Below are 259,064 nucleotides of genomic sequence, written 5' to 3'. Positions count from 1 at the left end.
CCCCAGAATTTTTGCCAGTTTCTGTGATAAAAGCTAAAGAAAAGTTTTTTGCATCTCTCTTCCTCTCCAAAGGTCTTGATTCAAGAAATTCTCTTACCAGCTTCACCCATTGTCTCCCTTCCTATTAGAAAGAGAAATAGAAAATTTAAATTGCTTATACAGCCATAACCCTCCATGATTATGATCTATATCTCTTTCTCTTTTTAATTATTTCCCACCTGATCCATTTATTTGAATTAATTTCAACTCCTGACTGTTATCCACTTAGGAAACTCAACATGTTCTTTTGGTTTTCATTTCAGCCTAATGCTCCTAACTTAGTGTTAGTCATTTTGCTGCAGGAATTAGATGTCCTATTACATCTCCATGGTATTTTTGGACTCTTTTTCTTAGACCACCACCTCAGCCTAGTTTAAGTGCAGTGGAGTACTGAACTTCCTATTTATACTCTAGATGCATCAGATTAATTTTGTGGGTACTTCCCAGATAACACAAGGTTAACATTTCCCAAATATTACCAAAACTAGAATGCCTCTACAGAAAACAATAGAAGCAAAGTTAAAAGTAAGATTCTGGAACTTGTTTAAAACCACACACACAAACATACACTCATATATCCTTTGCTGACATATGTGTGTATGCACTACAAAATGAGTAATTTCAGTGTTTTTCATTTATATGTCTTGTCTGATGTCATATGCCTCATAATTTTTCTGTGTTATACTTCACAATTTGTCTTCTGTTTGTGAAGATGCCACATTGTAGGAGGTGTAAAAAAGTAACTAAGGCAAAAGAGCTCCAATAAAAATGGTGAATCAACCAACAAACAAAAATAAACCAGCCAACTGAACCAAAAATCTACTTTATTCCATCTTTGTTTACTTTCCCACTGCCTTCTTTCAAACTACAGGCTGTGCTCCAGCTCTGAGAATGTTTCCAAAACTCTGAATTCTCAAAGCATGAGCACGATTTGAAATGGACTGGTACGTGAGGGTAATCCACAGCCCATCTCCAAGGCGAATCAGCAGAACACAGTGGTGCACAGCATGGCTTTGTTATCCTTGGCTCCAAGTGTGCCAGGTTTACCCGTTAACAGCTATTGACTTTGCATCAGCATTACTGCCCTGCAAGCTTGTGCATACGAGATGCACGTGCAGGAACAGATGTGGGACCCAAAAGCTGGAGAGATGGACACTCAGCTGGGACTGAAAGGCCACCCCACGCAGCCACAGGATGCATCCAGCAGCATGATCTCTGCATGGGAGGAGGCACATGGAATGTTCATCTCTGGCACACCTGGCCAGCTGCCCCCTCCCCCTGTGTGGTGGGATGAACACAGCTCTAGCATGTGCTCCTCACTGTCTGCTTTCAAGATCAACCTTTCGCATTATTGCAATTCACTGCTTGATGTTGAGACCATATCTTTGGGCACCTGATACATATTTGTCATCAGGCTTTTTAATAGGAAAAGATGAATCATCAGACCCTAAAACAACTGTTTCTTTAAAACATGCCCAAACTGGGTTCTTCTGTGTTGGTGGCTGGCTTGCATTTGCAAAAGCCTGTGACTCCCTCCCTCATTTTATGAGCAAAGCACATAGCACTGGGTAGCAATGGTTCAGGCTCATTGAGAGCTTTCAGGATAGATAGATTTCTAACTTCTCTTTGTCAAAAAGCATCAATATGTGCAACATAATGGGTATATAATGAGGAGAACCTAGTAGGAACAGAAAGCTTGTATAACCCTTCATTTAGCATTCCTGCTGCAGTTATGGGTTGACTATCTCCAGTTGTGATACTGACAATTTAAGGAGGATAATGCAAATGATGCAAAAAAATTTAGAGAAGAGCCACGAGAATTCTTAAAGGATTACAAAATGTCCTGCATTGGTGAAGAACTAAAACCTTGGTCTATTTAGCTTACAGTGGAAAAGGTTAAGAAGCAACATAGCCTCTTTCTGTGAGTAATAACATGAGGAGTAAAAGGCCATTTGGATTAGTAGACACAAATGTAACGGGAGAAAAGGGGCAGATGGACTGGTCTAGATGGGAAATGAAGTTGTCTTTCTGCAGGTGATGATAACTAAGAACCAGAACAAATTGTCAAGGGCTGTAGTGAATTCTCCATGGCTGGTAGTTTTTGAAGGAGCTGAAGAGAAGTGTTTTGGAGGGAAGATGAGCTGGGATCTCTGTGACAGCTTATAAAAATGTTGTAATCTACGGAATGCTATATTTACTCTAAAGAATCAACTAGACCTTTGTATGACTTTTTGTCTAGATGCCTTCTCTGAGTCAGGTCCTGGTAACTCACAGGTTTCCCGCCTTTAGATGATGTTGCAACATTCAAGAAAAGGGAGCATTGCCATAGAGATGTCTGAAGATTTTTCACATTATTTATTTAGGTCAATAAATCAGGCCAATGATCATAGGTCCCATTTTTATTGAAGTGTTTCCCAATGGCTGTAAGTATGCACACAGCATTAGCATGTGTAAGTATATCTCAGTAATTAAATAAAATCCCAAATTTTAAGAAGTGCTTCTGGAAGCATCTGTATTTCAGTATATACTTTACATATAAGACAAGATAATTAACAATATCATCATCATTGTCAAAAAGATAATGCAGAAGGACAGCAGGCCCCTGAAGTAGAAGAGCACCTCTGGTTTGGTTTTTCAGTTTGCACTTTTCAAAAAGAAGAAATTTAGTAATTTCTGCATGGTTATGTAGGATGGCTATCCTAGCATTGCTGAGGTTTTTGCTATGTGATGCCTTCCTAGAACTGCTTAATGACAGATAAAATTACTTTTATAGCTTTTAGTTCCATGATTATTGCATCAAGCCATTTATTGATAGAAGTTCTCAAAGTGAGTTTATAGTCCAATTTAGCAATGCTGTATCTGAATATATCTTCAAATCAAAATGTACTGAAGTATTTTGGTTAGTACTATTAACCCATTTTCTAAGGGAATTGCACATCTGAAGAGTCAAGAAGCATTTCTTGTGGTCAGAAATGTCTACAAGAAAAAGAAGTATCTCAGCATAAGATGTGTAACTGAGGAGGAGAAAGGGTTTTTTCCTCAACCCCTTCTTTCTCCAAAAGTGTGAAGATACAGCAGAGGGAATGCAGTCCTTTGCAGATGATTTAATGGGCTCCCAAGCAGAATAGCAAAAGCATTACCTCAGAATAGCTTTTGAATGCACTTGCCATTGCTGTCCTCATTTTGACACCAAGACACTGAACATCTGAATTCTGTTCCTTACTTCAAGCTATTTGAATTTTGTATGTGCACTGCCGTAGTAGTCTCCTTAATAAAAAGAAAGCTCTTGATAAAAGGCATTAAAGCCCTAAAGAAAGCAGCAGCAGTGAGCACTGGCTTCATTCTGTCACAGGAAACAGCTGGTAGCTGGCTTTTACTGAGAGCTGCCAAGGTTGATGGCCATATCCAACAATGAGGATACAACAGGCAGAGACCAACAGGGTATGGGGATTTCCAACAGGATGGGGCTGAAGTTCAGCTGTATAGCAGGGATCCAAACATACAAAGCACCTCCAATTTGAGTGTTTCAGTTTAAGTTAAAAGGCAGATTAGAGCCCTGCTGGAGCCCAGTTTGAAATCCCAAAGAGTTGAAAGGCATTTCAGTGTGGTGTTCATTTTCTTTGCAATAATAATGGGGTTATTAATCTTGTCTATTACCTTACAAAATGTGTCTACTTCCACTCAAAAGGATATCATGGAGGATCATGTTACCCCTTGTGGCTAGCTGATATTAAAGAATCTACTGGACACCTGCAGGTATTAGAAAGTTCTTACTTACTGGAAAGTGAGCTGTAATTAACTCTTTTATGCTAGCTAGCAACTATTTAGTTTGTGGAGAGATTGTTTAAACACTTAAGCCTTTTCTCCTCAGTACACATTAAAATGTTGATGCTATTGTCAGCTAATATCTGTTTTTTTCTGTATTTAGTGTTCCCTCACATTTCACAAAATGAAAAAGTTTTACACACTTGGATGTGCTGATTTGATCCACCTAAGCTTCTGAAAATCTGCTCAGGCTTCCTCTGGAGTTCAAGATTGATTATATTTTATCATGGCAAGTCACATCCAGCTCTTTCCCTAGCCAGACAGAAATTATTTTCCAAGGAAATAAAGTGAGTGAGACACGGTCCTTCTGGTCCAGCTGCCACAATACCTGGTAGAGTAGGTTCTTGGCAATGAATCAAGTAGAAGAGTTCTTGTCAAAGAATATTTTCAGAGGGAACATGAGGTAATTTTATACTACCTGAACTTTGTCTTGGGGACACAGAATACAACAGAACCCTAGCAGAACAGAACAGGTCAAATTCCTTAAAAAGAACAAACACCTCAGTACAAAATTACCTATTTCTCTTTACTTGCTCTTTTGTTGACCAAATTTTCTACAGATATTTCTGTCCATCTGTACACCTATCTCAGTATAAATGATCTTTGAAACAGGCTCAACTCATAAGTATGGGCACATGAACCATCTCAGAAACACATCACAGGGCCATGGCAGGAAACACTGTGCACTTGCGCTCCTTGGATTGCCTTGCAGGCTTCATGGAATTTTGTCCAAGGTTCAGGCTCATGTGAAAACCACATGCAATTGTGTCACCATGTCAGTCCACACAAGCTCTTCTTTCTACACAGAACGAATCCCACACACTATATATTCATACTCATTTGCACAGATCCCAGAAACTATGCATAATAAGTTGTATGTACACTCCTGTGCAGGAATTTCATAAAATTGCAGCATGTACTGCCATCTGTTAAGATCTATCCATGGTTTCTACTGGCAGTCAACCTTTATTTTCAGAAATAATAACTTTCTAGGCACAAATCAATTTCTAAGGTCAGGACTGAGTAAACTTGAAATCACTGAACATAAAATTCTTTGCTAAAGAAAAATGTACCTTAATCAGATGCTGAAAAAGAATGAAGAAAGGCTTTCAAAGGAACCAAAGTAGGTTACTTTGATTTAAAGAATAAATCATTCCATTTATATGAGGAGATAAATGTCAAATTTTCATTTCTCTAGTAGTCTTTTCCCTGCATACAAATCAGTAGCAACTGAAATTACTAAAACTTTCATGTCCAAAATTCAACACTCTTTTCATCATTAAGCAGGACTTCTCAGACCTGGTCCAATTCTGAACCAGACAATGATGATTAAAAAAAGACTCTTGCTTAATATCATGAGGAATTTTAATTTTGGGAGGAAAAAAACCCTAACAACCCCCATTAAAAAAATCTAACAGGCATCTTATCACATATTATGAAGAATTTGTACATAAAGAATTAAACAAGCAAGATCATTCCCCTTCATTTTAAAAGTGAGATATAAATACAGTCTATATAACATACACATGTTGTCCACAGTCTGGGAATCAAGACAGAGTAAGCAACCAAAAACTCCCCAAACAAGCCTAGTCAACAGAAGATATTCAAAAAACGTTGGCTTCTCAAGGAGGACTTTGTTTTTTATTATTATTTCAATAATAAGCTTTCTTCTGGTACTCATTTTCATGTCTCCTATTTGAAGCTATCCTCTTTTTTTTCTATTGGATTTAAAGAATTACCTTCTTTAGCAAAGGATTTGTGCTAAGAGCTAGGTGAAATACGTGTTTACTCCAAAGAGAAAAAATAGATACTCAAGTCTTTTATTAGAACAATAGGATCCATAAAGTTATCTTAAGAGAGCAACTTTTGGCTCATTAAAAGTCAAAAGTATAGTAGGATAAAGAAAAATCCTAATTTAGATGTGGTAGGTTAATTGTAAATGCTACCAACAAATGTTTCAGAGGAAGGTTAATTGAATCATTGCTTAAGATCCTCAGAGAGTTTGTATCTGCAAGAAGAGATTTTGTTACAGAGATGGATCTAACAAGGGAGACAAATTCCTCTAATCTAGTTACTGTGGGGTAAACCAGAAGAAAACACAGGCAAATGTTTGATGATCTCTGCTGCAGTCACGTTTTGTCAAGGACTAAGGGACATCACAAATTATACACTGGCTTCCTGTTAAAATGGTGTAGGACTCAGTGACTATGAAAATTTTTAGAATAATCAAACCTAAGAATCTTGAATTCATTTCAGGGCAAGTGGGAGACTTTCTGTTTATCACAGCACACTAAGAGTGTCTGGGACTTCATGGAGTACTTATGAAAGGTGAGGCTTAAACTCCATTCCCAGAAGGAGAGGCTGGAAGGACAGCCTAAAGCATCTGAAAAAGATTTTTTGCATGGTATGGTCCACAGAGTTGTGTGTAATGGAATGGAGACAGTATGTGGTGCAAAGACTCTTCAATCAATGTCTCCTAGAACTGCTGTTTGACCAGAAGGAAGTACAAATCAGATAAGGATAGGCTTCTAATACTGAGATGCAAAATATTTTTGGAAGCTGAATTGATTGAAGAAGGTTCTGCATGGGAAATCCCAGGTGATGAGAGCAGTGGGTCTGCTCATATATGTTCTCATATAAATATCATAATGAAAACATTAGTACAGATTCTGATGTGGAGGAGAGGTGAATTATTCAGGGTTTAAATCCTTCTGCAGAGGCCAGGCTGAGAGGGGTGATTATTCCAAAAGTAATCTGGTAGTGGGTGCATATGTACATTTAGATGCTGGTTCAACATAATTATAAATTTCAAGTTTGTTTTCAAAAGTTGACTGCCTCTCTCTTGCTGTTGAACTTTCTTAGTATTTTCCTTTCTTAGTATTTGGGAACTTAGTATTTGGGTACTGTTAAGGATTTTCTTACAAAGACAAAAGGGAGAATGAACATTCAGCCCATACTCTCCATCATCTGTCCCTGTTGTCTCTGTGCTATTATGTTTTATTATATTTGTCTACACATTCCTACAAAGTTCTACTTAGGTCTCTTATATAAAACTGGATGGGGGAAAAAAGGTACAAAAGGAATGATGGGGAGGACACTGAGTTGTCTTTCTGTTTTGTTTTTTTCTGATGGCCAGAAAGCCATGGTAAGAATCGGGTCTGCTGAAAGTTGTCCCAATTGTTTTATTGATGGGAATGCTTCTTGTCTCTGAAAGAATTTGCTCTTTCATCACAGAAGACATGAGGCTAAGTAAGAGAGGATGGGAGCCATTAAACTGAATTCTAGTTCTAGATAACAGCATCTCATTACAGAGTGTCTAAAAGAAAATAATATATATATATATATATGTGTGTGTGTGTGTGTGTATGCACATATATATTACTGTCTTCTTCCTGCTGTCTTTGTTTTAGCTCTACCTGAAACATCATATGAAAAATATAAGTCACAAAGATCCTTGTTGCAAAAGGATATGGCTCCTTCCACATGCCACAGCAACCACCCCACACAACCACCTCTACAGAACACCAACACTCTTGTGCCCTGCCCAGTACTCAGCCTCCTCTAAGGGCTGCCCACACACTGCCCAAACATTGCTCAAGTCCTGCACAGCACACACAGGACTGGTTTGGAAGCTCATCTTCACAAACAAAACAAACAAAAAATAATAGAGATTTGCAAGCACTGTAGCTGTTTGGCACGCTAGCAATAAAAGTTCTGACCGACTCCAAACCAATTTAATCAGTAAATAGCTGCTGGGAGTTCTTTCCACAGATAAGTACTGCTATCTTTTTCATGCACATACACAGGGCAATATTCCAGCCCATTATTTCTTATTTAAATCATTTACCTTTTCCCAGCACATAGCAAATCTTGTTTCCATTTTCTACCCATGAATTTCACAGGAATCGGGGCAGTCATATCTGATGCACAAACCTTGTATATCTTCCAAAATGGCTGATCAAACTTGATCCACAACAATTTCAAAGAGCAGAAGGTATCATTAAACCATACATTAGCTGTTTACAGTATGTACAGATGTTAAGAATACCTGGAATTATGTACTCTGAATTGTGAGGTAGTTTCTGATGAACAAACACTGAATACAGATGTGATATATTGTCCCTCTAAATCTACTTACAAGAAAAGTATGGACATCTGCTTGAATAAATCTCACTTTCCTCCTAACTTTTTTTTCTACTGCTAGAGAAGTTAACCTTGTTTTTAATTTGTCTCTCAAATATGAATCTAGTTTTTTAGGGACAGAAGTAAATTTAGTGTTACAGAGATTATGTTTAGCTTTGCAATTCTTGTATTAATTCATTCTTAAAACTAATCATGTGGTCACACAGTTTGATTTTCTGAAGAAGCTTGATCTCCTATTAGCATGTATAGTAACTTCATGAGTTTAGCCTGAAGCTAAACTGTTGCCTTCATAGCAAAAGATAAAGTACAGATGCCCTCTAGGCCAGAAGAACTAAAGCACTTAGTGCTGCATCCTGTGTACTTCAGTTTTGCTGTTAAATGTTAACACGTACAGTCCAAATCAGATAATAACAAATGCCCACCACCACATTCAGGCATTTGAACCTAATATCTACACCTCAAGAAGATGCAAACTGCTAGCAGAAACCTTACCATGAAAACCAGAATATGTGAAGTAGCCAGGAAAGATGAGATCAAATACCACCATTAAATAAAAGCACAACTTACAACCTGATGCAATTTCTGAGTATTTGTAGCTCAAAGCAGATGAAAACACTGTTACAAATGCACAGCTTCTGCACCTGCAGCGAAGGATGGTGTCGTGGGTGACCTCTGATAAGAGCACCAACTCGTGCTGTGCCTGAATGGTGAGGTACAGGCCCACTCTTCATGGTTTCAGTTAATGTACAGTTGGCAGACACCATATTACTGTCATTTTAAATAATATGCCTCATGTATTTACACTAGCCCAGGGTATTTTACTGTGCCATGTCACCAAAGAGTCCAACTCAGGGTAATAGTGGCATGATTTCCTAGTGCACGCCCTGTATGAGTGGCATTGAAGGTGTTACTGAATTGCAAAGAATAAAAGCACATACACACATATTATCACAGCCATCCTGTTTATACTGCTTGTGCTTCAGCTATTTTGTTCCTTTTATTTTTATTCAATGTCAGTGAATTAAATAGTTGCCTTTTTGTATGGTTAGTGCAGTGTATTCGTTTATGTTCAGCTCACCTTTCCATCTTCGAACAAATACACAGTGACCCAAATATACACATTTACACAAGATTTTTTAGAGATCAGAGTATGATACACCATCCTGAAAGCATTCATTCAATATGTAAGAAAGCTTTTCATTTAATCTACTTTGGGGGCAGGGGGAGAGAGAGACACCATGTGCATCTCCATACAGTGAATTAAATTGCTTTTCATTGACTTAGGTTACTCTGGGCACTGCTCATTCTAATGCAGCCTTATTAAATTCAGGGAAGGCTGCTACAGTGAAGTCTGGGGTAAATGAAACACTGTTCAAATGCTACACTTCAGATACCTATTTCAGATGCTGTCTTTGAAGAATGACATGTAACAGAAACAGTGTTTAACTTGCTTTAGGAATGCATCTTTAAGAAGTCTTCTGCTGTCTAATTACAGTAAGCCAAGTATGTTTAAGCTAGAAAGTTCATTAATATTTCAAGCATACACTACACCATGACTACTGCATACTTCTTGACATTCCTATAAAACCTGGTGCTCTTGGGAAACTGATGGCTCACAGGATTGTTAATGAGTGAGAGACCCTTTGCCTCTTGATCACTGGTCTGAATTCTGTTTAATCTGAAAGCAGCAAATAACTGTCAGTGGCTGATGATGTTTACGAATTAATTTGATAGCTAGTCTTAGTTTAGATGGAAGCAGGAAAACATCCCAATTTAAAAAATCTTTGCTTACCTTATTTGCTTATCTTTGCTTACCCTTCCCCTACTCATGAAATCATCTCTGATGTGTCTGGATCAGCATGGCACAGAAAACTACGGACTCCTCCAAGAGACTGGACAGACAAAATGCCAGTGGCCATCCAGCTTTATCACAGCTTGCTGAGGTGACAAAGTGACTATGTCACTCACTGGGTACACAAAAGGTGCAATTCAGAACTGCACATTATTACTGACTACAAGTCAGATCAGAAGCTCTCCCTTCTCCCCGAAGACATTCCTGAGTGCTGTGAAAAAAATTCTCCTTTAGGAATGAGTAACACCAAGTTACATGACTTGCTTTAAAGGTTGTGCTTCCAGAATGGTGCTTCTGGAAAACATGAAGGCATTCTCACCCCACTACCCAACTTGCTTGTGGTGAAGTTTTCCTCTCAAACATGGGTTTTGGCAGAGCTGGTTATAAAATCCCTTTTTTTACAATTTGGCAGATACACAGTCCAGACAGGACCCCCGCAGTGGTCTCTTTCCTTGGCATATGGGACTTTTATATGTATTAAGGACAAATCATCCTGGAGGTGTAACAGAGGTGGGATTCCTCTGTTACACCTCCAGGATGATTTGTCCTGACAGGCCAATGCAAAGAGTCTGTTTCTCCTTCTCTTTCTCCTCTTTTCTTTTCATGCTGGACCTGTGTTAATTTAACAAAAAAGTAACATGAATTACCTAGGAAGAATAGACTAATCAGACAAGGTGATTCCAGACAAATTAATTAGACAAATGATTCCAACTGTCCTTCTAATGCAGATCATTCTACTGTTCACCCTTCGGCCTGGTTAAAGCCCTTTCCTACTGTGTTGAGTGAATACATTCTTGTGACATCCAAGACAAAGAGCATTATTTAATGAAAAAGCAGTATCTCCAGGTAAAAAAGACTGAACTTTGACTGGAAGTAAATAGACTTGTTGGTACCTACCTCTTTCATTCTGAAGACAGAGACTTTCTTGGGCCGCATCTGAAGTGATGTCTGGATACGTGCCATGATGTTCTTGAGTATCCTGTGATCATCCAGACTAGAGGCAAGTTCAGACAGACAGGATTTCTATCTATTACATATGCCAAGATTCCCACCCAGTAGAAATCAAGGCATCAAAAAGTGGAAAACTTAAAGCATATTGAGTCTCCCTCAACATGGAACTGGGATATGGCTAAGATTTCACCAACTACACAGATATATATATATATATATAGTCTCCAAAAATGAACAGCAAGTAATTTTTTTATGTCTTTTTCTGTTAACCTGGTAGAGTTTTAAGCACTGGGGAGGAAATTTTGACTCCACTAGAGACTATGATGAACCTTCCATTGACTTAAGCAAGAGTAGCACATTAATTTGGTAACAGCATAGTTTAGCTTCTCACTCTTCTAGAAGTTCTTCCTGGTTTGTCTCTGATCTACATGGAGGCCACAGTTAACACCACCCACAGCTCTGCAGTCCCCAGATCAAAATATTTTGCTTCTGTTTTCTGACATTATCTTACTGTAGTTAAGTCTAGCAGCTGCCTGCTCAGAGAGACAGAATAAGTGTGATAGAATGTAAAACATTGCTAAGGCTTATATGACAACTTTGGTGATATTTACTGGTTCTCACCTTTTCTTAATTGCGGGATTAGTAGAAAGAATCATTCTTCACCTAATTTTCCTGCCCCTTCATTTGCCATATGCAACTAGTTACAAAAATCTGCTCATTAACTGCGGCCCAGCATCACGAATGATTCCACAGGGATCTTAGACTAATATTAATGACTATTTTTAATTAATTTGATATGGGATGGAAACTGTTGAGAAGAAATTCCAGATGCTCCGAGCAGGGAAGGGTTGGCAAATTAATTAAGTATAAGATTAAAGTGTATCACAGTGAATGAATGAGAGAACCAGACACAATCAGTGGGGCAAAATATAGGTTTTAGCTGACATCCCAATAGGAGGTGGAGTATTCCAGCCTACTTGGTGACTCCTATTCCTCAGGTATGCTTTGTAAGAAACCAGGAAAAAGCCAGGGGTGTTTAGGGGGGTTTCATGATTATTATATGCTGCCAAAAAATGTTTCTGAATTAGATATATGACGTTGTTATGCCTGTATCAGTGGACCAAGTGTCCAAAGAGGGAATGAATTTCAGCATGTTACTGTTTATATTGTTGAATTGTTAGCATGCTGACTGGTTTGAATTTGGTTCACAGGAATTAGTGCTTCCCCAGACAATTACACAGCACAGCTCAGCACTAGGACAAGGTCCATTTTCTGTAAGTAGGAAGGACAGATTATACCAGGAGCAGACCTTAGTTGTATAGTTATAAGATCTGCCAGAGCCCCAGCCATGTCTTTATAACATTTATTAGCATAAAGAGATGCAGCCCGTATGTTTGCATTGTGGCACACCTTTGGAAGCAAACTGCGTATGCAACTAATCTATCCATATCCCCTCCCTGTAAAATGAAGTTGTTGTGTCTTGGAAGGAGGAACAGATATTGTAGCAAAATACTGACAAAATAAGTCAGACCATACAGATAACAGCCTCACTGTATGCGTCATAAGAGCTGCAGAAACCAGCTCTGAAGAAACATATTAGTGCATGAAGCAGGGTGGATGTTTCCCAGACATGGATGACTTTGCACATTTAATGATTCCTTCTGAACATGTATTTGTAGCTTCAACAATAATGATAGAGCTGTTTCTAAAGTCTCAGCCAAAAAGACTGTATTGCTAAGGTGTGTCATTGCCAGTCATGACTGGGCGTATGTGAAGCACCACAGTGAAAAATGTGGGCTGTCCCTGGTTTAGCTGTAAATGGCCAGAGTCTGGTGCCCACTGTGCTGTTCCCAGTGAAGGAGCAGGCCTTCCTCCTTCCTGCCTCGTCTCCACAAAGCCAGAATATTTACCTTGCTGTCCAAGCTGTTGACCTTCTTAAGGCTCTGTTGTTTTGCCTGGTCTCTGAAAGGTGAGAGAGACAGTTCATGTTGAGTTTACAAGTTTCTGGTTGTGAGACATGCATTATTTTGATGCTAGCTCCTTTTGTAATGTATAGGATGTCTAAACTATGCAATGGGCAACGGTTTACATTTCTTTTTTACGCTAGAATGTTTAAAAGGGTTTTTTTCCTGTCAAATTTAGCTATCCTTTCAAAAGCGCAAACACTTCTTGATAGGACAGTAGACACACTTGTAAGAAACTCCAAATCATTTCCTTCGCCCACTCCCCATTTTAGATCATCTTTCACATGGGAACAGCTTCCCTCCTCCTCACCCACCTCCTCCTCCAAAAAAATTTCTGACATCTGTTCCTTTACCTCTCTTGCAGCCACTGTTCCCTCATCATTTGCCTTTTATTTTATGGGATCCACTTGTGCACTTCAACTCCATGCTCTTTGGGGTATAATCTGTTATATGTGGTGCACTTCTAACCCTTTGAACAGCATCTTAAATATTACAGACATTTACAGCACAATATAAATGATAATGTAGTTAGACTGGAAAGGCAATTCCCTAGTTAACACCTCCCACATGTAGTGATTAAGTACTAGGCTCAAAAGAGGCTCAAAAGCGTGCAGCAAACCCAGTGCAGATACATTTCTAGAAAGAGACTGCAAATTCCTAACTCCAGATGGTCTGCAGTTGGTGAATAATTACATGGATTGTTTGGTGCTTCACTAATCAATCATGACAGCAACAAGGAGAAAAAGCATGTCTGGGTAAAGGAAAATGTCCTTTGGAAAAATCCCAAGCTATCATTTTGTGCATTTGATCTGCTCATCAAACATTGTCTTTTTTTCCCTTTTGTGGTATTATGCTGTTTTAATTTTTCAAGAATAAATCCAGAAAAAGCAGTTGTTGGTGGTTTTTTCACCTATAAAATACACAAGAGAGGAGTATGAACAGCATCAACATGACTGCTGCATTGTATTTCAAAGACTGAAAAATCATAAATGGGAGAGGAAGGGGAAGAGAATTAATACCCTGCATTATATTCTGGAGACCATGAAGCCTTCTCCAACTATTTCTGTAAATCTGTACATGAAACCTGCAATTTAGGATGCAGAAAACAAGGTCTGTGAGAATTCCCATATCCAGATTTCTTTCTCACACCATGAAAACAGTTTGATTTTTTTAAAAAAAGCATTATCTAAATCAAACAATAAGCAATGAACATCAGCCCTGAGATGGACTCAGTTGGTTAGAGCAGGGTGCTAATAGTGCCAAGGTGATGGGTTACATCCCCGTAGGGCCATTCACTCAAGAGTTGGATTTGATGATTCTTGTGGGTCCCTTCCAACTATTCTGTGCAAAAATTCTGTGATTCTGTGAATATGGGATCAGCTGCAACTGAAACACGTAGAACCAAGTCCAACACTGCCTTGACTACATACTGCTCAGTTTAATTTGATCTCTCTCTGCATCAAAAGAAGAGAAGGAGCAAAATTAAATGCATAAAAGAAATAATGGATGAAGATACTGAAGGACTCAGAAGTAGAATAGATGGTTTGGGGGTTTTACTTTGAGGGGAGGGTGAGCAGGGGAACAAGTTCTACAAGAGCCAGTTTATCCTATTGAATCTGTGAGTTCAGATATCTTCGTGAACTTACGTATAGTATTTAAGCCTGTAAGAAATGAAATACATGGCAGTAGACACACAAAAAAAAGTAATGAGCATGATGAACTGTGTGACTGTAGCTCAAAGTTTGGACATAAGAGCAGCAGAGCATCCGAGACATGCTATATTTCAATCCTAGATTTTCCACCAAAAGCAAAACTAGGGTTTTTTTTTAACTAGTTCGTTGGGTTGTTTGGGGGTTTTTAAAATTACTGTAGTCATGGCTCAGAAAAATACAAGTGGACAATAAAAAAAGGCTGTGAAAGCAATGAGGTAAAGAGAACAGAATAACTGGATTTCAGAGACCTAAAAGTACATAAGATTTATCCATGTTAAGGCTAACTACTGCTTGCCTCCTACTCCATTAGAGTCATGTAGCACATAACTAACCTGATCTTCTCAGGGAGAACAGTTGCCAAAAGGTGGATACTGCACCTGATGACATTAATACTTCCTTCTGGTACTAGCTTAAGTAATTTGGAAGATCTATATAAATTATGTGCAGACACTGCTTGTGGCAGTGCTTTAGCTGATGTTTTAGAAGATAGACCTGGAACACAGGCTAAGCTATCAAAGTATTGATCCATGTGCAATGGGAAGAAAATTAGGTGAAGAATAAGCTTTTATCTGCTTTCTTTCCTTCACTGTCTTGGACTTAAAAATAAGCTTTTTTGGAAGAGAGCTTCAAGATCATTTGCCCAACCATCAACCCAGCACCCACATAATCACCCCTAACCTATATCCCCAAGTGCCACATCCACACATCTCTTAACACTTTCAAGGACGGTGACTCCTTGGGAAACTTATTCCAATGCCTAACCACACTTTCAGTGGAAAATTTTACCTAATATCTTATCTGAACCTCCTCCGGCACAATGAGACTCTTTCCTCTCATCCTTTCACTTGAGACACAGCAGAAGAGACTGACCCTACCTGGCCACAACCTCCTTTTAGGCTGCTGTACAGAGCAATGAGATCCCGCTGAGCCTCCTTTTCTCCAGGCTAAACAATCCCAGCTCACTCAGCCATTCCTATTTTCACCAGTTGAACCTTTAACAAATGTTTGTAAGATTTCTCATGCTTTTTTCTGTGAGAAGATACAGCTGAATTGGAATTCTGTCTCCACTTCCTTTTACATACCCTTGTGGTTGGATGTAAAAGTTTCCAGATAACTGAACCTAATCTATTTCTTCTGCAGGTAATCACTGGGTAAGATTTGCTTGCATCCTCTCTCTGGTCAGCATAGAGATATTTCATTCCCTACCACATTAATGTCCTTAATGTGGTTTCCACTGGTGGGTTTCACTTCACTAACTCCAGCATTTGCTGCTGATTGCCTAGGAATGGAGCTTGCCTTCTTATCTCATGGGCACATCTGCCTTGTTTCCTGGGGTGGGATGGGGGCGGGATGGGTGGCAGGGAGTGGGACATGACGTTCCTTTTTAGTTTGCAAATTCTTTCAGAGCTTCTCTCAGAGAAAATCCTCTATACACTTTGAAAAAGTCTGGGCAGCATATGTTACTGTTCACATGCTGTCTTATGAAATGGTTGCTTGCTGCTGTTCACAGATGTTCAGAGCACAGCCCTGACTTACCAGGATGAGTTTACTGGTAGCTTGTACTTGGCAGTTTTATTTCATAGTCCATTTGGGTTAACTGACTGCTCCTTCATGCCAATGCAACCAACCTCTTTTGGACAGACATCACATAGATTTTTCTGTGTCTGGAAAAGAAGCAATGGGCTGCTGAAAATCCATATTTTGACATTCTAGAAGCCAAAAACTGCTCTTCTGACTCAGTGTGCTCTTTGTTGCATATTGATCTTTGAGCATTGCTTGGCTCTTACTCATTGTGCCATTGCCATCTATACAAATATCTTGGACTTCCAACTTAGGTGTTAAATGAAGAAGGAATGAACATGCAGGCAAGAAAGTTCAAACAGATGCCACTTTCATTCAGTAAACAAAGATGAGTAGTCATTTTCCATTACTTCTTTTGGCAAGCCAAACATCTGACAGCCAAACTTCCACCGTTAGGTCCCCAGTTGCAAGGGTGATAGCTTTGCTTCATTTTTAATTAATGTCTCTTCAAGCTGTTGATAGAATTCATCAACTGCATCTTTGTCATCTGCTATCGTAGGAGTGTTAATCTGTATGATCGACATCATGACTGGATTTGCAAGAAAAAGAACCATAATGATTTTATTGCTGATTGGATTACATCCAAGCATATACTTTGATCTCCTCTTGGATGTGACAAACACAGTGCAAGTTTTTTTCTCATTTTTCTGAGCTTAAGCAGCAGCCCAAGTAGCTGTTCATCATCCTAGAATGGCACCTATTATTCCACTGCAGCACTAATTCTATATTTACCTATGTCAGATTTTTCCAATTCTTTTGTCACGATAATGTGCTTTTTTTTCCCCTCCATGCATTTCGTGTTCTTACATTAACATAACACTTGGTATGCAGAATAATCTTCAGGCATTAACTTCCTAGAGTTTTGGTAGAGCCAGAAACACTCCCTAAGACCAAAGACTCCACATGAACCTCTTCTGAGCTGTAGTGTCTTGCATTCCATCATAGGAGGAAGGTAAGAGGATGTATCTGCTGTCCATTGCTTAGCCATGCTCTTTTTCCAACCCAGCAACCTCCCCACTTGTCATCTACCTAATCAGCACATCTCCTGAACTTTTTCAATCTACCTGTACCATGGTCAGCATTTGGAGTTTGCCTACTCTGCTCACTCCTGTTTTCTTACTTTACTAGCCTGCCATTAATGAACTCCTCATCTGATGGGAGTCAGGTTCCTTGGTGAAGATTTAATCTACAAAAAAGACCAATGAAAGTGGAAGTACAAAAAGGATAAAAATATGTGTTTGGTAACTGATGGAGTGGGTCACAGAAGTTGGAGGAAGTGTAGAACATTTGAAAACCAATATTTTACCAATATTGTTTCAATGCTGAAAAAGTTGACTTTAAGGAATACTCATGTCAAATGTTCTTTATCTGTAAGCAGGAGCTGGGTGAGCACTGTGAAACCTCCAAAATGTAGCAGATCTGGCTGACACATACTTGGACAATCTTCTTTTGCATCTCGTACCATTTCATATTTATATTTGATCTTGAAATATGGCAAGTGTCAAATTACTTTAAATCAGGACCCTACTAAAACTGAAGATATGACTCAAGTTCATTTTTAAATGGACTTTCTGCTCATTAGAGCATGTTTCTCTTTTGACGGTACTACTCCTTTGCTACACAGAACAAAATTACTGCTTAAGAAAAAAGAAAAAAAACCCTCAGAACAATTCCCCATTTTTTCTTGAATGCTTAAATAATATTTTAAACATGTTTTTCTGAACTGAAATAAACTTTACTTCTAGGGCAAACTTGCCATGCATGTTTTGCTAAACGATTTGGCTTTTCTGGGGGGCAAGTCAAAGCAGAATTTGGGATATTTCTGTGTTCTTTTCATAATTTCACATTATACTCCTCAGTGATTTTCCTAGCTTCATCTTCAGGACTTTTCTCATACTTAACTTTAAATTAATTTAATCTTCCTTCAGATACATATGACCTTACAGAAAAAACAGAGGGGTATCAATACTTTCAGTCCAGTCTGTAACTTCTTCCATTAATCTCTCTTTATAAGAAAAAGAGACAAACAAATTGCAGGGTCATAGGTTGACTTTTATTGATCATTCTGAGATGTTGTTTGGACATAGTGTCTGCTTTCTTGTCTGTTTACCCGAACCCACTCAAATTTGTCTCTTAAGGATCTGTTGACTCTAAGCTGCGATGCTTTAGGACACTGTAGATATCACCAGGAAAAAAATTCCTGTGACTGAGTCAACCCACTGGTCTAACTCTTTGTCACACATGTCAGGATCTGCAGCTGCCTAGAGGCTCTCCATATGACCATAGAAACCTTTAAATGATGACAAAAAAAATGCAAAGTAAGTTTGAACCTGATGCTGGCAGTCAAAGCAGCATTTGTTTAGTCTGTTCTTCTCAGATTCTTAATGGAATTCTCTTCAGATTAATCCTGTAATTGATTTAAATACACTCTTTTTCTTGGAATGACTGCACATGAGATTTGAAAATAAAAAATGGCTTCATCTAACCTTTACTCAGAAGAATTTAATAGATTTATGTAGCCACATGTTTAAACTGCTTAGAATTATATCCTTGTACTCTGGAAAAATGTTTTCAATATGTACAACATAAAACCATAACCTTTGCCTCATTTATGAAATGCAGACAAGAACTATATTTTTCATTCTAATTTTTGTGTTTTAGACAGTAAATACAATTTTTATAGATAGATACCCACAGTTACAACAAATCATTATAGTTCTAATTACCAGAAATTAAAATATGACAGTCATGTATTTAATTTCAGATGCAATTCATTCTTCTCAGGGTCTACAGATGTGTAATCAGTGTCAGAATAATCAATGGGAAATAAACAGAAATGAAAAAATATTACTGAGGCTCAGTGGAGAACTTGAAGGAACTCCTTGGCAGAAGCAGAGATGACAACTTTCTCTTTGCCCATTTCTATTGCGCTTGTAACTTGTATAAGGAAAGTGAGATCTTTGCCTCTGAAGTACTGCTTCAATGTGCCCTTAATGAAACAATGTTGGCTTTCACCAACCACCTCCTTAGCTTCCATGTGTCATAGCACAGATTCAAGAAGGATTTGCTCCCTGATCTATCTAGGCACCAGGTGAGACTGACTGGCCTGTAGTTCTCCAGGCCTTTCAGTTTTGCCTTATTCAAAATGAGGGTTATGTTTCCCCTTTTCCAGTTGGTGGGATCTTCACCAGATTGACACAACTTCTCTAGTATGATGGGTAGTGGCTTAGCATTTCATCAGGTCCCAAGGACTTGATGTACCCTTGGCTTCCTATGATTAATCCATCCTTATCTTTAGAAAAATTTTTAGGAAGATGCTTTTTCTCCTTATGTTCAATCCTCAACTCACTAAAACTTAAGCCTGTTACTTTCATCTTATCCATCATGGATTCCACAGCAAGTCACTAAGCATTTGAAGAATGTCAGTGATTCTCCACCCCTCTCACCTCAAGCCTGAGCATTATTTAAACAGTCCAGGTGTGTAAACCCATGCTTCAGAAACTGCTTATATGGGTGGCACACCACTAATATCCCCTTGCCAAAGGGAGTGCTCGGCCCTACCAAGCCATTGTAAATATCATCCATTGTATTTCTAGGAACAGGATTGTTGCAATTGCCAACTTTCACCAACAGACTTTTCAGTAGTCTTTTCATTAACAGCTTCAGCTAGAACAGGATGTTTTTGTATTTAAAAGTCAGCCAACTCAGCTGTTTACCACTGATAGGAAACAGGGACAAATGGCCAGGTGCCAAATCACTATATAAATGTGAGATTATGTTTTTAACATTTACCTAAGCAAAAATGTTCCAGAAAAATTATCCAGATACTACTAAATACCATTTTCTGGAAGCCCTTCAGGAAATCTACATTTTGAGGTATTTTAAGAAACATAAGGGCTTGTGGGAATAGCAAGTTCAAAACAAGGCTTCCTTGTGTTCAAGTAGGGTGGAGAACAAGAAAACTGAAACATGCTAAGTGCTTTCTAAATACTGACAAAAGACATTCATTCTAGTGGATTTTCCAATGAACAATCTTGATGTTTAATTTACATTCACACAGTCCCCAAAAGTCAATGAGCTCTCCACAGAAGAAAAAAGAATTTTGGTGGACAATTTCTGCTTTCACTCATGAAACATACTTTGTGTCAGGAGGACACAAACAGTTGAGAGGAAAGTATGGTCCAATGTAAAGCAGAAAATAACCAAAAACAGATAACCAGAGAACTGCCTGATAAACCAGAAGGCTTCCTGATGACTCGGCAGGGTTGTGTTCCTCTGTGCTTTGTGCAAGTGAGGATCTTTCCCCTCTCGACCTCCAGGGACAACCGATCTTTCAAGATGAGAATTCTGAATAATAAGAAATGCACTCAAGTAGAAGGGAAGGAGGAGCACAAGAGGGAAATGATTCATTGCCGTAACTGAAGCAGAAGAATAACCTATTCATATGCAAGGTCATCTGTTGTTCTGGGTCATTGTGCTAATGAATCACCATTTGTTTATACACTGGGAGTAGCACCTTACCAGTACAGAGAGGAAACAGAGACTATTTGTAGCAGGGATTATACCAGTAATTTTAGTGAAAACTTCTAATTTCAAAACACCTGACAGAAGAAAGGGCTGTATTCATACCTAAAACTGAAGAGACTTCTCCACTTCTTTGGACTGTGTGCAATTTAAACATATTTGTCTCAGTGCCAGATCTGTGGCCAACTGATCTGAAGCAGAATTTGACAGTGCAGACACTGACATATTATGAACTGCCAAAAGTACAAACTAGGGAGCACAATGTTTGTGCTTTTTCTACAGCTAGAGTGTTCATTAGTGGTTTAGAGGAGAAATGGAAAGGCTGTGACAGGGAATAACTTTACTGGCAATATGACTAATTTATGCTTTCATTTCCCCTCTAAATATCTTAAGAAATGTTACCTCAACTATAAGCCATTTATTCCAATAACTTTTAATTTGTGTATTGAGGAAGTTTATGTTCACATGTTGCCAAAGAATCTGAACAGAGAGAATCTTTTATCCTAAATTCCCAAGAGGTGATCTCCTGATTTGAGTAGACCAATTGCTGTTCTCTGAAGGAGATTGTTTTCTGAGTTGGTCTGTGGATAAGAAAATGGATGAGGAGTATGTGTCTGTATTTTTTTACAATTGTTCTGAAACTTGCAAGGGGGTCACTTGCATGCTTCATGCAGCACAATCATGGGGTCCCCAACTGCATTTTGCTTCCTGATGTGCAGAAGTAATGCAAAATTCAACATGTTCCTTCAGACCTCTATTGATTGTCAGAGAAAAAAATCCAAACACCCAGGAAACAACCTCTGTACAGGTTATCACACCCCTGTGAAAACCAAACAAGTCATAAACCTAATATTGAAGCAGTGCTTCAGCTTTCAGTGCCAGACCTATGAGCAGTGGGCAATTAACTACTGTAGAGGGCAGAGAGGAGAGACAGGAATGAGACAGAGTCTTAACTTACAACTCTGCAGAGCCACATACGTCTGCAAAGAGCCTGGCACCCTCCACCTGCCTGTACTTGACTGCTCCACAGCCCTTCAGGCCTGCTAGTTGTTACCAGGGATCAGGCTTATGCTACTGCACAGCTTTGCTTCTGAACTGTAAGCCCTAGATTTGTTTCATTATTCCTCCCTCTAAACCTTTCAGAAACAAGAAGGGAGAGAACTCCCAAGGTCCTGGTGATCATAACAAACACCCAGTTTTAGTAAAAATCATGGAAGAAACTGTACCAGATTAAAGACAAAAGAGCCAATGAACAAGGAATAAAAATGGCACCCAGGATTGATACCCAGGTAAATATATCTATATATGTCCCTAAAAATCCAGTTCTTTTACTAAATTTGAAAAAAGAAAAAGATGGTCCAGGGAAGGTAAGGAATAGAGATAATGAGTGAGCTAAAATACATGAAAAATATTTTAATTTTAAGTTCAGGGAGAAACTAAGCAGAATTTTGAACAGTACTACAGAAAGCAAATAGTTAAATTATTACTATTAGACCCTTTCTCTAGTTGTAAATCTATTAAAAGAAAATAATTACATTTTCACAGATGTAAAAATTGTAAAGGAAGTTTACAATTATGCACTTTGTGAATAAATTCTAGACAAGTAATTGTGCTTGTTGCTTAAGGTTTTGATGCTTAAATATATTTACTATTTTCATGATTTTATAACTTACTCTTAGACTTTCACTTAAGTTTTAATGCCTGCTTTACTTTGTTATCATTATGGACAACTAACTTTGATAAATAGCTCGAAGAAACTTTGCCTTCCTTTTCTTTTTGGTTTCATTCTTAGACTGTCTATCCTGTAAGACGAATGAAAAAATTAATTCAGAATGTGAAGGAAGGAACCCACTATCATATCTTCATCTTCTTCTTCAAGATGGGGAAAGAAAAGACTGTATAAGACAAGATAGAAACTGAGTTGTTGATAAAGATGTGGAACAACAAGGCTAAATTCTTAGGGCTTGACATGTCAGCTCTGCACAACACCATTAGAAAATTTATAAGGAAGAACAGGTTAAGCTGAAAAATTAATATTCTACAAGGAAGAAGGAGTCTTCCCCACTCTGCAGAAATTCCAAGGGACTATTGAAAACCTTGGCTATTTAGTCTTCCACTTCTTCTCAGTATCTACTTAATTGTAAATATACTAAGTTCTACCATCAGCATGGCTTGGGCTAGTCACAAAAAATAAACCCTATTTTATATCTTGAATACTAGAAGTTATTGCTAACTCTTGCAACTGCAGTTGAACCTTGAAATTTCACATTAGACTGTATATGTTACACACATCAAAGTAGTCCAGTAAATAAGTCCATCAAACGAGGTAACAAAAAACATAAGGAAGAATGAGAAAAATACAGGGACTGTCTTTCCCCTACTCTCTGAACTTACTCATAAACTGGTGGAGAAGACTGGACTTCTTTGGGGGCAGAACATTTCCACAATCTTCCTGTCAGGTCAATGAGAACATTAAAAAATTAAGTCTATACTAAGAACAATAGGAAGTGACAGAGGATGTTTTCAAGCCTGGCTCGTTCTCATCTCTACGGATGATTAATTAAAATTACCCCAAGGATGGATCTTTCTCTTTAGTAACTTGTGCTCGCCTAAGCATTTTCAGGGATGTTGAAGGTATTAACCTGGCCCCAGAGATGCTTCTAGAAGAAATTTAGAGAGAATGTCAACTATAGGTATGAGGTCTATATAAGGCATACACAACAGTGCACCTTACAGCTCTTCTTAGACTACAGGAACTAGCAGCTAGCAGAGCATGTAGAAAGATTACAAAACAAAAATGGCTATTCCATCATATATTGGGCCACAGACGTTACCTACAGATGTATTAATTTCTCTCAGTCATTCTTGCAGAGCACCATGGGTGCACATAGTACCCCTTCCAGGTAGCAGTGTCCAACCTTTCCTTGATCTGTGTGATGTAAGGCAGATATTAGGGCAGTTATTAGGATGTATATCCAAGTTTTATAAAGGACTGAGAGTTCACTGAACAAATTCTACCATTAAGTGTCTTAGAGTAATGCACATCTAAAAGTCACTGAACTGCAACATAATCATGTTTAGTAGGCCAGTGAAGCATAAATACACACATTGTTAAAATAAGCCTTTTTAAATGGGACAAGTAAATATGCAGCTCTTATAATCAAAGAACTCATGCACGAATTTGGAGAAAAAAGATCTATTCAAATGTAACTTGATGAAAGGGATTATCTTGAATTTCAGTGTATTTCAGTGTTGTTCTACTAAAGAGTTGAATTCTACAGTTTCCCCTTACTAGGGATGTTAATCAGTTCTTTGATGTGATATTAGCTGCATTTAACCTGATAGGAGATGGATTCAGTCATGCATACATGACTAACCCTGTTAAAACATCAACAACAGAACTGAAAAATCTCCCATCTAGATATCAACTGCACTACACAATAACAAAAGCCATGGTTTGAGATTCAGAGCCCTAAAATGTCAATAATCACATTGAGTCTATTTCCTTAATACAGTTTAACCAATACTGTAAAGGTTTTCAAGAGATAGAGCTGTCTATTAAAAAAAAAGTGGCAATAAGCAACAATTAAACATAAATTAATAGATGGCAATTTTACCAGGTATTTTACTCCTTGGTACAGACTTACATTTTGGAATTAGACCTCTGTCCTGTCAAAAGCCTTTGATTTGCTTTGACATGAGGGACACTATGACAAGGGATTAACTGTATCTTGGTATTTTAAAGAGGACAACTCTGACTTCATTGACTGATAGAAAACATCTAATGCCACTGGATACCAGTGATTCTGGTATTTCAGAAAGATATCAGAAAGATATTTCTTTCTGCCCTAATGTCTTCTTGATTATGTAGACCAGAAAGCGTTCTCCAAAGGAAGTGGAGAAGAGCGCATTTCCCACAGAGGTCCAGTATTTCCCAGGTGCTTTTAGTTTGTATTTACTAGAAGGAAATAGGTTCTGTGTTCATCTATTTGGTTGATTTAGTCAAGTTTCCCAAACACTATAGCAAGGTTTAAGGATCAATATAAAGACACACATTAAATGTGTTTGGATATCCGTTCTTCCCCTCTAGCCTCTAGCTGTCAGTCAAGAAAGGTACAGAACCCTTGAAGGGTTTGTGACATAATGGGCATCCATCCAAGCATACAAAATGGCACAAGATGCCTTGGTTTCATACCTGCACACAGATGAATTACCTAAACTTGAGGTATTTGAACTGGTTTTCTGTGGTGGCAAACCAGATTTGTTTAATTCAGATCAAATTAGGTGGACCACATAGGTGCTCTTTCCTTTTTCAATGATGAAAATGTAGCTGAACTAGAATGTTTTCCAGAAGAATTCTTTTTCCTCTCTTTTCTTTACAACCTATTCTTACAACAATAAAAGGTTGTTACAAAGGCCAAATATTTGTCCTGAGAGCACTATGGAAGGCTGTCATATCTTTTTCAGAAAACACCCTGAACCACACACTCCCACTTCACTCTATCACTGGGTTTCTTCTCTCTTCGTGAAGTGGCAGCTTGGGACATCCTGGGCAGGTTTTTGGGGTTTTGGGGTGTTGGTTTGCCGTTGTTGTTGGGTTTTGTGGTGGTTTTTCTTAAAGACCCAATACTAAGATTTTAATTTTCCTTGTCTTTGAGCACACTGGAAACCAGAAAGCCAAATCAACATGCCAGAGAATCTGCTTATTGATAAATAATCCATCTTCTGGATGTGGCATGAGTTACCAAGGTTTCAGAGTTTAATGCTGTGATAGTATAATCATATAATCAATGCCCCAGCCTAGGAATTAAAAGTATATTGATTGGTACTGTGTTTGGAAGAACTAGCTTAGCAGATAGAAGATGGTTTTATTTACTATTACTAATGGCTCCCTACCAATCCTGTGTATCCAAAGCCATAAACTTTGAAAACACAGCCTCTCACCTGAAGAGTGAAGCAGCACAAGAGACCTCCAATCTGTTTGCAATAGGCTGCCCTAAGAAAATTTGCAATTACAGAATGTGTAGATTGTTTCATTCTAGTTTAATATTTTAATCCATAAATTCACTAAATCTTTAAAGTTCAAGAATTTTGCCTGAGCTATTAAATCAGTAGCTGAGATGAATAAAAACTAAGAGTTGGTAATAAATCCCTTATTTAAATAATTCTAAATTCTATCTCTTTTTGGATGAATATTTAATATTTCACTTTACCCAAATACATAACTTGAAATGCAAATACTTTAGGATTCCTAAAGCATTCCTAAAGTGACTCCCAGATTGTGTCACAGTGCTACTGTAAGACAGTTTTCCTTAATTACAACAAAACACTGACTTACACTGCTATGGGAATAGTAATGCATTAGGCCTTGTAGTTCCTTTCCCTTAAACCCTGATCATGGTTCTTGGTAGGCAAGAACTGGGCCATTTTGAGCACCAGGGGCTGTGTTCTCTGAGGTTTAAAGGAAATGGAAAATTGCGCCTCCCAGATCAAACTCTTTGGCTCAGACAATCAGATTGCACCAACCTGAGCTGAGCCTCCAACAGGGCTTTTGGTTTGGCCTCCAGAACAACCACAGCAGCTAACAGCGACAGGATCCTTGCTGGAGATCACTAGGCTTCATGTCTATTTTCTACCAGTGATATAATTTGATTTTATGCTGTAAAACATGCAAGAGAACAAGCCAAAACATTTTTCTGGAGGCATAGCTGCTGAGGAAAACATCTCTCTGTATTTAGTATGTCAATAACTCTTTCAGTCCAATAAAAGAAGCAAACAAACAAAAAACCCGTGGTCATTTTGCCTGGGAGCACTCACAGCATTAATGTTAGTTTTCTTGTCTTGCACCTCCAAGGAAACTGCTTTTTCCTCACAGGTTGCACTGGTTGATATGCCTATTTTCTGTCTGCCATTTCATCCCCACGCTTACTTTTGAACACAGACATAGAGCAAACATACACAGACCAATGGCCTGTGTTCACATATCCATGCAAGCTTGCCTCAGGAAGGGCAAGGTGTGGAGTTTGTTTTAGCTATTACACCAGCAAGGTCTGCGTACCTGTAAGAGCTGGTGAGCTGAGTGAGGAAAGTAGAAGCACCAGAAGCAATTTGACAGACAAAAATAGAAATGATCTCCCTAAGAAACTTCTTACAGTCTGATAGGCCCTGTCTGAAAGGTCTACTTTTTACTGCTGGTCTCAGCAACTCTGGAATGTTATCACTTAAAAAACACTAACCTTTCCTCTAGTCTCTGCAGTCTCAAGTGTTTTAAATTGCAGTGAACAAAATAGGTCAGGTTCAAGCTTGCAAAAAGCTATCATACCTCTGGAAACTTCCAAATGCTTATATCTGCAACACTGTTTGGCTTGAGTGAGTGAATCCACTGCAGAATCACAGACCTCCTTACTTTGTGAGCTTAACTGTATCTTCCCATAAATTTAAATTTTATCTTTATAGTATAATAGAATTGAGGTATGTATTTAAACTTATTTATTATTCTTTAGCCAGTGTTTATTTACAACAGCTGCTGTTACTAACTTGTTGAAGCCCACAGCTCTTCCTAATTCTTTCTAATATTGCAGATTTTAAGCAACTTCTGTCAGAAAACATTGCAACATCAGAATACAAAGTATTTATAATCATATAGCAGTGAATGAAGACTTTTAAAAACATGCTTAAGAATTGTTGTCCTGATTTTTGCAAACTGCAATTATTTCACAGCTTAAATGTCCATGAATTTCTCTGTTAGGTTTAACACCATCACTTCTTTGTTATTATAAACAGTTGGATTATCATTTCATGTCCTGCCCCAAAAGAAAATTATATTTTCCAGTATATTTTGGAAATTATACTGGAAAAAAAAGCACACCTAAACTTCATCCCAGATAGAGAGATCAAGAACAAAAGGAGTGCAAGCCGAAGTAATTTGATTTACAGTAATAACAGACTGGAGCTGCCCACTAGTTGTTTTCACTACAAATCACTGTAGATAATCATCATTATGCAACTTCAGATGAAACCTGTTTTTCCTGATAGATAATACAGACATAAATGACCAAAGTACATGATGAGTTTGGTAATTAAAACAGTGACACAATTCCAAAACTTTATGAGGTTTGTTACAATATCAGTTGGCATGAGGCTAATAATGAATGTAAATTACAATATAATTTTACCAGTCACTTTGCAGAAAGAATGCTTTTTAATTGTTCTCCTTTAATAAAAGAACACAAAAAAAAAGTCCTTCCTAGTTCAATTTAGTCTTACTTCATAGTCTTACTACTTCTTGTGAAACATTAACCAAGATATTTAAAGCTAAATACAAGGAACAATTCCTTTCTGTTCCTTCCAAAATGAAATTGCGCACTGCATGCTGGCCCCTCTAACATGATCAAAGGTTTGTACGTAGGATGACTGCAGTGCATGGAGAGAGCACAGCAACAAGCCTAATGGGCTGCCTGTTACCCAGCTGTCTCTTTACATTTTGTGTGTGCTGCAGTGAGGGCTCAGTGCCTTCAGCCATTCAAGAACTGCCCAGCTGTGCAAAAAACAAAGCACATTTAGCATGTTTGAGGCAAATTAATCTTGCAAATTTCATTTTGCCAAACAGAGCAAGATGACAAGGCAACCAAGACCTAGCTAGCCTGCGGTCTTAATTATCTGCACAAACCTGGAATTGTAACCACTAATTCTGACCAAAGAATTATACTGAATGACTAACTGTAATAAATGTGATTGTTCTCCTCTAACCTGGACCTTTCACAATGTTTCTGCCTATCTCAGAGGCTGTTCTTCATTTACGTGTTTGGGAAACTTGTAGGAACACCTTCATGACAGCCCTGAGGAATAAAGACTTCCATTCCACAACTCCCTGAGGCAGGGGTGGTCCTCTCCCATACTTCATCTAGCAGGAAAATGGTGCCTCTCCCCAACCTTCTGTACAATCCACATTCCAGTTTGCATCATCACCTCCTCAGCACAGCTTGACACAGAACTCCTTGCCAGGGCTTGGATTCCTCAGCAAAAACCTCTAAAACATTCCAAAAACTTGAGCCAATAAAACACCTCATTCTTTTCTCTAAAACATTCCCAGTATGAGCCCATGGAGAAGAGATAAGAAAAAGCTGCCACTGCAAGACAACACTTAGATAACCAGTCTTACAAGCTCCTTCCTTGCAGACAGGAGGCCTCAGCATTACTAGCTGGCAATATTTCCTCTTAGTGCTCCCAGATTCATGAGGTGGTTGAGCATATCCAGGAAGGCATCCTTTTACCAAAAGGATTCTTTTTCTTACTAGCTCATGTTGCTGTCTATTGCATAAGCCATGAGCAGTCCTAACAATTTATACATCAACATGAAATGTCAGATCTTCGGTTTTATTTCTTCATTAGAGAGCTCTTTTATACCACTTCAGAAACTCTGTTCTGTCCTTACCTTCTCATTTATTCTCTGGAGGAAACTATCTGCTCCCTGTGGGATAATTCTCTGTGCAATTTATTTGGCCTGCAAGGTGAGCATGCTCCATATACTACCCCTTGCAGGGTAATACCTTGCCTAAAATATACACAACACCTCCATTTTACCTTGCTTTTTCTTTTTTCTCTCCTGATTTAAAGCTCCTCTAAGTGTTTTCTCAAAGTACTCTTGATAAATTACTAGTGCTAATTCAGTGATCCAATTGCTGACAGAGAATGAGGTGGTCTCCTGGCTAACTTACCAAATGCTGATCTTGCACATAAACTACAACTTCTAACTGTGAGCCAAGATATCTGCTGACAGGTGGTAACTCCTCCAGGATCTGCTCTCCTGTGACCTGCTGAGTTGTTTTCTTGGCTTATTCATTTATTCCCTAAAGAAAGAAATAGGATCCCTCATAACTCTCGCTTGTTAAGCCTGGCTCATGTGTGCTCTGACTGTGGCCAGGAACCATGTGGTTGGAGGATTTATATGAAGTGGAAAGGTTGTGATTCCAGCAAGAATTCCACATGACCTATCAGCTGTGATTTATAGGTCCCTACAATGACCTAAAAGTATGTTGAATGGTTATATTCTTTCAGTCAGTGCTTGGCATTAGAAAGCAATGCTTTTTCAGGTGATGCAAGAATGCCTTCAGACCTGTGCAGTGCAGAAAAATATTTTTTATAGCAATTATTCATTTCTGCAAGTTGTGCACTATAAGACTGCCATGACAAGTCCTGGCAAAGTGTTATCTGCCTTTGATTTCTGCTGAAATTTTTGTCTTTAATTAGCATTACTGCAGGTACGTAGCTTAAAAGAATACACTCCCAGGGCACATCATTACTAAAATACAGTGTATATATTTTCAGCCTTCCCTTTCACTTTGGTCTCATTGTGTGTTGGAAATTCGGTGGTGGTCTCCTACATTCTTGAACACCTGGAAAGCTTGTCAGATGCCCCCCTCTCCTAAGAGTGAGCTGATCACTATGCTATTGATAGCTGACTGCTTTCTGCACAGCCTCTCATCTTCAAAATGCAGCAAGAGAAAGAGAATACGGAACAAACACAATCCTGCAGCAGTTACAGGCCCAGAACCCATCCAAATACCCCATTCTGCAGTTTTTTTATTAAACCTTCATGAAACAATACAGAATTCTGGGTAGAAGGACAAGAATGCATGTCTGCCTCTCCTTTCCCTTTCATAAACAGTGCTCTACCTGTTAGGCGGCACCTTTTCCTTCCTGTCATACAATGTTAATTCAGTGAAGGATATAGTAGAGGGCAAAGCAAACAAGCAGTAAAACACTCTGACAGCAATTATTTTTGGTAAATTATGTAAGTCTGGAGCTGCCACAGAGCAAGTCTCAGAAATACGCTCAGCCTGCTGCTTAACCAAGCATTCTCTTTCCCATGCCACTCCAGAGGCCATGCAGGAATCAGGAATGCTTCTCTCTGTGCCAGTTACAGCAACCAACTGGTGCTGCTATGTTGCTGGGAAAACACTACTCGAGCAGCACACCACAGCATTTATATCTCCTTCTCATACCTGTTCTTCTATCCTGTAAAAAAACACATTCCTAACCAAACACAACATTACAGTCAGGGAGATAATTTTTTCATAATGCAGCATAAACCACAAAATCTAACTTTCTAATAAAAGTATATTTACTTTCACTTTTTCATGCTTTTCTGTTAATAAAGTACACACACACACACACACACACACACACACAAAAGTGCTTATCTATTTCAGCTCTACTACAGCTGACAAATTTGTGCAGTAGTGAGGGTACTTTCTGTTTTCCAGATTTTCAGTGCATAACATGGACTTTTCAAAAGATCAAAGCAATTAAAAAAGAAATGAGTGTATGAAACTAGCTTCAAAATTGTCACAGTCCTGCTGTTCCTGGCAGTTTTGATGTGACTTCCCCTGCTTTCTTCTTTATACATCTCTGTTCACAGAATGAAGAAACTACAGCCACACACAGGGTTTTCTTAAGAAAGGTTTCAACATAGTATAGATAAGAGTTTTCCTTCTGTATAAATTACATACAGTTTTTTTTTAATCTCCACTGAGAATTACCTTTATATTAGATTATCAAAGAAGATACGCCCACTCCACCTGGACTCTGATTTGAATTTGATTTGTGTTGCAAGTGTAGTAAATTAGGTTACTGCACCTAGCAGAGCTGAAACTGATAGCATTCACTCTCATAAAATCTCATAAAAGTATGAATTAGATATAGTCCTTCACAGAGATCTCTCTTCCTCTGCTAGCATGTGGAAGAGACTTTCAGATGTATTGGAAATGTTCCTTTTGGAATTGATTAAGATCTGTAGACCATATTCAGATCCTATAGGTTGTAGAAAACCAGCTCATTACCTTATTAGATGAGATTTTTATGAACCTAGGAGTTCCAAACAGAAGCTCAGTTGAACCCTGGCTAATGGTTTTCTAGAGTTCACTCTCAGTTTCTTTAAACATTTTTAATATAGAAGTAAATATATTAGATTTTACTTATCCAAACAGGCTTTTAAATGCCAGGAGAACTCTATTATTGTGAAAAAGTAAGTTTCACTCAGGAAGTTTGGAATCTAACCAGAAGTTGCTGAAATTGGTGAACATCATCTGCATTATTTTGACATGCAGATCAGATTTCCTGTGGATATAGAAACATGTTGATGGATGTTATAGAAGATAATCCTTTGCCACACAGAGCTGCTGTCTCCTAAGTTTTAAGGAAAAGAGGAGATCAAATATTTTCCTTTATTTTAAACACACCTGGACACACTGGGCCTTACTGATTTCATAGATTCATTTTTCCAAAATAGTCTAGAAAGCAACCAGAGATCTTCTAGCATGTTTGGGAAACAAAATTTCTCAGCTAACATACACTAAAAGCTTTGGCAATTTTGAGAATTCAATCCTTGTACATCAGAGTTATTTCCCATGTTTAAGTATTAGTCAAGAACTTAAAAAACACTGTAGTTCTAGGTCTGTTTTTATGATTCTTTGTAGTTCATTAAAAATAGGGTTTAGGAGCAAAGCAAAATTATCAAAAAACAAACTTAGACACATTACAGAAACACTGCAGCATGTAGAGACTCAAAATATCATATATACTCTTTCAGTTTTGTTATTTTCTCCCTTAGAATTTCTTCTAAAGAATGTTTCATAAAACCCTCAAGACTGCTCAGTCTGGTTTATGGTCAATTCATACCTGATAGATTCACCACAATCAGAATTTTGGTGTCATTTCATCAATGTACTCTGAAGTTGTACCAGTGTACACCGAAGTAAAATGTGCTTTCAGATCACTTGTGATATAGTAGCCAATTAACAGTGGATGCCCTATACCAGATAACTGTGAAAAGAGGCAATTGCTGCTTGCTTTGGATTTGTGTTTGTTTGTCTGGTTTTTTGATTTTGCTTTTCTAGATGACAGAGACAGGCAGAAATTATGGTTACAATGTCAAAGGTAGCTGAGTTGTCCTCACACTCACAAAGGTGCATTCACTCCATGCAGTGCTGTGCCAACTTGCAGGCTCAGGGCTGCTGCTCCTGGGTGGCAGGCAACCACTGGGGTGAATTCCAGTGAATGTGGGCAAAAGTCATACACTTTGTGCTGCTCTGCAAGAGCTGTAGCCAGTGCAGTGCCTGAGTGCAGGTGTCTCCTGGCAGTTCTGTGATGCCCTTGAGGCTGTTCCCCTCATCACCCCCCATGGCAGGCTGAGCATCCTCTCCCAGGAGTGCACTGCTGCAGACTTGTTCCACTAGATGGGCTGGCTACAGGAAAGGCAACACCTGTCTATGCTTAATAGGATACTGGACTAACATCATCATTTTAGGGAAAATAAAAAATTAGCAATTAAAAACCCACTACAAAATACCTTTCACTAGGTTAAATTGCTTTTCTTGGACCTTGGACTCCTGACATATTTTTTGATATATCATACTTCTTGATCTTAAGACTGAATTTCCTGTCTGTTACAATTGCCAATACAGCATTTATAGTTATTAACAAAATACCTGTTTATACAACTCAGTATGGCAGAGGGTCTGAAACATTGACTTTTACACTACTACATACAAAGAGTGAAAGTAAATCACTGTAGGAAAAATAATAAGATATTTTGGAGTTCAGAAAACATGAATGGAGGTGATCTTTTATCTCTTCTGTTCTGATTATGCTATAAAAGAGCATGATTTACTTTTGATGAAGACCACAGATGTTAATAGACACTGAATTAGCCTAAAAGCACAATTAAAAAGTGGTTCATAATTTAGATTCAGACTTTGAACTCTGCTGTTAAAACTTGCATAACACAAGATACAAAGAACAAAATGTTAAAAAAAATGTCTGGTAGGAACGAAAGCATTGAAGATGCTCTGAGAGCTTTACTCTGGTCAATATTGCCATGCCCTGCTTTATAAATCTTGTCTCATCTGTACTGCAAACTGTGAACAAGTGAGGGCTCAGCCTGGATGCCACCCACAGTCTACCCCAAGCAGGAAAGAAGAAAAAGAGTTGTGTGTGGTCCACACAGCTGACATTCAGGAAAGGACAAACACTCAATTGTGCTGATATGGAGTCTAAATGACTAAACTCTCCAGCTCTGCAAAGCATAATAGCAAATGTAAAAGAAATGTGGACAGCGCCAGCAATGAAAATGAGAATCAGCAGCAAGATGATTGTTTCCTTTGCAAAATGGAAAGTGAGTGCCTGATGATAAAATCTGCTAAAATGAACTTTATTGTTCTTGCAATCTTTGAAAGGAAGTAACCATGCTGGCTTTGCTGGCTTACAACTAAGATGCCAAAATATTTTTAAATAAAAATAGTAGTCTTCACTTAAAGACTGTTAGACTACCACAACAAATTTATTTTTATTTGTGTTTAATTATACGTAATATTTTTGTATTTACATGCTTATATAAATTTAGATTTTCAACGGTAGTCCCCACAAATAAAAAGCCAAATCTAGGAACTACCTGCTCTATCAAATTCCGATGTTCTACCTCCCTCCTGCAGACGCTATTTGCCGCCTGGCCAGGGGCCGTGGGCCACCAGAGGGAGCCTGCACAACTTCACAAACTGCAGGCACAGGGAGAGTGACAAAAGGAAAACCGGCTGAGCTGCTCCTGTGCATCCTGAAGAGGATTACTGAAGTGTTCCCAGGTTCCACTAAAACCTTTCACATAGAACCCAGCCTTCATGGGGCATCATTTTGCTGCCTCAATGTGGAAAAGATAGGAAGCTGTTCAAAGGGAATGAAGACAGTGAAAAAGGTTGTAGTAATCATGTAGAAAAAGGGACCATAAACAACTAGCTATTTCAATTTTATATAAAATTAGTAAAACAGGAAAATAATAATTTGTAGTATTAATTCCATCCCATTTCTCTTTCTGTTCTGTCTGTGTAGGGCCTAATCTGCCTACACTGAAAGAGACTTCAGAAAAGGGATTCTCTTACTTTTTGTCAGCACAGCATGGGTGGAATGAAAAAAAAACAAGATGACGGACTCGGTACTTGTAATTCTCCAAATATTTGATATTATTTCAAAAATTTCTTTATGAATGAAAAGCTACTTTTAATTATTCTGAAAATAAGAAAACTGAACACAGCTTAATAATACATTTGCAACTTTCACCATCCACTGATCAGTGGATCCCTTTTTGAATAAGATTTGTCCTTTGAATACCTTGCATTTACAGTCATAGCATTCTAAATGAATTCAGTAATTTCTTTTCAAGCAGCCCTGTGAAATGCCAGGTTGATGTTTATGAAAATGGTAAGATTTATGGAGCGCTCTTTCAGAACAAATTAGAAATTTCCTGTGATGACTTTATTGGAAAAAGCTCAAAGAAACATCTCTCTAATAGTATTGATGGTTGTTATGATGGTAACTGTGTATTTTCCTGTGGAACACAGGAATGCAGAAACATCAAAAGGGAAGTGACAAAAGGGAGCAAGAGATGAAGGATGGGAGGGAAATGACGGCAGAAAGTCACTGACCGGAAACCATGTGCAGTGGCAAAAGAGGAAACAGGACAGTGTGTATGTGAGATGTCTGCAATTCAATTCTCTTGAATTCAACCTATTACACAACATCCATCTGTGAAACTATTGGTGGCCACTAACGCCTGACGAGAGAGGCCAGCAGCCTTCCTGAATTGCAGCTTGACAGCCAATACAACCACTCTTATTATAACCACTCCACATCTGACTGTGGCAGAGCAGTGTGAATAGATGGCCATGTATTCCCTCCCTGCATACCAGAGACCAGCTGAGCTCATTAGAGGCCTACATCCAGGCCATGATTTTTTCTCAAACCAGTAGTTTTTGGATGTATGGAAAAAGTCAGAAGATAAATGTCTTGAGTCTAACAGTTAGTGGGAACAAAAAAGCTATCCTACAGTCAAGTGTCTTCACTCACTCTTGACTCCAGCTACTCCTAGGCTGCCATAAAAAGTGTTTGCTTACTCTGTTTTAGAAATCTTCATGACCTTTATGTATGTTTCCCAATGTCCTCCTACACTATAAATGCTTCAGATAATTGGAAAAATTGCTACAGGCTGTAAAAAGTTAAAAGGCTTCTCCCCCTCTGAAGAAATAGTCATTATGATTGGGGCAGTTTTCAAATTAAAAGTTTCAATCTGTTGGGAAACTATAATTTCAAGCATATTTCTTCCATTTCCCACTAGCTACAACATCAAAGATTGGCAGAATAAGAGCTAAGAAGCTTCAATTTAAAAAAAAAGGTCCAATAATGTCTCATCTTGACCACAGAACATCCCTTGTGCCATGTCTAGAAAAGCCTCAGTTTAATTGCTTTTGCAACATTGCCAATTTGTTGCATTACTGGAAAATATTAATTGTATTCAATAAATTTTTCTTATGTGTCAAATATTGCAGTCCATAAAGTCCAGGAGAATCACAGTTTTCACTTCTCAAGAAACCAAAGGTTTTGCATGGTGCAGTTCTGACTTACCTCTAAGAGCATCCAGGATTGGAAAAGAAAGGAATTAAAAAGACTCAAAGAGATCTTGTGTACTTTAAGTTTCCTGTGATTCTTCTGGGCCAGGCACAAGCTATGGGGTCCCTCTCCACTTGTTTGATTTCCCGATGATTTCCATTTCTCATTGTTGGAGGTGGTGGTGCTGCACTGACATGTTTTACCCAAAGCAATGCAGGATTTGGAGCCTCCAAGGGGAAGCAAATAACACACAAAAGATTTCTTATATTTTTTTCCATCTGACTTTTTTGTTGGACATTTCAAGTGGCCACGTTACTAAAAAACTTTACAGAAAACAAAGAATGCTTTTTGCTGAGCATTTTAGTTGCTGCATTGGAAGACCTTATATTGCTCAGATCAAAAGATTTGACTCAGACAAGTCAGTGGTATCTTTGGTTCTTACTCTCCTAACCTAAGCAATAAAATAACTTTGAAGGCAGTACAGAAGGTATTTTAAGGGCCCCAAGCCATGTGAACACAAGCCTGTGTGTTTGAGATCTGACATCATGGCCACTTTACAATGAGACATTCATATCACTTCACCCAGATGATGCTTCCTTGCACATTTAGTGTATCTTACAGGGTCCTTCTGTTCTCTCCCTTGCACTAAGACACTGAGATGTTGTGTCACTGTGCCCCACCTAACACAACGTAAGTGATGCTCTGTAACCACCTGCTTTGCTACAGCCATCAACCCATTTAAATAAAGAGCAGAAATTTACAAACAGGAGAAAATGGCAATAGGTTAATTAAAAAACTTAAAAGTTTTTAAAACTCAAAAAACTTTGGAGGCTAAATTTAAAATTTTTGTTTCCTGCAATGTTTAAATGATCAGATTATCTCCTAAGACTTGCAATAGTTTCACATTACAAATTGTACTGGTGGCGCTGGACTCAGGTTGGAGTTTGGAACTCTCAAAGTTTGAGTTTTCGAGTTTAAACATTTCACACCACTTGTGACCTAATTATTTCAGTGTACTGGTATCTTTTGATATCAAGTTGTATTTGCATGTATTTTTTAATATTTATACAAGAACGTCTGTCTGAGATGAAATGTTTTGTTGATAGAAACACCTGCCGGGATCTATTACAATATACTAATAATGGGAACTGTCTACTGTACTTAAAAAAGAAAGGATTTTCCCTACAGATGAACTGAAATGGAAAGGGGGCAGAATATGGTCTTCACTGAGCAAGGAGGTATCTCAGCAAAGGAGATGCATGTGTGTACTTCATAAAGGTATCACTTTTCTTTCCAAATATAAAGTAACAGCTTTGGATGTGGGAAGGAGTGATGTGTCTATTCATTTAAAAATATGGCCAATATTTATAGCATTCATATTTTCTCATTTTTAGGTCTCTACTTAAATATAATTGTCTACCATATCTGTAATTCTAACTGCCTAACCCAAGCTTATTTTCCTCTTCAATTTTTAGAGGATAAACAGAAGAGGTACACAAAATCATGACATGTAACCAAACATCCTGTGTGCATAAATGTACAGCACATCTATGCAGTATCCAGAGATATATATAAACCTATGTATATAGTGTTGACAATTTATGAGAAACAAGATAAATATATAATGCTACTTAGAAAGGCTCAATTCAAACACCAAATCACCTCTAATGTATTTCACTTTTAAGCCCTGATTTTATTTAATCAAAGATATAGGAGGAAAACAATCTCTTACAAGGGTCTACAACACTTTCCAGGTATTGTCCAATCATGAGTGGTTCACATACAAAACAAGTAAGACATGCGGTGTGACATGAGTTTAGATGGCAAGAAATGCATCAAATTATTCATGATCAGCATAGCAATTAAAGCATAATAAATGGCTGCCACTAAAACTATTATTCTACAAATACCATTTATCCTACACAATTGCTTAAAAAAATTTTAAATAAGTGTATATAAATAAATATATGTATACATGCATGTGGATACGCTTTTTTATACATACCTACATAAAAATACATTTTTATATTATGAAACTTATTTTTTCATCCTTCTATATGAATACATATATGTTGTCAGTGGACTTGGTTAACTTTATAGTTTTCAAAAGTAGAGAAAATAGAAAGTAGAGAAATAGAATGATCAGTAAAGCAAAATTCCAGAAAGAACAGCTGTCTGGAATACAAGTATGCCATTGTTTTTAGGTTTACTATTGCCTGGCTTTTTAAGCTAAATCTTTCATTTCTAGTTGCTTTAGTCAAACACGGGGAAAAAGACATTGCACCATAGCTTCCACCTACGCTGTCTACCTCAACAATAATTACTATTCTTTCTCTTAAAACAGCACTGGCCACAGCCACAGCCAAAAACCATATGACTCAAATGGCTCCTCAGTGTGCACCATAATTCTAACTCTGGTGATAAAATCCTGGCTTTGAGGATTTCAAATACACCATATTGCATACAGTTGCTGAGCATTATGTCTCATCTTCCACATTCTGCACAAGCATAATGGGTGAAAGGGCTCAGAGGAACAATTGTTATTTTTCTCTATCATAAATGTCAGCAACTGACTGTTTTCATTGTGTAGCTTTTATTGCATTACTTGCTTGGTGTCCAATAATCCCTACGAGCCATGATGCTGGAGTTTCACATCCCTGAGCCACTTTCACACAGCCCACACACCACTCAGCATCCTGCTGCCACAATAGTTATTTCCAAAAAAACCTGTTTTGAAACAGTCTATTTAAAAGGCAAGGCCCACAGAACTGCACCATGCTAACAGAAAGACCAGCACAATTTATTCTGGAGCAAGGGAACATGGCAGTAGAGTCAGCATTGCCTGAGTCCTTTGATTTTGTATTTGCACATGCACCATATAACTGCACATGTGACAGAAAACAGCATAAATTGCTTATAGGATGGGTGGGTGAGAAATACGGCTCCACTACAAGATTATACATACATTTTTATACTCCTGCATGTAGGAACTGATAAAAGGAAGGTGTGATGTATTACTGATAAGGGAGAAGAATAAATATCTGTTGTCCCCTAAAGCTCAGAAAAGCAGGAAGGAAAGGTACTGTAAGCCGGTATTTGACTTTTTTACATCCAGTCCAGAACATTGTCCCTGGCAGTAGGTGGAATCAGAATTTTGAAATATAAGTGACCGATACCATCCATTGCCTAGATCTAAAGTCTTGTCCTAAGTTCAGTATCCTAGATTCAACGTCATTTCCAAAGTTTTTATTTCTAGGTACTATAACTTCAGATGTGTTTCCATCAGTTTTCAGATCTGCATAATTTTTGACCTTGATGCCATTCTAGCTGGAAGCTGCATGAGAAGTATTTAATGAATAGGTCACTTTGCTGACCTATGACTAAGAGGGGTAGTTCTGAATCATTGTGCCTCTGAGGGTTACTCACAGGCTATGACAAGGACAGCTTCTGGCAACACAGGCTTCCCAGAACCTAGAAATAGAAAAACCTCAGATGTTTCCTCTGCCCTACAGTGCCACATCCATTTTCACTCTGACATAGCCCCTGCCCTCTTGCCTGAGCTGGTCATACACCCATACCCTGGTGCAGCAGGGCTTGCTCTGACCCTGCAGGCAGCAATGCCCAGCCATGCTCAGGGAAGGCCAACACTGGCAGCCATGACCTCCCAGTTCCTCTAAAAAGCCTCAGAAGGAGGCAGCAGTTAAGAAGGAGTAAAGAAGGCAGAGGGGAGCAGAGTAATGAGGGATGGAAACAACTATTGTGCTTCAGCTTTGGAAGCTCTGGAAATCCTGCAGGCTTAGCCTGGCTGGGGTCCCCCTGTTGTCAACCCCTGCAAAGCAACCAAATGTGGGTCAGTTGTGGGTCAAAGCTACAAGTCCATCCAACCACATTACAGGGTGATCACACTGCTCTGATTGTGCTGACTGCAAGGGCAGCCTGCCATCAGCATAAACCACAAGAGACACTGCTGAATCAGCTCCTTCTCTGAGGAAAATGAAGCTAAGAAACCTATAAATCCCAGCAGCAACCCCACTACAGTCCAAGAGAATCACACAAGCTTTCTTCCCCAGCTCCTTCCTTCCATTTTCATTTAGTCAGCAATGAAATGCAGGGAGATTATTCATTGGAAAAGAACTCATTCAAATACTAAGAAGAGGGCTGGTTGGTAGCTGGGCTCTGATTCATAAACAAGCTGTTTGCATTTAAGGAAGGCATTAATAAGGCAGCTACTTTCAAGCACAGGAGTATTCAATGGGGGGAAAATTGTTTGGCTCATCAGCAGATGGCACCTATTTTACCTTCTTATCACTAAAAGAAAATAAATGGCTGTTACTCTTACTGCCTGAGATGAGTAATAATTAGACATCAATTTTTATTCTAACTTATCATGTATGCACATCGGGAAGTTGAGTCTTGCTGTGATAATTCCCCCAGATCTTTGGAAATTTTTCTTAAGGAAGCTGTGACAAGATCTGGCCTGTGAGACAATAAACACCTCAGATCTGTACAGGTTCTAAAGGTGGTCTGTTCCTCAGAGAATGATTTCTCTGTCCCCAGCACACAAGCTATAGGATGAATGAAGCTCTCATTTTAGTCTGGGTTTTGTATCTTGCATTTATCTTCATTTGTATTGCCTGACTTTTGCATGAGATTTATAGCCCAGCTGTGCAACAGTCCCAGCATGAAGCATTCTGTCAGTAAAAATGAAGAGCTACATGAACATGTATTTACAGCAGCCGTTACAACTGATTCATAGAACGTAAACAAACACAAAACCATCTGTAGTTCTCCATGTAAAACTAGTTAAAAAATAAAGTACAGAATTGGCAGACATATTCTGATTGCTGTTAAATTTGTGATTCTAGACATATGCCAGATATTAGCTTTTGTTCCATTTTGCTTCACACAACAAAGCCTACTTGTTCAAATTCAAGGCTCTGGCACATCCTTAGATTACAAGAAACAAGAAATGGACATTCTCCATGTTCACTCTTCAGTGTGGGTCTACAATCACTACCCAACATCTCAACAGTCTATGATAGGCTGTTTCCAGTTTAATTTAAAAGGAATTGATGCTAACTATGGCTTGCTGTGATTATGTGCTTTGTTATGTATTTCTTTGATTTTATTTTAGAAGCTTAGCTATTAAGAATATCTGGCAACTTTGAGCATCTTCATCAGTTTCTCTCTAAATCTGCAATTCAGAATTACTCTAGCAGGCAACTACAACACCCATCAAACGACATTAAAAACTATTGCAAGGAGAGGAGAAGACAGAGTGAAGGACAGAAAGAGACATTTCCTAGTGCAAACTGCCTTGTGGGAAATTACATAACTTAAGCTAAGCACAAGACAAATGCTTCTTCATATTATTTTTGTGTGTGCAAAGGAAAATAAAATATCACCTTCATTCTTGTTCAAGCCTCTTCCTCATAAAGCAAAACACCTGCTGTTCACTCTAATAGCAGAAAATTCTGGCCATTTTGTGTACCAAAATGGTACCCATAAACAACAAAATGGTAGCATTTTATTGCATTCTGCCTGGGTTATATAGTCCCCAACACTAAAATATGTTCTCCAGTGGCCTAGATATCAGGGTGTAGATGAAGATCTTCAGTTTTTAATTAATAATACATAGTGCAGAATCTGAAAGGCTATCTATAATTTATGTATCAGTGTCTCAAAAGCAGTCATTCATACATTATATATTCAGACAGAAAATTATCTTGCTTTTATTTTCCAATAAAAAGTGTAAGATGTTACTATGTACCCTCCAAAATGGAACAGTGCTACCCAGAGCTTTATAACTCTCAAAAATGCCAGGTTCCTCTGGGTTCTCTTTGCTACAAGAGGCTAAAGGTGCAAAAGCATTATTCACTTAGCATCTCTCCCTCTCTTCTACTGGGCTTTTAAAAATGATCAGGCCACTTCTTGGATAAGTGCTAATTTACCCATAGAGTACACAGAGGGGCAGAAAATGTGAGAAAAATAAGTTTATTGAAATGGAAGGATATTTTTTAACAATAAGGGGTTTCCAAGCTGGACTTAAGAAAAACTGATTATGGTAATACACCACAAGAGCTCTACAAAATAAAGGGCCAAAAAAAGTAATTTTTAAAATACAAATATATGCAAAGCTATTGCATATAAAGCATGTTGAATATTAACAGTCATTCTCATCATGCTGTCCTATTTTCCAAGCACCCACCTACTTATGGGCACTTCAAAAAGGAAAAATTAAAAAAAAATGCATACCGTATATGCCAAACGTGCAACTCTTAAAAGTTGCTTTCAATGCTATATTTTCTCCCTATCTCTAGCAAGCTGCAAAGCTAAAAAAATCCTGTATTTTCTCCCTCTCTCTATCAAGCCAGAAAGCCTAAAATAGTGATATCAGGGTACATGGTGCAAAGAAAGTCAGTCTCAGACACCTCGGTCTTGGCACTTTTACATGCAAAGCAATGTAGACAAGATGCCAGCAGGATCCAATGAGCCCTCCCTCCTGCCTCAGGTGCTGGAGAAGTAATTTCTGGGAGGCTGGAAGTTCCAGCAGTCTGACAGACCATCTGGACTCTTTCTTTGCAGGACAGGGGGAAATGACTCATATTTACAATTGCTTTGATGCAGCTCCACCAGAGTGGATGTAGCACCAATGAAAGTACAACTATTTTTTTCCAGATTTGCCCCTCTTTCATATTCTACACTCCTAAAAAGCTATTTGCTTTTTTCCCCCTTGGAAGTACTGAAAACAATCCTGCCTCAACAGAGAATCAGAGTGACTGAAATAAGAAATATTTTCCAATATAAAGGCAAGGAGATGATAAACCAATATTTGTGATGCATCATATGTGACGATCTGTATGTAGTGATACTGTGAGGTAGGAGATCAGAATTCAAAAGACAACATTCAGCAAAGTGAAAAAAGGTGCATCAACCCACACAGAAAGGAGATATAAAATTAATTTTTTTTAAATGTGGATTTAAAGTTACATCTGAACTTTATTTGCATCACTTCCTTAAATGTCTCTCATGCAAAGCCATGGCAATTACTTTTGACCAGTATTATACTGGAGAAAAGAAAACAAACAGTTCAATGTGACCTACAAGCAAACAATCTAGAAGGGAAACATATATCCTTGAGATTCACACACTTCACTTTCCTTTATGAAGTCATAGAATGGTCAGGGTTGAAAAAGTCCTTAAAGATCATATTGTTCATGCCTTGGGCAGGGATACCTTCCGCTAGACCAGATTGTTTAAAGCCCCATCCAGCCTTGGAAATTCCAACACCCAGTAAAAACATTTTGAAGATTAGAAGGAAAAAATTACAGCTGGGCAGGAAGAATCCCACTGTGACTCAAAATCTCACCATCTGTAAGACAATGTAACCTTGAGAAGACATTGCTTCTTTCTCATTGTAAAAGCGTGCTGGAAGGGACAGTCCATTTCCAGTCACTTGTGCCACATAAACTGCCAGAGCTATTGATAAATTTAAGATGGGTACAGTAGCCTCCAGTGGGACAGGAACACACATTTTTTCACTGCTCCACAGCTACAGGCAGCACAAGTCATTTTGGCAGCAGGAAGATGCGAAAAAGCAAGTCTGAATGGCTGCAGAGCACCATTAAACAGCCAGAACACACGATTTGGACTGAAGACAGTATGGCTCAATTTTAAATTCCAGCTTAGCCTCTTTAGCTGCATGTAGTTTGGCTGCTGAGTTGTCCAGGAACATAATAGATAATGATCATTAATTACAATTTAACAGTAATGGATTGAGCAAGGAGGGCCTGCTGGTTTGGTGTTGAAGAGTCCTGAGACGAGCTTGAACAAACTATCTCAAATCACAACATCACAATTCCAAGACAGGTACTTCCTGACTGAGGCAAACAGCAGCAGGGATGTGCCGGCACTGAGATGGAAGTGAGAGTCAGAAGCGTCGAGCAGAAGAAACCAAAGACATGTTAACAGCTTTTCCAGCAATAAAGCATCTTTTGCTGAGCAGGCATGACAACACATAATCTAAAGATGTGTATGACTGACAGTCAATCACTTTATACTGTAAAAGACCAGTCATGCTTTTTCACCGTGGGGATTTCTTGTATTCCTCCCTAAGGTGTGTGGTGATCTTTCCCTTGGGTGGGGATGCCCCTCAAGGCTAACTCTCCAAGCTGAGCAGAGATTTGCCCACAGTCATTGGTATGGGTCAGTAACATCAATCTCTACTTGATAAGCTAGCTCTGATTATATTAAGTAAAAAGTGCACTATATTAGTTTTATTGTGTCGTTAATAATTCTGATTACAGCCTTTTGTTCTTTTGACATTCTGTCCTTTTGCTTTTTACTATTTCGCAATTTTACCTTTATTCTCTTCTTTTTTACTAAATCATTATCAATAACAATCTAAATAAGGCACTCTATTTATTCATATTGAATACCCACATTTGGTTTGCCATCATTAATCCTGAAAGACAAAGCCATATAAAGGCTTAAGGACCCCTCTAGAATCCCTTAGCCAAAAACTTTGTCTGAAGTTTCCATTCAGTTCCCTGACACTGACACTAAGTTCCCTACACTAAGTTGGCTATTTGTACAGGATGCACACACGTGTACTGCAACAGTACAGACAGGAGTATGGAACCAACATTGTTAGCCAGATATACCAGCAAAATCTGGGCCAGTGACCACATTTCAAGAGCAATCCTATCCAAAAGCTCCTAAACTCAGCCTCTATCCATATGATTCAGTGTCATGACTCTAGGAAAGACATCTACAGCATCACCAACAAAGTGCTCTGCAGAATCTGGACCAAGTGATTTTTGGGGATAGAAGACATCAGCTATGCCCCAATTTTTTCTTTACAAGTTTTTCTGTTCCAGTGTTTTAAAGAGCAATCCATGTATTTTCATTAGCATCACTCCTCCTCTCAAATCCTTCCCCAGTTTCAGATTTCCTTACAAACAAGTCTCATCTTTTAAGTCTGGCTCGGTAATCTCAGTTTCCTGTTTGAATTGTTTCACTCCTTTCTTCCATTTCTTTGTTTAAGGACTGGCTTCAGTTTCTTCAGATTTGTAAAGTCAGGAGGAGGAAAAAATAAGTAGAGAAAACAAAAATCTCCTTTATCACATTTATCAGCCATTGTAAAAAAATACATTTTAAAAATGCCTGTGAAACCTCGAGCTCTCTAGCTTAGGCAAATATGAAAAAGAAATATATTTTAGCAAGTAGTTAACTGCAGGCAAATGGCAATGAAATATATGCTGAAATTGCTTCTGCAATAGGAACTGTTGGATTTTCTTATTAATTGAAAAGCAAAATATTGGCAAATTAAACTGTAATTTCAGCAAAGTTCTCTTAGGTCACATGGTCTATTTTGTCTGTTCTGCCAAGACTGAGCTGTTCATTTTGAAGTGTTTTCTACAACCTGCTTTTTGAGAAATTCCAATTAAAAAATGGTAAGGTCATTTCAGTGAAAGGTTCTTTATCATTCATTTGCCATGTGACAAATGTCTTTGAAGACTACCAAAAAGTACTTAAACTCAATGCTATTAGAAAATATTCCTTAATAGACATATTTTTTTTTCCATACTGTTTCAGTTGTCTCTGAAAACTAATTTCTTACTTGAAGAATAATGACTATAATCTGGACTAAATTAATTCTATAGTCAATGGTTAAATGTATGAGCATTACTGAACTAACAGGCAGAGGCTGTAAATCAACATTGTTTTAACAAACCATTACATTACAATAATTACACTTTGAAAAGTAACAAATAATTCTCCACAAATAAAATGTCAGGACTGCATAATGTTGTATCAGTACTGGGAAGAAGAATTGGTTGTCTTAGTCTCTCAGGCACAGATGATCAATAAGAGGCGAGTGCTGACTATTCAATGGGAGATATATATCACCTTTGCTCTGGTTTCATTATTGGATATTTATCTTTGCATTCCCAAACATCAAAGTCAATACCTCACTGGTTTTAGATCTCCACATGTTGCTACCATCCCATTAAGTCATCTTAAATTTGTCCTTCGCTGTTTGCCTTCCTCTATCTTCCAGACCATTCTTAACAATTCATTTTAGAGATGAGACAAGCATTCTTCTAGTGGGACTCAAGCAGTCACTACTTTGCTAGAAATACTGGCAAATCTTTTACCAACTTGAAAAAAAATATTACCATATGAGAAAAAAAAACCAGAAAGAGTAATGCATAGGAAGTTATGTCCATGGACCTTGAGGAGAGTGAAGAGGGAATAAACCTGACTTGCACCAGCCAAGAATACAGCCTAAAGACTGAGTAATCTAGATCTAACAAATCCAGGACGTACGCATCCAGCGATGCTTCCAGTGGAGTGGAGAAACACACTGCTCTTGGGGGTCTAAACTGACCTCAAGAAATATTGTCTTCCTGGTCATTCCTTTGTTTGTGGGTTGCATGTGGCAAGACAAACCAGCAGTTGAATTATGACCAAGCTCTACTTAGAATCCATAAACCACTCTGTTTTCTACTTAATCAATTCAATCTACATTTTTCTAACATCCTGCTGGGTACTGCATCAAGTTATTTATTAGTGGTGCAGTTCTTCAATACACATTTTCAAATAGAGATATAAAAGGACCCTGATGTCAGACATTAAGGATTCATATTTACCAACAATTACTGTAAGACATACAAGACACATCAGGTATTACCCTTCTAAGTGTATAAAAGCATCTTGCTATATAGGATTATATTGGAGTATTGACTTTCTTATGTTGTAAACAGCATTGGTTTCTAACCACAACATGATTAATTAAGTTTATTATCACTGAAGGCTTAAATGTGGCAACCCCAATACATAGATTTTTGTTAAGCAAAATCTTAAGGATTAATGGGACTTGTACATGCATTCCAAAGCTTAAATCACAGTAACAGGTAATTGGACGTAAAATTATATTCCATAGATGGGGGGCGTGGGGAGGGAAGAATTTATTTCTGCTCTCTGTTATACCTGTAAAAAACTTTTTTAAAAACCCACACATGTATAATATATCTAAAGTTTTTTCAAAACTACCTAACACTGTTATGACCACCGAAGATGCCATGGGAGGAAACAGCTTTTTTTTATACATGCAAGAATGAAATTAAAGAATGACACAAATCATTTTCATTACATACTGGCAGTGCTTTTATATTCCAGGCCGCCTATTTTATATTCTCTTATGCTTCACCTGTGTCATTAACCAATTTAATCATAATGGTACTAAAGAAAGAAGCTATTAGATTTGTCTCACTTGACTCATTTTTTCTTAACTGAGAGTGTTGCTGTGCACAGTAACATTTTCTCTTAGAATCATGTTCTGTCCCAGATCTGCTTTATGTTTATTTTAGTGCATGTGAAATTAAATAACAAAATGAAAGTCTCAAACACAATTTTCTTGCTTTCTTGAAAGCTACCATACAAGCTGAGCAACACTCTTTATTCTTTTCTATATCTTCATAAGATTTAACCAATATTTAGAAATATACCACATACTTAGTTAGTCCTTTTTTCCACTAGACAAGAAGAGTGGACACTCAGCTAACTTCATGTTAATTCTTGCAGTTATATCGAACATCAAAATGCAGTAGCTGTGTGCAAGGGCAGAAAATCTATGACTACACAGCATGAATCTAAACTGCATGTAAACTCCTGCTAAAATACAAAAACTAACAGTATCATCTGACATGCAATATTTCCAACTGATTATGTTAGCAATTATAGCAATATTGTCTGTATTGTACTATAGCCTAGCAATATTGTCAGTGGATTTCACAATGAAACCTACAAGTAAAATTAAGTTAGTAATCAACAGTGAATAAAGCTTTCAAAACCATTTCAAGCTCTTTAACAGAAAAAAGGCTTTTCAAACCTTAGCAGACCTGTGGAAAACAAATATCTAAGATGTGGAGGAAATTATAATGGCAATGTATTGAATGTTAATTATATCCAAAGGAAAAGCCAGCATTCCAACAATAGCAGAATGCTCACAAAGGGAAAAACAAAGGCAGTATTAGAAAGAAATTAGTTTTGACAAGATCAGTGAGAACCTGAAGCTGGAAAGCATTACAAAAGTATATAATTGTCCCCAAGTTAGAGTTATGAATCTAGGGCATTTGGAAGTAAGCTTATATTTAAAATAAATTTACTAAAATTGAAGCTTGAAATTGATATTGAGGACAGCCAGACAACTTAAACACAACACTGACATCATTCCCAAGACATGTTTCTCATGATTTATCATGGATTTTTTATTTGTTTTCCCTCTAATGCAGCACTGCTTCATGACACGCGCTGAGGTTGCTTAATAATTTAAGTAGTTTTTCCTTGCCTAGAAACAGTGAGTGTTCTTACACCTCCAGCATAAATTATAAATTCCGTGGCTTTATGATATATATATATAAAGTGCAATCATTAGGAGGTTGAAGAACTGGGGAAACCTAATTCTTCTGCTGGACTTGTAGAGAGACCTCAACCTCTGACAGACCCCACAGCAAACTTAATTTCTAAGTAGGAGTCTGCTGACACTGGCAGTAATACTTAGTAATATGCAGACATTACTCCAGAGAAAATCTTCATGACTGGGCTGGTAAAAGCAGCGTAAATTGATGGCAATAACCCTGCAGTTAGAGAATTGAGCTGTTTTGCTCTTAGAAATAATTCTGCTGGGTGTAGGCCTCGGTATACCTTACACTGTCTTGAGTTGCAAATAGTCAGAGACCACAGTGCTCACTATTCACATGGTGTCCTGGTCAGGCCAGTATCACTGTCTCAAAAGCTGTGATGGCAGCACCACAGCTCAGAAAAGAAACGTGTTCAAGAGTAAACAAGTTGAGCTAAGTAGCAAAGGCCCACTTGGGTCCAGCTAAAAGCACAGACCCAGAAGACTCAGCCTCACCATCGGCAGGGAGAGGTGAAAGTGCACCCACCATGATGAGCAACTTGCACCACACCAAGCAGTCCTTTATGACCACCACAATCCTCACCAAGTCTTATCCTCCCTCAAACTGGGATCTAACAACACAACTCCTCCCCTACCTTCCATCTCCATCTTCTCAGTAACCTGTCCCAGATGGTCTCCTTCCAGCCCTACATGGATCACCCTACAGCACCTTGGAGACCAGAGGAGAGCACAGGTTTTGCCCTGGCCACTGCAGGTCTCCTGGCATGCCATGCACACTGACCAACGCCTCCAGCAAGGTCTCCATGTAGAGCAGGGCCTCTTGCTTCTGGGTACTGCTGAAGGTTTTTCTTTCCTTGACTAGTAGAAGCCTGCCTGTTGTTTGGTTTAAAACCTGAGTAAAGCAAATTGTGTTCTTCCTTTTAGGACTCATTTCCACAGTGCTGGCTCTCACAATGTAAAGAATTGGGCTATCGCAATCCATTTTGTCCCTCATCCTGATACCCAGGACAACCCCCTAATTTTGTTTTGTTTTTACTGAAATTAGAGTTCCATTTTAGTTATTTTTATATTTAAATACATTTGTATTTAATGACTGTTTTTCTTTTTACGAATTCCTATTTCCACAGTGAAGATCCTCGTAGTTCAGAGCACTCAATCATCCCAATTGCATCCAACCACTTTACCTAACCCATATTTTAGGAAGCAGCAATGATTATTGCCATGGAAAAATAGTCAGATGCAGTGTTTCTAAATGTTTTCTCTTTGACATATTGCATCCTCCATTACAAGATATCTCATTTGTGCTTATCCTGCTCACAGTTCAAGACTACTGACACTGTAGTGCTGCATCCCTTGCACCCAAAGCCACAGGATTGGAATGAGGTATTGCCCAGATACCTGTCACTTAAATGAAAATCCAAACGTAAAAAATGAGCAGCAGCAAGGAACAAGGGGAGGCATTCCACACTCTCTTCCTGATGCACATTTACCCTGACATGACTGGATCTAGATCAGATTTTCCCAATGTCCTTGTAGCTAGATGTTTCCTCTGTGTGGTAGGCCAGCCCAAGTCAGAAATTTACCAAAACCACCTACATGTTAGCAGAAGTGACTGAAAATAACCCCTGAAACATAACAAACGATAATAATCAAAAAGTATCTACCTGTGTAATGATAGAAACAGGAACAGTTCAGAGGGTTCAGTTTTCCAAGTAATTCAGCTGGACACAGACCCTGCAGTGTGCAAAGCCCTTACAGAAGTAGTTCCCTGACTGAAGTCCAGCCTCCTGCAATTTGTGGTTTGTAGCTGATTGCAAACTGTGAAGGTTTTGTCACACTAAGACATCAATAAAGACTTCTTCTATGTGAATTTTCCTTCCTCTAATACTGCTTGAATTAATTCTGCAGCCTTTCCTTCTGTTCATTTTGGACACCTGCATTCCTGAAACTGGTGCTTAGCAAATTCACATTTGAGATCTTTAAAACCTTTGCCACGTTTCACTAAAATCAGCCTCAAAACATTAAAGTTCAGGTAGAGAAGGTGAACATAGGAGTTTGGGTGGGCGAGAAGCACACATCTGTGCACAAAGTGGTTTGAAAAGGTTTGCTTCCTTTGAAAACTTATTTCAGAAGGTTCTTTCAGTTTTTCTGTAATTCTGTTTTATGGGGAAACTCCAACTCCTTGTGGTGGGTCTGGCCTTTATTTTGAACTTGGAAGATGCCACCTTGATTGATATGTCCTAAATTTGGTAGCCAGTGCAGCAGTGAGCTGCAGTGTCTCTCATGGGCTGCTTGCTTTGACCTTTTTTAGGTTTTATTTTACTCTGCACCACTCCAAAAAATAAATACATGGCACAATATCGTGGAGGGGCTAATCATACCACACCAGAACACTTGATTGCTGGCGGACACCTCCCAGGTGCCTTCCATCTCTGAGCGGCTTTTCTCCACTGGATGAGTGCGAGAGAAAACCAAACCCCAACACTCTGGCATAGACGGAAAGGCTCGACTCCCACCTCGTTTTCTCCGCACACCCCGAGCACCTCGACAGCAGAGGGCTCTTACGGCGGCTCCCGGGCGATGGCGGCTGAGGGGGTGTGTGTGTGCAGGGGAGGATATGGGTGGGGCCCGGGGGCAGCGGAGCCCCGCGGCCGCAGCAGCAGCGGAGGGGCCCGAGCTTCCGTCCCGGCACCGGCGGCCGGGACAGAAACTTCGGGCCGGGACAGCGCCCTCGGGCCGGGACACAAACCTTGGACCGGGGCTTTGGTGGCCGGGACAGCGCCCTCGGGCCGGGACAGAACCCTCGGGCCGGGACAGCGCCCTAGGATTGGGACAGCGCCCTCGGGCCGGGACAGCGCCCTAGGATTGGGACAGCGCCCTCGGGCCGCGGCTTTGGTGGCCGGACAGCGCAGGCAGCGGAGCCATGAGCCCGGCAGGTCGGTGCGGGGCCGGTTGTGAGGGAGGGGAGGTTCCCACAGGGCGTTGTGTCCCGGTGCGGTGCTGGGGATGGAGACCTTGCCCTTGAGAGTAGCCCTCAAGTGCAAGAAGTCTCTTGTCTCTCTGGTGCATCTCTCATGGTGTCACAGTGACAACGTAGCTTTGCTAAAGAGGAGGAGATGTAGTGCCAAGAAGTTGGGAAATTAAAGAATAAAAGTTGTACGAGCAATGTTAATTCGGTCCTACATGTGTACCTCCTCTGAATTGGCTAGTCATGTGTTGTGTCACTAATTAAAATTGATCATCCTCTTGCAGTGTCTCAGCTCTCCATATGGGATCCAGCCTGGAGTGTTCAGCAAAACCGTGCTAGACTTTGCACAGGAATATTAATTCCTTGTTTATGCTTTTATTGGTGTTTATGGCAATATCTGGGTGCCTCAAAACTGTTAGTGTGTATTTGTTACTTCCTTGGTAGTGTTGGAAAACATTATCCCATTGACTGGTGGAAAAATGTGATGAAAAGTTAAAATTACTTCTGAAATCCTCATGTAAATCAGAGGCAGCCCTTAATCTGAACCAGAAACTTGTGACTCCATGTCCCTGTGTCCCAGTCATGTTCCCTTATTCGCAGAAATACTGTCTATTTATGGCTCCTATTTCCTTCATGTGTCTTTGCAAGGCTCAACAACACTTAAGCCAGTAACTGGCAAGCTGGGCACTCAATAGAAAGGAAATGAAAGACATGTAGTAGGATACCAGAGGTTTGACTGACTTGCTTGCAGGGAGCTCAGCCTTATTTTTGTGATTCTTTTATTAGGTGGGAAAATATTTTATCCTCATTTTCTGAATGAGGAATCAAGAAAGAGAAGTCTGAGGGTGAGTCTGCAAAGGTGACTCAGTGCTTTGTTTTTCTGTTCTGGTTCATGATTTTAAATGACTGCTTCCGATGTCAAGACAGGTTTTTTACCAAGTACTTTATATTTTGTATCATTTTATAACATCCGACTAACCACGTTAGTTATTAGTTATTAAGTGCAGCTTTGTAATGGCATTAGCTTTGCAAGCCATCTTTACCTACTACTCTCATTATACAGATAAAAACACCAGGGAAGAAAGGCAGAGTGATTTTTCCAGCTGTTTTATAATATATATAACTTAGTTGTAGATAAAATATCAAAACAGTACTGTTTTGCTTTCTACCCAAGGCTGGTGGGAAATGGGTATGGTTATTGTACTGGTTGTTTTCTGTCTAGGTCCAACATCCAGTACTGCAAGCTTCTTTAAAGAAGAAAGCTGCATATATGAGCAAAACTACATTTAATAGCATTTCCAAATATGCATATGCTATCCCAATTATTAGGCAAACTGATGTTTGTGGATGTGAGCAGTCAGCAGGGTAGTATTCTGATAATGACAGAAGTATGCTCAGTGATCATTCTGTATCAATGACAGAATACCACTGTGCATGACCTGGGGGCATATAGTTTGGAGTCTGGATCTTGGTGAATAAAGGCAGTCAAATCCTGAGTATGCATGTGAAATAGCTGGAGTAATTGCTGAGTAAATATATAAAAACACCAAAGAGGGATGGCTGCTTTCCCAGCTGCTACTCGCAGCCAGTTCCACACATTGGCAGGGGAACAAGTAACAGTAGACTCAGCCAGCAGAGGATGCACTGGCCTTCTACTCTGGCATCATTTGTCTCTGTCACTTTTTCAGGTATTGCTCTGCCTAAGCCTCATCCACCTGTGACCTCCACACACAAACCTCTCTCCTGCAGGTTTGCCAAAGACTCAAACCTTTCTTTTAGAGAAAGAGGTCTGTTGTGCATAGTGGTGCATAGAGGTCTGTTTTCTTCTGATGGAACAGCCTCTGTGAGGTACTGAGATTGCTTCAGGTGGATTGCCCAAGGCCTAGTCTAGCTCAAATCTAAAAGCTGTTTGTGATGCTTGGTGGGACAGACAGGCTTGTTACTTGTCAGGACTCTGTAAAATACCCTAACCTAGGGTATTATGCAAATTCCATTAAAGCTGCTTTAGCTGGTAAATAAAACATCTGTAATGCATGATCTTTGATGATATCTGCCTTCCTTTGAGACAGGAGGCACTGACAGGATAACTTCATTGCTATGCCATGTTGGAGTCATCACTCCTCTCCACACTCAGGAATGTAATCATCTTCATTGAGGTCTTTCCTTGTGTGTCCTTTACTTACACAGTGTACATTTTTTTCTCTTCAGCTGTTTCTGGGTCAATGTTTATGTAAGTGGTGTTCTGGGAAGGAATCTAGACAAGTAATGCTTGATTTTTGTTTTTCTCAAGAATTAGGGAGTGCTTAAATTTTTAGTAGTAAATAATTTTCAGCTCCTTCACTTTTAGGGAAAAAAAAGAGTTCTCAGACAATGATTCAAAATCCAGGAGGTCTAGAGGTGGAGTTTTGAAGCAATTCAGTAATACCATCATAATATTAATGTTAATATTCAATATTAATTATTAAGTAATATTAATATTATTAATAATGTATTTTTAATTTGAGTATCAAAGAAGCCAGAACTGAAGTACCTAAAAGCTATAATTTGCCTTCGGAAGTGTTGGGATGCTCATTCAGATTCAAAAGTTTATCCTTACAAGCTATGTTCCTTATGCTGATCCTCTCCCATTCTGTTGCAAGCAAGCAATTACTGAAGTTTGCATAGAAGCAATTGATCACCCACATTTGAAAAATTGTAGCACTGATACCACTGGTGTTGTGATAAGGTGAAAGAAAGCAGCAATCTCAGTTTCTTAAAAGAAGAACATTTGTGCCCAGGGACTCAAAACCCACAGTGTGACTCTTTCCCTGTCTGTGTATCTCTTGAAGCTGATCTTTGATGATTTGATTAGTTTATATATTCCTTTATTTGCTTGTAGGTAATAAAAAATGTTTTATATCCTCTAACAGCTTAAGCACCCCAATGTAAACAGCAGCAATAGTTTCTGATATAATTACATCCCCCAGGGAGGTCCAGTGATTTCCAACTATTGTTAAAAAAAAAAAAAAGTTGTCCTGACCTTTTTTATAAATCAAAATCAGTCTATTGCAATGTGAACTGTGGTTAAAAAATGACAACCCTATGTTTTATGAAATGTAAACAAAAATAATAATTTCAGAATGGTATTGAAAATATAGTTTGGAAGCCACTGTGAAGGAAGACAGGAAGGGAGTCACGAATACCAAGATTTAAACTGGAATCTATTTCATGTAATGATATTGATGTTCACTTAGTGTTTATTGGCTCCCTGCATTGTAAAAAAGCAAGGCTTTGTATGAAGCCACAGTGTATAATTTATGCTATCACAGGCCTGACAGTTAAAGCAAATTGATCTTACCATCCCCATCATTACTTTGTTTTTCAATGTTTCTGTGAGCTTTTGTGTACAGTTAGGTAAGAAGAGTCCCACACTTGTTTGACACTGAGGCTGTTCAAGCAGCAGTACAGCTGAGTTTGAAAAGCACCCATTTACATTTGGACCACATGCTTAACAGATGGAAAGGACTTGAAACTTAACACAGGTGTTCGTAAATAGCTGCAGTCTGTGGCTAAGGTTCACTGCTGTTGCTTCTGTGTAAGAAGTAAAGAATTAATGTAAGACCATGAAACTGAAATGCAGTGCCTTTGTCAAGTTTCATAGTTTTTTCTCTGTTCCTACTGGTAAACTCACTTCAAGTGAGTTACATAATCTTACAGGCCTTCATAGCTGAAAAAAATGTATGGCTGAAAAAAAATGTATGGCTGTGTCTAGTCTTTCTGCTGGAGAGTACCACAGCTTCTGTCCAGCCCTACATCCCTGAGTTTCCTTTCTGGGGAAACCAGCATCAGAAAGGAGGCTTTCCTGGTTGTCAGAGTTTTGCCCTGACCAAGTTAAGGTGAATCTGAATAGAGCAGCTGGATCTAAGAGCTGACACCTGGTCCTAGATCCCCTATTCTAGACATGCATAAAAGAGTCTCCTTACAAGAAATAATGTCAGACTAAAAGATAAACAACCCCCTGTCCCCAAACCTGACTGAGACCCTGTCACATACAGTTCAATTTATGTCTAGATGTGCTTTATCCTCAACATTTCTCAGCACTGGGGACATGCAGGTGTTGTACCTCTCAAACAAAGCAAGGTATTTTCATGTAAAATGTAATGAAGTATATTTTGTAATGTAACGAAGAATATTTTCCCTCACTAGTTATTGTTATACTTGCTTCCGATTAAAAAGAAAATACAAAACCCAAACCCAAAAAGAAATATTAAATTTTTTAGTTGTTCTCTCTACAGGGCGATTGTTAAGTCATGAAGAATAAATAATTCAAGTTTGTTTACTGTAGTCAGTATAAAGTGGCGTTTGCCTGTTTGTTTTTAATATCAGATTAGAGGAACAATTGAAGTAGTAAGCATTATTTATTTTCAAGTGGAAAATATAAAAAATTCTAGAAGCTTTGGGGAAAACAGAACAATGAATAGAATAACATTTATGAATTAAACTTTTAAGAAATAAGGTAATATATGCTAAACATATAGTGTACCCTTCTGTTTTTCATAATTTTCATTTATTTGTGAAACATTTACAGTTTAAATAGATGAAAGAAAAAAATTCTAGTATGCCTGGAATGAATCGAACATGGACAATTTTTAGTCATTTGAAGACTAAAAAAAAAGCCTTAATGTTAAGCAGTGCTGTGTCCTCTGTAAAAATGAAAGGCTAAATACAGTACAGGCTTCAAAGCAGTTTATTGCTAATATGCTAGTGAGCATTAAATGAAAACAAGCAGTACTTTAATCAGAAGCCACAAGTCTGGTGTTCCTCTGCTTTATTAAAATTTGTGATTGAAAAGACGTGGGCACTTGCTTTTTGTTAAATTATAATATGCATGGTGACAGAAATAAATTGCTTAAATGAACAAAACCGTATTAACAGCAGAAACCAGATATCTTCTGAATTTGATTATGTTGCCTTTAAAAATATTAAATACTGTGGGAAACTAGTAAATATGCAGTATTCAGTGTAAAGCCTTTCAAGAAGAAATTATTTTTGTAAGGTAATTTATTAGTAAGATTCTTTTGCAATGTTTGCAGTAGCATTCCTGTAGTTCAGTTGTGACTGTGTAGTGCTGGCCAGGATTGTGTGCTTGGGCTGATGTATAAAAACTCACAAGAAGGTGGCCAGTGTATCTCTTGTACAAGCAGACTGTGTCTGCCTAGAACAATTTTTTCCCATTGTAAACTCAGTATGAAGGAGCATTTTAAGAGGGAAAAAAAGTCCTCTGAAAAAATGACTGATCGTTATTTTTCAACTGCCTTTTGTTTGAGAGAACTGAAATAAACAATTTGTGTGAGTTATAGTCTCCATTCAAGTTTACTTCAAACTGAGTGAGGGTGAGAGCCCACATGCAGCAGGGGCAGGGGCTGGAGAGGAGGCTAAGTGAGCCCTTCCAGGAGTTGGTTAGAAAGGCATCTCAGGTATAAAAAAGATATGAAAGAAGGAATTGAGGAAAGGTAAAGGTACAGGCAAGGATAATGGCACAGTTTTTACAATTCCCAATAGGAAAAGTGCAGGGACCCCCAGGACCAAAGGGATGGACACGGGAACTTCTCTGTCTAATATGAATTTCATGCCAAAGGAGGAAAAATTTTTCAAATGTTCTTTTGATAAGTGGGAAAGACAAGCAAGTGCATTTTATACAACCACTATTGGTGAATGCGTGTGTGCTTTATTTTCATAGCTGCCTTTGCCCATTCCCTTCAAACGCATTGTACAGGATTGGGAAAGGCCAGGAAGAATGAGATATGAACAAGTAAGTTGGCTCGTGCCCACTGAGTTGTTTTGTAGGTACACAGTTTGTGGTAATTGGGTGGCTGAGCCTCATCCCCAATGGGCTGCAGCTGTGAAAAGCAGGTGAGCAGCATTGAAAGCAATGGGGTGCCCAGGGGCACTGACCCATCACCAAAGGGAACAGAGGGCACACAAGTGCAATGCATGAACAAAGAGGTTATAAAAGGCTGGGCTGAAGAACAAGAAGGGTAGATGCTTACAGCCTTCTGAAGTGGTATGATGTTACTCTGCATGGGTAGATGCTTGAAGTCTTCTGATGAGATATGGTGTTGTTCTGTGTGGGTGAATGCTTAAAGCCTTCTAAATTTGTATGGTGATACTCTGTGTATTGTGGCCATCTCAACTGTGGTGTATGCTGTGACTTTGTTTTTTACTTTTTCTTTGTGTAACAAAGTTTATTGCTTTTGGGTTTTGTTTTTTTTTAACCCAGTTTAAGACTCTGTACTGACTGGGTGCAGCAAAACTGAAGGGCTACCATGAGCCAGGTGAGTTTTCTGGCTTGCACAGATCCTGCTGCTGAGGGACTTACTCTGTGAGAAAAAGATGAATGGAGGGACTAGGTTGGGAGGGAAGCTGTGGGAGAGTCTGCTTTGTATCCCTGACTAGCTAGCCTGGTAATGATGTGGTGTGGGGTGCTGCAGGCTGCTCCCCACTGAGAGCTGAAGGGGCAGAACATCAGGGGTTGCTTGAGGTCACTCAGGTTACTTGAGGTCATTTGTCCTGACTTGAGGTCACTGGAGTCCCTGATAGGGGACACTTGTGGTCATTTGGGCTGACTTGGACAGGAAACCCCCTTAGCACAGATGCTGCCTTCGGTCTTTGCTGTGTGTAGCATTCAACCAGGACAGCAGAGACAGCAGTCAGGACAGCTGGACATGTGTGGACCGATCATACTCAGGTCAAGGTCTCTAATTCCCTGGAGGCTTGTACTTCTCAGCTGGAAGGAAAGGATGGCAGACTTCAGCTCTCAGTAGCCATAGCAAGGAGCTCTAGTGATTAATGGACTAATATGAGCTGTCATTGTCTACTTTATTCCCTTTATTTACTTGCCACTCCTGGTGCAGGGACTAGATGTGAAAAAGTCGGGAGGAGCTGTTTCAAGTGTTCCTGGTTGTTAGGAAGGGTTAAGTTAATGATAACTAGTATTTGTAAAAAGGCAAATTGAGAAAGAAGAAGAGGGGGGATTGACAGGAAAGCTAATGCCTTTATAAACAATTTGATGGGTGAAGGTGCATGTGTTACTGTCTTTGAAATGGGTCTTAATGTCCCTACTGACTCTGGGCTGCAGGTTGATTGCTGAGCCCAGGCAGCTTGGCTGCTCAAACAGACAGGGGTCTGCACAGCCTGAGTTTCTGAACACTGAGGTAAAGTAGTAGGTTCAAGGGGGGATATGTGGTAGGTGGTTTGGGAGGGCTGTATCTTCCTGGTGCCCCAGCCAGTGGGGAAAGGAAGAGGGCACCATGTGGCTGGGAGCTTAGGATCAATGGAGGCTGTGGCCTCCAAACCTTGAGAGAGAAAACCCTGTGTGCATGTGCCCCAGTGGAATCTCTCCCTTTATTTGTTTATTAAATAAAATTGCAGGACTCTTCTGTCTCCTTTTTGGCCATAAACCTCTGGCATTTGTGGACTTTCCTGACAAAAGCAAGGCCTTCAAGTAAGCCAGATAGACTCCCAACATCTTTACAAGGGTCTAAATGATTCTAGCTCTGTCCAGGAAGTAAACTCTAGCAGCTTAATCTTACTTGAAGTACCTAAAGGTACTTTGCATTTCAAATTCATCTGAATCTTTTAAACAGTATTTTTTAAAGGTAGGCTGATATAATGAGAAAACTTTATAAAGATTTAATCAAATAATAGAAGTAGTCTTGCTTGGAAAGGGTGTTCTGTAGTATCTGGAAAATATAATAAAAATGCACAAAACTCAATATACCTTTTTTCTTCCACCCCCCTGAGATGTCTGTTTGTAGATATTTCACTTAGTCTCTGGTTGCTGTAGACTTCCTACCTCTAAACATGGAATGCTAATTCCACAGCCTAGTGTGTCTCAGAATAACTCTATTTAATCAACAAAGCCTTGTTGCTGTGCCCTATCAAAGGAAATTTTGCCGGTGTTTTTAATCAAAACTTTAAGGTTCTTATACATGCTTTCTAGTTTTGCAACACAGTAATCTTATTGAAACTTTCAAATGTGTTTCTCTCCCATATCAATTCCATTCCCTGTTCAAGACTAGCTATTTTAGAGGAGGCCAAATCTAATTTGGCCTTGAATGAAATAGTCTGTAATGATTGAATTGGGGGAAAATGTATTTTCAGTGAAAGTTTAGGCCAGATCCTACATTTAGCAGTTTGGAAGCAGAAGAATTTTCTGCTTAAAGAGTACATTCAGGACAGTTTCGTTTTAATTTTCTGCTAGTGTTCTTGCCAAGCTATTGTCAGCTGGTTTTCTAAGAGTTTAAAAACAGTTATGTTTCATTGGCAAGCTTACAGCCTGTATTTCAACACTGATGCTTATAGAATTCATTAAAATGGCAAGCCATGTTTCTGTATCTTAGCTTGTAAATATGTAATGTATGCCATAGTTTTTGTACTCCCACATGCTGTTAAGTCCACGCTCATTTTGAATGACATGTGTAATAATAAATAGCATTCATTTTGAACACAACCATGCCTTAAATAATACAGTTAAAAGGCAGAACTATCCTTTCAAACTGTGACAACTAATTCATTGGCTGTAACATTTTGGAGACTTCTGTGAAAAGTTAGTCCTTTTTATCAGAAATCAAGGGTTCAACATTAACCTAAAATACTTAAAGTATTACAAAAGTCAATTACACTATTTTATTTCTCACCACAATTATGCCACAGATGAGCATTGTAACATTTGAATTTCCAAATGTACATGCTCTCTCCTAAATAATCTGTTTTGCTTAATAAGAGAAAAAGTTTTCACTTTTGTGTAACAAAAAACCAATCCAGTACTGGATAAATGATAGTTCAGAATCTAAGTCTTTATCAAAGTAATAGAATTCTTTAGAGGAGTGTTTCCAAACTTAAGTTCCTCTACTTTTATAGGTATTTATTTCTCACTGAAACATCAGAAGGATGAGAAGTCTCTCAAGAGGTGTAAGCACTGTCATTTTTTGAAATTGACTCTTGAGCATGTTGTTTTGTTTGTGGATATTTCTCTTTTTGGTATATTGCTAAAATCTGGATCACTGAATTTTGATATCATGATGAGAATTTAATTTAAGAAATGTTTCATTTTGTTTGTGGTCCTGATTAGCCAGGCTGGGTACCTTCAAGGGCATTAAACACTACAGGAGCATATGGCTCTCCACTCTGTCCCATCTATAGATTCAGTAGAAGTTGCTATGCTCAGGTGTCTCCTGAGGAACCTGCTTTGGCACAAGTGTGCCCGAGAGAGTGGGAGCTCAACTTCATGCTCGTGTTTAGTGTGCTCTGGCACTGAGTGGGTGTGGGCAGGGAGCACTCTAACAACTTTGTTTCCTAATGCTGCAAGGCTACTTCCACGTTGGTAAGTGGTGTTCCCTGCTAAACAGGATGTGCAGAGCTCAGCAGTGAGGCCTGAGAGCTGTGCAAGGTACATTGAAGAGAGGTTGTTTTAGACTTGCTCTGGTCTGGTCCTATGGCCTTTGCAGGCAGTGCACGTGAGGGGTGATTCTGAACATTTGAGATGTTTGTGCAGTTACAACGTTAATCTGCAGTAAATGGAAAATGGAACAGGCAGAATAAACTCCAGAGGAGGAAAATTAAAATTGCACATTGTTTTTCATACCTTTACCAAATGTGCAAGTGGTTATTGCTGAGCAGCTGGCACTGTGGGATCCTGAGGAGTCTTACATTAGACATTAATGAAATTCAAGTACAATGACCATGGTGATAGACCTATGATGGCATCTGCCTGTTTAATTTTTATATTTTTCTTTTTTCTGAATGCTCAAGAGGAAAGTAAAAATGTAGTTATACAGATTTGGTCGAACAACAAGGGACTTGATGATGTAAAAAGCAGGATGCTTCATAATTCTTTGGTCCTGGCCTGGCTACCTCAAGCTTACTGTATTTGAGCTACACAGGTTCTCTGACTGTAGTGGGATAAGGTTTATCTTGGCATCAAAAACAGTTCAGGATGGATTTGTTTTCACTTCCTTTTCTGTACCTTTTGAACTAGAAATGGATTATAGTGTGCTTGAAAAGGTGGAAGTACCAGTGAGATACTTTTCTTCCAGTGTACGCAATTGTGTAGACACACTTTTCCTGTTTCTATCCCACAGTGAGGCTATACTGCAATATAGGGTGGGTATGTATTGTATAGCAAATCTGCTTGCAAGAACCTCAACATATAGAATTGGTTTATTTCTAGGAAACATCTTTGTGGTCTAAAGCAGTAGTAGTTACACAAAATCTTTCTGCAAGGTCTCCCCACTGGAGGAGGACCCAAAATTGTTACCCAGGTAACTCTCCAATGTGTTCTTATTTTAGGACCAGCAATAATTTTGAGCCTTTGTTTTGCAAGGGGGGGGGGAAGGAAATTGTGTGTGTTAAACCTATACTGAGGACATTATTGGAAAAATGTCTTTTGAATCTTGGGCAAGCTGCAGCATGCATTTGGGCATCACAGTCAATTTTGCAGGTACATGGTTAAATTTGTGAAGGCAGGTTGGCATTCATTTAACTAAGCTGTTTGCTTTATCTGATGGACAGGAATACAAGCAGTTTCTTATGTAGTTGGTCTGTAGAATCTGTCTTAAGGCAGTGGAGAGGAAGCAGAGGTGGGTTTAATATAGAGAAGTCAGCCTTCAACTGAATTTGTTCCTGAGTGTTTTATTTAGCTTGGTTTTTAACTCACTGTTAGCTCTGTCATTGCTCATTTTTTGAAGCTGCATGTTTATGTAATGATTTTCTACTTCATTTACTTCCTTCTGTGTGCAACATTAGCATGAATGCTGTTAAAAAGTTCAAAACAAATATAAAGTGGTTGTCCACCACATGGGATATTTGTCTTGGGTTGTTCTGTTGTCAGTGTTAGGGTGTTTTTAGTGACTGTCATGTATTTGTCAGAAAGGGAGGGAAGAAAAGAACTGAAACTGGAGGACAATTTCTTCTACAGCCTCATAACTCAGACATGTTAGACATCAAACAAAAACTGCTTATCACATTTACTTAAATTTCTGGATGAATGCTCAAGTAAATGAGTTGCATTAAAATATGGACTTATAATCAGATTGCAAAAGCAGGAGAAGATCAAGCCATCTAATTTGTGGGATCTCAGAAGCCCTCCCTCAGTACTCTGACTTGTGGCAAAGGAAGCAGTAGGTGTCGAAACCCACTATGTGTGGATGATGCACTGGAACAGGTTGCCCAGAGAAGCTGTTGATGCCCCATAAAAGGAAAGATTGCCAGCCATGTTGGATGGGCCTTTGAACAACCCGGTCTAGTGGAAGGTGTCCCTGCAATGGCAGGGGCTAGAAATGAGATGGTCTGAAGGGTCCTTACCAATCCAAACCATTCTATGACTGCTCTGAGAGAGTGCAGCCAGATTTCTACAGATTTCTAGTGTCAAGGGTGATCTGTAATTTAGGAATAATTGGAATGTAGCCTACGGTTATTTCAGTGTATTTAATCACATTACAAATTCAGGGAACACAAATCTGAGCATAAATTGCAGTAAATGGTACTATTTATTGATAAACATTGCCTGGTGATCAGTGTCTGTCAAGTCCCTGGCATACAAAATAGACTACTTCATGTGTAGGACACTTTCTTGGTTTGTACATCAGTTGCCATGGTGTGAACTTCCCAGACCATAGCTATTGGAATCACAGCAACTTACCCAAAATTTTGTTTCTTGCAAGATCAGTGTGTTTTTGTTTTGTTGTGGAAGCACTATTTTCTGAAATATATTCTCTTGTGATAGAGGTAAATGTACTGAATTTCACAAGAATGTTTTCCCTAAATAAAATCTGTTGAACATGTATTCCATTCTTTGTTTCTTATTTTGAAGAAATTAAAGTTAAGAATTTGTGAGAAATGGATGTAACAATGGAATCAAAGGGGGCAGATAAAAAAAGGCAAGAGAAGGCAAAAAAAAAGCAAAGACATTGAATTTAAGTCAGAGTTTAAATGTGATGATAAATCCAAAATTGCCTGCACTATGTCAGGATGAGAACATCTAAAGGCATCCTGATAAGAGAAACTCTAGCAATTAAAAAAAAAAACTCAGATAAAGAGGATGCTTTGGTCTGCCCTAACAGGACACTTTGAAATTAAGAGTTTTTAAATATTTCATGTTTATAAAACCATGGGAATGGTTATAAGGGAAATCTTCAAGTGGTGGTTACATCTGATAGTGCAAACTTGATACAGCTTCCTCAGGTTTTCCTGTGACCTTAAGGACTTGATCCATGGCAATCATAAAAGAGTAGCATATTACTCCAGCTCTTTGTGTGGTATATTTCTTTCATTATTTGTTCATGTCTAAATCATTTTTGAATTACCTGATTGTTTTGTGCTAAAATCTACTGAAGGTGCAATTTGCTCTCCAAGAAGTGACTGTAATGACAGGAGATTTTACCTCTTTGCAGTTGTGATAGAGGACCAGGTCTACCTTGAAATAGAGAAATGGTTTCTGTCCTCTATATCCCATGTTTGTGTTTAGCCTTGTTCATTAGAAGCAAGAGCCTGTGTCCATCAGTAGATATTCAGCTGAAAGGATCCATAGGACAGATCAGAGAGAAAGGCCTAAACCAGGAAATAAGGCCATATTGCTTGATGAGAAACAGCTTTTTGGGCATAACATTAACTTTGTCATGTTTGGTAGTCAGGAATCTTTCTGGTCTACCTGTGCCGGGTTGGTGCTGTGGAAGGACACCCCAGGAATTTTTTTGGTTCTGTTTTCCCATTGTTACCATAGGGAAGATCAATGGTTTTCTTTACAGGGAAAACCGACTAGGTCAAGGGTAAACTGATGCCATTTGTACAAACATTTTTTCTCTCTGTAGAACCTAATTTTGCCCACTCCAGACCTTGCTGAGCTTAGTAAGAAGAAGGATGAAGTCATGAGGCCTGATTTCATACAGATAGAGCAAGTATTTGTTTTCACATACAAATTAGCAATTACCAACAGAAGGTACATAAGGATGAAAATGTTCTTGTTACATGCTAGTTAAATAGGCATTTGAGGATAGAAGTGCAGCCACTGCTGGCTGATACAGTGAGGGCAGGAATGTCCTTTGTTTTAGGATAATTGCTTTAATTGAAACAGGTGTACCGCAGCACTGCAGCAATTTTGCTGCTTTGTGATCTCACTCTAAAGTTTACAAGTGGCTCTTATAATTTTCATTTCCTTTACTGGAACACCTCAGAGAAGCAATATGAACTGCTTTGAAAACATTTTCCATTATCTGCAAGTAGTTCTAAAGTGCTTTCTGCTGTCCTTCCTGCAATGAATGCTTTTTGGCTTCCTTAAGGGGATTTGCCTTGCAGAATTCCAGAAACCAAGGGCTGGAGTTACATTTTGAGACACACTTACTGGATGTGTGTGAGGTGTGCTGACTGGGAAAATCAATGCCTTCTGGATGAGTGAGGGGCAGTTTGTTATGCTAAGGCCACTCATTAGTGCTGAATTAAATGTTCCCATTCTATTTCCAAATGTTAGATTGCAGGAGTTGTTTGAAGTGCTAGTGAAACTTTTTCCAGTTTTTATCATACCGCTGTTAGTGATCGGAAAGCAGTGTGAAGAGATGAATGGTTGAATCTTTGTCAAAAGATTGCAAAGGGGCCGAGCCTAAAAATCTTTAGATTCTAAAGTCTAATTTGAACTAGTATGTATGCTTGTCATTCTCATCCCACATACAGCCCAGATAGAAATGAATCTTCTTGAGATTAGAAGACAAGTTTTGAAAATCTCTGAGCATAGAGGGGAGTCTGGGTTATTTTATGCTTCCTGATATTTCTCATGCACCATTTTTTTTTCATTGTGTCATGACCCTCATGACTATATCCATAGTTTCATCCTAAAGGGTGAAGTATGTGAGTGCAGTCAACTTGTAACGTCTTGAAAAGCTCTTTCCTGGCACTGCTTGCCTGGAAAAAAAAATACTGCTTCTTTTTGTGTGAGTTCTTATCATGAAAAGATATTCACGATAATCCTTGAGAGTGTAGTCTGCTATTCACAAAAGAATTAAAGATGCAATGGACGTCATTCCATATCACTTATGTTGCCCAGATTTTTCATCAATATATTATGAGAAAGTGAGCAAGGGCTTCAGTGTCTTTCCACTTCTCCTTTGAGATATTTAACTGCTGTACTTATTTTAACAAATTTTTGCTGATGGATAGTAGTTCATTGCATACTGACAGAGTTCATACGTTTCTTTCCTTTTAAGACTGATATTTTTAAAAAATCAAACAACTTTCCATTCCCCAAGTGAGGACATCTGTGACAGGAAGAAATAAAAGGGACAAACTTTATGCTTTGTCTAGCAGTTGATCCTGTCCTTTCTCAACCTAAGGGTGGAGAACAACTTGAGAGGGTGTTTTCTTCACACAGGTATCAAAGGCTGATAGGACTGAGGTGAGGATTGTAAACAGACTTGCATTACATTTTTGTTGGGGCTGACTGTGGCAGGCTTGATATGTGGTTATAGGGGGATTCATGGGCAGCTGAGTGAACAGCTGGGAATTCCATTGTTTGGTTCCAGTACCCTAACTGGAAAAGGCTCTGGACAACCCTGAGAAATATGGTGATCCATCTTTCCATTAAAACTTGGATAAAAGCCGATGTTCAAACCTGACTTTTTTTCATCAAAATGTCTTAAGGTAGTGGGACTGTAGAGCCAATTTTTATATCCTATCCTAATTGTAATCAGCCTTATTTAAATCAAACAAAGTCTGTTTGTGCTGAATTATGGAAATAACTGTAGTAAAATTCAGGTCAAAGATATCTAGAAGTAAAGCATTTCACCTACAAACCTTTACAAACTCCTACAAACCTAAAAGGCCTTTAAAAAGTTAGGGAATGAATTGACACCTGTGCAGTGTCATTCTCAAAGATGAGCATTAGCAAGTGCTTCTTGATTATTTCTAAACACACAGAAATGATCTTTTACGGACTGCAAGGTTCATAAACTGAGATATCTGTTAAAGAGCAGCTACTAGACCCCAATTTTTCATTAGTTTCTTTTGCCTTCCTGGTGCGTTTGGCGCATTGCGGAGTCCTTGAGGTTTCCTTTAACTCTCTAATATATTTGTGCTTTTTTCACTCTACTATATCTTATAATTCTTGCCATAAAAGACATGTTCTTTTGCCCTATATACCCAAATTCTTGATTCCTTCTTAGTCACAGAAGTCTCACAGTATCTAGCAGGTTTTCTCAAAGAGCCCTTCAGACGACATGAGATGTGCTTTCTTGGGCAACCATGCACCACTAACTAGAGAAGAGTTTTGCTTGTCAGAAGAACCCCTTTCAGGTTATGAATGACTGCAGAAATTCTTGTTTCTGCAACTGTTTCTTGTTGCTGGACTAATAATAAATTTTATTTCTACTTTTGAGTCAGCTTCCAAGTAGGAGCAGATGAAGCACAGCTTAATTTTGTCAGGATATGATAGTTTCTATTACATTAACTTTCAAGGGAACAAAATTATTCTTGACTTTTATTTCAAGTGCAGTAAATTCAAAGAATTATTCATTAAGAGATTAAAATAATGAAGGGGTAAAAAACTCTGGCTGAAAAGTTGAGCATTGGTACTGTATGTTCAGTACTGGGGAGTGTTGCAGTAAAGCTAAACTTGATTGGTTTTTTGTTTCAGGTAAAAATAATACTGTTCTAAAGGCAGAGTTTTGGTGGGCTTGAATTTTAAAGTAAGGTGCCTGCATATGCATCTGAGTAGAATCTATGAAGGCAAAAACACTATCAGAGGAAAAAGTTACTAGTACATAGAGTGGATTTTTGGTAGGGGACATCGTAGCTATTTGTAGGGTCAACTTTAACTCCACATTTCAATTCGGGCAAGCATTTCAAAATATAATATTTCACCTTTTAATACAATTTGGGGCAAGTAAGATGCAAGCCTTAAATTCCTGCTTAATAATGAATCCCTTAATATGGAAGGGATCTCCATGTTGAAAAAAAAAATTGCAAGCTTATAATTCAAACCATACCCATGTTTGGTTTCCCAGAGGTAACTTAATAGCACTTGCTGCTTGCTTCAATAAATGTTGCACCAAACTGCACTATGAAAAACCTTGCTCAACAGCATGGCTCTTCCCTCTGTATATAGATAGAAAAGACAAATGAAATAGGGGGAGCATATTGCATTAGAGCTTTATGAGAGGTGTGCTGCAGAGCCTTTATTCCATCAAGTGTGGTGTTAGATATATTTCACTCTCCCTTTCTTATACAAATAAAGCTTTCTTTCTCATATATAAAGATCGATATAATTGAGAAGAAGTGCAGTTGAGCCTTCAATAAACATCATAAAACCCCTTTCTCATTCCTGCTTAACCAAGATCAAAGCTGCAGACTGGTGCAGATATTCCATATGGAAGTGGAATTAGTTTGTCTTCTTTTATCCTTTCGTTGCATGTTTCTCACTTTTATCTTTAGAATTTTTTTAGTACCTTTTTCAAGCCTTGTACTTTCCAATTGCACAGGGGTGAATGAATGTGAATGAAATTCATTGTTTATGAGCTCATGTGCATACCCAAGGTTATTTTTTTTCTTCTCATGCACTGTATGAAGGATCTCCTACCTTGTATGCAGTTCTGGTTTTCTCAGTATTTTGAGAAGGCAGGTGGATTCACAAAAGCACAGAACAAAAAATAGGACGAGTTCTACAATGTCCCAGTTGTAGGGGGGAGAGTATTAATCCCAGTTGACAAACTGCAATGAAGGCAAGGCTGAGTTACTTCATGGGAATCTGAAGACCTTAGGGGATGGATTACTGAGAGCAGAAGAACAGATGCTCCTTTAGGATTGCAGAAATATGAAATTGTATTATGGCTGGAAGTTAGAACCAAGTAAATTCAAACAAAGTTTAAAGAATGAATTCTTAAATTTTCCTTATGGTGTAAGTACTGTCTTTATATGCATATTTTTAAAGAACTGCTACAATGTTTTAGTTAATAGGGACTGTAAATAGAAGGTACTTGCTTGTTTCATTTTCTGTGATATGAAACTGTGTGGTCAGACTGAAAGAGCTTTACAGCACTGTTAAGTTTCTTCTTTTGAAAGTGTGCAGCAATTCATAGCTTTTTGTTTCTACTTTGTGCATGTCTGTCTGAGTATTACGGAAGATTAGATGAGATTCTGAAAACAACATTGTGGCAAGTAATTTTTTTTTATCCCAGCATCATAAACCAAACTATTTTTCTCTGAGTTAAATGAGAAATACACTGTTTCTTTTCCTTACTATTAATATTCAGCATTTCATCAGAAAGAGGTATTTTTCAGATTGTTTTTACCATGGGAAATAAAGTATTCATCTCTCCAAATACATTTTAACAAATATTACCCTGTTTTAGTGTACTGGTAAGAGCTGGTTAACTTGAAATATCATCACCCGCTGCAATGTTGAGCATAACCCTTTATGATTTCCTGTGACAGAAAACTTTGTGAAAGGGTGAGCTTTCACAAATCTTAAAAAGATGGCAACAGTCCTTCAAGGAGTTTGTAGACATATAATGAACTCAAGAGACTAAATGATAGAGTCCCTTCTCTACAAGTTTCTACTCTACTTTTGCTGAGTAAGCTTTGTTTCAAGTATCTCCAGAGGGTGGAATGCACCAATGGGTGGAAAAAATGTAGAAATAATAATAGAAATAATTTATTCTAAAAGAAAGGGAAGACAAATAATTTAAGCATTAATCCTGGACTGGAGATACTCGTTCAGTTTATCCTTTTATAAGTGGGCTTATGTGGGATCCTTGACAAGTTTTTTATTCTCCTTAGTACATCTGTACTGCTCTTCCAACAGTGCATCCCACATCCTTTGTGTGCCCCAGAAACATTTTAACTCTGTGTACACTCTGTTTCCATATCTCCTGATCCTCACAGTGCAGCAGCTAGGCACTCAAAGGAGCTGTGGTGCACTGCAGGCAAGTGTCAGTCAGGCTGCCTGACCCTGACCAGCAGGCAGACACTGTGAAGCACAGTGAAGGCAAAGACCAGAAGCTGTATCTATTCCTCAGCCTCACGTTGTTACTCCATGGGGCTGTGATTGTCAACTACACTGGGGCTATTAAGCTACCCTGGCTTCATGTATACTGTTATTGTGTTACTCATCAAATCACAGTTTTTGATTATTTCACATGACCATCAAATGACTGAGGTTGGATGGGACATCTGGGAGCTCTCCTGTACACCTAGAGCCAGGACCATATCCAGGCACCTTTTGAGTAGCTCCAAGGGAGACAGATTGCACACCCTCTGCAGGCAGCATATGCCAGTTCTCACACGAAAAAAAGGCATTTCCTGATGCTCAGAGCAGCCTCCTGTGTTTCAGCTTGTGCCTGTTGCCTCTGTCTCAAACGATCACCCTAGTAACTCTGCGGAAGAGTATTAGTTACCATGTTTTACATCTTAAAGGGAAAGAACTGAAAAAATACAGTTCTAGATTTATTTTTGTCAGGTCTCAAGTAATTTTCTTAGAATGAGGACAGTAAAGAAAGATCATGAGTTTCTATCCTGGCACCATGCTGACAAAATATCCTAAACATACCGATAAATTTTCTAATGAAGTTGAATCATGTTCATGTGTTCAAATACATGTTCTTTACTTCTGTCATTAAAAGCTAAGTGTTCCATTTTTAATATTACTACCTATTTGTCAAGGCTTTAGGAGGGAGCAGAATATGTGAACGTGCTCTGCTTCCTAGACTGCAGTTTCAATACTTATTCTGAAATATTACTTATTCTAAACATAATATCCTGAGTTATTTTTCCAGTATTTCTGTGGGCAATCTTTCTGCCTTGGTCTTAGAAATAAGGAGATGTTGTCATTTCAAGGTGATGAGCTGATTTCTGCTAAAGATAATTTCTTCAGCCCCTTAAGGTTTTATGGGGGGGGTGAGATGGGGACGATGACAATCCATCTGTCTTCTGATGTTTATAATGTATTTAAAACACATTTGAAAATATTTTTTAATGTTTTCTTCTCTTTAGAAAATACGAAGGATATCCTCGTGATATATGAACAAGAAGCAGAAGAGTGGGCTCTGTATTTAAAATCTCTTTTTGGACTCATAGTGAACAAAGAAGGAATCTTACTCTACAATCTAGAAAATTCATCTTTGAAGCCCAAAAAGCTACTCTGTTTACTGTCTTATAAATGTAAACTCCTGATACTGTCATGTGGACTTCTTAACTGCCTGAATCAAAAGAGAAGTTACTTTCTGGAACAAGTTCTAAAACCTCCGGATAATGTGGTAATTCTGCTTTGTGGAGTGGAGAATTCAGAGATTCTTTACGAGATACTGACCTTAGCTGGTGGCAGCAAAGAGATTTCTACTGATCAGAAACCTGAGGAGTACATTTCTGTTGTTAAAGAAATTGTTCAACCAGGTAATATACTACTGTTTGTTTGTAATACTTAGGTCTCTTACCTCCTCTCAGCTCTTGCTATTTAGCAAAGATTTTGTCTACCAAGCAGAATGTTGTGCTTCTTTTTTGCATGCAAGGTGCCATTTTATTGGCATGGGAGCTTGTGCTTGAGAAAGACGTCCTGCAGCTCAGGTTTTTTACTCAGAGCTTAACCTAGTTCTGCATGTCCATGAACAACCAATAATATTCTTTTGAGCACTGGGGTAGAGAGACCCCAGCTGAATGAGTGACCTAGCTGGATGTCCCTGCTGCCTTGTGCTTAAGTAGGTAAGCTTAAGTATGCTATAGGGCTTTAAAACTGCCCCAAATGTCTACACATGGTCTGCCTGTATGAGGTGAGTGTTTTCAAAAGTACATTTTAGACTCCTTCTCCCCAACCATCTTCAGTATTCTTTAATAACCTTTTCCTCAGTACATATCTCAGACTTGACAATTTGGGCTCATTTGGTTGTCTGTTTTGGTTTCAGAAGGCAATATTTGCAATTTCTGTCTGTGTCCAATATGTAGCTTCAGACTGAAGCTTCTTGGCCATTTTTTAATGGGATGAAAACTGTGGGTCTATACTCTGTGTATGTATATGTATATATAGGAAGTAACTGTGCTTAGATACTATCAGTTGACACATGCACAGGAAATTGCAAACCTTTCTGCAGCAATGAACCGTTTCCTAGAAGACACGGGAGAGTTCTTTGGTTAGGTCAATGCATTCACAAGAATACTTATTACCTGTGCCCTTGGGACTTAAGTGTAATGCCAGATGTTTAGTAGGTGTTCAGATGATCACTTTGACAGTGACCAAAATCAGCAATTGCAGAGATTAGGAGAGAGCTGAATTAATGAATAGTTGTTGAAGGCCTCAGTCTCAGTGTGTATCTCTTTACTGGGGATGCATGGACTGTGGCTGGGATCAGACCAGTTCAGTGGACTGAGCTAGATCCAGGACTGGAAGTGGTGGTGATGCCTGGTGCTTCAGAGCTAAGCCCTCCTCCACACTCTTAGTTTAGAACTGCTCTGGCCCTGGTTTTTTTGTGCACTGGTGTACCCTTGCTGTCAGCCAGGCCAGCTTAGATCAGTGCTTGATAGGAGACCTCTGCTCTGTTGCACAGTGAAAGTGTTCCAAGTAAGATATTTGCTTTCATCTGAGTGTTGATTTAAGCTCTGAGGAAAGAAGATGCCCATGTTGTGTCATTATTTACCTTTGCTTAAAGATAATGGTGTCTATATATAGGATACTCTTTTGTAGAATCCTATTAAGCTCTTAGCCTTTGTGATACCTGTGACAGGGCTTTTGACAGACTGCACATCTGGGAAAGATTTTTCCCTTTTATTTAAAATTATTTGCTAAGGGGTTGTTGAGTATATAGAAGGATTATTTTTTCCTTGGAGCACTCTTTTTTTTGCCTTTCATTGGGACCAGAAACACAAGATTTCCCATTTCTCTTCCTATGTCATTGTCTTCAATCCCTTTTGTTTTCAGTGCTCATCCCTAGACCCTTATATTCTGCACCCTTTTAGAGATAGTAACGAAAACACTTTTGTGTATATTCTTTGTGGTCTTTAGATCCTTTTTTTCCCACTAAACTGTTCATTATTCTTAACTTATTCTCTCAAGCATTTGTAGCTTCTTGTCTCCTCAGTATTGACAAGAGCTGTCACTCTAAAAGTGACATTGAGCCTGAAAACTCAATACTGTGCTTTAATTATAATGGCCATACCACATGCCTTCCACTGCAACTAAATCCTGTTAATCCCTTAGGACAGTGGGCCATCATGATCCTAGGACTAATGGATGCCAGGGTTGAGGAGTGGCCTCTAGGCAGTTAGAACAGCTGAAGGTGGATGTTAAATCAGGTTGTTATCTCACAGTTTAACACTCTCCTGGAGAATGTTAACAATGGCATAGCATAGGTGCTAGTAGTCACCAGCCTTCCACTACAGATTTCCATACTCAGGAAAGCTCATGGGCAAGGTAAGTTCTTAGCTGTCTCTTCTCTCCTAGGTGCTATTCTCTTAGCACTATCCCTACAGCCTGAGATGGAAGAAGTGCAAAATAAGTCTCATTTTATATGCCCCCACAATTATTTCACCTGCCAGATGGTGCTGGTTTCATCTTCTTGGAGCAGACAGGGCTTTGTCTGTTACAACTTCCTTCTGGCTCTAAAGTAGTATATGTGCCAAATACATTAGGCAAAAATCAAAACTAATTAAAATGTTGAGTAAAACTAAATGGAACAGAAGATGCAGGGGATTTTGTACTCAGCAAAGAGCTTGTTTGTAATGTGGTTCAAACATAAAATCTGAATGATTTGTCATTCCTGTTTGAACGTCTTCTTGGAAGAGTAAAGGGAGAGCTAAGATATGGAGGAGTGACCTTTCTGACATATATTTCCAGGATGCTGACAGACTTTATTATATTCGTCTTCTGCATGAAGAGGATCACAAATATTTTTATTGTTGTCAAAAGATTCTTTTTGCAGGATTTGTTACTAAAATATTTTGCTGTTTGAAAATGCCAAATTCAGATTCTGAGTTGGTTTTGAATTTTGTAGGTCCAGTGGCTATTGCCATAAAAAAGATAACCCCCAGAGAGGGAGGAGAACACTCAGGAGTTTTATTTTTCTATATTAACATCTAAGATGGTCCAGTGAGACTCTAGAATTGACTGTTCTTTATCAGCTTTTCCCAATATTGTTGAAAGTAGAATTAGGAAATATGTTTTGCTTGTGTCTGTCTTTTCCTTCTCATGTGTCTTTCTGCTACTTGTCCTTGGTCTGCTGAGTTGTGTACCCTTTTTTAGATTAAATTGACATATTTTCAATGTATTGATTCAGTGCCCTGGTGTATTAAACGTAGCTGGGGTTTTTCTGTTTAATCCTGAAAGACTTCAAATTCAGGCGAGCATGTGTTTATCTAAAGGATCTATAGATAGATATTTACTTCTGTAGGTAGTTAACTTAAATCCTTAAATGTCCTCAATTTCTCCTGAAGTTGTCCTCAATATTAATGATGCAAAAAGAGAACAGGTCTTATCTAAAGCAACTAATTTTCTGTGACACTGTTTCCAAAATGCATTGACACTTTTATTAAACTTTTGGTGGGGCTTCTTGGTACAGCTTAGGAGCCCTAAGTATCCATTAGTCTGCTTGTGGTTTTATTAGGTTTCATTTTTTAAAGCTCCACAAAAGCAACTCTTGTCATTTCCACTTCCAGATTTTTCCCCAAGCAGTGATATCCCTTTTTTCTTTTAATGCCAAAATATGGACAAGAATTTTACTTCTACAAAAAAATTTGATAGTTGTGAACAGCACATCAAATCTATATGTATCCATTCATTAGCTGCTATTTTATTAAAAAGTGAGAGGTACATAAAGTAATATAACCCAACTAGAAAATGGTACCCAGAGTCTTTCACAGCCCAGGAAAGATTCTCAGAACAAATTTGGAACTTTTACCTGAGATGGCAATATGCCATTAATTTCTGATTGTTTACCTAAAAGATATTCCATGTATCTGCAAGCAATTTTAATGACCAAGAAGAGTAATGTTAAGAAAACTACTTTTGCAACTAGTAGTATGGTATAAATGTGGACAAATGGGATACTAGCATAGGGGGCTTTTCTCTAATAAGTAAATGCGGGAAAAACAGGCTGGGGGTTAAAATAGGGCTTAACTCATGCAGGTGTTCAGACCACTTCAGATACTGAGGGCCTAATTTCCATTGTGCAGACCACAGAAAAGAGAAAGAAATAATTATATTTTTATCATAACTTTTATGGTATCTGTTTCCTGTTTGATTTCTAGTGCAGTGGCATTAATTTTATTGTGATTTGATGTAACATTGAATACTGAAGTAATGTTTCACATTTTGACTCCACTGCTTTGCTTGTTCTCCTGTAAAATCCTCTTCACATTGGTACTCAAATACAAGTAATGAATGCCAATGGGTTTTCTTAGGCTATGAGCAAGATTTGTGCTGATGACCTAAACCCCTGATTTAAGTAGGAACTTTACCATTGGCTTCAATGGGAAAGTGCTTCACCTAAATTTTGACGCTGACTTGGAGTCTATGAGAAAATTAAGCTAAAGTGCTTAAGCTAAAAAAGCCCAAAGTTGAAGAAGAGAATGACTAGAATTTTTGGTCTTGTTTGTTTGTGAATACTAAATACTGTGTGTGTATGTGACCTAAGTCTTGGTTGTGAAGATTTCTCTCCTGAACGTGCAAGACTGAGCAAATAGAGAAAAGTTGGTGGGTGGTTCTGGCCTTGTTCACTGCCAGGAGAGGTTTCAATAAATGAGACCACATGGTTGTGCTTCTATTTACTCCTTCCCCAATGTATTTACATTTAGACAGTGCATACCACTGTTGGGGTTTTAAGGTAGTGATGTCATCTGCTTATTTTAGACCACCTCAAATGCCAATTACATTTTTTTAATTAAAATGAAAATAGTCTGTGTGACAGTATCATAACCACAAGAGCAGAAGGGACATTTTGTTAGTTGGTGTGTGCTGCAGTATAACTCTCATTTCCATTTTGCCCTGACAATAGTCTTTGAACTGCTCTGCAGGGACTGCTAAGATTACCAGAGTATTACATCTTCCTGAGATGCTTTGCTTTTCCATTCCACTCAGGAGGCATGCCAGTGCAGTGATGGGGGTTGGTAATGACTGCCAACAAAAAAACTGGTTTGTGTCACCAACTTCCTTTGTCTGACATGAGATCCTGGCTATTTCAAAGCAGAAGAGAAACTGAAGTGATTGTCTGGAGGTGGCAACCCTGGATAAGATGTTGAGACTGTCATCCCCTGTCACTTAAACTGTTTGACTTCTTTCCTATTTCTTCTCTTTTTTCTGCAAAATTCTGAGAAGACTTTACTTGTTAGGGTTTGTTTGTTAGGGTTCTTAGCAGCTCATGTTGTAATCTATGTAGCTAGTCATGGTACCCTTGGATTCTGAAGTATGTGTCATGTATGTGATGGTTTTTCCTCTTATTTTTGCCAATAATTGGATGAAAAGTTATGACACCCAGAAAAGTGAGTGCACTGACATCTTAAAGTTTTTAGCATGTCTTTTTAGATTTTTTTTAACATTTTTTAGCAGCATTTAGGACACACTCATTAAAATTTAACTTAATAATAGAAGTCAGATGACTAGAACATAAGCATTATTGCAACAGCATGTACTAAACATACTGCAATTTTACTTGTTTGTTTAGTTTATAATTTTTTTAAAAAACTAAATTAATGACTTTATCATTTTTAGTCTGCTCTTTCAAGGTTTGAAATGGACATCAACCAAATTTGTATCGTTTATGGCCCAGTCATCAGTCAGTATTTAATTACAGTTGTGAGACTGTTTCTCAAGCTGACAAATAATTTAAGACTCCCTACAAGTATGTTTGCAGGTAATGCTGTAAAATGGCTGTGCGAATCTGTAGTCTTATATGTCCTTCATGTAATGTATTATTTAGTCTGACTGAGTCTTGCACTGTGCTTACCAGTCACAATTGCTGAAAAGTTATCATTGGAAGGCATCTGGAGAAGACCTCTGTAAAGGTACCCCTTGTATATTTTTTGGCACACAACTGTTGTTATAGCAAAATTGGTACTTGTAATTTCACCATAATGTTACTTCTGTTAGATTAGTGCCATCTTCTTGGAAATGGGATAAAATAAGGGGTGTTTTGCTGTCCAAACTAAAATTGTCACTTATCCCTGAAAAAAATGCAGTATGACACCTATTTAAGTTTATAGTAGAAAAACAGAATCAGATTTTACTCTTGGTAGGGTCTGTGTGCACTTACTTAAAAGGCTTTGAGTCCAGAACTTGGTCCTGAAAAATGTTAATACAGTATCTTATGGGGCACAGCCTGAGAGAGTTGGGCCTTGAGAAGAGACAACTGAGAAGGGACCTCCTTGATGTTTATCAGTACCTGAAGGGAGAGTGCCAAGGGGGATGGAGGCAGGCTTAGTGATGCCAAGCAATAGGATGAGAAAGAATGAACAGAAACTGATGTTCCACCTAAATGTGAGAAAGAACAACTTCTCTGCATGGGTGACTGAACACTGGAACAGATTGCCAGAGAGGTTGTGGAGTCTCCCTCACTGGAGATGTTCAAGAGCAATTCTTTGCCATGTGTTTCAGGATGACCCTGCTTGAGCAGGGAGGTTTGGACCAGATGAGCCACAATGGTCCCTTCCAACCAGACCCATTCAGTGATTCTGTGTTGGATGCTGTTTGACCTCTTTTGTCATGGCACTGAGTGCACCCTTAGCACATTTGCTGCTGACACCAAGTTGTGTGGTGCAGTTGACATGCTGGAGGGAAGGGATGCCATTTGGAGGGACCTTGACAGGACCTTCAAGTGAGTCCATGCAAACCTTGGAAAGGCCAGCAAGGCCAAGTGCAAGGTCCTGCATGTGTCATGGCAATCCCAAGCACAAATACAGTCTGGGTGGAAAATGGATTGACCCTGAGGTCTTACAGGTGTTGGTTGATGAGATCAATATGTGCACTCACAGCCCAGAAAGCCAACTGCATCCTGGGCTGCATCCAAAGCAGCATGGGCAGCAGGGTGGGGGAAAGGATTCTGCCCCTCTGCTCTGGTGAGACTCCACCTGCAGAGCTGCATCAGCTCTGGAATGAGCAACATATGAGCAATGTGGACCTGCTTGAGCAAGTCCAGAGGAGGCCATGAAGATGCTCAGAGTACTGGAGCACCTCTCCTGCAGACACACTAGGAGAGCTGGGGCTGTTCAGCCCAATGCATAGAAGGTTCTGGGGATAGGATGAGGGGGGACAGCTTTGAACTGGAGGAGGGTAGGCTTAAGCTTGATGTTAGGAAGAAGTTCCTTACAATGAGAATGGTGAGGCACTGGAATGGATTGCTCAGAGAACCTGTGGATGCCCCATCCCTGGATGTGTTTGAGGCCAGATTGGATGAGGTTTGTGCAGTCTGGTCTATGGGAAGGTGTTGCTGCCCATAGCTAAGGAGTTGGAGCTAAATGTTCTTCCGGGTCCTTTCCAACCCAAACCACTCTGTGATTGTGGTACTGTCTGTAACCAGATCTATTGTATTATGAAACAGAGCACTGTCTTGTCTTCAAAACTTGTCTTCCAAATGTCTGTATCCATTTAATGCACATGATTCTATTTTTATCTTATACCCAACTCCTCTCGCATTGTTTCCTATATTAACTTCTAGGGAAATGTCTTCCTCAAGAACACTTTTCTCACCAGCTCTGGTAAATTGAAAAAAAAAAAAATCATTCAAAGGGATATTTACTGAAAAAGGATAAATACAGATCTCTCTAGAAAAAGAAATCTTAGAACAAATCCAAGGGCTAGTTCCTCTGTTCCTCTGTACTAGCCCTTGGGTTTGTTCTAAGATTTCTTTTTCTATCTGCAGACTAATAGCTTTATCTTATATTTAAAATACATATAGATTTTAATCTTAAAAAAAAAAAAATTGGAAATCAGTGTAATATCTTCTTTCTTTCTTCTTTTTTCCTAGATAAACCATGGGATGAAAATCCTGGAGATTCTGTGTCTTACATCTATGAAGCAGTTCTTGCAGATGGTGAGTTGAATTCTCCATGCCTTTCAGAGCATAAAGCCAGTACTTTTCAGAAAATTAAATTTGTTCTCTTACATCTTGTTAGACATGAAAGGCAATAACCATCCCTACCACAGCATACAGTTGTGTAAAGGAACGTGCCTTGTTCTCAGACATCCACCCCCACATCAATACCCACACAATCTTGTAAGGTGTGAAAAGGGGAGGAGATACAACAGGGTTGGGTTTTTTTACTGTGATTTCGGTGTAGAAAAAAAAGACATGGAGAACTTTCCTTTTTCCCAGCATGAGGAGTTTTGCTTGTAAGAAAGAGTTGATTTAAAATTTAATTTATGTCAGTCCTACTCACATCACATTTGCATCATTCACCAGGGGCTGGGAGAAGATCTGCATCCCAGCTTCAGCCCCTGTTGACATTTGCCATTTTGGTTTATTTGTAGCTGTGAAAGTTTATAAAGAGTTTTAGTAGGAATTACAGATTAATAAAAGCAAGTTAAGATTTTGCCAAAGAGCTATATAGCATGTTTCCTGTCCTCAGTTCTTACTTGGAGAATTTTATTTCTGGGTTGACACTGATGCAAAGTAATTGGCTTAATAGCACCAGCATGCTTACCAATGCAAAGGGACAAGTAAGTTATTCTAGAATTCCTGGCATAGCAGTTCTGTGCTGCTGGACTCTGAGGTTAGTGGCTCTCTTTCCTATTCAACCCCCTTCCATATTCTGATAAGAGTCTCTTTGTGAGTATCTTGGCATCTTGGGTGTATTGGTGTGATCTCAAGCAGAAAGCTGCTGTAAAGCTGTGCAAGTTTATCCCTTGAGACCTATTGTCTAGGTTTCTATGGATGTCTCTTTTGGCCCTGGGTTGAATGTGCCATGAGTTAGTGCACTGAAGTGTCTTGGTATGAAGAAGGCTTTCTGGCTCATCATCCAAGTATGAAATATGTTGACCCCACCATTTCTCTCATTCATCACTGTTACGTGCAAAAAATGAGACAGTAAAATAGGGAATGGTTAGAGGAAACAGAGTCCCAAGAAAAGAAAGGACTGAGGATTAAGTCCAAGTTTACTGTCAATTGAATGGTTGATAGTGAAATAAAGTGATTTGGGCACTTTCCAGAAAAGAAAGTCTGCATTAAAAGCAAAAGTTTCACTTGAAATCTTTGCAGAAGTTCCCTGAACAGTGGATCTCAGTCAGCTTTTGGCAGTCATCCTGAAAGCAGTGATTGTCTGCAGCCTTTGCTGGTTAATGATGTCTAGTTATTGCTAAGAGGACCAAAGGGATGATCCATTGTTGTGATGAGTGAAGGAGCCAGTTAGAAACGAGGGATTCCCAGTAATAGCATCCTGTATATGAGGTTATGGCTGACTCCCAGGCAACTATAAGAAAATGCATGGCAACATTCCTTCTGTATGGATGCAACAGGGAACAGTTACCTGATACCACTGCAGAGCTTTGGAGGGAAAAGTAGCCCAAGAAGTGGAATGATTGGAATTTCTGGGATTAAGTACATCAGTCAAAGCCAAGAAAGATAAGATGGCAACTGCAAATTAGCCAGTATTTGTGCCCTCCAGAATGTAGGGTAAACAGACAGGGTTTGACTTCGGAAGAAATGTAAAAAAGTGTTTCCAGGGACTGTCTCTTCTCTATGCTTCTGCCTAATAAGAAAGTGTATGCAGTGCTAAATTGAATGAAACACACAGAACAGAAGTGTGAGGAGAAATTATAAGCTAAGAAAGGGTTTTTGCCAGAACCCTATAAATTCCCAAAAGAATGGTGCTTTAAGTAAGGTCTGAAGTGGATAGTGGCTTGCTGAAAGCTGACGTTTGTTTTGTAGATACAAGCATCATACAAAAGAAAGGATAACCTGAAAGAAGGTGGAATTTTAGCTTGAACTGGAATGAAAGTTGAACAGAAGTATAAATCTAAATGAGGAATCTAAAGCAACAGGGGTGGAAAGAACAGTGAGTAGATGACAGGACATATCAAAAACAAGATCACTAAAAAAATACTCCTATATTCATTAAAACAAAGACAGGGAATGAGCAAGGCGCTAACAATCAATAAGAAGTGATTGACTAAAGTGAATTGTGCAAGGCCTTGAGGAAAAAGGTCAGACAGTACATTGGAAAATGGAAAAACAATATGATCATTGAAATCCTTTGGGGAAATATGAGCTACAAGCAGATGTGAAAACAATTGATTTGCTGCTGAGTGAGGGAAAAGATCCAGTTGTAGAATACTAATGACCATAATATGAATATATGAGGACTCAGTCCTGTAGGTGATAACAGAATAAATCAGCTCTTCAGCCACTCACAAATATTTTTATGTGTTTTATTTATTTTTGGTTTCTGTGTAAGAAAAGAGCACTTGTTATAATTACTACAGAGCCATATTTTGAGACTATCCCTTGTCGTTCCTCAGGAAATTTTCTGTTCCCCAAAGAATCATTATTTATAATTTGTACTAAGGTAGAAAAATGAAGCAATTGTACTAGGATCTGGGTATACCACCTTGTCACCACAATATAAAATATGAATGCATTATTGTGGAACTACAAAATAGAGCTCAACTCGGATTTAGATAGCCATTATGTGATGCTCAGCTTCTGAAAAGGCTCCTCCCCTTCTGTGAAACAGCTTTGCCTTAACATTTACCACTAAAGCTTTTATCCTAGCACTGATTAACTGAAGCAATTAGGGATGGGCAAGTGGAGCACAAAAGGTAATTTTAAAGGGTGATAGCTGTCTGCCTATTAAGTTTAACAGCAGACATGTTTTGGTCCTGCTCAGAGGTCTCATCAAGGTAAGATGTATGTGCATACATTTGTATCTGTATCCTTTACCAAACTAAGCTGACAACAGGCCAGCATTTTTTAACAAAACAAATGGCATCCCCTCTGCAGATAAAGAGTTCTAAGAGTACCTCTGCTATGCTATTCTTCTCCTATAATGCTATCTAAAATCCTATTTTAATAAAATGTGACTGTTCTGTTGGATTAAAGGACATTGTCTTAAAAAATTAAGACCTCAGATTACCTTCCTATTCATAACTCTAACAACAGGGAAATAATCAGGAGTTAGAAAACAAGCATGGTTTTCAGATGTCTAAAAATATCACTCTTGTGTTCCCAGGAAAGTGGTGTACCTTTTAGCCCACTTTAAGGGTCAATAGCTATTTCAAACTAAAGATGAGAGTAAATTTCAAAGCAGCCTGTCCTCACTGAGTCAGTCCTGCTGACAACCCTTTTTTTTTTTTCCTTCTTTAATACCAAGCATCTCTGAAGTGAGTCTTTCTGCTGACAGCAGCTGTGGCAGCATGGCACAGGAGACATGTGGTCTCTTAGACAAATCCCATGTAATTTAGAGCTGTACAGATCAAGAAAAGCATCATAAATTTAATCCAGACATTGATAAGAGCCCTGTGCAGGTATTGAAGCTCTGCTGTCATTCTGAGACTAAGACACCCTCTTTGGTAAATTACCTGCTGCAGTCCAAGCTAGCTTCTTACCAGATTGATTTAAGGGATGCTGTAACATGGAGTATATTGTTTTGTGTCAGTATACATTCTGATATTATTAATGACATGTCTGAGCAGGGTGAAGGCTGAGAATGCCTTCTACCAGTGCCTCTCCCTCCAGCCTCTCCCACTGCAGTTGTGAAAGGACTTGAGTTATGTTAAACTTCATGATTTTCCATCCATGTTCTTTTTTGACGATTTTAAAGAATAGTCTTCATAAAGAGAGTAGCTTCAAACATGGCCAAAATAAAGTATGACTACTCAGGCCTTGAGAGTGATACCTGTAAAAACTTAAACCCCTTTTCAGCTTGAATGTTGTGCCGCCCTGAAGTATGTTTTGATTCTCAGACCCTCCTCTTTGTGTCCTTTTATATGTGTGTATTTCTAAAGGTAACAATGTGCCATTCTTGTGTCCAAGCACAGAGTGCAGTTTTGGCCAGGCCAGTTATGGAGGAATTGAATTGGAGTTTTGAGGTAAAGGAGGCACTTGGCAGCTGCAGCTGGCCCCTTTGCAATAATAAATAATTTGCAGGAGGATTTTATCAGATTAACAAGTTTTGGAGGTTTTACAACCCTGGATGCCTCTGCTATCAGTCCTTCTGTCTTCAGTGTTACTTTAAGTCAGTAGCAGGAGGATAGCCTGTCTCAGTTGCAGCAGCACATCTCATTTTGGGCAATGTTTAGTGCTGTATAATCCTTCACTGAAGCAGAGGTGAGAAGAGTGTGTGCTGATAGCACAGAGAAATGGAACAAAACCACCCAAGTGTTCTTACTGTGGTAGAACTCCAGTAGCTCTGAAGTGGATGGAAGGACTCTATAATAAATCATTAGGCTTCAATAACTGAACTTCTGGTACACACAGAGGGGCAGACTTCAGTTTACTTCTCCGTGGAGAAGTGTGCAGACTCCAGAAAGTGGAAATAACAGGCTTGGGCTCCATCAACAGCTCTGCGCAGCACCCAAATGACCTCAGGCAGGTAGTTGTTATTTCCAAACTAATCAGTATGCCTAATAGAAACTTTTTGGGGCAGTCTTGCTATGTGTCAAACTCATCAGAGTAGTCATGTTCCTAGTGCTGCTGGTGAAGCTGAAAGTCATGGATTTCATTGCAGAAAAAAATAATAGAATGAATTGATATGCAGTAAAAGATAAAATCAGTCCCAAGGAGCATCTAAATATATCCATCCTAGCTAAAGCACTGACAAAATCAAACATGTCTTCCAAATCACAGACCAGTTGGAACCAGGTCATTGTTATAACTTTAGATTGCTTCTGAATGCACAGTCACAATCATATGAAAGTATATATGAAAAGAAATGCCTACATTTTCATGCAAGTTATTTCTTAAAGATTATTGAAAAACTCATGCTAAATTGCCTTTTGCAGTTTGGGGAATTATTTGAAGGCAGAATCTTTTGGTTTTACTATCAGATCCCAAAAGGCTAAACATAATAAGTCTTTCATATTCTGTTTAGATGCATTCATGATGACTCCATTAGGCTACAGTTATATCAGAGTGATAAATTGTTGTGCACAAAAACATACCTGATGATAAAATACTAGATGAACATGTAAGTCCACAGCAAATCAGTCTTTGCCTGCATGTGTATCGTAACTCAGAAAATAATAGATGTGGGGTTTTTCAGGGATTGCTGTTATGGGAGAGAAATAGATGTTAATGAAAACTGCAGCACCATTGGTTGCTAAGATGACATAAACACCAACTTTATATATAATATTCAGAAAAGGAAAAACTCTTCTTGAGAGCTTTTAAAGAAGCTGTCAGTTTGATATTTATTTGCAAGAAAAGTTGTACACCATAGATACAGTAATAGAAATATTTTGGAGATGTGGGCAAAATAGGCAAACTTACAGAAAGCTACTGTTTTTGACAGAAGAACTCAACCATGCAGGAGAAACTGGGGCTGAGAATGCTTTTGAGAAAAACAAAAATAACTGTCAGTATATTTGCAAAAGATAGTACTCTCAACATAGGAGCATTATTTAAAGTTTGTTCACTAATAAATATGTTTATCATGGTTTGGAATTTATTCATCATGGAAAACAAATGAAAGAAATTTAGAATGAAGTCAGACATTTTTGTGTTTGAGTGTGTATTAATAATTTTCTGTGATTTTTGGAAATCTTTTCATTCCTAAGCCTTCTCTCACCATTGTAAAAGAAAACTTCAGCAGAGCAGAAAAGGGGACTTGCTTTGAAATAATATCTTAGAGAGTGCTTGTGGTAAAAATGAGTAAATCCCACATTTATGCAAGGAACACAGAACCACTGAAAGAAGCCCAGTGTGGTGTATGTTTTCTGCCTCCCTGTTTCTCACAGCCTTTCTCGGGTAATTTATAGAGCAATTTGTGCAGTTAGAGGCTCCCTTTCAATCCCACTCTGCTGCATTTTCTGCTGAGCTCATACAGCATTTGCAGATACACTTTAACAAGATTATCTTTCATAAATGTCTATGATAAACTTGTAGTGAATTGCAAGAACATGATGTGCCTGTCTTTTTTTCCTGTTTTTTTTCCCCACATTTCAGGTGGTTACTTCATTTTTTTTCTGTATGGTTCTTCTTTAATTTTTTTTTCAGTATGGCTCTTCTTTAATCCATATTTCTGCTGGGTACTCACAGAACCATTTGACTTCAGGCTTCTGAATTGCAGGGAAGTCACTTATACATGGGAACCTTTTCAGTTATACCTCACAGAACCCAGAGGCACCACCTCTGCTTTACCTCATGTTGTGCTGGAGAGTGCACCTACCATACTACACAGGATGTCTCCTGCACTTAAAGCATCTGCTGTAATCCTCTTTTTTTTTAAGTCTTTGACACTGGAACACCCTGACTTTTCTTTCAGGTGGCAAGGTGGCCACAAGTGCTAGATGAACTTCCCATTCCTTGTCATCTGCCTAACTTGATTTACCCATCTTTCTCATTCTCTTGTACAATGTGTGATCTAGGGCTAATTGAGGACCTCTTTTGCATTGCAGTTTCAAGTTCTTCAGCTGGCATTGCTTTAGCAAAACGTGATGAAGAGCTAAAATTTGTAAACCTAGCAGGCATTTTGCTTTTGTGAAACTAACCTAATTTTGTCGGAGAGATTCATTTCATGGGTAGCCTTAGAAAACACATAAATCTTTCATAAGTTTGTTTTCTGCTATTTTTAATGCCCTAAATCTGTCACATACATTGTTGACTCAAAACATGTAGCAACTACTCAGAGAACACTTCTAATTCTCATGTAGGCTGCAGCAAGGATAACTAAAGAATGTATTTGAAATGTTAGAATTTGGGGGTGAGGGAGAAGGTAGATGATGTGGTAGGAGAGTTGCTTAGAAGCTGTGGTGAAGCATTAGTTGTTGAATACACAGGAGACTTGAGATGTATTATGAGAATTTCTCAGTTTATGTATGTAAGGGAATACAATTTCAAAGTCATTCATGAATCTAGTTCAAAATGTTCAATTGAAAGTAATAATGTGTTTCAAACAGTCTTATGTAAAAGATACCAAGTTGATGTATTGAAGTTACATGAATTGGGAAAGAACACTGAAGTGAAATTGAAATCATCTGTGCTGTCCCTAATTAAGTTACAGTAAATGTGTGTTATATTTTAGTATTTAAAATTAATGTAAATGTAAGATCAGTCCTTTCAATGGGGCCATCAGCAGCAGATATTTGTCAAAAGTAAGCAAACAAAAGTAATCTGATTAAAATTAAGCATTACCCTCTATAATTGATAATTCCCAGTAGTTCTGCCCTGTTTACTCAAGGGAAGATTGTAATCAATTTTTCCTTTCTTTTTAGCTTTTGGCTCCTAGTGTTATCTGTGCATCATTTGATATAGTTAATAATTTCTTATACTTTGATCCTACAAGAAAGGGTCGGTTTTATTTATCAATTATTTTAATTGTTACTGCTACATTTTAGAACCTCACTAATAGGTCACCATTATATAAAACATTGAAAGAACGCATTTACCAAGCAACAAATACCCTTTAACAAATCCTCTCTCTTACATAGTCCAGCATAATATTGATGTTCCTTTTATTTTTAAGATCATCTTCACCCTCAGTTATAAATTCTGAATTTTTCTGAAAGCCTCAGGAATTAGTGGAGCTCCTTAGCCATTGTTTTCAGGTTAAAAACAAGAGTGTAATGAGGAAAAATAATGAAGATGTCCAAAATTTAAATGTTAAAAAACTTGAACATCTGGCAACACCTTCTGCCTACATAAAACAAATACTGTCTATCATTGCTCCATGTGTCTTACTACAGTCTCATTATTGTTGTATTAATACCTTTATGAGCTACTTTGTTTCAGTTAATGCCAACAAGCCAAGGCTTGCTTAATCTCTGGTCTATTGCTTCTCCAGCATTGACAAATAACTTTTCATGTGGTTGTTTCATGTTCCACATTTTGGGACAGATTGTGTGCAACTGCTTGTAGGAATTTGAGGGCTGGAGATGGTGGCTCCAAACTTTGGTGCCTGTATTGCAGTGATAATATAGATCCTTGTGGTTCTTGGAGACTGTTGTACATGGTTCATTGATTGTAAGGTAGACCTTAGATGTAGTGAAGGAGGTCTTGCTTGATGGTTTTTAGCCAATAAGTTGATAGCCACTTTCAAGTCAGCAGGGGAATCCTAATCCTCTTAAATATCCAAGTCTTTGATGTAAGAGCCACATTTATTAGTTGTCTATTGTTGGGATAGCTGTGCTATTACAGTAGTGACTGGGTTGAAGTTCTGATATTGCATTTAGATGTCACTAGGCATAATAAAAATATTAAAATGCAATCATTAACAGGAGAAAGAATGTTATCCTAATTTAAACCAACTTATTAGCAATAGGATTAATGTTCTCAGCAGATGAATTATTGGCATTGAAAGGTGAAAGTGACTGCTATCATCTTTGATAAGTAGAGTGCAGACTGTAGAAATAAAATTGTCATGAACTTTACATAGATTAGAATGCATCTATGTGATCCTTGAAGAACAATCGCTGACAGATGGCTGACATCTGAGAATCCGGTGCCTTCTAGACTTGTTATTCATTCCTTTCATTTTGTCAATCTGATAGAGGAATGTTTCTTGTCTCTATGAGACTCCTTTGCCTAAAATGGCAGAAAAAATTCAGAAGCAGCATGTACCTCATATGAGTTATCTTCTGAAGTGGATTCTGTGTATGTAAGATTTAGAAGTAACTTAAAATGTGAATACATTCCCAAAATATGTGCTGTGGGCATACATAACCACAGGATCATAATCAAAGGAAGGTTTGGGTTGGACAGAACCTTAAAGACCATCTAGTTCCAATCCTATGGCCATAAACATTGACACCTTTTACCAGACCAGGTTGCTCAAAGCCCATCCAACCTGGCCTTGAACACTGCCTGGTATGGGGCATCCACAACTGCTCTGGGCAACCTGTGCTGCTGTCTCACCACCCTCACTCTAAGGCATTTCTTCCTAATACATCTACTCTAAGCCCACCTTCTTTGAGTTTGAAGCTATTCCCCCTTGTCCTCTCCCTACATGCCATTGTAAAAAGTCCCTCTCCATGTTTTTTGTAGGCCCTGTTTAGGTACTGTAAGGCTGCTGCAAAATATCATAACTGTTTTCCTCAGCAAGAGTTCAGGGCTTCATTTTTCTACAGGGCAGTGCTAAATAAAGTCTAGTTTTCACAGTGATAATCAGAGAAATTATTGCACTTGTATTCTGAGCTGGATTAGTTAAACTTCATTGAACTGTGTGTGGGTTCTCATTCAGAAACAGAATAGCCTTTGTTTAGTGTAGCCTGTTTTATTTTTCAAGTAAATTAAAGCAAATGGAATTAATGCTACTTTAGTAAAGTACATCTACATGTAGGTTCAGTGTCATTTTAACAATTTATGCTGAATTCACAGCTTTAATTCAGAATTATTTTGCCTTAAAGGCATGAGAATATAAGCAGGCGTAGGATGGGCAGTTTTTACTAGCTAGTGATGGTCATTGAACCTGCTTAACTTAGGTAAGATATTGAAGGAAACTTCAGCTTCTTTAAAGGAACTATAGACGTTTGACTTCCCTCTTTCCCTCCCTCCTTCTTTCAACAATTAAAGCATATCCCTAGATAAAAAAACATTCTACAATAGGATGCCATGGCATAGCTGCATGTAGCAGACACATTTATTAAGAGGTGCTTTGTTAAATCTATGCCTTAAGGAAGGCAAGACTGGTAGGGCAAGGAAGCATTCTGCATCAGATGAACTGGTGCATATGGGGGAAGTAAAGGCAAGTGAGAATTGAGAAAGTTAACTGTAGATTGCCAGTACTGTCACTGTCTGGAAAGGTTTCTGTGCCACTTACAAGCACTGTATGGTTTGTGTACCTCAGTCACTTTCAAAGAAATGCAAAATGGCTGTGGTACTTCTTTGAGCAAAGCCAAATTGCTACTGTTCTGCATTCTGCCCATCACTAATTTATTTTAATATTCTGTTTCCATTTAAGAGGAAAATACGTACCTCAAAAGTTCTTTGTACCCTTGAATGTAACTGAGTGTGAGTCTTTCATAATTAACAGTAATACAAGACAGTGTGGATGTCTCTCAGGATATTGTCTCACCAGCCAGTCTAGATTTTTTAAATCTGGACCGCATGAAATGATATCAATAACCTAATGAGATATCTGCAGTATACTGACTAATCCTCTGTGATGAAGAGCTGCTGCAGTCCTTTGAGATGGGTAGCAGGAGTGTTTCACACAGGGTAATAGAGTGTCTGGAAAGGAGGAGTAATGATACAGCTGAGACATAGTAGGTAAAGGATACCTTTGCTAAAACCCAGGCTTAGTCAGAGCTCTGCAGATGTGGTTAGTTGGCAGTTCTTTTTCATGATTAAAATTCTGCAATGTGGTGAAGGATTCACTATGTTCACTAAAGTCTCTTGGGCCTTTTCTGGTACAGCCGAACAGAAAAGAAACTGATTGTAAGCTACCTTTATAACTGGCATAGCATTTCCAAACACAGATTATCCTATTTAAAAAATATATGGCTTCCACCCATCATTTTCTCTATTAAGGCAGGCAAAGGCCAAGGATTCTCTGCCAAAGAAATATGTGCCTACTGTCATAGTACCATGTTGCAGGTATCACTGCCCTCATGTAAATGATTCCTCTAGTGGATTGATGTTGTAAACATATATCATATGCTTATTTACATATAAAGAAAGGAAGAGTGGTAAAAATCCTGTTTTATTCTAGTGTATGAGCATTCTGAGATGACAGAACTGGGTGATCTCCTGACTTTGCTGTTCACAACTATTTGTGAATAGACTGTCAGTCTAAAGGCCATGTCCCTTTTTGGGAAGACAAAGCATATGTGCAGAGCCTGTTCATGTAAATTAAGGCTTCAGGATCAAAACTTTAGAGGCAAGCTCTTTATCAAAGGAGGGCATCTCATTACATTTACATTAAGGGAATTTTGCCAGGCTTTCATGTGCAGTCCTTAATGTCACTCCAAGTCCCATATGAGTAATACATTGGAAACCAAATCATTGCCATGTGTTGTTGGTTTAGGATTATTAACAATGTTCTTGTTTCACATTATTCATTTCAGATCACCAGACTATCTCTGATATTAACTTGTCAGATGTCAGGGGAGCTTCAGAAGAAACAGACCTCACTTTTAAAACAGAGGTACTTTCTGAAAGATTAGAAAGTGATGAGCAGTCAATATTGGTGCTTCCGAGAAGAATATCATGTGAGGTAAGGCTTCTGGATGCTAAAATCTTTGGGTTAACAGTCACTGTTCTTCCCCTTCTCCTGCTGCAATCTCATTCATACTGTATATGCTGTTTTTCCAAAATTGTCAAGGGACCAAATGAGAGTGCACCTAGACTGCAGTGGGATTTATTTTGCCTTTGTGTTGCATCCATGCTGCAGTCAAAAGATTTGGAAGTAAAGTCATTTGGAGACAGCTCTATTAGAGTTATTTTGCAGCCTGAGTTGAAATATCACTGTCATGTGGGCCTTATACTTCAGAGGGAGCAAGTAATCAGGCACTTCTTGAGAGATGTGGCATTTGTCCTGGCAAGAATCCAGGATGGGTGTATGTATATATGCATACGTGCCCATACCATGAATTACACAGGGCTTGTGTCAGCACAGACCTAGTTTGAGTTTAAATTAAATCAGAAATATTTATATGTATGTGTCTGCATGCATGTGCAGTGGACATAAATGTTCATATGTGCTTTTAATCAGAGTGGCTGTGAGGAACATGTGACAGCATAAACAGAGGAAATAAAAAATCCAGCACTGCATTCCTTCATGTGAATGGACTTGGTCACGGTGAAATATGGAGGTTGCAGTGTACATAGAATGTCACAAATTTTGTTTGCTGTCTGTCTTTTAAAGATAATTTACACACATCATTTCATTGTTGAGATCAGTTCTAAGGGAGTGACTGCCTCTGGTTCAGGAAGTAGTATAGGGCTATTGTCTCACATCACCTGCTGCTTCTATCTACTGTCACCTCATGGAAGAGGTTAAGTGGGCCTAAAGTATTTTAGGTTCATCTATTCTTTTTAAGATAGATGTCATTCTTCTAGACTATAAAGGGGTCTTAGAAAATGTAACAATTCACCTACATATGCATTTAAAATACTGTTTTAAAATATTCTCATGTAAGCTGAATTTAAAATCCTACATTAAATTTAAATCCTACGTTCTTGTGTCTTTCACGTAAGAAAGGAAACACAAAAGGAAAGCTCATGAAATACTAAAGGATGCAGTGAGATACCATCATATTTTGGTAGTACGATTTTTTGTATGAAGCTGTCGGTGAAGGAAAGTTCTTTCAATACACTTGCAATATAATGTTGCACTTCCAATATAATTTTCTGAAGGACTAATGGGAACATATTTTAATTTTGTAGAACCCTGGTGAAATATTCATTCTGTTGAAAGAGGAAATAGATGAAGAAACTCTAGAAATTGAATTCATAACAGATAATCAACCAATTAGAATGCAGACAGCCTCTTGGAACAAGAAGGTCAAATATGTGAAAGCCCTAGGTAAGAAAAATATTCTTTACCTTTTAGAAAAACTAAAAAGTTTCAACTCCCTTCACTATTTCTAATAAGTAGTTTCCCTTTCTGCTATTTAGTGGGTGTTTCCTGTAAATGAGTTTTGCACACATAACTTTTAATAAAGCAGAGAAGCAAGGCCTTGTGATTTATGGGAACCTAGGTTCTATTAAGTTGGTTTTCTGTGGTTAAATGGCAGATGGCAGTCTTGAAATGTCATTGATTAGTTACAGATTAACATTCTCCAAAATTAGTGCCATAAAATGCAAACCTAATATTCTTTTCTTATTACTCTGTTACTAAATGTGTCATTTTATATTTAATGCAGTAAATCTGGTTGTTCTCCTCTCCATAATTCTTAGTGATGCAGGAAATAGTTTCTTTTCTCTGTTCACATTCACATAATTTCTCTGTATCACTCATCTTTGCTAGTTCCTAATGTTTTTTTTTTCTATTGCTCCATTCATAACTAGTTGATAACAGTTTAAACTATTTAACATTTTTTTAGAAGATCTGTGCAGATTTAAGGGGTGCACCTACCCCCATTCTTGATGGGAGTTAAGAATTAAAACATTTCTCACCTATGTATTCAGAGTATAGTTTGCTATTGAGCTACATGCTGTGAATTGCCAGAGGAACTTACATAATATTTTATTATAAAATTATTGCAATATAACCTTAGATAGGAGGAAATACTACAATAATAGGATACAATTTTTCCCCTGTGGCTTCTTGGAACTATATTTTTGTACTTCTGTGACCTGATGATTTCTGTGACTCAGCACTGGTGAGACTGCACCAGTTGAGTGCTGTGTCCAGTTCTGGGCCCCACACTTTGAGAAAGACACTGAAGTGCTGGATTGTGTCCAGAGAAGGACAGTGGAGCTGGTGAAGGGTCTAAAGATTAACTCACATGAGGAATGGCTGAAGGAGCTGGCGTTGTTCAGCCTGGAGAAAAGACAGATAACTCTCTAAAACCTACCTGAATGGAGTCTGTGCCAGCTGGGATTTGATCTCTTCTCCCAGGCAATCAGTGACAGGGCAAGAGGACATGGCCTCAAGCTGTGCCAGAGGAGGTTCAGGTTGGAGGCCAGGAGGAATTTCTTCACAGAAACATTTGTTAAACATTGAAACAGGCTGCCTAAGGAGGTGGAGGAGTCACATCCCTGGAGGTGTTTGAGAAATGACTGCATGTGGCACATGTGCCATGGTCTTGTTGACAGGCTGGTGGTCCATCAGAAGTTAAACTCAATTACCTTGGAGGTCTTTTCCAACCTAATTGATTCTGAGATTTTCATCCTGAATGCTGTCCTGAGATGATGGCCACATGTGGGCTAAGAGTTCTTTACCATTGTGATGGTGCAGAGAGTTTGTTTTCAGAAACCTGACCGGAAAGTATGTAACAAGCAGGGAACTTCCATCTGCAGCTGGATTTCAGAGAACAAAATCTGCACTCTTCTTGCACATATCTTAAAAGAGTCTTCCAAAATTTTTTTTGGTGAGAATACTGTTGATCGCAAGAAGGTTTCTGTAGTAGCTGAAGAAATAAAATGTGAAAAGTTAAAAGTTAAAGTTAATGAAGTTAATGATATATGAAGAAATTGTCAGAGATCTGTAGCCAAGTTTAATTATGTTTCATATATCATTTGTGTTTGATGTTTAATCTGTTTTAAAACCTGGAAAAGTGGAAATTTGGAAATATCCTGATTTAGGTCCATCTAATCTGATATTATAGGAGATATGCTGTGTTTTTTTGGTTTTTTGTTTGTTTGTTTTTTTTTTTTTTAAAGCCCACATTTGGGCAGTTTCCATTTAAGCAATTTAGTGTGATGTACTATTAGTCTAGCTTGTCTGGCCCTATTCCTCTTCTCCATTTTCAGAATTGCCCTTTTTTTCACTGTTTTTTGGGCTGAGTTAGTATTTTAAGAAGACTGTGCTAGTATGGTCCAGCAGAATGCCTGGCACAACAAGCACTAATGGGTTGGGAAATGTGCTCATAAAGTAGGCTTGTGCTGCACACAGAGCAAATCATGCCTAAGTAATAGACTACAAGTGCCTCTCTCCTTGGCTTTTGCAAGGTAAACAACTGGAATGGATTAATTATACTGCAATTTTTGCAGCCTAGCTCAAATACAATTTTGAGAACCTTGACTGCAATTAAGGAAAAATGTTTCATAAGATGAATAGCAATTGCTCTATTTGTGATAAATGCACTTTTCCTGAACATGTAGGCATAAGGGAGCTGATTATAGGTCATCAGTCTATCAAAGGGCAGTTGGAAATTTTAAGCATTCTGTTTTCATCTCCTTTCTAATGTGAAGCAATATAATGGCTTTGCTTTATACAGATTTAAAGATATGTATTTTCTTTTGTCAGCTTTCTGATGTTAGACTGCAAGACTTGAATAAAAAACTGACTACACTGAATCACCTGTGAAATGCAAATCCAGTCAGTTCATCAACTCTATCTTTTTCTGTTGATATTCTCTGGTTTTTTACTCATTCCCTGAGATTCCTGGTCTGAGACTGTAAAGTGTTTTCAGCTGCTGTTCTGATTTGTTCTTTTATAAGATTTTCCTGCTGGCCCTGTATATGTAAATGTCTACTGTGGGGGAATCATTAAGAGGACAGCACAGATTGAATACTATACTGCACTAGAGGAAATTGAACCCATTTTAAAGAAAGTGGCTGACCCAATAGCTTTCACTTGTCAGGTAAGTTGACTTCTCAAATTTTAATTAAAGAAAAATAGACTGTAAGTGACTTAATGAACTAAGATAGTATGCAATCATTTGATTGCACAGTAATTTGTAATGGCTCAGTAGCAGGCTCAGGATTAAGAAGCTTGCCTCTGAGATGTCAGGTTGTAAGCAAGTCAGGCAAGAGAAAACAAATTTTATATGCTCTTTTTTTGTTTAGAGAGTGATGTAAACATCCTTTGTGCTGTATATGCCCAATGAGCATATAACACACTGCACTCCAAAGGTTGAAAATAAGAATAAATATTAGTGAAGTCCCTCTCCATTTAAAGTGTTATTTTTTCTGTGTTCTGAAGCCAATAGAAGCAAGTAATCTTAATCCACATTTGGAGGGTTATTATTTATTCGCCATCAAACCAAATTTTTCTGGCATAGCTTGTATGGGAAGCAGTAGGTTGCTGTTCATGTAGAGTCCATTTACAGCTGCTGAATTCTCATTCATGTGATTTGCTGGTTGCCATGCAGATTCTTTGCGTATATTTAGAAAAAATCAGGTTTTGAGCTGTGTTTCAGATCAGCACAGCAGACTGCAGTGCTCTGCAGCATGTTCTTTCCCAGTGGCACATAAGAAACAACGGGAAAAGAAAGAATATATTAAGAAAGCATGGAATCTCAAGTGTCATTTGTTGAATGGTGGGTAGCCCAAGCAGACCTTGCACGATGTCTGTATTATAATTGCAAAGCCAGAACAAAAATAATAGATTGTTTTTCCACTGCAGACAATCTCATTTTCCTGTGACAAATATACCTTATCCACCACCTAAGGCACTACACTCATAACAAAAGGATTAATAAAATATGATGTATTGCATTATTTGTGTTCTATTAAGGATGAGGCTAGGCTCCTTCCAAGTACAAGTTACTTCTGTTCTGGAAAAACAGGATGTTGCACAAGAAAAATAGTGCAACTCAAAGACTAAATGAGTTCTTAAATTCTTTATGGTATCCATCATTTTTTTAACCTGTATATTGAAGTATATCTAAGTAAGCTTCTAACAGGTTTCATTTAAACCTGGATGCATAAGAAGTATGCCATAATGATTTAAAATTTATCATTAACATGGTAACCTAGATACCTGCAACACACATGATATTTCCACAGTTATTTGTGTTATTCAGAAGTTTGACCCTTTGTTTAACCAGCATGACTGATATTTATTAAAGTACATGCAATTCAAATCATATTCAAATGCAAAAATAATTCTGTCCAGAGCAGTAGTGTACACCGGGAGATACAGCTGTAGTGTTATGAAGTATGTTTAACATTTCCTCACCTTTACTCCTCTGAATAATAAGCAAGGGTTTACATGAGGTGACAATGCTATATGCTGTTATTTTTATTGTTTTAGTAACTGAAAAACTAATGTTGAAAGAATATTTTTAATTGGGTAAGCACTGCAGTCAACACAATGTCATGTGTTGTGACATGTCAGCACAATGTCTGTGGCAAAGTATTCTGATGGTAATTCCTCTGTAAGTATTCCTATGTGTCTCATTTAATGGTACCTGCTGTACCTCAGAGTGCAGTACAGTAACTACCTAGGTAACTAAAATTTTTCTGCAAACTCCTAAAATGAGCTCCTGATTTAATGTCAACAAGCTACATCATAAAGATGCAATTTACAGAACATAATTTACCTTAATCTTTAAAATATGTTCACAAAAAGAAAACAAAACAGACTTGATACTCATTAGAATTCCCATCAAGTAGCAGCAGTAGTAGAAACTTCTGTTTAACCAGGATAATTAAAACCTTTGAGACTATCAACTTGTTTGCAAAAGTATCCTGGGGCAACAGTCATTTATCTATGCAAAGTAACAATCAAACACAATGGAAAACAAATCTGATATAAAATAGAAAAGCTTACAGCAATTATTGATCAAAGCAATATGACCCTGTGATTCAAGGGGAAGTTCAAGACTTTCACAAATACTTGCAATCTGAGAAGTATCTCCATATTAAAATTCTGTGGTGAAAGCAAATGGCTGGATTAGTTTGTACCAAAGACACAGTGCTTTGGTAAAATGCTTACATTATTTTCTGAATTGCCTTGCCAACCTTTCCAGCTCCTTTGAAATGCTCCACTTTGTCCCCCAATGAAGCCAAAGAAACAAGACCCAACAGCTATTGGGTTACAGCTATCCATTCCTTTTAGTGATCATTCGTGGATCTTAGTGGGAGACTATCAAAATATGGTACTTCTGCATTTATGGGTCTGGTTTTTGTGAGAAATTAAAGATTTGTGTTAGCTAAGGTTTAGATTAAACATAATCTAAAATTTTTATAAATCATGGTTTTGGATAAAATTCTTTGCTACATCTGATAGATTGTAATTTTGAGTTCCAATTTTTTCTGAATTTAAAAAGCATTTACCAATATCAGCAAGATATTTTAAACAAGCAAATAAATATTTAAAATGTAATTGAATAAATAATAAAATTAAATTAGTTTCTTTGCATGAGTTTTGAAAGAAAAAAAACTGAAATGTTAAAGTAGGAAAAGTTGGTGTCGTAATGCTGAATGGATTTGCTATGACAATGTAAAAAGTGAAAGTTGGCTAAAGATCATTATTTTTGGTTCTATCACTTTCACAATTCTGCATTCAAGAAACTCTCTTAGGGAGTTTATGTTCTTACAGTAACCTAATGTACAGAGTGATATTAAGGTTTTTATAATTCATAATTAAACTTTTTTATATTTCATGTTTTACTTTAAATCAGCTAATCATTTCAGCATTCTGCTGGATTTATATGCTGTATTGATTTTTCTCTCAGACTTTCTACCAAATGGAAATATTGATTCAATTATTTAGTGTTGGGGTTTTCTGGCATAGATTTATTTGGTTTCAAAATTTAAAAAAAAAATGAAGCTAAGGTCATATCCTTATTACTGAAGTTGGTAAGTTCATGTTAGCTTGAGTGACTTAGAATATCTGGAGAGATTGAGGAAGTCTTTATGACAAGCTTTGGCTGAATAATATTCCTATGGTTGTGAGATACTTGGTATCTTAAATGATGTTTTTATCATAGTCATTAAACGGGATTCCAGTTACAGTTGGAAAAGAAGAATGAAAATAAACTGCAGCCTCCTCTATGAAAACTTGTAGATATCTATATTATTTATGTGGTGATATTTTGTATGCACCTCTACCTGATCCCTAAAGATACTTCATTTGAAACTGTATTTAATATTTCAATCTTCTCAGCTTAGATCAACAGCTGTTATTTTGAAATGCTTCTTTCTTTTCCTCTAGGTATGAAAGCTTTTCATGTTTTGTCACTGACTAAAATTGTCAGAAATGCCTGACTGTTTTTAAACCTAGCCCGTTCTCATTGGCAGAAGCAATCCAGATATGGAAGTGCATATAAAGTAGTGTCTGATATGTAACAACTAATGAAGAAATTCATCTTTATGTAAATGTAACCTTGTTAGTACTGCCTAAGCCAGTGGAATATGCTAATTTACTGGCTGTGGATGCTGTGTTTCAGTGGCACACATTTTCAGGGCTTGGTTAGCACTTATTAAAGAAAGTAGGTAATATCGTTCACAAAAGTAGCAAAATATGTGCTTGGTGGTCTCCTTTTTCAAGGATGCTTTTGGAATCCCAGATTGGGGGATTTTCCGATCACAGCTGTATCCTGTTGCTCTGGAAAGGGGTGAGGGAATAGAGGCAGTGCCTACAGCTGGAGAGGTGGTGCTGTGACAAGCAGTGAGGCTTGTGGAAGGATTTCCAGTACTGGAGCAGAGAACTTGGCTGTGCTTCAGAGAGTGTGGGAAGAATTGTCTACAAACTCACAAGCTTAGTTCTGGTGGGGCTGCAAGGGCATAGAGGGAAACTAGCACTATTGTGTATTTTCTCTAGTGTTGTAAATCTTTATTTAGACAAAAGGTGGGCTTCCTCAAACTCCTGAGTGTCTCAGAGTTCTCTTGCAGAGTGCCTAACTTCAAGTTCAACTTTAAATACAGTTCTGCTTCTATTGGCTTTGGTGAAGCTTCCCCAGAAACTTCAGGTTTGTAATGTTGGTGAGATTTCTTGGGAAGATTTCTTGGGCCTGTAGAGATCTGTGTGGGTATGTTAAAATACATAAACACAGCAGACTTGGAGTCTGTGAGTGCTCTGGGGCAGAAATGGGCAGTAAAGTAAAAGTCTCTAAACTGAATTGTTTCTTGAGGAGAGGCCTTTTATGATATGGAGCTGGATAGTGCAGAGTGGCCCTATTCCTACTTCTGTTTTTTTAGCTGTTATTTTCATCTAAATGCTGGAACTGGCCCTTCTGTATGTGAGATAAGACATAGCTGCTTTTTTTTTTTAATTAATTTATCTTTTTTTCCTTTTGTATCTTTGCTATAGAGGAGCACAATGAAACTCACCATTACAGTTTAGTTAAGAGCATAGCAATGAGTTAAGAGCATAGCTTGTTAAATCATTGCTTAAGCCCTCAGATTTTACATCCCAAGAGTAAGAGGAAAAACAGAAAGTTAAGGTGGAAAACTTGAAGCAATTTGCACTGATAACTTTGTATAATAAGTGCATTGTTCCTGACTTGTAATTCATAGAAATTGATAGGCTGGTCATTAGAGGAATGGCCTGTTGAAGTACGAGAAATTTTAAAATATTAAAAATATTACTTCAAACTTAGTTTGTCTAGAAGCCCACTTAAATTCTTATTCTCTGCATAGTGGGGTATCTACTACACAGTTGCTTCAGTGAGTACCAATGGTTTTGAGCCTCTTTTTTCATGACACAGGATCTGCCATATACACTCATCTGAGCTAGTTCCTGTGTTGTTACTTGGTTTTGTCCTACTCTACACTGAACTCTGTTAAGGAAATGTAATGATAATGATACATGATAATGTATCTAAGATCTATTTAGAATGAAAGAGAATAGTATGGGTTCGTAACTGACTTTTTATATTATTCCTCTTAATAACATGTAAATGTAGTGTTGTTATTCGTGTTAATAATTTGTGGGTTTTATAGATATTTTGGGAGGTTTTGCATGTGCTTTCTGAATTTGCACAGTAAGTCTTGTGCTCAGGATAGATTTTTATTTTTTCCTAGCTGGAGTCTTTCCTTAATGCTTATTCCTTTCCTTATTGAAGATTATTATATGTATTCACTATTACTGAATAAAAAATTCTGAGAATGCAGTGTGACATCACAGAAAGGGAGTGAATTATGAGAAGAAATGCAGTGGTTTTTCATATCTTAATATTGGAAGGGCCAGGGTTAATCATGGGAAAACTAAACAATCATATTGTTAGCTTCCTGCATAAATGTCTAATTCTTGGTAGGAGTTGGATGAAAATTATATATCCTGCCTCTGCATTCCACATTTTCTGATCACGCCATACTTACTTTTCTTATTCCCTTTTAACAGCCCTGGGAATTAAACTTCATGGCTCATCAGTACACCCCCCTGTCATTTTCTCCTCAGCATGTCAGTCATAGACTTTCTTTTCAAATTCATATGCTAAGCATGTCTGAAGATGTTCCATTTTAGTCATCCCAGAATCATCTTGACCAGAGACAGTCTAGTTGTGGGAAGGCAAACTTTAACACAGGGCTACTGACCCTGAGCAGAGTAAAGCAACTCTCCCTGAGCTCTTCTCTGCTGTGGCTGTGCTCCTTTTGGTGCCCAGTGCAGCACAGACTGGGGTACACAGCTGTAGTGCTTGGTGTAAAATGTTCTTACTCTTCAAATCTCTGTAGTCAGGCCAGGCAAAGAAATATTTAATTCTGGCTACCTTGAAAGTTCTTAGGCATAGTTTTTGACTTTCTGTCCAGAAGGAGGCACTCAAAAATCTCCTGGCAGTCCATGCCCCTTGTCTAAAGACTGTGTGCTTAGTAGGAAGCTGATCTATCTGGTTGATATCAGTTTCTTGTTCTGGCAACAATATTTTGTTTTGGCTGATGAAACTGAAGCTGTTTCCTACCTAGACAAGTCCACAGTTTTAATGTATAAGTTTTGGGTAACAGAGAGTTACTATAATCTTTAAACTCACCTTGAATTACCGCTGTAGTACAACATTGATCTTCCTGTCCTTACACTTCATCCAGAAGTTTTTAAGTCATGTCTGAACTTCGTATGTTATGGTGCAGGTTTATGTGCAGTTGGATCATGTTGTCATGATTTTTGTATTAAAATATCTCTTCTATAGTTTTCCAAAACTGTGCTTCTCTTACTGAAAGAGATTTTGCCATAGTACTGTTTTGAGCAATTTGATTCACCAGCATTCTGAGGATAAAGTTAAAAATACATATGCAACAAATGCACTATTTTTTATCTGTTTTTTTCTTTCTTTTAAACAGGCATTGAAATTTTCTTCTGTAGAAAAGGTAGACAATGTTCTGACTTCATTATTGAGAAACAAAATATCTACTTATGAATTCAGCCTACTCCAAAGTGAAGAAGACCACCATCACCAAACTAGTGAGTCACTTGTTCTATGTACTGATTTTTATTACTGAGTCTATGGTTGTTACTTATAAATGTTAGTAAGACAATCCTCAAGTATTGAAAGCCTCTAGGGAAATGGAAGAATCCGCAATAAAGGCAACATAAGCAAAAAAAATGGGAGAAATAATTCTGTAAATCATTATTTTGTGGCTCAGTACTTTGTATTTATACTTCCGTGGGTTGTTGATCAGCTTCGGATTAACTGCAAATTGACAGCTTTGCAGCTGAGCAAATTCATACTTACAGAGAAAATGGTCAATAAGAGTCATGTGGAGATGCCTGTTCATGATAGGGTTTTTTTACTAATTGCTCTTCTGCAACGCAGTTTAAACTGCACTTTTTCCAGTTATAGGGGAAATCTGAAAGCTTTCTCTATCTGAAAAGAATGGATAGCTTTTGATCTTAAAACAGCACAAAACTTCTCCAGTCACTTTTAGTACCTATGCACTTAATGGTTTTCATTACTTCTGGCAAAAAGATAATTTTGTTATTTTTAATTTTTAAAAGTAGATACATTATATGGACAATTCAGTTATGCATCCAACAGAAGCTGCTGTTAGTACCAAATGGAGGGCCTTGGTTGGATTCATTAGCCACTTACTAGGGATTCAAACTGGTTTGCAATAAACCAAGAGTGTGCTTATTTAGCTTGTGTTTTGAAAGGATCATTATGATGTTATTTCAAATGTGTATTAAACCTCAGCATTTTTAGGAAACTTCTGGGGAAAAACATTACTCAAGAAAATATGTTTTCTTTCTAAAACACTAGAGAAAGATGTGTTCAGGACGCTGCTTGACTTCTGTTTTGTGTAGCTAGACTTTGGTTTTGAGAGAGAAAAGAGCTCTGTACAATCAGTGAACCTGCCACTTCTCATAACCAAACACAAACAAGTTTTGTAGGTAGCACTATGGGGATTGCCATCATGTTTCCTTTCCTTTTCTTTGTTGATGCAATTCACTCCTCTGTATTAGATAAACATGATTCAACTTGTAATGTAAAAATGAGCTTAAACATCAAAGTTAGTTGGGAGCAAATAAATGAGGTGCCTGTCCTTGACATTTTCCTGTGCAAGACTGCAGGATGGGGGTGGATAACACAGACTCAAGAGTCTTTCCCTATGTGACTAATAACTATTAGATCTGGTGGTGTGTTTGAAAATTGAGAATAATGCTAACCAACCTGCTACGGCCCCAAAAAAAGGCCAGTGTGTTTCAAGAGCAAGTTGACTGCTTGAGCCAATAGTGACCTTAAAATGAACTGGTTTGATGCATGGCTGAAAAAGAAGGTGCAAAGTTGGATGCCCAGATTCTTCATGGAAAACTAGATGTGTTTGCAGTATTGGGAGCACTCAGAATGTGGGAGGCTTAGACTCTCATCCCTTTTCTGCCTGAAAGGTATATGAACCTGTGTCTTTGACTCCCATAAAAGCATCCCAAACAGCCACTAGACGTGTGCAGTAGTGGATGAGAGGAGTGCAAGCTTTCAGCATGAGGTATAGGGAAGAGAAACTGTATTGTTCTACACGGATGCTTTATTTGAACATTCTTGCACATCAGGGGGCAGCTGATAAATTGCTGCTCTTGAAAGATCTCAATATGACCTCAAAATGAACCAAGAATGAAGAACTTAGGATTAATTTATTGGATAAGTAATGAATTGCATGGTTTGACTTCTCACAAATTGTAATCTGTGTGATTAAAAACTTGGGAGTCTAAAAGTAAATCCAAGAGACATACAATGTAATGAAATTAAAATGCAGTATGATACTTTCCTGTACAGACAGTGGTTTAGATCAAAATATGATGAGATGCAAGTTTGCTTACATAATTAAGCTGCCAGTCCCATCCCCAAAATGGCTGTTCAGTATGACAATGCAGTATTTGTGAGCAGACAGTGTCTAGGCTTGTAATGTCAAGATAGGTGGCAAAGGTGCAAGAGGTTATCTCTGAAACAGATGAGCAAGCTAAATGCAGACTGGATAGAAACCACTGGAAAGTGTTGTGTTTAACACACAGATTTAACTGGAGACAGAGCCAAGACTTGTCTGGGATTTTTAGTGATGGTGTCACCTCTTGTGAAAGAATATAACTAAAGGTGGAAATACTGTCTGAAATATTGCACATTCCATACTGAATTGATTTCAGGTATATTGTGTGCATATTCCTTTATATTCTGGTAATAGAATCCAGTCAAAGCATACCAACAAATCCAAACTCAAATTTCAAAATATTTATTGAGAAATACGTTTCTTTTTGAAAAGCTCTGATTCTCAGAATCCTCAGATTTGGAAATTTTTGTTGCGTTGTTTCCTGTCCAAGAAATAACAATTTACTTGAGGAAAACCTGCTTCATTTTCCACTATTAATTATTTTTCCCTTTTTACAAGTTATCTATTGCTATTTCTCTAATTAAACTCAACTACTGGTGCTTATGAAAAGTCCTGAACTTGCTTTATAGAAAACAGTGCTTTTTGTCACCTAAAACTGCTAGAAATGTAGCAAATTCTGTCCTGATTTCTGTAATCCTTTTTTCCAAGTTGAAACATCTATCCCAAAAGAAGAAATAGAGTCTGGGTTTTTAGCTTCTGGCAGAATAAGGGGGGGAGAGAGAAGGTACTGGTATTGGCACTGTAGAAGTCATCTTAGGTGCTATTTAAATTGCTAAGAAAAACAACCGTGTCCTGTTTCAATAATTTGGGAAATAAAAGAAGGATGTCTTAAAAGATGTGCAGAAATATCACTGTAGGCTGCTCTGTTTCCTTACTTCAATTTTATGAAAATTCCCACAGGCTAAGACAATGCTATGATAGAGTAATATTAGATTTTATGCTCTGTTTTATAGCTGAGGTTTTTCAGAATTCTCTGCAGAGAAGGGAAAGGACTATGACAGGACAAAACATACAAAAAACGCCCAGCAATTCACTCTTAACCTTGTGTATGTCAAAAGGAACTTGAATTAAAAGCAAGCACTGGCCTCAATGTAAGTTGAAAGTTGAAGAAGCCACCTTAAAGCACTTAATATTGTGACACTTGAGGACTTTAACTTTTCCTTCCAGCTTGTGATCATCTGCTAACTAGTTCTTAGTGTAGGTGCCCAACAGCCACAGCTTTTCTCTGTTAACATTCTCCATTGAAGGACTGATGATGAGTAAAAGCCACTTTACCTCCACTACACCCTTACTGCTTTTGCTCAGTTCTCTATAGTTAGCTGAAATGAGTTGTTCCAGTTTCACAGCAAACAAAATTTCCAGCAATTTTCACCAATTCAGTGTGACAAACTTGCAACTTCAAGAATGGTATTTTCTACCTGAAGCACGTGGGCTTTCAAATAATTACAGCCTCTTCCTACTGTGTATAATGCGAAACTTTGTTTGAAGTGGTTAAACATGATATGAAGGAATTTTCTTTACAGCAGAACATCTAGTTTGTCTTACAAGCTCAGCTCAATTTTGAGAATTGGCAATTTAAGAACAGTTATAATTTAAAAACAAACACAAATAGATCTTGTAGTGGGCTTTTCTTATCTGTCATTTTGACAGTGGTACCTATAGCTGTCAGTGATTTCTGCTGTAGAATCTGGTGGAAGGAGAGAAGTTCTTCACATTTCCTACTGACTTGGGAGGGATTCAAACAATTAGTGATGTCTCTTTTCACAATGAGGGCAAAAAACAAAGACCAGAAAACTTCAATCATCTCTATTGAGGTCATTAACCTTACTGTATTTCATAATTACAAATGGATTTGGGGGCCGAGTTTCTGAGAGGCCAAGTCCAAGGACATCTTTTTCCCTTCACTGCATGGGAGGCAAAGCTATTAGGTTGTTATTATTAGCTAATTATTATTAGCAGAGAGTGACTACTGGTACCACAGCATGCAGAAATGGTCACTGAAATGTTGCTGAGGTTGCTGAAAGAACAGCTGCCATCTCCACTGTCAGTATTGCATTTACCAAGACAACAATTGTACCGAGGCAGCCTCAAGTAGTTCAGGGCTTTGAGGGAGGGCTTCTCAGCAAGATTGGGAAAGTTTGGCCCTTGAAGATTGCATCCTACTTTGTGTGAGTGCAGGGTGCTGCCGGTTGAGTGCCTGAAAATCAGAGTATTGAAAACGGTCTGAAGTTAGTGAAGCTCAGTTGTCTGTGGCTCCTCACAATGACTTTTTGTCTTGTGTCACAACTCGATGCCACCAGGCTTCAGGTTCAGGAGCAGAAGAGACTAAAACTGTCCATTTGAACCACTCATTTCCTTTTTGAGTTTTATGTAGATCTCACTATACCACCAATGTTGCTTTTAAAATTTTCCTGCCTTTGCAATTTATTTTCTAAGCAGTCAGACTATCTCTTCTTCATGCTATACACTTGGCTTGGAGATGATATCTAGCTTTTCCTCCATTTTTTAGTATTTTAAATACATGCTCAGCATTATGTCATTTACACTCAGTGGTGATAATTACAGATACATAAAGAGTAAACAACTTTATCCAATGTCACAGTAGGAGTGTTGCTGTAAAGTGTAGGGCCAAGGAAAACTTAAGTCTCAGTGCTAAGTGAATGAGCCCTGAATGTAATCCTATTAAAAAATTGATTACAAAAATCTGAATGAAGTTGCAAACAAGGCTCTTTGTATGATGTATCTCATCCCATCCAGGTTAAGAACCAGCTGAATCCTACAACCAATTTAGAGAAAAGCAATTGCAAAGAAAACAAGGACAACAAACTTTTCCCCCTACTTACTAGGAGCAATATAAAAAAAAGTTTGTCTTAGGAAATTGGTTTATAAATTTCTTTGTTTTTACCATCCTCCATGGCTGGCTAAGGTACTTCATTTGTTAATGATGTAGTTTCCTGTAATGTTCAAAGTATGTAAGTGTAGGAGTCCTGCCTGAATATCAAACTCAGCTGGGGAGGAGTTGAGTGGTGACCAGGAAAAACAGCTCAAGTGCAAGGAGCTGAAGGTATTTTGGAATACCTCTGTTCCGTGTTACTTTAAGAGAGCAGAAATGCATTCTAGGCAGGTATATACCTGCCTAGAGCAGGCTCATGAATGTCACCTCTTCCTTTTTCTATTGGTGAAGCAATCATAGCATCCAGTCCATTGGTAATATAGACTTGATTGCCTTTTAGATTTGTAGCCAGTTTTTTTTTAAATTTCATTAGTATGAGTGGAAATTAATTCAGACCATGTTATTAATACTGTGTTAAGGCTCTTTTTACTGACTATATTTGACCTTCTGATGTTGTCTAATAGGGTGCAAACTATTGAGTACCTATTCCATTGCTGGACATCTAAAAAAACAAATAGCAAAACCCACAAGTACTAAGAAAAGCAGTTTGAGCACTTGTGGAATTTTTTTTAAAGTATTAGCTCAGGTTTGAACACTTTTTTTAAGAGAATCTTATTTTTTCTTACATTTAGAAAAATCTAGACAAAAATAACAAGTCAAATGCATGTACTCTGGGCTAAAAATTATAGTTCTTCAAATGACCAAATCAAACCTAGTTTATGGAACTTTAATCAAAATGTTGAGCGATATTCAGTAAAGAAGTTGTGTAGCATGTACTTGTCTCAAAAACCTTAGCTGCTATGCAGTTTTACAATTGCCTATTGTAGCCCAAAGGATTTTAAAGCACACTGCAAATACAAGGGAGTATAAACTACAACACATACTCTTGTTGATGGAAGTTCAACCTGCCAAGGCTTCTAAAACAAGTGACTTGATTTACACAGGTGCTGTGTATTTACAGTTTCTTGTTTAGATTTTTCTTTGCCTGGTGGAAATAAAAGTCAGGCAACACTAAATTTGTTTTAAAATCAGTTTAGAGTTGTTAATGGTACTTTTGATTAAACTGTAGCCCACTCAAATACCACCAAAAATAATATTGGAGTGGGATAGTGCTGGAATATTCTTTGTCCAAAATGCAGTCAAAATTGTCCTAACATTTTTTTTTTCTCAGCTAGTACTTAGCTATGCCTATTCCAAGAACTGCCCTTGTTCATTTTATTTAATATTGGGGTGAGATTTTACTCTCTCCCATACTATGATTCTATTGGAACAAAAAGGCTGGGCAGGGGAAGTACAAAAATGAGCCAAATTTCACTATGCAGAAGAATGTAAAAATTAGAAAGTGTGTTAAAGACTGGCAGCTAAGAGATTTCCATAACAAGTCATAAGTTCTTCCAGCACACTATGGGCTGAAAATGTGCTGGCTAACCTGTAGGACAACTGATGACAGGGATATAAAATAAAACTCAAGAAAGACAGAAAAAACTGTGGAAATTCCCAAGCTGTAGTCCTGGATGGGAGACATATAGGGGAAATAGACTGTCTGGAGTTGAAGGGACCATGAAGTTACTGCAAAAACAGGCAAGTTGAACACAAAGAAATTACCAGGACTAACTGGCATTCTTTAAGAGCTCTGAAGGAGTTTTAAAGTTGAATATCTGGGTTTCTAACAATGCAATATTTCATTTTTAGTACTAGGACGTGTGACCAACCAGGAGTTGATGCCCAAACCCAGCTTCTCAGGCAACCCTGTGATCTAGAAGCAGGTTAATGTATCATTTCTACTGGAAAAACTAATAAAGGTGTTAATAAAAAAAGTCTTCTGTAATGTGAAGCCTGACTTTTATGAATTTCTTGTAGGTTTTTTTTTTTTTTTGAGTCAGTAAACCTGGTTAAGTCAGTAACTGACTGGGTATGGTTGGATAACTGACCAAAGCCAGGAGACAGGCAATTGGGAAAATTTTTTTTTGCTAGCAGTACAAAGTGTTCGGTGTAGCAAGGAAAAAGGCTAATGGGGGCAGGGAATGAGACATTTAGTCTCATTTAGACATTTACTACATTTATGCAGTAAAATGTCAGATGATATTCATTACAGGTAAAACCAAAGTAGTGCAAGTGAAGAAAAGCAGTCCTATGGTATCATCCAAAATTAGAGGATTTGAGCAGGCTATTAGTGCTGAGGAATAAGACCACGCAGTTCCATGAGAACAGCAACTTGTTGCTAGGCAGCAGATCAAAAAGCTAATGAAGTACTAGGAATTATTAGAAAAGGAATAGAGAACAAAACAGGACATAATTATGGCAATGCATGAATTATATGGCTCATCCCAAAGTTGAGTATCATGTGCAGCTCTTCTCCTGTCATCTCAAAATAGTTACAGAAAAGCTGGAAAAGGTTGAGGGGAGAGCAGTGTGTGTGGTAGAGTTGGTTCTCTACAGGGCCCAATTAACTAGCCTGGAGCCCTTCAAAAGAGAAATTATGGGAATGAGTAAATCATTGGAATTGCCTAGAGGGCAGGCAGTGATGGAGAATAAGATGAATAAGGGACTGGCAGTTGAGCCCTAGCAGGAGCCAGGCCCAAAGCAAACTAGGGGGAGTGATGCCTTGTGAAGGCTGACCTAGAACAGAGACTAGATGGAGCAAAAGATAAAGTAGGTATTTTTTAAGAGGCCTCAATAGATCCACCTTGGGCAGCACAACCCAAAAGGCCACAAAATGTACAACTGGTCATGGGGTCTCACACTTATATAAGTTCTGGTCCCACTTGCATATTGGAGCTAATTGTCCAATTACAGCTTTAGCCCATGAAGTCCATCCTTCTTGTTTTTGCTCTTCAGTCCACCATTGTTTATGCCTGAAATTTGGATCATTTGTCCTTGGTTCCCAGCTAGAGAAGGAATTGTTTTGTCTACCTATCCTATAAAGAGAGCTTACTATCCCCTAATATGAAGCATAGACTTACTCACTAAAGCAGATCAGAATCTGAAAAATATAAAAGCTAAAACCTGAGGCATCAGGACTGTTCCTTCATGCACTGGGTAGGAAAGACCCTCAGGGTGCAAAAAGTTGATGATGCCTGGGACAGGCTGGGCGCATGCTTGGAGAAGAGATACGCTGCTGAGTTATAGACCAGTGGGTCAACACAGCCAACCACAATTAATCAGGAAGTAGAGGATGAATGTAGAGGGAAGTTTTTCTATGCTTGAGCTCTTTTTCTTTGTTGTTACTTGTTTGGTGGTTGTTGTTGTATGTAACTTGTGTTCGCTCATAGAGTTAAAATACAGGAAGATGCTGAAATGATAAATGGAATGTCCCAGCTCTCCAATGTAAAAGTGGTTTTTGATAGAAATTAATATCAGGTTATTTCTGATAAATCCTAAAATCTTTTATCTAATTCATCTTTAAATTCTCTGATTTTTCATTACAGGAATAAGCAAACTTTCCCAGGTGTCTGGTAGTCCTTTGAATTTTCAGAAATTATTTTTAATATCAAAACATAGCATCATAAACCTGTAAAAATGTCCCCTTCAAAAATATTCTACCTAGCAAAGACATCTCTTGACTGTAGAATTGTCTGCCCTTTGCAAGAAAGCTTATTTCTCAGTAGAACTGAAGTGCTTTAAAATCCCTCTGTCAGGATAAAAGTGAGATTTCTCAGTTACACCAGAGGCTCCTTTATTGATATGTATATAGGAACTGTAAAACTGTTAATTGAAAAAATAATTCTTGGGCTGTTAGTTCAATACCAGGAGCTTGAAAACTGTGATTCCACAGCACTAATATTCAAAAGACATTTATAGAAGAAGGTGTTCTATAAAAGCAGAACTTTGTTTCTTAAGACTTTGTTTCCATTATACAGATAGCCCTTTGGAAGAATTTCCTACCCTGCTTCACTGTGCCGCCAGATTTGGCTTGAAGAAACTTGCAGCATTTCTACTCAGTTGTCCTGAGGCCGCACGGGCTTGCAAAATAACCAATAAATATGGAGATGATCCAGAGAGTATTGCGAAGAAGCACGGGCACAAGGAATTAAGAAAATTAATCAAAGAATTGTCAGTAAGTCCATGTGCTTTCCATATATCATCTACAACCAGGGGGCTAAGATGTTGTACTACTGAGGTCCCATAGCCTTCTTGTAAAGGCTAATACGTTGTAGTCCTTCTGTCTGAAAATATTGTTGTACTCTTGTCTGAGAAAGAGAGGTCAAAATGGGGGACAGCCTCTTTCTTTGTGCACTGATGGTGAAGATCAGAGGTTTTTCACTGCTTGAGTCTTAGGCATGTAATGGAAAGGAGAACAGTGAGCCAGAAGTACCTTATGTGGCCTGGTTAGATTGGTGTTTTCAGCACTCAAATAATGGTTATATTGTAAGTAGTCTAGACCAGCTGTCTAGGTAGGAGCTAAAGACTTCTTTAAAGGTCACTTTAAAAGGGACTTTGAACTCTCTTAGCACTGCTGTTCTTCACCGTTCAAAAAGAGTTGTTTCCCTGCCGTGGTTGTTTGTGCCACTGTGACCAAAGGGTAAATTTTATCACCTTTAGATGGAGTAAATATTTCTTCATCTGGGTATGCAGGAGGGCTTTGGGGCAATAGTTGCTCTTCCATGTGAAAGGTAATAGTGAAATGAGGGTCTTTCCATAGTTCTACCATGCAAATTATTGCAAATGAAATCTAACAGAATTGCAGTAAAAAAGCAATGTATTATAGTGATATTTGAGAGCTTTAATCTATTTCAACTCTTTTTGGGCTAGCTGCAATATGTACAGATAAGGTAATTCTACAGTTTTTGATACTGCAATTGAGCTCAAATTTAACTCAAGAAAATATGTTCCTCTCTACCATCCAGCATAAAGCTGTACATAAAACCATGCTGTCTTCCTGGATCACCGTGTTAGTAATTTCACATTTAACAAATCCCCACAGTCATCCTTGCACTGCTCAGTCTGACATGTAAGCTCAAGCTCTTCAGTTCTTGGACTTTACCAGTTTAGCTTGAAGAGAATGGAACTGTATTCCCTAACCTCCCTACCTGAGTATTTGGCTAGGTGCTGTTTTTGTATGGTCAGATACTCCCAGTAAAGTTGCATGTCAAGGATTGGTAAGAACAGGCAGAATATGAATAAGGTGATACTTAAGTCTTGGTGAAATACCTTGATTTCTTTTCCAAGATGGTCATATGAGCTGAAGGGTTGACACATGGGTGAAAAACCATTTTGGAAACATGGTTTCCTTTGATAATTTTTCATGTTTAATGATAATGAATAATTCCATAGGACATTTTTTTTTACACTACTGTTGTAGAAATTCAATTTCTGATGTGTCTTTGTTGTGCACTCCACATGGAACTGGCAGTTTCAGAAAATAGGTAATTTTGGTTTTATCCTAATACACTCATACTCTGGTCTAGGGCTTCTTCAAGGGAAGACAAGCATGCATGATACAGGCAGACTAAGGTGATACACAGAGAGTACATGGCAATTCTAGAGTCTTTTCACTTTTTAATAGACCTTGTCAGTGATGGAAGGCAATGCTTGTGAGGGTGGTTTATTTTAATCTGAAAAGGATGTATAGTGTGTGCATACCTCTGGTTAGCTTTTCTTTATTAATAAGATTATTAATTGTCCTAATAAAGTCTAAATATAAATTTGTCAGTCTAAAACATGTATTTAAAATGGCAACTGAGCTCTACAATGTAATTTTTCTTTAAAACACTTCTCTGATGGTACATGCCTGCTATTGTTTGCACATAAACAGTTAAAAATAACTGTTCTCTGCTTTCCCAAGGATGAACACTTATACCAGTATTGAAGTAAAAACTACTCTTTGGACACTGTAAATGTGTGTAGTCTGGATAGGACATTCAGTTGTACTACCTGTTTTCAGTTGATTCAAATGGCTTTGCTTACTAATGCAACACAAGTAAAAATCTGAGTGTGCTTCAAGTCTGCCAAATGTGTAATATGATACTATAGAAACATTAGCTCCAACCACTGGAAGAAAAATGGCTTATTTGTGTCCACTGTAATAGTGCACTTAAGCAAAAACACTTACTGTACCTCTGTAATTGATGGGAATATGGAAAAGAAATATTTGCATGGCTCTGGGCCAAGAAGAATTTAGTTTAACCATGTTCCTGGAACTTCCCATTACAGCTGTAATGTTGACATTACTTATTATTAAAATACAAGTACTTTTGCATTTGGCATACCTCTCACTGTTTCAAAAGTGTTACTTGTGTTTGGCTGTTCCTTTAAGGAATAGCCCCAAAACACACATAGTAAATCATTGCTTCTATCTTAAAGAGCAGTAGGGTTCCAGAAAAATGAATGCATTAAAACATACATTTGATTTTTCCAGAATCCTGCAAAGTGTCTTTCATTTGTTGGAGAAAAAAACAACAAAACCCAGAAGTGTGATTTTGAGCTGAGAATTCTTAGGGGAGTAAGAATTCCCTGAGATGATTAGAGAGAGGGCATCAAAAGATGAAGTGGCAACACCTCAGCTACTATTTCTACCTTCAAGCCCAGCAGGCTGTACAGCCCTTTTTGGTGTCTGCTGAGCTGATCAGTGCTCAGGGCTTTTATTTGCTACTGCTTTGTTGCTAAGGCCCTCCAGCTTCCCTGTCAGCAGGCTTAATAGAAAGGTGCTCAGGGCTCTGTTGGCAAAGGTGAGCCATGGGAGCTGGCTGGCTTTCACAGGGGTCATCTGAATGGCATGAGTGCCCTGTCTCTGTTTAAAAGGAAAACCTCTTTCTGCAGCTGGACGCTGACAGTGTCGATGTGGGGAGTGTTGCAGCCACAGAAAACCGATCTGGAGTGCCTGGTGGCTGTGCTGGGAGCTGATCTCCTGATGTGTCAGAGCAAAGCACAAAGGAAGGATCCCACATCATGAGGCATGCCTCTCAGCTGGATGAACACACAGAGAAGAGATTCTTCTGCTTTTAGTACCAGTGTTAAGTGCAGTGCAGGGTCATTAAATGCTAAAACCTCACACCCATTGTGATCCTGTATATATCTGTGCTTCCACCATGGAAGTGTCTGCCTTCTCTGTCAGAATTTCTGCATTTCAGATGCTCCTTGAAAATGTCTGCTCTGGTGAGGGAACACTACAATACTTGAAGGATTTGCATTAAAGGTACTAAAATGGTGAAACTGTACCTGGAAGAGTCTTCAGTGGGGATTATAATGAAACTCAGTTTCAAATGTGCCAGCAGTTTATTAAGCAAATTGTATTTTTTTGCATTTTAGCACAATGGACATTCATTTCTAATTTCTACATGTTTCATTATAGTTCAGATAAAGTAATTCCCTCTTCTGTAGCATAAAAGAGGGACACGCTTAACACTCTGCAATAACATGCTGAATTGTCAGTCTTTTGATTTTATTCCTCTATACCTTCAAGTATTTGAATGTTTTCCACAATTGCCTATAGGCTGAATTGTTAGAATCAAGTGTGTCTATTTAAAACTACTAAGAGACATTTGGTAGGAATTCTGGCAGGAGTCCTTGTATTTGAACCTTTGAGGCTTGGTTGATCCAGCTGATAGCTCAAATGCCAGTAGGAAATGCTTTCCATTAGCCACAGGTCAAAACATATCTGCGGTCAGTTGTTCCAGTACCTGTGACAGGTATTTGTAAAGGGACAGTAGTTCTCTGGCATATCAGGGCTCTATTTCAGATGTTTGCCTTCTGCATATGCTCTGTCTCTGAAAGCTGCTTTGACATGAGCTTGTTCTTCTTGCCACCAGCTGTGGCTTTCTAAGTCTGTGTAAAAAAATCTACCTCCAGATTATAAAGAAATCACTGAAATTATGTTCTTATCCAGCACACAAAGTAAGACTTTAAAAATAATGCTTAGAAATTGTCTCTCATCTAGGTGAGTAAGGAGGGGAGTATGTTCAATTTGTGACCTGACCATTTAAAATTGGAGGTCAGACTGGTAGCCAGTTTAGGCGTTTGTGCTGTGGCACAGAAGTAATTATTTGTTCCAGCACTTTGGGTTTCTAATTTCTTGTATCTTTTAATGTGAGCTGTGTAGCTGAATGTGTCATAGCCAGGAAGATTACTGTGTACCACTGTGGTATTCATCACAAAAAACCCCACAATTCAGAAAGTGTTTTATTGGTTGGTTAATACAAATGCTTTCTGATTGCTGACTTCAGCCTTTAAAGCAGATTCCTAGGGGTGGCATAAACGTTGTTTAAACATAAAAATTGAAGGGTTGTTTTTTCTTGTCACCACACATTTGAGACAGCACAAATTAATTTTTATTTTTAAACTACCTTCTGACATTTCAGAATTGGTTACCAGAAGTCTAAGGCAGAAAAGGGAGGTCATTGACCTTTTTTTCACCTGCCCTGTCGCCAGGTCAGTAAACAATCTGCAGCAGAGCAGGAGACTGATAGAAGAATTTTCTTCCTCTGCCACTAGCAAAACTCTGTCTGGATTTCTTGTTTAACCTAATTTTCTGTCTGCCTGCTTGAAGCACCCCTTAGGCAGCTATTGAAAATATAATAGGTATTTAATTCTGTACCTATTGGTGGAAATTCCTTCAGAATGGCATAGATTGAGATTGCCCTGCATGGCTGTTCAGAAGAAGCTTGTTTTCTTTCCAGAAGGGAGAGTTACAGCAATTCTAACTCATCTGAGCTACATCCTGCAAAGCCTAGGCCCTGAGTTACTGGGTTCACTGCTGTTAGAAGTTCCCTCAGTAGCAGAGAGAAGCACAGTCTTACAGCTGGTCATAATTTTCACTCAGAGCCTATTCTATAGAAGATATATGTTTTGGATAGCAGGGGAGGGAGGAAAGACATTTTTCTTCTGAAATGCCAAGCTGTATTTTTATAAATCACAGCAGACTTAAAGGATGGGCAGAAATGTAGTTTGAGAAGTAACTCATCATTGTACACCTCTCCCCTTTCATCTCTTACTTTGAAGTGCGTGGTTGAACCAGAATATAGAATTTCCTGAAGTATCTTCAGCTTGATGAAATAGAAAGCAGTCTACAGAAATAGGGTGTTTTGGAAATTGAGGGTACTTTTCATCTCAGTTGTTTTATGTGAAAAGAATCTTACTTGGCTTTGTAGCTACTATTGCCAAATGACAGGAAATCTTTAGACTGCAGGAATCCCTTCACCAAGGATTCTCATAATTTGCTGGGGAGTTCTAGAAGCTCTTTAGAAATCAGCACTTTCTGAACATCTGAACAGATGTATAATTCTTCCATTTATTTTTAGCTTTGTGTTTCTGTAAAAGGCTATGTAATGTGGCAGAGCTCCTCACCAAGAAACAGATTTTTACATATGTTTGCAACATCTTCCTCAGCTATTAATTTTCTGCCAGTGAAGGATCATATGTAGAAAGATAAAGAACCTTAGATGAATCTGATTGCTGTCAATAGTTCTTTAATTACTTTAAATGCTATTGCAGCATCGCATGGGGCCGTAGCTCATTGCTTTCAAATATCTGGTAGGCTATGTGACAGAGAAGAGGATTAGTCTGGTTTCCGAAATTCCTTCTAATTCACCAGTGAGTCCTTGGTGAAGTCTGCTGGATTTAATTCTTGCCACAATATTTTAGTGCACAGAAATGTCAATTGCATGCATTCTTTGGTACACTGGAAATTACCTAGCTGAAATGAATAAGTGACTGTATTCTTTGACACTCTTCAGTGAGTGAATATTCACAAATCAAATTCTTCAAGAGAGGCTTGCTATTATCCAGTCTTGGTGTTTTATGTTTTAGATTAGGTTTGGGGAATTTGTTTTGTTCATGTGTTCTCAGAGGGATGTGCTCCCTGTAATAAAAACTTGCTAGCATATACTGCCTTTTGAGGTCAGGCAATTTATGCTTTAGTGAAGAGAAAGATACAGACTGAGCACAGAAAATTTTGGCTTCAAGAAGAAAAGACTAGATTTTTAATTTTGAAAAACCAGCCATTACCCTATTACATACATTTTTTAAGTTTCTGTATTGACTTTTATTCAGGCTAGAATCTTGCACCTTAACTGTGATTACATCTCCTGTCAATAGCTATGCAATTGAGTGCAACCTTCTTGCAGAAATAATGATAAGTGGGACTGTGGATTTGGAAACCTTACTTTTATATAAGATGCCTATTGAAATTTGTGTGTAATTTAGAATGAATGAGAATGTTTTTTCCAAAGAATTGTCTGGTATTTTGTCTCATCTTCTGATATTCCATAACTTTAGCAGTGACACAGTGGAAGTTCAGTTATTTGCAATTCACTGTTAGTAAAAGCTTTTACAATTTTTAATGGGAACTTGAATACTAATGGAATTTCACACAAAATGCTTGTGAATTAGAAGTAGGGAAAATGCAAAAGGATTCCTTGATGATACCTCAGTTCTTAAATGTATTTAAGATTGTAATAGCTAAAATGGATTTTCACAGGTTTTTCTGACTGTTTGTTGGTGTGAGATGAGCAAATATACATGGCTAGAGGGGACCATTTGGGAAGGTGGGATGGGGAGTGTCCCATTTCTCAGAAATACTCTGTAGGCTGAAAAGAACCATTCTTATAATATACCTGGATTATTATTCTTTGAATTTGCTTGAACATCTAAAAAACATTTGGCTAAGCTGTTTCATGTTAATGAAAAATACAAATGCAATACTTTATAGGAAAGAGAGAAAAGAAGTGACCGTGTTATGTTCCTGTAGAAATCAGTGGCATGCCTATATCAAATCTGACCTCTGTGTCTACAAACACCTGTGGATGTGAATAAATTGAAGTAGATAAAGACTCTGCACTAGACTGAGGATGTGGTAGCAAATGAGCTGTTTCTTCCTAACCTGTGTCAGGGAAAGTGACCCAATTGGACATGAAATACTGTGGTGTATACGGGGTCATTTTTCTATTCAGCTTCTTTAGAAACTGCTGAAGCTAGAAACATAGGAAGCTTGTAAAAGGTTAGAGATTTTTGTGGAGGTTGAGAACCTTCAGTCACTATGTTTTCATCAAGAGGGCATGAGTTTTCTATCCAAATTACAAACGAGTTGCATGAAGTTAAGCAAAGAATTTTCCCAAGGAGAGATTATCCCACAGTTTTCTATTTTAACAGATGTTCCTTTCACCTTTCAATCAACCTTCCTGCACTGGTGATATCACTAAGTGTATTATTAGGTAGGGAGATCTTCCTTAAATACAGACATCTCAGAAGCCCTTACAATGCAAAGAAAAAAAAATGAAGTTGTATAAAATTATCTGCTAGCCTATTTACTGCAGAAGGAAGGATTGCTGCGGCATTTCAATGGAAAGTGCAGAAGCAAGTTTTAGGTCTTGCCTCTGTCAGTTGCAGCAATTTGAAGGTATATTTGTGGCTTATTTGTGGCTCTCATGAAGCAGGTTTATCTTTACATAGTATGTGCTGCCAGCCTGATTATCTGGAATATGCCCTTTGGCTGCCTCCCAGTGATCTGTGAGGAATCAAACGTTGTCATATCTTACAAGTTGTTGAGTACAAAGAAAGATAGTGTATCAGCAGTGCCTTTCTCCAGCCCCTCAGAAGGAAGAAAACACCAGCATTTAAAAGAAATACAAATAAAAAAAGACCACCACAGAGAAAAAAACAGTAATAAGGCTCTTTCAATTTCATGGGGGAAAATGAAGGAAGAGTAGGAGAGGTAAGGAGCTGTTCAAATTGTTGTGGTAATTATAATCTGCAAGCCAAAACCACCTACATTTTGAGTGACATTGTGAGGTCTGAGGGAAGTGTTTTGATCTCAGAGCCGTAAGAAAAACTAGGTGGAGAAGCAAGAATTAATGAGTAAAGTTAGGTAAGAGGCTTGCTGAGTCCTTAGCAATCTGAAGTTTCAGTGCTCTGCACAGAACTAATAGTGAGTTACCAGGCTTTGCTTCAGCTGTAATTTATTGCTTAATTAGAAAAATTGTCTTTGGGCTCTACATCAATAGGATGACCATTAGGGAAAGGCATTTCTCAAAGCTACCAAGCCCATTATATGGAAACTACCTAAGAAAATCCATTTCTGCCCTGCATAGTGTTAGTTCCTTTTAACGCAGCCCTCCAAGGTCTCAATTTATAATTCTGTCTGAGGACCCTGCACAGAAGGAACACTCTTTATTTTGCCTTTGATTTTTCCTGTCCCCATATGTTTTACAATAAATTATTTAGTGTTTCATTGCCAGAACTATAGGGTGTCTAGTAATAATAATTATTTCTTCTGTTTGATGAGAGCTTAAAAATATTTTCTGAGTTCCCACACCCTACCAAACTCAAAAGAACCTGCAGGAGTTGACATAAAGATGTCTCCTTTTGTGGGGAAAAAGCCAATGTAACTGCTAATAGATTGCTTTATAATACATGTTAAATAACCATCACAATCACTGTAGTTGAAATTTATGGTGTGTATGTAGCAGACATGTGCAGGCCTCCTCAACCCCACGAGCCCCATGCCAGAATCTTCATCTTCACGTGTTGGAGTTTTGGGAGCTGTTCTTGGGCAGTTGTTAAAGGCTCCCCAAAGCTCTCACTGTGAATGTGAGGCACATAACTGGATCTTAGCACTCTCTGATGATGCCAGCCTTCAGAGCTATGTTGGTGTGATTTTACTTGCTCCTGAGATTTCTGATTATTTTGCTGCTCCTGTATAGCTTTGGGATGTGACTTGGAAGCCAATATTTTGAAATATTAAAGAACTGCTTAGGACTTGCAGTTAGCCACCTGTGGCCTTCTGAATTCCAGCTGAGTTCATCTGCTGTTAATAAATACAACTTTCTAAGAAGCCCAAGAATAAAAGTAGGCAGAGATGGCTCCTGCCATATAGAAGAGACTAGCAAGTCCTTCTTGGGCTACAGGGGAAAACAGAAATGAGGTTCTGTGCCACCATGAAAGTAATAGAGTAAGTCTGACTCCTAATTGGATCATTCAATCAAGCCTTCAAAGATCCTTTTTAATTGGATGTATTTTAAAAAACGCTGTCAGTTGGTAGCCTGTACTGTCTTACATAAATGGGTCAAAGGATTGAACAAAAGTTTCCATGGAGACTATATATGACTGCAAGGTGCTTTCCAAATTAATTAAAGTCTTGTGCTGCAAGGAAAAAGGTTAAAAGGTAACAAAATCTAGTACAGGTAAATAGATCTGCAGTCGATTCTGGCCACTGGGGCACTTGTCATCACTGACAACACAATCAGTTAAGTTTTAACTGTAAATCTGTGAATTGTGAATAATATAGCATTCTTTCTTCTCTTCATAACAGTTAAACAGGACAGACCCAGGTGCAAGGCTGAGTTAATCATGCACATACAGAACAAGAAAAAACTCTTCTGGAAAATCCAGAACACATAATTTCAGAATTTTGAAAGTAGTCATAATAAGTGAGAACTAGTAATATAATTGTTTCTAGATTATTAATTAAAGACTAGAGGTTTTATTTTTAACATTTTTCTTTTGTGCATATTAAATGCACCTGTGTAATGCAGAGAGAAAGATGATATTTCCTACTAGGTTTTTAGTAAATAAAACAACAAAGATGCGAGTTTGCATATACAGTACATGTGAATTGCATTGTGTCCATAACAATTCAGTCAACACTGAAATGTTGATTGGATACTGCTTATTTGTTTAGATAGTAACTGTAGATTAATCCACAGTTTTTTCTGATCGCAGGAAATTTTGTGTTAGATTGGTACACAGATTGTTGTAATGGTCCTATCAGTATTATTGCTTCTATTGGTACTCCACCATGCTCATAACATGACAATATAGAGGATAGAAATGTGGTTTAGAGTAGCCCCTGAGTGAGTAAATATTTCCATGGTTATTGATGTCTTCAATTTTTGATCTCAGCATTGAGAGGAAATATATATGAACATCCCTATATCTAAATTGGTGTAAACAGTGTGATTTAACAAAGTTATTCCAGCCTTTGGCTCATAAAATTTGCAATTCTGTTTTTAGCAAAACATTTTGTAATTCTAAAGATATTCTTCATTTTATCCTTCGAGTGTTGCTTTAGATGTAATATAAGCCACACTGATATGTGAATATGTAAAAGTACATGATGATCTTTTCTAGAGCTCAGATACATGAAACTTTATGCATTAAAATGTGATATTATCAATTAAAACTGGAATTATCTCACATTACAAAGATCTGTCAGTATTTGTCATCCTGTAGATCAACAGTTAATTACTGAACTGTATACTAAATTTTTATCCCAGCTCCTGTCTTTTTTAAGAATTTCATGCTCAGAGTATACTAATTTTTTTAAGATTAAAGTTGGAAGTTTATTTGGTAAATATACAAATTAGAGAGATTAGAGACCCTCTGTTCCTATCACCTTTAATGGTCTGCAGAAATGACTGGAAATCTAAGTTCAGAAATCCCAACAAAATTATTGCCCCTGACCCATTCAGATCATGTATTACGTCTGGGTACAGAAGAAGAAGAATTCTTTGAATCATGAACTTAACGCGTGTTACTCCGCAATTTTGCTGTCTGCAGCTGTTGAGAGGAATGAATGTCAGAGCAGTGCCTTCCTGTGTATTTGCAAGGCTCTGAGTCTGGATCTGCCTCACTGTTACTCCCATCTCGGCTATTCTCTGAAACAGGGCAGAGCCATGAGGATCTAACATACCTGCCTCAATAAAATGTCATATTCTATTTGGGCTTTTAAATCTATTTCACATTATAATCACACTTTTTGATATGCTGTGGATTAGGAATGAGATGCAGTTTCATTGTAGGCTTTTCCCATTAACACTAGGATAGTGTTTATTTTAGCATCATCCATAAGAACTTTATTCTATCCAAAAAAACCCCCAATACCATCAACACTCAAAATAATAATAGTGATGTGCAGCTTTTGAATAGTGTTTGCAGGAACACAAAATTCTGTGTCTCTTTTGTGATGGTGGATCCTCTTTCCCTTTTCCATCTGTACATGATGATTAGACATTATGGCTGAGTGAGCTTGGTTTGTTTGAGATGGAAGAAGTCTAAATGTTGTCCAGGAAAAGTCTTTATGTTCTGGGAGAATCCTTTAATAGATATAATTCTGGTTAGCATAATATTTTGTTGAGAACCCAATTATGTGAAAAAATTAAATTTTTCCTCAGAGTGGCTCCTGAAGACACATTTTATTTTTTGCCAGTCTCTTTCTTCTGCCTTTTTACAACTACTTCAACTTCATGCACTGGAAGTTGGTAAAAAAAATTGTTAATGTGTCAGGCATCTTTAAGCCAGCTTCTGCTTCAGATTAGTCTTAGACTGTGTTTCAGATTAGTCTTAGACTGCACTCTGGCAGACTTATTCAGTCTTTCAGACTGCTCAGCAAATGGAGTATTAGACCTCTGAACTATCACAGGTTCAATCAATGCCACTAGGACTTTGGAATGGAGTAGATCTCCTACAGAGAAGTTCTTCAGTCCTTCAGAAAAAAAAAAAAAAACACTATTTCCCTAACCCTTTTATATGAAAAGGGCTGGAGTAAGTAAAGAAAAAAAAAAAAAAAAAAAGATGACAGTAAAACAATGATTAGGTCAGAGTCCAAAACTTATTTGCAAAGGACAGGACGGTGCAGAGCAGAAGGCAAAATGTAGATGTGACACTAATCCATGGGCTCTGCCAGGACCCACGGGAGGACAAGGAATCATTGCAGAAATTTAATCTGATTTCTATGCTACTGATCAATTCTATTTCACAGAAGTTATTTATGTAAAATTTAGGTTGGTAATTGACCATTTTGTTTGCTTGAATAGTGATGGATTTGTGAGCATCTACCTGATTCTTCATAATTTTGGCAAGTGGCGGTGCTATAGTTTGCCTGTGAGGTTATGTTCTTTGGGCTGAGCAAGTAGATGATTCTGTCCCAGGAGACTTGGTAAAGAGTCAAACCCCAGCTGAATACAAAGTTTTCAAAGTAACTGAGTAAATTTTTTGTTACACCTGGTTTTTGTTGCTATTTTCATTGTAGACCATTGTTTTGATTATTTAAAATATCTATTCCCTTTATCAATTTATTTACGACTACTGCAATTTGCTATGACTTTGTTCCATAGTTCTAAGCCCTCAATAAACTTGTGGTAGTTTAGGTGCTTTCACTGTCATTTCCTCTTTGTCACTTCTTCTCTCAGTCAAAATTATGTTCATCTTTCTCTTAATCAGGGCAGTGCAACACTTATTAAGAAAAGGATGAACACCTTTGGGGCTGTTAGATTTTATTTTCTGCACAGAAGTAACGGGAGGGTGTTTTCTAGGATTTGAGAAAAATAAAGGGAATATAAGTCTGGAACTTTTGTTGTATGTATGCATAGATTTTTGATGTATTTGAGTTTTTTGGTTATTGCTACTACCTAAATTCTGTATGCTAATAAAATGATGGTGTTTGTATAAGATCCTGCTGTATTAATTATGTATGATATGTGGATATGTTAAGAAGATGTAAAGCTATTTTAGTCTACTGTTAATATTCTCTGACTTAGTAGTGCTGACTGGTGGAATTGGAACATGACAGAGCTGTTGTTCAGCCTTATGTGTTCTTATTCCACATAGAGAAATGTTTTACACCTTCATATCAGAAGGGTCTCTTTTAGTTTGAGATATGGGTCCTGACTTCTCTCTCTGTTCCCCTTTGTAACTCCTCTTAATGCCCTCAGTGGAGTTCACAGTACATCTAAATGATAATACCTTTGGAAGATACCCCTGAAATAGCTTCTAGTTCTGGAAAAAAGGCAGCAGATCTGCCCTTTTGAAATGATGGGTTACCCTGTCCAATACTGCTTGTACTGCTTATCAGCACACAAAAAGAGGAAAAGAAATGGCTGGAGCAGAGGTTGGAGCATAGCTTCATTTCACCTGATGTTTTCTGTGATAGCAAGCTGCAGTGATCTGCTCCAAGAACAACTATATTTGTGTCTGTTTGCCACACTTGGAGGAGTATCAAGGCAGCCAGGGATTTGATGTTCAGATCACAGAGACCTGATAGTTTTTTGAACACAGGGCATTTGACCTAGGCAGTTACCTGATTGGAGGGTAATGCAAGTCAGAGCATTATTTCTGAAGAGAAGGAATCTATTTGTATGACACGTGCCATGTCTCTGTGGCTGTAAAGAGGAAAGCAGACAATGCTTTGGGAAAACAATACAGCTATGCTATAATAGGGGAGAGGGAAAAAAAAGGAAGGATTCTGTGGTTAATAGTAATGGACAAAGAGTGATAGAAGCATTTTGGTCTGGTTTTGTATGCTAGTGTGGATGTTGTCAAAAATTTTACAACTGAACACATTCTCTAAGTGAATCAACGTGTTTTTCAAGAAAATTGCTGGAAAGATTAACCAGCTTCACAGCAAAGGAGACAGACTGGTAAATTCAGAATTAAAATTCAAGTCTTTCTTTCTTGTGAGTTTCTTGTGAGTATGGGAAAAATAGCCTTTTTTCCAGAAATTCTTGTTTCTTGTTGCAGACACGCTTTTTTGATCATACTGATCTTCTGAGGGAAATACATTATTCTCTAGGTAAACAGCAGCTGTTCCACATACAGGTGTTATGATTAAACTTCTGTATCCTCACTTAGCTAAATAAACATAATACCCTCAAGAAATTATCTCTCTTGTGTTAAAGCTAGCAGTGCAAGGTGTTCCTGTGTCTGTATGTGTGTACCCTGTACGTGTCCTTTAAAAAAAACTTGGGCACCTACATGACAACACAGAAAATTAATTTTATGCATTACAGGTAAATTTGCAGTGTTAAAGGTGGCAGATAGGAAGACATTATTTGACAACCATTATTTTTTAGGTGCTTCCAGATCTTAGTTCTGCTGTAAATCTAGCAGTAGATTGGAGATGGACAGCTTGAGATGAGTATAGCTAAAATTACTTATGTAAGCCTCTGTTTGCAGATCAAATATATTCAAAAAGGATACCTGTGCAGTTGGGCTCAGATAAATGAAAAGTTTCAAACTTCTAGGTGTGAAGGACTGAGGAAGTAAAAACTGTTTTTTGCAGAAGTAAAATTTATTTTGAAACTTATGAAGTCTAGATAGACTTTTGCATTTGTTTTGGTGTGTTTTGCCTGGTGCAATTTCTCTTTGTGCTTTTTCCCTGCCACAAAATCTGTGAACGTGTAAGTGGTTTAAGACCTATAGAATTCTCATTCTATGAATTCCACTATGTGTTACAGTGATAGTTTGAAAATATTTTTTAGATTAATTATGTTAAGTGTACAGTCACAAAATTCACAACCTTATTACAGGAACAGAGTAACTTCAGTGACAACTGAGCTGTGTTATCAATTCACTTGCAAGTGGAGTATTTGTTATATATTCTCTAATTTGCTGTGTCTTTATCTAAAAGCAGCGAGTAGCTAGATCTAGGTGATGAAAAACAGTGGCAATCTATATACAAAATATCAGAAGGAAGTACTTCTGAACAAAATTAGTTCTGGAATCTATATTTTGCATCTGGTGGAAACAACATGACAGGACTCCTCCTTGGTTTTTGTACTTCCGTGACCAATAAAACATAGTCAGTAGAGAAAGGTTTGTGCTTTTTTTGGCTTCTGAGTCATGTCCAAAATTGATTTGCACATGTTACCTGGCCTCTTGTTTTCATAAGAAACTGTAGGCTGTTCTTCACAAAACTGGAGGAAGTGGCTGGTGTGTTGTCAAGTATGCAGTGAGCAGGGCAGGGGTTTTTGAGAGGTCAGACTGCATGTGAGGAGCTTGAGGAGAGGTTATCACTATCCAATCTCCATTCCACAACTGAGAGGTCTATGAGGGAAAAAGTAAGGCAAAGGAAAGGAATTTCTTTCCCTGCCACGTTTTTTGCTTTTCCCCACCACTCTTCCATCTCTGGATGATTTTGAAGGATCCAGAGAGCGGCAGATTGTGCAAGTCTATTTCTGTGTTTGCAGTTCCCAAATCTTGTGGTATTATCAAGTTGTTTTGATTGGGGCTTTCTAAGTGGTGTTTACTGTAGCTGATGGTTCAGTCACAGCTGTTTCAGTAACTGTTACTGTATCATTTATACATTTCATACTAAACAGACAAATTAAGTTTGGCAGGGATTCTTGCAGCAGGAGCTCAAGATTTATAACTGGTGCAGTTACAAATCCCTCTCTCTCTGCAGAAACTGCAGGATAAGGAAGGGGTTTTGACTTCAGGGAGCATTGTGGTTCTCATTTCTGAATTTCATTCTGAATTGTGGATCTGCCATGTCTCCTACCAAAGGAATGATGGAGGGAGGAGTCTCCCTGTCCTTTTCCTGCTTCAGTGGGAGGGGAGGAATGTTTTGTTATAGATGTGGGCACACCTGTCCAGACCAGGTTCCCTTATGTTGTAGTGTACACTCAGAAAATCCTTCTTGCCTGGGATCACAGGAAAAGGCCAGCATTTAAACATGGGGAGAAATTTAAGACTGCCTGCAGGTAGGCCAGCAGAAATTTTACCATCCTCTTTTGATGTTGATAAATTGCATAACTGAATTTTGAAGTGATTTTTGTACTGCAGCTGTTTGGAAACTTAGACTAATACACATTTACTGAGGATTTCAGAGTAACATCATGGCATTTGTTAGTATCAGAACTGCTGGGGCTTGTTCAGAAAGTTCCTTCTGGCTCCATTTTTGCATGCTAGTATGTGTATTTTTAATCCAGTCTAGAGACCAGTGCCTATCTCAATTTGCCAATCTGATGTTTGCTAATCCATTTTTGGGGCTTGGGATTCCCCACTCTCTTCTGGGTTACTCATTTCACGTACAGAGATGAGTCATACTCTTCTTGTGAGACTATTAAGACTCTTGGCACTAGAAATGGAACTAAATCACAGAGGAGGTTCTGCAGAATCTTCTGATAAGAAGAATGCATACCAGTTGTCACTGATTCAATTGCTTGGGGAAATAGCTACATCACTTAATGGTTCAGAATTGAGGAGGCTGAAAGAAAAAGGAGCTTGACAGATGTGAATTTAAATTCAAATTATTGGGTTTTAGCCTAATGGTAAGAATTACTGAGTTTTAGCTCTGAACCCACAATAATTTTAACTAATATAGCACCATATTATGGCCAATCACTGGTAATATGCTCTAACATTAGTGATGGTGCTAATGTATTATTCTCATGCTTTATTATTCATCAAGTTATTCCCTTGGATATTTCTTTTAATTTAGTTTCCCTTACTCCTGGACTTAGTCTGTCTTTAGCCTATTGTATGCAGGAGATATGCCTACCATTAGCAAATTTTACCGATTTCTCAGTTACAGAGAATTAGTTTATGCTCTTCCAGAAAGGTCTATGTATTAGCAGAGAGCTTCCTCTTTATAAGATACTTTTTAAGGAAGCTGAGAGGTTAGATGTACAAACCTGCCACAGATGTATTTCTGAAAATAAAAAAAAACAGTTTTAAGGAAGAAAAAATTTACTGTGGTTATTTATGAAGTGCTTAGTGTTTTCTCCTTTTTAAATTTTTATTTTCTCTGAGTGTTGCAGAAAATGCTGAAACACCAGAAATAGCTAGAACTTGATGCAAGCAGCATAAGACTTTCAGGGAGTGAAATATCCCATTATGGAGTCACCAGCATTATTTGTTATGGCACTTTCGTGGCAGATTTCAGTAGTGACTCTCATTTACACCCATATAAGAGATTACAACCAAGGCAAACAGGCTGGTAAGGAGTCTTCTCTATAAAACCCTGGTATCTTTCTCTGCTGTATAACAATATTTAACAAAATGCCTTTCTCTGGGTATTTTAATAATTGCTAGTTGAGCAACTTCACTCCTAGGTGTTGCATATTTGTTCACTGGGGCTTTTTTCCTATTTAATTATTCATCTTTAGCTGGGAGCAAAACAATGCAGGGCTTCAGTAAACTCAATGCAACGGTGATGGTGAACTTGTAAGGGATAGGAGAGCTCTCAGGGAACATGAGGGCATTCTAATTTTTAAGTTACTTGGCATTTTTTCAAATACTCTTACTGATTAAGGCCTGGTTCTTTATTGAAGATTCTCTGTGTACTTATAAATTCTTAAAATGCAGTATTAGCTGTGATTTTTAAGATAGCTTCAGCTAAAAATATTTGATGCTGACTGTCAAAATACTGCTGGGGATGAATCTGATATTTGAAATGACTTGATGATGTTTTCTACGCAGGTGTTTCCAGATTTTACAATAGTGGTGATCTTAGCAGCACAGTCTGAACTGGTCCAAATACGTTCAGATGGCTTATGTATGTGAGAAGTGGTTTTGTCAGAATGTCTCAAGCATGCTTGTTCGAGAGATGTGTATGACAGCAGCTCAGTATTCATAGCTGAAATACATTTTAGAGCATAGAATTAATTTGATTTGATAAGTGGCAGAAAAGATCTGTCTTTTTTTTATTATTATCAGCAAGGGTTTGTCTTCCCCTATCCCTATAGTTTTTAAATAATAAGAAAATAGGAGAAAAATTAATATTAATACTTTTCTGACCAGAAAGTGTTGTCATTTTACCTTTTAGCCTTAGTGCTGATTTCACAGAACATTGTTCAAGCTGTTTGTAATTATTTTAATTTTTATTTTGTTATCACTTATTGAGAAGAATTGTGCTTTTTGTGACTCAAGCATTGATTAATTCAATCCTAATTGTGGAACTAATGCCAGTAATACAGTTCTTCTCATTCCATCAGACAGGCTAAAAGATTGCCATTTTCTGCATTCTTCTTTTTCTTGTTTTAGTAAAGAAAAGTAGTTATTACATTTCTCCAATTTTCAGAAGTAAAAGGATTTTGCAGAATCTTTGAACATTAGCTGGAGTTATTTCTCATTTGGAGATGAGGAAGTTCCTGACTTGAGTCAGAAGTTATCTGAATAATGAAACAGTTTCCTCTAACCTCTGCAGCAGTTGCAGTATGAAAAGAAAACTTTCACAATTCTAATGCATATATAACAGAGTATTGGGGTGCAGCTAGAATCTTATGCTCTTTATTCATGTCTCATCTCATTAAACTGGACCTGCTCATACAGATATATCTTGGGTTTTAGCAGAAATATTCTATATATAGGGCTGTGTGGGTTGGCTTGTGTCATGTTTGCTCTGTATTGGTTACAGTAGCCATGCACAGAGCTGGAGAGAGATGAGTTGTACTTCACTTTGCTTCCTCTTGCTCTACAAGGATACCAAAAGATAAAACTAGAGAATCTGTTTCCTGAAAAAAGTTTGCTTTGGAGGCATTAGACTCGGGAGTATAAGGATGAGAGGTTAGATATTCTCCAGTGTTTGGAATCAGATACTGTGTCATTCAAAGCCACACATCCAGCCACATCAGCATGGTTCTCCTGAACCTCGGTGGAAACACTAAGGCAGAGGTTTGCATATGTGTCCTCTGGCCATGGACTTGTGGGCTGCTCAGTTTGGATGATTCATTGAGGATCTTTAGGAGTGTGCAGGCAATCTTCCATTTTACAGATGATGATTATGTTTTTCTGGGAAACATATGCAATGTACCCCTAATGCAGAGAAGACCTCACCCCCTCACCCAGTGGATGTAAATCACAGCCAACGTTCATGTAAGGCAGTAACTTAGTGGTAATGTTGTGGAGAGGTTTTTTTGGTAGGACTGCACAACCTGAGTTCATATTTGAAGTTCAGAAGAGGCAGAGTTCATTATATAAGTACCCTGCATTGTTTATTCATCTTGGACTGATGTTGCTGTGCTGACCTTTCAGCTCTGGAACTGGTGTGACCCCCAGCATTAAGGCAATGTACTTCCTCCAATTGCAGTTGTGTCTTACAGAAATGCTTGAACAGTGCTTCCCATAAGGCCTGCAGGTAGAAGGAGAGAATTGACGTGTTGCGTAGGGGTGACTTAAATTGCTGAAAACATCACAGTCAGAGGTATTAGAAAAAGTGGTTTTAATGTGCTGTTGTAGGAGTGCAGCTCAATGGCAAAGTTCCCTTTTACTGCACAGCACAAGCATTTGAACTATGATTCAAGGCACAAATGAAAGTTACTATACTACAAGGTTATGTGTGATATTGGTCACTTACCATTTACCACTAATCTGCCATGGATAACAGGTCTCTGCCTCTAGGACCAAACTCAGGAGGTGCCCCAATTCAAGAGGAAATCATCACCATGCAGCCATGGTTGCCTAGCAGGGAGAGCTCAAGGAAGGCTCATTTGGGATAAACTTGTTGCCTTGCAGTCAGATTACATGCAATGGGAAAGGTGTGCATGAGGCTCCTTGTAACCCACAACTTCCTGTGCTCCTTGATACATGAGTCTTGGAAAAGGCACCTGATATTCTTGTGTTACATGCATGATCAGTGTTCCAAGCTCCTGTATATTGATGGTCACAGAGTCGCTCTGCTCCTTTATGTGTTTTCAGAGAACAGATTGAAACTAGAGGAGTTTTTGGCCTGGCTGCAGCTCAGGCCTTTACCAACATGTTTTTGGTTTAATTAAGGTTTCAAGTGCCTCTGTCACACAGGGTTTTATGAACTAGTGTATTTATTCCCTTTTTCACCTCCAGAGTCCCATAGAGGACTGGGTAACTCCCAGCTGTGGCAGAAAGAAAACCCTCAGAAGTTGGACGATACAGAAGACAAAAGTCAGGGCAGAAAGAAGCGCCATAGCTGCTTTGGATATTTTCAGATTTCATTCCTCTGAAGTCTGAAAATGGATGCTGGCAGGGAGTTTCTTTCCTTCACTTCTGAGTTTGTAGGTGGAGAGGGAACAGATGATGGACAGCAGCAGCTCAAATCTCTGTTCTAGCTAAGCAGTACAGCACCATGCTGGGCATTCATCATCAGTGTTGACAGCAGCAGAGATGGGGGTGGACAAATGATACTAGAATAACATGTACATCACCAGGAGGATGTAGTCCAGCAAATGTGGGAGCTATTTCTGCTTTTTGAGATGCTAACCAACTCCTTACTTTTAATTGAGATTGGCTGTCCATTACCCAAGAGGTTAAGCTGTTCTGTGTTCAGGCCATTCTTTTACACTACTGTAGGGGAGTAATTGTCTGCATTGCACAGTATTTAATTTCCTTGCCTAATTAAACTAGAAGGAAAAGGAGTGCTGTTGTACAAAGAGTAAATTCCTCAGTGATTTACTTCATGTTAAGTAGATTTATATAGAAATCCGTGGTATGAAGCTAAATGGTTTCTACCTGCAGTGCCATCTGTCTAGATTAGCTATTCAGGTCAGCAGAGATCAGCAGAAAGGTGGCAGCTAGAATTTATTTTAGCTTTTGTTCTTTGTATTACTTTTGCAGAATGCTGTCACCAGTTCAGTTACTTGATGTCTTTGTTGAACATCTCAGTGAAAGGGCCAAAGCTTGTTCTTTTTGGTGATGGACTTCTGATCTGCAGTATACAGGCAGAACAGCCAGAAAAATCTGTAGTTTCTCTCTCACAGATAATCAAACAAATGAAACAACCTCAACTGATTATTTACTATCTCTATGAGACATGCACTGGATGTTTTTTAAATGTTAAAGTAATAAAGTCTACAACTCTTTGATCCGGTAACCATGAAAACTCTTGAGATTACAAGCAATGCTATATTGGGATGCTGTAATTAATTTTCATTAATATAAATTGTATATATATATAGAGCAGCTTTTCAGAACATCATTTGCCTAGTAGCTTGACTGAATGGAAAAATGCAGTCATATATCAGAATTTTAGGGAAAGACAGGAGGCAGCATGAACTGAAGAAATCACCCTGTATGGACTCATGGATTCAAGAGTGGAAACCTGTTTTTAGTCTGTGACAGCATGTAGAGCTCTAGAGCTCTTGTCCATTATGAGGGATTTGCAGTATTATGTGTTAACATTATGGTTTATTTTCTACTCATTTCATTGAGAGTGAAATTCCATTTAATTTCATTTCACTTCACTGTTCAGCCTGATATATGGCAGAAAAGGACTTTCCTCTTGTTTTAATTTTCTTGACAGTAAATCTCTGTACTTTTCTGAAATTTCTGAGCTCTAAGAGGCCTTTGTTTACTTAGAGATGGTCCACATTTGCACACTCACTTCTGCTTACAAATGATTGGGGGATTATTAAAGAAGTAGGGACAAATACAAATACATGGAACTTGGCCTCTAATGGGCTTATGTTTACTAAACAAAAACAGCAAGTGGAAGGTTTCATGCAATTCATGGGTGGGAGGAAGCAACTGGGAAGGAGTTTTGATACATGCAGTATTTTAAACACATGCTAGAACAGTGTGATGCATCCAAGCACAGCATTTGTTGCTAATTATACAGTGATATAAAAGAAAAAAAATCAATGGTGTCAAAATATGGATGGACTACCATCCTCAGAGGAGTGTTCTACTCCTCTAAGACCATACTCAAATTACTTAGCTACAGAGTTGTTTGGACAGATGGTCCCCATGAATTATTCCAATAATGAATTGGTAAAAACTTCATTATGAGGTTTCTTCACTGAAGAACTCCAAGTGAAGCTCAGCACCTGAAAGACACTTGTGTGCTTGTCTGTTCCCATTCATGTGATGGAGGTGATTAGATTAAGACACTGATTTAGCTGCTGTTCAGAGTTTACTTGGTGTTATAAAGCAGTTGAATAAAGAGACTCGCATTACTTCCACCTAGTACATTAAGAACAAAGAGCACTGAACTGCAGTCTGTCAAATAGTAGTAGACTTAAGAGAATACAAAGCATCAATTGATAAATTGGGTAAGAACAACATTTTAAGCATGTTAAAAAACTTTTGCATTTGGCCAAGGGAGTGAATGCAGCTTGCTAAAGTTATCTTTTCTCTTTCAGAATACCCAAAACTACTTTCTGCTTCACAAAATTATGATATGATGCTTGCAGAATTTTATTGCATCTGGCAAAGCTTACATCAGTTATAGTAGTGTGATTTAACACATTAGAAGTAATGTTCTTCAAATCAGAAGGGTGTGAGTCAGATTTCAGGGTGATACATGCCACTTAGATACCATTGGGAATTAAATAGCAGGCTTGAGTTTAATTTTCTCTTCCATATATTTGGAAGGCTTATGGGCACCGATTTTTATGCACAAACACAGAACAATAAGCTGGCTGCCAGAAAATGACAATACCTCCAGTTCATGTTCACTGACCACTGAACTCTCAGTATGTCATAGTTCTATGTACAGGTTAAGGTTTGGTGATGTTAATTTAATTTTTTCAGTTTCCCATTCTGTCTTTAGTTTTTGGGTTTAGTTTTTACATCAGCTGAACTAGTGAACTGCTAACTGTAAAAATATTAAGTTGACTGTAAACAACTCTTGCAAGCCCAGTGGATCCCAAATACTGGCACTTTACTGTTTTCCTAAAGGTAACATATGAAAAGAAGAAAAAGTTAAAAGAATACTTCACTGATTTGTAGAAGAGTACTTTCCTAACAGAGCTTATTTTGCAAAAGAGTATAGATTTGGCTTTTGAGCTTGGACCTTTGTTCTCTTATGTCCCTTTTTCTTGTCTTGGATGAAAATTACTCATTTACTATATAAGAACTAGGTATGTGGTGTAAAAATATAGCAAAAAAGTATGAATATGGATAATATGAGTTCACAAGTTGTCATTTGTCTGCTTTGTTCTTTTTTATGTTTCTTCTGTGAGCTTTGTTCAAAAATACAAAATGGAGAGCTTCTAGTCATAATTCAACAAATGAACCAAGACTTTAGAATTTAACCATTCACAGAACACTATGGGTTTTTTCACATAATCTGTGTCAAGGACTGATTCAAGAACATTGCAGAGACCACACATCCATTTGGCTGGATTTCCTAATCTTTATAGATAATTCTTTTGGCCTGTATACATTAGGTAGCAGGGAGTGACCTGTGAATAGAAGGCGAACATTTCTTGCCAGTTTCATATTTTTAATATTGTGCTGTGACTATTACTCATCTTTGTAGTCTTGAAAGCTCTCAGTGTTCATGTGGCAGGTGAACATATTTGACAAGCACTGACTGTTCTACAGGTCTCTAATAGGACAAGTAGTGATAAATTTGAGGTATTTCTCCATTGATAAATGAACTTCATGATTTAGGTTTTTACCTTTACATGTTATTGAGGAGTGATCTTCTAAGTTTTAAGTTTGTAGAATTTTGTTGAAAGCTGTGTGGAAAACAGCCTGTTGTGAAACCTCTCTGTGTGTTATGAACACAATCCTGCATTTGCTCCATTCAGTGTGAACTAGTAGGATCTTTTCTGGTGTTAGTTTAGTTGAATTGTTACAAGCCCTTAGGCTAGCAAAATAATTTAGGTTGAACATTATTTGAGAGGTATAACCAAGATTTAGGTATTCAACATTCTCCCATGTAAGTACCAAATACTTGCTTAGTTTTCAGTGGAGTTAGTTTCCTCTGTCAGATGCTTGCAGATTGCAGCTTTGTGGCTTACTTGGAATCTGAAAGACAGAAGAATAAAGTCTTGAGAGGTTAAAACAAACGTCTTAATGACATGTTCCAAAGATTATATGTATCGTACAAAAATAGCAAGTATTTATAAGTGGATTTTCTCATAATTGTTTCTTATTATTATTGTGTAGAATGGCAAATGCTTTGATGGTGTTATATAATCTGAAAAAAAAAACTTTTAAAAAATTACACCTTACATGTTTTACACTTACTTTGCAAACAGTCCTATTGTACAGTACTTAGAAGAAAGGCAACTCCATTCTGGATTGACACCAGAAAAACAGATTAAAAAATAAAAGTCATCTTTAGATCTTCTGCAAAGAAGGTATACATTAGATAAACAATGCTGACGTATACGAAAATATAATTGCATCTACCTTTTTAATACACATGAAGTGCCAGTGTTGTGAATTAATCTGTTCAGTGCCTGCTGAGTGATAGTTTTCCACATCAAAGTAAATCCTAAAAGCCAGGTCTGAAGAAGTCGTTGCTGTTTTGAAAAGCCCCTCTGTGCCCAGCTGCTGGGAGCAGTGCTGCAGCACTCCTAACCAGTTCTGACAGAGGGAAGCTCATGTGGCATGCCTTGTTTGCCTTGATGGTGTGAGAAGTGTTTTCTCCTTTTACAAAATGCAGAGCTGAGGAAACAGGGAAAATGACCTACCACTCTTAGCACTTTTACATGCAGAGAAGACTTGCATCTCACATTGTTATTGCTTAATGCCACCACAGTTAAGACATCAGTTTAGAAAAAGAAATTTGAACAGCTGAGCTGTACAATATCTCGGGTATATGCAAAGGTAGCATAGCAAGAACACAGTGTAAGAAATTGGTTTTAGCCATGTTATTGTAATGTACTACCAGTGAATATGTATTTGTGGAATTTTATTGTGTTCAGCTGGAAATAATAATGGACGGTAGCCACTTTTATTGTTGTATTATGTGTATTTCCAAAGTGTCTTCAGGATGTCAGTAAAAAGGCTTTTTTCTGATCATTTGTAATAGTTTGCATAAAATGCATGAGCATAATCTTTTCCATGCAAGTTTCACCACAGTTATAAAAGCAAACCTGGTCTTAGGATTAGCAGTCCATTTCCACCTGACTATGATGAAAGGTTTAGCATTTGGTGGAAGGGAATTTAACTTACCATTGCCTTGTAAAGGTGTTTGCTTTCTGCAGACTTTGTAAGAAGAAATGACAAGTGTGGAACAGAGACCTTTGGGATTGTACTCCAGGGATGAATTCCCATGTGAGCTCATGCCCTGTTGCTCAACACACAAGTTGTTCCATGTGAATGAGCAAAAAGCTTTGCTTGGAGTTTGGCTATACCAGATAGCGGAAAGTTCACTCCTCGTTCCAGCTGTCTCTGTTTCCTGTGATTTGAGGCCAGTTCTGGGGAAGGCTATGTTGCAGACTTAGTATTGGTGTAATTAAACCTACCTTTAGGAGCAGAGACCACATCTAAATCCATTTCCACTTAGTATGACTCATGTAGTCTTGTACAATAAACAGGTCACATGCCTTACCTGTGACCAGAGTGCACACATGCAAAAAAGGACAATTCTTACTGCTTCCCTCACCCCTGGTCAATATAATCTCATTAAGGAAAGTTAAAATCAAGTGTATTTACTGTACAATTTAACAGACAAAATAGAATATAGAATACATTTAAAGGCGCTATACTGAAATATTACCTTTTTCTGAGGTGTCTTTTTTTTTTCTCTTTTGTGACCTGTGGGGAAAAGTACATTCTAGTTTGTGTTCATTGCTACTGTTATTTCCTTAGAAATAATAAGACACTTGTTTATTTGTATGTGGTTCCTTATCTCAGTTTATTTCAAATTGACTCCTTTGTTCTTTAGATATTTCATAAAATGGGAAATAGGTCTGTACAGTATCTCCCCAGGATAACTCCAGCAGTATGAACTTTGAAAGTTTTCAGTGGAGCAAAATTTAGCCTCAAATGTTGAGCCTCTTCAGTGGTGATTCCAAATAGTATTTTGAGCTGTATATTTGGTCTGAGTTGGTCAAAACCAAATACAATAGAAGGATGGTGTGACTAGAGCTGATTTTGCACTTAGCATGTGTGTATGAAATAAGTATCTTAGGTGGGGATCAAGCTCTTCTGCTTCTTCAGGCTCTGAAGTGAGCAGTGTTGTGTGTAAATGAGCAATGAAAACACAGTATTCATAAGTACAAATAAGGGCCAACAAACTGCACCCGGTGCAGCTCATTTCCTCTTCTACTTCCTTGCCCTCTGAATGTTAGATTAGGTCAAGATTGCTTATCTCACATCTATTTTCAACTCAGTTCCTGTCCATATTTACAGCAATACTTATTTAGCCCAATGATTTTCAGAAAAGTTGGTTTCACTGGGTCCTAAGCTTTCAGCAAAGTGGCTCAAAATAGGTGCAACTTCAAAATCTAAGTCTTAAGTTACCATGATTAAAAGCTAAGTTGATGTCAGAACAACTTTGCAATTGTAATGCTTCTGAAGTGATCTCCCATGTGACCCATGAGACTAAAGGAAAAACTAGAGAAGAGTCAAATATTGACATTTCCAGGCCAAAGATTAATTCAGATGGCCAGATCTGTCAGGTGCTGTGATCACGGTGGCTGTGTATATTGTCAGCCTGAAATGGTATTTCCATCCTTAGATTGTTAAGCCTATCAAAAAATTGTGAAACAACTGGAAAGTTTTGAATAATCAGGTCCCAGTTCTTACACAGTTACTTTAGAGATTTGCTATCTTGGGAAATAATGCAGTGGGAAAGGCTAAGAGATTATAATATGTAATAATTTGGAATTAACATTCAGAATCATCACCATTTTCAAGCCATGCAATTAAAAGTTTGGGTTTTTTTTGTTACACCCTTTTGCTGAAAAAACACTCCAGCCTAATTAGTGGAAAGCCATACATTCATTTTTTCGGTTGCAAGGACAAGAGTAGTTGTCAAAGATTAATACAAACATGTATTAACATGTCTGTTTTGAATGGGACTGGCTCTGAAAGCCCATTTATTCATTTCACTCCTCACAATACTTGTTCTTACCTCTCTTATGATGATTTCTGAGCTCACTGTATATCCCAGTGCTTCGCTTCATTGAAGCATGACAAAGACCCAGGATTCTGATTTTCTCCATGCAGGGAGCTCCTAGCTGTAAAATCCATTTGCTGATTGTTCTGCCCTCCAGGGCCGAACTGTAGTAAATGTATTCTCACTGGGTGTGATTTCACAACAAAATGCTAGACTAATGCAGTGCTCTATTCTAGTGGAATGATATTTAATATTGTTTGGGTACTTCAGCAGAAAATTGAGCTGGGGACACACTAGCACCAAACACAACTGCAGTGCTCACAGTGTTTTTTAATAATGAGCTCACTGGCATTGTCTCAGGGTCACAGCAGGTCTCACTGTGGCAGGTATTTGCTGGGGCTGATACCACAAAGTCTGGGCAGTGCTATGAGAAAATGAAAACAGGATTGCCAGCTTCAACTGTGCTCATTTGCAACCTTTTGACTGGCAGGCATGTTTTGATGTCTCACTCTCAAAACCTGGATTTGATGCAGGAAGTAGCTGGGCATGTTAATGTTTCCGAGCTTTCTATGTTTTCTGAAACAAAATAAATGGTGTCCCTTTAAATGAAGTTATGGTACCTTGCTTAATGGCAGCTCCAAAAGTGTTTGTTCCTGCAAAATGAGGAGACCTGATTCAGCAAAAGTCTCTGTCCCAGATTCATTGCAGTTCACTGCTGAAATTGAAAGCTAACCATGCAAAATTCATAGGCTCCTGTCTACCTGCATGCAGTGGGTTTGCAAAAGCATCTATGACTCTAAAAATTATAAGTGTTTTTGATGGGACTTGAATATTTAAGTTCTTTGAATGAGAGTGATTTTTAAAATTTTTCCCTGATTTCATCCCTATAGCTGAGCTGTAACCTTTGTATTCTTTTTAACTGCTAGGCTGCCAATAAAAGTGAAACTGGAATCAATTAGATGTTTTACTTTAAAAGGAGCTCCTAACTTTACAGAGTGGAATTTATAGAAGTCCATTGACCCTTACACACAATGATGGCAATTCTGGTGGAAATATTCCTGACTTATTTCATTCAAATTTGTGGGGAAAATCGGGTCTAGAGAGTTGGATGCTTTTTCTGGGTGTTGGAGGGTGAAGAAGCAGAAACTGATTCTGCCTGACAGCTCAGTGATGTGAATCGTTAAGGACTGGTGTTGATTTCATTACAACTCTTTGGTCTGCAGTGAAATTGCTGCTCTGTAAATCAGCTGAGAGTTAGGCTGAAACAATGAGGCGAGTTCAAGACGCAAGTTTTTCTTGACAATAAAAGTGAATGCAGACTAACACAATATTTGTAGAGAAACATTGAAATGATGATTTGCCCTATTCACTATTATCATAGAAATAGTGAGATATAGATTCCAGGTATGAGCTAAGAGGGCAAAGCAACCAAAAAAATTCTGTGTTTTGTTCATATTATCCCACATCAATCTATTGAAATAAGAAGTAGGGTTTTCTAAGGAGTGTGTGGCATCACACAGTAGATTTGCTGCTCTGTATGATGAGAAAGTTTTCAGTTAGGTGTATTTTATTGATGAAAGACTGTCATGCTGACAAAAGTTATTCCATTATTTTATGACTTAGATAAAAGTTGCTTTATAATCCAGGTCCCAGGAAAATAATTTATTACATCTTTTGAGCAGGAATTTTTAATGTGGATAGAACTGAAGAATGTTGTTTGCATTTTTCTATTTTATAATTCAGAAAGAGCCAGAAGGAATTTTATTACTTTTTTTTTGAAGTTCACATGAATAAAATACCGTTCTGTCAAGAGCTTGAAATACTGTTGAGAAGAGGTTTTACATAAAATAGTATTGTTACAGATCTTTTTATTGCTTGGTGCAATTTACTTAGGAAAGTCACATCTCTCAGGGCAGGATATTTGTGTCAGCTCAAGAGTTTATAGTTTATTTTGGAAAAGGAGGTAGTATTATATGAGCACTGAGCCAGATATTTTAACTGATTTTTAATCACAGTAAAAACAGTGAGTATAGGTAAAACTAGGATTTCTTTAACAGTCTTGGGGCAATACTGATGCAGTTTTGTCAGAATGCATGCTTTTGGAAGAACTTGCTTTACATAAGTAGTGTTTTTCAGCAATGCATCTGTAGGTGGAGGATAGAGAGGCATGTTGAGGGGCAGGGAGTGGGCAGGTAGGCATCCCTCCATCAGCATCTCTCTGGAGCAGGAGCTAGGGAGCACTGGGTGAAACTGGCAAGAGCTGAGTTAAAAATGTTGCTTTTCACAAACCAGGTATTGAACTTCTGTAATTTATTCCCACAGGGTGTTGTGAATGCTCAGAGTTTAAAAGTGTGTCCCTTAGGTCAGTGGGAGGTTGGGTTAGTACTTGGAAGAGAAGGTCATGGTGGGTAGGTTAATAAGTGGAGGGAAACAGGAAATCTCTTGAGCTAAAAAATAGTTCATATAGAGATTATCAGAGGTGTTTGTGTCCTGCTGGAACTGGTTTGAACCGGTCTGTTCACTTTGGTTTTCTAATGGAATTAAATGTTCTATGACAGTTTGTTTGCCCTGGGGTACCAGATGAGCTGGTGAGTAGTAGTAGTAGTAGTGTAAATGTGAGTAGTACACAGGGGTCTAACAGGGCAGCACATGGCGCTACACCCGGCAGTCACAAAAAGGATTTGCAACTGGACCTTATGTCCAACCCCTTCTGACACCGACCCTTGACTAACTTGTTGGATGGAAAAGGAAAGTGGGTTCAGACTCACTAATAATCTTTGTTTCTGATGCTCTAACAGAAGAATTTTCCTGTATGGTTTTACCTTCATAAAGGTGATTACTTGATCCTCAAACTAAAAAGAAGCAAAGACCCTTAACAGCATTTAAATTTCAAAGAGCAGAGCAGAATTATGCCTCTTGTGAAATGCCAGTTCAGTCTTTACAGCAGTATTCTTTGACAGACACCCAGAAATGAGTGCTAGCTATGGATTTTCATAAAGTACTGTGTCTTTAACCACAGGTCTCCTGTGGTTAAAGTTTCTTCCTGCTTTTTTCAGGTGCCTATGTAAATTCTCTAGCTGGGCCAGTTTGCTATGTAATTTGAGATCTGACTCTTTTCTGATTTCCATATGTACAAGAACAAGCAGAAGATGATAACTTCATAGAGAATCATTTTTTTGATCAATAAATTTTGGTGCAATATTTCACTTGCAACATAATCTTTTGAAATACATGGTTTATTATACATTACCATTGTTGTGATTTTAACTTTGCCATTATTTCTTCTTGTCTGCTATTTTTATGGAACTGTCAGATACCCAGATTAGAAGAGCCTATTGGCTGAAATCCCCCTATTAATCATGTTTTGCTACTTGTTTTATTGTTCCTGGTAGTTTATCATGGAATTTATTGGTTTAGATCAGAAAACTTAATAGAGCTCACATCTTGTAGTATATGTCTTCCTTGTTTAGACTACACTGAAAGTTATTCTCTCCTGAAGAAAATGTGTCCACAAAATTATAAACAATGAAAGCAATTAAAAGGGTTGGAAAAGTAGTCCTTATCAGTAGATGACACAAGGTCTTTGGTGCAGCATTACTTCTACAGGATTCCATTTTGAGCATGAAATGAAGGTCCTCTACCTGGTGGATTGTTATTTAGCAAAGGGGCTTTGTTCAGAGCCCAGAGGGTTTTGCTTTAAAGAGCTGGTGGTGAAATAGTGCAGGACAGGTCTTCACTTTGCTGCTGCAAAGTAGGAAACTAGGTTGTGAGGGTGTATGTGTTCTTCACACATACATGCACCTCTTAAGCTTTACAGTTTTCTTCAGCTGTTTGCTTTGGCAAGGCTGAATTGGATTGAGCTGTGTTGAGTAGAAATTGCTTCAATCCATGAGAGAAGTGGAAAATGCAGCTTCCTTTGCACATCAGAGTAGGCACAGAGGCAGCCGGAGTATTCTCCAGAAAGTCACCCTGGGAGCTACAGTTCCATCTCTCTTAACCTCAAAATGGGAGAGTGGCATTTAGTTCCCACTTCTTCTTTAACAGTTCCCAAAATGTTCCCTGTAGGATTCAGTGTTTCGTGTCTGTCTACCCTTACCTGGAGTTTACTACTCTTTAGTTTTTGGTGGGGGGGGGGGGTTCCGTAGTGTTTTTAGGGAAATGAGGCAGTTTCATTTTGGGCAATTGAGACAAACCCCATGGTCTATTTGCAGGCTTTGGGAATGCTGTGTCAATCTCCCATGTCCAGTCACCAGCTGGACAGGGAGAGCAGCTTGGCTGTAGTTTTTACTGGGCTGCATGAGCCTTCTGTGAGCTGGTTTAGATGTTTTTGTGCAGGAGTGACACTCCATGCACATCTGTGGCTACTTCACATTGAGTTTGAAGATTTAAGTAGCCTTGATAGTAGACAAAGCAAGAGCTTAGTAGAGACAGCTTTATATCAGATAATATTTGCAGTTTCTTTCAATATTGAGAAAAAGAGAGACTAGCTAATCTCTTCCTTTAACTAGAATGCCACTTTTCTTCCCAGTACACTGAATTGATATTTTGGTAAGAGGGGACTCTGAGTGTGTGATAAAGCTCAAAATGTAGGCTGAATGCAAAGATAATCTGAGATCAGAAGGGAAAGCGAACAGAGCTTTGAAGCAACTTCAGTTGATCAAAATCTGTGAAACTAAATGCAAGGCATGTGTTTGACTGCAGCTCTGAGACTAGTTGCCCCCAAGAAGATACGCCAATCTTTGATGGAGTTGCTGCATTTGTTTCTCTTTGTTTTCCCCTAATATACAGTAATTCAGGATAAAAGTGCATTTTTCACTCGGAACAAAAAATCTTACTGGCAATGTGAATGTCATTTCACTGGGTCAGAATTAGCAGTCTGTGTCTGTGTGTGTGTGCATTAGGGAGTTAATGTAACCAGTCAAGAAAATAGGGATGCATTGGGACATTGGGTTATGCAACCACTTGTAAAAGTTGCATTATGTACCTCAGTTTCAAAACACTTAAAACAACCCTCTGAACAATACCAGTAGCCATCAATATAGTCCATTAAATGCCCTGAATAATAATTGGACTGCTAGTCAAGAGGTACAGAAGTAAGTGCACTGGTAATCTCAGTTTAATAAAAGTGTCAGACTCTCATAAGGCAGCTCCTCAGATGACATAAATTGATTTCAGGACTCCAAATCGCTGTCTGAGGATCTGCCCCACAGAATATAGCACAGTCAAGGGTTGTGTGCGCAGTCACAAACATTCAACATCTTTAAGCTATAATTGCTGCTTGGAGAGAGCTTTCTATTTTAGGTTTGTGTAGTATCACTCCTTACTGTGTTAACTTCCAGCTTTCAGCAAAAGAATTGATAGCAATAGTAAGGTCCCTTGTGGAACTTTTATCTCTTCTCAGTGAAAAGCCTGATGGTTTTTCTTTTTTATTTATTCTTTCTTCTTTTTTTTTGCTTTATTGCAATTTCATTATTGTTTCTCAGTGCTAACTGAGGTAGGATTTTAGAGGTGGAAGCACAGGTAGAACAGAGACATCGCATTGTGTTGAATGCCACAATATAAATACAGAAAGGAATTTGTTTTCAGAAGGAGAGCAAACTTTACACTCAGTATAAGCTCATAAATCACACACATTTTGCTTTACCCTACTATCCTTTTTAATGTCATCACCTTGTTGCTAATCTTGAAGAATCCTAACACCAATAATAGGGAAAAGATCCTGGCCTTGACCTAAATTCCCACCTGGCAGACAGTTCCTGCTGATGGCAGTGGTGGTGGGCTTGGATGCACACAGTGCCTCATGGCCCTCTGCTTCTGGGTTTCCAATGGTTTTCCAATCAACCTGCAGATCTCATTCCCTTCTGTGACTGTGGAGACATTAGTGACAAATGCATGGCTTCCAGAACAAGAGTCTCCTGTGATACAGCATCTGAAAAATACATAAAGGCTGAATTTACAGGGCAGATACCCTGCAGGGTGTGTATCTGTCTGGGCTCCCAGGCGGGGTCTCTGGAAGTCCTCTTGGTGGGAAATGCGGATGTACACGTGGGAAGGGAGCAATTGTGCTTGCTGGTCTGTCCCCTCTGTGGTCACTGGAAGTGGTCTAGACAAATGACAAAAAACTGCTTTCCAGGCAAAAATGGCCTCTGGAACAGCAATCTTGAAACAATTTCACATACAAGTTCATTCTGTGGCCTTCCATTATTTTTAGCTATTTTAGATTGCTTTTGTGTATTCCTGTCAGCCAGGTTATTTTTAACACTTTTAATCCTGGTGAGACCAGAGTTTTCATGTCTTTATTCACTGTCAGTAGTCTTTTATCTTGCAAAACCCTTGCATTGTAAAATACAACAATATAATACTATCTGTTGAAAATGAGGCTGTTGGAAATAGTTTCTATAGTAAAGATACTCATTTTTGAACCTTGCATTAATATCACGGCTCAGCTTACTGCTCAATTAATTTTCTATTCCTTTTAAGTTGTCTTTTTTTTAAGGGCCTGATAATATTTTCTCCTAAATTCTCCACTAAATTCATCTCCTGATGCTGTAGGCGTAACATCAAATTCCTGCTGAAGACAGTTGAAAAACCCCTATTAAATTGTTTGGTAGAGAGGGCAGAAGCAAGACTTTTGCTAGAGATCTTTAACAAGCAGCCTTCTGTCTTTGTTTTAGAAGTTATTCAATTAAGTTATTCAATGTACTTAGTTGGAAAACACAAAAGGTAGCAATTTCCATGTGGTTAGGTGGAGAAAAGAAGGCAATGGCTTTGTGAGGAGTGCCTGTTGGGTGGTGTATCTGCAAGGTAACTGGCAGCCAGTGTTCTTGCCATCCCAAGCAAGAAAAAAGAAAAGGAGGAATCCAAAACAAAAGCAGCACAGCATTTTGAACTGCAGTTGTAAAATTCACAGCTGGACATGGGGAGGAATTTGAAAAATATTTTGCCACAGTCTGGAAATACTGACAGCCTCTCTAAGAGCAAAGACTGTAACACAAGTCTAGTACTCATCAAATCTCCTGTTGTAGACAGTTTTTGCCTGCAGAAATCAAGGAAGAGGAAAAAAATTGTCTCATTTGCTCTTAATTTCTCAATTCTCCACTCATGGATGCTCAGGGACTCTAAAATAATTCAGGGGAGATGAGGGAATTAGTGGGGCTTACAACTAATAACTGGGAAATAAGAATTAGGCTGTAACTGCAGATTTTGGGGTAAAAAAATCTGGGAACTTTGAAAGATGCTGTGTAGGAAGGTCGAATTGTAATGGATTTGAGTTCTGATGGAAACAGCAGAACAAATCCATCCGTACAGGTCCATCCATTTGCTACAGCAAGATACAGCTGGCATGATTAGCTTCATGTAAAGCAGAAGTGCCTGCTCTGAGCATGTTCTCCAGGTTTGTCTCATGCTATTAAAATGGGAGGGAGAGGGTGGGCTCTGGGTTCACTTGTAGTGCAGCTTGGGACTTCTCTTCAGTGCTGGAAACAGAGTCCACAGAAAGCCTGTGAACATGGAGCTTGGCTTGTTTCTTGGCAATCTTTTGTTCCTGTATTGTTATAAAATTTACCAGAGAGAAGAGGAAGAGTATCTTCAATACCAGGGAGCAAAAATAACAGGTCATTTTAACTACAGTGAACACATATTTGTAGTGATATTTTACAAAAAGTTGGCTGCTGCCCAGACAGATAATTTTTTGAGTCTGAAGCACAGAGGAGTAGTAACTTAGCAACAGATCAGCTGGTGGGACTTGGCTGACCTAAGGAGGCTGATGGAAGAGTCCCCAGGTGAGGAGGAGTGGGTTATAAAACAAAAGTGGTTGAAGTATGAAGTTTGGAGAGGAAAAGAAAGGGGAAAATTGCCTTTAAAAAAGGAAACTGGTGCCCTTTTCTCTTGAAAAGCTGTGTGTTGAACCTCTGACCTAGCCCCAAGGAATGCTGAAATATGGCAAGGAATTTGGAGTGCAGTAGGGTATGTGAGCATCTGTTGTTTCACAGATATTTGTAATTTTTCTATGTTAATTCATGAGGTAAATAGTTTAAAAACCTTGAAAAATTTAGAGATTGTATGAGCTTTAAATTTTCCCCTTATGCATAAGGCTGGAGCTTGTGACAAATTAATGCCTAAGGAATTTCAGAGTGTCAGGAGCCAGCCCTGCTCCTCCAGCCCTCAGACTGCAGTCCTGGGAAAGGTGCAATAACCAGTCTCTACCAAGAAGGAGCACCAGAGAAAGAAACTGGAGGCTTTGTAGGGATCTAAGAGATTAAACCAAGCAGCCTAAACATTGTGGGGCACCAAAGAAAAGATGTTGCTTTCTGGCACAGTATATAATTTATAGCACCTTGTATAAACAGCTAAGAACTCTAGTTTTCAGAAAAGGAGTAGAATTTGATTCTTCTTTTGTTTATAAAGTTGTGGGGCTTTTCAATGCCACAGATTTCAGCTTCACGTTTTTTTTTTTAAATCATGTTAAAATATGATCAGAGAAGGGGAAAAAAGCCATTTTCTCTCTGTATTTACCAGAACTTGTTTTTATATATCTGCAGTGATAAAAATGCAGGGAGATGGTGTCCATATTGTGAGTCTGAGTAGAAGATAGCATGGTTTTCTTACAACTGAAGCAATTTCCCAGTGATAATTCTTGGTTTTGGAAGAGGAAGTTTAAGTGGTGATGTTTGTGGTTGACAGGAGATAAAAATAGCATCAGTTCTCTGTGCAAAACTTGTTTGCTTCAGTGGGTGTTGGGGCATGGTTTGAGTACTTCTCTCTATTTGTAGGAAGTTGCTTCCTGGTGTTTATACCACTGCTCTTTTTGTTGGTCAAAGCAGGTCTGCTGCTACCTTTTATTTTGTGTGCACAGGATTGTTCATCAAACTCAGCCAGTACATCAGGATGCTCCTCTGCTGCTCACTAGAGCTCCCACAGGATTTTCTCATTTCTGTTGTTTCCAGCTCTTTCCCAAGGGTCACAGCATCTATCTTCAGATACTCTCAATGTCCTTTTTCTTTTTGAACCCCACAAAAAAAACAAAAAGCTTGTCTTCAGCTTTTCTGCAAAGTGTAAAGGACTGGAGATGGCTGTGCTGTTCCACTAATGTTTAAGGAATTACTACATTTTCAAAGTACTGCTTGTATCACAGAGACCCTTTACCTTCAGCCACAGATGCCACAAGTGTTGTCATAAACATCCTGTATGTGTGCAAACATAGCTCTCTTTTCATATGAAGAACATGAATTATAGAACTTGCCAGATTTGAGGGTTATCTTCTCTTAAGACTGCCTGAAGGCATAAGATTCTGACTATGATGTTGAAAAGCAACATAGCTTGATTTAAATATTATTTTTTCTTTCTTTATAAATTGCTTTCTCTTTTTAATGCTTCTCATTTTTGTGTCTCTGTTTCATTTTCTCTGGTTTTGGTGGCTATTTATATTTTTCTGGTAAAACTTTCACTGGTTTTGGAATTCTTTTTCTTTTTTTTTCCCCTCATTTTCTTTTTTCCTATTTTTCCATTTTCCAGTTTTTCCTTTTCTTCTTTCCTTTTTTCCTTTTTTGACAATGCATGTTCCATATTGACTCCTGTGCTTAAAACACTGCAACAGTTGATAACAGTGACAGCTTTACTACTGAATATAGAAGAGAATTAGGTTTATTGAAATATTTTTACCTTGTAATTCAGTGAAAGCCTGTTCATATACACCCCACAGAGACTTTTCTTTGACTTTGGTAGTCCACAAGTTGTGGTGATGCAGATGAAATTCTGTAATTACAGAGCATTAATACATTCTGTATGTTGATTTGGAGTATGCACAGTATTTCAGGCTGTGATATCTGTATTCACATGGATTAATTTGACAGAAAACTACAGTGAAAAACACAATGTCTTTGAGAGACTGGCACCCTTACTAGATGCTTTGTGGAACAAAAGGTTTACATGAAGAATTTCTCTGGCCACTTTTTCTCTTCTGGCTCTATAGGACATTGCCCTAAAATCTACTGGGCTGGTAAAGGATATTCTGGTACTTTGATTAGAAAGACTGTCAAGGCATTAAACGTGAAACAGCTCATTCCCTAAAATTTCTTTCTGTTGGTCTTAATAGGTTTCTCCTAGTTATTTGCCTCCATTTTAACTGGGTACATAGCTTGGGTGTGAGTTTTGGGATACACAATCCTGCACTGTGAACTGTGAGGACAAATTATTTGTTTCAGCTTCTCAAGGTGTTTGGAGGCAAAAGAGCCTCTCCCCAATCCCTTTTTGTGCCAATATTTAGAGTTCTGCAGAGCTAAAGTTTACTCTTCTTATATTATCAAAAGCAATTTGGATGTTGTGTATTTTTTTAAAGTCTACATTTACATCTTGAACATTGACTGACAGTGTTTTATTATATGAGGCAGTCAAAAAGTTAAACCACCAGTGAAGAAGGGAAATCTGAATGTCCTGACTAGTTCAACATCTGAACATGTAGAGCAAAATGAAATGAAGTATAAAAATGTAAATAAAAGCTGTTGCTAAAGCTTCTAAATTGTGTATTTCACTGTATCAGGCTGAAGAGTCATAGTTGCTATTTTAGTGTGTAGACATGGGTTATGATGAAGAACACCATCATTATTTCCTTGAATAATCTCTTGAGGCAACATTTCCATGTCAGATGAGTCTTTTGTGTTAACTTTGGCAATTTCCTTGATATACTACAATGTACAAGTAGTATTAAGTACTAAAACTTCCTCTCCCTAGAAACATCAATGCCTTGTCACAGAAACAGGGTTGTCATTCATCTATCAAGGTTTTAATTAAGTCAGTGAATAACCATCCTGATTTTCTCCAATGGAGAACTGCTGAAGTACAAAAACCTCAGTTCAGTCTCTTATGTAGAATCATTTGTTGGTGGACACTGAGTTTGGTAGTGTGTCTTCATCTGTTCTCTCATCCTTCTCTTAAACATTTTATTGCCTCTTCTGTTCACTCACATCACAGACAAACCTAGGTCACAGAGGACTCCATTGTTTCCAAAACTGTGCAGGAAAGAGGTTGGTTTTGGGCTTTTTTTCCAACTTTGCCTTTCTAATGGGAAGGAAAAATGATGTGAGGTATGTATCCCTTGGGCTATAGAGTGCTGTTTTTTGATTTGCTTTTTGCAGCATACTGGTAGGTTATGAGTCATGTACAGATCTTGGGAAGAACTTCCCAAGCAACAGAATCTGTTTGCATGTCAGTGCTTTTCTCCTTTCTTCCAGGTGTGCCAAATCACTGTCATCATTAGTGAAATGGCTTTTAGCAAAATGTCAAAATTTAACTTATTCCATTGCAACAGTCATACAAAGCACTTGTATGTCTGCAGAGCCTGCAGTTCTGAAGGGGAGTCATCCCATTTGAACTGATAGCAAAGAAATTATTAAATCAGCTGGGGCGGGCTCAGTACTTGTGAGCTTGTGTTCCTTTATTAATCTAAACTCTCCTACTCTCCTAAAGTACAAGAAACATGAGTGCAATAGCTTCAACCACCCCAGGGTAAGAAGAGTGAACAAATTGCTCATGGAACAGTGAGCTGCAGGTGTGACCAAGGGTGAAAGCCCCAAATCTTCTGTGCTGATCATCTCTCTTCCTGGGTGGGGTTTGCTGCTCACTAGGTCAGCATGAGTTAGCCAGGGCCTGCTGCTCCACAGTGCAGCAAGACACTGAATTTGACTCAGGCCTCAAGGTCCTTGTTCATGTCTCAATCTGTACCTCTCTCTTCTGTCAGTCGGTCCTGTCCTTGCTGCTGAAGTAGAGACAGCCTGGAAATTGCAAGTTTCATATTAATTTCTGATGTGACTTCCTGTTTTTCAGGAATGATTTGTTTTTTTAACCAGTTTGTTAAAGCAAGACATTTGGTCCTTTGTATCTCTCTTGCCTCTTAGTCTCAAGACAAATCCAAAAAAATACTTTTTTTTTTTTACTCTTGGGTTCCTCAGCTCTCATCTATGCAACAATTCAGCTAGCACTCAGAGAACACAAACATTTCAAGCATTTTAGACAGGAATAGAAATCCCAATATGAAATACACTTGGGTCTTGCTGATTTTCATATTCTTTAAGCTGTAACTCCCCTGAAATAGCATTGTCTCTTTATGGTTTTACTAAAGATTTTGAATTTCAAAACATATTGAATTTTAAGGTTTCCTATTCACACTGCCCACTCATTCCTTCATAACCTGCAAAATTCTCTCAATGTTCTACATATGCCTGCTGTGACAATAACCTCTCTTCAGCATTAGAGATTATTTTAAAATAATTCCACAATAAATCCAATTTCTAAACATCCTCAGCATCACACACTGCTACATGAAGTTACACATGCTGTGAGTTTGTTCAGTGAAATGTGAATATCCAAAATTTACCCATCACAGGAATTGCATGACAGAGTTTGGATACCTTATTAAATTTCCACAAAAGGGAATTTGGGCTCTAACATGGAAACAAAAAGATAAAGCAGGACACTAGGCAGTCAATTGAAAAACAATACCAGAATGCTATGGGCAACAGGTAATAAATATACTTTTTTTTTTTTTTTTTTTTTTTTTTTTTTATTCCTGCTTGCCAGGGTAACCACATTTAATAGGAGATCAGTTGTGACAGGTGACCTTCAAGTGAGACACACTAGTCCATTTGTAACTTTTTTTCTCCATAGACCCATATTTATAGGTGCATTGTATAGATCTTTAGATTCAGATATTCTTCCTCCACTGTTACACATATTTAGGAAAAAAAATAGGTGGCAGAGCTTCATGTAAAATGTCACAGTGCTTCTGAGGCTGACACATATTGTACTACACATGAAGATCTGCCCCAGGAGCGTTGCCCAGCATGCACATGCAGCAGAGTATGCAAAACATGACTGGCAGAGGCCTCAGGGGAAAGAATCAAATGGGATATCTTTTGTAACTGACTGCTATTTTTCTTCCATCCGCTGCTTGGGTCCTTTCACCTGCTGAGCTCTTGTAAAATTACAGTCTTTACACCCAATAGCTACTTTCTGTGTGGTGCTGGGGGCAGAGAAGATGAAGGGGAATGAGCTGGTTAAAAATTGCTGTATGTCCTATTAGGAAAAAAACATAAATTCTCTTTAAAAAAAAAAGTGAAATGGTAGAATCCAACTGCTTAATAGTAACTCAAATACCTCAGCTTGCTGAAATTGCTTTTCTGTTAGTAGTTAATAATGTGGTATTATTGATAGTAGTGGCTACAAGGTGTCTGAAAGAGAGATGGGAGCAGGAGAAAAGCCCAGTCCACTAATTCATTACATCCCAGGTTCATCAGCATCTCATTCTACACTAATGCTGCAGGTGTGTCTGCATAAAGCAAAGCTTGGCCCACTGCTGTAAATGATAAACCTCAGTAACTACACTTCTGGATCCTGACTGTGGATTAGAAACACACAATGGAGTGAGCAGGTAATTGCAGGAGACTAACATTGCTGGTATTAAACAAGAACATGATGCTGTAGGAAACCCCACACTGAGTGTCAGATGTAGGTTGCTTTGCCCTTTTCCTCTCTCATTTTCCACCTTGGCTCTTTTGGTCATTTGCTCCTCCTTTCTTGTCTTGAGAACTGAAAGTGCTTACAGAAAAGGTAATATCTGAGATCTGTATTCATGTCAAGTTGTAATCTTGTAGCAGCTGCCATTAAAATGGCTGTCAAATACAGTTTTAGTGAGCTGTGCTTGCTAAGCATTTCCCAATAGTGATGTTACTAGCATAGAAGCAGGCTGATTACTCCAGTTTGATTGGCTCCCCCCACCCTAAATTGAGAAGAAAAACTGTTACTCACTTCTTGGAACAGAAACTACATAGTTCAGAAATGACATAGTTATTTGTATGTCTCTCCTGAAGCAGAAGTAGGTCTCAATGCATATCATACCATCAAAAGTGATTTTTATGGCTTTTAGCAGGTACTCATTTACCTTCTGCAAGCAGCCACTAATTGTATTTGAGTCATCAGTCAGGGAATATATTTCTTTTGGATTTATGCAAAACACCTATATTTGTTTAGCCTTTCCTCAGGTGAGACAGATTTTATGATATATAGCACACAATTCAGTGCATTTTGTTGTTCAACCCGCATTTGTTCGTGTCAAATTCTGAGAGAATACAATGCTGGATATATTAATCTATCTGCTTTGGGGGATTACATGGAAAGCAGTTACAGTGAAATCAGGCTGTGGTGAAGATGCAGGGAAGGAAACATCATAGGTCAAGTAGGATGGTCTTGTCTAGGGGCAGAGACCCCATACCACAGCAGGTTTCACAAGTGTGTGTGTGATCTCAGCTACAAATCCCATAGATCTACTCTCAGAAAGACTCCTAAAGAACAGGTGACTGCTCACTGTTAGTTTGTTACTGTTCAGTAAGAAAACAAAGCTAAGAGAACTTGGTGTTTTCCTTAAGATATGGGAGCATTTCAGAGAGAAATACCACATAAAATTAGAACAAATAAGCCTCTATTATTTCAGTAGCACCTTCTGTTAACTCACATCTCATGTTGTATAATTTTTTGCTCAAACAGCAGGGGTTTCTCTTCATAGCCAACAAGATGGTTAGAGAAATGGAGCACCTCTCCTATGAGGAAAGACTTGAGAATTGGGAATGTTCAGCCTGGAAAAGAGAAGGCTTTGGGGTGACCTAATTGTGGCCTGGCCTTCCAGTGCCTGAAGGGAGCCTACAAGAAAGCTAGAGAGCCTTTTTACAAGAGCGTGTAGGGACAGGACAAGGGGGAATGGATTCAAACTGAAATAGGATGGGATTAGATTAGGTGTTAGGAACAAATTCATTACTGAATGAGAGTGGTGAGACACTGGAACAGGCTGCCCAGAGACGTTGTGCATGTTCCCATCTTTGGAAGTGTTCAAGGCAGGTTGGATGGGGCTCTGAGCAATCTGATCTAGCAGAAGGAGTCCCTGCCCACAGCAAGGGAGGTGATCTCTAATGTCTCTTTAAACCCCATTCATTCTGTGATTCTACAATGGAAATATTCAGGTGAAACACAAGGTGACTTTATATACATAACAGATCATTGAAAATAATTTTATTTTGCTGAGTTGCAAGTACTTTTGTTAGACTTTTTAAAAGAAGCTTGGCATTCTTTTTCTCTACTGCTACCTTCTTTCCTCTGTTTTGGGGTCTGGATTGTCAGAGGGCTTGTAGAAGCCAGGAAGATGAATTTCATATTGCTTGTGTGCTGTATGAAAAATGGACCCAAATAAGATTGGATTTCTGTCTCTTTTAGCTGTTTTCTGTGAATGCAGGGTGTATTTCTGAGACAACTGATACAGTTTGAATGTAGTAAATATACAGATATAGAATAAAAACAGCTGTCACTGAAACATGTGAAATCAGCAAAGCACTTTAAAATGAAATGGTTTGTCTGAACACAGTAATGTAGAGTCACTGACCAATGCATAGATTGTCTTTTTGGGAGAGAGAGAAGAGCTTGCACTTGAATTGAGTTATACTTAAAGAGTTCTCAAAGTAGATTACTGGTTGTTACCAAGTCCTGAAACTTGCTTATAGAATGAAAAAAAAAATCATCTCTATTTTAGGAAAAAAAGAGGCAAACTCTCAGGCAGAACCTGTCATCTCATTTGCTTTCTTTTACTTTAACTACAGTATCACTGTCCTTCAGTTCATAAATTGCAAGATGTACCTGAACTAAAAGAGTAATGCAGAATGGCCAGGGTACTCATGGCAAATTTATAATAGTTGAATCTGAAAGCAAATCCAGCAATGTGTGTAGAGCTATTTAGAGTCAAGCAAAAATAAGAGAATTATCTTACTTGGATTTGAAGACTAATTTCTGCAGAGGCTAATTAATTATCTGATTGACTAAAGGTTTAATTTACATGACACCTGCTTCAGCGTGGAAAGGTTTACTTTTTTATGTTTCTTACATTTGCCTTTTTTCTTGCTTTTGTTTTTTATTAAGTGCCTGATATTACCACATACTGTAGCAGTGTTTTCCCACAGAAGTGCTTTGCTGGATAATTTTTGCTGGTTTTGTTTATGGTTTATATTTTAATAGACATAGTTGAATGCAGTACAGGTAATAACTGCTATTTCAACTGATTTTCTCATTCTTTAGCTTTCCTATTGTTTAGGATTGCAAAGATTTTAAGAACCTGAATATTAACAACACCCATATCTGAAAACTCTGACTATTCTTAGCACATGTATGTAGAAAATATTGTAGAAATACCATGGTATTTCACAGATTTCGACACTTTATCCTATTCTACTTTAGTGAAATATATTTTTAAAAGTTGCCTAGATAGAGCAAAGCTCCTGCTAGTTTCTGTAAAAGAAGAAAAATTTCTGAGTGTTTACCAAGATTCAGGGCAGAAGGGCAGAATCTCAGAAGTCACCAGAGAATGCAGAAATTTCTGTTACTTGAGTTCGAATTACAATATTGTGACTCTTGGCATCTAAAATGTAGTTCTCATGCAAAATACAGCAGCTGTTTAAATGTTAGGGTAGCACTCTGCAGTGTGTATATGGAATGCAGGGTAGGAAATGAGGAATGATGATGTGTTAGTGCTGGAGAGCCTGAGACCAGTGATAAATCATAAATGTTCTGCCAGGAGCATCTATGCAACTTAGAGTACAGTCCATGACATCCTTGTCAGTAATCTGGAGCACAGGGCTTTGAAACAAACAGTACTGAATGTTCTTTTCCTCAGCCAGACCATGTTTTCCTCATTACATGAAAAGGAGATGAAAGTTGCCTGGGCTGTGACCACGTCCAATGCATTTTCTCAATGCCTTCTGCACCCTCTTCCTTTCTTTCCTGATAGTCACTGATCCTTTCAGGAGCCCAAAACCTTGCTAAATGCCATTTTTTTTACTCTTCTTCCTTAAGCATCAGCTGTTCTGTTGTGCTAATCTTGAGCCTTCCAGAAGTGTTGCTCTTCCACTTGCCCATTACACTTTCAGGTGTGTTTCTGTCTAGCTGCTACTCTGCAGTATTTGAAATATTTCACACTTGTGGATGATGTTGTGGTCATCCAAAACATATTTATGCTTTACAAAGGCAAAATTCTTACCTGCTTATATAATTTGCTAAGAGAATCTGGGATTTTCAGTGCTAATGACTTTTTCGTGTTTTAGATTTAAAAAAAAAAAACTTTCATGTGTGCCATCTAGGTGAAACAAAAGCAGAAATAAGCAGGTATGAGATGTAAAATTCTGTTGTATTTTCTGTCAGTCAGTCAGTCAATTCATCTTCAACCTCCTCTTCCACTTCCAGGGACCTGAGCATCTATGAACTGTCCTGCAGCTGAGAGTGTATCAGCACTACAGGCAGTGCTCACCAGCAGAAAACTGCTGCTTGAAATTAGTATTTTAATGAACTAATCTCAGCAAATGTAAAGCAAAATCTCCCAGGCATTAAAGAAATAAGTGGAGGGAAAATTAATAACTGTGAATTTCAACAGGCAGGTGCTGGCTTGGCAAAGGAGTGCAGCTGGTTCAGGTTTTGGTCCCACAAGCTGCCACAGCTCTTAGGGGCAGGGCCTAGTGGGACTTAGCAGTGTTAGGTTTGTGGTTGGACTTGATGATCTTGGAGGTCTTTTCCAACCTAAATGATTCTGTGAATCTCTCTCTGCTACTGCTGGATCTGCTAAGGGACTGGTAATTTAGAAACTCCGCTGAGAGTTCAAGCAGTGTGATCACAGTCATCAAGTGAAAGAGAAGCTCTCTGGAGAATGGTTATTGTTTTGCCCAGGAAAAAAAATGAGGAAAGCAAGAAAAATTCTTACCCTGCTAGATTGAAAAAATTAACCTGTGTGAGAGCTGGGAGTGCTTTTGTGGAGTTTGCAATGATTACACAGCCTGTCAAACAGTAGTGGATATTTTTTTCAGCAGAATCAGTACTATACAAGATTTGAAAGTCTTTCAAAAAATTGTGTGGGTGTGTGAAAAGTGAAGTAACAAGTATTGTCATTAAAGGAGAAATGAGCTAAAATGAGTCTGAGGAGAAATTTTATTTTTGAATGTTCAGAAGAAAAATCCCTTGATACTCAGTAGCTAGATTAGAGAACAGCATAAATGCCCAGAAGAGGGAAAGTGAGCACAAATTCTTCAAATGGAGACTGCAGCAATTTGATTTTTAAGAACATATTTTTGTATATACCAGTAAATTTAGTTGTGTGATTAGAAGTCTCCTTTTGCTTTTCTTGCAGTAAATGTTTCTGTCTCCAGGCATAGTCATAAAGGCTGTATAAAAATAAGTGAACAATTATCAACACACCAAGCCTTTACTTATTCTGGGTCTTTTTTGTATATTTGTTTCCCAGTGGGTGTGAATTCCTACAAAGGGAGGGCTTCCCCCCCCACCTCCCCGAGAAACTCACTGAAAAGCAGGAGTTAACAAAGTTGCAGAAAGTTTGCTGTGATTTGATAGACAAGCATACAAAGTGTGAAATTGCAACATTATTTTGTGCAATTATTTGGGATCAGTTCAGGGATGCTGGCTGATATGCAGTGCAGCAGATCTGCTTGTAATGAAGTTAAAGTAAACATACAAATGAAATGGTTTAATCAAGGAGCCCAGAAAAAAATTATTTAAGATTACAATAGACAATTTCAAATGAAACAATTCCTTTTTGCTGTTATTAAAATCTCTGAGCCCAAAGTTAGGTATTCATTGATGTTTTAATTTGTTTAGTTTCTTAATATAGTACAAATACTTTGTTTCAGTCATACATTTGCTCCAGACTGATCACAAAATCAGTAGAATTTGGCAGTGGAGCATTTTATTTCTCATCTATTCTATATAATTTCTTTTTTTGGTAGTTATGTACATTTTATGTACATTTAGCATAATGGAATGGGAACTCTAGAATTTTGTTATCTTTCATTATTGCAGACAACATAGTAGCAGTTGAGACTTGGGACAAATTTTATGCAGAGGGAATTTTACAAATTACTGTGAATGTCACAGTATTATTTTTACTGTCATTCTGTGTTCTTCTTGGTTTTGTACCTTATTTAGTATGTGGGTTTTGTGTTCTAATTTGTTAGGATTAGTGTGATCAGCACATAAGCATGCTTGTCCACCAGATCATGTGATACTCCTGATTTGAGTTAACATGAAAAAAAGGTAGAAAATGTTGGGTTAAACTGAAAACCATACAGATAAACAAAGAAATTATGCACACATCTATGACCCCAGAAAAGAAATCTGGGAATGATAATGCTGCAGTTTTACACAGCAGGAACATGCCTTTGAAGGATTCCAAAATCTTGTGTCCTGCTCAGGTAGAATCAAAGGGGAATTTTAAAGATCATCTAGTCCACCCCACCTGCCATTTTCCACTAGATTATGTTGCTTAAAGCCCTCTTCATCCTGACCTTGAACACATAAAACTGCTGGAATTTAAAGGCCTAATGGATATATGTCAAAGGCAAATGGGGATAGGGGTAATATATATTTAAGATTCAACAACACGACTGTGTTTATTATGTCCAGACATCTAATAAAAAGCCACATGGTGTAAACAGCTGTGTGAGGAAGGCATGAGAGGTTTGCAGTAAGTTGTGTTTGCCTGCTACTCTGAGAAGTCATTCGGACTAACAGATCAGTCATTGCCTTTTGTTCCTAGAATGAGCAGCTTTATTCAAAAACAGTTACTGATGTTAAATACCTGTTCTTTTTGTGGTCTAACCTGTGTGGCACACACAGTTTTAAGTCAATTTCCTCTTGCCCAGCTGGATAATGGATGTCAGAGATGCTGTGAGATCTGAAATCTGGTGTTGATGCTGCGAGGCTTCCATAAGGCACAGTAAACTGAAGGGAAATCATGGGAAACACAACCTTGAAAGGCATCAGTGAGAAAAGTCCCAGAGACTTCTAATGCCCTCACACCTTTCCTGTAAACAAATAGAGCAGGGAAGGCTGTTCTAATTTCATTTCTGGGAGTTGGAAGCGCTGATTTCTGTGGCTCAGCAGCGCTGCATGTGCAGCTCCTGGGCACAGCCTGAGATGTGCAGGTGTGGTGTGGGGCTGAGGCTCTGCCTTCTCTCCTGTGGTGAAGCAGACAACAGAGCTGAGGCCCAGCTGGGCAGCAGGGTGGAGCACACAGGGCTGGCTCAGCTGTGCTTCCTCAGTGAGCAGACTGCATTGCACATCAGCTGGCTCTGACACATGGGGAGCAAGCAGATGGCAGCAGCACTTTTGGCTGGAAGGATAATATATGCCACTCTTGGCTTTTTCTAAGACAAGTCTTGCTTAGGTCAGGAGAGTGAGTTCAAGTGTTTCAAGGGCTGGATTCAGCCCACACTGCTTTAAAGCCCTGTTTGTTTCAGTATTGCATGGCAGAACATGTGCAGGAAAATTTTTTTCCACCACTGCTCTTCCCACCTGCCCGGCTTTACAACCACGTTGGTTTTTGTCTTAGATTGTAACACTGTATTGAAAGATTCATTGCCCTTATGCTTTAGGGTTTTCTCATGGTTTTTTGCAAGCCTGAGTTATCAAGCAAGCTAATAGGGTACTAAAGGTGTTTGATATTAATAAAGCTAATGAACAACAATGTTGAATCTGTCCTCATGTATGCAATCAACTTTATGAAGCTCACTTTCTCAGTCATTTCTCCAGGTGCTCATACAGGACCCTGGGAAAATGAGTCATAAATACTTAAACACTTCCAGTACTTTGATGAATATTTTACATTGTAGAATATGTGAATATTCGTAATTAATGCAGACTTGAGAGTTAGAAAAATTTTTATAACCAGAATAATAGCTGGTCACTAGGCTCAGGGATGCAGTTGGAACTAAATGAAATATGTGTTTGCCAAATTACCTGCTTGCATTTCATGAAGACCTGAGAGTGCAAATGGAAAGTATTTCCTATGGTACACTAGTTCTGACCTCTGCATTCTGGAAAGCTCTGACAGGACAGTGATAATGGGCATAGTGTAGGCTACACCACAGTGAGGGTGAGAGAAAAGGAGCAAAAACTGTGAAGGGAGATGGAAATATATCCCTTTTGCTTCAGTTGTTGCATTGAGAGTCTAAGCAGACAGTGCTGGTAGGTCTGAGGAGTGGTATGAGCACCCGGGGCTGGGGGAAAAAAATCCAACTGCTGTGTTTCAGTCCAGTTTGTCTGAAAGCAAGAACATTAGAAAGCAAATCTGGTACACCTGTGACAAAGAAATGGTGGAAACATCCAGCCAAGGAAAACAATTTCTTCTGTCTTGAGGTGTGAAATTACTTACCCTATTTACATCCCATTTTGTTCTGTGCTTAAATTCACTCCTGGGGGGAGGATGTTTTCTGTGTGTTTGTGTACCAGTATGTAGGCTTTCACTGAGGTCCAGGTCACCAGCATCTGTCTGGAAAGGAATACAGCAAGAGATACTCTCCCACAAGTTTTTAATTGCATTGATAAGGTTTTGACTTTTTAAGTCAAGGGAACAGCTAGAGGGCTCTTTTCTGTGTAAACAAAGAAGAGGAGATCATTTGAAGTTGTCCAGACAGGGTAACCTTGGTGAGAGCAGTCTAAGATATGTTATTGTATCTGGTTTCTATGACAGGAATGAAAAATAACAATATAATAGCAGCATTAAAAATAAAGAATTAAAAAGCATATCTGAGTGCATGCTTGCCGCATTGTGAAGGAAAAGTTGAAAGAGTAGCAAGAGAACAACCCAAAGTAGGATTATGAAGTCCACAGGAAGTAGAAGCTGTATGAGGTTGCTAATGTCATGATAGAATTATAGCATAGGCACTTAAGAATACTGTGAGAAGGACCAAGGCACAAAATGAAATTGAGCTAACAAGAAATCAGAAGTAATGAGATGGTTTTTAAGGGTATTTTTCAACAATTCATTGTGAAAATAGAAAGGCTTATTAATTAGTATCATCTTGGCTCTTGTACTATTCAGTATCCTGTTAGCAATTTAAATAATAGAAAGATTTTTCAAATTCCTTCCAAGTCCATGATACAGTATAGTGATTTATGAGTGGACACGCTCTTAATACAGTTACATGAAATTTTGAAGTGTTTGTGGTTCACATCAACTTCTAGGTTTTCAAAGCTGTTGATTTTACTGTTCAAAGAGGACTGTTTGCCTCATTGAGATGTGCACTGAAGAGAAAAAAAAAACAAAAAGTGCTGAAATAAAAAGTGCAAATGAGACCATCTCCTCTTAGTTTTCTTCTCTAATGATATTTAGAGAAAATGCTTATTTTCTTTAGGATGCCCTGACTCCAAAGACGTAGACATCCACATACCTGCTCAGTTGGTATGAGATACTTTTAAAAGCACCACTGTGCTTGGATCTTGGCTCTATTTGCTCTTGCAGCCTTTCTAGCAAGCCCATATAGACTGTGGTAGCTTTAACCAGCATTTGACAACTTGTTTCTCAAAATCCCAGGAGGATCAGGGCTCCATATCAGCAGAGGGAGAGGGCAGCTGCTGGAATCTTTTGGACTGGTGCCTCTCAAGAAAGTCACATGGTAGAAATTGGTGTTTCCTGGTGATCAACACAGGTTCAACTCCGGGTGACTGGTAGTGACTTGAATGTTATCTTGTTGCTTAATAGTCAGAAGATGATGCCTCAAAAACTGTGCCTGTAAGACAGCTATGCTGTAGTTGTCCTCTGCTGTGAAATGCTGAGCTACAGAGCAGTGGGAGACAGACAAATGAGCAACGCATTCTTGGCAGAACTGCAAACTTTGAATGTTGGGAGTGGGATATGAAGGAATGTTGTGGTGACATGTTATAAACAAATCAGGCAACCAGATTTGTCTCAGCCTTGGAAGAACAGGCCTTAGTGTGACTGGAGGGTATTTTGGGGATGTCTCCTTGCAAGCCTGAATTCTATCCAACAGGCAGCTGGAAATGCCCTAGAATCCAGAAGAAGATTAAATTGCCCTACACAAATCAGAAGTTCTTACTTTATTTCTAGAAATAAATGATATGGATGTATTTTAGATATGGCCATTTATATTTTATACATAAAGGCTGATATGAGCTGTGATTGCTATATTTACCTGTGAGTGAGTAACTGTTTATAAATGAAGTGCAGATGTCCAGATGCTTCTCACTCTTGCCATAACTTGATACAACATCACTGTTGGGTTAGATTCCTCTGAATTCTTTAATATTTCACTACTCACTGTACAATAAGGTAAATGCTCCTAATTTCAATGGTGTCAGCCCCTGCCAGCATGGATGACTATATCAGTTTAACAAGGAGAAAATCTTTCAAACACATACCTTACAAAGATGGCTCTTCAGAAGAGCATTGTAAAAAATTCTGACAAGATGGTTACAGTAATTTTCATAATAAATTCCTGAGTAAGGTACTGAGGTAAGTCAGTTCAAGCTTTGTATAAGTGGAACAGTTTTGAAGCTGTTAAAAAACTTTACCTTTTTGAAAGTCAATAATAAAGACAGTTAAAATGTATAAAAGACAGAAAATTAGGTATCTACAGTTTGACTTTGAGAGATGGCATTTAATCTTAGGACTTGAAGCAATTTCAGTCTCTCAAAGGACTCTCAGTGCATGTCAGCATTCCTGTAGCATCCTGAAGTAGGGGAATTATTTTGAATTATTTTGCTAATTCATAAACTAGTTTCAAGCATTCAGAGCCCTTTTCCATAGTCCTTTGTAAGCAGTCTTGTGCTGAGAACAACTTCTTTTTTTTTTTCCAGTTAAGCTAGTTCTTCCTTTGGAAGGTGGCTTGACATCCATAAGAAATCTCTAGAGTAAATCAAAGATCCATTTTCAGCCGAGCAGGCTCAAACAACTTGGAAGTTCAGCTACGCTACTATATTCAAGTTACAAGACCCAGCCCATATAAAAGACACTTCAAACTTAAACAGCAATGAGCATTCATTCAGGGCATCAGGGCAAGGTTTGCAAGCTGAGCCATGGCATTATTCCAATTTAGTTATGTTGATTTGCATTCTTAAATAAGGACACTTTCTACTGGTTTTGGAGACACTGCATGATTTTCAGCTGCATGGTGTCAACATGCCCGGTGTCAGAGGAGATTTCTGTCAATAATTTATTCATTATACAGAATTTTTTCCTAGTGTAAACATATTTAGTTAAAGACTGTTTCCATCTGTTCAGCTTTTCTGTGTCTCACAGGTCCAGGAGACTTCTAGAAAGTGTAGTCAGGGGCTAAACTTCTGAATTGCATCCTGAATTCCCTACAACTCAGCATTATCAGCTGAGTTGGAGCAGCTATAATCTAGCAGGACAGCTGACCTTCAGTCTTCTGAAACATTCAAATTTCACCTTGAAAGAATTTCCTGGGTGTGGTACTCCAATGTTATAGCAGAAGAACTTAATATATCTAGATCTCTCCTTGCTTGATTTCTTCTACACACGTCTTCTCTTCACAGGAAATATATCAAAGTCCCTTTTTACTCCCACAATATACACTTACATTTAGCACATGCAGGCCTAAATCTTTTGAAAATAAATATTCTGAAAAGCCCTAACTTTGAGGCTTTTAAGAGGTATCCTGTTCCTGTGAAGCATAAAGGAACTACATAAATAATAAGGAAGCTCAAGAAAAACAAAATTCTCTCTCTGGTGCACACATTATATGGGCGCAGGAGGCAGAGATGAATCCTCTGTTGTTGAAGGGGAATATAGATGTGTAAAGATCCAGGTGTTTTTGTAAAGCAACAGAGGAAGCCAGGGAGGCACCTGTTGCACAGTCTGGTGGCTGCAGTGCTTCAGACTGGCATTCAGGAGATGGCTGTGTAAAACAGCAGCAGGGAAGAAGGTATTCTCAGTTCCCCAGAAAAACCCTCTATTTCTCAAAATATTTTCCTCTTTCATGCAGTGAGAACTCTGTCCCTGGGCAGTGGCTGTGGGTGCCATGAGGCAGCAATACACTTGGAACAAACTTCTTCAGAGTCCAGCATGAGCTCCTGACAGTCACTTTCTGCACCATGCAGAAGCTTACAAGTTCTTCCTCTTGACTTCACTGTCCACTATTCTACTTGTAATTAACCTTGCAGACTGGATGATATATGGACCATGCTGTTTCCCTGTCTTCTTTGGGGTTGCTGTATTCAAACCCCTGGAGTTAAGATTTTGTGATTCAAAAGTCCTGATTAATTATTGAGGCCTCCACTGTGTCAATAGAGTATAGTTTTGTATCCCACTTACTTGAGAATCAAGGGCCTGCTTAGCTTCTTTAAAAAAAACTGACACTTTTTCAAATTCCAGTTGTTTCTGAAAATCAGTGATTAAAAAATGTGTGTTCTGTATTCTAGACAGCAGAACTTTCTGTAGTTGTGTTAGAGGCTTGCTTTCCAGAGGTGAGCAGAAGGTCACCTCTTCAGCTTGAGGAAATACACTGATAATGTTTTAGAGAACCCATTGTTCTGACCCTCCTTGGGCTAATTTTGCACAGCACTGTGAACTAAGAGTTTTCTAGAGGAACAAAACACCACACTGCCACATTTGGTCACTGAGGTAGAACTCCAAACATGCTTTGCAGTCCCATTTCTGGTTTTTCAGCACACACATGGCTTTTGGTACAAACCACTGTTTGTAATGAGCTCCCCAGAGATTTCTTGCACCCTTGAGCTCTTCAGTCATGCCCTATGGACTTAATGTTTTTCTGTTGCTAATCTTTCTCTTAATCTTTGAGTGCTTCACAGCTGGGAGCAGAGTTGGGAACTATCTGGACAGCCCAGCAAAGTGCTAGGGAGAGGAAAAGGCCAGTGAGCTTAAATCCTTGCTGTGCAAACTTGGTTTTTTGTGTCAGAACATGGTGTTCTTTCACTGTATCCAGAGATACACAGGGATTTCCTTTTGCCTGCAGTGTGTAGATCACTACATAACTGCAAATGCATGATGTTTCTGTCTTCACTTTACTCCTAGCAGAACATTGTATATTATATCAATGGCAAAATGTGAGGGCAGGAGATGATGCTACTAAAACAAATATTCTCCTTTGTTTTTCTTTCTAGAACAATGCAGCAAGTGATTTCACTAATTGCAAGGAGGAAGTGGAAGACAGCGACACTTATGAGCTTATGTCAGGCTCAGAAGCTCCACCAGGCATGAGTAAGTCATGTTGTTAGACAGCTTTGTTGGTACTGTTCAAATTAATGTAGCATGTGATGCATCAAATGAATGAATTCCTGGGCAGAGAGGGCAAGTTACTCTGACACTTTCAATTTCCACATGTTACTGCAACTTCCAGGGAGGGCAGATGTCCTAAAAGGAGAAGGCAGCTGAGGGATTCAGTTGGGATAATAAAGTTCTTACTCAGTAAGAGAGACCTCAGTGCAACCACCCCTCCTTTTAGACTCTGTAAATTTGTGGTCTCCACTCTGAATCTAGAAAACTGCTGAATTCTCCAAGCTCTTAGAGAAGAACCTTTATAAAAGGGGAGGCACTTGCCTACAGGTGCAGTTGAGTCCTGTGTGGAGGCACAGATAGTTGACATTTGCAGCTTGATGTTCCTACTTCCAAGCATAGATTGGTGACAAGCCTGTTGATGATCTGTGTGGTCATATGCATTCTCCTTGAAAACTGCAAAGTTGCTTGTTTGCATTTACCAACGGCATATATTTTTGCATATATCTTAGAGTATCATGGATCTAGGAGACTAAATTTAATCCTCTTTTAATCTTGTTGACAATTTTATTTTTTCAACTGTCTCATACATATGAAAAGGATGTTTCTTAGTTGTTGAGTTCAAACTGGTTGCTTTAGCACTTAGAGGTAGATGATAGACACTGTGAAAAAAAAAGGTTTGCTTTGATAAAATTTTCAGTCTCTGTCCAGTGTATATGGGAACACCTCAGGGTGAACACCTGGAGAAAGAGCATGAATTGTACCACGTTAGCCAGGTAAATGCCCTAACCTCCCATTTGAATCAGTGGTGAAAGGCAGGCTTCACCAAAGGATAACTCAGGATGGAAACCTACCTCAAGGGCTCAGTAAGGTCTGCTGACAGATCATGTAGTTTACTCTGTTACATTACTGAAGTTGACTACTAAAATTTTGATGCTATACATAGAGATTAAAATGTACACTTTAATGTCCCTCCACTTTGCTCTTGGTCTGTGGACCAAGAGACTACAGACAGAAGAGCTCTATTTCCACAAGTCTACAGTCATGTCTCCCATGGACCATGTCTATTTCAGTTTAGAGAGATTCAAATCAGCGCCCAAATCCCATTGTACAAAAAGCAGTAACACAGACATGCGAGTTACAGCTTTATTTTGCAAAGTGTTGCACTGTGCTGCTTTGAAAGTCAGGTAATAGAAATTCTGGAGGCAGGGAAAATGTGTGTGATTTCATTCTGACAGCCACTCTAGAAAAGTTTAACATTGCACACACGAAGATCGTGTGTATCAGAGTAGCAAGATACAGCGAAAACCTCCACTGTTGATTTAGTAAATATTTAAAAAGCTCTTCACTGATGGTATGAATTTGACAGCTTTCCTGCTGTATCAGTTCATAAAAGTTTTATTAGCCATTGTGTTGCTTCTGTAGGAATCCTTGAAACAAGAAGTGCTTCCAGATGGCAATTTTTAAATGAAATAATGCTTTCTTTCATATTAAAAGCCAAACAGAACTCAAGAGATCAATATGCAGTTGGATTGAGATGCCAACAAGAAGTTGAGGTGGATGAGGAAAAGAAGGATGACCTAAAAGACAGCAGAGAGGAGACAGAAGATGAAGATGAAGAAGAAGAGGATTCATACAGCCATCACAACAGTCCTGGCAGTTTGTATGTCAATGTAAGGGATGAGCTCAAAGAGAGCAGGAGAGATTGCTTTTTCTGCAAGAGGCCACCCCCTCCTCCCCCTCGAAATCTGCCTGGCATCCAAAGACAGGACAATCTGCAGAATTCATCACAAGGTACGATCTTGGGAGGAAAATAACCCTGGATACAAACACATTCAGGGGCAGACAATGTACTGCTGCAGAGATTGGTTTAATCACTTGTAGAAGTAGCTGGGCAGGATGGCCCTAGTGCTACAAGGCAAGCTTGTGCATATGAGGCCCTATCTCTGCAAAACAAGCATCTGCAAGTGATCTTTGCTGTATCAAAATACTCATGACCAGGTTTGTCAGGTAATGCTGTGGTATGGGCTGCTGGGTTCAGCTTTCCCTCATTCCACCCATCTCAAAGAGCTGCCAAATAGTGCATGGTGCACTGGATTTGCAAGAGAGGCTTGAAACAAAAATGAAGCCTGTATTTTTGTCAAGTTGACTTCATTATTTACCATTTTAAAACATTAAATGCTATTATGAATTTATATACAAATATTGAATTATATTTAATATACAGCTTGAAGTTTCACAGGTAGAATTAATAGAAAGTGGCCATGCAGAGAGAAGTAACAGTATCTTACTACATTAGAGCCAATGTTGTAGTTATATAGAAGTAAGAAGTTATATTGCAGATTAAAAAGAAAGGCAAAAATTCTGACAAATGCTTTTCCTTTTTTCCTTTTTTTTTAAAACACCTGTCCCAGAGTAAAAATCTAAAATTTTGTGTTGTCATTTGATTAAAGTGATGAGAAACTCAAAGTACTATTGCATCTGTTTCAGGAGGGATGATCATCAATTTTTCTTATTGCAAAAAACAAGTATGCAAAATAATTCAAGCTTAAATAGCGGTTTTAAATAGTTACATAGGGGAAAAAAAAACCTTCTTATTTGTTATAGACACTGCTGATATGTGTGCACACAAATTGCTTTTCAGCTTCTCCACAGCTTATTACTGTTAACTATGTTTTCAAACCTGGTGTAACCTATTAGAGTCTTAAATTACCATCACCAAGCACTCTGATGTTCACATAATTAGGCAGAAGTAGCTTGCTATAGGTAGGGTTTTATCCTGTGTTCTGCTGTGCAGGAAAGGTATAGCTATAGGTAGAAAGTCGTAAGTGAATTCTATGAAGAAGAGGGACAGCATAAAATTAACATTAAAAGTGCATCTATATGTGTGTATAAATGAGGGATCAGTTTTGGCACACAGGATTTGTTGGTGTAGCTTTGTTATAAATGCCTGTTTTGGAATAGTTCCTATATGGCTACATCACCACAGTAATGTGACCCTCTCTGCCAAATGCTCTCTGTCTGCATGTGGGTACCAGAAGAGAAAGTTTCCTGGTGTCCTGTGCCAGCTCCTGTGCTGGTAAAGCAGAGTTCATCTAAAAATGCTCCTAGTGGGACTAGTTCATTTAAAACGTGCTTTGAATTTTTCTGTGTTTAGCTGTGGTTTCATCACTGGAAAATGGGGTATCGGAATTCCTCCAAATCAGGATGATGTTTCCTTTCAAAGAGAAGCTGTAATGAGTTACTGCTACATATTTTCAGCCAGCTGCGTGCTTTAGGAGTTGCTGTGCAGTACCTCCAAGGCCCCTCTTCAAGTCTGTGTTTTGGCAGTGGCCTGAGAGTGCCCCCTGTGGGAGTTGAAAGAAAGAATGTCCTACAGAGAAAGAAACAGAGCTTATATAGTGACCTGGAAATAAAATATTATTCATATTATACACGGCAGGTGTATTAACACCACTTGTGGTTTTAAAACATATATCTTAGCCAGAATGCATGTTAGTGGTACATACTATTATTAATACATCCCATAACAAATATATCCCAACTTATAAAGGTTGTTTAGCCCGTCTGAACCAAATAAACAGGTAATTCTTTAAATAGCAGCTAAAGAATTGAAAACACCAGTAGTGGCCACAGCTGAATTTAGCAGATACACACATGTGCAGGCAGTAAATTACAGCACGAGGGAAACATAAGTACAAGGATTCCAGGCAGTAGGTCTACTGTTTTTGCAGGAAAGATGGGTAATCCTGCCAAGGAAGTTATAAACATTTATGGGAACACCAGCCTCAATGACAGCTTCTAACTCAGCAGTTTGTGGGTGTTTTAAGGCAAATCAAAACAAACCCAGGTATGGGGGAAACCAACAATGCCTTTTAATGCTGTAAAAGGCAGCAACTAGAGAAAAGCAAGTTCTGAGTAGTTGTACTATGAAATATATGAAGTATAGGGAATACAGAGAGACGTGGAAGTTTTTGGAGGGGAGAGGGTTTGGTAGTCTTAGCATAGATTGTAAGAGGTCATACATTTTACCTACATTATAAAGGCCTTTTCAATTTCTTTTTCACCTTGGCCCACAGTAGATCTGTAAAGTCCTCAAAACCCTGTGGGATATTGAAGAGGTAGGAAACACAAAATCCAACATTTCTTAAATTAAGTTTCAATTCTTAAATCATTTTTGCAACAGGTAACAAACAGCTTGACTTTCCAGAATGCCAAGGGCCGCTTCTTACTTGGCTTAACCATGAGTTACATGCTAGTTACATGTTGGTGTAACTCTCGTGAGAGCAACTGGGGCACTCAGTGTTTCTGCAAATAAATCCCTTTTTTTTGTGGCTAATAGCTAAGCATCTACATTTGATAATCAGGTGTGAAATCATGAAGAGGCCCTGAAGTTGGAATTATTCCTTTGGGACTTCCTCTCTACTGAGTTAGATGATCAGAATCCTCTGAAAATGAGCATGCTTTAGTTTAGAAGTGAAATGAGGTCTCTGTGCTACTTTAGGAAACTCTGAAGCTTTAAAATAAGTCATCATCTCCTCTCTTTACCCTGTATATGCAACACAATTCCTTCCTTTTTCAGAGAGGACTTTCGTGATGGACAGGAGTAAAAGAGAGCAGGGTGATGGACTCCCAGCCGCATGCTGTGGAGAAGACCAGGGTTCCTGTGAGGAGGACAGCGAGGAGGAGCACCCCTACACTTGTGTGGCACAGGATGAAGGAGTGTACGACCTCATCCTGGGGCAGGAGGAGCAGGAGGAGGAGAAAAGGAGGCACTGCAGATCCTTCATCATTAACAGACCGCCAGCCCCTGCACCCCGGCCCACGGTCAGGGAGGAGAACACTCCCTACATTGTACAAGGTTGGTGCTGCTGCCATGTAAATATTTTCTGGGGGGATGTAGACTCTTCTCTTGGTCTCTTCTTTTTTGAGCAGTAGCATTTTCTAAAAGATTAAGATCCCTGTTCAGCTGCCTTCAAACCAACACATTGTTTGTTTCAGTCAATCTATTCTCACCCTTCAAATGAGCTGACATCTCTGAATAATTTTCAGTTTGCAGCAGAGTAAATATCACAGTTTTTATTTAGCTTTTAAAAAATTATGACAATATGATAGAAAATGAAGAATTGCTAGGCTAGCTCTGAGTGTGTATGTTACAGCAATGCAATTTAGAATGTGCTATTTGAATTGACTTTCTTTCCAGTTTCTTTATCAAAATGGTTTTACTTAAGGCTGAAATCTCTCTCTTTGATTTACTTTTTTTTCTTCTGATGAGAAGAATTCTCTTTTCTGGGATAAATGCCTGTGTGAGGATGATTCCTCTTTCAAATACCTTCTTCTTTCAAATACCTTTTCCTTTCGAATACCTTTTCTCCAATTTGAGATGCTAGGAATGGGCATTTCTAGATAGGATCATTGTATTTCTTGAAGGAAAAATTATGTCTTTTTACCACTTCTATGAAAGCTGGGAAACTCTTTTGAGCTAATTCATGGAAATACAAGGCCAGAAGGGATTTCAGATATCTTTGTAATCCAATTCAGACTGAAACCAAATTTGAAAGTAACAAAAGGAATTCAGTGGATATACTGCAGAGATCTCTTTGTAAGTCCCAAAATCCATCCTACCTGCATCTCCAGCCTGTTCTACAAAAGCCTGCCAATGCATAAGAATAGATGGTAAAAAAATAGGCTATCAAAGGACACCATTAGGTTACTTACTAACTTCATGCTGTGCATGTTTTACACTAGAACAGAATTAATACTGCCCAAAACATCCTACTAAATACAGAATACCACCTCCTCTTTCATGCCTATCTTAGTTGTGGTTTCTTTTATTCTTCCTAGCTAGCTCTTTTACTCCAGACTGTAACTCCAGGTTAGGGCCAGAATGCATGGGCTAATTCATTCATCATTAAGTTTCTCTTTCTTCAGTATATTCAGGAGGTACAAGTATGAATCATTACAGTGTAGTCCAAGAATGGATGGGCATAGGGAGGCTGTTACAGCTCCAGAAGTCATGAAATGGCTGTTTTTACTGAGGTTCCTAGAGCAGGGTCTCAAATATTGATTCACCGTCATCATAGACAGTCCAGTAACTTGGAAACCCTTACTGGAGATGCTTTATTGGGGAGATTGCTTTTAGTGTCTTTTATTGTACTGGAGTGCTTCTGCTTTGTTTATTGGCTAAGGCAGATGCTATCAGAGGAGCTGCTCTGATGGGGCTGTGGTTCCCCATGTGTATATACATATATTCATATGTTCACACACAGAGTTTTTTACCTTAGCTTTCATGAGTGTATAGTGGTAGACAGATTATTTTCCGGTAGTTCTATGAAATCAGCCTCTGACTCATGTTCATTTGCTTACACAATTCATGAGGAAAAATGGAAACACTTCAAGAAAGCTTCAGCTGACCACTCAGGTGTCTGTTATCCTACCTATCCTGCTAGTTCCAGACCTAGAATATCTCATTTTTGTCCAGGGATTCCTGAGATAGGTAGTGAAATTTTAGACAGAAGGGATATATCTCCAGCCAAAAGATTGTTTTCTTGCTACTTGGATTGGCAATGTTTTTTCCTCCACATTGGTTAAAAAATTCTCTCTCTAGTCCAGCAACATTCCAGTTTCCAATTTATTATTTTAGGGCTGTTTATATTTGATTTTAAAAAAATTGTTTCATCTGTATGAACCAGGAAACTTCATTCCAGTCCATCATTAAAACCTGCATGTGTCTTCAGACCTTCCTTTATAATTTTAACAGTGTAAAATACTCTAGTTATGCATATACACATTTTTCATCCAGCAAATAAATTGATGGTGCTTTTGGGGTTTGTTTTCATCTATTATATTAAAAAGAGCACCGCAGATATTGCAAAGTCAAATAATCAAAAAGTTAGAATTGAGGTAGTTTTCCCCTTTCTCCCTGCCAGGAACATTTAAATAATACAGTAATAAGTAGGTAGCCATATGTAGCTATTTATCTCAGATATTTTCTTTCATTTCATCTAGTGTTTAAAGTGGATGAGCATAAAAAACTTCATTGTTTTTCACTCACATTTTGTTTAAAATATAATTCATGCCTGCTACTAGGCCCCATGTGTTATTTCAGACCCTCCTGTTACAAACCCTTTGATTCTGCATCCACTGAGTTTTGGGATGCCCAGTATGAAGTAACTAAGATTCGTGTGGTGCACAAAATTACATAACACTTCACTCGTTTAAAGCAGAGACACCATTGATTTCAGTGGCCACTAAGAGTTCTCAGAACTTCAAATTAAATCCTCAGTGTGTCTGGTCAGTACTCTGACATCAGGCAGTATAAGTTGGATCGCTGCCTTAGATGACTTGTCTGAGCTTTGGCTAGGGCTTTCTTGGAAAGAGAAGTCTGTCTGTCCTGCAGAGCAACTTCTAGTTACTTAACTGAGCCATCCTTCCCTCCTCTGTATTCACTTTCTATATGCTAAATACCTTTTAATTTCTAAAACAAATTATTTCATATGCCTGCAAGTAACAGATTGTCTTCACTGCATGGTTCTGGTTGGTCTTCAGGGCTGTTCCCTTCTGGCATTCAGTAAGACCCAGGTCCTGTGGAAAAACAGAATGGAGTAGGATGCACAGAGAGGGGCTGTGTTAAGGCTACACATATGCTCACAAATGGATCCTCATGTACTTTGGGAGTTCATGAAAAGTTTCACGCCCCAAGGATGGTAGAGGCCGGTGTGATTGTGCCATGCAGATATGCAAGAGGAGCATTTTTTTTCTCGTACTTTATGTACCCATAGATGGGCTCATTTATTTGGTGGAAGGAAGTAAGCATTGCATAGCAGAAATGCCTTTTGCCTCCTTGATTGCATGCAGGTGACTCTTAAATTTATTTTTATATCCATCTGAAGAAATTAAATGGCTAAATTTCCATGAGTGCTTTCACCACACCTTGAATGAAGGCCATGACATCACAAAAGAGTGATGTCTCCTTTAAGCAGAAGTGGTGGTGCTTCCATGAGAATAGCAACAAAGAAGAAAGCAAGCAAATAGCTTTCTTTGTAATTAGCAGTTTTCAAATACATGGAATATCAAGTTTACACTGGGCAGAAAGCTGCTCCCTGTAGTTTACCCCACTTGGTGTTCTGCAGAACAGGATAGGGAAACTGTTGATCTATAGAAAGCAAACATGGGACTAGACAAGAGTCACTTTCAGAGCAAGATCTACCCTTCAAAACCTAGGCAATAAACAGTCTGTGATGCAAGTTGTCACAACTGAATTACCACAATTCACAGTTTGAGCATCTGCCTTAAATTTGCTGACACATAAATTCTGGGAAACATGGGGGAGTTGAAAGATTTAAAACATAAATGTTCTAATCGCTTATACTCAGTTTCATTTATTATACTTTCAAATTTTAATGAACATTCAAACTGCTGTATTGAACACTGGTAAACAGACTGCATTATTAACAGAGAGTAGATTTGTTCTTTAATTTAGTCCACTGCAAGAATTTTATCTTGTGTGTAAAAGGCTCATCAGCCAGTGGAGCTGCAAATTGGTGCCAAGTAGCTCATTGTCCAGATGGTGTGCAGTTTTACTGTGCTCCCTTACCATTCCTTAGGTGCTTAGTATTCCTCTGAAGGTTATTTCAGTGTTTTGTTCAATTGTCTGCTGCCAAAACAACTGTTAAATAAACATCTGAAGGTGTTGTGTTTTCAGTTTAGAGTGCAATTTTTAATGTTCCCTATTGATACCAAGTTTGATTGAGCGGGAAACCAAAGTCCTCTGTGTAGTTGTAGGAGAGATGCATGAGTTTCTGCAATGTCCCTGCCATTTCTGAAGTCTGACCTACCAGGAATCCCTCAGGGTTAAGGATTACATTACTATCCTGGTTTAATCATTACCTCTCATCACAGACCACTAGTATGAAAGGGTTTCTCTGCAGCAAGAATACCTGCCCTACAACAGCATAGATTTCCTATGCTACAGCCTTTATTTCTTTGCAAACCTCTCACAAATCCCTTAAGGAATGTATTTTCTCTTCTGTGCGCTGAAAACATTTTGCTATTCAAAGATAGCTGTCTGTGAGACCTCACCGTAGGTTTAAAAATTAGAAGTGAAAAATATATTTTCCAGTTACTGTTCCAGTGGAGAATAACATTCTCATTGCTCATCAAAATCACAGGGTATGCAGAAGAAGTAGCATCCAGTGGATATTTTTAGGGAAGAAGAATATCTCACCTACAGAACAGACAGCATAAACCCACTGAAGTGAATAAATAAAATCCAGAACAGAACTGTTAGTGTCTTGGAAACTTATCATGCTGATTACTGGGAAATATAGTGATCACATCCTGAGTCAGTAATTCTTATTAAGCCAATTGTTTAAATGCTCTAAAGCAGGGGTTTCCAAAGTGAAGCCTCAGAGGCCATGCAAATTGCAAAACATATATGTCCCACAGAGGGATTTTGTAGTACTCTCCTACAGTGAGTATAAAGCACTGCACTGCAGATGAATTTCATTATGTATTCCTAACTTAAGGGTGTTTTTCCATGAATTAAATACTAGGAAGCACTGTTTGGCTGACACTTAGACAGGTTTTACAGTCCTGGTTGGGAGTGATATACCAGCTTCACCCACTATTTTCATTCAGTCAGATTTTTTTGCTATCTGAACTTTGGTAGATTGAAACAAGTACTGAATAAGGTGCAGAGAGAAAAAAATATTTATGGGATGCTGTCTGGCTGCAAACCAAACTGTTCCAAATACCATATTTCTAGTAAAAACATGTAAAAAGTTCTTCCCTTTTTGCTTTTCTCTACTCAAGAAAAATGGGACTAAAGAAGTATATTCAGGTTTTACACCCTGGAGCAAATACTCCTTGAGTATGTCACTCAAGTCCTTCCAGCTTCCATGATGCACTAAGTTCAAATTCTGACAAGAGCAGAGATGTGAGGGCTGTTTTCATTGTGTATGGTACTGGGGTGCATAGTACATTGACACCACCCTCTGAGCAGCTCCTTAAACTAACTGGTGCCTCTTCTACTCACTCACTCACTCACTCACTCACTCACTCACTCACTCACTCACTCACTCTTTACCTCTTCTGTAAGGAGGGGGTTCTGGTAATATTTTTATTATCTTGCTTAAGTGTAGGGGAGTCATCTCTCTAGAGTCTCCTGAGGTCCCTCTGTGACCAAAGTTGCTGAGATTTTAACAGATTTCAGCTCATATTTGTCAGACTCAGAATCTCACTGCAAATTGTGAAGGGAATTGCTGGTGAGCATATGTTTTATTTTTGGATTAAGATTTTCACATCATCATTGCACTGTAATTCCTTTTAAAATCGTTTTGCTTTTGGTCTGAGAAAATGTAGTGGTTCATTCTCAGCCAACTAAACAACTGTGGAAGGTAGAGGCTGGCAATAGCCTGGGGAATTAGGATGAGTGGAGGTGATGCTGTCGCTGAAAAGCCCCAGCAATGTAAGGGAGCAATGTGGCAGGTTGCTGTTTCTGCAGGGGCACTTGGCATCACCTAGTCTATATTCTAATGAAATGGCTGTTGTGTGTTCTCAAAAACCTCTTGAGTGTCAGGCTGCCCATTTAGGCCTGATCAGAATTCCTGTACCAGTGTAGATGTGGTCACTCGTTTTCCTGCACTGATGCACTTAAAACTGCTCAGTCCTTTTCTCTTTGCCTCATCATGGTGTAGGTGTACCCAGACACCAGTGCTGCCCTCACAGGACAGCTTCTGGAACTTGAGCCTCTGTTACCTTGCACCATACAGCCAACCCTTCACCACAATGCCTGAACCTACCTAGATCAGATTCATAAGCCATGATGATATGCTTTTAATCCATGCCCAGCTGCCTTGCCCTGTGAAAAGAAAAAAGTCTGTTTACAAGGTCCCATTATCTTAGTTGATTTCATGTTATGAGTCACTGGAATTTTTTGCTTTCATTTTGAATATGTGAAATATTTTGTATAAATTTTGGGAGTGGTCATTAATCATCTCTTATAAAACTTACTGGTTAGCATTGCATTGGTGACCTCTCTTGAGTCCTCATGCTGAGTGATGTTCGGTGTGTTAGCAAACAAAACAGACAAAAGGAAAATAGATCTAAAAAGATGTGAAAGAACATCTGCAGAGTTCTCCTCTCCTGAATAATAAGCATCATTCTACTATATTCCTTCCTTAGTATTCTCCGTGTATTTGCCATCTCTTGCTGTGCTACATCTAATTTACAATCCAATCCCTACCAGAAAAAAAGAACTTGGAGGTTTTATTTGCCTAGGTGCTATGCATACACAGTTTAAATGTTAAAATATTTAAATAATGTGGAAAAAAATTGAATGGACAAAGGCAGGAGTCTCTCCCTGCAAAATATCCTGAACAATAATTCACCCCTCCTTCTCCATTCTTCCATTAATCGCGAATTAATTACATGATGATTCTAAAATGAATGAAGCAAAAACCTACAAAGAACAAGGAGGCAGCTTGTAAACCCACTGTAATTTGCAACTGAGTTGTGTTACTAAGTGCAACCCTAGTGTACTAATTATTTGAAATATCACTTAGCCATGTGTTCATATAAAGATTTTGTTTTCCTGTATTTAAAATTTGAATGTTTCCTACGGAAAACAGTAATAGATAATTTTGTTTGGAACATCAGCTCAATGAAGCTGATGAATAAATGCATCTTGAATTTCCTAAGCAAGCTGAATTCAAAATAGTGATATTTATTGATAGATTGTTTTAATCACTGTCTTTTCTCCTTTGTGTTTGTGCTAGTGAAAGTGTCAAGTAAGTATGTATGAGGTATGATTAGCTCATATGTTCTTTCAGGGGGTAGGTTCATCAGTCTAGCTGTGATTGAATCACTAGTGCATAGTGGAAACTCTTGTTTCATTTTTAGAGGTAATGTTGCCAATTCAACAAATCAGGCAACATCCCTCATAGTTTAGATGAGTAAAGTAAAATATAAATTAGAAACCATATCTTAGTTGATCATTGCCTCTTAGCTGATATGGGTTCTTCTGTCCCGTGATCTAACTCTTCCTGTGTTTTGATTTCCTGTGTTTCCTAATTATGTCACTAACCAATTTTGGAAATGTCATAGTGCCTCTGTGACTCCTTAACATTACAGCATTGTGTTAGAAATTCAATTAATTCTGAAAATCAAATTCCTGTCCCTTTTGTTAACCTGCGGCTACTGTAAAAACTTTGATTCTCTTTTTCTAGACCCTTTATACTCACCACAGTTTCTTGCAGTTTGTTACTATAAAATGGTCTTCTTAGTTCAGAATTATACACAAAACACTTAGATTTCAAATTTTTCTAACCCATTTGTGGTGCTAACCATGAAAATATTAACCAAATTTCAAGCCTCATAGCATTATTTACCTGCATGTGCAGACAGCCTGAAACAACATCTTTAGTTAGTCTGAGATAAAACAGGCAATTCAGAATTCCTTGGATCCCACTCACTTTCCAAGACTACTTTAGGGATTTTCCCAGAGTTTTGCATATTTGCCACAAAATTTGTATTTTGTCCCACTTTTTAAATGTTGTTTTCTGGTTTCATGTCCTATTAGAAAATATTGCAGTAGTTTCATTCTCTCTGAGTTTGCTTTGCTGGAAGAATATTGAGGTTACATTACATTTCTAAAGAGAGGTCTTACTGCCTGAGACATAAAACTGTATTTAGGGCTTGCAAAGAACTTCATCTGTATCCTGTAGCAGCTGAAGAGAGGAGAGGGAATTAAGTGGAATTACTTGTTAGCTCTCTCAGCCTCCTTTAATTCTGAGAAACTGCAACAGAAGTTTGTTGTAGACAAAAATTAAATGGCATGTGTAGGGTTAGGACATTTAATAAGTAGATTTTGACTGGTAGTTTATCCAGTCATAACATTAGTAAAAATCCAAAAGCATTCTCCTTCTGATCATACAGATGTTACTGAAGGGTGCACAGTAAGTATGATAGAATTACTGTAACATTTTAATCAGATTATCTGTGCCAGACAGGCCCAGAAAAAAAAAATATATGTCCTTACTTGAAGGACTGTGACATTCTGACACTTCAAAAAATTGCTATATTAATATTGCTTTATTGAAGGAATATTTACTTTATCTTCCATTTAAAAAATAATGGAATATATCAGTGTGCAAGATTACCTGTTTCTTTACAAGATTACCCTGCTGTATTCAAGTAGTTCATAAGTAATTGGAATGTGGGAATGAAAGGGTGAATTGCCAGAGTTCTCCCTAAACTTATGGCAATTGTACAGTGGAGTGTTCCTGCCTTTTCAGGCATTCCAGAAGCAGGCGTTTGTTTTCACTGACCTCACCCACACTGAATACTTGCTGCCAACTAAAATAATTTCAGCAAGATGCAGCACATAAAGTGGTTTTAACAATTTTACTTTTCACTGGAAGAGTAATTCCATTTCTGATTAATCCAACACTGCAAAACTCAGCAGAAATTTCAAAGCCTATCAATTAAAGTGCTTTCCAATCAGGCACATTGTTGAGTATGTCCCTTCTCCTCCTTATGCAGTAAAATTCAGGCTGCCTGCATTACCTCTGTGTTCTCATTACTTTAATTTCATCTTTAAAAGGAGAATATTATTTCAAGTAGAGAAGAAAACACTGCAAACATACTTAGTAGGATTCTTTGATAATTACAGAGAGAGGTATTTAAAAAGTTGAAATCTATCAGTGTTTGGCTGAGCAAGGGGCATAAGTGAGAGCATGCCTGCTCTGCTGCTTCAGCAGAGCTCCCTTGGCCTGGGCCTTGGTCCCCAGGAAAATATTTGCTCCATTGAACTGGCACATTTGCTGCACTGCAGTGATGACAGAGGATTACTTAATTTGCAGGAATTATTCTAGGTTCCAGAATGTCAGTTTGTTTAGCAAAAATCAGAATTGAGACTTGAGAGAAAGCAACTGCCACACAGGCTATGTCAGAAACTGAGCAATTCCCACCTTCTGGGTATTACATATGCTGCCAGCAAAAGTTGGAGTGCTGCATTTCAGGGTGTATCCACTCTGGGCACTTCACAGGAGTGGGAATGATGGGCTGCTCTAACAGAGGGGCTGTGCTTTGCTGTTTCTAATGCTTGAATAAAGTACACACAAATATACACACACCTTTTTTTCAGCAGTGTCACTACTCTCACCTGGTACTATTGGGGCTTTTTCTGCCTTAGTTTTCCCATAAAATAAGGAACAGGCTAAAGTGTCTGTACCATCTGCAGAACTCTGAGATCTTGCTGTTTCTTCTAGACACGTAATATGCTAGTGTGATAAATCCTTTTAATTTTCTTCGAAGTGTCTTGTAATGGTTTCTATAACATCAGTAATCCTGCCATTCTGTGCAACAGAACAATTTTTCAAGTAATTAACATTAGACTGACAAGTGGGTTGAAAAATACTCTTAGACTAGAACAAAAAAATGTATTCCAGCCTGCTTTTATGAGTCTCCTTCCTTCATTGAGAATGAGATGGTTTTTATTGCCATTTTTCAACTTCCTTATGTTCCTGATTTTGTTGCAGTGTTCCAGCAAAAGGCCTGTCGAGTGACCAGTGACAACAGCAGGACATACTGCGAGGCCAGGAACCCTGGTACAGAGTTTATTTTAGCTCTTTAACTGCCATGATGTTTTTCAGTGGAGCTAGCAGAGTTTTGCTGTGACTTGATTTTAGGTGATTTAGCATCTGTTTTGCCACCTACGATTTATATCCATAATGGTATTGCAGCATTAAGAGATCAGATTAAAGAAAGAAGACTAAAAGTTATAGTCTTGCAGGAAAGATTTGTAGAGTCAGAATTACTTTACACTTTTCTGTTTGCCTTCATGATTGTGATTAAACCCAAGACAAGGAAGGACAGGAGGGCTCAGCTGTGCAGTAATTCCAGCCGTGGAAAGACAGAAGTGGGGAGAGCAACAATTCTCTCCTGGGTACCCCAAGATGCATGTAAAGTTGATTACTTGTGGCAGTCCAGTTGTTATTTGAGTTGTAGCACATTACAATGTTGCTGCTATAAATTCCAATTATGGTACCCCTTTGAACAATCCTTAATGGTACCTTCCTTGCTTGAAATGAAGATAGTGGTGCATGATGGAACAGAAAAACTGACCCAAATCCCATTGATGGACTAAATTTTTATCCTGGCCACACTCCCCATGCAGTGAAACAGGTGCAACAGCCTCACAGAGGGCTCAGAGCCCCTGTTCCATGGCTGCTCATGTGTTCTGCATCAGCCATTCCAGTATCAGTATCCTGGGCAGAAGCAGTGCTACACCTCCCTGGAGCAATCTGTGAATCTGATAATACACATCTCCCTTCAGCTGTGTTTGTACCATAATCTCCAGGAACGGTGGGCTGCAGTGTTTTCTTGTTCCTGCAATGTATTTAATAATGTATTTTCTTCCTTGGAGGAAGGGAATCTTTGTCAAGATCCTTCCTGACCAAATTTTATCCACAACTTTTGAGATATGTAATGTATGATGTTGAAGAAGAAAGGATAAAAAGTACTGTGGATATTTTATATAGCAACCATTTCCTTTAAAATGTCAGTAATGTAACTGTAGTGCTAGAAGGAAATTATTTCATGAACCAACACTAATGGAGAATCCATGGACCATGGGCAGTAGTAATGAAAGAAATGTTTGGGATGCTGCTCTGCTGCCAGAGAGTAATGGTAGAATCCTCACTGATTTATTGCATTTCTCACTTTGTACATTTTGTTGTAGAAGCACACAGAGGTCACACTGAGACAGTAACTTACAGCACTGTGGTACCCAAGATCGCTTCTGAGCAGGAAGAACTCATCCACTTACAGAAACAGGTGAAAAATGGGGCAATTTCTGTGGATGAAGCCCTTGACAGGTTTAAACAGTGGCAGAACAAAAAGCAGAGACTACCATTCACTCAACAGGTATGAGTTTGAAATTTGTTCCTTGATAGAAATCTTGTTTGGATGTTCTAAAAGCAAGTTCTTGTGTTTTGGCTCCTGCATATGAGGTCAAAAGTAATAATCATGATTTCTATGCAAATCAGCTCCCAAGAAGCTTGCTGGTTATAGTTCTGATTCTTCTAGATACCCGTTCCCACTGTTGTTTGAGAGGTTTTCTGAGTTTGGTTTAAGTCCAGAGTTAAATATGCTGTTCTCCTAAGACTTGTGTTTTAAACTGTTGGGTGATGTGCATCTTTCATGAAACCACAAACCTTATGTCACCAAACAAACCAAATGTGCTACTGAGCAGTGTCAGCTAACAAAACCTGACTATATCAAGCATACATTTATTCTAGCAATTACAATATATTAACTTACACCAGGCTTTATGCCTGTCTGAAAGGGTTGAATATACTTAGTGAAATCCACAATTGTCAGCAATGCTCTACACCTCCTTTGCATTCAACGTATGGAGTAAATTGAGGTGCACAAAAACAGGATTTACAAAAGCCCACACACTGAGTCACTGAAAGAACTGCACCAAAGCTGCAAGTCATGGAGAGGAGATTTGTTAATTACTTCTAAAAAGACACATGGAGGAAGAGGTTATGCCCTCATTTTATATGAGGTCATGCATTAACAAAAATAATTTCTTGTTGTCCTTTATGTCATTTAGTAGAAAGAGGAAAAGCAAAGCTAGTCTGCTGCTTTTCAGAGTCAAAGAGCTATCAGATGCTGCCAGCAAGGAGAGTGCTCTTTGTGTTGCATCTACTTGAAAATCTGAGCTTTGTCATCACAGTGGAACACTTAACAGCAAAAGTGCAAGGGCCTGGAACAGTTTGGGGGCCCTTTCCCAAGCTGGGCACCAGCAGCACAGCACTAGGATGCCACCTTCCAAATCCATCCGCAGCCAAACATGCAGATAAATTGCTGGTATTGCTCTCAGTCAGGGGCATTTCTTGTGGAGGAAGATCATATCTAATCTGTACCATGATAGCAGCACCAAGTTATGTCTTTTTTTTTCTTAGTGAACTATAAGATATCCATATTTCAAGGAAGATTTACTTGGCCTGTTTTCAGTGCTTCAGGGAAAAAGCTGCTTTGTAGTGGTGGTTTTTACCCTGCATCACATGTGTGACTTTTCTTTGGTTTTGCTCCATAGAAAAGTCCTTTCTTCTTAGTCCTCTGTAAACTTGATGAACTGACTTCATGCTGTCACTGCAGTTTTTTGTCCTTCACTTGGATTTTTGAGGAAAAATTGCTTTTCCAAAAAAAACCAAAACAACCCCAAACAAACAGCAAAGAACACCCAAGACTCTGTAATCTAATGCCAGAATCATTTTAACTTACTGCTGGGAGGGATAACTCCACAAGATTCTTAGGTAAAAATGCTAAAATTAGCATCATAAACATTTTTCAGTCTTTTAAAATTATTTTCTAGGAGAGAGATGCTTGATGTTCAGAATGCTAAAGAATTCAGCTCTTTATAGTGTCTTACTATTTCTACAGTAAAATTCCATTACTGATTTCTGCTGCTGGTTTTTTGCTTGTTTTTTTACTTACAGGAAAAAGTTCATCACCTGAGAGACACAACTATCAGAAACAGACAAGAAAATGAAAACCTGAATGGTAAGTTGCACTTCTGCCTTTAAGGACTCTGAAGCCTTGAACTGTAAGTGTAGTGCAGAGGTCTGATCCAAACCCTTTTGGATTGGGAATTGAATTTGTAATGAACATTTTCTGTATCTGATCACATTTATTTTAGCATAATCAGGCCTTCAGCAGTGTCAAAATTTCATCCCAAAGATGAACTCACTGCGAGTTAATGGGGCAGAAAATTTACCAAGTCTCTGTGGCTCAGCTTTTCTGTAGCCTATTTCCTACTGCATCATCAGAATTTGGGTAGATGGCTTCTTTAGAACAATTTGCTTGATGACTTCAGTATTTTATTTGTAAATCAGCCATCAATTTGCAAATTCTCGACGAACTTTCGACTTCTACAGCAGTTTTTGTGAGTATTGTGGTCATTATTTAAAACTGTATCACTGGTGATTTAAGATGCTTTTTTCCTTTTTGGGATAAAAAAGGGATTTTTGGGGTTGCCCTGTGCAGGGCCAGGAGCCAGACTCTATGATGATTGTGGGTGCCTTCCAACTCAGAATATTCTATGACTCTTTGTGATTGAATGTCATCTACAATAGGATGAAGCATCAGCTTTTTCTGCAAGTGGTTTTCTCTTGCTGTTGCAAAAAGAATCTATTAGAGGGTATTGGTTTTAGGCCTTTGATTTCTGTAAACTTCAGTACATATGCTGAAAGGAGAATTGGGTTTTTTTTTTCACATTGGAATTAGTACCATTTGTATATCTCTGTTAAAAATTATGACCTAAATGCATTATTTCCTTACTGCAAGAGAAAAAGTACTGCTTTCATTATTCTCTTAGACAGCGTTGTATTTATGTGAACTTGTGAGGTACTGTAATTAATTAAGGGAAATTCCTGCTGGCCCAGTAGCAGCTCTTCCACCCAGATATTTCAGTTTTAATATCCTCTGTGGCTGGTAGGGAGGCAGTGTCCTGAGTAAAAGCCTTCAGAAGGTGCTCAGAGCCTGAGGGCTTGGGATCACTGCAGCTCATGAGAAGACAAGGGTGACTCTTGAGTAGAATTTGTCTGTAGGGTTTCATTTTAAGGCCACAGCAGCAGTCCTGCCTCTGTAGCTGTCCTGCTTCTCCAGAGTTCATTGTTGAATCATACCAGCAGAAATGTAGTATCACCACCAGAATTGTTAATTTTGTGAAATTATCCGGTAACTCAGATAATGATCACTATATTCCCTTCTGCTCCTGACCTCAATGCCCTCTCTTACACTGTCACAGAGCCTGAGATGCATATAAATCAGCAGCTTTGCACTGCAGAAATACAGGCGTAAGAATCATTATGGTGTGTCCAACAACAGAAATCAAATATTTCAATGCTTGAAAAAAAAAGGACTTCCTCTAGAACTGAAGGCATATCAATGGCAAGAGTAAACAAGGGTTGCAGAGGGAGGATATCTACGTCCAGACATAAATTCTCTGAAACAAAAATGACAGTTGCCTTCTCTTTTTTTTTTGAAGTTCCTAAGGAAAGCAGACTAGAGAGCATTCATTTGAGAGACATTTAGTTTTACGTGTCATTTAGTAAAGTGGTATGTGTGAATGTCAGCTGTCCTCAGATTTATTCTAAGAATGCTAGTTTTTACATGTATATACAGACTCTCCCTGCTATACCTTTCAAAACATGCGCCTCCTTCTCTGGATTCCATGTTTGAAATCAGGATTTGGATAGTCTTTTTCATAGACAGTTTTTGAAGTCTTGAGTGAGGATTTAAAGAGATCCCATCTGAAGTCTGTTAGAAAAGGAATTTGATTTTATTTTAATGAGAAAGGAAAATATCTCCTAGAAATTAGTATGGAACATAATTTTTAGTTTCTTGATAAGTTTGATCTTGCTTCCACTGTAATGAAGTTATTAATGAGAGTGGCAGTCATTTCAGTCTTCCATTATAACATTTGATGCTATCTCAAGGTTCATGTCTCATTTTGTAACAGTTTAGTATAGGACTGAATAATGCCCTAAAAAAAAAATCAACTGCAAAGCAAAAGGTTCTGCCACTCTTGGAGTTAAATATCTACAAAACACTGTATTAAGAACAACTAAGGCCTAGGGCAGGGACAATGCTTTAGCTCAATACTGTATAATAAATATCTGGTCTGACACGTAGACATCGATAATAACTTTTTTTTTTTTTAAGATGTTAGCCCACAGACCAAAACCAACAAAAACAAATACCTTAAATAAAAACTCAGGAAAATACATAGAAGATTTGTGGACAAAAGCTCCACTTTTAAATCTGAGTAGCCCAGATTTTTCAGGGTGCACCACCAAAGTACTGAACTAGAAGGAGCCTATTGCCCATGGGAAACTTTATCTTTGAGCATGGCTCCTTAAGCTTAGGTACGGCTGGAGAGTCTTGGGTTTGTGCATGTCCACCAATAGAACAGCTGAGACAATATTTATTCAAGGATTACTAGAAGTCTTAAAAAAACAACACAACTTTCATGTGCATCCCACATCCTTACTTCCTAGCACATGGGAATATTTCAAAACTTGTGTGATGCCTACCTACATCACTGGGCATTTGAACTACCTATGTGAATCTCAGCCGTTTCTGAACATAGAATTTCAAAATCTGCCTACTATTGCAGTTACATTATGGCACCTTGTGTGTCACATCCCACAGATTTAGTCATCTAGCCCCTAAAAATATGCACAAGCTTGCAGAAACTACATAGGATGCTTTGAGTGGCTTGTAGTTAGCTATCCTCTCACAGCTAATCTCTGTAGAACCTTGAACTTGTTTGTTAGGGAGGGAAGTGCCAAGTTCCTCACCAAAACTGGGAATGACTGATGCTCTGTTCTCCAGGCTTGACACAGCAGCAAGAACTGAGTATTAGGTGTCCCTGCTTCATTGCTGGGTAATGAGCAAGACAGAGGCCACAGAGGACAATCTATAACTCAGCTGGACTTGAGCAGACAAATACTGCATTAAGCAAATGTTAAGGTTGATTTATTATTACTGGTGGTGTTGCTACAACTGTTATTTTTTAATGCCAGCAACTTCTATAATGATTGAAGGTAGGTCTTGGGAAAAAAGTTAGATGTTTTAGTAGTCTTCCAATGACAAATATACCCATGGGACAAATGAACAATTCAGTCTTTGTTTCATCTGCTCAGTCTTGGCCTCCCTGGCAAGACTGCCAAGGTAAGTGGCCTGCTGTGGAGAGGTCAAAGCTTTTTCCACTGGCTGCTCAACTGCAAGCATTTATTTCTGAGCTGTTAAAATCAGTAGGTACAGGCACTGGAAATGGCCTTCCTATCAAGAAGGGCAACTTTACTAGCTCTTGCTGTTGACATTTTAATACTGACCAGCTCCTGTAAGGTCCTGTGACTAGACAGGTAATTCACCACAGTAAAGGCATCCTCCACAGAATTTCTTCTGTCACATTTTTATTTCCAAATCTATAGATGCCCAGCTTGCTGCCAAAGACCAAATCTCTTTCCCATCTTGATCCAAAAAACACCCAGAAGAGCACTATGCACATTCTACAAACTGGCAGGTTATTGATTACATTTGATATCCAAAATGTCTGGCTTCATTCCCCAGCCCTCATCAGTGCCTTGTTTTTAGTCCAAGTTGCTAACAGAATGCTTATTCATCAGTTGATGCCTCTCCAGCTTGCAGGTTGTGTCTAAGTAGAGTTCCCTGAAAACTAAAAAAATGCCCCTTATTTTTGAGGACAGCCACCAATTTCTGTTTTCTCTGCTAGGTCGACAGGAAGATGAATAAAGACAGACCATAATTTTGGCATTTGGATTCACAGGCACTAAAACTTCTTTAGTCAACTTAGCAAAGTTGAAATAACATGGGATCCTGAAGCACATGCAAGCTTTTGTATGTTTGGACAGGGAGGAAGTCATAGAAAAGCTACTTTTTTCCTTTGTGGCTTCACAGCACTTCAGTCAGTACTTCTAGTCTTGAAAATACTTACTTGTTGGTAGTTTACAATAGTGTCCATTGGACTTGTGAAGGAACATCTTTAGCCTGGCTTATTTCCAATTTCTTGAGCTTCACATGATGCTCAAAGTTTAAATCTAGAAAATGACAAAAACTGAGTTTCCTGCCTACTTGTCACCAAGTCAGGTCTTCATGAGGCAAGCTCACAGTCCCACTGCTGACAGGAGCTCACCAAGACAATGAATATCCATGCATCTCTCACCTCTCCTAATTGTCACCAAGAGAGACCAGCCTTGCTGTTGGGAATAAGATTTGTACAAAATCCACCTCATGTCATTCTCCCACACAACAACTGCTTATTTCTGTGAGTGTCTCTTGCTCCCCTGCTCCCAGGGACATGTGCTGTCTTCATGTTTGAAGTTAAGCACAAAAAAAAGTGACTCATTGTAGGAATGTGTTTTCTGAATTATTCAACTTTCGAAGATATTTTGCACAAGCCTAACTTACTGATTTCAGTGATTATTGATTGCATCTTTTTCTTTTAGTCTACAACTAAGAGCCCCAAAGACCAGGAACAGATGCCTAATTACCCAAGGTAAGAGCAAGTATATGGGTGCACACACACACAAATGTTTTTTGTCATGGAAACAAACATTTGGAGGTACTTTCCATCAGAGTGCATTTGTGTAACAGAGTGCATTTGTGTAACAGAGTGCATTTGTGTAACATCTCAGACAGAGGCTCTGATTTCACAAGATAAACCATTATCATCACACAGTCTGGTTTGTACTAGAGCTTCTTTTTTATCAGCTATCAACCTATTCTCCTTTAGTGCAGGGCAGATTAGCAAACAGTGAGGCACTGAGCTCACCTGTGGGTGCAGCTGAAGAGAGTTCCTGCCAGTTATTGCCACTAAGGCAGGGTATGCACCTAAAAGCTGTATCAGAGACCAGTCCTACATCCTGATTTCACAAGCAGTATCAAACATACTGAATAAAGTTGAAAACCATAGATACAACAATGTCTTCAGACTAAACACAAGACCAATGGTCATTTCAGCACTGGGAAGCTTAGAGGTGATGGTACTGACTCCATAAACAGCAGAATTTTCCAGTGGTTGTGCTAATGAGTTTCTTGGGCTTGGGGCATCTAATGGCCTCTGTAATAGTTGGGGGGTTTAATTATCACTATCTGCTACCTGTGTGCTTCCATTTATACCTCATTATACTACTAATATATTAAGATATTGTTATAGCATTCATATTTTTCTTATTATTTTGTAATATTATTAATATTATGAAGTAATATTAGTCCACAGTAGCAAACTGATGCAATTTATTCCTGAAGACAGCTCTAATTTTAAAGGCTTTGTTAGCTAAGTTACTGTGATTCAATTTGCCTCTCCAGCTTTCCCAATTGAGAGAAGTGCAGTGTGGTACTGTTTTTATTTTTTTGAACTGGAATGTGGATTCTCAGCAGTGGGGTCTCTTCTACCACCCTACGCTCATGTGAAGGAGAGGGAAGTTGCTTCTTGCAAGAACTGTGTGTCCATGTCTCATTTCTGGAGCCAACTGCTCACTGGAGTGCAGTGTCCATACCATAAAACAATAGCTACCTCCTCTGCTGCTGCTTATCCTCTGAATCACTTCTTCACATTCCCCCTCTTCAAAAGTTCTCATAAGAACAAAAAAAAAAATTTAAAAAAAATCTTATGACCTGAGGTGAAAATGAAAAACTATTGCTCCTTCTTCAGGAGGCAGCTTAACTCCTACATGGGCATTCCTAAAGGAGCTGTTTCCTTGAGTGGAGATGAAGTCACCTACACTTAATGAGTAAAAAAGGTTTGGATTTTACAGGCTCTGAGGCTGGAGAAAACTGTTACAAAAAACTGGAAATTATCAGAGATGCTTATAAATTCCAGATTGCTAAAGAGAGATGAATCATGCAAGGGGAGAGGGGGAATTAGCCCTGGGATGAGAATAGGTGATTTCTGTCACTTTAAGAAAACAATGATGAAGTAGATGTGGGAGAACTTGCAAATACAATTTATCCAGAACATTCAATAAATTCTGTTTGTGAATTGTCCACATCAAACTGCAAGGTTCTCCTCCTCTGCAAACTATAAACTCTCCATAGTTTTCTTGCTGTTTTCTGTCTTCAGATTGGTTCAAAGAAACCACTTCTTTTTTAAAGACTAATTTCAGGGAGATTTTTGACTGTTACAAAAAATAGCAGATAAACATTCAAGACCTACCTTTCTATTGCTCCTGTTTTTACTCTCCAGATTGAGTTTTCAACTCCAGTGCAAAGTTCTTAGCTGACTTAGCTAAGAATCACTTTTTCTTTACACAAGGTGGGAGGAGGATAATGGAATTGATATTCAGCTGGGGGACCTGAAGGAACAGAATGGTTTTGATTCTCTCATACTCATTTCAACAAAAACAGTTTGATCTTGTTCTAAACAAACCTGACCTATTGAGTAACAGGCATTTTTCATCATAACCTGCAGTGTGCCTCTCCAGCCAGTTGCACACCAGTTTCCTCTGCTTAGCATCCCACACATGTTCCAGCTGTGCCCTGACAGCCTCAGGCTCCATCCTACTGTGACACCTCCATGGGATCATTGCTGCACTTCCTTGGATCCTCTTGCCAAGGCCAGCTCTGGAAGAAGACCAGTATCACTAAAGGAAATTAATAAGGTTTCTTCTAAAGTCATCACCAAATTTTACACCTTTTTCTGTGTTTTTTTTTTTTTCCAAGATGACAGCTGACAATTTATATAAGGATGAATTGCATGCTTTGGTTAATAATTTTTGAAGTCATTTCAGTTTTTCCATTGTGCTTGATAAGTTGTTTAAAAGTAGATTTTATGCACAAAAGAGGAAGATTGTAAAAGGCTATGAAGATTATTAAGTGAAAGTAAATAAAATTTAGCTTTTGCTTTTTGCTGAAACATTTTTATATTAACTCTGTATAAAAATTTGTCTTTACTAGGAATAAGGGTATTTCATCATCAGTTTAAATAATTGCATCACATTAAAGCTAATTTCTTAAGCCAAACTATGTAAACCAGTACTAATTACCTACTAGTGCATTAAAGTGATTCCAAGAATTTGGTTTACAAGGAAATTGTGTTTTGTTTAGTAAGTTGACTAAAGTAAATTATATCCAGAACAAAGCCAAATTATTTTCTGCTGCATTAACACGGCAACAGTAAAGGAATAAATATGGTTAATGGGTATAATGGTCTGCATGGCCGTAGTATTATTCTACAAAATTTATGTGAGCATGTGATGATACAAGAGTGTGCAAGATGACTTGCCCTAATTCATGCACAAAAACAAGAAAAAAAAAATCTCCTTAATATAAATACGTTTTCCTCCTGAACTACATGTTAAAGTGACACCCAAATTTGGAAGAGGGGAGTGGATTTGAAGTTCAGGCCCTCAAGGCTCCTATTATTTCTCCAATCCCAATACATTATTGTGCCAAGTGAACTATTAGGAATAAAAATAAGCCAAAAAGCCAATGTTCAACTTTTAAAATGATGATAGAATCTCGAAAGGATGTAGATTTAGACTAATTAAAAATCTCTTTTCTATTTTAAATGGGTTGATTAAACATTTTCAGTAAATTATTAGTTCCCTGGGGAAAACCTGCATTTCTGTTAGAAACACTCCCAACAAATACTGCAGATGTACTGCTATGAAGTTGTAAATATTCAGTGACTGCTGTATTAGTGTGGCAACATAGCTTTGTGTACCATAAACCAAAAAAAGCCCTGTAATGTACTCCAGAGCTGGAAATACAGTCAGTGTCTGTGAACTGAGGGCCATGAGGCTGTCAGGCTTTATAGGGGAGAAGCTGGGATGTTCTAAGACTTACCTGGCTACATGGGCCTTCTTTCTCCCCTCAATAATATTTCTATTATATATATATATATATAATATATATAGTATTTGTATTCTTACAGACCTAGCTAGTCAGTGTATCCCCTGGCAAGCATTCCTGAGTTGACAACATACAGCTGGAGAAGTAAATACAAAAAATGAAAAGGTTCTTCATGTTGGTACCTGCTGTCTTTTCTGCCATTTGTTCATTTGGGTTTTGTTTCTGTAGCAGAGGAGATGAAGGGACCTTTCCTGGGAAGGGGTCAGTCCTCCCAGTCTTCCAGGCAGGATCTGGATGCTCTCTGTGCTGCCAAGGCAGAGGCTGTGGCCCAGTGGCTCCTGTGCTCCAGTGAGAGGGCACCTGGACAATGCAGAGAGTTGTGGTCAGTGATAACAAACTACAAAACTGGAAATTTGCAAAAATAAAGCACAGTTACATCAAGGAAACAGTATGGTTTTTCCTGGGGAAAAATAGAGTGTAACAATCCAGCAACACTGCCAAACACACAAAGCAGAAGCCTGAGTGTTGCTCCCCTCAGGAAATAGAAGTTCCCTCTGTGCATACATGTATTCCCATCTCTAATGTGACACTCCACAGTTTCCAGCCCAGGAGAATTTAGGATTACCCATAACAAAGCAACTCCTGCTCTCTGCTTGTGCTGCTTCATCCAAGCCCTGCTCTAGGCATCCCAAGTAGGGCAGCACCAGCATTACAGCTCCGGGCAGCCCTGTTTTACAAAAAGCAAGAGTATTTTCAGCTCTATACAGAGGGCAGTGCAGGCTCAAAAGGATGCAAGACAGCAACAGGAAAGACTGGCAGTTGTCACTTTAATGAAGAACTACTTCTGCTACACCACAGATTTGTTTGGTTCACCACTCTGGTCTCCTCTGACTCTTGATGTTATAATGTAGAACAACAAGAAACCCAAACCAAACAAAACACACCCCACCAAAACCCAGATCCACTCTTGCCAGTCTACAGAATCTTCCTGAAAAACTGTGTGTCATCCATAAAAATGCAATTTCTATGGTATTAAATTCCATGGCTAAGCAACAAGTTGAAAACAGGGCTTTTGTTCATTTGGGTTTTGTTTATACACACAGAATTCCCTCACACCCACCCATACTTTGAGGCAGTCAGCCAAGACCCAGAGGAGAAATGAAGGGATGGATTCCTTTTTTTTCCTTCTCCAAAGGGAATTTCTTCATCTCAGCGTAGTTAATGATGTTCAAGCTACAAGTAAAATCATTATACTTCTGCAAAAAGAATAGCATCTGTTCCCCACCCCTCTCATATTCACAGTCTGTTTGCTGCTGCAGGATTTCCATGCCTTTCCTCAAGGTGTGCCACTGAACTTCAGACTCGTTTCTAAACAGACATTCCAACACAAAGGAAGTCCTGAAGTTTTGCTAACCAATGTGCTTCACTAACAGGCAACATCAGCAACTGCCTGTTAATCAAGCAAATCACAGGAGCCTGAGAGCATAACTGGGGCAAGATCCCTGTGGTAGGTGCTCTAAAATATGAGCTAAAACAGCTAAAATATTAGTTTCGTTTATAAAATATTAGTTTGATTTCATTAGTGAGCTAGGGCCAAGCTTCAGTAAGCTTCAGTAGCCAACCCATCAGCAAAAACACCACTCCACACTTCCAGCTGGCAACATGTATTCTATTAAACTTGAACCAATAACTCATTGAAAAATAAATACTTTTAACACAGTGACATCCAAGAGAAAGGAAAACAATGCAGAGAGATCCACAGTGACTGCAGTTATCAGCAACTTTGATCTGCCAGGAGCCCCATTACAGGAGAGGTTTCAGTGAGGCAGCAGTGCTCAGAGATTGCCCACTTTTGCTGGGGTAACTCACCTGGATCACAATCTGGATGTGGCCTGTCATCTATGAAGGGGTGGAATGGTCTTGCTGGATGTTCACCCTATAAAAACAACACCCATAGCATTTCAACACCAGTGTAACATGGAGCAGACTGAGAACAAATATCAAGTCCTACCTTCATTTTACTAAAGAAGCTGCAATCCGAGCAGGAATGTAAATGGCGCTGAAGATAGATTTCAGTCTTCACAAGAAACATCTACTGTGAGAAGAGCAGGAGCAAAATGACAAGAGTTGTCCTGACAGTGCTCCAGGGGGTGTGAATAACAAAGAGGAGGCAGAGCCATGCAGACAGACTGACTGCTCATCCCCTTCATTTACGGTAACCAGCTTTCTTCCTGACAAACTTCAGAGTCACAATTCAGTAATGCTGGAGTGAGTCATTCCAGAAATAGGCCCCAAGACAAGCCATCAACAAGCAAGGTGGAGGGACATACTCAGCCACTCCAGACACACTGGGATGCAGGAGCTGAAATTAAGAATTGCATCAAGAGAGCAGCAAAGAGTTTAATGGAGGCAGAAAGTGGTCCCAGGGAAGCAGCAGTCAGTTTGTGCCAGACTCCTAGCACAAGAAATCAGAATACCTATACCAGCAGCACTGTCAATTCTCAACAGTGATTTCAAAGGCTTAGATTATCCTCTTCTTACAGGAAAAAAAAAATAGGAATAAAGCATTCAGGTCTCAGCTCACTTCTGCAAGGACCTTCTATACACATAGAGAGTAGGGGTCCCACAGAGGTGAAGAATCCATTGAGGCTGCCCAACACTGCAAAAAATACACACAAGTTGCAATTGTTTGCAGATGCAAGTGCCATACAATACTAAAATGTTCACCAGAAAAAGCTTACTGATACCATCTATACAGAGAATGCACTTAGTCTGGTCTAAAACAAAAATACAAAAAGCAGCATATTTGATCAGTCAGCATTAAAGTTCATCAATAGTAATGCTAAAATACCTCATTATGAATCAGTGTTTTCAGTCCTGGCAGAAGACAGGCCAAAAGATTTCACCCCAGGGCACTAACCTGTGAGGCTTGGTTGGGTTACAGCAACTTTTCAGAAAGTAACTCTGGATCCAGTGCACTTCAAGGCAAGACACACTGGTCTAACAATTATCTGAAGACCTTTTTCCTAGCATGGATTTGGGTAATTCAGCCACCTTCTCTGGAGCTTGCAATACCTTCCTTTGCTAGATTAAGTGCTGTTATCAGAAGTCTTTTTGTACAAAGATATTTATAGATTAAAAAAAAAAACCAAACTTAAATGGAGATCACAAAGCAGACTTGTCAAACTTTGCTGTAGCTTTTGAGGTTATCATAAGCAGCTCTACCTGCAAGGTAAGGGCTGGCACAGGCCTTTGCTGTTTATTACACCACAGGAACACCCATGTGGCCTCAGGCTGGAGAAGAGGATCCCACAGACATAATATAAATTATATACAGCTTATGTTTCAGTCACACTCAGAAAATGAGAGTCAGGCACCACAAGGCAGCAGTAACTAACTGAACATGCAGTTTGTGGCAGATGATCTCATCCTTCTCATTTTTCCATGTTAGTAGGTTCATCTGTGCTTTTCCACCCAAATCTGATTCTGACTAGGCATCAAAATCTAGACACAAACCTAGACATCAAATCCTAGACAAGCAAATGGCAGCAGCTGCCAGCCACCAAACAGAGCCCCCATCAGCTGCCATTCTCCCAAGTCATAGTTCTGGCTCATAGCACACAAGTGTGGAGAGACACAAAGGAGATGGAGAGTGGGAAAGCATTAGGCAAGGGGTAAATTGCACCATTACTACAAGAGGGAAGTCTTCATTTAAGTGAAAAACTCCATCACAGACAATACAGTCAAGTACTTACATTAGTTTTCTATTTTAGGGTGGGTTCAGTGAATCTGTAACCACAGGAAGCAACAAACAAACTTCCTGATGCTGTCTCTACTGATCAATTACCTTCAGAGCCAAGCAAGCTTCCTCACTAAAAAAAAAAGGAATGGAAAAAGTATAAAATATTCTAAAAATCACTTTTTCCAGCCCTAACACACTAAAAACTTTGGGATTGATGTTCTACACAATGGCACAGAGGTACCAAAAATTGCAGTGCATATTTTATCTTGCACAATTTCCACTGCCTTCCTGTACAGGAGTTTCAATCTCACTTAGTGGATCAGGCCCAACAGTGATACAAGTGCTCTGGTAAGGAAGAGTGACCAAAAAGTGATGAGACCAAAACAAGTGAGAAAATTCTACTCAGCTCTACAGAGGATTCTTCTCCTCTTAATCTATTGAATGAGTTTTAAGTTGCCTTTATGCCATACCTGACTCGCCTTAGTTTGTTGAGAAGAGGCTAAAATCAGCCTAACTCCTGTTGGAAAACACTGAAGTATTTTTATCTCTCAGTATTGGACACCTGTGGTCATTCCAGAAACAAGAGAAAGAAAGAATGATAATTTCATTGCCTTTTGAGCATTGTCACAATTTCTTATTTTCTCCTGCCCACCTAAAACAGAGATGTGAGCACATTGTAAAAGGAGTCTCAGGAAAGGACACATTATAACAGGATTATTTAATTATTATTTATTATATAGGATTATTTATTTTCTGGATACTTTTTGTTAATATTTCCTGCTACATGAGCTTGAGCACTGAACTCAATTGCAATCATTCAGTTATGTGTTTCCTCAATTTTTATGGGTTTGTTTGTTTGTTTTGCCCAAGTGTTATTAACTAGATCTTGCATTCTATTTCTGACTGGTGATCTGAACACAGTTCTTATTTATTTTACTAGCTTTACATATTAGATGTCAGATTTGTGCCTAATTGTATGCCTTGCAAAATAAACAGAATTGCACACTGGAGGCATTTCAGAGTAAAAACACTAACTGCTTGCAAAATTAAGCTGAGATCAGGATACTAACAAAATCAGCTCCCCAGAGCATCTCTCAGTTTCCCAAAAGAGTCTTTGAGAAAGTTACACTTCTGCTGGTGCTTGAAACAGAATTACTTCCTACAGTCCAGTGCTGTAAAACACAATTTTGCCTTGGAAAACTCATAATTTAGATTTTTTTTTATGATGCTGCTGAAGAAAAGCAGAAAATTAACCTGCACAGCCTCTCTGATCACTGTCCAACTGAAGTCAAAGCCAAGTTCTAACAAATTCTGTATAATTACAGCAAGCTCCACTTCTCCAAGCTAATTTCAACAGCCCCTTTATGTTACAGCAAAATACTGGAAAAAATAGTAGTGGAGTTCCTGAGGAAGCACATGGCTTGAATTGCATGTGTAAGAATGTGGGCATATTCTCTGACACCAACAACAGGGTGAAAGAAACTGTTTTACCTCGGGGAGGAGACTGGTTTAGTTCACTTACAAGGTTATTGACTCTAAGGTTACAGAGTAACCCCAATGAAGAGCTCAAGACACCTGTATTAAAAGGCAGCTGACAGAAGGCATTTGAAATATCACTCCATTTTCCACAGAATACCAAATTAACATAAACCAAAATCAAAGTGAACGAGATTAGATAGGGCTGGAACAAGTAAAGCACTACAGGAAGGCATCTGAGTCCCCTAGTTCAAAGGAAGTCACACAAGAATGATGTTTGTTTCCCTCCTGCCCAGCCTGGCTGGAGCACTCACTGCATCTGTAGCAGCAGCTGAGCCCTCCTCCCCCATTCCCTCCCATCTCAGCCTGCTACATGTCCCCAGGGAGGAAAGCTGAGATAGCCACCCACACTCTTCTTGCGTCTCCCTTCTGCTTGGTTTCCTTCCCAGGAGGCCAAAAAGGACACGCTTTTCCCCCATGGCATGCCAGCCAACCCTTCTGCAACCACACAGAAATTTCCTTTTTTATTCTTCCCTAAACTTCTGCAAGCCAGCTACAGCCAAACCACAACATAGCCCAGAGAGAAACCAGCTCAATGGTGGGAAACACACTTTTTTTTTTTTTTCTCCCCATGAATAAGTCACAGATAGCATCAAACTGAAGAGACTAATGAAACATCCACATGTCTGTTTTGCTTCACTGACCTAATCTATTTGCTAAACACTTTGGGGTTTAGGATATCAGCAAATCCCATAGTCAGTTCCTTGCCCAGTCTCACACAGCCAAGCTCCCCTTATCTAGCAGCTTTCCATGGAGCATTAAGTTAAGCAAGACTCCCTGCACTCACCACAGAAGCTGCAGTTTATTTATTCAGAAAATTTAAGTACATTTTGAAGAATACTGGCAACCAGGGCATTTTTCCCATTCCTAAGGGGAGCAGAGAAGCAAAAATTTGTCCAAGACAAAACCACATTGTATTCCAGCAGCTGGGGGAGTAAAGACCCCTCCATTCTCTTCTCACTTGTATACCTCACTGTAAAGAACACATTAAAGTGGTGGGTGAGCTGATTCCAAGCCTTCTCTTTCCACCCACAGCTTTTATTGCATTTGCCTCTGCTCAATCATTCATTCATGCTCCCTCAGCCACTCGCCCACATCTATTCCTTGCTGACAGCCCAGCTGCACGCACACATTCCCAATTACAGGAATGGCTTCTGTGTTCCAGTGCTGACAGAGCAAGGGGAGCAGTGGGGAGAGAGGGCTCTGAAAGGCCTCAGGATGGGCCATGCCAGGTCTGCAGCACACACACAAGTTATGTGCCAGTGCTCAAGCTCACGCTTGTACAGCCACTGAAGCAGCCCCCAGGGGACTATCTGCAAGATCAAATTGTTGCTGATTTTAGATGCAGAGGCAGCACTGTTAACCATCAGTCATGGAAAGGGGTGTTTTCAAAGGAACTGAAGGCAGGCAAGATTGAAGAGCTTGAACTTGAAGAGCTCATCCTTAATAGCCACAGAAAAGGCAGAAAATCTCCCTGTTACAGTCCCTTCACTAGAGGTAACCCTGCTCATCTTGTCACTGGACACTACTGAAAGCATTCTTTGCCCACCCTCTTGACACCCACCCTTGAGATATTTGTATGCATTGACAAGACTGCCTCAGTCTTGTCTTCTCCAGGCTGAACAGGCCCAGCTCCCTCAGCCTTTCCTCATAAGAGATGCTCCAGTCATGTGATACTTCAAATTCTAATCAGTCATGTGATGCCTCACCTCCTAACAAAGAGTCATTATTGAAGAAATTCAATACAACAAAAATTTAGGAGAGAAAGCATTCATCTTCTACAGACACCATTAGAACTGTGACACCCAGGCACGTCAGGCCCACTCTTTTCTGTCTCATTTTTTTTAGCAGCTTTTTTCCCCTTTTCCCTCAGGCTTCAAGACAAGCCTCAAGATTTGGCCTCAGCTGTGCCTCACACAGCAAAGAATCCAGCCCACCCAGCAGTGAGGCACAAGAACAGTCCTGCTAGGAGTATTTCAAGTTCTCAGAGACCCTCCTGATGAACCTGAGCATTACCAGCACAAGATGACTGATGCAACAGCAAAGGAAAGACATGATGGGGCACAGACAAGGAGCATAATAGCAGGAATGGCATAATTCCCATACTTTATCTTCATTATTTGACAGTTCACAATCTCTTCAGGATGAAACCCACAATCTTATCAGCTGATGTGCTCAGCTGATTGCAGTGACACACACTACATTAAATTCTCCAGCAACCAGAGTGTAATAACCCTCATTGCTGCCACAGATTGAAAGTGCCATTTTAAATCTATTTGATTTTCTCAGTAGATATGGGTTTCTGATGAATCATTATGTCTCAGTGTAGCAGAGTGGATGGGTTCAAAACTAGCTAGATAACCAGCAGTAAAAACAAAAGATTGTATGATATGCAACTTCCATGATATGTAAAGCATGGAAGAAAAATGATCAAATGAAGGCTTTCAACCCTGAATGAATGAAACCAAGTTTCTAAATTATACAGAGCATTAAATAAGTATGCCAATTTCAAATGTGGTGACTACCTGCTAGGACTATATAGCAACATTTACTCTCACTTTTAAAGAAATGAGGAAATTGAAGGATGTTGCTGCAGCTGTTCAAGCCCCAGCTGAGATTTGGGCAGCAAGGTGTGTTATCTGAGCACAGCAGCTACTGTGTGGAGCTTAAGTCTATTCTGGGATTGCAAGATGCCACCTGGATTTTTTTCAGGGAGGCCACAGCCAGTATGGCTGTCACCAGCCTGCCACAGGTGCTTTGTCCCTGGGAGTAGCACTCTCACAAGGACTCATGATGCTGGAATGCTGGGCTCAGAGACCCACCCGAAATCCCAGCACTGCACGTGAAGACACCTCTACCCTCTAACTTGAGTGCTTTGGCATCACAGCAGCAATTCCAGCCCTCTGAGGCATTGAACTCCAGCTGTACTGCAGGAAGGACTAAACACCCACTTGTATGGAATTAGGGATGCAACACCCACAAGCTCAGATCTCAGAAGCTGACCATCATCAGGCCTGTGGTCATTTGGAAATTTGGCCCTCTCAGATCTCTTCAGTAAGCAGCTGTTTTAAACTTCTAAAAAGCATAACTCTGCTCAGATAGAGAGCCTGTGTCTGCAAGGTTACAGCATATGCTAGGTGTCTTGCCAAGGACAGAGAACACCAGAAAGCTTGAACCAAACGTTAAAAGCTTCATTTTATGATTATTCTACCTTTAATTGTTTACTGTTGCTGAAATGTGTGGCACCTTTTCAGCTCAACAGCTGGCTGTGTTGCAAGGATTACAGAATAAGCTGACTTGGAAGGGACCCACAAGAATCAAGTCCAGCTCCTGGTCCTGCACAGCACCATCCCCAAGAATCACACCCTGTGCCTGAGAGCATTGTCCAAACACTTCTTGAACTCTGTCAGGCTTGGTGCTGTGACCACTTCCTTGGGGAGCCTGTTCCAGTGCCCAAACACCCTCTGGGTGAAGAACCTTTCTCCAATATCCAACCTAAACCTCCCCTGACACAACTCTCATGTGTCTTGTCACTGAGGACCACAGAGAACAGATCAGTGTCTGCCTCTCCATTTCCCCTCATGAGGATGTTGAAGACCACAAGGAACTCTCCCCTCCATCTTCTTCAGGCTGAGGAGACCAAATGACCTCAGCCACTCCTCATATGGCTTCCGCTCCAGAAGCTGCACCATGCTCATGGCCCTTCCTTGGATGCTCTCTAAGAGTTTAATATCTTTTTTATCTTGTGACACCCAGAACTGCCCACAATATTTGAACTGAGGCTGCTCCAGTGCAGGGCAGAGTGGGACAAGCCCATCTCTCACCTGGCTGGTGATGCTGTGCCTGATCCCACCCAGGACAGGGGTGGCTCTCCTGGCTGGATGGCTGAATGAATTCATGTTACCCACGTCCACTTCAAGCCTCCTGGAGTTTAATTTTTCACTGTGGAAGACACTAGCAAATATAAGGTATTTCTGAGAAGCAGCAGGGGAAGCTAGTCCTGGGGAGAGCACTCTTCAGATGGTTTAAGATATTTAAATAAATGAGGCTTAAAAGCCATTCATTTTGAAACTATCCTTCCAGTGATTAACATGTTGTAACAACTCAGCCTGGTGTTAATCTCTATGGGCAGACAAAAAAAACATTAGCTTAAACTGTTTGTTCATCATTTTTAAACTGAAATTTCATAAGATACTTTGGGAAGCAGTAACCTCTAGAGGATCCCTGTAAATTAATTTTTTTTCCAAATATCCACAACCTAAGGAGAGAGGGCTTTAAATTAGTACCTTGCATTAGATGAAACAGCTTCTCATTGTGTTCACTGCAAACTGTGAATAAACAGAGGAACATCAGCAGCTGTGCTAGCAAATTATTTTATAAAAAATAATTCTGTTAGAGTCACCCTTCGCTTTCTCTCTCCTACATTCACACAACTGGATTTTAGTAAAACCAGCAGAGCCTTGCCCCATCTGAGGAGCCTGTGCTTTTGAAGGCCATGCTGTATCAGGATAATTCAGACATATGCAAGCTTCAGGAAGGAGCTTGGGAGGAGAGGAGGGAAGAAGGAGTTTGAAAGTTTGGGGGTTTTCAAGCACCAACATATGAGGAAGTGGAGTACTTCAGCAGTGGGAGCAAGCAATGGATGACTCAAGAAGTTCTCCCTGTCTTAAGGGCAGTAAACTAAAGCTCCAAAAATACTTAAATTATAGAGAAATGGAGAGGGCTTAACTCAGCAGATATAACTGCACTTGTCAGTCCCAACACTAGATGTGAAAGCATAATTTATGATTAACATTTCAGCTGATACATTCTTTGTTAGTCCCAGTATTCTTCCAGATAATATATCTGCTCAACATTCTTTAGTAATTTTGGCAAATTGGTTCTGATCAATGGCATTCTTGCTGACAGCCCACTTCTTAATTGGCATTGCAGCATAGCTTCAGCTTCCTGTCAGGCTGGGGATGGAGAGCCCCTTCAGCTACAGTTCTTGTGCAAAGTGCTCACAAAGGCTGCCTGCAATGCTAAAGGGAGAGTCACCTGCTTGTCCAGGTCCCACCTGCAGAGAGTGGCTGACACACATTGAACTCATCACCCCATAAACATGGGCATAGCTGTCTAGGCTGTGTGGGGCAGCCTAGGAGTGCTGATTCCAGAGACCCAACAAGCCCATCTACCTTCTGACCAGCACTGGGCTGTGATGTGTTGATACACCAAGTCACACAGCAAGCCTGGAAGAAAGACCCTGACAAGCTCCAGGGCTGAAGTGACAAGGCAACAAAATGCCAGGCTGAGTTCACATTCTGAAATCAGGTGTATTTTTGTTTCCACTATTAGTGAACCATACATTCTCCAGGAGCTGGGATGAGTAACCAGGAAGAAATACTTTGCAATAACTTTAAGTAGATCAATTCAGAAAGGGTCTGCTGAATCTGCAATTCTTGCTAAAACATAACAAAAACCTTACACTGAAGTAAGAAAATGATGGAGGATAAAGATAAAAACACATTGTTATTTATAGGAAAAAAAAATTGTTTCCTCTTTGGACAACAAAGGTTGTTGTTTCAACAATGGTTGAAACTCCACATACAGAGTCTTAAAAATCTGTTGTTCTTTTCCATGTCTTTCATGTGCAAGTGACTTCCATGATGGGCAGTTGTGAAAGACTGGGAACGGTTTGCTACTCTTAAAATCAGAAAGTCAAGTAAGAAAGAATAACACCAGAATAAATTTAAAGATACAGAAAGTATTAACTTGACAAGCCTATCACCTATAACTTCAAAATACAGAAGAGTGCACCCAAGAGGCAGGCTTGATGAAAAGCAAATACATATAAATTAGTCACTGCAAGTGTTGCTAAAATACAGCTGATTCCAGGAATCCATCAATTTGAAAGCATATTTGACATGCATACATAGTAGGAATTACACATTCATAAACATACCTCAGGACATGCCTCAGCCACTGGACTTGGGGAAAAAGAAATTCATCTCTAATGAATGTTTATACCTATTTCCATCACAGTTCTTATGTTCCTGTCTATTCTTCAGAGCGAGCATGGGATCAGCCTATGGTTATTCACCCCACCTCACAGAATGCTCATCCCCAGCTATCAGAAGGAAAAAGCCACTTATCTCAGTAACAGGGGCTGCTGTACTCTGCTCTCATTTTAATCTGGAAGCAGACGTACACAAAAAAAACAACCATAAAGAAGGAATTCCAAATCTTGTTTAAATTCAACCACAGGATTATTTATGATGTACATGGTTCTTCAGCCTGATTTCTTGAGGATAGGGGAAACAGCATTTGTAGACTAAAGTAAAATTAGAAAGAAAGGAAGAAAGAATGAAAGAAGAAAGGAACAAATGAATGCTGCAAGCCCTGGTACCAAATGCAAACATTCAGGTGCTGTTTTGAAACCCACTGGAAGGTCAGGAGTAGCAAGTGGCTTTGTTACCAGGTATCAGTGCTGGGAGAGGCACCTTGAAAACAGCCGGAGCTTAAGCTCTCCTCCTGCCCTTGCTGAATCAGCCAAAGGAAACCAGCACGGCGGTGGCAGTGATTCACAGAGCGCTCCAGGATGCCCTGCTCCACCCTTTGGAAAGAATGGATCAGCTACTCATGTCTCAACAACAATCAAAGCAACTTCAGGGAAGCCAAAGGAAAGGCTTAGCAGAACAGCACCAGCAGATCCCATTGAAAATAAATGCAGATTTGCAAGGCTACCTGCCCATTACACTGGATGCTTTATTGGTCAGAATATGCCTACATTGGAATTCCTTTGCCATTTAATTTTATGGGTCATGGCCCAGAAGAAAACAGAATCAGAAAATTATTGCAATGAAGTAAATTAATTAATTACAAGTTACAAGGAGTACCAGTTAAGCATTAAGCTTAACCAGTTAAGCTTTTGCTTCTTCTGACCTCATGCATTTGTTGAGCAATGCACTCACACTCAGCCCTTCCTACCTGTTCCTCAGCATTATAGAACCTCATGAGGCTGTACTCATGCCACCTCTCCCTTAGAGCTACACAAGTTTGGAAAAGGAATATTTACTGTAGGGTAAAAAACCCCATAGCTGTGGTTGACAGATGTTCTTTTTTTTTTGACGTACTTCATCTAAATCCCTCTTCCTCCACTGAAACAAAATGAAACATTGTATTGTTTTCACCTCAAGAAAAAAAGACAGCTCCAAATATTTGTCCTTTATGAAAAAAACCCTGTCATTTTCCTCCCTTACAACTGCTATTAGAGCTTTACTATCATTTGGAGTATTTAATGATCATGCTTAAAGATAACATACACAAGAAGTTGACTCACCTTCCGAATAATCCATTATGCATTTGGTTTGTGTAATTTGTTGCAATAGGGAGGCATTGAAGAAATCCACTGTCTTAGTCTACATCTCCAAATCATGCCTGCTTTGCCAAGAGGCCAACAAAATCCCCAGTAGGAGTTTGAACATATTAGTAAAACTTACCCTCTTTATAACAGAGAATCTGGGTACTTGTGCACAAAAATGCTACACTGCTTGTGTAAAAGTGCTTTCAGTAAGAGTTGATGTGATTCATACCCATATTAGCACCCTTTGACAAAAGGATTTTTTTAAAATTATGCAGTATGTGTTTGCACAAAAGTACCTTTTTTTCATGTACAAATATTGAACTATCTCATCCCCAAACTCTTAATTTTTTTGGTTTTTATTGAGCTTTTCCAGCTAGATTAGTCTTGGCATACCTGCAAGCTCTGCTTTTTCATTTCAAACCTGATGTTACATTTGTCATTCCTGTGTTACAGCAATGGAGTATTGCAAACACGCTGTTCTTTTGAAAGAGTCTGCCAAGCGCCAGACAGTGCACACATGGAAGTGTTTACCTGGAGCCTTAATACCAATTTTCCCCATCTTACACCTGGAATATTCATTTGTAGTTGTGCAGACAGGCATAAAAATGTGGCTATTTAATTGTACTGTTGTATACAAACAGGAAGGTATTGCTCTCTTATTTTTTTAAATGAAGATGACAAGTTAGAGGCATCTGCCTAATTACACTGGCAATTATCTATTTCAGCATAGGGACAAGCTCGTAAGGGCATGGTCCTACCTGATTTTATCTGGTTTAGAGGTGGCTTTTTTACCTCAGCAAGTGACAAAAGTCTCAGCATCATCCTGCAAGTGACGTAAGTGCTGGATAAAACCAGTCATTTACAGCAGGCAAGGGTGACTGCTGGGATCAGCTCCACTAAACAGAGCTGTACTTCCAGATGGTGATGCCAGTGCCCAAAACAGTTTACAAGGGAGAAGGGAGGTGTTATCTCTGTATTCACACAGCTGCCTTCAGGAAAAGGTAACATGAGAACACTGCATTTATTTACATTAACCAGAACACAGACTATGTCTGCAAACGTAGGTGCAAACTCTCACAATATATTACAAGTTTCATTAGTTAGAGGCTTAAGTCCATTTTCAATATGTGTTTAGTTTTACTAGTAGTTGTCTTATTTTCTTTCACCTCATAGCAAGAAGTAAGATCACAGCAGGTTTAAAATCAAGCACACCTTATGTCCCATTAGGAACAATGGCAAACTCTCCATGTTGGAAGACTAACTGATTACAAATTTAATTCAATATAAAAATCCCTGTCTGGAAAACAGAAAAATGCCTGTATTGTATGAATATGCTTGAATATTGTTTGAGATTACAGCCTGCAGACCAGAGTGCAAGCTATCTCTCTTTTAGATTCACAGCCCCTCAGCCAAAGCCATGGCACTTGATCTGTGCCAGCTCTTACCCAGCAGCAGCTGAGGAACAAGTGATCTTTCATTTGCCAAACAGTAAAACCCACACAGAATAATTACTGAGCAACAGCCAACGTGCTGTAAATCAAAAGTTGTTGCAGAGCCACCCTCTCAGAGCCAGGGAATTTTCTGGTTGTGTTTCAGAGGTCTGGACTAGTCTGAATTTGGAGGAGACCACGTGATGGTACAAGCACAGGTCTCAAAGACTGTGTCTTCTCCCTGCTTGGTAGGCACATTGGATTGAATGGTCTTAAATCATATTAAATCCCACTGCTCTTAGTAGCTCCCAGGCATTAAGAACAATGTTGAGTTCTCGAGCAAACAAATTTTCCCTTCTCCCCTTATGGTTTTCAAAGCCTGTGCTAGTGACAGCAGAAGCTACTGGAAAAGAGTAGGAAACAGCTGGGAGAAATAATAGTAGGCACAGTGGGAAGGGGACAGGACAAGGCAGCTCCCAGGCAAGTTTTCTTTTCCAGGATCTCCACTTCCATGTGAACTTATTGCACTAAGGCCACAGAAAAGAGAACTATTGCACTAGACTGCAGACTAGGACCCTGCTATCTGCACAGCTCTGCTGCAAGATTGTCACAGAATAAGCCTTATTCCACAATCTACTCCAAGCGACATGAGCCACAACATTTAGTATCCTCTCAAAAAGTATGGCCATCCAGGAGAAGACAGTGCTTTTTTTGAAAGAGTAACTAAACTCCCATGGATGGCCCCAGGACTGTGAGAAAATAGCCAATTCCCCAGTGGCCTGTCACCTGGGATAGGTTCAGCAGGTTTGCTCACTGCTGTCCACATCATCCACACCACCCTGTCTGGGGTGACACTCCTCCCCAGCCCTCTCCACACAGCCAAGCCCAAGTTATGGATGCCTCAAGTTATATCTGGCTTTTAACAAGGACTTGTTAAGACAGAGTCCCCATGCCAAACTTTCTTAGCAAGAAAGATGCTCTACCTGATAAATTATTGTGTTCAGACCACTTAGAAATTGGAGAGGTGGATTGAGAGGTACTTCATAGTTACAGTTTAAAGAGATTCTATCACCACATGGTCTAAGTCATGCCAGGCCCAGGCAGGCATAGTAAGGCAGCCACTGAATCCATTCCTGTGGTGGCCAAGAGGTCTAAATGTCTCTGATAGGAACCACACAGAGGCCACTGCTGCCATAAAAAGGACATTAGTTTGTTCAACAGCCTTCTTGTAAAGCTTCCATAAAAGATGGAAGACAATTGCCTGCCAGAAGTTGTCCACCTCTTCACTCTCATCTGTACAACAGAACTTCTCCATCTTAATAGCTGTAAAGGAAGTAAATCCATAGCTGGTAGTAAACTAAAGTCTTCAACAACTCAAAATATTTTTCCAGAGTATGGCTTCACTTTGGTGTTTAAAAACTACCTGTGACTGAAAATGCCACTGTTTCCAGATAAACCAGTATTACTTTTCAGAGATGAATTAAACTTCAGTCTAATGAAGCTGAATTCACTGACACTGCTCTTCAGTGAGCCAAATTATTCCAAAAATTCACCTGTCTGTAACAAGCACTGACTAATGCCCTATCAGTACAAAACACAAGCTAACTTGCAAGAAATGATACCTTAAAATCTCTTCTAATTGTGACCAACTCAAGAATATTGAGATCAATGCACAGCATGTGCAGGCTCAGAGTGCTGATACTCTCAACCCTTTCTACAGTTTCAGCTTGGTACTGCACACACACACGGCACACATTCATCCTGGAGTTTTTATCCACTAAAATCATAAAGAGCATTCCCCCTTGCATTTATTATTTAATTGGCCAAATTTCTGCAAGCATATGAAAAAAGTTTATAGACCACACCAGATTTAAATACAATTAATTAAGATGGTTTGGGGTACCTTAATCAGGACATGCAACTATTTGCACAGTTAGCATTGCTTTTAAGAGCAATTGTTCCATATTTCTCTTAAGAGTAATAAATTACAAGGTTCTCCCTTGCCTTTGTAATCCAATTTCTTATTTTATCTCTTGACTTTTATTCTCTCTCCCACATGTTCCTCCCCTAATTACAACTTCAAACATTAGAGAAAAAACCTGTCACAATGAATCAGATGGTTAGTCCATAAGGTGTGATATTCTATTTAATACTGATGTCAGACTGGCAGATCCCTTGGAAACAACACTGCACTGCAAGTCAGCTGAAGAGAAATTCTCATAAGCTTTTTCAATAGTCAGTTCCTTTAGTTGATTCCATAGTGGATTTAACCAATGCAAACCATAGGAAAGCCAAAGAGACAGCCTGCAGCAGCTGCAACACTTGGGTTTAAAATAGGTTTTATTTCCTATAGAAAAGGCACAGCAACTGGGCCTGCAGAACATGTTTATACTCAAAATTCAGCTTTCTACCAAGGCAAGGCACTTCCCTTATAGCATACTATCCTGTATGCTCAGGAAGACATGAGAAATCCAATTAAATTTATGCACTGTCCTACCAGAAAGGTGTTAATCCCTTGAGAATCACATTTACACTGTCTTTTCAACTATCTGCTTTTCAAGCAACAATGTCTCCTAACATTTCAGGGGTGTGAGAAGCTAAGCAACAGACTTAACATAACCTAAAGGTCAGCAAGTTCTGCCTGAAGTCACAAGTAGTGCCAGGTTTGATTTACTCCAAGGCTGAAAAATCTTCCCAATTCCAAGTTTGCAAGGTTTGAGTTAGAGTAACTCTGGCCAGAAATTTCAGTTTAAATCTATTTGAGTGCTATCCAGTTTCAATAGCTTCCCCAAAACATTCCCAGAGCTCGAGTTTTCAGCTTGCTCCCTGGTGTGTTCCAGGGAGGAGTAAGGGTAATGGCAGTGTAGAACTACAGCCTGTAAAATTGGTTCTGCAGTAACTCTCCCTTCAGTTTCTGACTTCATGCAAACTGGGTGTTCCACATGGTTTCTTGAGAGGTAAATGCACATGTGAGAAACCTGAAGTGAATAAGAGAACAAAGACAGAGATAAGAACTCCCATGGAGATGCAGTCAAGACAAATATTGGGTCCCACAGTTCATTATTTGGCAGCCTCTTCTCAATATCCTGTTGGTTATTCAGTGTGATCTCTCGAGAAGGTTTTAGATAAATTAGGCCTTAGTGCAGCATCTGGGAAAGCACCTGCAATCAGCAAGGTGTTTCCACTCACCTCCATGAGTGCAAAGCGAATTTTGAATAAGCTTTCTTGGTTTTCATACAGATACAGGCGGTTTACTTATTTAAAAGGCAGTTCTCTCCTTCCTGCCTCAGTAGGTGCTCAGCAATTGCTGCACTCCTTTAGTACAGCTGGAATATTTGAAGCATGAATCAGAAGGTAATACTGCATATAGTGTTTTGTTAGGTATTTTATGATGGATTACACTCATTAAACCTGTGATTACTGTTTGTATTTATTGTGTTCCAAGGAAGGATTACAAAACCAGTCCTACAGATCTGCTAGAAGGCTCAATTGCACATTTGCTGTATTTGCACCAGAAATTAAAAAGCAGAAAGTTATATTCTTAGGCAAAATTAAAGTTTGCCCACACATACATAATTTCTTTTTTCTAGTTGCTGGATTTCCCCAAACTTTATTGTAGAGTCCTGACATATAAAAGGCTCTGTTTCTATACTCGACATGATGCTTCAGGGATTAGAAAAGGAGAAATAAATGCAGTTGCATAAAAACTTGAAATTATTCACAGCAGTAATAGTCACTGCTAGTAAGATCTTTACTTATTTGAGCTGGCTTTTTTCATTTATTGATAGACTTGAGCTCAAAGTCCAATTCAGTATTTCTCCTAAATTTTCAAAGTGTTGCATGAAATTATTTGGCTCCAATTAAGCAAAAAAAAATAAAAACTGCTTGTTATCATGAAAAACTTACAGGTCATGGCAGGATGGGAGTTGGAGAAAAGGATGAGAGAAGAAATACATTATTAAAAAACCCACCAAACCCACCCTTTTCTCCAGTAGCTAACAATGTGTCTTTTACGGGTCAGTAAGATTCAGGCATTGTCAGATTTCATCCTTTGGTGCTGTTTATTCATCACTTCAAAGGGATGTGACTTTGTTTCAGTCTCCAACTGTGACCTCTCATTTAACTGTAAGAAAACCACTTCAGATTTGCAACAGATTTTAAGCTTTTCTCCCTAGCACAGAGATCTTCCATATGTCACATGGAATTGACCAACACAAGACAGGTAGGGACCTGTAGGACTCCACTGAAGGGAGTCTTTAGCAAAAACACTTGTAACACCATCATTTTTCCCTCATCCACTAATACAGCCCTAAAGTCATGCTCCAAGGAGATGACACAGAGGGGTTTCCAGGGAACATACATGAGCAGCACCAGACTCAAGTCTTCATAACAAACTGTGCAGTATGCATACACTAAACATCTGCAGTCTACCAAATACAAAAGTATTTTGCATATAACATATCTAGCCATTGTTTGAATTGCTGGCAAATTCCCTGTCAAAACTCTGTAAGGTGGGTGCAAATTTTAACAACTAATCCATTTTCAGTGATTTCCAAAGGGTATTTTTCAAGAAGGTATCAACAGAAATTCATCACATATGGGAAGAAAATTAATGTCTTTTTCTGTTTGTGACTTCACTAAGAATTGGGGTGATGCAATTGAGAGTGTTACTCTTCTGCAACACAGGCAGTGTTTATAGGAGGGATCCTGCACAAAACCTCAGAGCTGCTTTGAGCACAAGGTGGATTTAAGCCAGGTGAGGACCTCTCTCCCCTCAGCCCATATTATGCAGTTTCATAACCAATGTTACTTATCTGTAAGAAAAACCACCTCATACAGAATCCAAAATGCACAAACATTACAGATGTGAACCAGGTATTTCGGTGGCAATTCTCCCACAGAATCATTAACTGAGTTGCCAGCAGCACTAAAGGCAATAAAAACACTACAGCTATTACAAAAGCAGCAACTGATCTGTAACAGAGACAAGCATTATTCTTTGTTCTCAACAAAGATGAGAAAATTGCAAAGAAAATGGAATTTCAGGCTAGGAAACAAGTTTCTCCAGCTGCTGTATCAGTCACCCAGATCAGAAAGGCTTCACTCACAGTTGATAATAGCTCTTTTCCTCTTGACATTCCTTGGAAACGACAACTAAATGGCCAACTGTGGGAGGTAAAATAAATTCACTATATTATTCATTATTTCCTATATTACTGAGCTGAAGGATCTCTCATGAGCAAGGAATTTTTACCTTTATAGAATCCATCCAAGTTTTTCAAAACCATACTGAAAGTCCTATTTCTGAGTTTGCCATTATAAATAAAATTTACGTTTCCTTTCTTTCCTTCTTATTACTAGGTCAAAGTGAACACTAAGTCAGGACTTGTCTTAAAAAACACCCCTTGATTTTTGTGAAGAATGTGTGTGTGATCCTGTCCAGCAGCAGCTTTAGGAAAGGCACCTCAAATAGAAGAATTCTTCAAAATGCTCCAGTAGTTTCTCTTCCCATACTACAAACAAGAACTTTGACAGCTTCAGATGGCATGAAGAACTCACAGCACTTGCAGTACTATTTCCTGACACAAATGTTCCTATGGTGGATGAAGTTTTTTTATCTTAAGTTCAGGCAAAAAGTATGCCATTCAATTTTAAGAGTAAACAGGGTAAGAATGGCACTGGTGATTTAACCAAAACTTTTTTCACTAACACTGAGATCAAGCAGTTCCCTCAAAGGGAACAGGTTAATAAATAGTCAAAACCCCCAATTTGTTTTACCAAAGGGGCAAGTGGCATCAGACACACAAGGATATCTGCATGTAAAGTTACAGTACATATGTCTTCAACAAGGGACTTGCCATTCCATTTTCCTTTGCTCCTATTTGTTTTGCAAATGTTCAGTACAGCTCTGGAAGATTTTTGTAATATGAAAAAGAAAGGGAGGTTGCAGTATTTATTTTTTCAGGCTTAAGTACAACATTTATGTAATAGTGCTGAGTTTGAACATATCCTCAGCCCCTTCTGCAGGAAAGCACAGTTGCACCCTGTTGCTAAGGCAGGACAGAGGAGTTGTCATTTCTTACCCAGAAAACAAACTAAACAAGCATCAGCAAACTGGCAATCAAATCTAGCTCTGCTTTAAGCTTCCAGACTCCAAACTCCAGCTTGCTGTCCCCAAAATCACCTGCTGTGGGCTTTAAACAGCTCTGAGCTCTCAGCTGGGAGCAGTATGGTGCAATGTCATCTGCTTTATTTCTGCCTGTTCACGTCCTTCATCACAAACATCCCAGTGCACACAACTTTGCTGGGATCTGAGCTTTCTGGTTTATTCCATAGCTCAGCCATTCCTGCCTGTCCACTGCTGTGTGACTCAGCACTCATTTCCCCACACCTGCAATCCCCCTCTAGCCCTTAGTGCCTTGCCTCAGGACTTGGAAGCTGCTCTGACCCACAGCTCACACAGGCAGGTTATGCTGCCAGGGCCTGGCCAGTCTCATTATCCCTGTCTGCAGGCACCAAGAGCCACTCTTGGAATGCCTTCCAACTTTCTTAACTAGAAGGAGCACAACCAAGGTCTCATCTACTCAATGAAAAGGAAGACTTCAAGGAATCAAACAAAGTGCCATAAAGGATATACCCTATGTAATCTTAAAAGTCTTATAGGAATTATATTGATCCCAGCCTTCAAGTTAAGTCTGTGTATTTTTGATGAAAGGAGATTTTTACTTGGCTGGATTCAGCTGTGAAATATATGGTCTTGCTAAAAAGGAACATTAGCTCATTTACCTTGACCATGATATGAACCAAATCATCAAGCTGCACTTGGATCTGGATAGACAGAGCATCCTTCCAGCTTTGCAAAGCCAGTTAGGACTCCTGCATTTGTCTATCCAGGTTAAGAGAAGTTCCATGTTCTTTATCTCTTCTTTGAAAGAATAAAAAGAGTTTAAAAATTCAGCCTAGACTACCACTAAGCAGTTTACTTTCATGACTAGATAGATGCCACCTTGTCATCTTCGTTCTCAGTGTCTGGAATAGAGAAGACCCTTTCATGAGTTTGCCAGACAAATAAATGTTGATAGCAGCAGTTGGCCATGCTAAATCCTGCTCCTGGGGAAAAGACCCAGGATCTCTCTGCAACTACTCACCAAAGTAACAAACATGGGGTTCTGACTTCCAGAACTCTGCTGTTTCTGTGGGGGGGAATCTCCTGCCTGAGGCAGAGCCATAAGAGGTCAGGTTTAAGACAGGGTTTTGATACCAACTAGTAGAAACACAGAAGGGCAGAACTATGAGAGTACTCTGTGTCCTTTATAGTACCTCTTCTTCCTGTTGGCTTCCAGCATAACACACAATGTTTTGCCATTCTCAAGTCTGTACACAGAGGGCTAAAAATTTTGTCTCTTTTTTAATAACTATAGCAGCTTCCCCGAAACTTGCCTGCCGAGGAGACAGAAGCAAAGCAGTGTTTTGCCTCCAAGGTTTGAAGCACTTTGGCCTGATTTGTGTATTTTTTGAAGAATAGATAGCAAGTAGGTCTCCTGCCACTCTCATGACTGTGAAATTGCCATCCCAGGAATTGGCCTTGGCATTGTCAGGCCTAGGGTCAAAAGCAGATCTGAGGCAAGTTGACACTGACGTGCTTTTATTTCTGTGGCAATAGCAGAGTGGCAGCTTGATCTCACCCAGGAAGACGATCCATTTTCCAAGTGTTTTATAAATATTAACAGTTTGCAATGCTCTAAACTGATACACAGGATGGACCATTATTCCATCATTCCCATTTCAGGGAGGCAGAGAAAATTAAGGGAGACAACAGAATTAAGTGTTCTACACAAAACCACAGCAGTGCCTGAACTCAGACCCAACTTGTAAACCTTTGTCAGAAAGTCAGCAAATGTGCAGTGGGATCACATGCCAAGGACTCAGCAGTGTGATTTGGGGACTATTGTAGCCAAGTTTTTATTGACTTACACCCCATTTAACCACATACTGGTTGCATTACCTTATGAATACAGTCAGCCTTGTTATAGGCACATGCTGCTGCAGACCCAGGAAACTTGGGCACCTCTGTACTATGTTCCCCAGGCTTTCACTAAGGAATCACTGCAAACCAAGCTGAATGCTTCTTTATCTACAGTGTCAGCAAGTCCCAGGGTCTTACTCCTCTTTGATGTCTCGTTTTCCAGACGTGAAAACAGAAAACATTTGAAATCACTAAATTTAAACATTACATGTTATTTTCTGCATTATAGCCACCATAATATACCTATTTAGAAATTTTGCTTATACCATTCCTGAAGTGGCAGGAGATTTTTAGCTAACAGACCAAAAACACAAGCAGAGAGCTATCAAGAGTCCTTGCTTCTCCCATCTTAAATACAGTATCTTCCTTGCAATTCATTCTTTTTGTTAATTACTTTTCAGTGATTTGCTGCTCCCCCCCTCCCAGCCAACAGTGAGGAAGTGATAGAAGTTTTTTCCTAAACCTTTCTCCAGGAAATTACTTTCATATCCATTAAAGTTAAGAAAACACACTAACATTTAAAAGGGTTTCAACTGTTCAACTAGCAGGCACCCTTGAATGTCCCTAGACTCCAGTGGTTTCATTCCCCACAGCAAAATCTCAGCAACTCAAAGGTTATCACCCTCATGACAGAATCACAGAAACATCCAGGTGGAAAAGACCTCCAAGATTAAGTCCAACTCTTGACCAATCACCACCATGTCAACTAGACCATAGCAGTAAGTGCCACATCCAGTCATTTCATCAACATTCCAGGGATGGTGACTCCATCATCTTTCCTGGGCAGTCCATTCCAATGTTTAACAACCCTTTCTGTGAAGGAATTCCTTCTGATGTCCAGCCTGAGCCTCCTCTAGCATAGCTTGAGACTATGTCCTTTCATCCTGTCACTGGCAGCTGATCAGTCCAGCCTATCTAGATCCCTCTGCAGCATTGGAAAAAAAAATAAAATAAAAAAAATCCCACACACACAAAAAAACCCCCACACCAAAAACTCATTAACTGTTCTCAGAAATCACAGCTCACACACTCTTAAAAATAACAAGCCCCAAAAAAGAACAAAGATAGAAAATTACAAGCTATAAACACACTGCTTTTAATTAGCCCAGACAGAGGAGCATAGCAAGCCCAGTATTTCACTTACCCCATTCCTGATGCAGCTCCAGTGGCAGGCACATTGTGTTACACCCTGCTGAGCAACCCTCTGCCATCAGCACAGCTGTGGCAAGCAGGGCAAGACACTTGGATTCAGGTACTCAGCCTCACCTTGCACTCAGCTGGACACTGATACACAGCTGAACATGTGGACATGGAGAAGTACAGGTGACCTGCAGCTATTTTCTCTGCCATCATTTTTATGGTGTTCACAAATTATACCCCACAGCAATCATGTAACTTCCAGCTCTTTGTGCAACAACTCGGAGCAATGTTGTATTAAGTCTTTGTTTCAGGATTCCCTTGGAAGCACTACCTGCAGCAGCTACTACTCTAATTTACTTGCTCCTGGAGAAACTTGCCACTAGTCCCTTTGCCTTGTTCTTCCCTTGGGTTTTCCATACGCTGGGCTGGAGCACAGCTCTCCAGCCAGCGTCCTCAGCATTTCAGAAAAGCAGCAGCACCCAATACAGGTTCAAAAAGGCAAACAAGAACGACACAGCTCCACACCAACCATGGTGGCAGAGGCTCTCCAGATTTCCTACCTCACGGTTTCCAGCAATACTACCTTCTTACCTCCTCCTCAGCTCAAATCTACACAGAAGTCCAAAGCAGTTCAACCTCCTCTCCAAGGTCTTCTATTGTGATGCAGATTCCAGTCACTTTCTTTTCAAAGCCAGGTGTTCTGCTTTCTTAAATGCCTTCAGGTAGCAAAGTCTCTCTTAGCCTCATATTTAATCCCAACAGAAGCATGAGCAGCAGTAAGATGCCAGTAAAACCCAGTAGAAACCATCTGTTCTATTTCAAACATCCTTAAGAGTCCTTCTTTAACCCATTTGTGGTGCATCTTCATCAACCTTTTTAAAGTTTTACAGCAGGGTGTTTCCTGGCCCTGCCAAAAGCCTCACTCAACCCTGCTAGAGAAGTTGTGAAGTCAATTACCACAGCTAATGGCTTCATGCACCACCTGGGCTGGGGCATGGCCTGGCATTTGCTGCCTTCCACAGCACTGGGAGCCTCCTCTGTCAGGGTGCTGGCCCCATCTGGAGCCCAGATGCAGGGACTCACCTCACCTTGCTGATAACATATTCCCTGATGGTAAGTCTTTCATGTGCCCAACCCAAGTCTTTCCCACACAACAGGGGATCTTTTATGCTACTGTCTTTCAATTCTTCATAGCATGTGCTTCAGATCCATGTGGGGCTACCAGAAATCAGAGGATAAGCATGACAAGCTGTAGTCACCTACCTATTCTACTTGCCCTTTTCCAGTATATAAAAAGCTTCAGCAGTTTTCCCATGACATCACTCCCCACATTACCAAGCCCTGCCTTCTCAGTATTCCTGCCCCCAAATCCTCCAGCTGACTCTCCTTAAGGAGTACTTCCCTCCTCTCAGAAGCACACTGCCAGACCCAAGCTTTTCCTTCTCTTCATTATTTGGTTTTTCAAGAGCTGGCAGCCTCGTTTTCAGCCATAGGATCATTTAGCATGGAAAAGATCCCTAAGGCTGTCAAGTCCAACCATTCACCTCACACTGCCAGGTTCACCACTAAACCATGTCTCTAAGTACCTTCTCCTCAATTCCTCTCCCAGCAGTAGCAGCAGTAGGTGCTGTGCCATTGCCTTCCCATATTGACATTTCATCTTCTTCCCTCCCTTGTACCCAGTGCTGGGGACTTCACCTTTCAGACTCTGGCTTGAGCCTGTTATTGCCACGAGCCACATTATGATTCCTGTTTATACAGGGATTCTCAGATGATCAGCTGAGCAGACTTCTCCCTCTTTTGCCCTCAGTGAAGACTGAACAGTGCACAGAGGAGCTAGTGCCTTCCATATGTTCCCATCCCTTACAGAGTTTTTTTTAAAAAGCTGATTATCCTTGTTTAAAGTATAAAACTACAACATTTTGTAACTTTAAAAAGGAAGTCACTGTTCACCACACAAGGGGAAAGCTCTCTTTGAACCATCTTTCACTTCACAAGCTAGAAATCACAGTGTGTCCATGACACTAATTGCAGCATTAAGTGTAGAATTCAATTAATGTAAATAAAAGTAATTACAATAATTATTGCTACTGTGGTGCAATTATACTACTAATTGTGCCCTCTCAAATTATGATCACCCTGACTTGCATTTCTGGTATCAGCTATGTCTTTATATACTCCCTGCCTCCCTTCTCCTTCAAAGGGAGAAAGACCAAGAAATTTCCTTCCTCACACACAGCATTCCATCCCCTACCAGCAATCTAACCAAGCTCTCCTGCTCTCTCCTGCTAGTACAGATATACTAATCTTAGTTAGGTTTAGTTGTTCAGGAGACAAATAGAGTAGATACAGCTGGGGACAAAGCAGAAATTGTGGCTCACAGAGTCCCTCTACCATGTAGTTATGGATCAATATTTTCTACCAATACCAGTATTTTCAAGTTTCTTGTAAACCACAAACTGGGATGCAGTTTCACTTTGAAAATACAGAAGAATAATGTTTCCTGAGCCCTCTAGGCTGGAACTCTGCAGGTATTTCACACCCACACAGCACAAGTAATTACCAGTCAAATGTGGTTACAGCTCCAATTATTGCTCTATAACTATGTTTGTACCTATGTTTGTGTCTAAATCACAAGGCAAATATGCTCTGGAGAGGAAATCACAGTCCCTGGTACACCAGTTGCCTGAAGCAAACAGTTTCACATCTACCCTAGCTAGGAAGCCACTTTCTTTCCAGAGGAAATAAGAGTGGACACAGAGGATGAGAGGGTGGAGAAAGGATGTTACTGACGTGGGTGACTTCCCAACACAGCATCATGACGTATCTGGGCACCCACTGAGTTGACAGCTAAGATGTACTCTGAAGATGCACTGCTGAGATCTGCTTTATAAATAGACTGAAACCTCTCTGTTGTGTCCTACTCCATGAGCTTTCTCCACAGCATGGCTAATTAGACAATGAAACAGGATCTTAGTCAAGAAGTGAGGTGCAACCCAGCAGCAAGTGATCAAAAAGTCTTTAAGAACTGATGGCATGTAAAGTGTTGTAGAGAGCACACGGAACCAGTATAACATTATGGTGTTCCAAGCACCAATGATGCCTAGGGAGGCTACCTGGAACCCAGGCTAGACAGAGTGAAAGGAATAAAGTAGGTGTTTATTAGAAGGCCTTTAAATGATGTACCTTGGGTAGTACAAGAGCCTGGCCATGGCTCTACCCAAGACGGACACAAGATGGATGACCAGTCATGATTTTCACACTTTTATAAGTTTTGGGCCATTTACATATTGGGGTTAATTGTCCAATTACAGTCTCAGTCATGAAATCCCATCCTCCCAGACTGCTCTCCTTAATTCAACCTTGTTTACACTTTTGGACCCAAAGCTGCAATAGTGTCCTTGGTTCTCAGGCTGGAAAAGGATTGTTTTGTCTAACTAAACTGTGAAAAGAACTCACTAACCCTTTATATAAAAGTTCAGAGTTACACACTAAGGCAGTACAGAATCTGAAAAATATGAAAGCTAAAACTTACGGCATCACCAAGGATTATCATTTTTCAGATGAAATGTAAAATGCAGGTTCTGCTTGCTGTGACCATTTTTAGCTTTTCAGAAGTCAGGAGCTTTACTTTCAGCGCAGCAAAAGAGAGCAAAGGACCCTTATATCATCCATTTTTACTGTTTTGTGGAATTGTTTCATGTGGCATTCACATTTTCTGGAAAAATCCCTTCGCCCAGGAAACTGAGAAGCCTCAGAGAAAAAGGAAAGCAATAATTATCTGATTTGCTTCTCCTGTGTTTTGCTCCTTTGGAATGTGTTTGGAAATTGTTTACCAACAGGTGGTTGTTTCATTGGTTTCTGCTGTGTGTTGTTTTGAGTCAATGGCCAATTGGGGCCAAGCTGTGTTGGGACTCTGAAGAGAGTCACGAGTTTTCATTGTTATCTTTTTAGCCTTCTGTAAGCATCCTTTCTGTATTCTTTAGTACAGCATAGTTTAGTATTCTTTAATATAATATAGTATCATAAAATAATAAATTAGCCTTCTGAGAATATGGAGTCAGAGTCATCATTCCTTCCTGCCACGGGGCACCCTGCAAAGATGATAGTTTCATACCACCTTGTAGCTGCATTCTGTGATTAAAAAAAAAAAAAAAAAAAAAAAAAAAAAAAAAAAAAAAAAAAAAAAAATAAAATAAAATAAAATAAAATAAAGATGAACATGCAAAACTGAAGAGTGAGGATGTTGGTCTATGGCAGTTTTTATCCCAAAGGTGTTAGAATACAGTCATGATAGAACAAGCTTTTAGTTGTAATTATACATTTAAGACAAAAAATCTTGTGCCTAGAATTCACCATGCAAATATATACTTTTACCTCTTGATGGAAGTACACCATCACTGTGTCACAAACAGCTACTGTAATTTCATGACAGTGTAGACTGGCTGCCTTATCAGCATGGCTGTCCTTCTTCCTGCACACACTGTGAAAATGAGCACACACTGCTGGGTTTATCCAGCTTGTACAGATCTCTCCCAACACAGCCCTTCACGGTGTGGCATGGACAGCCCATTCCACTCCTCAAGGAAGAAGTCACACACACTGCAAGCCCAACTGCACCATGTAGATTCCTAAGCTCACAAAAAAATCTTGGCAGGAGGCAGTTCAAACATAAAATATTGTGTGTGGGATCATATAGAGGAATCACTCTATGCTGTGTCCATACCCAAAGTTCTCCCTGAAGTATAGAAGAAATCTTTTACAAATACTTCAGTGAACAAGGCTCTTTGTTGTTATCAAAGGAAGTCATTCATTTAAGCTGCTATGTGATTTTTCTTTATGGTTATACAAGGAATCATAGGATTTGCTATGACTGGAAGAGCAATAACAATAATAATTAGAAAAGGAGTAATTTTTATGGATTTATTTTTTGAAAAATAAAAAAGGGTCAGGGAACCTCGTCTATTTCCTTGCCAATTCATAAAAGCTGTGTCTTTGATTTCTCTAACATACCAATGAAATTAAAAGTTAATAAAACTCTACTGAAAGAAGACAATTCCTCTGCTGCCACAGAGAAATATGTTCTTTAATACATCACCATTCATCATGATTGAAGAATTTTTTTGCACTTGGGTCTGCTGTTTGTAAAAGGAGTTTTAAAATCACATCATAACTTACTTCTAATGAACACGTACCTATTTGAAATCATTACTAAGATTTTCTCAAGTAAAAGGGCATCTGTATTATTTTACTAATAGCTTCATTAAATGGTCAAGAGCTTCCTGTAGAATAGAAGTTATTAAAAATAAGTGAGGTAAAGGGAGACTGTGATAAACCTTACTAGACCTAACCAATTTCAGTATATGAAAACCTGAGAAATAATTTCAAATTCTTCTTAACATCACACACAAATAGGATTCTCTCAGACAAAAATGTTCTAAAATAAGTTTTCATTTGCAAGTCATTTCAAGAACAAAAAAAATTACAAGTCAGTGACGTAGAATATTTTTTTTTGTCTTGCAAAACAACTTGGAAATTATTTACCTTTCTCCAGTCAGTTTTTTATTGTTGTATTTACTGTGAGACAAGCACTTCATTAGCTTTCACCCATGAACTGGAAAAGTGCATTTTAGTGCAGTTGATATATCCTTTAGGCCAATGCTATCAAAGCCATTTTGTATTCTCTAGCTAACTAAATCTGCTTGACTCATATAATCTTGTTTCATGTTTCTTCTAATTAGATTGGTTTTTTCACTCTTCAGCACTATAGGAACGCCTGCTGCACATCATCTTCTCAAGAACCAGCCCAGCCAGAGACAACTGCTGCTGTTTCTTCAACTGACTAAGACTAGCTGGATACAAATATATTTTCTTCTTGTCTTTGATTGTCTATACCACTACTGTTCTACATAAGAAAACATCTGGTATAATAGATAAATGCTTTTATTGAACAGGATTACTAGTCATTATTTTTTTTTTCATTTTAATAACTCGGGCATTGCCAAGAAAAACTTCACAAAACACCACAAGGCTAATTTTGGCAACTTCGTGGGTCTGATTGTGATTTAAAGGACCAAAGAAAGCCAGAAAGCAGTAGGAAATGAACAACTACCCATGGATGTGGTCAAGGGAGAATGTTTACAGTTTTTGTCCTCAGAGTCAGGAACTATTATTTTTCTAAAGGAAATCAAATTTGAATCCTGTGAATCCTTTACAGTGCTTTCACCCAGAGCAGCAGTTAATAGCTATTTTATGGAGAATTGCATTACTGAGTAAATTCAAGCTACATCTTCCTTGCAGTTCACTTCCTGTGACATTCTGTATCTCCTACTTATATCTCAAACCTTACTGTAGAACTTACCTTTTAAATGGAAGAAGATGCAGGAACTGTGGAGGGTATTTAAATTAGAAGAAAGCATTATGATCATAACATCAACCACAACACATGTAATTACATTCTTCTTCAAAAGCACTGTAAAAAGGAAAAAAAAAAAAAAAAAAAAAAAAAAAAAAAGGAGACCATATATTGGGTACAAAATAAGTGTAGTATGGATTAAACCCCCCAAAATAGAATGTGACCTTGCCTTTGACAGGTACATTACATCTACTGCCAGTAGATTTATGGCTTTCTCTCTAGTCTTCATTGCAGTAACCTTTGTCAACTTGACACACCTGTACATTTTGAACTGAACTGCAAGATAAGGAGATGAGTTTCTTCTCAGATTGTAGAGAGATAACTTGGGCATCAAGTGCAAGAGCTGTTAAGGCACCTACAGCATTCCTGGAAAGGATGGGGTAATACAGTAAAATAAAAGTCAAGAACTACAATAGTCATTTGGTATGTGGGCATATATGAAATTATTTGCTAGCACCTGCCATTCCATAGAGTAACAGCTTGCAGAAGGAATCCAAGCCAGTGCCCTGCTCTGCAAATCCTGGAAATCACTGGGAGTCCTAGAATTGGAATAGGTGTATTTTATATGTCCTGGACAAGGATCATAGCAAAGATGTACAGACAAACAGGCTCATACAGAAATCAAAAAGCTTTCTTATGTGCTGAATATCCCATACCAGAAAAGGCAATTTGGTTTGTGACTAAAGGATTACGCTCAAAATCAGACTTTGCTCCATCTCTAGTCTCCTCTGTGATCTAAAAGTAGATTATTCCAATGATTTGCTTGTGTCAGTTTTTCCTCCTTAGGGAATTAACAAAAATCAAGTCTCCTTTGCAAATATTTGGATTTAAAGGTGAAAAGTATGATTCAGGCATATTATTAAAATAATCTGATGAACTAGGAATGGTGACATTATTTTAGGAAGTCTATGAACATTCATAGTTACTATAACACATCATTGTCATACACAAGAGCAACATTTACAAACAGCTTCTATCCAAGAAATCAACAAAGAAAGAATTAAAGGAAAGACACAGTGCACTCTTCTTCACAGAAACTTAGAGGGCACAAAATGACTAATGAATGTTTTTTCCATACAGCAAGTATCATTGGCTACTACATTTTAACACTTACGAGATATTTTAAAGTAAAGTATTATTTACAACTTCTGTGCAGTTTGCCTTAAAGCTTTTATTAAACAGACACTTAGAGAAGTTATTTTTTCCTAAGGTAATTACAGATGAGATTCAAATAAAGTATTAAAATAAATACTTTGCCTGGTAGAAAAAAAATATTTTAATAAAGGATTAAAAATAAAATAGTTGTACCTTCCTACAGCAAGGAAATACATCAAAAACAGTATCTCCTTTGAAGCTGTAAAACTTGCTTAAAAATCAGTGTAAAAAGTAACTTACTGGAGAATAACAACAATTCCTTCAAAGCAAAGTGGTGATTGAAATGGAATGTATTTTTTAATGAATTTCCCTGTGCTCATCTTACAACAGATTAGTAATGAGTAGATGAATTGTTTATTTCAGAAGAACTCATATATATATAAGCATGATTTTAGAAAGTCCACACACAACAGATTGTGGTAAGAATTTGTATATTTTATTATCATTTCATTCCATCCAACTGCACACAAAGAAATCATTCAAATTATGAAGAAAGCATACTGGAATGTTGATTTTAGCAGGTTTTTTTCCTAAATTCTCCTTTGTAAGACTAAAGAACTGATTTTTAAAGGGGTTATATGGGAAACTTAAGTATAAAACTTTATTATTTTCATAGAATACAGAAAACTTGAACATTTTTAAAGTACTCAATGTTTCTAAAATATTATGGAGTTGATAAACAGTCATAAATTTAACACAGGTTCCCTCTAATTAAAAAAAAGTGGTTCTCAAAATAAATCAACAATTCCCTAGTGCATTTATAAAGAGAAAAGATCAAAAGCAGGAACTGGTATCTCTCCTTCCAGTGTTAATTAGTAATTAAAAATCTTAGCTTCATTAGTACCTACTCTGAAATGGTTTGATTTTTTTTTTCTTTTTTTTGATGGGGAATGAAGATGTTACACAGACAAATCCTGCAACAAAAGTCATAAAAATTAACCAGTTTTGAAACTGCTTGCCTTCATCACAGTTAAAAAACTATATGAAACTGTATTATTTTCTTTTAAATACACATCTTCCTTGTAGACCTCAGCTTTCAGTTGGTCTGGAGTTGCATGTAGCTGCATGTATTGCATAATTCTACTGGCCAAGTAACACCCTTCCTCTATGACAGTTCAGATATGTCTGATAATTTTAAGTAGAAATAAAAATATTAGCATAATTTTTTTGGCATCACACAGAAGCTGACAGCTCCTACTATTTGGTTCAACTGCAAGTCCTAAAGAAGAACTTCCTGTATTTGGGGCAAGAGGGACAGGATGGGCCTTGCCACTGTTTCAAAACCAAGTAGATGAAATGAATGTCCCTGTATGGATTTCAAGTGTCTTCCATTTGCAATTTGCTTGATGTCTCCACTCCTGATTCCGTCCTCAGAGCTCGATATTTTCTGCATACAAGGTGATCAGCAGGATAGCAGTAAACCCTGTGAGCAAACCAGCATTCTGAATGAGGAAGAACGTCAGATCCGTCTTTCGTCCCGTCACTTTCTCCCGCAGCATATCGTTCATCTCTGGGAACTGAAAAAATAGGCTATTTTTAGGTAAGTATTGCCATCTCGTGGTAGCATGCTTAATTTAAGGCATTAAGAAGTGAACCATATTGCTACTTTGGACTGAATATTAGAACTAACGGGGGTGAAAGCAGTCACAGGAAAATATCACCCTAATTACCCTGAAAAACCACTCCACCAAGGATGGTAAGATGAAACGATGTTTTGTTCCTCTCTACTGTGGCTTCATCTGGCTGAGTCTCATGCAAATTTTCCCTTGATTCTAGCACACTCCTAGGTTCCAATTGCTGGTCTACATGTTGCAGCTAAGAGCAGCTGCCCTTGTATTGCTAAATGTTTTGTTTCTTCCTTCACTGCTATAAAGAGAAATCCTTGTTTGGGAAACAGAACATTAGGATTCTTCTGCTTCATCTAAAGGAAAATGAAGTGAAGATGAAAACACGGGCAACCCATCAGAAATCAGAAACCTTTCACATGTGGAAGGTCTGGTGGGCTTGTCAGGTCAAGCAAGGAAGAAGAGGAAGACAATTGGTGTGAAACTGGTGGTAACAGATGCAATATGACATTACAGTGCCATGAAGGGATTCTTCATTGCATAATATATGTCTTAGTGGTATAAACACAAGAGCAAAGGGTGACTGATCTGCTGCTAACTGCAGAAACAAAGATACTGCCCCTGGAGCCAGTGGAGGTGATGGCAGAAGAGCACAGGTATCAAGTTCCCTGCATGGGATGATTCAGAGTATGTGTTAGCTGCAGGTAAAGTCAGCTATGGTGGCTTTTGAGAAACAAGCCTTAAAGTATTCTCCTGTTCTGCTGAGAATAGTACAACCAGAATACAATGAAGAGAGTTTATTTCAGCCCTAGTCAGGAAGCCTTCAGGCTGGGTAACTCCAAAACTGTATCTTTCTTTGATCTCACAATACAAAAACAGCTATTGAAGGTACTGCAATTCTTGAAGAACAGGCTAAGGTTAGCGGGAAGAGCCCAAAGTTTCCCAGAAATGGTTCCAGAGCTCCGTCACACTCTTGCACAACAGGGCAAAACCAGATTAACTTCATGCCATACAGCAAGGCTCATCTGTGCACACACCTCAGCATACATTCCCACCTGCCCACAGCCTCCCCACTCAGAGATCCTATTGGCAGAGGTTGGACTATGCCAATACTGGCAGAAAAAAGAGCAGCGAAAAGAAAAGGAGGAAGGCATGACATTCCAGTTACTCCTACCTGCTTCTGGACAAGCAAACCAGAAGTGTGTGAAAATCGTAAGAAAGTAGAAAGCCAGATCTCTGTACAGAGCACTTCAATACCCTATTTCAGACTTTTCAGGGGGAAGAAAAATTCAGATAGGTAACTGATACAGTCCAAAAACCTATAAAAAGAAAGAGAGGAGGGTACAGGGAGAGAGACAGATAGAGAGGAACAGAGAGAACAGAACAACAGATACAAAGAAAAGAATGTTACCTACTTTGATGGATTTAATAAAAAACTTGAGTCACTATAAATTTATGCCATGAATTTTACACATCAGAGTTCAGTGCATTACTATTCATTATATGAGTGAAGCTAAACAAAAAGCATTAGCAATTAAGGTACTGCAAGCGTATGAAATAAATTACTTACATTGTTTATAACTCTAACAACATATTAAATCCTATAATATTACCTGAACTATAACAGTATTTAATTAAATAGTCACTATAAATATATGACAGTTCTAAATGCACATGGAACCAAACTGGGGTCTCAAATCTTTTCAGATTTGAGCCTCACTCTTCCAGTTCTGCACTCAAATGGATTCTCACGTGGCAGATGTAAACACCTTTGCACCTGTTGCATCTGTTCTTACAACACTGACTTAAACATAATAAAACTTAAAACTCTTGAAAGATCTCTCTCATTTTGAGACAAAACATCATTGTAAGAGGAAATTATGGAATATTGCTAAATAACTGTGAATCCAATGTCTAAATATTATCTGGATTTTAGCACAATTTCTTTTCCTTATATCTTCTAGCATATTTTGAAAAATAAATGGTAGACAGACTATTCTGAATAGAACTCAGCAAAATTTTTTGTCTGAACCAGGAAAATGAGGCTGGCACTCTTTGATTTAAATCAGGACAGAATTTAAATCAAGTTTTTCATTATCACTGTGGTTACACAACACCTTTCATTCAACTCAAAATTTAATATTTAACTTTATTCTCTTTACCTTTCTTGCTTTTCCCTCACAACGTGGTTTAAATAGACAAACAAACCTTTTAAAATAATGAGGTGAAATAATGTGACACTTTAAAATGCTGAAACAAAGTGTTTATACCCTTTTTACTCTGATTAAACCAGGCCAAATTCATGAAAGGCTTGTCTCTGTCTAAAACCCCTTTTCAATAATCATATGATGAGGTGAAAGGCTTTAGTGTTTCATGAATAAACATAACTTGTTATGGATAGGTGAGGCTTTATGAAGCCTTACCTGTCGGTAACAATAATTATCTGTGCACCTCCATTAAGGGTTTAAGTGATGATATTCTATTATTATTATTGTTATTATTATTATTAGTCACTGGCAGGAGAAGGAGAAAATACTAAATTCTGCTGGAGAGACTTAGAGGAGTACATGATTTTTTTTCAGAGAAATAAATAACTGAAAATGCAATTATATCTCACCATATCTGCCAGAGAGATGTACAGGAACATTCCACCAGCTATAGCAAAGATGATGTTAGGAGCAAAGTTGTTTCCTACTAATATTCCAAAGGCCAACCCGATGTAACAAGAACATGCAGATAGGAAATTGAAAAACAGAGCCTGCCGAGTACTCATTCCTGCATTAAGCAAGATGACAAAATCCCCTAAAAGAATAAAAAAAGAGAAAACCATATTCAGAAAATGACATTGTGGTTATTCTGATGTCAAAAGAAGCCTGAAGACATTATTTGTACACACATTATAACCTTTGTTGTTTTTCTCCATTCAAATAGGTGATGAGGATTTCCCTTCAAAACTAAGGAAATTGAAATATTCTAAATAATTAGTGATGCAAGATTGAGACAAGAGCATAGGAACACACCACTACCTATGATGATTTCTGGGTTTTAAATTAATTAATACAACACTGTATGCACCATATATAAACAGGATAATTAGTACCTGTCCAATATATGCTCCCAGCTTCCACCCACCTGCACTTGGGAACTTCCTGTGCCAGATGTGTGTTTTGGTGCTTGGTAACTTTTTGATGAATATTTTTTCTATTAATTTGTCTAAACTTTCTTTCAACCACTGCCAACTTTACGCCAACACAACCACCTACAACAGAGATTTCCACAGCAAACAACATGTGCAATGAAGTTTCTTACCCAGTTCATGAGGAAACTCTTCACACAAGATGGCTATGGAGGTACTGAGCCCTTGAAGCAGAGACAAAGTGAAAGAAGCCCCAATAGCCAAGCCATCTATGAAATTATGTACGGCATCACTCAGTGTCACCATCCAAGCAATGGTCCCAATCTTTGACAGTGGACGCCCCTTAAGACACTTGCATAAGCTGCTTTGGGTGGCTCCTTCCTGAAAAAAAAAAATAATAATAAAACAATTACAATTACACAAAGCGCTGAATAAAGAAGTCAATGAATCACACTTCTGTCCTTAATTGAATGCCAAATATAAACTCAAGCACTGCTGCATATAGAGACCAAATTGCTTTGTCCAAGAAGCAAATGGCACAGCAGAAGCACCAAATGTTTTCTGTTTCAACAAGGTGACGTACAGGACTCAATCTCCCTTCTGACTGCAAAGTGTCACCTGGATGCCCTTCAGCTGAGACAGGAAGCAATTCAGGTCACAGTGGTCTGAATGTCTCTCTGGAGTCTCTGTCAGATAAAGATGGTCCCAAGCCTCCTCTGCCACCTCTACATAAGCATGTACAGTCAGAAGGATCTGATCTCAGTGATTGGTAGCATCTGTATTTAAAACAACTGGCACCACATCATGGTCTCAGAGACATACACAGCTACCACAGGAACAGAATTCTATCTACATTACATATATGATGTGTCTATACTGTAGAATGTGTCCACAGTATAGACATATTCAGACATTACATAAAGTTTATTTCTAATTTTGGGCAATGATAGTCAAGTCCAGCTATTCAAATTAATTTCTACAAAGTGAATGTTTAATAAAAACAGCAGTGGCTAATTTTGACTGCACAATTAAAGACTCAGAGCATGAAATCAACAGGCTAATATAAAACTGCAGTGCACATACCCTCCAGGGATCTCACTAATTCTCCCCAGAAGTGGAAGTAATTTATACATGTGGTGCCATGAAATAATGAAAAACTTGAACACACATAGAAGGAACTGCCATTTTAACTGCAAGCACAAACTAAGCTCCCCTAAAAGTTCTTGGTCACCCATTTGATGAATTTCTATACACACATACTGTCTTTACAGAATATTTGCAAGCATTATACTATTTCCCCCATTAAAAAAAATTGCTTATATAGCATTAACTAGTGCTTACTTACTGGAAAATATAAGCAGTAATATATACTGCTAGTCTCTCACAGTAATATATACTGTGTCTCTACTGCCTAGAGACACACACAGCACGGAATCACAGATTAGTTAAGGTTGCAAGAGACCACAGTGGCTCATCTGGTCCAACATCCCTCCTCAAGCACATGGCACAGGATTGCATCCAGGCAGTTCTTGGATGTCTCTAATGAGAAACTCTCTAATGAGTCCATAGCCTCTCTGAGCAATCTGTTCCAGTGCTCAGCCACCTGCACAGTAAAGAAGTTCTTCCTCATGCTCAGGTGGAACTTTCTGTGCATCAGTTTCTGCCTGTTGTCTCTTGTCCTATTGCTGTGCATCACTGAGCAGAGCCTGGCTCCATCCCCTTCACACCCTCCCTTCAGATACTCACAGACATTGATGGGCTGCCTTCTCTGTTGTCTCTTCTCAAGGCTGAACAGACCCAGCTCCCTCAGCCTTTCCTTTTGAGAGATGCTCCAGCCCCCTCATCGCCCTTGTGGCCTCTGCTGGACCTGCCCCAGGAGCTCCATGTCCCTCTTGTGCTGAGGAGCCCAGAACTGGACACAGCACTCCAGATGTGCCTCACCAGGGCTGGGCAGAGGGGCAGGATCACATCCCTCAACCTGCTGGCAATGCTCTTCCCAATGCACCCCAGGATGCCACTGGCCTTCTTGGTCACAAGGACACAACTGGCTCATGGACACTCATGGACACTCATGGACACACCAAGACACCCAGATCTTTCTCTGCAGAGCTGCTTCCAACGAGTCAGCCCCCAGCCTGTGCTGGTGCCTGGGGTTATTCCTTCCCAGGTGCAGGACCCTGCATTTTCCTTTGCTGGATTTCAGGAGGTTCTGCTCTGCCCATCTCTCCAACCTGTTGAAGCCCTTCTGAAGGGGTATTGGCCAGTCCTCACAGATTTGTGTCATCAGTGAACTGCTCAGGAGGCAAGTTCACCAAGTCCTTGATGAATAGGTTAAACAATAAAGGGCCCAGTATTGAACCCTGGGGGACACCACTAGTGAGAGGCCTCCAATGACACCCTGACCCACTGAGATCTGCTATTCAGCCAGTTCTCAATAAACCTCACTGTCCACTCATCCATTCCACACTTCCTGAGTTTGCCTGTGAGGATGTTGTGAGACACACTGTCTAAAGCATTGTTTAAGTTAAGGCAGGCAATATCCACTGCTCTCCCCTGAACCACACACATCTCCATTTCTTGAAGTATAAGGGTATAGAGGAACATCTCCTTCTCCTTAGGAAAAGGCCAAAGAGTATTTCAATAAATTTCCTTTAGCTATTAAAAAAAAAACATTGCAAACTGGTTTAGTTTTGCCATATGCAAATGCTACCAGGCAAACCGATTTTTTAACTACAAGGAAATAAAATGATCAATAAGTCCTTGCAAAATCTTTCAGAATAGAGCTATAAGGTCCGACACTTGATTTGCTCACAGGCCTCTTATCTGATTACATTCTTGTATTTAAGAGCTGCCCTGGGACAGGACAAAAGTTCAGGTCAGGAATTTCTGAGTCAGGTGCCTGTTGTACTGCCTGGAACTCATAGATAATGAAGCCTTGGTTGAGAAGTGCCAAAACCACCACAAAGCAGCCCCTATTCAGTCTACAGGAAGTTCTGAAATTACACTTTTATGATGCAAAAATGAGCAATGGTATCAAAAAGTCAGGAGTTTCCCTGCTGATTCAAACACATAGGTTTTAGATTTGTATTACACACTTACCTTTAGTTTTTGAAGACTTTCCTCTCAACATTTCCTCTAACACAAGCAGCACCAATCATTTTTTTGAGATTATTAATTTGTACCTGTACTATTTCTGTTTGAGATAGGATCACTTACAAGTAATAGATCTCTCTCGTAATCCATGAAGACAAGCTGAATGTCACTTTAAGTAAGAAGTATTACAAAGCAAGCCACCCAAAATACACGAGTATAAGAAAACCCAAATGCAATTAGCAAAGCTCTTCCACCAATTCATCCAGCTTCCTGAGGTAAAGATCTGTTCTCTAATTTTTTCTGTTCCCTGGTGACCATCCTTCAAGTAGACTATAAACAAGAGGAAGAATTGTTTTGTAGACCATCCTGATTTCTGCCTAAAGCACATCATCTTTCTTGCACATGTTTCTAGCTTCACTGAAGAAAGGGAGTTTGATCTAATGCACAAATTTTCTTTTTAAATAATTCACCCATTTTTTCCACCAAAAAGAAAATTTAAAGTAATTGCAATTAATTTAGAGTACCAGTATTGATTTACTTCTAAAAATTACTTTATTGATTCAAACTTCCAAAATGCAGAAACAACCATAGTTTATAAACTAGCAATCAGTTTCTGAGACACCTTTGTTTTCCATCTATATCTATATATATATATATATGGCTATCTGCCATTTACGTTTACTGTGTTGCTCTGAAGTATCATAATTCTTACATGTAATCCATTTTAAATAATGTCTTGACAACTTCTCTAACTTATATAAAGTACAGTGAAATTGCCTTTCTGGATATACATTCTGAAGTTTACTAGATCATGTATCCAGTAGAGATAGATGAACTAGTAATACATATTCTTCATGCTTAAGATAAAGGAGACTACTGACAAAATACCCTAGAACACATAGGATTCCAAAGCAAAAAATTAGCAATGTCTATCTCCTCTGGACTACTTCCATTTTCTCATGGTAGTTTAGCATACATCAAAAGAGATGCCAGCTAAAGAGCTCTGTAATACCCAGCTGGACTATCAGGTTTCATTTTTATTAATTATTAGTGCAGTTCTACATTATTTGTATCTCCCCATTTATGGTAAACCAAAGACATCCTTGATATTTATGCTCTTCTAAACACAGGAGACTTTTAAAAAGTAATGGCCTCTCCTTCACTCCCAAACTTAAGAAATTATACAGAGACACTCTCATTTCATCTTACGATATCTCAGATTACTATTTCATCTTACGATATCTCAGATTACAATAGTGATCACTATTGCCATTTCCAATGCATGCCTGATTCCCTCAGACATGAACCAGACACGTCCTCTGGAAGAGCCCACAGGACCAAGAAGGAATCCTGACACTGCCACCAGGCAATAAATAAAGGCACTGTAAAGTTTTGCTGTACAACTCTAACCGTGTGCACTCAAGAACACAGATGTTTCAGCAATTTGTCTCTGAAATAACTTTCTTTCAAAGTTTCTGCTGTCAAGCCATATTTCAATGCATAGATACAAACTTTGAGTAGAGCACAAAGGTTTCCAAGGTTGCACTTACTGCTGCAAGTGAAAACAGAAAGTAGGTGACTAATTAAACATTTACTCTGACAGTCAATTTCTTCTGGCATCAAAGGAGAGAATATAGCTGGATCCCCATGGCTGAAAACAGCTACCACACCTTAGCACAATCAGGCTTCAAATTCCCTCTTTAAAGCCTTCATTTTGATTTCTGACTACTCTGTATTTGCCCTCTTTAACAAGCTGTTGATTATGAGGACACATTAAAATTCTCTTGGGTACACATTAGCTTATGCCAAATGGTTTTGCCTTAAATAGTACATTCTTGTAAAGTTGAATGCATCCCTACCCTCCTGTCATTACCCAAACTGCCCTAAAGCACCTTGGCCACATTGGCCCTCCCCTGACCCAGCCCTTCAAACCTCACTGGAGGAGGACAAGAGCAACAATGGCTTTTTTGTTGCTACACAATATCACACAACCATTAAGTTGGACCTCTAAGGCCATTGAGTCCAACCATTAACCTAATTAACCAAGTTCACCACTAATCCATATCCCTAAGGAACACCTCTAAGCACCTTTTAAACACCTCCAGAGATGCTGATTCCACCACTTCCCCAGGCAATCTGTTCCTGGGCTTCACAACCCTTTCCATGAAGAACTTTTTCCTAATATCCAGTCTAAACCTCCCCTGGTACAACTTGAGGCCGTTTCCTCTCGTCCTGTCACTTAATATTGGAAAGAAGACACCGACCCCCAGGTGGCACAACCTCCTTTCAGACAGAGAGTGATAAGGTCCCCCCCAAGCCCCTTTACTCCAGGCTAAACAATCCCAGCTCCCTCAGCTGCTCCTCAAAGGGCCCATGCTCCAACTCTTTCACCAGCTTTGTTGCCCTACTTTGGAGATGCTCCCGCACCTCAAGGTCTTTCTTGTAGAGAGAGACTTGAAACTGGACACAGGATTCAAGGTGCAGCCTCAGCAGTGCCACAGGGGAATGATCACTTCCCTAGTCCTGCTGGCTGAACTGTTTCTGTCTCTGCAGAGAGTGGAGGCTTCTTTTACTTGTTTTATAAATCTATGAAATAAAACTTAGGGACACTCATAATACTAATTCCCTCATGGTGCCCATGTAATTTTAGTAATTAAGCATGTTTCTTCTAGTTTTTAAGGTGTTCAGAATCCACCACACTTCATGACATTTCTAGGGTAAGGACAAGTACAATTTTGGTGTTTTAAACCGTGTGCATCGAATGCCCTGTGAGCCTGCAGCGTCAGTGCAGAGCTCCCAGCTTTTCTCCTGGTTGTTAGAGACTGCTTCTGGCTTGCCCTCCTGCTTGCTCCTCTCTGCTCCCCACAACTTACTTAACTGGCTAATAAAAATACTTATTAAAAATACTTAACTGGCAAACCAAAAATCTCTGCTATGGAAAAAAGTCTGCCTTAAGACATGTAATTTTTTTTTACTATTTTTTTGTTGTTTTTTTTTTTTTAATAAGGCACAGTACTGGTCCTCCTTGCACAATACTGCTCCTCTCTACACGTGGAAAAAGACTAAAGAAGCACAAAACTTCCTCTTCCTACTTCCATTTTCTTCTCAGACAGAAGGAAGTTGCCTTTGCAGTATGAAAACAAACACAAAGAAACACAGAGAACAAATCTGAAAGACAATAATACTTAAACCAGGAGGAGTGGCTTCTGTCTCAACATATCACCTCTGTGATTCCCACAGTATCCAAATACACTGTGTTATCACAAGCAGTGCTCACAATATACAGCCTGAAAGTTACTGTGCTAGTTTTTCTCTTTAATCATTGATTGGTAGAGCCAGGCTCTCACACTTAATAGCTTTATGTATTCAGGAACAAAATACGGATCATTTTGTATGATCAACGTTATCACAACAGTAAAACACACCACTGCTCTTTAAGCAAAACAGTAACAACAAAACCAAAATTAGCCAAATTAAATACAAGTTCAAATCTGATTAGATACATCTCTCTGTCCAGCCCATTGCAGCACTGATATAACACAGCCCTTTCTGTTGGATACAGAGTGCATCATTCAGCTTTTTCAATCTTGCCCCAAAGCTTGCCCTTGTATTTTTTTCATAGGGTTCAACCAAATTATAAGCTGTAATTCTACAAAAACTAGACAAAAGTAATAAAAATTCATATTAACCCTTCTCTTAGATATGCTTATATAATTGGCAGGGAAAAAATAAATAAATAGTCACCATTTTCATACCTGTGCTGAGATCACACTGATGCTGTCAAAACCAAGATTTCCATTGCTTTCTATGACAGCTGAATTTGCATAACATGTGCCCCCATTGCTGGACGATGGTGGTTTGGGTGAGTTAGTCTTATCCTGAGAATGATTCTCTTCTCCATTTTCAAAGTAGTTGTGGCCAGTCTAGGTGAAAAATAAACAAGTAGGTAGCTAATTAAGACAAAAGCAAAATAGCAATGTAAGAAAATAAAGACAAAAAGGAAAAGGTGGGTAGGAGATCATATTCATGCTGCCTTGCTTTCCATACCAAGTGATTGCTGAAATGAGCAGCAGTGAACATTTAATTTTTTTAATTAACTCCAAGCATATAACATAAGTTCCTAACTTATCTCTTACTTTTAGCTAATCAGAAAACATGGGAGACTTTTCACTTCTGGACCTTTATGTAGAACCTCCCAAGCCAACCTGATCAAAAGTGATCAACATTTGCTGGTTATTCATGGTTGCTTGTCAAATAGAGCTCATTAGCCTTTGTCAGTTTACATAATTAAAGAAAAACAAATTCATTTTTTCTGTTTCTAGCTATTGCAAACAAGGGACAGTTGATCATCATAATTTTCAGTATCAGCAACACTTAGTATCAGCACCACTCAAGAGAGCACACAGAAGACAAGTACTCTGACACAGGGGTGAAAAGTAGAGCCCTGGGCAAGAGGAGACAACTGCACTGTTCACTGAGCAGGTCTGTGTACCAGAGCTTGGGGAAACACAGAGCTGAAGTTACTGAACACCAGAGTCAGGCCCTATCAGTGCAGCTGCACTTTGCAGATGACCAAGAAGGTGTATTTGTCACACTGATTTCTCCTGCCCAAGGAGGAGCTCCACGGGCAGACTTCATTCTCTCCACCTCTTATATATTTCCATGTTTTTCTGATGCATTTAGCTACCACAGCAACAACTTGGCTCTGGAGAGCAACTGGAGTATATACTAAAGAGAGCAGACCACACTCACATCTGGATTCCATTCCCAAAGCTGCCTGCTTGTAACTCCCTCAAGAAAGGGAGATTTCTTGCCCTATTCATATGGGTTTTAAACAGATATATCAGAACACACAGTAAGGCTGAATTCCTCAGATAAAATAGGAAAAAACCTCACATTTCATGCATCTAGCAAGTATCTCACAAAGTATGACAGGTACTTTTAGGCAAGGCTCATTCAGTTAGTGATAGGTTTCATTACCTTGTTATAGAGCTTTAGTATCACTTTAAGAATCCTTTCCACAAAGAAGAGAATGTAGAATCCACCAAACACAGCAACAGCCTTCTCAACATAGTTATCTACTTTTGGGTCAAACCCAAATGCCTAATAGTGAAGAAAAAAGCAATGCAAATTAGTCTGTAATCTTAGTACATTTCCAGAAAAACAAACACACGTCACACTGCACAGATACCCCTCTATTACAAAAACCGTCTCTAGATCAACCACCAGTTTCCATGAGCAGAAGTTGTACAAGATTCTGGTAGCATTACATTTTTTAAACTTGGGCAAAATGTTAACAGTGTAGCCTATTAAAGTTCACTACAACTTTATCCAGTGTATTTCTCTTTTTGTTTAGAGGCAGAATAGCCCTTGGTCGTTCCCAATGAACAAGAAGACATAGTTCTTTAGAAACTAGTATGCAAACCTGTAATGATTTGTATCATTATATTATCAAATAATATAATGGTATATAATAATTATATATATCATTATTATTATCAAATAATTATTCTCCTTGCTTACCTCTGGAATGAGCTGGAAAATTGCATTAGAAAAGAGAGTACCAATGGCCAAGCCCACAAAGTAAGTTAAAACCTTGGGGAAATATGACTTCTTTAAGAAAGGAGTTAAAATCAATCCCAGAAGTGATGCCAAGTTAATGATAGACACAGCCAGGAACCCAAATCCCCAAACTGTGGACAAAAAAAGAGAAATACAAAATATTTTAGTATAACACCCACTTCAGTCTGCTTGTGATTTCTCTAATTGCTAAACTGGCACAAACTAGTAAAAGAGTCATTCCTTGGTTGAAATTAAAACTCACAAATATAAAATTCTTAAAATGCATAGGCAGTTAAGATGCATACCTGCAGAAAGGAAATATCTGAAAATATTTTCTGGGACAACCATATATTAAAAATGGAAACCATGCTAGTAGAATATATGGGCTAACCGAACTGCTGGTAATGTAAATGAAGTCTCTCTACAGTCAATGAAGAGTAAAAATTAAGGCTTAGGCCAATAGTTGAAGCAGCTATAGCACAGAGAAAAGACAAAACTTCTTACTAGTCCCATAGTCAGATCCAATTGACATTTACTTCTAAGAAACTCCATGACAACTCCAGTTGTCTTGGCTGTACCAGATATAAAAATCCTTCCTGATAACGGATGACTCCTTCAAATCACCGAGGTGATATCTCAGTTCCTAACCCTCCTCCCTCCTCCTGTCATTCAAAGAAATTTTGATGGCTGAAAATGCTGCCCATCACTGTTTTTCAACAGGTGAGGTGAGAGACATCTGATAGTTGAGATAATTTTAATAGAGAAATGAAAGTGCATTTAAAAAGAGGTTCTAGGTTTAAAAACAAGGATATGTGATTTAGGTATGCAATGGCAAAAACCTTTCCTAAGAATCAGTAAATGCAGCAGGGTTCAGCATAATTTTGTTTCCCTCACCATAAGCATAATCTCAGATATTTAGTGTTCAGGAACCAGAACTTGCACAAAACCATACCATAATTATTCTGGAGCCTGAATTATAGGTTGGAGAGGTGTGGTGTGGTTGTTGCTGCTCGTAAGCACTCACAAAGTTGTGCCTCTATAAGGAACATTTTTTTCCCTAGTGACATCTCAAATCCCTATGAGTAGAGGGAAAAACCTTAAAAGTTGTGCTAAAGAGGTCTACAAGGGTGGCCCAAGTAATGCCACAGAACTATGAAGTAATCCAAACAGACAGAGAGTTTGTCTTTAAAAATTAACCACAAAAAATAATCAATGCCAACACAATGTTGCCTAGATGAGAACAGTTTCATATAATCCAAAAAGTTGCATCATTATAAGCTTGTATGTATGTAGGAAAGTCACCACAAATTCCTCTCTGCATAGCAGAAACTAAGAGATCAGATTATGGTCTGATATTATTTCCTGGAACACAATTGGCAAACACACTAAGCTAAATTCCTCACCTGCAACTGGGATACTCTACTCTGTACAGTGTCACAATGTTTTTATAAAATGAATTTCATATCATGTCAAGAAGAGAAAGCATTAGAAATATTCAAAGCATTTGCAGATGTATCAATGCCAATTACAACACTTATTTGCCAATTTTAAGAGAGCCACACAGAGAGAGGGAAAAACAACTAGATATAGGTAGATTCACTAAGCTACATAGATTAATTTTTATTAAACTAAATGACAATTAAGATTGTAACTATATTTTTGAAATCAAATTTATAATAAACAGGTTTCCAGTGTTATCATGAGTCAGAAAACACTGTCTAAATTTGGGATTACTACATATGTACGAGAGTATTTTAGTTTTGTGCATGGACATCTACCCATATTCTGTGCAAAAATATACATTTTTAACTGAGCTGAAAAAATTCCAAGACAACCACTGTTGGCAAAGTTCCTGCATTAAGGACTGTATTTCACAATATTATGTGCCTTAAAATGGTTTTATTCACTAGGACTCCATCCACACTAGTCTTTTCATGAGTCCACACATCTCAGAAAGCTGGGTAGTCTGACTTTATGTACCAGAGCAGGGCACTCAGATGCAGTGCTAATTCTTTCCCTGAGATGGATGACTCAGTCAGTTTTTGCTAACTGCTATTATTCTTTCTGTCTTTAAACTGTAGCCTCAATAAAGAGACAACCAAGATACCCAAAGGCACAAGAAATCCAAAAAATAAAACTGCAGGAGTGCAAGTAAGATGCCCTCCTTAGAACACTGCTGCCCAGCATTGATCCTTGTAAGAACAGGCAGGCTCAGGCTCTTCCTTAACCTTGTCCAGGTATGAAGAGGAAGTGAGTGCATGAATACCTTTCTGAAGAAGTCAGGCAGAGGACACAGAAGGTGTTTGTCTTGGACATGAGGAATGCCACTGGGCAGTTTCAGCTGTTTGATACCTCTCTATACCCCTCCCTATTATCTTTCAAAGAAGCAAGCAAGGGGAGGAGCTGAGTGTGCCCAAAGATCAGATAGTTTTACAAATCCCAGGACAAAAGACATTAAAACCTGTTGCCTTCCAACTTCTACTCTGCTTTGGCATCACTTATTTTTTATTCAGAGTAGCTGCTCCTAAAGCTCATTGGACTGGTTTCTTCTGCATGTCTTGTCCATTAGTATTTTGGAATACACTTTATTATTAAGAGAGTGGTGGTCCCTGGGGAGAAAATTCACATAGGCACAGCTGGAAACAGGCATGAAGGATTTTGGTCCATGGGCAGTAATTGAAATCATCTGGGCTCAATGCTACTGACAGATTCACTTTGTGATGGGGTGGGGGTGTAAATCAACAGCTGCATTGGGCACTGGGCCTTTCTAGGAATCTCTGTTCAAACAGGTACCACCATGTGTCGCAGTGGTTTAAAATGCCCTAACCATGGGCCTGCAGATTTCTTGTGCTGCAGCCAAGGGAGGGGCAGGGAGAAGGCTGCCTTGCTTATCTGGCTATCAGACATTGCTTCTGAGCTGGACATTGCTTCTGAGCTGGCCAGATAAAAGAAAAGCAAGAGGGATGGTTTAAGTAGCCTAGGAGGTTAACTGTAGGTCAAGGATTCCATGTTCAAGCTATTTAACCAGCACCCCCTCCCAAAAAAAAGAAAAAGAAAAAAAAAAGAGAACAGATCCTACTCTCCAATACAGATCTAATGGTCTTCTTGGTAATATGTCTGCATATGATAAAAGCAATCTAGAGCAGTCATGCTAAATTGGTGCCATGGTTTCAGTGATTACTCAATCAGAATTCCAATCTTTCATTGACACAACAAAACACAACTATGTTTTATAAAGATGATCACCTATATTAATCAGAATGTTATTAATACTAGTATTTCAAAAGTTACAAAAAGCACTTCCGTATCTCTTCTTATGAATACTGACATTAGGCACTATTAATCCAACATCCTAACTTTTAACATTAATTCAGTTGATTCCCTTGGAACAGTAAGTTAATTGGGAATACTGACTTGAATTATATCCGATCTTTTTTAGTGCAATAAGTGATTTCTTTAATGAGATAAATATTCCCTGTCCAATGCTTTTTACTGCACTGTACAGTTCTGTGCACAATAAATACAGAAATAAGAGTGAGAAAAAGAGGGAGAAGATTAGGGCTACTTAACCATGTAACAATCTTCCTCCTGGAGGGGTCATCACAGAATATGACATGAAAGCAGGAGTCAGAATTTGGAAAGAATATGAGTATTTTTCCTCAGTAAACCAGTCACTGGCTTACCTGACAGTCCCCCTGCAAATAACTCCATTCAAATGTAGCCCAAGTAATTCTAACTCTACCTGCCTCCATCCAGGCAGATTCCACCAAGTTCAATTTCCCATTGCAAACCACCTGCACAAACTTCCCTTCTTTACACTCATCTTTTCTTCTATTAACCAGCTATAAGTACGAGTCCTTATGTTTCAAAGTATAAACCATTATCCAAACAAAACAAGTCAGAAAGACTCTTCCTTATGCGGGCAAAATATTCCATAACCTTCTAGTCAGTTCTTTCACCTTTCCTACAGCATTTTAAATAGATCACTGTCAAGAGATACCAATTTTGTTTGGATAGTCTGCTGACCTAAACCAGCAGTTTATGTTCCCACTTTGGAACCATATCTTCCCAAACAAGACATTCCTGTTATTTATAGATAAATGCTTACTGTTCCTCTAAGAAAACCCCACTCCAGTCCCAGCATTAATGCAAGTAATAGTAACGAACCTTGCAAAGAATGTGGTTTAGATGTGTCCACAAAGCTTTCCTGATGGTCACATGGGTGAAAAATTAGCTGTTGCAAAACTGCAGGACATATTGTAGAGAAGCTGGAATTTGATATGTAACTGTCATTCGGTATCCCATGCAAAGAAAAGATTTCTTCACTAGTCAAGCACTGAAATTAAAAGGGATTTTGACAACTTAACACATTAATGCAAACCAAAAAAAAAAAAAGACATACAGTGAGAAATCCAAGAATTACAACATGGAAGTAATGTAATGCATTTTCAGGAAAGTCTACACAATGTACATCGTGCATGAAAATACTGTGATTGCTTGATATGAAGCAGAAATGATTCAAAGTACTTTAAGTTAGATAAATCACAAATCAATAAACCCCTTACTTAGGAGACAACTGGAGATCTTTTGCCCTGAGAACTCAGACAGTTAAACCTCATAATATATTTGGAAAAATAGCTTCAAAGTAATTAAAACCCAATGTAATTACAAAATAATTAAATTTAAGAGCAGACTAGATACAGTTAAAATCTCAGTAACAGAGTGTGCCAGAAAAGGACTGGTAATTCAGTGACAGCTTATTCATGTAAGTGACCACTTGTACTTTACAACAACACTTCTTATTTATCTCCCCAAATTAACTCCTTAAAAATGGTCTAAAGCCAAACATTTTTCATTCCTCTTACAGCAGTAACTCTTGAGAGCAAACATTGTCTTGTAAAACCACGAGATAAATTCCTGCTTGGGATCTTCACTTTGCCTTTAGCACAGGACATAACAGTGTCTGATGGGTCAACAATAAATATACTCAGCAGTGCTAAACCAGGCCAGGGGCAAGGCAAGGCTGGTTCCTCTGTTTGTCATTTTCAACCAAAAAGATAAAATACAAACCACAAAGTATCATAAAAGATACATCTACAGAAAAAAATTTGAGTTTTTTTATGTGAAATGTTCCAAACTGCTGAAATCTTTCATCTAACGCTTTCTGTTCATTTACATTCTTTATTTCCTACAATAATAAGGGAAAACATTCTTTTTCTGGGTGTATACAATAGTTTTGTGCAGTTATTGCTGCACAATAAACACATACCAGGGTTGAGTCTCAAGACCAAAGAAATCAAATGTTTTCTTCTATTTGAGACATCAATTCCAGCATAACTCTCCCTGTAGCAAATCTCAGTATGATTGCAAGCAGAGAGCACTGGAAGCCTTAGCAAAATAAACACAAACGGTCACTCCCTGCTCGTCTCAGTTTTTGCAACCTTCAGATTACACAGCATGTCTCCAATAATTCAACATTATTATTTTTAAGGCAATTAAAAATCTCCTAGAGATAAGCCAGAGTGATTCCAAGTCATTTATTTCATCAGAACTGCTTCCACTCCTGTGAATAAATATTTTTCTCACTGTCCAAAAGGTGAAAGGCATGTACTCATCACCAGAACGTGACTCTTTGATTTGCTTGGATGAAGAGAACATGCAGGCTAATTCAAATGATTTCAGCTAAATTACATCCAGGATATTTCTGTCCTTCCTCTTTAACTCCGCCAGTCTAGCAGAGTACTCAGGCACATGCTTGAACTTAAACCTAAGTGCAAATTTTGTTAAGGCCATGAGACCCCAAAGATTCAAATATACAGAAGCAAAGTGCATATAATTTCATCTTTCAATGTCAATGCTAATGTCAAATAAATATCACATATAAAATAAATAGAGCTTTATAAAAGAAGATGGATTTTTGCTTTAAAACATGTTGCTCTTTTTAACCTACATGAAAGTGAATAAAGAAATCATCACTGAACATACAGTCTTTAACAGGCCAATACACAAACCACTGGAGCTTTCTAAACTGCCTATGTGTCTAATCATTTTACTGTTAACTCTGCATTTTGGAATAATACAACATACATGGCTAATATGCCCACAGCAAAACAAAGGGAGGATAGTTGTGGTCTACAGAATAGTTCCTGTATGGTGCTTATTTACCAGCTCACGGAGCCATTTCTGGACATCTGTGGTTAGAAAACTGAGCCAGTAAGAGCTGAGAATTTGCACCATAACTATCTCTGAAAGAAATCACCTTTAACTATTTCATTCCTAAGATACAGAATAGAGTATTAGCATTTTAAAATACCAATACATTGGTATTAACATTAATTCACAAAAATCCAAACAATGTTGTGGGAAGGAAAACAGATAATGGAGAGAAACTAAATGAGACACAGCATAAATTAATACATCTGACAATTGTAACCTTGCCTACACACAAACATGGAGGTGAGAAATACCATCATAGAAGAGCTCTTTCATGTGAAATTGAGAAACAGCATTGTTTTAATTACTATTATTATTTTGATCAGGGACAAACCCAGAGGATAATGATTCTTATAAATGATTCATTGTTATAAGTCACCTCATACTCTCAGTAAACTCCTACATACATCCAAGAGCTAAAAAGCAAGCTTGCATGAGTTCACCAGCACAATTAAAGGATTAATTAAAAGACTGAATCTTTTAGAAGCCTTGGACTGGAGCAAGGCATGTTTTGCACACTGCAAAACTCTGCATTTATCTTTTCAGGATAAATAAATGTATTAACACAGCCACATTGCTGTAAAAACATAAGATATTTAATTTGTAAGACTGATGGACCATCTCATCAGAGAGAAAATTTAGCCTCATGGAACAGGGGACTGAAAATGATGTCCTGACTCACCAAACCTGCTGTTGTGTCTGTCCCCTGCTGTGCAGCAAGACCTTATCACAGTGATAAGGTGAGAGGATTTCCTGTAATGTGACTGTCACCGAGAGTTTAGTAAACAATTGCAAAAAATATATAACAAAACTAATCATCCCTGAACTGTTAAAAAGTAACTTTAAAAATGCTTTAATGAAAACTGGGGAGAAGCTTAATCATAGATTTCACACAGTTACAGAATACTGAGACTTAGAAAAAATTAAACTATGAACTAGGTTATTCAAACAGATGTTTACTTTTACCCTGGTAAGCCTCTCCCAAAAATGATCAAACAATATGGGATTCCTCTAACTGGAGAAATTAACTGGAGAAATTAACAAAAAATGCTACAGTAATAACTACCTTTTAAAGGCATCAGTCTCTTCTGTGATCTGCTGTGTTCTTATCATTGCTCTACCTCTTTTATCTGTAGCATTCCACATGTGGAGCACTAAAATACTGAGCAGCATCCTGCACTGCAATTTCTAGATGTTGCCAGATTAAATGCCAGCCCAGCCCACCCTAGGGCTGAGCAGTGGGTCCCACAGTAGCAACTGCAAACAATAAATGCAGTGAATGCCTATTTAACAAGGCTTCTTTTCCCTGCCTATTTTTTAACTTAGTCTGAGCATGCATAAGGCAAAATAGTGACATACAGCTCTGCCTTCCTCAGCTTACTTGCAAGAAATGAAAGCATCTAATGCTGATGTGGTAACACCTTTGTGTCACTTAGGACAGGTAAAAAACTGGATGATGCAGATGATCATCCCTTCAATAAGCAGCACTCCATGAGAAAGAGTCAGATGGAGCTGCCCAAATGCACTCGTGTGCTTTAGGGATTTCACACACCCTGCAACATGGGCAAGCCTGGGAGCTGAAAACTGTCCACAAATACTGAAATTTACTGAAAATATTGTAGAAATAAGACACTTAATGGGTACAATAGCTAAGCCTATTTAGCATCTCACTGGCCAGGCAACATCAGGTCATGGTGTTGGATGAAGACCCTAACTCTGTCACTCTTGTCTCCATTCTTTCAAAAGGACAAGTTGTAACTAGTAAAAAACTACCCCAAAAATCCTCAAATCAAAGAACACACTAGCCTGGTTCTAGTCTAGCTACAAAACTTACTTGATTTTAACTCATCCTGAGATAAAAGGTAATTATATCTGATTACAAATATTAATTTTAAAAAGAAATTAAATTTTGTCAAAATGTTTTGTTTAAAAAATAAAATGCATTACATTAAAACACAGGACTCAGGTATACCATCTAGACTGGCATAAATACAGATTTATGAAAGCCAAAGAAGGAAATAGGAGCATGATTTTAGCACCTACCAATTACATCAAAGCATTAAAAAAAGCTGAAATTAACAAGGCTTCTTTCCAATACCCATTTACCTTCCAGGCATTTTTTGACCAAAAATTCTGAGCATGTCATTTATTCCTTTGGCACGCACGTGTATGGCTGCCATACTACAATGAATTCAGTGATAGAAGATCAAGTATGGTTTCATGGTTTTTACAACTTGCTAATAATGTAAAATACAGAGCAAATAACAAACCATCATATCTATTAGGCTGCAATTGCTAATTTAACCCCTATTAGTATGACTAAAATGTGTGGCAATTCCACAGTAAAATGTGAAAAAAACAGCACTGCTCAGTGTTTGTGCTTGCTCAATTAGCACTTATTTGTCTGACAAGGAGTCTTAGCTTACATATTAAGAAAAGGTGATAACAGAAAAATTGAAGAGCAAAGAAAATATTAACACAAAATAAAAATAATTATAGAAGTGCATGATGAAAGCAAAAAGAGACCAAAAGCAGAAGAAATTGGTGACAGTTAAATCCAAAATTCAAAAAGGGTGCTCAAAAAATCCAGGTTTTTTCTTCTACATTAAAAAATCAGCATCTTTACAGACATCATAGGACACAAGTTGCCACAAACACCTACACAACTATACACACAAACACTATCACCAACAAATTAAATAATTTTTTTAATTCTCCCTTTTCAAGTCAACCTGGTATCAAAAGAAAACAGAAATCAAGCAAGCAAGCAAGCAATTAATCTTCTTCTGGCTTACACACCCAGACTTTCAATCTTTAAGAAAATGGATGCGCTTCTTGTGGATCTTTTCATGAGATTAATAGGCTTACCAAAATAGTTGTGAATGAGACATTAAAACCAAACACTAACACTGGGATAAAATTACAGAGACTGCTCCTTCCTGCCAAGTGCTTTATCACCTGTCCCTTACAGACCAGCTCTCCACCAAAAATGCCTTCAGGCTTGGGATGAGGGACTCTCTGAAGAGCAGGGGTATGTTATCTTGATTCAAAGAAAAGCCTGGGAGTCATCCCACTAAGTCTGGACACAGAAGTTAAGAACTGAAAGCCTAAGATAAACCTTCTGCCCTCCTACAGTCAGGAACTTAAGCAGCCTGAATGGATTCTGATGCCTTGAGGAAGACCTGGATCACTCTCCAGAGGTATTCACTTTCCTCTGTTGAGAATCAGTAGAGCTTAGGCCTCTAATGCCTTCCAACACCCAAACTTGTATTAGGCCACTTCATGTCTTCTGTCATAACCAGCAGATGTTGAATTATCAACTTGTAAGCACAAAGACTCATGGTGTCTAAAAAAGGATTTAAGTGGTGTGAGTCTGCATTTGCATGTGCCACCTGCCCAAAGTCATGGACATACCTGACATCCATGAGGGATCAAAATGCACTTGCTTTAATGGCTCAAGCTGACGGAGCAGCCATAAGGCTAATTTTAAGAAGGAATGCAAGTAACTCAGAAAAAAGTAGTTTTCATTTCAAAAATCATTTCACTATGATACCCTAGATATAATTCAACGTGAACATAATTAGAACACGCCTGTAAAAAGAACTGTTTCAGTTAAACTTCAAGTTACTTATGAGGGACATGCATTCATAGTAATAAGAAAGAGCATTACTCTTTTTTTTTCCATCTGTAGCCTGTGTACGAGAGCTACGTGCTTTTGCAGACAGAAAACCTGAAGGACTGAAGAATCTACTCATTTCTATGGCCTTTTAAAAGAAAGCTGCTTTTCATAGCCATAGTCAACACTGCTAACTTGTACTTAGCATGTGTGGCTGAGAATGTTTATATTTGTAACACACTGAGTTGGAACAGTGACCAGTTTGTGAGATTTGAAAGCAGCAACTCCTACAAACATTGCTATGCTTATACTGAATACTACATTGATTTCAGGGCAATTAAGTCCCAATTAAACCTTTCTAAAACAAAGAGAGCTTATTCAAAGTTTGTCTCCTTCACAGAAAAAGCAGAAAAGCTTTTAACTCCACGTTAAAAAACGATTCTCAAGGTCTCTAGAGCCATCCCTCCTCTGTTTCTTAGGGAGTAGAATCAAACCAGATAAAACAGTCATTTGGCTTTCCTTTCATTTTTGTGACTTTGTGCCTCTGATTTCTGAGCATATGGAAATCTCAAAATTTCCCTTCAAGGAAACAAATTCAGTCCAGGATGGTCCAGGTAAGTGAAATTACACAGATTTTAAAGTACCAGACAGATCTGAGTTTCTGATGGTGACATTAAACAGAGCACAAATGTTTTAAAGAGAAGTAATATTCCAGTGATATCCAGACAGTAAATTAAATATCAGTTTAAAAAGCTTTTGGTAGATTAATCGACAGGTGTACACTTTGCACTCAACTTAGATAAAAGATGTGAAAATGTCTGAAAAAGTTTCTTTACACAAGCAGACCTGTTGTTATAACCGAGATTTTGCTGCCTCATGACAACCATATTTCAACAGCTCCTGAAGATTTGCTTATTCAGCTCTCGGAGGGAAACACTAGCTGTTCTCACACACTCCGTGCAGTTGGACAGATGCTATTTCACCGCGAAAAGAGACAGTTTGAGAGCCGAGCTACGAGGAGGGAGAGCCAATCCCGGGGCAGCCCGTGCGGCAGCAGCTCCCTGAGGCACGGCAGCTTCTCCCGCTGCCCTCACCGGCGCGCCGGCACCTCTGCCCGCAACCGAGCCCCGAGCCCAGCAGACATTTGCTCCCTCCCGCCTTCCCTCCCTCCTTCCCTCCCGGCTTCACCGTGAGGAAACACGAGGGCGGCGAGACTTAGACACTACGGAGCTGCCCAGCCGGCCCGGCGCGCTGGCTCCGGGACGTTTCCAGCCCGGCCGCGGCCGCGGTGCCGGTACCTGGTTGTGGTGCAGGTGGGCGAGCGGCAGCGCCGAGCCCAGGGCGGGCGCGGCGCCCAGGCGCTGTAGCAGCTCCGAGAGCTGCCCCGCCGACAGGCTGTTGTTGGCCCCGAAGACGCGCAGCACATCGTCGGCGAAGCTCGTCGAGCTGTCCGGCCCCGGGCCAACCCCGGACTGCCTCTCCATCCCGGCGGGACGCGGCGAGTGTGGCGGATGGCGCAGCCCCGCCGCGCCGCCCTGGCCCCTGCCCACGGGCTCCGCGGGGCGGGAGCGGGGCCCGCCCGCTCGGCCCCTCCCCGGGGGGCGTACTGGGGACGCGGGGCGGGCGGCGGCGCCGCGGAGCTCCCGGCGGGGCGCGGGGCCGTCGCTCGGTGCCCGCCGCGCCGTCGGGCCAGGCCGCTGACCGAGTGCTCGCTGAGCCCCGCCGCCCGGGGGCTGAGGGCAGCCACGGGCTCCCCGCCACCCTGTGTCACCACAAAAGGTGGCGCGGGGCCCTCCGAGATCGGCCCACGCGCGGGCAGCTGCGGAGGATGCAAAACTCCCGGTTGCCACCGGCCCCGGCCCAGGGGCCAAGAGTCACACAAGCATCAGAGTCATGGCCCCCGCTGCCGTTCTCAGACACAGCCCCAGCCTGCCCGTCTGCCCCTCACCCAGCCGCCCTGACCCTCTGCATGGCAGAAGGGATAACGCAGGCCAAGGTCCAGGCCCAGGCAGGTGCTGCACACACCTCACCAGCACTATCTCCTGAGCCCAGGCTCCTGGACCTTGGAATGAGTCCTTCGGTTGGCAGCCAGTTAGGAAACTTGCTTCTCTCAGGCCCCCTCCCTCACACAGGCTGAGACGTAGATTTGTGTCTAGTCTACCTTTTTAGGCAGGATTAATGCACAAAAAAGCATGTGATTTCATGCACGCCTTTTAACAAACAGAGAAAATTGTGACTGGTCACAGGTGTATTCCTGGGGGCTGTTGCTCAAGTGGTTTAGATAAAAATGCTAATGCTACTGGACAGCAGCCCCAGCTCAGCAAAGATCTGTGCTGTTAAGTTATCCTGTAACTGCCTTTTACAAAATTTCTTACATATCCACATAGTGGACGGAGACAATGTGTTTTCCAAGAGTTTGGGGTTTTTTTTTTAAGATTCTCCTTTAGATCACTGTAGAACTATGCTGAATTATGTGAGCTGAGGCACAGTTGCAGATTCCAAATTTTCTGAAACCAGAATTTTGTACTATCTGTGCCAAGTAGTCCAGGTAACAGCACTATGATGGAGGCATGGTTAAAAAAGATACTTCATGAGCAGCAGAACTGATTTAGATAAATCCTTCATTAAAAACTGCTGTGCCACAATGCACAAAGCATCTGGCAGGGAAAAAAAATACCAGCAGCATTTTCCCTCCTACGACTGAGCAGGGGGGGAAGAAAATCTAGAGAGCCTCAATAATATTAATTCTAATACTGAGAAACGTGTCAGTGTTTCTGAATTTAGGCCTGAATCACTGATATACTTTCCCACTTCCATCTCACTTGGTTGGTGGCAGCTGAAACAGCCCTGGCACAACTCAGCTACGTGTTGTTCCAAATGTCCCTATCTGTACTGGTTCTACCACCAGCTGAGGCTGAAGAAGCTCCACCCTACCCACTTCTCTATTTGTATGTGCATTTTGGCTCTCTTCCAGAGAAATCAACACAACATTCTCCTCCTGCTAAGTGCAACATTCATTGGGCAGCAGCTATGTTATTAGCAAAACTGGCACCTCCTATAGTTTCTTCTTCAGTGTCTCCCTAAACAGCTGTTACAGTTCTAGTAACAGTTGATTATTGCATTCATTCCAATTTCAAATTATAGATTTCAAAAGTGCCTTATGACCAGCAGATAAATTGGAAGTAGCTGCAACCTGGCTATAAGAGGTAAATCAAAACAGGTTGCATCAAGATTTGTGAGTGCTCTGTTGTGCAAAGCCAAAGAGTTTATCTTAAAATTGATTTTTTTACGATGTTTTCAGCAGAAATATAAAAGATCATTTAAACTAGTATAATTAAACTCATATTTGCATTCATTCTTAGGCCTATATTTGCATAATGCTGAAAAGTTCAAGGAATTCCTGGATAATTCCATTAAGATTTATTCTCTGTTAGCAATTCTTGGCAGAATGAAAATTCTGCTTTATTTCTGAGACACAGCCAAATTTTTTCCTCAAGGAGTGATGCATTCATACAGCTCTAGTTTAAAATAAATATGAAGTTTCTAAACTGTCTGTGACTGAGAAAGCCTGCAAGAACTAGAAGGGCACACTAACAGTAAGACAAGAGGTCATGTACCTTTCAAACTGTATGCACAGCACTTGAAGAATAACCCCAGCTTTTATGTACATTTTTGTGATGTACAGACCTAATCAGAAAGTCAGATCTTTGTTGTGTCAAGTCTGATAAATCTTAGGCAAACACTAACAAAGCCAAATTCTCCTTCTAAAACTGAAGGAACAATGTGTTTGTACAACTGCAAGCCAGGTATTGCCCAGCAGTACTTCACGGTCCTGATTCACTATTGTTTGGTTCCTGCTTTTCTTTACACCTGTGGGATGTTGTTGTTACTTTTAAACCACCACAAAGTGCCAGGGCAACAGATGGTGACTGGCAGTGGGCAAGATGACAAATTAATCAGCTTCCCCAATCTTATACAGGGCCAAAACCTCTCTGAGGTGGGTTTCTTGTAAGAAATTCACGGAAGCTGTAGCTAATTACATCAAAGCTAGCATGATTTGTAATCATACTTGTTATTTACTTACCACAAAGTTAGAAAAACCCTGTTTATTGTCATTCAAACTACTGAAAAAATTTATTTGAAAATAGAAATCATATTATTTACCTGCTGTCAGTTGGCAGGTAAAATAGACATACCCATCCTTTGCACATTTTCACCTTTTTTCATTCAACTCTTATTTGAATTAAATATTTAAATAGGATTAAAAACTTACATCCTGTAACTAAACACCCTTGAATGAAATGGCATATAGCAATGGATATTTTGGGGGAAGTACCCAGGCAGATAAGACTGAAAACCTTTTTCACTTATTTTCTCAAAATAATTCTCTTCAGTGGGGTGAGTAAATTCCCAGAAGTTCCATTTGTTCATTTTTAACTTGACCAGAGAGACTCAAACTCTCACAGCCACTATACTTTAACTTTCAGAGACTCCCAGTCATGAATTACAGATGAAAAGTATGCTAAGATAGATATTCCAATATTGCCAGCTCAGGAATCTTGCAGTTCTCCTCAGTTATTTGCTCTTCTAAACACCAGAAGGGAATTCTGAGATCAGAGCTCTAGAAACAGTCCAAGTGTACTGTGAATACTCAGAGCCACCAAAGTCAAACACAAAACACTATTTGGCTTAAAATTCTTAACATATAAAAGCCTGAATCTCATTGATCTGCAGATCTTGACTCATTTTTGAAAGCTTGGGTACATGGGCAGGCACTAGAAAGGCATTCTTATAGATCATGGTAAAAAGCTTCTGAAGCTAGGGAATTAGAAGGGATCTTCACTTTGAGGCACAAAATACCTTGTACTGTACCACTTTCAAAGGGAGAAGTGGGATCTCAACTTTTACAAAATAGTTTGTAATTCAAATCATTAATTAGTCAATTACAAGCATGTGAGGCACAATATGGACCTTGAGGTATGAGAGGCATAATGGCATTGCTTTGGTAAATTAATCATAACCTGCTTCCTTTCTTAGGCTGCACTATGGGTATCATTTTGGTGCTGTTCACTACCATGACAAGCTTGGCTCCCACAAGAGGTTAACATTTCAACTAGCAAGAGGTGTTACTTGTTCTACAACCTACACTAGCCAGTTCATTAGCTCTCTCTGTGAAACTATAAAATGCACTGTTTCTGATAAGAAACATGATGCATTTGCTCCTTTGGACTAATTATTTTTTAAAAATCTTTAAAAATAAAACCTCTGTAATAAAATAACTATCTTAAATTCTTCACTGTTTACATTTTCACTTTTAGAGATATTTAAGGACCTTCAACCACAAGGATAAGAATTGTCTTTAATAGAGATATGCAGATGAAATTATCTTCAGTTCATAGCTGCTCATTAGAAAACGGAGCTTGTAAAATTCCACTGACACTTTAGAAATATTATCTGTACTCATCTTGTTAGCATAGGGTCAAGATTGTTTAGACCCTGTTGCTACAGTCAAAGCCTTAAAGATGTTTGGAGTCTGAAGTTTTAGCCTAGGGCCATCTCTAATTTTCAGCTGGTAAACAGGCATCTCACTCCCAAAGCCAGAAGCTGTTGGGCTACAGCTTTGGATGGTATGAAGTGAGTTAGTGCCTGGAGAGCTGAACCAGCCTATAGCAGCTGTGGGTCATGACTCAAAGCCCCCTAGATAGGTGTGCAGAGAGCTAGGAAGTAATAAACTGTCTTAAAAATATGGCAGTATTCACCATGAAGATGAACAGTGCTCATTTTGCCTTGCATTGCTCAGATAATCTTTACCAAAGAGTCATCTTCTGGAAAAAACCAGAGATCTTCTGAGATTATGGGAGTGGAAAAAAGCAAAAAGACACTACATGTTTTTATCAGTTAAACTTCATCTTGTAAGAAAAGGGAAGTTCAACAGCTTGGAGTTCTTTTTCAAACCTTATTTTAACCCGTACCATAATAGAAAAGAATTTTTACATTTACAAATTCAAAGTGAAACCTTTCAGCCTAGTGTCCCCAAGTCTTGCAAACAACACTTTTAAATTTAAATTTTCTATTGTTCTAAAATTAGCTTTAATAACTTGCAAGCCTCAAAACCACTGATGAAACAATACATGTTTTGTAGGAACATGCCTAGCAGTGACCTCTTACCTGCTGATGACCTTTAAATCCACCAGAGGACCCCAGGGGACGGTCGGTACATGACAGAAAGCTACAAGCTCAGGTTCTATTGACATATCTGCACTGAATTGTATGTATCTGAAGAGCAAGGGTTACCCCAGAATAAAGGAGAAGCAGCCACTTGTCAATATTAGTTGGATGAGATAAGAACAGTGGTGGCAGCAGGATGCCTGAGACACAACGTGCCGGCGTTGTCTTTCACAGGCTGCGCTCTGCAGGGATCAAGGTGACCCCTGTGAGACAGCAAACCAGCTGCAGGACTCCCCTAGGCTTTTCCCTCATAATCCAGTAGGATGAAAGAGTTAAGTAGAATTTCTGTGGAGGCGCCAGAGCAGCCTTTCCTGCTCCCCTCACAGGATCCAGGCAGAAAACAATTGTTGGGGACACTTTTCTAGATAAGTGGCCTTCAATACATCAGTCTCTCCCTTTGTTTCTTGGAAATACAGCTGCTAAACATGCTTGGGATAGCAAATTCTTACTGAAAACATGAACACAGAGCTCTGAGTTCATGTCTGTTCGCTTAGCACATCTACAAAATAGGTGCTATACCAGTCCCTGGGATTGGCAACTGTGCATTGAACCCAACTTAAGTTTTCAATAAACACTAAAAGGAGAGGGCAGAAAAAGGGCTACAAGGTACAAGATATTTTACTTCAGAGGAAAACCACAATTGCAGCTCAAACCTTCCTATTTTGGGATGCAGTGGTTAGCATAGAGCATCAGGCTCTTCAGTCACTTCTCTTCTACACAATTAACACTGACATTTTAAAAGTAGTAATTAGTAGATACTGCTCCGAGCCTGCATGAGTTCTTAAGTACTGTCACCATGCCAACTTTCAATTCAGGATATACCTAAACTGTGGTGCTTTAACCTATACAAATAATAGCCCACAAATGGCAAAGTACCTAAATTTGAGACAGGGCTTTTAATCAAGTATTAGTTCAGTCATTTTGGAGCTATTACTTGAACACGAGAACATCTCAGTTTTAACTCCATCCTGAGTGTACTTTTTTACCTAACTGCAAGTATCTGCAAATAATCAAAGTTAACTTGACTTCAAATATATATAGTATAATTCTGTTGCAAGACCAGCAACATCATCACAATGGAACACCATTTCACAAAACACGACAATGTATAAATAAACAAAACTAAGAGAGGTGTTTAGCATATTCTACCACTAAGCAATTTTTAGGAAATTCTTTAATATATGCAGAGGTACAAGGACACCTGTAGGCTACACTCAGCACTTGAATCCTAGGTTCTGAAGGGTCTAGTAAAGAAAGAAGAAAAGAAGATTACATTCAGTGTTATCATCTGCAAATGAATCTGCAAATTTTCCAGAAGTTATCTTAGGAATATGAAAGCTATTAATAACTTATGTATGTCAAGGATTTTCAGAATACTTGTCCCTTAAAGTAAAATATACACAATTCAGTAAAACAGAAAGCTATTATTGTTTTGATGTTCTCTACACTTTCACAAAGGTCATGGATACATCCAGCTTCAGGAATTTATTTGAGACAATGCTTATGTGCTAAAAATCATGGATTGAAACAAGCCCTGCCAGAAGTGTAACCCTGACACTAGGTCTTCCTTCAGCAATTAGACCTGAAGCACCAGACAAATACTTACTTTGGTTACACGTGTAAATCAATAAATAACTTCAGCTTATGTAGCAGCATGCTCTACAGCTCAGTAGAATTTATGGGGACAAGAGCCCCTCTGTGAGGGTTCCTCACCTGCAGAAGGAAGCAATACTTCTAGCAAGCAGCTGTTCATCAATGTTCATTGTCTGGTTTTTCTTTTCTGTCCCCAACAAATTCCCTAGCAAGTAGAATATTTCAGCCATTTCATCTTCCCACAGTGCCCTGTTTTCCAAGATATGTCACACTGTTGAGCAAAGTACGAGAGGATATGCAAAATTCATATATTCCCTGGGCATTCTCACTTAGCAGTAAAGCTGTGTATATGCACAGTGGCATTTCAGTGTTATTCAACTGATTTGTCTGCAACAGCAAGAGCAAAATGAAGTATAAAAGTCTGAACCTTCTCTCACTGGTACACAAAGTTACAAAATGTTAATGGAATAGTTATGCCATTAACACGCAGGTGTTCAATGTCTGTCTAGCTAGACAATTTTCAGATTTGAGCACTTACTGTTTATGTAAGAATTTCTAATGCCATTTGTAATTGGCATGGCACTCATATTTCAGGAGTTTTATTTAGTGATGGAGTTGTATTTTACAGTGTGAATGTGTGTGTGTGTGCCTTCAGGTATTTTTGGGAGTGGGATTTGCTGAGGAAAACCATTTGTAAGTGACAGCAGATTATCATACTCAACTGTTTTGGCTTTAAAACCTTGTATTCTCTTTTAGGCCTAACATGATTAAAACCTGCTGAGGCAGGAGTACAGCCAGCTCTGCTGAGTAGCATTTATACACAATGTGTACAGAAGGCCAAGGTTGGAGTCATGAATACAGCAGAGCACTGATATTAGAGGAGTTGTGAGTTTACAGAAACAAAAAGGTTCTATGGTTAAAAAGATATTCTAAAAAAAAAAAGTTTTGGAAGTGGTACCTTAACATGTCGTCAGGTCAGAGTACTAAAAACAACCTCTAAAGAAACACCACCTTTGTTTACCACAACTCAAACATGGAAGTATGTGACTGAAACCTCAAAAAGTAATTTAAAAACTGAGGAAGAAACTCCAAATAAATAAAAAACCATCCCAGCCTTCCAATGTTTATTTACTACCAGTTGTGGAAAGGTGTGGAAAGTGTTAAATTGTCTAAAGGATAACACAGTACAAACATTTGACAAAGAATACTCCCTGAATAAGTTACAGATTTAAAAAGTTACAGATTCACAACTGCAGGTCCCATGAAAAAGATCACCAAAAAAAATCAGAGTACTAGCTCAATACTATTAAGTAAGGAAGCTGCTTGTAGAAGTGTTCAATTACTTTACAGCTCAATTCTCACTCTGCATTCTAAACATCCTAACCTTTTATTGCTGTAGAGGATTTACACAATTAGCACTCTGAAAGGTCTTTCAAGAGTAAATACACTACAATTAAGTCATTTGTGTCCATTTGAGCTCTTCGAGTAGAATCTCTCTGGCAAAGGACAACAGAGGATGAAGTAGGATCACAATTTATGTCAAAAATTAAGAGTCTCAGTCTCTATTTGCTTGGCTAACAAAAGGAGTTCCCTCAAGCAAGCCTTAAAAGGAGAAAAGAAACATAAAAAGTTCAGGTCAGCTCATTCCCTTTTTTGTGAGCTTGTGAAGCTAGTCTGTGGACACTATTTCCTAATCTCAGCTGTAGAAACAGATAAAATAAAACAATTAAAATAATTATAAAATATTAAAATAATATTAAATAATTGCTACTGATGAAGAAGTGACCTGCCTGTATCCATTTGTATAGCTGTCAGAGTATACCAACATGAATAATTATAATGTTATTCAAAAGTAATTCTTATTTTTAGCAGAACTGAAAAGCTTTGCGAGAAAATGCTTATAATTGTAAGAGAACCAATTGAAAAAATGGCCTTGAGCAACTGCCCTAGAAATGGTTCATTTTGGGGGTGAGGGCAGACCACCACAGAACAGAAGAGCACACCACAACCTGTGAGAAAGCTTCATAAGTAAGCAATTATCAGTCTAGTGCTCAACACCAGGAGTTGTTGAGATTCCTAGCATAGTTGCTGGTGGTTAATTATGATCCCTTAGGAAAGAAAGATTCACCATCTAATCCCTGTAAATAGTCACAGTCCAGTCCTTACGAAAGAGCAAGAAAGCAATGGTTTAATAGCAATAAGCACTTCAAGTGTGACATCCATCTGAGAATCTCAAGAACATTGAATTTGACAAGCTCATCTTCCCAAAGCCTCTGAGTGAATGAAACTCTGCATGAGTTTGTCCTGACTGGCAAATTTACAAATAGTGTAGTTCAGTGACTTAAATGCAAACAAGTGCATGGAATCCACTTTTTTTTAACTCCTAATGTACATCACCCCCTGATGCTCTACAGAGCAAGTCTACTGCAAACATTTCAATAAGAGCAAGGCTGTGTATAGGAGTAGGATTAAATGCCTAAACAAGAGAAGCAGAAGGTGTTAGCTACAAATTTGAGAGACATGTTAAGCATTTTACCAACATTTTTTTATTTTTTAAAAGTAAATACACTTCAGGACACAGAAAATAACACTATTTAAGGAAATGCTGTAATTGTACTGTTTGAGAGTGAAGAAGCAAAGTTAAACATTGGTTCAAAACAACATGGGAGAAGTGTTTCTATTTCCAGCAACACATTACTGAACTGTGGAAAGAGATGACCCTCCCTAAAGGATCCAAACTCTTAGCTGATCTCTTTAGTAAGAAAAGCATTAATCACTAACACCTATAAGATAAAGGATAGGCAAATTATTTTATGAGTGGCAAAGATGCCATGTCACTGGAATGTCTGTTATCAGTGAAATATCTGCCATCAGGTCAAGTGGCAACTGCCAGGAGGTCAGACAAGTTTTCTCCCAAAGATCAGCTGACGTAGAGCATTTAAACATGATCTTTTTGTTGTACAGTCCAGGAGGAATAGGAAGGGGAGTATTTGGAAAGCATCAAGTAACTATTAGGGGAGGGAGGGGCCAGGAAGGGAGTGCTGAATCTGTAACTATATCGGCAGAAGAATCCAACATTAAATAAAGGATAGCAAATGTGCTCCTGCACTTTAATATTTTCATGCTTTTGACATTGCCAACATACATATTACAGTAAGAAACATAACGATCCCAAGTCCTGGCTTAACCACCTACACAGTGTTTGAGAAATCTGAAGCCATCTCACACAGACTGATAACATCAGAAGCTGTCAGAAACTGAAGGTTTTAAGAGAGAAGAACCAGCCAATTTATTCCTGCAGTGCCCAGTGCAGGTGATTACAGCTCAGGCCTAGTAAGCTCAGCACCTTACTCTGCTCTGATGCCTAGAGAACATTATTATGAACAAATTCATTTCTGTGTATTGATATATCTTCCAGCACTTTGAACAGCATTGCTAAAGTATCCCATACTACAGCACTCAAGACCCAAAAACACACACAGGTTTTGCACAGCAGCACTTTAGGAAGTGTGACAGTTTAGGAATTTCTAAGACCTAAACCTTTAAAGTGCCATGCAACATCACACATGCTGCATCCTGTGACTATTTTATGGCATTCTAGGGGTTGTTTTTACAGAAATGTTTAAAATTTTTGTTGTGATGAATAGTAATGCTTGCTTTATATTTTAGTTATTAAATGTACAGCATAAATTCAAAATGGATTTTCCTATAGCCATATGGTTTACTGAAAATAACACCAATAAAATAAGTAATTCAGTGATGAGTATACATACCTTTATTTATGGAGAAGAGGTTCTGTCACAGTGGCAGCCAATACATATTGTGACTATGTACTCAAACATTTCTCAATGCTTCCATCTTCTCAGACACGCTATTTTCTTACTGTTTATAAAGCAAACCTCTCCCCTCTGTGTCCTTCACTTGACTTGGTAATATGAGAGTGTTTGAAATTTGAACAAAACCTCCTTGTCCTGGGAGTACAAGGGGTGGAGGAAGATGCAGTTGGAGCAATAGGTGGTTCTGAGAGCCTTACACCACCCCCTTTGATAAAAGCCAAAGGACAGGACATTAAAAAGGCTATTCCAGGGCAACTGTTCCTGAGTCATTTGTCTCCAGCTCCTTCTCCGTACTTTATCATGGAGTTTTCTGGCACGTGGACTCTAAACTGAAAGTTGCTTTACTGTTTTTATTTTTTTTCCAAAATAATGGAAAAATTAAATAACTGACACCTGCCCTAACCCACATTAAATGGTGACTTAATGTTGCCAGAAAAAGGCTGTACATATATACAAGTTCCCTTCTGGTCTTTTATTGAAGCAATAGGATTTGATTTATGAAATACCTGGCAAGCATAACATCCTATTACAGCAACTGGAAGTAGATAGGGGGTGATCATAATGCCACACTGAAGGAGAAATATCTTCATCTCCTGCTGCAAGATTCAAGGAATAAATAACTTAATGTTTCCTGTGAAGTCATTCCCATACTCCAGTATGTGAAAACAACTGTCAACACTCAAGAAAGATTGTGTTAAACAGCTGAAACGCTCTCAAATGATTTTTCCAAAATAAACTTCCATCAGAAAGCTACCACAAATACTTAGTCATCTTAACTCTTAAAAATGAACAATTGCTCTGGTTTAAAGCCATTTCATATTCTTGAATTGAAACTTCAAAATTCACATTATTTTAATTTAATATGACTAACTACTACTATGTTTAACACTGAACAGAACTAAGACCTTGCATTACTAAAACAAAAAAAAAAAACCAAAACCTCTTCCTATCTTATGAAGAGCCAGGATTTTGTAGCTTATCTTACAGGGAAAGGACTGGACAAGGATAGGGTACTCACTCTCTCCTCTGAAGTTTGTAAGGAGAAATAAAATTGTTTAGATAACGAAGCAACAGAGCTGCTGTGTAAGTCTTAAATCAGTTCCATCATTTCTCACAGATGCCCAAACACAGCAAGCAGGCATGGATCGGAGAGCAGAGCAGTCACAGAGGGCTGCTAGAAGACAAAAGGATGGAGAGGAACCTCAGAGACAAATCTCAGCAGGAGATGGGATAATCAAGCGTGCTGCTGAGCAGGGAACTGAGGTTATCCTGAGAAAGTCAGTGTAGGGTTACCTTAAAAAAAATACTTGCTTCCTATAACGTCGTACAAATTCCTTTCATGCAGTAAAAGGTCATTACTACACTGCATTTTTATTTTCATCTATATGATTAAAGCACTGACTTGCTTCTTTAGGACATTTACCTTTTAGTCCTTTTTCAGCAAACCCAGAGTATGAGAGAATACATGGCTCAGCTCCTGCCAAGAGGAGGAGATTCACAGCTGTCCTCTTGGCCCGCCCCCAGCCCTGAATCCCAGCACCCTGTGGATCAACAGCGGGGGTCGTGTCCCTGCAGTGTGTCCTGCTCTGACAGGTGCTGGCATTTGGCAGCATGCCCAGCAAGCAGGCAGTTATCACACAGGAAGACCTGGCTGCAAATCAGAAAGCCAAGCTCATGGAAAGCATGGAAAGATACAGAGGATACAAAGGTGTTAAATCCCTTCTGCCCTTGAACAGCCGAAGACTGCTCTAAAGTGTGCTGAATGCCAGCAGTTGCAGGCAATTTTTCAGATACTAGAACACCAACAAGAAAAAATAATTTGTAATAAGGCATAGACAAATATTTACCAGAAAATTTAGAGGCTGTCCCTTAGCTCTTCATCATCTTCCAGCTCATGACACTAAATTATTCGAGGTGCTCAAATCATGCTGCCAGGTTTAGCTGCAGCTTCAGATCTGGTTTGAAGCAGTATACCTACTGTTTTTCTTCCAAATGAAGTCTAGCTTCTCCATTCTCCAACATGAGATACCATCCCCTCCACTTTCTTCTGGAATTGCAAGGGCTGTTCTCCTTCCACTGCTTAGTAACTGTGACCCTACAGCTTTAGTGCTGTACCAACAGGTAGGACTCTCTTTAATCTGCTAAAGACTTTCTACTTGCACAGAGCTTGTTTTCACTTCATTGTGTTTAAATGCCAAAAATTCCTCTGCAAGCAGCACACAGAGCAGAAGGGCAAGTTATTTTCCCTTTTCCCTCCCTCTCCCTGATCACACATTTCCAAAACATCAGCACAAGAGCAGTCTTCAATTAGTAAGTCTGAGGTAGACTTTAGGAAGAAAGGATTGTTGTCAATTAAAATTGCTTTGTACCTCAGCTTACTAAACTGATGTTCTTAGCTACACATTAGCAGCAATGCTCAAAGTATGGTTACCATAATGAGGGAAAGAGGTAATCAGAAATTACTTCATGTCATCTCAGCCAACTTCATCTACTTTTAGCACACGACCTTCCCCTGGAATGATGTTATTCCTGCTTATTTACCTTACTCTAAACAGTTACATTGCCAGGAGACCTATGCATGTAACCTACCAAACCAGAGACTGATAATCCATAAAAGTCTATTAAAAAATTTGCTTTAAAAATATCATGATGCTATCATCCTACCTCAAGCTGCAGTTTTGTCTTTTTGGCTGGGGTTTTACCATAGAAAATGGGCGTCGTAATGACATGGCACACTGCTGTCAATAAAAGCATTTTATACCTCTTAGGTTGGAACCACACTAGATTATTTGCACTTATTTGAAAACTCTAATCAAAATAGAACAATTCTGTCCTTCTAATTCATATAGATCAACATATCTACATTTCTTCCAAAATTGTATATGTAGTTTGTACAAATGTTAAAACTACATGAGGTTTAGAACAGTATAGACATGGGACTTCTTGACTTGTACAACCTGAGTATGTTACTCTTCAGTTACTTAAAAGGCACAGAACTACATACAAGACAGAACTGTAAAAGAAATCAGGGTAAATACAGACAATTTGGTAGGATTTGAAATATTTGTCCTTAGCTACACAAATTAAAGTCACAACTTGTAACAATCACTGAGGCCTTTTACCAATGTATATTTGATGTATTTTCAAGACAGAGTTTGTCAAACACTGATGGGATCATTCATAAAACTTAAAATTTGTTATGGAAATTAATGAAGTCTATCCTCACAATGAAAAGATGAAGTACCTTCTGGCAAAGTTGTTCTTTTTTTTTTACAGTATAGATACCAAATAGATATAGATAGGGGGGTTTTTAAAATACACTGAAAACTGTTACTCAGCACTTGCTGGGCAAAGAGCTAATACATCTCATTTAGACACAGCACACTTTCTAACCCACAGAGGCTATCCTTAATTGACTGTAGCCATACTACAAAGTTACATTAGAATCCAGGATCTGAAAGCCTTCAAATGTGAGTGGAACATTAGTTTATTTTTAGTGCAGTCTACAGGACTCACTTTAAGAAGTTCATCCCAACCTGGACTCTTAAAAGCATATGGACACCATGCAAAAGAATTACTCATGCCAATGTGTTAGTGAAAAAATATGTACTTCTAAAACCCCTTGGGGAGGGACTGGCAGGGTAGACAAGGCCTTTGCATTACCATTTTATCCCGTATCAAACACAGTTAAGAACACACATGAATGCTAGCATTAAAGTAGAGGCACAAAGGCAACCATATTTGCTAAGAAACCAAGGACCTAATGAAAGAATTCTGCTACAAACCCAGATCTGAGTTTCTGCCACACCAACAATGTGTCTTTCAGTCACTTACAGGGAACACCCAGTACATCAGCCTTTCACCAAGTACTTATTAAGGAGCCATTAATTACCATGTCTCCAAGTGCTAGAGTATTTTGGTTCCCTCTGCTTCAAAACAAGAACTGTTGTTCTTGATATACCAGACTGTAACTGATCCTCTGGCTTTATGCCTGACTGTATATTTGTTTTAGTGATATAATCTGACTGTGCTGGATGTTTTATAAGAAACATGCTGTTAAAAGGACAATTTGAAATTTTTTTTATTTATTTGCACAACTGAAAACAGGCCTTGTCCCTGTTGTGGTCTTCTCTGCATAAACAGCAACTCTGGGGGAGAAGAAAATTATTTCCACATTATAAATCGGGCTTTTCAGTTTTGTTGTGAGGATTTCCTTGAGAAATTAGACAGCGTGATGTGGTTCCTCGAGTCTAGTTCCCAGCACCCTTTTTTTTTCAGCCCATCTCCTTCTCCTAACACCTCTTCTGCAACCTTTTCAAACTTAAACAGGGTTTCTAATTCATACCCTCATCAGCTCCTCTCTTCTGCTGCTGTTTCAGTCCTCCAGCTCCTGCTGAGGGCACTGACACCAAACTGACAACCCAAGCTGACTCAGACTACAATTTCTCAGGTGTCCTTAAACTATGCTCCTCATTCCAGAAGCCAGTAAAGATATGCCAGGACTTGTGCATGTGGGCTCTAAGTCACAACTGCCACACCTATGACACAATTATGTCTCAATCACTCACACACACACAGAGATACTTTAAAGAGTGCATAAATATAAAAACTTTCAGACACATTTTAGGAATACCTAAGTTTAGAAATCATTCCTTCTAGGTTAAAGTAACTGGACCTAAGATTTGGCCTCTGGATTTTCAAGTAGAGATACCTACTGTGATATATAGCATTGCAGGCTTATAGAAGAATTTAGCAGTTCATTCTTATTCTGTCATCAGCCATTCTGTCACTACAGAACTGCACTCAAATTAAACATTGGTTGAAATTTAGCTGCAGAGCACTACCATTCTTGGGGGGAGGGGGATGTTTTCAGGCTTTTTTGTAAGTGACTATGACAATTAGCTAGAACAACATATTATATAGACATACAGAACAGTACTTTTCTGTATGTCATGCTGTTGACAAAGTAGGCAACTAACTTCAGAACACATAGGAAAGTAGGCAGCAGGGACCAAATCACCAAATTGGGTTTCAGCTCTTTCTTCTCTATATTTACAGCAAGAGAGAGAAATCCATATACTTCATACCTCAGCACTCTCTTCCTACCCTGAAGGGTCAGGCTGTGCTCCTGAGTTTATATCATAGGGTCACAATGGACTTGTCTGCAAACACAATAAAACATTTTTTTTTTCCCTCTTCCCAATATCTAGATATTGCAAGCAATATTGCCCTTAACTACAGAATGGCTACTTAAAAGTAAATATTATCAGATCAACTGCTAAGTACCAGTAAAGACTCCAGAGGACAGACAGAACGAACCAGTTCTTTTGTGCAGTCAACAAAAAAGCTGCAATTACTGGTGAGAGGCTTTCCAAACAATTTCACTGCTTCACTGAAGAAGGTCACCATTACCAGACAGCTTAGAGGCCTGGCTTCTTTATTACCTGTCTCTCCCAGTTTAAGGATTGGTCCTTAAATCATTCTGCTAAAGCCATTGCCCTAGATTCAAAATACTGGATCCCAATGTCTGATTTTCCTCTAGTCCTGCTATAAAGGACCAGAAAGCTTTCCAGTCTTTAAACTGGAGAAGGAAAGAAATGCATGTTCTTAAACCTAGAAAGCAGCATCAGTGAAGTAGCAGCAGAAGTAAGAGAGGTCTTGACCTGTATCACTATTTTTCTGCTACCACCAATACTCTCCCTCAAGCCTTTTAAAAACTTCAAGTTTCAGATGCACCTAAGCTGACCTAGTTTTGGAAATGAACAGGAAATTCAGTAACAAAGCCACCTAATGTGCTGTGAGGCACACAGCTGGCTTCTTTAACAGCTGAAACAGTAAACAGCAAAGTTTTTTCCTCAAATAACTGGACTACTTTGTTGTGTATTCACAGCTGGGAAATGCAATCAAATAGCTATGAGATAGTTCAGAAGTTTAGACTGAGAATTCACTAAGCATTTAGAGTTTGTTGATTGACAGGCAAACATAAAGAATGTTTTTAGTACAGGACCCTCAAGAAAAGTGAACCCTCACAATCCAGAAACTAGCAGAGATAAGAACACATGAGGTCATGGGGAAAGATTTTGTGCTACTACATTATATAATTTTAACCTTGGCATGTATTTGAATGACCAGTGTCTCTTCATTCCCATTTTCTTTCTGAATGATCTGAAAGGTACAAGCAGCACTAATTTATGCCTGCTTGTGAAACTGATGGTTTGACTAGGAAGAAGTCAGAAACACAGCTTCCTCCACTAGAACTCTTTGACCTGTTCAAATGTGAGTCTGTTCGATGACCGAAATAGTTGTCTTGTCCAACAGTGGCCTTCAACAGAAGGTTTTCTGAAATGTGAACTGGGAAGACACTTCTTGGCAAGCAGGGGTCTCTTTTGTTCACCTTGAACTTCAAAGAATGACTGAAAGTGAATGCACAACATAAGTAATAAAAAAAATGCAATCAATTAATTTATAAGATTATTTTTATGCGCTTCTAGTAG

At 38.7% G+C, this 259,064-nt stretch overlaps 2 protein-coding genes across 3 annotated transcripts; one reads left to right on the top strand and one right to left on the bottom strand.

The window, feature by feature from the left end:
• The first annotated feature begins 51,069 nt into the window (after positions 1-51,069).
• BANK1 (B cell scaffold protein with ankyrin repeats 1) lies at positions 51,070-187,003 on the top strand. The gene is made up of 16 exons (XM_054633216.2): positions 51,070-51,389; positions 70,433-70,831; positions 78,382-78,447; positions 89,571-89,719; positions 90,892-91,030; positions 93,613-93,755; positions 100,117-100,237; positions 108,907-109,103; positions 161,439-161,535; positions 163,048-163,344; positions 166,133-166,411; positions 176,091-176,159; positions 177,293-177,477; positions 179,061-179,124; positions 183,597-183,646; positions 185,561-187,003. The coding sequence occupies exons 1-15, from the start codon at positions 51,377-51,379 to the stop codon at positions 183,605-183,607; spliced, it is 2,229 nt and encodes a 742-aa protein (XP_054489191.2). The 5' UTR covers positions 51,070-51,376; the 3' UTR covers positions 183,608-183,646; positions 185,561-187,003.
• Positions 187,004-218,142: 31,139 nt separating this feature from the next.
• On the bottom strand, positions 218,143-242,717 carry SLC39A8 (solute carrier family 39 member 8). Of its 2 annotated transcripts, XR_013182057.1 has the most exons (9): positions 242,212-242,717; positions 235,252-235,420; positions 231,046-231,215; positions 230,503-230,625; positions 229,278-229,445; positions 222,603-222,810; positions 221,911-222,095; positions 220,468-220,612; positions 219,110-219,245 (listed from the first exon to the last, which is right to left on the bottom strand). XR_013182057.1 is itself a non-coding variant. In XM_054633823.2 (8 exons), the coding sequence occupies exons 1-8, from the start codon at positions 242,395-242,397 to the stop codon at positions 219,099-219,101; spliced, it is 1,356 nt and encodes a 451-aa protein (XP_054489798.2). In that variant the 5' UTR covers positions 242,398-242,717; the 3' UTR covers positions 218,143-219,098. The 2 variants fall into 2 exon arrangements, 1 of the variants encoding a protein (XP_054489798.2); XM_054633823.2 differs by lacking the exon at positions 220,468-220,612 and having other exon boundaries at positions 218,143-219,245.
• Positions 242,718-259,064: the final 16,347 nt, after the last annotated feature.

Source organism: Agelaius phoeniceus, chromosome 4 (assembly GCF_051311805.1).
Source record: "Agelaius phoeniceus isolate bAgePho1 chromosome 4, bAgePho1.hap1, whole genome shotgun sequence".
NCBI classification, from domain to species: Eukaryota; Metazoa; Chordata; class Aves; order Passeriformes; family Icteridae; genus Agelaius; species Agelaius phoeniceus.
The sequence above is the reverse complement of the archived record's forward strand: the minus strand, read 5'-3'. Positions and strand labels throughout refer to the sequence as shown.

Bases quoted from the DNA above. Each gene is read 5' to 3' on its own strand.
- BANK1 (XM_054633216.2), top strand. The intron at 109,104-161,438 runs GTAAGTCCATGT...TTTTCTTTCTAG, and splicing joins AATTAATCAAAGAATTGTCA to AACAATGCAGCAAGTGATTT. The intron at 163,345-166,132 runs GTACGATCTTGG...TTCCTTTTTCAG, and splicing joins TCTGCAGAATTCATCACAAG to AGAGGACTTTCGTGATGGAC.
- SLC39A8 (XM_054633823.2), bottom strand. From the start codon at position 242,397: ATGGAGAGGCAGTCCGGGGTTGGCCCGGGGCCGGACAGCTCGACGAGC. The intron at 230,626-231,045 runs GTAAGCAAGGAG...CTTCACTATTAG, and splicing joins TTTTCCAGCTCATTCCAGAG to GCATTTGGGTTTGACCCAAA. The intron at 222,096-222,602 runs GTAAGAAACTTC...TTATTCTTTTAG, and splicing joins AGAGTTTCCTCATGAACTGG to GGGATTTTGTCATCTTGCTT.